At 42.3% G+C, this 261,880-nt stretch overlaps 3 protein-coding genes and 1 long non-coding RNA gene across 4 annotated transcripts; 1 reads left to right on the forward strand and 3 right to left on the reverse strand.

Annotated features, from left to right (window-relative positions):
• Positions 1–7,147: 7,147 nt before the first annotated feature.
• NOD1 (nucleotide binding oligomerization domain containing 1) lies at positions 7,148–128,807 on the reverse strand. The gene is made up of 13 exons (XM_060108345.1): positions 128,394–128,807; positions 54,468–54,565; positions 52,285–52,590; positions 50,771–50,945; positions 46,144–47,968; positions 41,885–41,968; positions 40,272–40,355; positions 39,069–39,152; positions 28,052–28,135; positions 27,062–27,145; positions 24,366–24,449; positions 19,854–19,937; positions 7,148–9,325 (listed from the first exon to the last, which is right to left on the reverse strand). Exons 3-13 carry the CDS (start codon positions 52,483–52,485, stop codon positions 9,253–9,255), a joined length of 2,862 nt encoding a protein of 953 aa, XP_059964328.1. The 5' UTR covers positions 52,486–52,590; positions 54,468–54,565; positions 128,394–128,807; the 3' UTR covers positions 7,148–9,252.
• Positions 128,808–137,073: 8,266 nt separating this feature from the next.
• GGCT (gamma-glutamylcyclotransferase) lies at positions 137,074–145,692 on the reverse strand. Its single transcript, XM_060108306.1, has 4 exons — positions 145,421–145,692; positions 141,092–141,237; positions 140,015–140,150; positions 137,074–139,001 (listed from the first exon to the last, which is right to left on the reverse strand). The coding sequence occupies exons 1-4, from the start codon at positions 145,625–145,627 to the stop codon at positions 138,858–138,860; spliced, it is 633 nt and encodes a 210-aa protein (XP_059964289.1). The 5' UTR covers positions 145,628–145,692; the 3' UTR covers positions 137,074–138,857.
• Positions 145,693–146,529: 837 nt separating this feature from the next.
• Positions 146,530–219,353, reverse strand: LOC132496107 (uncharacterized). The gene is made up of 4 exons (XR_009533374.1): positions 218,287–219,353; positions 169,004–169,199; positions 151,917–151,986; positions 146,530–146,999 (listed from the first exon to the last, which is right to left on the reverse strand). It is a non-coding gene; the product is annotated as an uncharacterized LOC132496107 (long non-coding RNA).
• A 117-nt stretch (positions 219,354–219,470) lies between these two features.
• GARS1 (glycyl-tRNA synthetase 1) lies at positions 219,471–260,194 on the forward strand. The gene is made up of 17 exons (XM_060108308.1): positions 219,471–219,741; positions 226,498–226,599; positions 227,489–227,591; positions 228,621–228,762; positions 229,979–230,067; positions 230,748–230,824; positions 234,166–234,311; positions 236,409–236,558; positions 239,623–239,785; positions 240,903–241,067; positions 247,129–247,236; positions 248,033–248,178; positions 252,737–252,822; positions 254,425–254,534; positions 257,255–257,348; positions 258,344–258,534; positions 259,901–260,194. Exons 1-17 carry the CDS (start codon positions 219,520–219,522, stop codon positions 260,024–260,026), a joined length of 2,220 nt encoding a protein of 739 aa, XP_059964291.1. The 5' UTR covers positions 219,471–219,519; the 3' UTR covers positions 260,027–260,194.
• The last annotated feature ends 1,686 nt before the right edge of the window (positions 260,195–261,880 follow it).

A 261,880-nucleotide genomic window follows, 5' to 3' on the forward strand; every position in this document is an offset into this window, starting at 1 on the left:
AGCTCAGTTTCCTCCTATGGTTATCGTAAGGAGTAAAGAAACAATGAGTATCTATAAACGATTAGGAGAGGGCCTGGTATATTATCAGCCTCTGTAGGAATTTGCCATAATGATAATAATAATCTTTTGGTGTCCCTCACGTCTTTCCTTCTGTTCAGTGGTGATAGGCCCTGGAGCCTTCCTCTTGAGGAGAGGGAGTTGGGAGAAGACTGCAAATGCTTTTTACTTAATACCTTTTTTTTTTTTTTTCCTCTGAACACAAAAGGAATTGAAGTGGGCAAAAATCCTCCTGAAAAATGTTTCCACGTTTAGAATAAATATGTTCTAGTCTGGTTTTGCTTTCTGATTTCCCCCTGAAAAGATAATTATTTAACAGTAAAATCTTGTATTAACCCTGGATATTGGTAGTGGCATCAACACCTTACCCCTAACCTCACAGGCCCATCTAGTCTGCACTGTCTTCTCCTTTCTCACTCTTGAAATGGCACAGCCCTTCTTCCTGTACGAAGGTCAGCCTCTCACCTGTGCTGGAGATCCCAGCCTCCTCACCTTCTAGGAACCTTGCATTCTCATTTACTCCTTCTCTCTTCTGTACTCACCTCTCCCTCCCAATTACGTCTTTTCCATGAACATTTAACTTCTTCTCATCTTAAGTTGGACGAGGGAACCCTCCCTAGATTCCATATCCCCTTTGAGCTACTGTCTTATCTTTTCTGCTTCACATGATATTTCTTGAAAGAGATTCTCATTTTCCAGCTACTTCTCAGCCCACTCCAGTGGCTTCCCTGCTGTCAGTTTAACAAAACAGCTGTTACTAAGGTGACCCATAAACTATATGTCACTAAATCCTCGGGCATTTTTCAGGACTAACATTATTTTGACTTACAAAAACATTCAACAGTTCGACTATAATCTCCTTATTGAAACCTCTTTCTTTATTCACCGTTATAATAAAGTAGTGAATAATAATAGTAGTGTGTCTCTGCCCCAGGAGTCTCAGGTCTCATGCTAGCATCCATGAAACAGTGTCTGACTTATTAAATAACTTGTGAGTGGACTAAAATAAAATCCCAGACTTGACACTAACCATCGTATTCCTAGCAGCCCCACAGTGCCTGGCATGAAGTAGGTGTTCAGTATTTATTTGTGAGATGGCTGGATGGACGGATGGACTTTCTCAGCTCTGCCAAGACATTGCAGGGATAAGACCTTTCAGAAGAGCCAACCAGGTTCTGGGATTGTGAGGGAGACAGCTGAGAGAACGTGAACATTAATTTGATCTGAGGTTTCTCTGGGTTTATGTGTCTAATTGGAGAGCATTTTGATCAGCCAGCTTCTCTTCTGAAATGTAAACCATCTGACAGAGGTAATCCTATTAGTTCCATTTTTATTCTGAATTAGTTGAGCTGGTGTAATGTTCTAATATTTATCTGAGTGTAGCGGTGGTGCGTGGGGAGGGCTGATGTGAGAGGTCGGCAGCCTGCAGTGGGCAGAGGCCTGGGTTCTCTTTCGAAGGGGGAATTCTGGATATTCCTGGGTTTCTTAGAGAAGGTGTGCAGGTGGGGGAACCAGGAAGTTAGAGAGAAGTTGGATAACAGCAAAGGCACACTTGGTCAGCCTCAAGATCTGCCCGAAGCCTGCTGGCGGTCGCTGTGGACACACCATAGAAATTGATCTCTGAAGCTGCTGGTGCCAGAGTGCTTCAGACTCTAACTGTCCCTGTAAGGATGGACTGTTCCCCTTTTACAAACAGCATTTTTTAAAGTAACCTAAGCAAAGTTTTACATAGAATAAAACTGTTTTCAGGACAGATAAAAAGAGTGAAAAGAATGCATGAGAATATTAAATGTACAACTATTAAGATTTCTTGAATTAGAAACTGAATAATTATGTAGAAAGGCAAACAGCCTTTAGGGTGACAGAGGGGTTCTTGGAGTTGACAAGAGTGACAAGAATTATCTAGGGTTTGACTCTCAACAGGAGGGATATCACCCCAAGGGGGTAAAAATTGGTTCTTGGGGGACAAAAACGAGCAGCTTAGTGATTCAACGGCCTGCATGGCCAAGGTACCTAAACAGAAATACAGTATATTTGTGGTATTAGAATTTCATGGTGGCAAAGGGCATTAGGTAAAAATGTCTTAAAAGTCTCCTTACAGGGCGATAACAAAAAAAAAGTTGAGAAACACTGGACCTGTTGATTCAAATGTAAGGATTTTGTTGATCACCAGTGGGTCCCCCTGGGAAGACGAACTGGAAATGTGTGTTGACTCAGCAGAAGGAAAAAGATCTCACATGTTGTCTAGTGAGTATCCACTGGGAGATCTAAAAGCAGTGGTGGGCAGCTGGGCCATCCCCCAGAGCTGCTCAGTAGGTGATGAGCTTCTGGCTCCATACAGATTCAGTGCCCAGGAGGCCAGGCTGATGGCCCCAGACACACGCAGCCAGTTCCTGGACACAGCAATAGGATGGTATGAATTGGGTGGGAGTTCGGATTCCAGTAGTTAAACCACCCACCTTCCACTCTCCAGATTTGTTTTGCTGTGTTCTGTTCTTAGCTACCTCCCTCCCTACCCTTCTCTCCTGCTAGCTCTCAAGACTCCCATTATTCATTGCTGCTGCAGGCAGGGGGATCAGTAGCAATGTTGAATGAAAAGAATGCTAGACACACAGAACCACATGCTGACATCAAAGAAAGAAATGACCTTCAGCCATACAATTTTAGTGTGGAAAGCCAGATAATACACTCTAACATCTGTGAAATCAGATTAAAATGCAAGTAGACTTTTAGCTTTCCTAATCCCTGCTTCTGAATAGGACCTGGACATGCAGGTCCTTAACAAAATAAAAATGAAGACAATGTCAGGTATAGGGAATGGTTAGTTCTTACCCCACAGGTATTTGGCCTTGGAAATGGCTTCTGGTCTCTCAGCAGCTTATAAGTCTAGACTTTGCTATCAGTTTGAAAATGGCAATGTTGTTTCAGAGGGGCTCCTAAGTGTGGGAAGGATGGCCTAGTACAGTCTCCTCTTTTGCCCTATCCCTGATGCTCATTAAGGTCATGCTAGAAGGGAAAGGTCTGATTAGATAACCAGCGTTGCTACTTCTGGAGCTCTACTACATGTCAGGCACTGTTTTAAGTGCTTTACATATATTAATTACTTCTTATAACCAAACAACCCTGCAAAGGGAGCACTATTATTACAGATGGTAAGCTCAGGCACAGAAAAGCTAAGTCACTTGTCCAAAGTCACACAACTTCCGGTAGCACTGGAATTTGAACCCAGATCTTCAGTACCCACAGAACTTGCTGTAACTCTGCTGTTTATATGCCTTGGGGCCAACTCTCCCTAACTTAACGCTGTCTTTGAAGTCATGGATGAATGGGCTTACAATGAAGTTGCTCTTAACACCATGTACTTTGGATTTTTATGTAAGTAGAACCTTGGGTCAGTCATCAGGCCCCCTGCACAGTTGAATCCTTTAGGCCACTTACATAATGGACTAATTGCTGGATACGTGCTGCCCTCTTGTGATGAAAATAATCCCAATACGACCTTCTCGAGCTCTCCGGAATGCACCTACTTCCTTTAGTCCAGTCCCATGGTTAGGGGGTAGAAGATGTGTGAGCTCTGAAAAGTCAAGACTCTTGTGTCACCTGACATTCTCCAGGGTGTTTCTAGCCTTGTGACTCTCAGTCAGTGAGGCTTGTAAACGTGATTCCAGAGTCCTGTAAATTTTAGCACCATTAATATAGAAGAGACCAGGCTTCCCAAAGGGACACTAAAGAGACCCCATCTGTGTCCTTGGGGGGAGAGTTCATTTTGTTTAACTTGCCCTAGTGGATTGGGATCAGGTTTAAGAGACTTAGCAGAAAGAAGGTCAGTTGGAGAATGAACTGAAGGTCACAAACTATCAGAACAGAGGGAAAATAAAGCCAGCAGAAGGCCCGTGTTCTGGTTCTTGCCATAGTGATAATACAGCGTGTGGCCTTGGGCAAGTCGCTTTTGCTCTCTGATGCCAGTGTCTGCACTGGCAGAGTAAGAGGGGTGAACTAAGTGAGCTCAAAGTCTTAGATACTACCAGGTCCAAAATCCCTTTCCTAAAGGGTGTTGTTTCACCGCCCCCCCCCATTTTTAGAGACATCCTCATTAGTAAAACAAGGTACATATCCATACTCACTAGTTCTCAGTTTCCTCCCTCGGGAAATAATCCCTACTGGACAGGGTTGTTGGGAAGAACCAGTTTCCACTTGACCCAGTGCTAATGGGTTCAGTCAGACTGGGTTTGTTTAGGCAAAGACACACGCACACATACAAATGTTTAAAATCAAGGAAGACTAATTTTGAAGATACACCTACCCAGTTATAAGTGACTATCTTCACAGTGCCACTTGAAAATATGCTGATTTATGGGTTACTCATTATTCCCTGCAGCTGTAGTTATTACCAGTGCCTGTCTGTGGCTGTAACACATCTATGTGTGTGGGCAGTGCCTGGGTACCGTCTAGGGTGATCGGTCCAGGGCAGGGAGTCTCTTCCTATCCAAAGAAGACATTACATTGTTCTGTAACTTCCACCTGCTTCCAAACCATTTATTAGAGTCCTATACTTGACGGGTTCACGTAGATTGAAAAAAAAAAAAAAACCTTATAGCAAGAATCTTTGACTTGCTAATCCCACTGCAAAGAAATAATCCTAAAGAACTTTCTACTTCCATAGAAATGTCTGTAAGAATCACCACGACCACCACAGCCAGTCTGGAAACCTGAGTGTCTGTCTAACACTTGGGACATAATTGAGCAAATTATCAAACCAATAGAATACAAATGATAATTATAAAGATTAACAATGTGGGGAAATGATTGAAAGAAATTGCAGATGTACACTGTGATTATAACTATGTAAAAAGATGTCAAAATAGTCAACCTTAAAAAAGAAATTCTGACATGGACGAACTCTGAGGACATCATGCTAAGTGAAATAAGCCAGTCATAAGAAGACAAACACTGTATGGCTTCACTAATATGAGGGACCTAGGATAGTCAAAATCACAGAGAAAGAAAGGAGAAGGGTGGTTGCCAGGGTCTTGGGGAATGGGGAAATGGGGAGTTATTGTTTAATGAGTATAGAATTTTGGTTTTACAAGAAGAGTAATTCTGGAGATGAGCGTTGGTGATGGTTACACAACATATGGATGTGTTTATACCACTGAAATGTATACTTAAAAATGATTAAGATGGTAAATTGTATGTGTATTTTACCACAACAAAAAAAGTCTCCGAGTAGGCAAAATATGGAAAAATAGCATGCAAAAATAAGTAGCTGTGTTAGCATTGTGTTACTATAAGCGTTATTTGAATCTTTTACTTTAATATTGTGATACTGCTTTTGTAACACAAATGTGACAGAAAAAGTCAAGGAAAAAAATTTGAGTTATTTCGATATTTGTTATTTGCCCCAAAAAGCACCTAAGTAGTCTTGGGGAAAATCAGAAACTTATTTAACATCCTTGAACTTATTTTATAGTTTACTATTGTTTAAAATCTTTTTTTTTTTTCTTCATTACAGATCATTGGGGGCCTGTAATCTTTTCAGTGCTTAGTGCTTCTAAAAGTTTTAAGCTGGTCTTGGATGCAGTTAATTCAGTTTTTTTGTTTGTTTGTTTTTGGTTTTGGTTTTTTTTGCGGTACGCAGGCCTATCACTGTTGTGGCCTCTCCCGTTGCGGAGCACAGGCTCCGGATGCGCAGGCTCAGCGGCCATGGCTCACGGGCCCAGCCGCTCCGCGGCACGTGGGATCCTCCCGGACCGGGGCACGAACCCGTGTCCCCTGCATCGGCAGGTGGACTCTCAACCACTGCGCCACCAGGGAAGCTCTGTTAATTCAGTTTTAAGTGAGAATCACGCTGGGATGGCCCCTGGGCCCTGCAGCTCTGCTGCCAGCCCATCTGTGTGGTAACATGAGCTTTGTCCTTACCTGCTAATTCCACTTTCATTAAAATTCCTCTCTATGGACCTGGAATAATGGTCATGGTTCTGCCTTTCGGCTCCAGAGCAAGGATTTTTTTTTTTCCCTGTAAGTGAGCAGTTAGTTACTGGAAATAGATGTGTGTAACACCTGGAAGTGGACGAAAACACCGATGAGCCAAATGCTCCTTCCCAGTTTGGCAGCCGAAAGGGACACCTGGCAAAGGCTGGAGGGCCTGGCTCTGTACGGTGGTGCCAGCTCCCGCTCTGCTCTTACTGTGCAGTGAAGACCTGGATGTGCCTCCCTCTGTTCAGTGAGTGACGCAAACGGTCGGGCGCTTTGGGAAGAATGATGACAACTAACAGCTATGCTTTTCACCAACGGAGCCGGGATACTGCAGGAAGCTTGATGTGGAATGTTTTTAGACTTGACTTGGAGAACTTCCAGTCCCGTATTTGACCTTGTTGGGAAGTTCCCTAAGCCTAAGAGTGTAAAGAGGACACCTGGGGGTGCCATTGTGAGCAGAAATGAGAAGCGTTGGTTTAATAATATTGTATATTGAGCACTGACCCTGCACTGGGCATTGTGCTAACTGCTTTCCATGCTTCAGCTCATTTAATCCTCACAACAACCCTGGGAGTCAGTACTCTGGGATTCCTATTTTTCAAGGAGGAAATTGAGATTCTGACAGTCTTAAGATGTGGCCCAAAGCCCCCCAGTGATTTGACATGGCTTATTTTATAAGTTCCAAATCAGCAAGGACAAGCCATAAATGTAGTTCTGAAATACAGGAGCTATAGTTTCTCTCCCTAAATCAGCTCACGGTTCCTGTGGAAAGAAATAGTCGTACCCTAAGTTTGTGGAATTCCTTTATTTCCCCAAATTTTCTGTTATCTTTTTCTTAATTAGGAAAAGTCTCCACTTCTCTGCACAGAAGCTCACCTGTGGGTAATGGAGAACTTTAGTGAATTAGGAGCCTGATTTTACTTTTTTTTTTTTTTTTTTTTTGCGGTATGCGGGCCTCTCACTGTTGTGGCCTCCCCCGTTGCGGAGCACAGGCTCCGGACGCGCAGGCTCCGGACGCGCAGGCTCAGCGGCCATGGCTCACAGGCCCAGCCGCTCCGCGGCATATGGGATCCTCCCAGACCGGGGCACGAACCCGTATCCCCTGCATCGGCAGGCGGACTCTCAACCACTTGCGCCACCAGGGAAGCCCCTGATTTTACTTTTTTAAGAAAAATAGAAAAACTATCATTCGCCATCTAAAAGACTAAAGTATCTCCAAGTTAGAATTTAAGCCAACAACACACAAATTCAGTTTCCCTTAGAGGCAGTTTTAATTTTGATAGTCTCTAAAAGCAGTAATCTTTGGTAGTTTCTGGATACAGTTTAGACTCTCTAAAGTTTAGTTTTAGCAGTTTAATAAATGACGAATTTGTCAGCTGAGAAGTGTGGTTCTCTCGCTCAGCAAGCCTGAAGTCTGAAGCACCCTTGACCCGTGCCCATTCCTTTGTGCTTTCTGGGCATATCTGCTGCCCAGGATCTCTGGTAGAGAGTTGCTGCCTCAGGGGCTATTAGGCAAATACCCAAATCGGGGGGTGTGGGCAGAGTGGGTAGGAGCCGCCAAAGCAGTGCCTTAGGGGAATGGCCCCCATGTGCTGAGTGACTGTACAGGATTTTCCCCCTAACTTCCAGGACCAACTTCCTGAATTGAACCCTTCCTAACCGGGGCTGCTGTATTAAGTCAGGCTGGACTTCTGAGAACTCCCAAGGTACTGTTGGAGGGCCCCCTCACCCCTGCCCCTCTCATGCTTGGCCCGTCACCTTGGTACCTCTTGCCACAGTGGGTCCAGGCCCACCTCTGTCCTCCCCTCGGCAGTGAACAGCCGAGGAAAATAGTGGACGTCAAACCCGGCCTGCTAGGGCCCATCATGGCACGGTGCTGAGGGATGTGAGGTTCGGCCATGCCAGCGTACCCTGGCCCCAGCCATTGGGGACTCAAGTTATTCCCCCTGAGAAGCCACCTGTGTGGGTCGGGTAGTTAAATGGAGAGGCCTCAGATGCTTTCTCTGCTTTTTTCGGTCCCTTGGTGGGTAGAGAGGCCTGCGAAGGATCACACTGAGGATGCCTCTTGCCTTCCCTCATCAGGCTCTCATAGCACGTCACCCCAGGGCCCCACCCCATGCAGTAAGTGTTCCTAAAGGGGTCACAGTGTGCTTGCCAGGCCGAGTCCCTTTTTAAAATCCCAGACTCAGGCAGTTAGAAAAAATGAGTGTTTTCAGTATTTTACTAACAAATGAATTGGCAAAAGAACAAGTTCTCTGGTGATACCTCCCCCTTTCCCCCATTTAGCATCCACCAGGTGCCCGCCCCGGTGGCAGGGGTCTGACGTGCTCTCTGGGTTATCAGCGGCTTGCCTTGCCTCCAACTCAAGTCACTCGCATAACTGCTCGGGGGCAGGAAGAGACTTCCCTTCCTCAAAAGGGCGAGAGAGAGACAGACAGAATTCCTTTTGGAGCGCTGATTCTTCTTCCTGGGACAGAGAACCTCTGCCCACAGCATCAGTCTTCCGAAGGTCAACCCCGACCCACGAAAGCCCTGAGTGGAGCCTCAGCATTACGAAGGCAGCGTCCTGTCCCTCAGACTGGATAAGAGGAGGGCATCCTGCGATCTTTGTCAGCAGACGGTGAGACTCCAGGACTAAAGACGTAAGCCCATGGCGGGTCCTTCCTTTGGCACCAAGTCCCTACAGAACCTTGGATGAGTCAAATCCCCACACTGTACCCCCCCTCAGTATCCACAGCTGTGAAGTGGGAATAATATCAACACATGGGGAAGTACTGAGGAGGAAGAGAACATTGCAGGTAAAACACTTTTGTTCGTTGAGCACCTTTTCCCCAAGAAACACGGCACCAACTTTGCACCGTGTCCCCAACTCTTCATTGAATGCGGCAGTGACCGACTCACTCTCCCTGGTCTTTGGGCAGGCGTTTCTATGAGCTCAAAGTCTCATTCCTCTAACTTCAGATTAAAATAATCATGCATTAACATCTCTTCAGAGTATGTTTACAGTCACTAAAACAGCTCATACTTTTCCTGCAGAATTGTAACAGCTACTCAGGGACTCTGCCAATCAGAGTGCGCACACGGAGCTCGTTTTGCACCACGAAGGCAGGAATCCTGGAAGTTCCACTTCGGCAGACACTGGATGTTTCAGACGTCCAAGACAGGCAACTGCACAGAGTCACACCCAGGGCCAAGACCCACCCACAGGAAAACATCCCCTCAGAAACAGACAATCCGCTTCTCGCCTTCAAAGACTTTGGCCTCCTCTGGCTTTATCAAGTTTCCGTTTAAGCTGTTGGAGAAACACAAAGAACACAAGTAAGTGTGAGACTACTGTATGCTCCTTCCCATTATGTGTTCCTAACACACTCTTGTGCTTCACACAACCCTGAAATTAAGGAACAGAATCTGTCCAACACTTGTTTTTACTTTTCTCTTTTTTAAAATTGAAGTATAGTTGATTTATAGTATTGTGTTAATTTCAGGTGTATAGCATGGTGATTCAGTACCTGCAGATAATATTCTGTTACAGGTTATTACAAGATAATGGGTATAATTCCCTGTGCTATACAGGATATTCTTGTCTATTTTATGTATAGTAATTTGTATCTGTTAATCCCATACCCCTGATTTGTCCCTCTCCCCTTTGGTAACTACAAGTTTATTTTCTATATCTGTGAGTCTATTTCTGTTTTGCATATACACGCATTTGTATTATTTTTGGATTCCACATGTAACTGATATATAGTATTTGTCTTTCTTCCTCTGACTTATTTCACTTAGCATAATTTTCTCTAGATCCAGCCACATTGCTGTAAATTGTAGTATTTCATTCTTTTTTATGGCTAATATTCCATTGTGTGTGTGTGTGTGTGTGTGTGTGTATGTGTATCACATATTAATCCAATCATCTGTTGATGGGCACTTGGGTTGCTTCCATGTCTTGGCTATTGTAAATAGTGCTGCTTTGAACACTGAGGTGCATGTATCTTTTCAAATTGGTGGTGTAGTTTTTTGTGGATATATACCCAGGAGTGGAATTGCTAGATCATATGGTAGTTCTATTGTTAGTTTTTAAAGGAACCTCCATACTGTTTTCCATAGTGGCTGCACCAATTTACATTCCCACCAACAGTGTACAAGGGTTCCCTTTTTTCTACATCCTTTCCAGCGTTATTTGTAGACTTTTTGACGATAGCTGTTCTAACAGGTGTGAAGTGATACCTCATTGTGGTTTTGATTTGCATTTTCTAATAATTAGCGATGTTGAGCACCTTTTCATATGCCTGTTGGCCATCTGTAAGTCTTCTCTGGTAAAATGTCTATTCAGATCGTCTACCCATTTTTTAATTGGGCTTTTTTTTAATGTTAAATTGTATGAGCTGTTTGTATATTCTGGACATAAACCCCTTGTTGATTGCATCATTTGCAAATATTTTCTCCCATTATGTAGGTTGTCTTTTCATTTTTTTGATGGTTTCCTTTATGGTGCAAAAGCTTTTAAGTTTAATTAGGTCCCATTTGTTTATTTTTGCTTTTATTCCTTTTGCCTTAGGAGACTGACCCAAGAAAAAATATTGCTATGATTGATGTTAAAGAGTGTTCCCCCTATGTTCTCTTCTGGGAACTTTATGGTTTCCAGTCTTATGTTTAGGTCTCTAAACCATTTTGAGTTTATTTTTGTATATGATGTGAGGGAATGTTCTCATTGTTTTACATGTAGCTGACCAGTTTTATCAGCATCACGTGTCTAAGACATTGTCTTTTCTCCATTGTACTGTATATTCTTACCTCCTTTGTTGTAGATTAATTTACCATAGGTGCATGGGTTTATTTCTGGGCTCTGTATTCTGTTCCACTGATCTGTTTTTGTGCTGATACCATGCTGTTTTGATTACTGTGGCTTTGTAGTATAGTCTGAAGTCCAGGAGGGTTATACCTCCAAATTTGTTCTTTTTTCTCAGGATTGCTTTGGCAATTCAGGGTTTATTGTGGTTCCATATAAATTTTAGGATTATTTGTTCTAGTTCTGTGAAAAATATCATGGGTATTTTTACAGGGGTTGTATTAAATCTGTAGATTGCTTTGGGCAGTATGGCCATTTTAATAATATTTATTCTTCCAATCCAAGAGCATGGGATATCTTTCCATTTGTTTGAATCACCTTCAATTTCCATCATCAGTGTTCTATAGAGTATAGGTTCTTTCACCTCCTTGGTTAAGTTTATTCCTAGGTATTTTATTTTTCTGACATGATTTTAAATGGGATTTCTAAAACTTTTCTCTTTCTAATATTTCATCATCAGTGTTACAGAAACACAACCGATTTCTATATATTAATCTTGTATGCTTCCACCTTGCTGAATTCATTTAGTAGTTTTAATAGTTTTGTGGGGAGACTTTAGGGTTTTCTATATAGTATCATGTCATCTGCAAATAGTGACAATTTTACCTCTTCCCTTTCAATTTGGATATCTTTTATTTCTTTTTTTTTGTCTGTTGTGGCTAGGACTTCCACTGCTATTTTAAATCAAAGTGGTGAGAGTGGACATCTTTGTCTTGTTCCTGAATTTAGCAGAAAGGCTTTCAGCTTTTCACCATTGAGTATTATACTGGCTGTGGGTTTGTCATAAATGACCTTTATGATGTTGAAATATGTTCCTGCTATACCCACCCACTTTGATGAGAGTTTTTTATCATGAATGGATGTTAAATCTTGTCAAGTGCTTTTCCTGTGTCTGTTGAGATGATCATGTGGTTTTTTTGGTCTTTCCTTTCGTTAGTGTGGTGTATCACTGATTGATTTGCATATGTTGACCCATCCTTGTGTCCTGGAATAAATTCACTTTATCATGGTGTATGATCCTTTTTATGTATTGTTGGATTTACTTTGCTAATATTTTGTTGAGGATTTTTGCATTTATATCAAAAATATTGGGCTGTAGTTTTCTTTTTTGTAGTGTCATCTGGTTTTGATATCAGGGTAATAGTGACCTCCTAGAATGAATTTGGGAATGTTCCCTCCTCTTCAATTTTTTGAAATAGTTTAAGAAGGATAGGTATAAGTTCTTTATATGTTTGCTAGAATTCCTCTGTGAAGCTGTCTGGTCCTGGACTTTTGTTTGCTGAGAGTTTTGTTTGTTTGGTTTGGTTTTTATTAGATTCAATTTCACTTCACTTCTAGTGATCAGTCTGTTAAAATTGCCTGTTTCTCCTTGACTCAGTCTTGGTAGGCTATATGTTCCTAGAAATTTGTCCATTTCTTCTACATTGTCCAATTTGTTAGCATATAAATGTTCATAGTATTCTCTTAGGATTTTCTGTATCTCTGTGGTATCAATTGTTATTTCTCCTTTCATTTCTTATTTTGTTTATTTGGGTCCTCTCTCTTTTCTTCTTGGTGAGCCTGGCTAAAGGTTTATCAGTTTTGTTTCTCTTTTCAAAAAACCAGCTCTTGGTTTCATTCATCTTTTCTACTTTTCTTTTAATCTCTTTTATTTCCTCTCCAATCTTTATTATTTCCTTCCTTCTGCTGACTTTGGGCTTTGTTTGTTCTTCTTTTTCTAATTCCCTTAGGTGGTATGTTAAGTTGTTTGAGATTTTTCTTATTCCCTGAGGAAGGTCTGTATCACTGTGAACTTTCCTCTTAGAACTGCTTTTGCTGCATCCCAGAGATTTTGGAAAATTGTGTTTTCGTTTTCCATTGGTCTTGAGGTATTTTCTGATTTCCTCTTTGAGTTCATCATTGACCCATTGGTTTTTTAGTAGCATATTGTTTAGTCTCCACATGTTGTTGTTCTCTCATTTTTCTTTCTGTAGCTGATTTCTAGTTTCATACTATTGTGGTCAGGAAAAATGCTTGATATAATTACTAGCCTCTTAAGTTTGCTGAGGCTTGTTTTGTGACCTAGTATGTGATCTATTCTAGAGAATGTTCCATAGGCATTAAAATAATGTGTATTCTGCTTGTTTTGGCTGTAGTGTCCTGTAGATATCAATTAAGTCCAACTGGTCTGCTGTGTCATTTAGGACCTCTACTGCCTTACTGATTTTCTATCTGCATGATCTGTCCATTGTTGTAAGTAGGGTGTTAAAGTACCCCACTATTATTGTATTATTGTCAATTTCTCCCTTTATGTCTGTTAGTATTTGCTTTATGTATTTAGGTGCTCCTGTATTGGGTGTATATGTTAGAGTGTAATAACCTCTTCTTGTATTGATTCCTTTATCATTATATAATGCCCTTCTTTGCCTTTGTTTTAGTCTATTTTGTCTAATATGAGTATTGCTCCCCCTGCTATCTTGTCGTTTCCATGTGCATGAAGTTTTTTTTCCATCCCCTCACTTTCACTCTGAATGTGACTTTTGCCCTGAAGTGAGTCTCTTGTAGGCAGCATATTGAAGGGTCTTGCTTTTTTTGTTTGTTTTGTTTTTTTTTTTGCTGTACGCGGGCCTCTCACTGCTGTGGCCTCTCCCGTTGCGGAGCACAGGCTCCGGACACACAGGCTCCGCGGCCATGGCTCGCGGGCCCAGCCGCTCCGCGGCATGTGGGATCCTCCGGGATCGGGGCACGAACCCGTGTCCCCTGCATCGGCAGGCGGACTCTCAACCACTGCGCCACCAGGGAAGCCCGGGTCTTGCTTTTTTATCCAGTAAGCCACCCCTTTTCTTTTGATGGGAGCATTTAGTCCATTGACATTTAAGGTAATTATTAATTGGTATGTACTTATTGCCATTTTATTCCTTGTTTTCCAGTTGTTTTTGTAGTTCTTGTTTGTCCATTTCTTCTTCTTGTCTCTCCCATTGTGGTTTGATGCGTTTCTTTATAGTATACTTGAGTTCCTTTCTTTTTGGTTTTTGTGTATCTATTGTAGGCTTTTGATTTGTGATTACCATGGAGTTCATATATGTTGACCCATAATTATATATACTTGCTTTAAACTTATAATCATTTAATTTCAAACACATTCTAAAAGATCTACATTTTTACTCCTGATGTCATATTTTATATCTCTCTGCTTATCCCTTTACTGTTTATTATAGTTATAGTCACTTTTATAATTTTTTCGGTTTTTTATTATGATGGTTTTATTAACAAGTATATAATATACTGCATACTGTACATACGAGGACTGTACAGTACAAATTTATGTTCACAGTTTGACATGATAAAATGTCATCATTGAATTCCATCTTTTTTTTAATCCACGTACTGGTTTAAGTGATCTTCAATCCTCAATATATATATGTCTTTCCTATTATTATTTTCCCTTTCCTATAGATTCTTCTTTTCCATTTAAAGACTCTTCAATATTTCTTTCAGGGTAGGTTTAGTATTGCTGAATTTTTTGTTTTTTGCTTGTCTGAGAAATTCTTCTCTCCTTATATAATCTTCTCTCCTTGATAATCTTGCTGGGTTGAGTATCCTAGGTTGTAGGTTTTTCCCCTTCAGGACTTTGAATATGTCATGCCACTCCTTCTAGCCTGCAAGGTTTCTGCAGAGAAATCAGATGATAGCCTTATGGGGCGGGGGTTGCCTTGTGTATGACGCTGTTTTACACTTGCTGCCTTTAGAATTCTAACTTTTGCCATTTTAATTATGATATGCCTTGGTGTGGGTCTGTTTGGGTTCATCTTGTTTGGGACCCTCTGTGCTTCCTGTACCTGGATATTTGTTTCCTTCTTTAGGTTTGGGAAGTTTTCAGCCATAATTTCTTCAAATACATTTTTGATTCCCTTCTCTCTTCTCGTTCTGGAACCCCTATAATGCAGATGGTGGCACATTTTATATTATCCTATAGATCTCATATGTTGCTTTCATTTTTTTTTCATTTTCTTTCTGTCTGCTGTACTGATTCGATAATTTCTGTTTTTTAATCTTCCAGATCATTTGTGTTCTTCTGTCATTTAGTCTGCTATTCATTGCTTTTAGCGTGCTTTGTATCTAAAATGGAATTATTTTTGATTGGGTCTTCTTTTTATAGTTTTTGTTAAAATGATCTGTGCTTAGATCAACTCTTTCTTCATTCAGTTAGCATTTTTATTACCAACTTTTTGAACTCATTGTTACCTCTGTTTCATTACTTTTTCAGGGGGGTTGTCTTGCTCTTTCAATTGGGAATAGTTCCTCTGCTTTTTCATTTTACTTAACTTTCTCTGTCTCAATGAATTTACGTGAAACAGTTACCTATTGTGGTCTTGAAGGGGTGTTTTTATGTGGGAGTGTCCCTATGTAGACTGTGTGCCCAGTGTTTTTGGTGTGAGGACGGGTTTTGATGTGGATGCCAGTCATGTCTTCTTCAGGATGTGCTGGCTACTATCACCTTGATGGGGGTGTGGCTAGAATTGAAAGAGCTAGAGCCTGCACAGGATGTGATGCAGGACCTCCTCTCTGCTCAGTGGCCATCACACAGGGCAGGGGGCTGCTCCTAAGTTGCTGGAGTGAATGCCCTGAGGGTCGGGCTCAAGCTGGCTCTGTTCCCTTTAAGTGTATGTTTCTCCTTCTCCGGGCACTGAGGCTTGTGCACTTACAGAGGTCCAGTGGCATCGCCTGTGTAGGCAGCTACAGCTCTGCTCAGATGCAGCCCAAGGTCATGTCTTTTCCCCACTGTGGTCGTCCCAGATCTAGTGCAAGGTTGTGGCGTGGAGTGGGTGGGGCTGGAGCATTTGCTCAGCTAGCACTGGGGGTCATGGCATTATGGCTGTGGGAGTTGAAGCAGCTATGCTGCCATCAGATGTCTGGGCTGCTTCTGTAGTGCTGTTTTAGTAAGTGCTAACAGTGGCAGCTGCTGCCCTACCTGGACCACCCCCCAGGTTCCTGGGCCACCTCTGCATCTCTAGATCAAGTCTTCTCCCAGGACCTGGCTGCCCTAGGTCTAGTGCCAAGCTGTGGTGTGGAATGAGTGGGGCTGGGGTGTTTGCTCAGCTGGGACTGGAGAGTGTGGTGACACCACCATGCTAGGGCAGACCTCGCTTTGCCCTCTCTGGTGGTAAGCAAGCACCCATGCACTCCTCACAACTGGAGTCTAGGCTTCTCCAGCCTTTCTGTCTGTCCTAGCAGTTCTTCAAGCAGCCGATGGGGCTTGTCTCCTCTGTGTAGGACCCCCAGGACTGGAACACCCAGTCTGTGGCTCAACCCGCTCACTCCCCAGGGCAAGTATCCACCTGTCTGGTCTTCCTTTTCCTCTTAGTCCCCTCCCATGGGCTCTGACCTGATGCTTTTTTTCCCCATCCTATGTGATTACATGGGAATCTTTCTTGCAGCCTTGGTTGTATAGGAGTTCTCCTGCCAGTTTCCAGTTAGTTTTCCACAAGACTTGTTCCACATGTAGATGTATTTTTGATGTGTTTGTGGGGGAGGTAAGCTCCACGTCCTCTTACCCTGCCATCTTGATGACTTGTTTGATATTCACATATTAATCCTTTTCAGCTACCATCATTCTGTGGACTGGGTCTCACTAAGTTAACCAATAGCCTCTATAAACCTGAATTTAAATGACAGTTTTTAGCCCTTGTCTTTCCTGACCCTCACAGGCATTTGGCTGTCCTGCCCTCTCCCTCCACCTTGAAACACCACCTTCCCTTGGTTTGATATTATGCTCTCTGGTTTCTTTCCTACATCTGGCCACTCTGTCTCCTTTTTTATATCCTCCTCCATGTGACCTCCAAATAATGGATTTCCTCCAGGCTTGGGGCCTGGCCCTCTTCCCCAGAAGAACCTCATCTATCCCTGGCCTCATTCATATGTCATTGAGCTGGGCCAGACCGCTCCACTGTGGAGCCACTTACCTACTTGACACCTTCATCTGGACACCTCCCAGGTACCTCAAAGTGGGCACATCTCCCCAGGGTTCCCTAGCTCCATGAATGGTACAACTCTACATCCAGTTGTGCAAGTTAGTAACCTGGGGGTCAACGTTCGTCCTCATCTTCATATTCTATCTCACAGAGTTCTGTTTTATTCCCTAAATACCCCTAGAATGGGCTCCCTGGAACCTCTCCATATGTTCAGCACCACCATCCTGATCTGAGCACCCATCATCTCTTCTCTGGCTCACTGCAGTGTCCTACTGACTGTCCCTTTACATGGCCTCCTCCAATCCGCTTTCCTAGAGGAGCCAGAGTGGTCTTTTTACAATGCACATCTGATCACATCCCTCTTTGCTTCAAACTGTTCAATGACTTTCCATTGCTTTTAGGATAAAGACCAAAATACTTAACATGACCCACAGATATTTTATGGTGTAGTCTCCGCCTGTCTCCTCTGCCTCCTGGTGCTCCCTCTTCCACACTGTCTGAACCACAGGCCCATCTGCTTCTTGCTGTTCAAGGGCACCATGTTTTTTCCTGCCTCAGAGCTTTTGCACGTGCTATTTCCCCACCTGGAACACTTTCAGCTGATGAACTCCTATTCATCCTTCATGGCTCAGTTTAAATGCCACTTCCTTAGGGAGACCTTCCCTGAAACCTCATCTGTATTAGGTTCCCTTCTTAGCTTTCCCCTTTCTAGCACTCATCATGATTGTAATTAAATAATTACTTAAATGATTTTTTTTCTTAACTGTCTTCCTCACTAGAGGGTACACCAATGAGGGCAGGTCCATTTTGTTCACCACTAGATTCTTGGTACCAGCAGCGTGCCTGGCACACAAGCACTTTGTTGCTCAACAAATGAAGATGCGGTGCTTTCCCTGGGGACTCAGCAGTGACCATGACACAGGCCCTACCCTCAAGGAGCTACAGTCTAGAGGAGACAGCCTCACAGGAAGCTATTACAATGGAGTGTGGTAAATGCTATAATTTACAATACCAGGTCACTAAACACTGCTAACTTCTGTCTTTGAAGACTGAGGGACTTCAGACCTCAAGTTCTTTTCGGACAGGGACAAGGCAGAAATAAATGTCAGTACAGATAATGAGTCCAAAGAGATGGTCCAAGGTCATCTGTGCGAGTGTGGCCCCAGGCAGAGCTGCTCCCTCATCTCCACTCCCCTGCTGGCTCAACCCCTGGACAGGGCCAACACAGCCAGTACCCTCACAGAGCCCAGTCCCAGGGAGTCAGACACCTGGGATGAGCCAGGGACTGAAGTGAAGATAGTCCTGGGCCAGCACCCGAGTCCTCCCTGACACCAGTGCCTCTTTCAGGCTCTGCAGAGCATGCCTTGAAGATCGACACCTGGTACTACACACATAGTTCCTTGTGTAGGAAGAGCAGTTGTCTGTGGTAGGTGACAAAGGCCCATTTCAAGCTTGACGGACTTAAAGCAGCTGCATATCCTTACAACCGTCCTAACCAGCCCCTGAGAAGGGTGGAAGCCAGCTGTAGTCCACAGACTGTCCTGCAGCCTGGCCTCCCCTCCTCTGCCTCCTGTCCTCAAACAACAGAGTCAGCAGGAAACGGGGTGGTTCTAGGAAAGGATCACAGGCTGAGGGTGCTTGGAGATTAACTTGAACTCTCCAGTGCCTTTGAGGGCCAAGGAGCAGGCTTCGGCCTCGAAGGCGCACATGCCACAGCCTCTCCATCGGTCTGCTTGGAGCTGGGCTCTCTACTCTAGGACAGTGTTTTCAAATGTTTTTCTGACTGTGACCTCAAATAAGAACATTTTACATTGTGAACCAGCATCTGTGTATACGTACACACCCACATCTGAAATGAGATTATGAAAGAATATTTCATACTAGGCACAGAACATTCTGGCTCCATTTCTTTTTTTAAATAATGCTGGTTTCAACCCACCACACCAATTTTATGATCCACTAACAAATTCTAAAGTGAAATTTAAAAAACACTGTTCTGGGAGCCAAGGTCAGGGAGGTAGCTGTACTTGATCTATTGTTTTTGGCTGTGAAATTCTTCTCCCCAGTCATGAAGAAAGGACTGTAGTTAATGAGCAACTACCCCCTGAGCTGAGGGTTTGGCTCACGGTGAGGCTGCTCCATGGATCTCAGGGCCCACAGTGGTAGCATGAACTCCTGTGGTCTCTGTCCTCACGGGGCCCTGGCTTTGTGTCATGGTTCCCATGCAGGTCTGAGCCTCACACTCTGCTGGGCTGTCTCAGGCCAGGCCTGGGGTAGATAGCAAATTCCAGAGCACTTGGGGGTCTGGATTCAGAGACACGGGGCCCTCTGTTCTCAGCTCGGTTACATCAGTACTCTGAGGCAGTCAGGGACCTTTCTGTCCAGTTAACTGCTGTTTCCCTAGCACTTAACCCAGTGGTATAACCATTGTCACTAATGGGACACACACACTCCCCCACCCCCGAATATGCTACAGGCCCAGTCCTACCTCGGGGCTGTGTGTCCCGTAGGAGGCACGAGAAATGAAATGGGGCTCAACATTGCAGCAAAGCAGATCACATGCCTTCCTTCTGCTAGCATAACAGAAACAGGAAGTCGAAAAATAGCACAATCAGCTCAAATACAGCCTGGAAGCCCAGAGAAGGAAAAGAACATGCTTCAAACTCCGGGCCAGCACGGCCATCTCTCAGGCTCATGAGTCCCAGAGTGATTAACTTTCAGTGGGAATCCCTTCCCCAGTCTGTCTGCCCCCTGACAGGCAGGACAGGGGGGCTGGGGAGGAGAGCCCTGACTATGGAGTCGTAGTCTGGGCTGAATTCCAGCTTCTCCTCTTAGGTGTGACCTTGGTCTGGGCCTCAGTTTCTACATCTGTGAAATGGAGACAATACTACCTACATTACAGATTGTTGGAAAGATGGGAAATAAATGGACATTGCCCTGCATTGTGCATGGCACATAGTAAATGGTGCTGAGTAAATAATCATTGTTGTTGTTATCATTACAAGTGGTAGATGGGGTCTTACCAAATCTCCATTATGCCAGTGTTCTTCTGTAATGCATCTGCCAACTGGGCAATCCCTTTGGCTGTAATCTGGTTCTGGATAAGCCTGAAAGAAGAATATATCTTTTGTATCAAGTAATACTGGATTATATCTGCCCACTTCATTAGGGGGTTGGAAGGATATGATGGGATAAGAGACAGGGTCAGGGGAAGAACCGAGTCCCCTTAACGTTCAATCTTGCTGAGATTGTGTCGATCAGATCCATGAGAATAAAGAACATGCTTTAAAATGTTTAATTTTTCTGATGGGCAGAAGACCTAAATAGACATTTCTCCAAAGAAGACATATAGATGGCCAATAGGCACATGAAAAGATGCTCATCATCACTAATAATTAGAGAAATGCAAATTAAAACAACAATGAGGTATCACCTCGCACCAGTCAGAATGGCCATCATCAAAATGTCTACAGACAATAAATGCTGGAGAAGGTGTGGAGAAAAGGAAACCCTCCTACACTGTCGGTGGGAATGTAAATTGGTACAGCCACTATGGAGATTCCTTAAAAAACTAAAAACAGAGCTACCATATGATCCAGGAATCCCACTCCTGGGCATATATCCAGAGAAAACTAATTCAAAAGGATACATGCACCCCAATGTTCACAGCAGCACTATTTACAATAGCCAAGACATGGAAGCAACCTAAATGTCCATCGACAGATGAATGGATAAAGAAGATGTGGTAGGGCCTCCCTGGTGGCGCAGTGGTTGAGAGTCCGCCTGCCGATGCAGGGGATACGGGTTCGTGCCCCGGTCTGGGAGGATCCCATATGCCGCGGAGCGGCTGGGCCCGTGAGCCATGGCCGCTGGGCCTGCGCATCCGGAGCCTGTGCTCCGCAACGGGAGAGGCCACAACAGTGAGAGGCCCGCATACCGCAAAAAGAAAAAAAAAAAAGATGTGGTGTATATATATATATATATATATATATACACAATGGATTATTAGCCATAAAAAAGAATGAAATCATGCCATTTGCAGCAACATGGATAGACCCAGACATTATCATACTAAGCAAATTAAGTCATTAAGAGATAGACAAATACCATATATCACTTATATGTGAAATCTGAAATACGACACAAATGAACATATCTACGAAACAAAAACAGACTCACAAATAGAACAGACTTGTGGTTGCCAAGGGGGAGGGAAGGTTTGGGATTAGCAGATGCAAATTATTATATATAGGATAAACAACAAGGTCCTACTGTATAGCACAGGGGACTGTATTCAAAATCCTGTGATAAACCATAATGGAAAAGAATATATGTATGTATAACTGAGTTACTTTCCTGTGCAGCAGAAATTAAATACAACACTGTAAATCAACTATACTTAAGTAAAAAATTTTTTAATGTTTAACTTTTCTGTGTATTTTTATAGTGAACATAATATATCTGTATATTCATATGTAGGTAATTTAATACATGAACATATATGTATGCATGTGTGCTTGACATTTTTCACTGCAGGGGTGCCCAATCAAAATGTTTGGAGACTACCAGTCTGAACAACAAATTCTAAGGAACACATCTGGGGAACAGGCAGTCTGATGTCTCCTTCCAGATGGCTGGAGAAAGGCAAGGCATTTTTTAAAGTTAACTATTTTTTAAAGAGCTGGCCATTGTCTTCTTTGGGGGAAACAAAGGCTTCCAAGATGGTACCATGTCCTCTTCAACATCTGAGAGGGAGGGAGGAAGAACAGTTCTGCTGCTACTCATGGGTCCCAGTGGAAAAGCATCAATAATGGGGCCTCTAAGAGTATACCCCATTATGTTGGGTGGCATTGATTCTAATGAAACAGATTTCAGATATAGCTGGGAAGCCTGGGCAATTCCCAAATTGCTCCCCTGGGAAGCCGTGCTTCTAACCCACCCAGGAAAGAACAGCACAAGTCAGTGATATGTCTGTGCTTCATCACAGGTTCACTCCTCACCCCCCAGCTATTTGTAGCATAAGGCTACTACTGAACTTGACCTTTAGAAATTCTGGGCACTGATCCAAGAAGGTAGCTGTGTACCAGGAAGATAATGACCTATATTACTATGACTAATGAGATTATAGAAATTAAGCCTAGTCCCTTAGGAGGCAGTATAGCATAGTGGTTAAAAGCTCTCCTCATATACATACACCCACTCCCCACTTCTCAGCTGCAGATCCTTGAAGAAATAAACTTAAGCTTTCTATTCCTCGGCTGCCTGGTCTATAAAATGGGAATAACTATAAGAGAACCCCACTACCTTGGGTGTGTGAGGTTTCAATAGGAGGATGTATATGAAGTAGTTCTCATCATTTCTACCATGGCACCCAGGGGAAGGGAGCTCTTGTCACCATTCCTGCCCAAGCACACAGGACTTGGTGGCTGTGCTGCAGCCAGGACCCAGTGATCCCCGCCACATCTCTCAAAGAAAGACTGGGGCCCCTGGGCCGAGTGGCCGAGGTGAGACCTTCTGGTAAGCACAACCACAGTGTGACTTGGACACTTTTGCAAAAGGAGCAAAAATAGAACCTGGAAGTGGGCACTGAGTTCTGCATTCAGTTAAATTCTGCTGTTTCCTAATCACTCCTTCCACAGTTGCAACCACTGGCGCCACCTACACCTTGCTGTGGGGAGGGTGAGCTGCCTGAAGCCTAGACCTGGCAAGAGGCTGGGTAGGAGGAGAAGTACAAAGCCTGGCAGTGCTCAGGCACATATGCCCACTGGCTACCTTCACTGTAGCCAGTGTAGTCTGTGCTGGCACCAAGAGCTAAGACTCGCTCTCTAGCCCTGTTCTCATGGAGGGGCTGGCATGACACCTAGGGAAGGGCATAAAGGAAAGTCTACAGGTCAGAAAGAAAAGGAATAGAACAAAAAAAAACAGAGGTAAAAGTAGCACACTCTGGGTTTTTTTGTTTTTACAGAAATTGACATGGTGATCTAAAATTCACGTGGAAATAAATGCAAGGGACCCAGAATAGTCAAAACAATATTGAGAAAGAAGAACAAAGTTGGAAGACTCACATTTCCTGGTTTCAAAACTTATTACAAAGTTACAATAATGAGGACAGTCTGGTCCTGGCATGATGATAAACATATGGCTAGATGAACTAGAATAGAAGGTCCAGAAATAAACTCACACATTTATGGTCAACTGATTGACAAAAGTGTCAGGGCCATTCAAAATGGAAAGAGACTTTTCAACACGTGGTGCTGGGACAACTGGGTATCTACATGCAATAAAATGAAGCTGGACCCCTAACACCTCATACCATATACAGAAATGAACTACAAATGGATCAAAGACCTAAATGTAAGCGCAAAACTACAACACTTAAAGGAAATCTTTGTGACCTTGGATTAGCCAGTGATTTCTTACTAAGATACCTAAAGCACAAGCAGCTAAACAAAAAATAGATAAATTGGACTTTATCAAAATTAAATACTTTGGTGCTTCAAAGGTCACTCTCAAGAAAGTGAAAAACCTCACAGAAAGAGAGGAAATACTTGCAAATCGTGTATCTAGTAAATGTCTAGCACCCAGAATATATAAAGAACTCTTAACAACTCAGCAATTAAAAGGCATATAACCCAATTTACAAATGGACCAAGGATGTGGAGACAGTTCTCTAAAGAAGATACACAAGTGGCCACTATGCACATGAAAAGACACCCAACACTGTTAGCAGTCAGGGAAATGCACATCAAAACCACGATGAGATACCACTTCACACCCACTAGGATGGCATTACCCAAAAAGACAACAGCAAGTGCTGGTGAGGACGTGGAGAAATGGGGACCTTCATAACATGACTGGTAGAAATGTAAATACCACAACCACTTTGAAAAACCGTTTGGCATTTAACACAGTGACCATATGACCCAGCAATTCTATTCCTAAGTATATACCCAAGAGAAATGAAAACATGTTCATATACAAACACGTGCGCGAATGTTCACAGTAGCATTATTCATAATAGTCATAAAGTAGAAACAACCCAAATGTCCAACTGAAGAATGGACGAACAAAACATGGACTGTCCGTACAATGGAATATCATTCAGCCATAAAAAGCAATGGAGTACTGATATATGCTACAATGTAAATGAACCTTGAAAACTTATGCTAGTGAAAGAACATAGAAACAAAAGGTCATATATTTTATGACTGCATTTCTATGAAATGCCCAGAATAGGCAAATCCATAGAGACTGGAAGTAGATTAGCAGGTGCCAGGGACTAAGGGAGGAGAAGGATGGGGAGTGATTAGTTAACGCGTACAGGTTTCTGGTGGGTAGGGGAGGTAGGTAGTTTTGTAAAAATGTTCTAGAATTAGATAGTAGTGATGGTTGCACAACCTTATAAATATGCTAAAAACCACTGAACTGTACACTTCAAAAGCGTGATTTTATGATATGTGAATCAAAAAATATTTCAAAAGATATATCTCAAAAAATATTTTTTTAAAAAAGCACAGTGTTGAAATCTGAATTACCATAAATGTTTCAACGTCTGGTTGACTTTCAGCATCTCTGCCAAGCTCTCTGCCACTTCATCATCAAGTTCATTTTTGGTGAGCCTGGAAAAGAAAGGAAGTGTCGACTCAGGGCAGCCCTGCCTGGCACCCACTCTCCACTGAGTTCACAGAAGCGGATCCCATCTCCAGCGTCTGCAGCTATGCAGCTCATCACGTGCTGAGAACCCAGCAAACAGCCAGGCTCCAAGCCCGCCTCTGAGCCCCGCAGACAATAAACGGAGGTTCATTTCTAGTGCAAACCCTTCACCCAAGCTCCTACTTAGCCCTGCTGCTGCGGGGGGAGCCCATACTCCCTCCCCATCCTTGCTGAGCCCTCAGATCTCTCAGAAGACGGGCCCACAGAAAGCGAGGGGCCAGTGCCTGCTTCTTGAGTCTCCTCCAGCCGTTAAGATCCCTTGAACACCACAGACAGTGTGTTACTAAACCCAGTCAGATGAAGACCTAGAAAAGCCTGCCGACTGCGCATTAAAATGTGCTCATCACTTTGCTCCGAGGCCAGTTATGTAGGACCCGGGTTCTGTGACTGAAAGTTCAGAAGTCTCTCAGTTTGTAAAAGCAGGAAGTGATCTGGATAAAGCACAGAGGGCTAGAAGCTCCTAGTTGTAAAGAGGATTAAACCCTGTTGTGCCAGTGGATGAAAGAATAAGGAAGGAAGGAGAAAGGAATATAAAGAACATTTAAAAAATCATTCCTTGAAGGGCAATTTGGTAGTGTCTATCCACATTTTAAATGTGTTTCACTTTCGGCCAACAATTCGACGTCTAGAAATCCACCTTATGGTGTGCAAAGACATTACACCCAGGTTCTATACATGCAGTATTGGTTGTAGTCTTTTTGGTCATAATGTAAGATGTGAACTAATTTCAGTATCAGTAGAGGCAGCCAGCAAAATACATTGTTGAGTGTACATTCAAGGGACACTGCACCGTTTAGAGAGAATGAGGTAGGATGAAGAAAGAGACAGAGGGCTTCCCTGGTGGCGCAGTGGTTGAGAGTCCGCCTGCCGATGCAGGGGACACCGGTTCGTGCCCCGGTCCGGGAAGATCCCACATGCCACGGAGCGGCTGGGCCCGTGAGCCATGGCTGCTAAGCCTGCGCGTCCGGAACCTGTGCTCCGCAACGGGAGAGGCCACAACAGTGAGAGGCCCGCGTACCGCAAAAAAAAAAAAAAAAAAAAAAAACAGAAGAGCATGGGGCTCAAGGTGCTCTGAGCCAGACATGCCGGCTGGCACTGGTCGACCGCAGCATGTGGTTGAACTTCTCTGGGCCTGAGTTTTCTCACCAGCAAATGTGAACAGTAATGGTACAGCCCTCATAACACAGTTGTGAGAATGAGTTAATACATGGAAGAGGCTGAGAACAATGTGTGATGTACAGTGAGTACTCAAGAGATTTTGGGGATTGACATTATTATCCACCTAGACCTGTGGTTCTCAGGTCTAGAAGTCACCTGTGGTGACTTCTCCTCCAGGGGACACTTGCCAACGTCTGGAGACAATTTCGATTGTCACAATTAGGGGTTACTACTGTTATCTAATGGGTAAAGGCCAGGGATTCTGCTAAACATCTTACAATGCACAGGACAGCCTCTCAACAAAAAAGAATTATTTGGACCAAAATGTCAACAGTGTTGAGACTGAGAGACCCTGACATAAAAGGACATGTCAAATATGTACAATATATGGTTGAGATATTTTTTTTAGTCACTTGCTAAATGCTACTCAGTTTCATAAGAAAAGCGATAACTTATTTGAATACACATTCAAATGCTAGAAATAAAAGATTATATTTAGAAAGCATGAGGGAGGAGGTTCTTTCACTTCCTACTTTCCCGACTTCAGTGTCTTATATTTTGTTCAAAAAAGCGTGTATTACTTTTCAAAATCTTTTAAAAGATTTTTTGAGGGGAAAAGGAAAATGCACTTACTGGCCAGCAGGTCTAGTATCTGAATTCTCATAATGATGACATTTTCATTAACTAATTTAGCCAATATTTCATGAGGAGGATACAGAGACATGTAATATAACTTCCTTTCCTGGAAGCAATTTATGATACAGGCAAGTAAATAAGTAAAAATACGGTAAATGACCAAAAAAAGGAATAACCAAAAGAAAGAAAAAAAGCATCACTTTCAGAAGGTAACATACAGTTAACTAGTGGCCCTGGAGTGCAGAGAGGGAGTGAGGGCTGTGGGCTTCCCGTGACAGGTGAGCTGGAACATGAAGGCCAAGTCCTGATGTGACTACCTGGGGACAGAGGAGGCTGCACCGGGGGGTAGGCAGTTTAAGAGGAAGAAGGGAGAAAGTTTTGAGACAAGTGCATGAAAGTTGGACTCAAGGCATATCTGAGGGTGTTCCAAGGATATCCTGACAGAATAGCTAGCCTTCTGGTTTTCCTGAGGCCTAGGGTGGGCAAAGAAGGCTAAGGTCTCAACTCATGTTCCTGGGACCCATTCCACCCATTCTGTACTTGTTTGTGCTTCTGGGAATGGCTATTTTCTTCTCTAGGAGGAAATGAAATTATAAACCTTCCTTTGAGGAAAGGCCTAGAGCCTTTTACAATGGAGAGGCAGTCTTTCAGTTAAGATTCCAGGCTGTGCAGTCTTTGGAAAAATCCCTGAGACCCAACCGTTCAAAATGACTATGGTTATTACCAGAATATTCTCAGAGACGCATTCTGCTGCAGGGCCCACGCGAGGCTCTTTCCTCCTTCTGTAGAAATGCCATTGAATGCAAGACTAGGAAGGAAAAACATTTGGGGTAGGTTATTAAAAACACGTCTACATTTGGCTTTGGTTTCAGCAACTAAAACAGCTGGCAAGACTCCATCTGGAGGTGGTTCCTGCCTGGGCTGACTTGAAGCAGGAAGCGTAAGTGCCGGCCTCACCAGCAGCCACTCAGCCTTTGCTGCTCCAGAGCCCAGGACGAGGACAATCACCAGACTGCTCGGGGAGAGGCCAGACAGGAAACGGAACATGGCAAGACCTGGTCACACAGGCTGAGGAGGCCTGGCGAGCTCTGCTTCGGAGGCTGACACCTTACAGGCTCCTGTCAGTGAGGCCTGGAGAAGTTTCCTCTGTTCTTGTAAGGAAGGAACTCTGCTACTGTCCCCACTGTATTAAGCCCTTATGTCAGTGACAGGAAGGACACGGGCAACCAGGAGACCCCCGAATCTCAGAGATTTGGCCAGAGGCCTAAAGGAGGGCCAGGGAGGACCAAGTCTGTTTACAGAGGTGAAGGGTCCCCTCTTGTCACGGCACCATCCTGAGAAATGAGGAAGGGGCAGGAATCTGCGGCCCAGTGTCTCTTTCAGTTCTGTCTGGACTGAAGAATTCCTCCCCAATCCCCAAGGGGCACGGGAAGACTGCAGAGGGGCTGGCAATATCTAGTCTTGATCTGACTGGTGTGTGCGCATGTCACAACACGGAGCTGAAAACTTAAGCATAATATACTTAACTGTATGCCTCTTCTACGTCAATAAAAACGTTTTTAAAAAGAAAAAGAAAAACCACACACACAAATACCTTCCCTGTTAGGAATGCCAGCCACCCTCTTTCCCCTGGCTCCTCCTCTGGTAAAACAAGAGGAACACGGAGTGACCAGGTTGGCCCTGAAGACAGCAGGTCTCAGAAGGCAGCAGTTACCTCAAGTTAGTCAAGCTTGGGTGGTTCTTCAGAGCCTCTGCGAAGGCCCTTGCTCCTTCATCACCGATTTGATTGCCCCACATCCTGAGGGCAGAGGCAAGACAGTGAAAGTTACCTCATGCTCATCCCTTATTTTCTGCTCATGGCCATGGCATGTATACTCAACAGGCAGATGTTTCTGCTCCATCCCTGGAGCTGTGGCCTGGAGATGAATCCCTCCACCAGCCCCTTAGTGAGCTGCTCAGGAGGAAAAAAAGCAGTAGAACGCTTGTGAACAGAAGTCAAATCAGACAGCTGCACGATTAGAAACCAAGTCTCACCCCTGAGCTTTTGGAGAGCTGTCAGTCAGAACCTAAGCTCACAACTATCCCTGAAATGTCACCTGCAGGATATACAGGTCGGTGGCAGCTTGAAAGGAAGGCCTGTGGTGGTGCCAGACTCCCAATATCCATTTGACCCTGTGCAGGGGTGCCGGACATTCTTGGAAGACATAGTCGGTCTTGCATGAAGCAAAGATCAGAAAGCACACTGAGAAAACTTATCAGCAATTTCCCTGGTATGTAAAGAGGAGGTGACCAAACCATGCTGTTCAGATTGTTGCAGTTTTGGTGGGGAGGTGCAATGACAAGCTGTATTCTCTCCCCCACAGTAGAAAGCCTTAGAGGATCTGGCTAAATCGAGGGTCTGCATGGTAAGACGTTGGGCTCCCATCCTGGCCCTGCCCCCCACCACCTGGGCGTGCTTGGGTAATGCATAGTCTCTGAGATCTTAGTCTCCTCATCTGTAAAGCTGGTATAAGAAGAGCATTTCCTCATAGAGTTGTTGTGAGGATTAAGTGAGTTAATATATGCAAAACACTCCAAACAGTGCTGAGCCTATAATAAGAGTCAGCTATTCCTAAAAGGCTGAGGGTCACTGTCTACAGAAAGCAAGTCTGCCAGGCCCACCACAGAACTGGGGCTGCCTCAGCTACACGCTCTCACCAGGCAAGCGGCCTGCTGACGTCCCTGCCAGTATGGCTTCTAAAACCCCAGAGTGAGAGTTTTCAGCATTTTGAAAAAAAATGTGTGTACTAGGTAAAACTGCATGGTATCAAACTTTTAATAAAGTGGAAAACTATACTCATGACAGGAGATTAAGTGAAAAAAGGTAGAATAAAATTCTGTACAGGTAGTTTGACGTCTACCATATTAAAAAAAAATAGTATAGAGAGAACATACACTGCATGAGAGACAGCAAGAAAGCTTACCTGTCCTCAAGTGTTGACAATAATTATTTCTGAGAAGATGATATCCATTATACTGTTCATATTTTCCATAGTTTACAAATAAAATTATCTGTGTTTCTTTTAGAATCACAGAAAAAAATATAACTCTATGAAAAGCTGTAGTCTCCTGAATCAAAACCATAATGAAATATCATCTCACACCCATATGGATGGTTACTATCAAAACACCAGAAAATAACAAGTTGTTGGTAAGGATGTGGAGAAACTGGAACCCCTGTGCACTGTTAGTAGGAATGTAAAATGATATAGCTGCTGTAGAAAACAATATGGTGGTTCCTCAAAAAATTAAAAATAGAATTACCATGCGATCCAGCAATTCCACTTCTGGGTATATACCCCAAAGGATTTAAAGCAGGGTCTCAAAGAGATATATGTATACCCATGTACACAGCAGCATTATTCACAAGAGCTAAAAGGTGGAAACAATCCAAGTGTCCACTGACAGATGAATGGATAAACAACTGTGATATATATAGAGAATGGTCTATTACACCGCCTTAAAAAGGAAGGAAAGTCTGACACATGCTACAACATGGATAAACCTTGAGGACATCATGCTAAGTAAAATAAGCCAGTCACAAAAGAAGACAAATACTGTATGACTCCACTTATGACTCCCTACAGTAGTCAAATTCATAGGAACAGAGGATACTATAGAAAGGTGGTTGCCAGGGCTGAGGGGAGGGGAGAATGAGTTTCTGTTTTGCAAGATAGAGTTCTGGAGATGGATAATGGTGATGGTTGCACAACTATATGAATGTGGTTGCACAACTATATGAATGTACTTAATGCCACTGAACTGTGCACTTAAAAGTTTAAGATGGTAACTTTTATGTTATGTGTATTTTCAATAAAAAATTGAATTAAAAAAGCCTCCAGGGGCCTCCCTGGTGGCGCAAGTGGTTGAGAGTCCGCCTGCCGATGCAGGGGATACGGGTTCGTGCCCCGGTCTGGGAGGATCCCATATGCCGCGGAGCGGCTGGGCCTGTGAGCCATGGCCGCTGAGCCTGCGCGTCCGGAGCCTGCGCGTCTGGAGCCTGTGCTCCGCAACGGGGGAGGCCACAACAGTGAGAGGCCCGCATACCGCAAAAAAAAAAAAAAAAAAAGCCTCCAGAGACAAGGTGGCAGAGTAGAAGGATGTGAGCTCACCTCTTCTTACGAAAACACCAAAGTTACAACTAAATGATGAACAACCATTGATGAAAAAATGCTGGAACCTACCAAACAAGATGTCCTACATCCAAAGACAAAGAAGAACCCACAGTGGGACAGTTTGAGGGGTGCAATCATGGTAAAATCAAATCCCATACCCACTAAGTGGACAACCCACAAACTGGAAAACTATCACAGAAGTTCTCCCACAGGAGTGAAAGTTCTGAGCTTCACGTCAGGCTCCCCAGCCTGGGGGCCTGGCAATGGGAGGAAGAAGAGCCCCAGAGAATCTGCCTTTGAAGGCCAGCGGGATTTGATCACAGGAATTCCACAGGACTGGGGGAAACAGAAACTCCACTCTTGGAGGGCACACACAAGGTCTTATGCACACCAGGACCCAGGGAAAAAAGCAGTGACCTCTCCTAAGAGCCTAGGCCAGACCTATATGCTGGTGTTGGAGGGTCTCCTGCAAAGGTAGGGGGCGGCTGTAGCTCACTGTGGGGACAAAGACACTGGTGGCGGTAGTTCTCGGGAGTACTCATTGCTGTGAGCCCTCCTGGAGGCTGCCATATTTTCACCAACACCTGGCCCCACCCAATAGCATGTAGGCTCTAGTGCTGGGTCACCTCAGGCCAACCAAGTGGGAACACAGCCCCACCCATCAGCAGACAGGCTGCTTAAAGTCCTCCTGATGGGCCTCCCTGGTGGCGCAAGTGGTTGAGAGTCCGCCTGCCGATGCAGGGGATACGGGTTCGTGCCCCGGTCTGGGAGGATCCCATATGCCGCGGAGCGGCTGGGCCCGTGAGCCATGGCCGCTGAGCCTGCGCGTCCGGAGCCTGTGCTCCGCAACGGGGGAGGCCACAACAGTGAGAGGCCCGCATACCGCAAAAAAAAAAAAAAAAAAAAAAGTCCTCCTGACCACACAACTGCCCGCTGAACACACCCCCTGACACAGCCCTGTGCATCAGAGGGACAAGACCCAGCTCCACCCACCAGTGGGCAGGAACCAGTCCCTCCCACCAGGAAGACTGCATAAGCCTCTTAGACCAGCCTCATCCACCAGGGGGCAGACAGCAGAAGCAACAAGAACTACAACCCTGCAGACTGTGGAATGGAAACCGCAATCACAGAAAGTTAGACAAAATGAGACAGCAGAGGAATATTTCCCAGATGAAGGAACAAGATAAAACCCCAGAAGAACAACTAAGTGAAGTGGAGACAGGCAATCTACCCAGGAAAGAATTCAGAGTAATGATAAGAAAGATGATCCAAGATCTCGGAAAGAGAATGGAGGCACAGATTGAGAAGATACAAGAAATGTTTAACAAAGACCTAGAAGAACTAAAGAACAAACAAACAGACAAACAATAAAATAACTGAAATAAAAAATACAGCAGAAGGAATCAATAGTGGGATAAGTGAGGCAGAAGAACAGATAAGTGAGCTGGAAGCCAGAATGGTGGAAATCACTGCCACGGAACAGAATTTAAAAAAAAGAATGAAAAGAAATGAAGACAGTCTTAAAAGACCTCTGGGATGACATTAAATGCACCAACATTCACATTTTAGGGGTCCCAGAAGGAGAAGAGAGAGAGAAAGGACCTGAGAAAATATGTGAAGAGATAATAGCTGAAAACTTCCCTAACATGGGAAAAGAAACAGTCACCCAAGTCCAGGAGGCACAGAGAGTCCCAGACAGGATAAACCCAAGGAGGAACACACCAAGGCACATAGTAATCAAATTGACAAAAATTAAAAAGAAAAAATATTAAAAGCAACAAGGGAAAAATGACAACATACAAGGGAACTCCCATAAGGATATCAGCTGATTTCTCACCAGAAACTCTGCAGGCCAGAAGGGAGTAGCATGATATATTTAAAGTGATGAAAGGGAGGAACCTACAACGAAGATTACTCTACCCGGCAAGGATCTCATTCAGGTTAGACAGAGAAATCAAAAGCTTTACAGACAAGTAAAAGAGAATTCAGCACCACCAGACCAGCTTTGCAACAAATGTGAAAGGAACTCCTCTAGGTGGAAAAGAAGCCAGCAACTTAAAACAACCTTGTACATATATAGACTGCCATATCAAAACCTCATGGGAGGCAGAAATAGAGACACAGAGGTAGAGAACAAACGTATGGACACCAAGGGGGGAAAGTGGCAGGGGGCGGGGTGGTGTGATGAACTGGGCGATTGGGATTGACATGTATACACTGATGTGTATAAAATTGATGACTAATAAGAACCTGATGTATACTAGGAATAAATCTACCTAGGGAAACAAAAGACCTGTATGCAGAAAACTATAAGACACTGATGAAAGAAATTAAACATGATACCAACAGATGGAGAGATATACCATGGTCTTAGATTGGAAGAATCAATATTGTAAAAATGACTATACTACCTAAAGCAATCTACAGATTCAATGCATTCCCTATTAAATTACCAATGGCATTTTTTTATGGAACTAGAACAAATCATCTTAAAATTTGTATGGAGACACAAAAGACCCCATATAGCCAAAGCAGTCTTGAGGGAAAAAAACGGAGCTGGAGGAATCAGGCTCCCTGACTTCAGACTATAGTACAAAGCTACAGTAATCAAGACAATATGGTACTGGCACAAAAACAGAAACATAGATCAATGGAACAGGATAGAAAGCCCAGAGATAAACCCACGCACCTATGGTCAACTAATCTATGACAAAGGAGGCAAAGATATACAATGGAGAAAAGACAGTGTCTTCAATAAGTGGTGCTGGAAAAACTGGACAGCTACATGTAAAAGAATGAAATTAGAACACTCCCTAACACCATACACAAAAATAAACTCAAAATGGAATAGGTACCTAAATGTAAGACCAGACACTATAAACTCTTAGAGGAAAACATAAGAAGAACACTCTTTGACATAAATCACAGCAAGATCTGTTTTGATCCACCTCCTAGAGTAATGGAAGTAAAAACTAAACAAATGGGACCTAATGAAACTTAAAAGCTTTTGCACAGCAAAGGAAACCATAAACACGATGAAAAGACAACCCTCAGAATGGGAGAAAATATTTGCATATGAATCAACAGACAAAGGATTAATCTCCTAAATATATAAACAGCTCATGCCGCTCAATATTAAAGAAACAACGCAATCCAAAAATGGGCAGAAGAACTAAATTTTAGAGGTATAAGTAATAAATTGATAGTGGAAATAAAATGAAATCATTAAAAAAAATCCCCACTAATGCAAGAAAAAGGAAAAAAGAAACAAAGAAAAGTTTGGACCAAACAGAAAAGAGTTGGCAAAGTGGTAGATTTTAATCCAATCAGTAATCACATTAAATGTGAATAATCTAAACATACCAGTTAAAAAGAGACTGTCAGTTTAGATAAAAAGGCAAAACCCAACTAGATGCTGCCTGCAGACAAAGATGACAGTGAAGTTGTAAAGGGGGTGTGCATATTTGGGGTTTTGGGGGTTACTGATTTGGGTGGTAGTTGTACAAACTATTTCCTTTGTAATTGCTTGTTATCAAGTATATAAAACTCCATTTTATATACTTGATATGTATATTCCCAATAAATAAATAAAGTTAACTGGCAATCAAATGTCTGCTGAGGTGGGGGGGAAAAAAAGAACCTGCTGTATAAAAAATAAATAAAATAAAATTCAAAAATTTAAAAAACCTCATGGGAACAGCAAACCCAAAAACTACAGTAGATATACACACACAAAAGAAAAAGCAACCCAAACACAACTCTAAAGATGGTCGTCAAACTACAAGAGAAGAGAACAAAAGAGAAAGGAAAGTAAAAATACCTACAAAAACAAACCCGGGCTTCCCTGGTGGTGCAGTGGTTGAGAGTCCGCCTGCCAATGCAGGGGACGCGGGTTCGTGCCCCAGTCCAGGAAGATCCCACATGCCGCAGAGCGGCTAGGCCCGTGAGCCATGTTCGCTAGGCCTGCATGTCCGGAGCCTGTGCTCCGCAACGGGAGAGGCCACAACAGTGAGATGCCCGCTTACCGCAAAAAAAAAAAAAAACCCAAATGATTAAGAAATGGCAATAGGAACATACATATTGATAATTACCTTGAATGTAAATGGATTAAATGTTCCAACCAAAAGACACAGACTGGCTGAATGGATACAAAAACAAGACCCGTATATATGCTGTCTACAACAGGCCCACTTCAGACCTAGGGACACACACAGACTGAAACTGAGGGGATGGAAGAAGGTATTCTATGCAAATGGAAATCAAAAGAAAGCTGGAGTAGCAATACTCATATCAGACAAAATAGACTTTAAAATAAAGACTATTACAAGAGACAAAGAAGGACACTACATAATGATCATGGGATCAGTCCAAGAAGAAGATATAACAACTGTAAATATATATGCATCCAACACAGGTGCACCTCAATATATAAGGCAAATACTAACAGCCATAAAGGGAGAAATCAACAGTAACACAGTAATGGTGGAGGACTTTAACACCCCACCACTTTCATCAATGGACAGATCATCCAGACAGAAAATCAGTAAAGAAACACAGGCCTTAAATGACACATTAGACCTATTGGACTTAATTGATATTTATAGAGCATTCCATCCAAAAGCAGCAGAATACACATTCTTCAAGTGCAAATGGAACATTCTCTAGGACTGACCACATGCTGGGCCACAAAGCAAGCCTTGGTAAATTTAAGAAAAGTGAAATCATATCAAGCATCTTTTCCGACCACAATGCTATGAGATTAGAAATCAACTACAAGAAAAAAAACTGTAAAAAACACAAACACATGGAGGCTAAACAATATGCTACTAAACAACCAGTGGATCACTGAAGAAATCAAAGAGGAAATCAAAAAATACCTAGAGACAAATGAAAATGAAAAGCACAACAATCCAAAACCTATGGAATGCAGTAAAAGCAGTTCTAAGAGGGAAGTTTATAGCTATACAATCTTACCTCAGGAAACAAGAAAAATCTCAAATAACCTAACCTTACACATAAAGCACTAGAGACAGAAGAACAAACAAAACCTAAAGTTAGTAGCAGAAAAGAAATCATAAAGATCAGCGCAGAAACAAATGAAATAGAAACAAAACAGTAGCAAAGATCAATGAAACTAAAAGCTGGTTCTTTGAAAAGATAAAATTGATAAACCTTTAAGCCAGACTTATCAAGGGAAAAGGGCGAGGACTCCAATCAATAAAATTAGAAATGAAAAAGGAGAAGTTACAACAAATGCCACAGAAATACAAAGGATCATGAGAGACTACTACAAGCAACTGTATGCAAATAAAATGGACAACCTGGAAGAAACAGACAAATTCTTAGAAAAAGGTACAATCTCCCAAGACCGAACCAGGGAGAAATAGAAAATATGAGTAGACCAAACGCAAGCACTGAAATTGAAACTGTGATTTTTAAAACTCCCAACAAACAAAAGGCCAGGACTGTGGCTTCACAGGAGAATTCTACCAAACACTTAGAGAAGAGCTAACACCTATCCTTCTCAAACTCTTCCAAAAAATTGCAGAGGGAGGAAAACTCCCAAACTCATTCTATGAGGCCACCATCACCCTGATACCAAAACCAGAAAAAATTACCACAAAAAAGAAAATTACAGTCCAATATCACTGATGAACATAGATGCAAAAATCCTCAACAAAATACTAGCAATACATTAAAAGGATCATACACCATGATCAAGTGGGATTTATCCCAGGGATGCAAGGCTTTTTCAATATCCACAAATCAATCAGTGTGATACATCACATCAACAAACTGAAGAATAAAAACCATATGATCATCTCAATAGATGCAGGAACAGCTTTTGACAAAATTCAATGCCAATTTATGATAAAAACTCTCCAGAAAGTGGGCAGAGGGAACATACCTCAACATAATAAAGGCCATATATGACAAACCTACAGCTAACATCATGGTCAACAGTGAAAAGCTGAAAGCATTTCCTCTAAGATCAGGAACAAGACAAGGATGTCCACTCTCACCACTCTTATTCAACATAGTTTTGGAAGTCCTTAGCTATGGCAATCAGAGAAGAAAAAAATAAATAAAAGGAATCCAAATTGGAAAAGAAGAAGTTAAACTGTCACTGTCTGCAGATGATATGATACTATAAATAGAAAATCCTAAGGATACTACCAGAAAACTACTAGAGCTCATCAATGAATTTGGTAAAGTTACAGGTTACAAAATTAATACACAGGAATCTGTTGCATTTCTGTACACTAACAATGAAAGATCACAAAGAGAAATTCAAGAAACAATCCTGTTTCCCATCACATCAAAAAGAATAAAATACCAAGGAATAAACCTACCTAAGAAGACAAAAGACCTGTACTCTGAAAACTATAAAACACTGATGAAAGAAATCGAAGATGACACAAACAGATGGAAAGATACACCATGTTCTTGGATTGGAAGAATCAATATTGTCAAAACAACTTGGGTAGCCAAGGCAATCTACAGATTCAGTGCAATCCTTATCAAATTACCAATGGCATTTTTCACAGAACTAGAACAAAAAATCTTAAAATTTGTAATGGAAACACAAAAGACCCTGAATAGCCAAAGCAATCTTAAGAAAAACAGAGCTGGGGGAATTAGGTGCCCTGACTTCAGACTATACTATGAAGCTACAGCCATCAAAACAGTATGGTACTGGCACAAAAACAGAAATATAGATCAATGGAACAGGATAGAAAGCCCAGAGATAAACCCATGCACCTACGGTCAATTAATCTACGACAAAGGAGGCATGACTATACAATGGGGGAAAGACGGTCTCTTCAATAAATGGTGCTGGGAAAACTGTACAGCTACATGTAAAAGAATGAAATTAGAACATTCTTTAAACACCATACACAAAAATAAACTCAAAATGGATTAAAGACATAAATGTAAGACTATAAAACTCTTAGAGGAAAACATAGGAAGAACACTCTTTGACATAAATCACATTAATATTTTTTTCTACCCATCTCCTAGAGTAATGGAAATAAAAACAAAAATAAACAAATGGGACCTAATTAAGCTCAAAAGCTTTTGTACAGCAAAGGAAACTATAAACAAAAAGACAACCCTCAGAATGGGAGAAAATATTTACAAACGATGCAACCGACAAGAGATTAATCTCCAAAATCTACAAACAGCTCATGCAGCTCAATATCAACAAAACAGACAACTTAATCAAAAAATGGGCAGAAGACGTAAATAGACATTTCACCAAAGAAGACAAACACATGTCCAAGAGGCACATGAAAAGATGCCCAACATCACTAATTATTAGAGAAATGCAAATCAAAACTGCAATGAGATATCACCTCACACCAGTCAGAATGGCCATCATCAAAATGTCTACAAACAATAAATGATGAAGAAGGTGTGGAGAAAAGGGAACCCTCCTACACTGTTGGTGGGAATGTAAACTGGTACAGCCGCTATGGAGAACAGTATGGAGGTTCCTTAAAAAATTAAAAATAGAGCTACCATATGATCCAGCAACCCCACTCCTGGGCATATATCCAGAGAAAACCATAATTCAAAAGGATACATGCACCCCAATGTTCACTGAAGCACTATTTACAATAGCCAAGACATGGAAGCAACCTAAATGTCCAAAGACAGAAGAATGGATAAAGAAGATGTGGTACATGTATACAATGGATTATTACTCAGCCATTAAAAAGGATGAAATAATGCCATTTGCAGCAACATGGATGGACCTGGAGATTATCATACTAAGTGAAGTAAATCAGAGAAAGACAAATATCATGATATCACATGCGGAATCTAAAAAAAAAAAACGATAGAAATAAACCTATTTAAAAAATAGAAACAGACTCACAGACTTAGAAAACAAACTAACGGTTTCCAAAGGAGAAAGGTGGGGGGCAGGGGAGGTATAAATTGGGAGTGTGGGATTGACAAATACACACTTCTATGTTTAAATAGATAACTAATGAGGACCTACTGTATAGCACAAGGAAGTCTGCTAATAAGGACCTCCTGTATAGCACAAGGAAGTCTGCTCAATATGCTGTAATAACCTAAATGGGAAAAGAATTTGAAAAATAATAGATACATGTATAGCTGAATCACTTTGCTCTACACCTGAAAGTAACACGTTATTAATCAACTATACTCGAATATAAAATAAAAAATTTTAAAAAGCCTCCAGAGACTATATAATCTTAAAATGAAGCACACCTGCCTGAGGAAGTTTACCACATAGGGCTAAAACTCCCTTTGCTAGCTCCCTCCATTTGCTGGCGGTAATAAATACTGCTTTTTGCATGAATTAAATAAAGTCCATGCGATTGAAGTGGCAGTCAATCCCGGGACTTCCCACAACATTTCCCACGCAGGAGCCAGTGGGGCCCAGCCATCAGGGCATCTGTGATGGAGGCTCTCTGCAGACTCTGCCCCACAGCTTGCGCCAGCAGTCCTTTTGGCTAGATGGATGTACAAAAAGACCAGCAGGCGCTCCTGTACACAGAGCAGGCTGTATACGCACACCCGTGTGCATCCGTCTCTACTCACCCAACTTCAAAGATGGATTTGCTGTGCTTCACAGCGAGGGCGAGACACTTTCCTCCTTCGCTTGTTATTTTGTTTTTTCCCAGTCTGCAGAGAGAGTCATGCACACATCAGCTACAGCTGTCAGGGGACTCCAGCATCAGCCACCCTCGTCCTTGGCACAGAGCCCCTCTGGGCCCTCCTAGGAGGGGTGGTCTTTCTCCTGGGACCCACAGCAGCCATCCCTGGGCGTCCCCTCAGGGAGGGGCCCGAAGCCCTGAGGAAAGCCAGTCGGGATTCCTCTCCAGGTGGTCACAATCTCTGCAGAGACTCAGGGACCCAAGTTCCCGCAGAGGTTCTTGAAATGACCGCTGAGCATCACTCATTTCCTTCAGCAGACCAGAAGGTTCCCACTTAAACTGCAAATGGTCAAGGGGTAGGTTACCATCACCAGGGCAGCATCACCAGGCTCCTCCAAGGCTGGTGCTCTAACACCTTTGGCAGGACATTCCTGTGGTGCAGCCAGGGATCAGGCTCTCCTCTGCAATGTTATGGCCTGAAGGTTTGCCTCCCCCTCCCACTACCGGAATCCATATGTTGAAATCCTAACCCCTAAGTGATGGTGCTAGGAGGTGGAACCTTTGGGAAGTGATGAAGTCACTCATCACAGCCCTCACAAATGGGATTAGTGACTTATGAGTGAAGTCCAAGAAAGCTCCCTTTCCCCTTTTTCCACCACCACGTGAGGACACAGTGAGAAGGCACCATCTAAGAACAAGGCATTGGGCCCTCATCAGGCACCTAATCTGCTGGCGCCTTGATCCTAGATTCCCCAGCCTCCAGAACTGTCAGAAATAAATCTCTGGTGTTTATAAGCAACCTCATTTATGGTATTTTGTTACACAAGCCAAAATGGACTAAGACAATGAGGGACTTCCTCAGGGGAAAACGATCTCCAGAAAGGGTGATAGTTGTGGCCTTTCTTCCTGTTAGGAGTTAATGAGATCAAAATGCCACACTCTCCCCCCACCCATGGTAGCGGGCTCTTCCAAACACCAAGCCTCACCCACAGCTCACCTTCTACACACAGGTGTCCTGATTTGACCTGATTTGGCCCTGGGGCAAGCAGAAGGCAGCTCTAGGGTGGCATTTATTCTTTGCTTAAGCAATGAAGGGTGACCAAGAGAAGCTACTGAAGACCCCGCTCGCTGTGCCCACCCCACTTACTTCAGGTGCGTGAGGCCTGTGCACTCATCCAGGATTCTGGCGATGTACCGGGCTCCGACATCGGTGATTTGGTTGTTGTATAAGCTTTGAGAGAAAGCATGGCCGTGAGAATTTAGGACCCCATTGTTTTTTTTAGGACCCCATTTTTTAAAGTGAGTGGGTGCTGTCTGCTGATGTACAAAGTCTAGGTCAAAAGGAGAAAGGAAGGGCATGTGGAGGCCTGAGTTTTGGGCTGTGAGGTCTCAGGCTGGGTTCAAGGCCAACTCTGCCACTTTCCCCAGCTTTATGACCTGGGGCAAGGTACCAAGCTTCTCTGTGCCTCAGTTTCTCCACATGTAATACAGCGGTAAGAATTACGGCTCCCTCGCAGGGTTGTTATGAGGATGGTATGAGATCATCCCAAGCCCTTGCATGTAAGTGCTCGATAAGTGGCAGTTAAGGGGTATTTTCAGATTAAGATCACGATTGGCATCTTGAGGGGTAAAAGTTTCTAAGCATTAGAACCAACTCAGTGTCTACCTCTTCGTCACTTTACCACGTGACACCAATTCAACAATAAGGCAGAAAGGAGTTGAAAGTGGTAAGCAGACAGGTTTCCAGTGTTCCACAGTCAGGCAGAACTCCAGAGCCAAAAGGCAACCTGGGGGCTTCCCTGGTGGCGCAGTGGTTGAGAGTCTGCCTGCCGATGCAGGGGACACGGGTTCGTGCCCTGGTCCGGGAAGATCCCACATGCCGCGGAGCGGCTGGGCCCGTGAGCCATGGCCGCTGAGCCTGCACGTCCAGAGCCTGTGCTCCGCAACGGGAGAGGCCACAACAGTGAGAGGCCCGCGTACCGCAAAAAAAAAAAAAAAAAAAAAAAAAAGCAACCTGGGATTCAGGGCTTCAGTGTTCTCATGTGACAGCTGAGAAAACTGAGGCCCAAGGAAGCTGACAGGCTGGCTCCAGCTCAGAGAGTCAACAGCAGCTGTGGGGCTGGCGAGGCTGTGGCCCACAGTCTCTCCTGTCAAACTCCAAAACCCCAAAGGCTCTGAAAACCCAAACACCTTCGTAACTATTTTGGCAACCGATGTGGAGCTGTTCATGGTCTTTATCCCAACTGGTTGGAATGTTTATACCTTTTGCTGCAGAAATGTTGAAGTATCTGAAAATGGGGTATTGCCCTAGATCCCACTGGTCATGTCACTGCTAGGTAGCATGGGCACTAATTTCTGATTCGTGTCTTGCCCCATGGGTTCTGGATGACAGATCATGGACCCGCCATAGTGAAATCTACCACATAAACAGTATTCTCACGTCAGTAAAACATATCCCGAGGAATTCTGTCATTACAACACTCAATCACCACCTGTAAAACTATTTGACTACATTAGGATCCCAATTATACAAGGGGGATGAGAAGGCTGAGGCTCAGTGAGATTTCCTGACTTGCTCAAAGAGTGGGCTGCTAGCCGAGCCAAAAGCAGGACCCAGGACTCCTGGCTTCCAGTTCAGTGCTCTTCCTGGTACCCTGGGGCCATCAGCCTCAACCATCCAGTGATCCACAGGAATGGCAACTTCCTGCTGCTCTGTATTCTTACTATATAGCTGTCACAGTGTTCTTGAGAAATACGTACCCTAAAAAGGTCAGAATTTTGTATTTGGTCAGCTCTTCACATAGCACTTTCACCCCACTGTCGGTGATCTGGTTCACACTGAGTCTGAAAAAAACAGCAAAGAAAGTTAAAAATCAGAGCAGCTGCTCACTGTGAAAGAGCGTTAATTCCACAAGGATGCACAAGTCTATAGGTCCTGGAGTCTCCCCAGCTACAGATGACCCCCTGAGAGAATGGCCATAGCAGCCAGTCACACGGCCCCTACAGAGCCTGGTCTTCACGGGGCTGAGAGACCCATGAGAACCAGTCCATTGGCAAGGCTACAGCACAGCCCTGATTCAACACAAGGGCAACGAGGGACACCGGAAGGACATGTGTGGACAGCCACCTCTGATATCCTGCATTTGCCGGTGGCCCATGTGTCAATGTGGCGCTCACTGCACAGCGGGGGGCCATGGGATTTGGAAATGTGTAGAGTTGCATTTAGTGGTCATAAGGCTGGGGGAGTGGACGCTCCACCATCTTGCAAGTGTGGCCAGAAATGTTAGGGGTCCTGCAAAAGGCAGGACAGTCCCCACAAGAACTGTCCCACCCAAAACGCCAAGAGCCTTTCCATCTGGAAATGCACGTGTGAAACCTGACTTGCCACCTGAAAAGGTCAATCGAGGGAGACAGCTCCTGAGGTGTGGTTCTGTGCGGGAAGTTCAGCGGCAAGGGAGAAACAGCTGGGTGAGGCAGGTCAGGGAGAGCGTGCGAGGTCCACACTCTCCCACTCCTCGTTAATGCACATGCTGCTTCAGCAGGCCAGGCTTCAAGAGGGAGCAGGGAAAGAGGGCCTCAGGATGATGGATATCTCCTGGACAAGGCCCAGCGTGTACTGGGATTGCTCTTTGAAAGCCCTGTACTAGCAGGATATTTTGATTTGGCTAAAATGCAAAACAATTTTTTTTACTACCAAGTACTCTCTATAAACAAACTACCCTGATCTTCTCAATTCTCCACCCCTTTTATTTAGGTGAGTCTGAGGGACGGAGTAAGGCTCAGAGATGGAGGAGCGTGAGGGATGAGGCGAGGGTCAGGGGTGGGTGAAGGAACAGACCAGAGCTCAGCAATTTTCTTCTGTAAAGGGCCAGATAACAAATTTTTAAGCTCTGCAGGCCATCTGGTCTCTATCGCAACCACTCAGCTCTGCAGAGTGAAGCAGCCAATATATAAATAAATGAGTGTGACTGTATTCCAATAAAACTTTATCTATAAACACAAGCCGTGGGCCAAACTGGGCCACTTCTTACACACTGTCCTCTGTGATAAGTAAAAGGCTGAAGAGGTAAAAGCTTGATTTTTAGGCCAATCAAAATGATCACGTCAGACACTCTGAACCCCTCCACTCATGGTACCCACCTTGGTGCTGGGGCACAGTGTGTACATACACTGCATGACTATCCCAGGGTGGCAAAGCCAACTAGTCACTCCCAATATCTGTGCTTACTTAGAGAATCCCTCATTTTTTAGCTGGGCACATGTGCTTAGGTTCTGCCCAGTGAGATCTAAGCAGCAGTCTCATTAGCAATAGCTGAGAAGTCTTCTTAAAAGAATGGGGTGTGTCCTAAACTAGAACTCAAAAAGATACATGTGCCCCTGTGTTCACAGCAGCACTAGTCACAATAGTCAAGACATGGAAACAACATAAATGTCCATCAACAGATGAACAGATAAAGAAGATGTGGTACATATATACAATGGAATACTACTCAGCCATAAAAAATGAAATAATGCCATCTGCAGCAACATGGATGAACCTAGAGATATCGTACTAAGTGAAGTAAGTCAGAAAGAGAGAGACAAATATATGATATCACTTCCATGCAGAATCTAAAAAAAACATACAAATGAACTTATTTACAAAAGAGAAACAGACTCACAGACTTCGAAAATGAACTTACAGTTACCAAAGGGGAAAGGTGCAGGGGAGGGATGAATTGGGAGTTTGGGGTTGACATAGACACACTTCTATGTTTAAAACAGATAACCAACAAGGACCTACTGTATAGCACAAGGAACTCTGCTCAATATGCTGTAATAACCTAAATGGGAAAAGAATTTGAAAAAAATAGACACACGTATATGTATAACTGAATCACTTTGCTGTACACCTGAAACTAACAACATTGTTAACTATACTCCAATATAAAAAAAAAATGTGGTACATATATACAATGGAATACTACTCAGCCATAGAAAAGAATGAAATAATGCCATTTGCAGCAATGTGGATGGACCTAGAGATTATCATACTAAGTGAAGTAAGAGAAACTCAAATACCATATAACATCACTTATATGTGGAATCTAAAATATGACAGAAATGAACTTATCTATGAAACAGAAACAGACTCACAGACATAGAGAACAGACTTGTGGCTGCCAAGGGTGGGGAAGGTAGGGATGGACTGGGAGTTTGGGATTAGCAGATGCAAACTATTATATATAGAATGGATAAACAACAAGGTCCTACTGTATAGCACAGGGAACTATATTCAATATTCTGTGATAAACCATAATGAAAAAATATATATATATGTATAACTGAATCACTTTGCTGCACAGCAGAAATTAACACAACACTGTAAATCAACTGTACCGCAATAAAATTAATTAAAAAAAAAAAAGAATGGGGCTTCCCTGGTGGCGCAGTGGTTGAGAGTCCGCCTGCCGATGCAGGGGACATGGGTTCGTGCCCCGGTCCAGGAGGATCCCACATGCTGCGGGGCGGCTGGGCCCGTGAGCCATGGCCGCTGAGCCTGCGCATCCGGAGCCTGTGCTCCGCAACGGGAGAGGCCACAACAGTGAGATGCCCAAGTACCACAAAAAAAAAAAAAAAAGAATGGGGTGTGTCCTTTGCCCTTCCTTCTTCCTGGTGACTAGAGTGTCAACTGAATGGCTGGACCGTGAGCAGGCATTTTGGGCCAAGATATAGTAGTCAGGTACTGAGGAGAACAGAGCAGTAAGCAGAGGAGAGCCTGGGCTCTTGACGGTCATTGAGACCCCACAGCAGCCCAGAACTGCCCTCCTTTAGATTTTTGCATGAGAGACAAATAAGTCTAACTTATCTAAGCCACCGGCATTGTGAGTTTTCTCTAACAGCCAAAACTAGTCCTCACTGATGCCCTCAGGAAGCTCAAAATGCTTCCTTAGGGTTGCCCATTTCTTCCTGCCTTGTGCTGGTTTGGAGGCAAACCTGGGGACCACCATACTGGCGCAGAGCTTCCATCTTATGAAATGGTCACAGGGAGGCACTGAGTGTGAGGTTGCCTGAGGCTACAAACAGAGAGTCGCTGGCTGAGAGCTCAGAGAATAGATTCCAGGCTTTCCAATGCCCAGCCCAGGGCAGGTTTGGGCTCCCTACATCCCCCCCATCCCCCCACAATGTATGCTCTGGCGCTTGTGTAACAGGAACCTGGAATCAGTTCGAAATCCCATCTGCTCTTCAGAAATGCATGAGCCAAATAGTGGAGAATTGAAACCCCCGTAGAGATTTACAAGGTGTATTTAATACAGAAAATGCTAATAGAAGAAAGGAGACTGGCTTTTCTTGCCTCTAAACCATCAAACCCGAAACTAATAAAGAGTCAGCATTCTTTACTGAGATCCCCTGGCAGCTCAGGGCTGCCCACTTTTTTCGTGGAAGTTAACTAACGCTAATAAGTACAAAGTCTGCTTTTCCTGCCATCATAAAGGTTTCACGGGCCAGAAACGTTTCACGGGCTATCTCTGAGCCTCACATGAATCTCAAAAGGTTCTTTACGATTCTGGCTCCACCATGGCCCACCTGTGTGACCTTGAGCCACTTAACTTCTCTGTGCCTCTGCTTCCTCGTTTGCCAAAATGGAGATGATAACAGTACCTACCTGATAGCGTTGTTAAAAGGATTAAACCAGGTAATATTTTTAATGCACTTCACCCGTTCTCAATAAATGCTGACTGTTATTACTGTAATTGTTAGGATATGAGAATCTCCTTTTCCCAGGTGAGGACGCTGAAGCTCAAAGAGGTTAAGCAGCTTGCTCAAGGACACCCAGCTGGGCGCATCCAGGTCCACCTGACTTCGAAGCTTTGCTCGTTACCCTCTGCCACCCCGAGACAGAGAAGCTCCGGATGTTCCCAGACCCCCGTTCATGAGTTCCAGGATAATCCAGGAAGGAGATCCTGCTCCACAGTGCCAGTCCTGGTGTCCCCTGAGCCCTGGCCCCGCCGGCTGCTCCCGGAACCTAGAGGTCTCACCTGATGACGGTGAGGCGGCTGAAGCAGGGCTTCAGTTCACGCACGCCATAGTCGTTGAGATTGTTGTTGTCCAGGTCGAGCGCAAGCCGCTTGGGGAAGTGGTGCAGGACGAAGGAGAGGGCGCTGCAGTCGGCCGAGCAGGCGTTGCAGAAGGTCAGCTTGAGGTAGTTGGCGCAGATGCCCCTGGCCGCCAGCTGCCCCACCTTCTCGCTCCCCGTCTCGTAGATGCAGCGCAGCATCCAGATGAAGGTGGGCATGGCCTGCACCTGGCTGAAGCTCCCGGACCGAACTCGGGGCAGGTGCTTCAGGTGGGAGCGCAGGCTGGCGAACAGGTAAGCCCACAGGGCCCTGCGCTTTCTCCGCAGGGCGGTGGCAGGCACCAGGTGCCGCAGGAGTTTCTGTTTGTCTTTGGACAGCAGCCCGCACAGGAAGAGGTTGGTGAAATGAAAGTGATCCTTGTTCTTAAAGGGGTCTTCCCCGGCCAGCCCGCGGCCCCCCAGGCACTGGATGGGTAGGAAGGGGGGATAGCAGGACGCAGCTACTGCTTCCCCGTGAGGAGCCCACTCCTGGAAGAAGCGGAGCAGCTCCCGAGTGCCCACCTTGTCGTCCACCACCAGAAAAAAGGCAGCAAAGAAGGCCTGGAGGGTGAGGTGGAAAAACTCATAGGACTGCTGGTCCCCTCCGAGGCCTAGCTCCGGCACGGCCCGCAGGAAACCCAGCTGCAGGTCCCCCTCCTGCACCTCGGACGCCTGCACCTCCTCCTGGCTGAAGATGAAGAAGCTCTTCTCCATGCCCCGGTGCGCCACCTGGCCCAGCGAGCGCAGGGTGCCCCGGCCGGCACGGAAGGTCTCCGTCTGACTCCGCGTGTTCCGCTGCACCAGGCTGGTGGGCTGCGTCCTGTTCAGGTGGACCTCGGTGATCAGCAGGAAGACGTCGGTCAGCGTCACCATGCGATCGGGCAGCTGCAGGAAGCCGTCGAAGGTGTCGCAGAAGTGCTGGAAGCACCGGAAGATGATCCAGCAGAAGAGGGGCACGGCGCACAGGCTGAAGAGGTTGGCGTTGGCTTCCAGCTGATCCAGCAGGCGCTGGCGCACGGCGCGCTCGGGGAACATCCGCCCAGCGTAGGCGCGCAGGTGGCTGGGGGAGAAGCCGCGCAGGAGCACCTTCTTCCAGAGGAGGTGCCGCGGGATCTCGACGCCCGTGCGGGCCGTGAGCAGCTTGCGCGCCCCCTTGAGCAGCTTCCCGCTGAGCAGGTTGGCCAGCAGGACCAGGGGGTGGGCGGGCTCCCAGGGGGAGGAGGTGTCGGGCTCGCCGCTCAGGTCGAAGTCCGAGTGGAGCTCGTCCAGGCCGTCAAAGGTGAAGAGGGCCGTGTGCGGGAAGCGCAGCAGGAAGGCGAACACCTCCTCGGGGTCCTGCTCCGGGTAGCAGTAGTGCTTGAAGAGCAGGTCCCGCAGGCACAGCGAGGCGCTCTCCTTGAAGCAGTTGAAGGTGCGGCAGCGGAAGTGGAAGAAGAACCTGAGCTCAGCGTCCAGCTGGCCCGCGGCCCAGAGGCTCTGCAGCCGCTGCAGCAGCATGGACTTGCCCACGCCCGCGTCGCCGAAGACGAAGATGGTCTCGCCCTGCTCGTTGAGGACGCCCGTGGAGGGGTCCAGGAGGCAGGCCAGGCTGCCCAGGCTGCCCAGGCTCTCATTGCCGAAGTCGACCAGCTCCACGACGGTGTCCGTGTACACCTCTTCCAGCAGCAGCTCCTCCTTCTGGGCGTAGCACAGGATGAACTTGGAGTCGCGGCCCAGTTGCTGCCGCAGCTTCTGGCTGTATCTGCTCACTGCAGGGAGAGTGGCGCCAGGTGAGAGGTGGAAGTAGATGGGGAGAGAGAGACACGGGTGGAAAGGGCACCAAATAGGGAGGTCTCAGGCGGAGGAGCAAGCACACAGGAAAACAAACCCACAGCCTGGGCGCCCAGGCCAAGTGCGAGCACTCCTCAAATATAAAGAGCCAGCGCTCCAGAATCTGCGGGCCCTTGGGCCTCCACCCCTCTGTCTGACCTCAGATTTGGCCAGCCTGGGGACAGAATTCAGCTGGGATCAGTGTCAGAGACAGGCTCCCTACTCCTCTGCGCAAGTTGTCACTGAACTCCAGCTAAAAACTGAAGCGCCCTCAAATGTGACGCCCAGGCCGCGTGGCCCCTGCTACCCCGGCCCAACCCCAGGGTCCTGCTCAAACAGCGCAAGCCAGTCCCCACTGAAACTTGTATCGTTGAGGAAGAAATTGCCCTAACCTTTCTTGTGCTTATGACACTGCTCTTAAAACAACAAATAGTCTCATAAAACCTAACACCGAAACTTCTTGTGATAAGATACAAGAGTTGACGTTGATATGGACTACAAAGGGGCTGTGCCTCGCCATAACTGAGTGAGCAAACTAAAGTGAAAACCGGCCTTCTTACACTACACAGGGCACAGCGGCCCTGGTTCCAGAACTGAGGCCTGGGGATCACTGATGCTCAGCACGTGCCCCGGGGGAAGCCCTGGGCTTGCCTACGGGGAAGCACATGGGTTAATATGCTGACGTGGGGTAAGAGGCCGACCTAAGTGCCGTGCTCTCAGCAGAAACGAGCTACAAAATGAGCTTACTCCAGACAAAAAAAGGGTGTTCCAAAATTCCTTTAAATAGTTGTTGGGTCTTAATGATAATTCAATTAACAAAAATTGGACACACTTGCACATTTCCAGATTTCATCTACAACCCTTTCCCGTCAACTTAGTCCCACTTGGTTGTCAGCTTAAAATTTGTGAAGTGAGTTCTATTTTTTTTTTTTTTGCGGTACGCGGGCCTCTCACTGTTGTGGCCTCTCCCGTTGCAGAGCACAGGCTCTGGATACGCAGGCTCAGCGGCCACGGCTCACGGGCCCAGCCGCTCCGCGGCATGTGGGGTCTTCCCGGACCAGGGCACGAACCCGTGTCCCCTGCATCGGCAGGCAGACTCTCAACCACTGCACCACCAGGGAAGCCCGGTGAGTTCTATTTTTTACAGTTTTAGTAAAGCAAAATTTACAGACTATGAATTCACCTATTTTACAACAGGTATTGTTGTCAATGATTTTTAATAAATTTACTGAGTTAACGCAAACATCACTAAAATCCAGGGGTACACTCTCCATCATAAGTGCATCATAAGTACATCTGCAGACAATCTCTGCCCCACCCCTGGCCCTAGGAAATTGCTGATCTGCTTTCCGTTTCTATAAATTTGCCTTTTCTGGACATCCATATAAATGGATTCATACAATATGTAGTCTTTCACATCTGGCTTCTTGTAGAGTGAATTATACTTTCAAAGCTGTTACAGTAGCTGGGTAAAGGAGCCAGTGGAGAAGTCTTCTACAAGGACTCTTCATCACAGGAATATTTTCCTTTTTTCTTGGGGAAGGTAACAAAGTGAGGTGGGCAGGGGCAGTAACAGTAAGACGCTAGCAGTGGCCGGCTGGTAACTGCAGAAGCAAGAGCTTGTCCCTGACACTCTGTCTCTTGGTCTGGTTTCCCCTAAATACACACCTGACACTCTGGGACACTGTCTTTTGTTTCTGTTTTCAAGGTCAAACTGGATTCTTTAAAACTCACGAGTTTGGGGGCTTCCCTGGTGGCGCAGTGGTTGAGAGTCCGCCTGCCGATGCAGGGGACACGGGTTCGTGCCCCGGTCCGGGAAGATCCCATGTGCCGTGGAGCGGCTGGGCCCATGAGCCATGGCCGCTGAGCCTGCGCGTCTGGAGCCTGTGCTCCGCAACAGGAGAGGCCACAACAGTGAGAGGCCCGCGTACCACACACACAAAAAAAAACCCAAAAAAACAAACTCACGAGTTTGGAAGCTCAGTGCTGGTATGTTGCCAACAACTGTCTAGAAGTAAAGAGACCACAGGCACGGAAAGATGACGGCCTGGTCCCCAGACCAGACTGTGGTCCCAGTGTTGGGCTCTCTCAGCACCTTGAACTGCCGTTGTCCTTGTCACCATTTGCAATTACACATGCGTGTCATTATTTACTGCCAGTCTCCTGCATTAACCTCTGAGGTCCCTGAGGGCAGGAACCATACTCCCTATTGTATCCCTGGCATCCAGCACACCCAGCCCTGGCACATGCTGAGTACATCAAATACCTGTTGAACTAATCATTTAACTAAAGGGGGCCCATGGTGCTTTGGAAACAAGGACTGGCAGTCAGGGGTGACAGAAGAATTCTTTGCCTGGAATCAAATTTGGAAAGATCTTCAAGAAGGAAAGAAATGCAAACTTGAATTTGTACAACCACTAAAATGTCTAGATAGGTCAGAAGTCAGAAAGAGGTCAGAACAGAGGTCATTCCTACACTTCCATGGCTCCCTACATAAATCACACCAGCTATCCGTGGTCAGCTCAATCACAGGTCCTTGGGCTGCACTAGGGTGACAGGGACCAGCTCTCCTTTCTAAAAGGACCACAGCAGCCAAGCCTGCTGCCTGAGGTGGAAGGCAGGGCTGGTCAAGGTGGACCCCACCTTTATCAACCCTGCTAGACCCACCCAGATAGCATGTCCAAGCCCCGGGGGCCTTGTTTGCTTGGTGGCTGCGGTCTCCCCCGGAGGCTGACTCATACCTGGATCGGTGTTGACGACAGCTTTGCTCTGAATGAGCTGGGAAGGGGAGAAGCTGATCTCCGACAGCCAAGGCCTGAGGTCCACGTAAGCGTCTGTGAGCCGCTGCAGCACGTAGAGGAAGAACCCGGACACCTCCTCGCCCTTGCTCTGCACCAGGTCCAGAATTTTGCGGACCTAGTGCGGCACAAGCAGTGAGGTGTGAGCCGGCACTAGGGGAGTCTGCCCCCTGGAGAGGCTCCCATGCAGGGCTCTGAGCTCTTACTACACCCTCCAGCTTGACCGTCCACCCAGCTGGTATGAGATGCTACACGCCAAATGCCCAGGATCTGTAAAATGGACCCTGAGCAAGAAACAAACCGCACAGCTCTAGGAAACCAGAGGCTTCCCGGAGCCTAAAAATAAAAAGGTCAGACTCACAGCTAGAGCCGAGCGCCCCCCTGGAATTTCCCTTTCCTTCCTTTTCTCCTTTTCCCTCTTAAGCTACCACTATTGCTCTCTGGGAATAAGTGCTGAGGGGGAGAAAGTCACCTGTTAGGCATAATGACATGGGCACTGGGCCACACAGCGAGGGGACAGCAGACGCCCGTGTAAGGTGTACCTTACAAAAGCTTTCTGTCTTATTAAAAATTCAGGGAAGGGCTTCCCTCGTGGCGCAGTGGTTGGGAGTCCGCCTGCCAATGCAGGGGACACGGATTCGTGCCCCGGTCCGGGAGGATCCCACATGCCACGGAGCAGCTGGGTCCGTGAGCCATGGCCGCTGGGCCTGCGAGTCCGGAGCCTGTCTCTGCAACGGGAGAGGCCACAACAGTGAGAGGCCCCCGTACCGCAAAAAAAAAAAAAAAAAAAAAAAAAGAAAAAGAAAAAAGAAAAAAATTCAGGGAAAAAAACCCACAACAGTGTTCTACTGTGCTTTTCCCAGAAACCCTTCTAGTCTCTTCTGAGCCCAACAGGATCATGTTACAAATGAATTCTGTCACTCCTCTCCCCAAGAAGGAGGTTTTCGTCTTGCCATTCTATTTTTCAGAAGATGACACAAAGCTAAAGTGAAACTAAGGGCTGTGAAGACTTCCCACAGTGGAGTGTGGAAGACTCTTTACCGTGGACCAGGCTGGGATGCAGCCATTCCTCAACCAGAGGAATTCTCAGAGCCATTCCCAGCAGTGAGCAGCTCTCCAGAGTTGAAGGGCACGGAATGGGCAGCCCTGCTAGTGTTTCATGCTCGTTTTCTTTTTAAAGAATTCACTCATTTAAAAAGTGAACTGGAAAACAAGTTGTTTGAGAACCAATACGCCCAGCAAGGAGAATGGAGAGGTCAGAAGAGTTTGCTGTGTTTCAGGAACACAGAAGTGAAATACGTAATTGTGGAATAAGCTGGTAACTCAAGCATTTCTGTGCGGTAGATAGCCCCGGCAGGAAATTCCACCCAATGTACTCAACTCCCAAAGCTCTTCACCCAGGTCAATGGGGAGAAGCCCCGTCTGGCCACCAAGGCCGGCATCCCTGTCACCGGCACCTTGTCGGGCTGCGTGGGGCAGGCACACACGATCTCCACGTCTTCGGCGGAGAAGTAGTCATTCTGCAGCAGGTTGTCCAGCAGACACTGAGTGTTGCGGACGTGAGTGACCAGATGCTCCCGGTTGACTTTCAACAATTTGATGTAGGAGTGAGACTCTGATGGGATTATTTCCATCTCACTGCGGCCCTGCTTTTCCATGGTTACAGGAGCAAGTGGCTGCTTTTCCCAAATTCATTTTTGGCTGCATGTGCCTTCCTAGCAGCAGGGCAATCAGGATCCAAGGCCAGCCTCTCAGTGCGAACCCTGAAGAGACAAAGGAAGTCACCAACAAAACCAAAGCCATGGGCAAGAGCCCTCCCCCTCTCTCCGGTCCTGGAATTTCTCTATTTAGAACAGGAAGGAGTCATGCTTAAGATATAGATCTGAGACGCAATAAAGTAAAAATCATAATTTAATTGCTCCTGCTTGTGGGTTCCACCACTAGGGTAGATGACCAGAGGTAGACAACACTATCGTTTAGTGCTAAACTTCTTAATTATTATTATTTTTTTTTAGTGTGCCTCAGTCCTAGATTGGGATAGGGGTACAAAGGTATATTTTCCAAATTAGGTAACTGGAATTGGAAGTTTCCATGTGCCCTGTGAGGGAACAGCACCCAGAACTGGGAGCACAGGAGCTATGAGGTTGGTGGGAGAGAGGGTCTGAGCACAAAACGGCCTGCGGAGAGAGCGAGCCGGCATGAAGTCTCCTGTGGTAGCCAGAGCCCAGGACCCTGGGAACAGTGACGCGTCAGTCGTTACTGCCTGAGCTGGGTCGTGCTGTAGCCCTCCCAACACCCCCGCCCCAGCTCTCCTTATGTCTCCAGCCAAGTTGGCTACATACAAGCACCTTAGGGAATGAAGGAGCAGCAATGGCCATTATGGAGTGAAGCAGGACAGGAGGAAGGTGAGAGGGAGAGGTGACAATTCCCAAGGGATGGGTGACCAGGAGACAACGTCTCCCTGGAAATCCTTGAAAACCTCATGCATGTGCTGAACTTCCTGCCTCGGTAGGGACAAGGGCCCAAGCTCTTTTATTTGGGTATTTAAAAAATACCTTGAGTTTATCTGCACTACCCCAGAATTGTACTGATTTCTTTCTTTTAGAGTAAGGTCTCTCAGCCACTCAATTCTCCAGTCATCCTGTGGATATAAATGGATCACACGCTTGGAAGTAGAAAGGCCTTGAACTGGCCACTTAGTCCTTTGTCTAAAATGCACACACTCTGGAGAGTTTTAAATGTTTTTTGTAGAACTCAAGAAAATATTCATAGACCTCTAAACATGTATGTTTCATGAGCCCACATAGGTTAACATTCAGGTCTAGTGGTTCTCACATTTTTTCCACCAAGTCACACACTAGTCTCCTGATCTTTGACACACTTGCATTTTCTCTTCTTTTACCTATCAAGTTGCCAAATGCAAGCCTTATAGAGATTCTCAGTGGGACCCCCCACAGTAACCTTCTTTTCATAACCTGACTGATTGAGCAAAAGACAGTATATTCTAACATTCTAAATAACAGAAAGGGACTTCCCTGGTGGTGCGGTGGTTAAGAATCCGCCTGCCAATGCAGGGGACATGGGTTTGAGCCCTGGTCTGGAAAGATCCCACATGCCGCGGAGCAACTAAGCCCGCGCACCACAACTACTGAGCCCGTGCTCTAGAGCCCGCGAGCCACAACTACTGAGCCCACGCACCATAACTACTAAAGCCTGCGTGCTCCAGGGCCCATGTGCCGCAACTACTGAGCCCGTGTGCCACAACTACTGAAGCCCGAACTCCTAGAGCCCGTGCTCCACAACAGGAGAAACCACCGTAACGAGAAGCCCGCTTGCCACAACTAGAGAAAAGCCTACGTGCAGCAACGAAGACCCAACGCAGCCAAAAATAAATAAATAAATAAAAATAAACAACAGAAAGGCAAGAGATTCTTACCAAATGGAATTTAAAGGGATGAAAATGAGTGATTAGCTACTACTGCACTAAAAGTATGCTGATCAATTTGACTCTAATTCAGCTTTTTCTATTGTCGTCAATTCTGTGACCCACTTAAGGATCCATAGCTTTAGAAAATTAGTTCCCTTAAGGGATACCAGTTGATAATGTTAAATGTATATTTAAATTACTGGTTAATAATACCTTTTTAAGTTTTTGTCATGTGTTCTTTGAAGAAAGTGAGAATATTTTAAAACAACATTCTCTCCTTGAATCTTCAATTTCCAATTTCTTTCTGGAATCTGCAAAGTCAAAAAGAAAAAAAGAGAGAAAGGTTTCTTTGAAAACACTCTTGGGGATTCCCTAGTGGCGCAGTGGTTAAGAATCCGCCTGCCAATGCAGGGGACACGGGTTCGAGCCCTGGTCCGGGAAGACCCCTCATGCTGCAGATCAACTAAGCCTGTGTGCCACAACAACTGAGCCTGCGAGCCACAACTACTGAAGCCCACGTGCCTAGAGCCCATGCTCCGCAACAAGAGAAGCCAACATGGTGAGAAGCCCGCGCACCGCAACAAAGAGTAGCCCCCGCTCGCGTCAACTAGAGAAAGCCCATGCACAGCAACGAAGACCCAACACAGCCAAAAATAAATAAATAAATAAATTTATATATTAAAAAATCACTTGTGCTGAATGGTGAACAAATAAATAAATGAATGAATGAATGAAATTGGAGAAAGAATAATTGTTAAATCCAGAACTGTAGGATCTCAGAGTACTCTCTTTACCTTCTTCCTTTGGGACAGTGTTTTGCAAATCTCAGTCATTCAGTCACCATAGTCACTTTTTTGGCCATAATTGAGTCCCATAAGCAAAGTTATTTGCTTAACTTTTTGCTTTAAATTGACTTGACTTTACAACTCAGACTAATTTTAAAGGAAATTTTATATTACCGTTGTAAACAAAAAAACCATTTGCAATAAATAGAAAGTAATCCAAAAATAAATTCGCTAGAAATAAAACCATACTATTGTATTCCAGCTCAACAGTGCTGAAAGGTTCTTGGTCTAAGGCCTGTTTTCTCTTAGAAGCATTTGAGAGGTATTAAAGACACAGTAGCATAGGACTGAGACTTTCTCTTTGAGATCATGGTAAATCTGAGAGAGCTGGAAAGGGAATTGCCTTCCCCCTTGGTGATTCAGGGTTTTTTCATCCTATGGCTCCATTCTTACCAAGGCTTGGAATGGGTGTTACACAATGGCCTTCACCCCTCCACTCCCAATCCTCATCCATCCTCACTGTGGGTCCCATTTCACTCCTGGCTTCTGCCTCTTCCAAGCCTGTGATTCCCACAAAACCAGTGACGTGTCTTCCCAGCCCTTCCCCGTAGTATCACCCACAGACATCACTGCCTCTTACCGTCAAAGGCAGAAACTTAAGGAAAATCCCCCGATTTATGGTCACCTAACCAAAGCAATGAATTACATGTCAGCCAGCTGGCAAGGAGGCTGTTGTTTTGTAATGTCCAGAGCTCTGGTTTGAGATTTAATCAGATTTGCAGAGTTTGCTCAATTCAGCAGGAACTTAACAAGGCGTGGATGATGGGAAAGGAAACAAAGAAAGCTGATCCTGCCCTGGTAAACAGAATCCAAGGGTGGACCAAATCAACATCATGGAACACTGCAGAGAAATTCAGTTCATGGGCATCTGGTTCCCAGAAATACTGATGCCAGAAACGACTCTGAATTGGCTTTTCAGATTAGTTTCTCAGAGAGTCAGTGAGATGGGGGTTAAAGAAGTAAGGTCACTGGTAATTCTGTAAACTCAGGGAGAAAATAAGTATAGGACCTAGTGGTTTAGAATGAAGGGAAATTCCTTTCAGTGATTAGATTCAATTTTGCATGCTTGAAAATATCAGAAAATAAGATACAAAAATGCTATTGATCGCATGGTGAGACAGGAACTTTCATACCAGGAATGTAAACAGATGGAAAACTTCCAGAAAGCCACTTGACATATTTATCAAGAGCCTGTGAAAAGTTTCGATTTAGTAACTTCTCATTCTAGAACTCTGCCTTCTGAAAAGGTTCAGAGGTTTGGACAATTTTTTTTTAAACAAGGGGCTTCCACTGCCAGCTCTGATAAGGTAGCTTGTTGTTCCCACAGAGGGCAACTACAGGTGGGTGGATCAGCAGATTGGAGTGCATTCATACAGTAGAGTGCTATTCAAAAGTAATGTGAGGGACTTCCTGGTGGCGCAGTGGTTAAGAATCCACCTGCCGATGCAGGGGACACAGGTTCAAGCCCTGATCCAGAAAGATCCCACATGCCGCAGAGCAACTAAGGCCATGCACCACAACTACTGAGCCTGTGCTCTACAGCCTGCGAGCCACAACTACTGAGCCCACGTACCACAACTACTGAAGCCCATGTGCCTAGAGCCCGTGCTCCACAACAAGAGAAGCCACTGCAATGAGAAGCCCACACACTGCAAGGAAGAGTAGCCCCCGCTCGCCGAAACTAGAGAAAGCCCGCACACAGCAATGAAGACCCAACGCAGCCAAAACTAATTTAAAATAAATTTAAAAATAAATATGAATGAAATACTAATATGACATGAATGAGTATCAAAGATGTTATGCTGAGAGAAACAAGACTCAAAAAAGCATGTAGCATATGATTCCATTCATATGATTCTAGAAATCTGATCTAGATCAGAGCAGTGGTTTCCTGGGTAGGGGGATAGGAGTAAAGGAGAAATTGACTGCATATTGCTGGGGTGATAGAAATGTTCTTTATCTTGCAGTGTCATATATATATATATATAAATATATATATATAAAATACATACGTGTATATATATTATACATACATATATACGTCACATGTGAATATATGTATCACTATGCATAAATATGTGTGTATATGCATATCACATGTGTATGTGTGGTATATGCATGTACAACATATGTGTACGTATGTATATTATGCATACACACATACACATATATATACATATGATTTGTCAAAAGTCATCAACTTGTACACAGAAAATCTCTGAATGTTACTCTATGGAAAAAAAAAACTTCACTGAAGTATTATGTAAAGGCAGAATACATTTCCAGGTAAACAAAAACTGAGAGACATTGTGGCCAGCATAGCTGCACTAAAATAAGTACTGAAGATTCTTTTAGGTAGAAGAATAATGATCCCAAACTAAAACAAAATGAGAGCAACAGCAAGTTTTAATATGTGGGTAAATATAAATGTATATTGACTGAACAAAACATTATTATCTTGTGGCGTCTAAAATATATGTAGAATTAACATTTAAACAAGGGAGACCGTGCAAGATGGCAGACTAGAAAGACCCTGAGCTCACCTCCTCCTATGGTACACCAAAATCACAACTATTTGCAGAACAACCATTGATGAAAATGACTGGGACCTGCCAGAAAATTTCTTTTACAACTAAAGATATAAAAAAGGAAGCACAGAGAGGCAGGTAGGAGGGGCAGAACTGCCATAGAGTCAAGCCCCATATCCCTGGCTGGGCAATCCACAAACAGCAGAATAATTATGACCGCACAGGTTCTCCCAAAGGAGTGAGAGGTCCGAGCCGCATGTCAGGCTCGCAGTCCAGGGGTCCTGCACCAGGAAGATGAGTCCCCAGAACATTTGGCTTTGAAGTTCAGTGGGGCTTACTTCTGAGAGTCCCAGAGGGCTGGGGGAAATAGAGACTTCACACTGAAGGGACAGATGTAAAATCTCACATCCTCTGGAACCCAGGGCAGAAGCAGTAATTTGACCGGAGGCTGGGTCAAACCTACCTGCTATTCCTAGCGAGTCTCCTGGAGAGGAGGAGGCAACTGCAGCTCACCCTGGGGACAGACACTGGCAAAAGCCACTTTGGGGAGCTCGGTCTACATGTGGACGCTGGTGCTGGCAAAGCACCCTTTGGGGATCCTCCCTCTAGCTTATTAGCCCCAGGCCCCAGCCCCACTTGGGGCACCAGGGCTGGGACACCTCAGGCCAAGCAACTAACAGGGCATGGACACATCCCCACCCACCAACAGAGAGGCTGCTTTAAGACCCTTTGATCCACAGCTGCCTCTGGACACAGCCCTGCCCACCAGAGGACCCAGGACCCGGCTCCACACACCAGTACACAGGCACTAGAACCAAGACCACCAGGACCCTCCAGCCAGAGACCCTGGGACCCAGCTCCACCCAGCAGTGGTGAGGAACCAGCACCAGAATCCCCAGGGCACCAGCCCCACCCAACAGTGAGCCTGCTGTAGCCCCCCCGCCCAGCTCCACCCACCAGGGGGCAGAGAGCAGTTGCAAGAAAACCACAGTCCTGCAGTCTGCAGACCTCCCCACTCACTAGCTGCCTAGACCCTGCCCTCGGACCAGTTGTGCCCAGGACCCGCCCGCTAGCAGGTCAACACAAGCTTCCAGACACCTCAGGTCCTGCAGCCAATTGTGTCAGGAACTGGCCCCACCGACCAGTGGTCTGACACATGCTCTGGGACCCTTGGGCTCTGCAACCAGACCCCAGACCCAGCTCCACCTACCAGTAGGCCAGTACTAGCCCCAGGACCTGGCTTCACCCACCAGTGGGTGAGCAACAGCCCCCGGGGTCTCCTGGACCCTGACTCAACCCACCAGTAACCCAGCACTAGTATAGCCCCCTGGAGTTCTGCAGTCAGCCACCTCATGACCCAGTCCCACGAACCAGCAGCCAACAGCCTCTGCACAAGGCAGGAACTGGCAACCAAACAGACCAAGGGCCAACCAAGCTTACCAGACTGTCCACATAGTCAGCCCACCACAACAGAAAGATCCACGCAGCCCTCATGGGGGAAGCCCTAGAGCATATAGCTCTGGTGATGAAAGGGAAGTATCCTGAGACACATAGGTTGTCTACAAAAGGCTTATTCTTCAAGGTGGGGAAATGTAACCAACCTACCAGACACATAAGAAAAAAAAAAAAAACAGCAACTTAGGCAAAATGAGGTGGCAGAATAACATGTTTCAAATGAAGAATCAAGATAAAACCCCAGAAAAAGAACTAAGTGAAGTGGACATGGGCAATCTACCTGAGAATGAGTTCAAGGTAATGATAATAAAGATGATCAAAGAACTCGGAAGAATGGATGCACAGAATGAGAAGTTAGAAGCTTTTAGCAAGGAGTTAGAAAATCTAAAGAACAACCAAACAGACATGAAGAATACAATAACAAATAAAAAAATACACTAGAAGAACCAACAATAGACTAAATGATACAGAGGAATGGGTCAGCAAGCTGGAAGACAGTAGAGGAAATCACTCATGCTGGACAGAAAAAAGAAAAAAGCATGTAAAAAAAACGAGGACCGTTTAAGAGACCTCTGGGGAAATATCAAAGACACCATATTTGCATTATAGGGGTCCCAGAAGGAGAAGGGAGAGAGAAAGGGGCTAAGAACATAATTGAAGGCATACTAGTTGAAAACTTCCCTAACCTAGGAAAGGAAACAGACATCCATGTCCAGGAAGTAGAGTCCCAAACAGGATCAACCCAAAGGGGAATAGACCAACACGCACTGTAATTAAAATGGCAAAAATTAAAGATAATGAGAGAATATTAAAAGCAGCAATGGAAAAGCAACATGTTATGTACAAGGGAACTCCCATAAGGCTATCAGCTGACTTTTCAGCAGAAACTCTGCAGGGCAGAAGAGGGTTGCACAATATAAAGTGATGAAAGGGAAAAACCTACAACCAAGAGTAGTCTACCCAGAAAGACTCTCATTCAGATTTCATGGGGAGATCAAAAGCTTTACAGACAAGAAAAAGCTTTTAAAAGAGTTCAGCACCTCCAATCCAGCTTTACAAGAAATGTTAAAGGAACTGCCCTGAGCAAAAATGAAAAGGACACAATTAGCCACATGAAAATCATGAAAGGAAAAAAAATCTCATCAGTAAAGACCAACATATACCATGAAAAGATGCTCAACATCACTAATTATTAGAGAAATGCAAATCAAAACTACAATGAGGTATCACCTCACACCGGTCAGAATGGCCATTATCAAAAAATCTAGAAACAATAAATGTTGGAAAGGTGTGGTGAAAAGGGAACCTTCCTGCACTGTTGGTGGGAATGTAAATTGATACAACCACTATGGAAAACAGTATGGAGGTTCCTTAAAAAACTAAAAATAGAACTACTGTATGAACTAGCAATCCCATTACTGGGCATATACTCTGAGAAAACCATAATTCAAAAAGAGACATGTACCACAATGTTCATTGCAGCTCTATTTACAATAGCCAGGACATGGAAGCAACCTAAATGTCCATCGACAGATGAATGGATAAAGAAGATCTGACACATGTATACAATGGAATATCACTCAGCCATAAAAAGAAATGAAATTGAGTTATTTGTAGTGAGGTGGATGGACCTAGAGTCTGTCATACAGAGTGAAGTAAGTCAGAAAGAGAGAAACAAATACCATATGCTAAAGCATATATATGGAATCTAAAAAAAATGGTACTGATGAACCTAGTTGCAGGGCAGGAATAAAGAGGTAGACACAGAGAATGGACTTGAGGATATGGGGTGGGAGGGCAAAGCTGGGGCGAAGTGAGAGTAGCGTTGACAATATACACACTACTGAATGTAAAATAGCTGGCTGGTGGGAAGCAGCAGCATAGCACAGGGAGATCGGCTCAGTGCTTTGCGATAACCTAGAGGGGTGGGATAGGGAAGATGGGAGGGAGGCTCAAAAGGGGATATGGCTGATTCGCTTTGTTGTGCAACAGAAACTAACACAGTATTGTGAAGCAATTATACTCCAATAAAGATCTATTAAAGAAAAAAACAAGACAAACATATAGTAAAGGTAGGAAATCATCCACACACAAAACTAGTAGGAAGGTTAAAAGACAAAAGTAGTAAAATTTCTTATATCAACCATAAGCAGTTAAGGGATACACAGAACAATTAAATGTAAAACATGATATCCAAAACAGTAATCATGAGGGGAGGAGAGTACAAACACAGGGTTGTTAAAATGCATTTGTTAAGAGGTCAGCAACTTAAACCAATCATGTATATATAGAGATTGCTATATATAAACCTCACAGTAACCACAAGACAAAAATCTAAATTAGATACACACACAAGAAAGAAAAAGGAATCCAAACATAATACTAAAGATAGTCTTCAAATCACAAGAAAACAAAAGATGAACAAAATGACCTAAAATACAATCCCCAATTAACAAAGTGGCAATAAGAACACAATATCAATAATTACTTTAAATGTAAATGGAACAAATGCTCCAATCAAGACATGGAGTGGCTGAATGGAAACAAAAAAAGACCCCTATATATGCTGCCTACAAGAGACTCACTTCAGATCTAGAGACACACACAGGATGAAAGTGAGGGGATGGAAAAAGGTATTCCATGCAAATGGAAAGCAAAAGAAAGCCAAGGTAGCAATACTTATATCAGACAAAATAGACTTTAAAATAAAGACTGTTATAAGAGACAAAGAAGGACATTACCTAATGATCAAGAAATCAATCCAAGAAAATATAACAGTTGTAAATATATATACACCCAACATAGGAGCACATAAACACATAAAGCAAACATTAAAAGACATAAAGGGAGAAACTGAGAATAGCACAATAATAGTAAGGGACTTTTAACACCCCACTTACATCAATGGACAGGTCATCCAGACAGAAAACCAATAAGAAAACGCTGGCATTAAATGACATATTAAACCAGGTGGACTTAATAGATATATATAGGGCATTCCATCCAAAAGCAGAAGAATACATACTTTTCAAATACACATGGAACATTCTCCAGGACAGATCACATGTGAGGCCACAAAACAAACTTCAGTAAATTTAAGAAGACTTAAATCATATCAAGCATCTTTTCCCACCACAATGCTATGAGACTAGAAATCAACTACAAGAAAAAAACTGCAAAAAACACAAACACTTGGAGGCTAAACAATATGCTACTACACAACAAATAGATCACCAAAGAAATCAAAGAGGAAATCCAAAAATACTTGGAGACAAATGAAAACAAAAACACAATGATCCAAAATCTATGGGACACAGCAAAAACAGTACTAAGAGAGAAGTTTATAGCGATACAAGCTTACCTCAGGAAACAAGAAAAATCTCAAATAAACAACCTATCCTTATACCTCAGGGAGCTAAAAAAAGAACAAACAAAATCTAAAGTTAGTAGAAGGAAAGAAATCATAAAGGTTAGTGCAGAAATAAGTGAAACAGAGACTAAAAGAACAGAAAAGATCAATGAAACTTAGAGCTGGCTCTTTGAAAAGATAAAACAAAACTAATAAACCTTTAGCCAGACTCATCAAAAAAGACAGAGAGAGAGAGAGGCCAAATCAATACAATCAGAAATGAAAAAGAAATTACAACCAACACAACAGAGATACAAAGGATCATAAGGGGGGACTTCCCTGGTGGCACAGTGGTTAAGAACCTGCCTGCCAATGGAGGGGACACGGGTTAGAGTCCTGATCCAGGAAGATCCCACATGCTGCGGAGCAGCTAAGCCCATGTGCCACAACTCCTGAGCCTGCACTCTAAAGCCCATGAGCCACAACTATGAGCCCATGTGATGCGGCTACTGAAGTCCACACGCCTAGAGCCCGTGCTCCACAACAGGAGAAGCCACCGCAATGAGAAGCCCGTGCACCACAACAAAGAGTAGCCCCCGCTTGCTGCAACTAGAGAAAGCCCACACACAGCAACAAAGACCCAATGCAGCCAAAAATAAAAAAAAAATAAAAGGATCATAAGGGAATACTGAGAACAACTATATGCCAATAAAATGGATAATCTAGAAAAAATGGACAAATTCCTAGAAATGTACCATCTCCCAAGACTGAACCAGGAATAGAAAATATGAACAGACCAACTGCCAGTAATGAAACTGAATCAGTAATTAAAAAAAAAAAAAAAAACTCCCGACAAACAAAAGTCCAGGACCAGATGGCTTCACAGGTGAATTGTACCAAGCATTTAAAGAAAAGTTAACACCTATACTCAAACTATTCCAAAATATTACAAAGGAAGGAATGTTTCTGAACTCACTCTACAAGGCCAGCATCACCCTGATAGCAAAACCAGACAAAGATATCACACAAAAGAAAGTTACAGGCCAATATCACCAATTAACATAGACACAAAAATCCTCAACAAAATATTAACAAACTAAATCCAACAACTCTTAAAAAAAATCATACACCATGATCAAGTGGGATTTATCCCAGGGATGCAAGGATTTTTCAATATCTGAAAATCAATCAATGTGCTCTACCATATTAACAAACTGAAGAATAAAAACCATATGATCATCTCAACAGATTCAGAAAAAGCTTTTGACAAAATTCAATATCATTTACAATAAAAACTCTCCAGAAAGAGGGCAGAGAGGGAACATACTTCAACATAATAAAGGCCATATATGACAAGTCCACAGCTAACATCATACTCAATGGTGAAAATCTGAAAGCATTTACACTAAGATTAGGAAGAAGACAAGGATACCAACTCCTACCACTTTTATCCAACATAGTATTGAAATCCTAGCAACAGCAATGAGACAAGAAATAAAAGGTATCCAAATTGGGAAAGAAAAAGTAAAACTGTCACTGCTTGGAGATGACATGACTATATATAGAACATCCTAAAGATGCCACCAAAAAACTACTAGAGCTCATCAATGAACTCAGTAAAGTTGCAGCATACAAAATTAAAATATAGGGCTTCCCTGGTGGCGCAGTGGTTGAGAGTCCGCCTGCCGACGCAGGGGACATGGGTTCGTGCCCCGGTCCAGGAAGATCCCACATGCCGCGGAGCGGCTGGGCCCGTGAGCCATGGCCGCTGAGCCTGCGCGTCCGGAGCCTGTGCTCCGCAACGGGAGAGGCCACAACAGTAAGAGGCCTGCGTACCGCAAAAAAAAAAAAAAATTAAATTAAATTAAAATATAGAAATCTGTTGCATTTCTATACACTAACAACAAGCTACCAGAAAGAGAAGTTAAGGAAACAATCCCATTTAGCACTGCATGAAAAAGAATAAAATACCTAGGAATAAACCTACCTAAGGAGGTAAAAGACCTGTACTCGGAAAACCATAGGACACTGATTGAAAAGACTGAAGATGATACAAACATACAGATATACCATGGTTGGGGCTTCCCTGGTGGTGCAGTGGTTAAGAATCTGCCTGCCAATGCAGGGGACACGGGTGCGAGCCCTGGTCCAGGAAGATCCCACATGCCACAGAGTAACTAAGCCCATGTGCCACAACTACTGAGCCTGAGCTCTAGAGCCCATAAGCCACAACTACTGAGCCCATGTGCCATAACTACTGAAGCCTGCGTGCCTAGAGCCCGTGCTCTGCAACAAGAGAAGCCATCGCAGTGAGAAGCCCGTGCACTGCAATGAAGAGTAGCCCCCGCTCGCCGCAACTAGAGAGAGCGCACACACAGCAACGAAGACCCAACGCAGCCAAAAATAAATAAATAAATAAAATAAATAAAATTTTTTTAAAGTGAATGTCTTCAAAAAAAAGGTATTCATGGTCATGGATTGGGAGAATTATTATTGTTAAAAACGACCGTACTACACAAGGCAAACTACAGATTCAATGCAATCCCTATCAGAATACCAATGGCAGAGCATGGGATCAAGATGGCATAGTAGTAGGATATGAAGCTCACCTTCTCCCACAAATACATCAAAAATACATCTACCTGTGGAACGATTCTCACTGAATGTCTACTGAATGCTGGCAGAATACCTCAGACAGCTGAAAGGGCAAGGACATCTCCATGTAACCAGGTAGGAAACAGAAAAAATAGAAAGCGAGAAAGGTCTCACGACAGCACCTGTGCTCCTGGGAGGGAGCTGTGAAAGAGGAAAGGTCCCTGCACCCTGGGAAGCCCCCTCACCAGTGGGGAGATCTGCTGGGACAGAAAGGGAGCTTCAGAGCCTCGTAGGAGAGTGCTGCTGGTTTGCAGCAGCCAGAGCAGAGGGAGAACTGCACAGATGATCAGCGCTGCCGCCCTGCACTGCCCTGCACTCCCCAGCCTGAGACATGCATCCGCCAGTACGGGCAGGGGCTGGGTGCTGGAACTTGGGCTTCGGAGATCGGAACTGGGGAGAGGACTGGGGTTGGCCATGTGAGGATGGCCTTGTGGGGCTGGAATCCAGTGCAACCATGGCTGGGGGTGTACGCGGAGGAAGTTTGGGCCAACTTAGAGACCAGTGGCCACTGTTTGGGGAGTGCATGAGGGGAGGGGCGGGACCCAGACTGTAGCCTTTTACCCTGTGCACGTGCTCACAGAGGGCGGGACACTGCCTGCCCAGGCTGCAGGAGCAGTCGTGAGCCACCACCACCCCACCGCAGACTCCAGGAGTGGTTGGGAGCCACTGCCGCCTCCCTCCTGGACCCCAGGAATGGTCATGAGCCCCCACTTCTGTCCCCATCATGTGCTCTGGGGGTGCACCTGAGCTACCACCACTGCCAAGAACCCCAGGGCCGGGCACCAGCCACAACACCTGCACACCCCTTATCAAGGGGAGAACAACCGACACACACTGAGGAAAGAGGCAACAGGCGTCTATACTAAAAATAGCCCTGGCACCAAATACATTAAACCCACACAAGTTACACAGGGACACCCCCACATATAAATAACCTTCCAAGACCACACCAGATAATCATTTCTCCTAAACTCACAGAGTAAGAGAAATAGAAGTAAAATGAAGCTGAGGAACCACTCCCAGGTAAAAGACCAACAGCATTCCCCTGAAAGAACAAGCAGTGAAGCAGACCTCTCCAGACTAGTAGACACTGATTTCTAAAAGGAGATCATGAAAATACTGAAGGAATTAAGAAACACTATCAGTGGAAATGCAGAGTACTGTAAAAAGGAACTAGAAACTATAAAGAGGAACCAAAAAATATAAAACTCATTTGCAGGGAATTCCCTGGCAGTCCAGTGGTTAGGGCTTGGCGCTTTCACTGCTGAGGGCTGGTTCAATCCCTTGTGGGAACTGGGATCCCACAAGCCACACAGCATGGCCAAAAGAGAAAAAAAAATTCATTTGCAGAGACAAAAGCTGAGCTAAAGGCATAGAATAGCAGAATAGCATAGCATAGCAGAATAAATAATGCAGAAAAACAAATAAGTGACCTGGAAAACAGGATAATGGAAATCACCCAATCAGGATATCAGACAGAAAGCCAAATTAAAAAAAAAAATGAAAGCAATATAAGAGACCTATGGGATAATATAAAACATACACATAATAGGGATTCCAGAAGGAGAAGAAAGAGAAAAGGGGATCGAAAATGCATTTGAAGAATTATGGCTGAAAACTTCCCAAACATAAAGAAGGAAACATATCCAGGTACAGGAAGCACAGAGGGTCCCAAACAAGATAAACCCAAACAGACCTACACCAAGACATAATAAAAGTGGCAAAAGTTAAAGATAAAGAGAGGATTCTAAAGGCAGCAAGAAAAAACAAAGAGTTAATTAAGGTAATGCCTATATCAGCTGATTTCTCTATAGAAATACTGCAGGCCAGAAGGGAGTGGTAAGATATATTCAAAATACTAAAAGGGAAAAATCTGCCACCTAGGATACTCTACCCAGCAATATTATCATTTAAGAATAGAAGGAGAAATAATTTCTCAGACAAGCAAAAACTAACAGAATACAGCAATACTAAACCTATTCTAAAGGATATATTGAAAGGTCTTCTCTAAATAGAAAAAAAGTAAGAACCTATAGGAAAGAAAAAAAAATCACAATTGGAAAATAAATCACTTAAATAAGCCAGTACACAGATTTATAAAGTTTCTGTGAAAATGATGATAACAACAATGAACAGCAAAAGGATGAGAATGAAGATGTAAAAGAGGACATCAAAACCATAAAATGGACACGGCACACTGCTGCCGCCATCTTGAATCACAGAGTCATCTGCAGCATCTAAGCTGAGGTGCTGGCACAGTCGTTTCACATTAGGAACTCTCGTCTGAAGTGCCCGGTGCAGTACCTCCACATGTGGTACCCTACGAGCGAGTGAAACTAGACTAAGCACAAAGGACGGAAAAAGACGGCTGCCTTCCAACTGTGTCCTCACGTGATTAAAGTACCCTCTAGTATATCTTCTTGAAAGGACACTAATCCGAGGATTTTCAGGAAGATGGCGAAAGAGTAAGATGCAGAGATCACCTTCCTCCCCACAGATACATCAGAAATACATCTACACGTGGAACAACTCCTACAGAACACCTACTGAACGCTGGCAGAAGACCTCAGACCTCCCAAAAGGCAAGAAACTCCTTACGTACCTGGGTAGGGCAAAAGAAAAAGAAAAAACAGAGACAAAAGAATAGGCACGGGACCTGCACCAGTGGGAGGGAGCCGTGAAGGAGGAAAGGTTTCCACACACTAGAAGCCCCTTCGCGGGCAGAGACTGTGGGTGGCGGAGGGGGAGCTTCGGAGCCGCGGAGGAGAGCACAGCAACAGGGGTGCGGAGGGCAAAGCGGAGAGATTCCCGCACAGAGGATCGGTGCCGACCAGCACTCACCAGTCCGAGAGGCTTGTCTGCTCGCCCGCCGGGGCGGGCAGGGCTGGGAGCTGAGGCTCAGGCTTCGGTCGGAGCGCAGGGAGAGGACTGGGGTTGTCGGCGTGAACACAGCCTGAAGGGGTTAGTGCACCACGGCTAGCCAGGAGGGAATCCGGGAAAAAGTCTAGAGCTGCCGAAGAGGCAAGAGACTTTTTCTTCCCTCTTTGTTTCCTGGTGCGCGAGGAGAGGGGATTAAGAGCGCTGCTTAAAGGAGCCACAGAGATGGGTGCGAGCCGCAGCTATCAGCACGGACCCCAGAGACGGGCCTGAAATGCTAAGGCTGCTGCTGCCACCACCAAGAAGCCTGTGTGCGAGCGCAGGTCACTCTCCACACCTCCCTTCCGGGGAGCCTGTGCAGCCTGCCACTGCCAGGGTCCCAGGATCCAGGGACAACTTCCCCGGGAGAACGCACGGCGCGCCTCAGGCTGGGGCAATGTCACGCCAGCCTCTGCCGCCGCAGGCTCGCCCTGCATCCATACCCCTCCCTTCCCCCGGCCTGAGTGAGCCAGAGCCCCCGAATCAGCGGCTCCTTTGACCCCATCCTGTCTGAGCGAAGAACAGATGTCCTCAGGCGACCTACACGCAGAGGCGGGGCCAAATCCAAAGCTGAGCCCTGGGAGCTGTGCGAACAAAGAAGAGAAAGGGAAACTTCTCCCAGCAGCATCAGGAGCAGCGGATTAAATCTCCACAATCAATTTGATGTACCCTGCATCTGTGGAATACCTGAATAGACAATGAATCATCCCAAATTGAGGAGGTGGACTTTGAGAGCAATATTTATTATTTTTTCCCCTTTTCCTCTTTCTGTGAGTGTGTATGTGTATGCTTCTGTGTGAGATTTTGTGTGTATAGCTTTGCTTTCACCATTTGTCCTAGGGTTCTATCCGTCCATTTTTTTTTTTTTTTTTTTTTTTTTTTTTGCGGTATGCGGGCCTCTCACTGCTGTGGCCTCCCCCGTTGTGGAGCACAGGCTCCGGACGTGCAGGCTCCGGACGCGCAGGCTCAGCGGCCACGGCCCACGGGCCCAGCCGCTCCGCGGCATATGGGATCCCCCCAGACCGGGGCACGAACCCGTATCCCCTGCATCGGCAGGCGGACTCCCAACCACTTGTGCCACCAGGGAGGCCCTATCCGTCCATTTTTGTTTTTTTTTGACTTAAAAAAATTTTTTTTCTAAATAATTATTTTTTATTTTAATAACATTATTTTATTTTATCTTTATTTTATTTTATCCTCTTTCTTTCTTTCTTTCTACTTTTTCTCCCTTTAATTCTGAGCTGCGTGGATGAAAGGCCCTTGGTGCTGCACCCAGGAGTCAGTCCTGTGCCTCTGAGGTGGGAGAGCCAACTTCAGGACACTGGTCCACAAGAGACCTCCCTGCTCCACATAATATCAAACGGTGAAAATCTCCCAGAGATCTCCATCTCAACACCAACACCCAGCTTCACTCAACGACCAGCAAGCTACAGTGCTGGACACCCTATGCCAAACAACTAGTAAGACAGGAACACAACTCCACCCATTAGCAGAGAGGCTGCGTAAAATCATAGTAAGTCCACAGACACCCAAAACACACACCAGACGTGTACCTGCCCACCAGAAAGACAAGATCCAGCCTTATCCACCAGAAAACAGGTACTAGTCCCCTCCACCAGGAAGCCTACACAACCCACTGAACCAACTTTAGCCACTGGGGACAGACACCAAAAACAACGGAAACTATGAACCTGCAGCCTGCAAAAAGGAGACCCCAAACACAATAAGATTAGTAAACTGAGAAGACAGAAAAACACACAGCAGATGAAGGAGCAAGATAAAACCCCACCAGACCTAACAAATGAAGAGGAAATAGAAAAAGAATTCAGAATAATGATAGTAAAGATGATCCAAAATCTTGGAAATAGAGAAAATGCAAGAAACATCTAACAAGGACCTAGAAGAACTAAAGATGAAACAAGCAATGATGAACAACACAATAAATGAAATTAAAAATACTCTAGGGCCTCCCTGGTGGCGCAAGTGGTTGAGAGTCCGCCTGCCGATGCAGGGGATACGGGTTTGTGCCCCGGTCTGGGAGGATCCCATATGCCGCGGAGCGGCTGGGCCCGTGAGCCATGGCCGCTGAGCCTGCGCATCCGGAGCCTGTGCTCCGCAACGGGAGAGGCCACAACAGTGAGAGGCCCACATACCGCAAAAAAAAAAGAAAAAAAAAAATACTCTAGAAGGGATCAATAGCAGAATAACTGAGGCAGAATGGATAAGTGACCTGGAAGATAAAATAGTGGAAATAACTACTGCAGAGCAGAATAAAGAAGAAAGAATGAAAAGAACTGAGGACATTCTCAGAGACTCCTGGGAGAACATTAAATGCACCAACATTCGAATTATAGGGGTTCCAGAAAAAGAAGAGAAAAATAAAGGGACTGAGAAAATATTTGAAGAGGTTATAGTTGAAAACTTCACTAATATGGGAAATGAAATAGTTAATCAAGTCCAGGAAGAACAGAGAGTCCCATAAAAGATAAAACCAAAGAGAAACATGCCAAGACACATATTAATCAAACTGTCAAAAATTAACTACAAAGAAAACATATTAAAAGCAGCAAGGGAAAAACAACAAATAACACACAAGGGAATCCCCATAAGGTTAACAGCTGAACTTTCAGCAGAAACTCAGCAAGCCAGAAGGGACTGGCAGGACATATTTAAAGTGATGAAGGAGAAAAACCTACAACCAAGATTACTATACCCAGCAAGGATCTCATTCAGATTTGATAGAGAAATTCAAACCTTTACAGACAAGCAAAAGTTGAGAGAGTTCAGCACCACCAAACCAGCTTTACAACAAATGCTAAAGGATCTTCTCTAGGCAAGAAACACGAGAAGGAAAAGAGCTACAATAACAAACCCAAAACAATTGAGAAAATGGGAATAGGAACATACATATCAATAATTACCTTAAATGTAAATGGATTAAATGCTCCCACCAAAAGACAGACTGGCTGAATGGATACAAAAACAAGACCCATATATATGCTGTCTACAAGAGACCCACTTCAGATGTAGAGACACATACAGACTAAAAGTAAGGGGATGGAAAAAGATATTCCATGCAAATGGAAACCAAAAGAAAGCTGGAGTAGCAGTTCTCATATCAGACAAAATAGACTTTAAAATAAAGACTATTACAAGACACAAAGAAGGACACTACAAAATGATCAAGGGACCGATCCAAGAAGAAGATATAACAATCGTAAATATTTATGCACCCAACGTAGGAGCACCTCAATACATAAGGCAAATACTAACAGCCATAAAAGGGGAAATTGACAGTAACACAGTCATGGTAGGGGACTTTAACACCCCACTTTCACCAATGGACAGATCATCCAAAATGAAAATAAATAAGGAAACACAAGCTTTAAATGATACATTAAACAAGATGGACTTAATTGATATTTATAGGACATTCCATCCAAAAACAACAGAATACACATTTTTCTCAAGTGCTCATGGAACATTCTCCAGGATAGATCATATCTTGGGTCACAAATCAAGCCTTGGTAAATTTAAGAAAATTGAAATTGTATCAAATATCTTTTCTGACCACAATGCTATGAGACTAGATATCAATTACAGGAAAAGACCTGTAAAAAATACAAACACATGGAGGCTAAACAATACACTACTTAATAAGGAAGTGATCACTGAAGAAATCAAAGAGGAAATTTAAAAATACCTAGAAACAAATGACAATGGAGAAACGATGGCCCAAAACCTATGGGATGCAGCAAAAGCAGTTCTAAGAGGGAAGTTTATAGCAATACAATCCCACCTTAAGAAACAGGAAACATCTCGAATAAACAACCTGATCTTGCACCTGAAGCAATTAGAGAAAGAAGAACAAAACAACCCCAAATTTAGCAGAAGGAAAGAAATCATAAAAATCAGATCGGAAGTACATGAAAATGAAATGAAACAAATGATAGCAAAGATCAATAAAACTAAAAGCTGGTTCTTTGAGAAGATAAACAAAATTGATAAACCATTAGCCAGACTCATCAAGAAAAAAAGGGAGAAGACTCAAATCAATAGAATTAGAAATGAAAAAGGAGAAGTAACAACTGACACTGCAGAAATACAAAAGATCATGAGAGATTACTACAAGCAACTCTATGCCAATAAAATGGACACCCTGGAAGAAATGGACAAATTCTTAGAAATGCACAACCTGCCAAGGCTGAATCAGGAAGAAATAGAAAATATGAACAGACCAATCACAAGCACTGAAATTGAAACTGTGATTAAAAATCTTCCAACAAACAAAAGCTCAGGACCAGATGGCAACACAGGCGAATTCTATCAAACATTTAGAGAAGAGCTAACACCTATCCTTCTCAAACTCTTCCAAAATATAGCAGAGGGAGGAACACTCCCAAACTCATTCTACGAGGCCACCATCAAAATGATACCAAAACCAGACAAGGAGGTCACAAACAAACAAATCTACAGGCCAATATCACCAATGAACATGGATGAAAAAACCCTCAACAAAATACTAGCACACAGAATCCTACAGCACATTAAAAGGATCATACAACATAATCAAGTGGGGTTTATTCCAGGAATGCAAGGATTCTTCAATATACGCAAATCAATAAACGTGATACACCATATTAACAAATTGAAGGAGAAAAACCATATGATCATCTCCATAGATGCAGAGAAAGCTTTCAACAAAATTCAACACCCATTTAGGATAAAAACCCTTCAGAAAGTAGGCATAGAGGGAACTTTCCTCAACATAATAAAGGCCATATATGACAAACCCACAGCCAACATTGTCCTCAATGGTGAAAAACTGAAACCATTTCCACTAAGATCAGGAACAAGACAAGGTTGCCCACTCTCACCACTCTTATTCAATATAGTTTTGGAAGTTTTAGCCACAGCAATCAGAGAAGAAAAGGAAATAAAGGAATCCAAATCGGAAAGGAAGAAGTAAAGCTGTCACTGTTTGCAGATGACATGATACTATACATACAGAATCCTAAAGATGCTACCAGAAAGCTACTAGAGCTAATCAATGAATTTGGTAAAGTAGCAGGATACAAAATTAATACACAGAAACCTCTGGCATTCCTAGACACTAATGATGAAAAATCTGAAAGTGAAATCAAGAAAACACTCCCATTTACCACTGCAACAAAAAGAATAAAATATCTAGGAATAAACCTACCTAAGGAGACAAAAGACTTGTATGCAGAAAATTATAAGACACTGATGAAAGAAATTAAAGATGATACAAATAGATGGAGAGATATACCATGTTCTTGGAATGGAAGAATCTACATTGTGAAAATGACTCAACTACCCAAAGCAATCTACAGATTCAATGCAATCCCTATCAGACTACCACAGGCATTTTTCACAGAACTAGAACAAAAACTTTCACAATTTGTATGGAAACACAAAAGACCCCGAATAGCCAAAGCAAGCTTGAGAACGAAAAACGGAGCTGGAGGAATCAGGCTCCCTGACTTCAGGCTATACCACAAAGCCACAGTAATCAAGACAGTACGGTACCGGCACAAAAACAGAAAGATAGATCAATGGAACAGGATAGAAAGCCCAGAGATAAACCCATGCACATATGGCCACCTTATCTTTGATAAAGGAGGCAGGAATGTACAGTGGAGAAAGGACAGCCTCTTCAATAAGTGGTGCTGGGAAAACTGAACAGGGACATGTAAAAGTATGAGATTAGATCACTCCCTAACACCATACACAAAAATAAGCTCAAAATGGATTAAAGGCCTAAATGTAAGGCCAGAAACTATCAAACTCTTAGAGGAAAACATAGGCAGAACACTCTATGACATAAATCACAGCAAGATACTTTTGGACCTACCTCCTAGAGAAATGGAATAAAAGCAAAAATAAACACATGGGACCTAATGAAACTTCAAAGCTTTTCACAGCAAAGGAAACCATAAACAAGACCAAAAGACAACCCTCAGAATGGGAGAAAATATTTGCAAATGAAGCAAGTGACAAAGGATTAATCTCCAAAATTTATAAGCAGCTCATGCAGCTCAATAACAAAAAAACAAACAACCCAATCCAAAAATGGGCAGAAATGCAAATCAAATCTACAATGAGATATCATCTCACACCAGTCAGAATGGCCATCATCAAAAAATCTAGAAACAGTAAGTGCTGGAGAGGGTGTGGAGAAAAGGGAACACTCTTGCACTGCTGGTGGGAATGTGAATTGGTACAGCCACTATGGAGAACAGTATGGAGGTTCCTTAAAAAACTACAAATAGAACTACCATATGACCCAGCAATCCCACTACTGGGCATATAACCTGAGAAAACCATAATTCAAAAAGAGTCATGTACCAAAATGTTCATTGCACCTTTATTTACAATAGCCCGGAGAGGGAAACAACCTAAATGTCCATCATCTGATGAATGGATAAGGAAGATGTGACACATATATACGAAGGAATATTACTCAGCCATGAAAAGAAACGAAATTGAGCTATTTGTAATGAGGTGGATAGACCTAGAATCCGTCATACAGAGTGAAGTAAGTCACAAAGAGAAAGACAAATACCGTATGCTAACACATACATATGGAATTTAAGAAAAAATATGTCATGGGCTTCCCCGGTGGCGCAGTGGTTGGGAGTCTGCCTGCCGATGCAGGGGACGGGGGTACGTGCCCCGCTCCGGGAGGATCCTGCATGCCGCGGAGTGGCTGGGCCCGTGAGCCATGGCCGCTGAACCTGCGTGTCCGGAGCCTGTGCTCCGCAAGGGGAGAGGCCACAGCAGTGAGAGACCCGCGTACCGCAAAAAAAAAAAAAAAAATGTCATGAAGAACCTAGGGGTAAGACAGGAATAAAGACACAGACCTACTTGAGAATGGACTTGAGGATATGGGGAGGGGGAAGGGTAAGCTGTGACAAAGCGAGAGAGAGACTTGGACATATGTACACTACCAAACGTAAGGTAGATAGCTAGTGGGAAGCAGCCGCATAGCACAGGGAGATCAGCTCGGTGCTTTGTGACCGCCTGGAGGGGTGGGATAGGGAGGGTGGGAGGGAGGGAGATGCAAGAGGGAAGGGATATGGGAACAGATGTATATGTATAACTGCATCACTTTGTTTTAAAGCAGAAACTAATAAAAAAAACTACAATGAGATATCATATCACACCAGTCAGAATGGCCATCATCAAAAAATCTAGAAACGATAAATGCTGGAGAGGGTGTGGAGAAAAGGGAACACTTTTGCACTGCTGGTGGGAATGTGAATTGGTACAGCCACTATGGAGAACAGTATGGAGGTTCCTTTAAAAACTACAAATAGAACGACCATATGACCCAGCAATCCCACTACTGGGCATATACCCTGAGCAAACCATAATTCAAAAAGAGACATGTACCAAAATGTTCATTGCAGCTCTATTCACAATAGCCCGGAGATGGAAACAACCTAAGTGTCCATCATCGGATAAATGGATAAAGAAGATGTGGCACATATATACGATGGAATATAACTCAGCCATAAAAAGAAACGAAATTGAGCTATCTGTAATGAGGTGGATAGACCTGAGGTGGATAGACCTAGAGTCTGTCATACAGAGTGAAGTAAGTCAGAAAGAGAAAGACAAATACCGTATGCTAACACATACATATGGAATTTAAGAAGAAAAAAATGTCATGAAGAACCTATGGGTAAGACAGGAATAAAGACACAGACCTACTAGAGAATGGACTTGAGGATATGGGGAGGGGGAAGGATAAGCTGTGACAAAGCAAAAGAGAGGCATGGACATATATAAACTACCAAACGTAAGGTAGATAGCTAGTGGGAAGCAGCCGCATAGCACAGGAAGATCAGCTCAGTGCTTTGTGACCGACTGGAGGGGTTGGATAGGGAGGGTGGGAGGGAGATGCAAGAGGGAGGGGATATGGGAACAGATGTATAACTGATTCACTTTGTTATAAAGCAGAAACTAACACACCATTGTTAAGCAATTATACTCCAATAAAGATGTAAAAAATAAAAATACTAGCAAGCAGGATCCAGCAGCACATTAAAAGGATCATACACCATGATCAAGTGGGGTTTATTCCAGGAATGCAAGGATTCTTCAATATACGCAAATCAATCAACGTGATATACAATATTAACAAGTTGAAGGAGAAAAACCATATGATCATCTCCATAGATGCAGAGAAATCTTTCAACAAAATTCAACACCCATTTAGGATAAAAACCCTTCAGAAAGTAGGCATAGAGGGAACTTTCCTCAACATAATAAAGGCCATATATGACAAACCCACAGCCAACATTGTCCTCAATGGTGAAAAACTGAAACCATTTCCACTAAGATCAGGAACAAGACAAGGTTGCCCACTCTTACCACCCTTATTCAATATAGTTTTGGAAGTTTTAGCCACAGCAATCAGAGAAGAAGAGGAAATAAAAGGAATCCAAATCGGAAAAGAAGTAAAGCTGTCACTGTTTGCACATGACATGATACTATACATACAGAATCCTAAAGATGCTACCAGAAAGCTACTAGAGCTAATCAATGAATTTGGTAAAGTAGCAGGATACAAAATTAATACACAGAAACCTCTGGCATTCCTAGACACTAATGATGAAAAATCTGAAAGTGAAATCAAGAAAACACTCCCATTTACCACTGCAACAAAAAGAATAAAATATCTAGGAATAAACCTACCTAAGGAGACAAAAGACTTGTATGCAGAAAATTATAAGACACTGATGAAAGAAATTAAAGATGATACAAATAGATGGAGAGATATACCATGTTCTTGGAATGGAAGAATCTACATTGTGAAAATGACTCAACTACCCAAAGCAATCTACAGATTCAATGCAATCCCTATCAGACTACCACAGGCATTTTTCACAGAACTAGAACAAAAACTTTCACAATTTGTATGGAAACACAAAAGACCCCGAATAGCCAAAGCAAGCTTGAGAACGAAAAACGGAGCTGGAGGAATCAGGCTCCCTGACTTCAGGCTATACCACAAAGCCACAGTAATCAAGACAGTACGGTACCGGCACAAAAACAGAAAGATAGATCAATGGAACAGGATAGAAAGCCCAGAGATAAACCCATGCACATATGGCCACCTTATCTTTGATAAAGGAGGCAGGAATGTACAGTGGAGAAAGGACAGCCTCTTCAATAAGTGGTGCTGGGAAAACTGAACAGGGACATGTAAAAGTATGAGATTAGATCACTCCCTAACACCATACACAAAAATAAGCTCAAAATGAATTAAAGGCCTAAATGTAAGGCCAGAAACTATCAAACTCTTAGAGGAAAACATAGGCAGAACACTCTGACATAAATCACAGCAAGATCCTTTTTGACCCACCTCCTAGAGAAATGGAAATAAAGACAAAAATAAACACATGGGACCTAATGAAACTTCAAAGCTTTTGCACAGCAAAGGAAACCATAAACAAGACCAAAAGACAACCCTCAGAATGGGAGAAAATATTTGCAAATGAAGCAAGTGACAAAGGATTAATCTCCAAAATTTATAAGCAGCTCATGCAGCTCAATAACAAAAAAACAAACAACCCAATCCAAAAATGGGCAGAAATGCAAATCAAAACTACAATGAGATATCATCTCACACCAGTCAGAATGGCCATTATCAAAAAATCTAGAAACAGTAAATGCTGGAGAGGGTGTGGAGAAAAGGGAACACTCTTGCACTGCTGGTGGGAATGTGAATTGGTACAGCCACTATGGAGAACAGTATGGAGGTTCCTTAAAAAACTACAAATAGAACTACCATATGACCCAGCAATCCCACTACTGGGCATATACCCTGAGCAAACCATAATTCAAAAAGAGACATGTACCAAAATGTTCATTGCAGCTCTATTCACAATAGCCCGGAGATAGAAACAACCTAAGTGTCCATCATCGGATGAATGGATAAAGAAGATGTGGCACATATATATGATGGAATATTACTCAGCCATGAAAAGAAACGAAATTGAGCTATTTGTAATGAGGTGGATAGACCTAGAATCTGTCATCCAGAGTGAAGTAAGTCAGAAAGAGAAAGACAAATATCGTATGCTAACACATATATATGGAATTTAAGAAAAAAAATGTCATGAAGAACCTACGTGTAAGACAGAAATAAAGACACAGACCTACTAGAGAATAGACTTGAGGATATGGGGAGGGGGAAGGGTAAGCTGTGACAAAGTGAGAGAGTGGCATGGACATATATACACTACCAAATGTAAAATAGATAGCTAGTGGGAAGCAGGTGCATAGCACAGGGAGATCAACTCGGTGCTTTGTGACCACCTGGAGGGGTAGGATAGGGAGGGTTGGAGGGAGGGAGACGCAGGAGGGAAGAGATATGGGAATGTGTGTATATGTATAACTGATTCACTTTGTTATAAAGTGGAAACTAACACACCATTGTAAAGCAATTAAACTCCAATAAAGATGTAAAAAAAAAACATAAATTGTGGGGGAAGGGAGTAAGAAAATGTATATTTTTTTCCTAGAATGTGTTTGAGCCTGTATGACTACCAGTCTAAGGCATATAGATATGGGAATCGGTTAACATACTTGAAAAACAGGGTAACCACACATCAAAAACATAAAGTAGATTCACAAAAGCCAAGAAGAGAACATAAGTATAATACCAAAAAAAAGTCATCAACCCCCAAAAGGAAAAACAAAAAGAAAAAGAAAGGGATAAATATATAAAATCAATTGGAAAACAAGGTTTAAAAATGGCAATGGGGGCTTCCCTGGTGGCGCAGTGGTTGAGGGTCCGCCTGCTGATGCGGGGGATGTGGTTTCGTGCCCCATTCCGGGAGGATCCCACATGCCGCAGAGCGGCTGGGCCCGTGAGCCATGGCCGCTGAGCCTGCGCGTCCACAGCATGTTCTCCACGGCAGGAGAGGCCACAACAGTGAGAGGCCTGTGTACCACACACACACAAAAAAGGCAATAAATACATATCTATCAATAATTATCTCAAATGTCAATTGACTAAATGCTCCAATCAAAAGACACAGAGTGGCAGATTGGATAATATCATAAGAGCCTAAAATATGCTGCCTACAAGAGACGCACTTTAGGGCAAAGGACACACGTAGATTGAAAGTGAGGGGGTGGAAAAAGATATATCATGATAAGGTGGGGATCACAATACTCATATGAGACTAAACAGACTTTAAACAAAGGCTATAAAGAAAGATAAAGAAGGACACTATATAATGATAAAAGGATCAATACAAGAAGAGGATTTTACACTTGTCAACATATATGCATATAGGAGTACCCAGTTGCATAAAACAAATACTAACAGCCATAATGGGAGAAATCGACAGGAATACAATAATAGTAGGAGACTTTAACACCCCACTCACATCAATGGACAGGTCTTCCAGACAGAGAAGCAATAAGGCAACAGAGATCCTAAATGATACAATAGAACAGTTAGACTTAATTGATATTTTCAGGACATTACCTCCAAAAAAACCAGAATACACATTCTTTTGAAGTGCACATGGAACATTCTCTAGGGCTGACCACATACTAGGGCTCGAAACAAGCCACAACAAATTTAAGAGTATAGAAATTATCTCAAGCATCTTTTCTGACCACAATGGCATGAAACTAGAAATTAACCACAGAAAAAGAAATGAGAAAAAATAAATGATTACATGGAGACTAAACAACATGGCACTAAACAACCAATGGGTCAACAATGAAATCAAAGAGGAAATTTAAAAATACCTTGAGACAAATGACAATGAAAATACAACCATACAAAAATCTATGGAGGGGCTTCCCTGGTGGCACATTGGTTGAGAATCTGCCTGCTGATGCTAGGGGACACGGGTTCAAGCCCTGGTCTGGGAAGAGCCCACATGCTGCGGAGCAACTAGACCCGTGAGCCACAACTACTGAGTCTGCGCGTCTGGAGCCTGTGCTCCGCAACGAGAGGGGCCACGATAGTGAGAGGCCCGCGCACAGCGATGAAGAGTGGTGTCCGCTTGCCACAACTGGAGAAAGCCCTCGCACAGAGATGAAGACCCAACACAGCCAAAAATAAATAAATAAATAAATAAATAATTAAAAATGAATATCTGCAAAAAAAAATCTATGGAATGCAGTAAAAGCAGTTCTTAGAGGGAATTTCATACTGATACGGGCCTTTCTCAAAAAACAAGAAAAATCTAAAATAAACAACCTGGGCTTCCCTGGTGGCGCAGTGGTTGAGAGTCCGCCTGCCGATGCAGGGGACGGGGGTACGTGCCCCGCTCCGGGAGGATCCTGCATGCCGCGGAGTGGCTGGGCCCGTGAGCCATGGCCGCTGAACCTGCGTGTCTGGAGCCTGTGCTCCGCAAGGGGAGAGGCCACAGCAGTGAGAGACCCGCGTACCGCAAAAAAAAAAAAAAAAAATGTCATGAAGAACCTAGGGGTAAGACAGGAATAAAGACACAGACCTACTTGAGAATGGACTTGAGGATATGGGGAGGGGGAAGGGTAAGCTGTGACAAAGCGAGAGAGAGACTTGGACATATGTACACTACCAAACGTAAGGTAGATAGCTAGTGGGAAGCAGCCGCATAGCACAGGGAGATCAGCTCGGTGCTTTGTGACCTCCTGGAGGGGTGGGATAGGGAGGGTGGGAGGGAGGGAGATGCAAGAGGGAAGGGATATGGGAACAGATGTATATGTATAACTGCATCACTTTGTTTTAAAGCAGAAACTAATAAAAAAAACTACAATGAGATATCATATCACACCAGTCAGAATGGCCATCATCAAAAAATCTAGAAACGATAAATGCTGGAGAGGGTGTGGAGAAAAGGGAACACTTTTGCACTGCTGGTGGGAATGTGAATTGGTACAGCCACTATGGAGAACAGTATGGAGGTTCCTTTAAAAACTACAAATAGAACGACCATATGACCCAGGAATCCCACTACTGGGCATATACCCTGAGCAAACCATAATTCAAAAAGAGACATGTACCAAAATGTTCATTGCAGCTCTATTCACAATAGCCCGGAGATGGAAACAACCTAAGTGTCCATCATCGGATAAATGGATAAAGAAGATGTGGCACATATATACGATGGAATATAACTCAGCCATAAAAAGAAACGAAATTGAGCTATCTGTAATGAGGTGGATAGACCTAGAGTCTGTCATACAGAGTGAAGTAAGTCAGAAAGAGAAAGACAAATACCGTATGCTAACACATACATATGGAATTTAAGAAGAAAAAAATGTCATGAAGAACCTATGGGTAAGACAGGAATAAAGACACAGACCTACTAGAGAATAGACTTGAGGATATGGGGAGGGGAAAGGATAAGCTGTGACAAAGCAAAAGAGAGGCATGGACATATATAAACTACCAAACGTAAGGTAGATAGCTAGTGGGAAGCAGCCGCATAGCACAGGAAGATCAGCTCAGTGCTTTGTGACCGACTGGAGGGGTTGGATAGGGAGGGTGGGAGGGAGATGCAAGAGGGAGGGGATATGGGAACAGATGTATAACTGATTCACTTTGTTATAAAGCAGAAACTAACACACCATTGTTAAGCAATTATACTCCAATAAAGATGTAAAAAATAAAAATACTAGCAAGCAGGATCCAGCAGCACATTAAAAGGATCATACACCATGATCAAGTGGGGTTTATTCCAGGAATGCAAGGATTCTTCAATATACGCAAATCAATCAACGTGATATACAATATTAACAAGTTGAAGGAGAAAAACCATATGATCATCTCCATAGATGCAGAGAAATCTTTCAACAAAATTCAACACCCATTTAGGATAAAAACCCTTCAGAAAGTAGGCATAGAGGGAACTTTCCTCAACATAATAAAGGCCATATATGACAAACCCACAGCCAACATTGTCCTCAATGGTGAAAAACTGAAACCATTTCCACTAAGATCAGGAACAAGACAAGGTTGCCCACTCTTACCACCCTTATTCAATATAGTTTTGGAACTTTTAGCCACAGCAATCAGAGAAGAAGAGGAAATAAAAGGAATCCAAATCGGAAAAGAAGTAAAGCTGTCACTGTTTGCACATGACATGATACTATACATACAGAATCCTAAAGATGCTACCAGAAAGCTACTAGAGCTAATCAATGAATTTGGTAAAGTAGCAGGATACAAAATTAATACACAGAAACCTCTGGCATTCCTAGACACTAATGATGAAAAATCTGAAAGTGAAATCAAGAAAACACTCCCATTTACCACTGCAACAAAAAGAATAAAATATCTAGGAATAAACCTACCTAAGGAGACAAAAGACTTGTATGCAGAAAATTATAAGACACTGATGAAAGAAATTAAAGATGATACAAATAGATGGAGAGATATACCATGTTCTTGGAATGGAAGAATCTACATTGTGAAAATGACTCAACTACCCAAAGCAATCTACAGATTCAATGCAATCCCTATCAGACTACCACAGGCATTTTTCACAGAACTAGAACAAAAACTTTCACAATTTGTATGGAAACACAAAAGACCCCGAATAGCCAAAGCAAGCTTGAGAACGAAAAACGGAGCTGGAGGAATCAGGCTCCCTGACTTCAGGCTATACCACAAAGCCACAGTAATCAAGACAGTACGGTACCGGCACAAAAACAGAAAGATAGATCAATGGAACAGGATAGAAAGCCCAGAGATAAACCCATGCACATATGGCCACCTTATCTTTGATAAAGGAGGCAGGAATGTACAGTGGAGAAAGGACAGCCTCTTCAATAAGTGGTGCTGGGAAAACTGAACAGGGACATGTAAAAGTATGAGATTAGATCACTCCCTAACACCATACACAAAAATAAGCTCAAAATGAATTAAAGGCCTAAATGTAAGGCCAGAAACTATCAAACTCTTAGAGGAAAACATAGGCAGAACACTCTGACATAAATCACAGCAAGATCCTTTTTGACCCACCTCCTAGAGAAATGGAAATAAAGACAAAAATAAACACATGGGACCTAATGAAACTTCAAAGCTTTTGCACAGCAAAGGAAACCATAAACAAGACCAAAAGACAACCCTCAGAATGGGAGAAAATATTTGCAAATGAAGCAAGTGACAAAGGATTAATCTCCAAAATTTATAAGCAGCTCATGCAGCTCAATAACAAAAAAACAAACAACCCAATCCAAAAATGGGCAGAAATGCAAATCAAAACTACAATGAGATATCATCTCACACCAGTCAGAATGGCCATTATCAAAAAATCTAGAAACAGTAAATGCTGGAGAGGGTGTGGAGAAAAGGGAACACTCTTGCACTGCTGGTGGGAATGTGAATTGGTACAGCCACTATGGAGAACAGTATGGAGGTTCCTTAAAAAACTACAAATAGAACTACCATATGACCCAGCAATCCCACTACTGGGCATATACCCTGAGCAAACCATAATTCAAAAAGAGACATGTACCAAAATGTTCATTGCAGCTCTATTCACAATAGCCCGGAGATAGAAACAACCTAAGTGTCCATCATCGGATGAATGGATAAAGAAGATGTGGCACATATATATGATGGAATATTACTCAGCCATGAAAAGAAACGAAATTGAGCTATTTGTAATGAGGTGGATAGACCTAGAATCTGTCATCCAGAGTGAAGTAAGTCAGAAAGAGAAAGACAAATATCGTATGCTAACACATATATATGGAATTTAAGAAAAAAAATGTCATGAAGAACCTACGTGTAAGACAGAAATAAAGACACAGACCTACTAGAGAATAGACTTGAGGATATGGGGAGGGGGAAGGGTAAGCTGTGACAAAGTGAGAGAGTGGCATGGACATATATACACTACCAAATGTAAAATAGATAGCTAGTGGGAAGCAGGTGCATAGCACAGGGAGATCAACTCGGTGCTTTGTGACCACCTGGAGGGGTAGGATAGGGAGGGTTGGAGGGAGGGAGACGCAGGAGGGAAGAGATATGGGAATGTGTGTATATGTATAACTGATTCACTTTGTTATAAAGTGGAAACTAACACACCATTGTAAAGCAATTAAACTCCAATAAAGATGTAAAAAAAAAACATAAATTGTGGGGGAAGGGAGTAAGAAAATGTATATTTTTTTCCTAGAATGTGTTTGAGCCTGTATGACTACCAGTCTAAGGCATATAGATATGGGAATCGGTTAACATACTTGAAAAACAGGGTAACCACACATCAAAAACATAAAGTAGATTCACAAAAGCCAAGAAGAGAACATAAGTATAATACCAAAAAAAAGTCATCAACCCCCAAAAGGAAAAACAAAAAGAAAAAGAAAGGGATAAATATATAAAATCAATTGGAAAACAAGGTTTAAAAATGGCAATGGGGGCTTCCCTGGTGGCGCAGTGGTTGAGGGTCCGCCTGCTGATGCGGGGGATGTGGTTTCGTGCCCCATTCCGGGAGGATCCCACATGCCGCAGAGCGGCTGGGCCCGTGAGCCATGGCCGCTGAGCCTGCGCGTCCACAGCATGTTCTCCACGGCAGGAGAGGCCACAACAGTGAGAGGCCTGTGTACCACACACACACAAAAAAGGCAATAAATACATATCTATCAATAATTATCTCAAATGTCAATTGACTAAATGCTCCAATCAAAAGACACAGAGTGGCAGATTGGATAATATCATAAGAGCCTACAATATGCTGCCTACAAGAGACGCACTTTAGGGCAAAGGACACACGTAGATTGAAAGTGAGGGGGTGGAAAAAGATATATCATGATAAGGTGGGGATCACAATACTCATATGAGACTAAACAGACTTTAAACAAAGGCTATAAAGAAAGATAAAGAAGGACACTATATAATGATAAAAGGATCAATACAAGAAGAGGATTTTACACTTGTCAACATATATGCATATAGGAGTACCCAGTTGCATAAAACAAATACTAACAGCCATAATGGGAGAAATCGACAGGAATACAATAATAGTAGGAGACTTTAACACCCCACTCACATCAATGGACAGGTCTTCCAGACAGAGAAGCAATAAGGCAACAGAGATCCTAAATGATACAATAGAACAGTTAGACTTAATTGATATTTTCAGGACATTACCTCCAAAAAAACCAGAATACACATTCTTTTGAAGTGCACATGGAACATTCTCTAGGGCTGACCACATACTAGGGCTCGAAACAAGCCACAACAAATTTAAGAGTATAGAAATTATCTCAAGCATCTTTTCTGACCACAATGGCATGAAACTAGAAATTAACCACAGAAAAAGAAATGAGAAAAAATAAATGATTACATGGAGACTAAACAACATGGCACTAAACAACCAATGGGTCAACAATGAAATCAAAGAGGAAATTTAAAAATACCTTGAGACAAATGACAATGAAAATACAACCATACAAAAATCTATGGAGGGGCTTCCCTGGTGGCACATTGGTTGAGAATCTGCCTGCTGATGCTAGGGGACACGGGTTCAAGCCCTGGTCTGGGAAGATCCCACATGCTGCGGAGCAACTAGACCCGTGAGCCACAACTACTGAGTCTGCGCGTCTGGAGCCTGTGCTCCGCAACGAGAGGGGCCACGATAGTGAGAGGCCCGCGCACAGCGATGAAGAGTGGTGTCCGCTTGCCACAACTGGAGAAAGCCCTCGCACAGAGATGAAGACCCAACACAGCCAAAAATAAATAAATAAATAAATAATTAATTAAAAATGAATATCTGCAAAAAAAAATCTATGGAATGCAGTAAAAGCAGTTCTTAGAGGGAATTTCATACTGATACGGGCCTTTCTCAAAAAACAAGAAAAATCTAAAATAAACAACCTGGGCTTCCCTGGTGGCGCAGTGGTTGAGAGTCCGCCTGCCGATGCAGGGGACGGGGGTACGTGCCCCGCTCCGGGAGGATCCTGCATGCCGCGGAGTGGCTGGGCCCGTGAGCCATGGCCGCTGAACCTGCGTGTCCGGAGCCTGTGCTCCGCAAGGGGAGAGGCCACAGCAGTGAGAGACCCGCGTACCGCAAAAAAAAAAAAAAAAAATGTCATGAAGAACCTAGGGGTAAGACAGGAATAAAGACACAGACCTACTTGAGAATGGACTTGAGGATATGGGGAGGGGGAAGGGTAAGCTGTGACAAAGCGAGAGAGAGACTTGGACATATGTACACTACCAAACGTAAGGTAGATAGCTAGTGGGAAGCAGCCGCATAGCACAGGGAGATCAGCTCGGTGCTTTGTGACCGCCTGGAGGGGTGGGATAGGGAGGGTGGGAGGGAGGGAGATGCAAGAGGGAAGGGATATGGGAACAGATGTATATGTATAACTGCATCACTTTGTTTTAAAGCAGAAACTAATAAAAAAAACTACAATGAGATATCATATCACACCAGTCAGAATGGCCATCATCAAAAAATCTAGAAACGATAAATGCTGGAGAGGGTGTGGAGAAAAGGGAACACTTTTGCACTGCTGGTGGGAATGTGAATTGGTACAGCCACTATGGAGAACAGTATGGAGGTTCCTTTAAAAACTACAAATAGAACGACCATATGACCCAGGAATCCCACTACTGGGCATATACCCTGAGCAAACCATAATTCAAAAAGAGACATGTACCAAAATGTTCATTGCAGCTCTATTCACAATAGCCCGGAGATGGAAACAACCTAAGTGTCCATCATCGGATGAATGGATAAAGAAGATGTGGCACATATATACGATGGAATATAACTCAGCCATAAAAAGAAACGAAATTGAGCTATCTGTAATGAGGTGGATAGACCTAGAGTCTGTCATACAGAGTGAAGTAAGTCAGAAAGAGAAAGACAAATACCGTATGCTAACACATACATATGGAATTTAAGAAGAAAAAAATGTCATGAAGAACCTATGGGTAAGACAGGAATAAAGACACAGACCTACTAGAGAATAGACTTGAGGATATGGGGAGGGGAAAGGATAAGCTGTGACAAAGCAAAAGAGAGGCATGGACATATATAAACTACCAAACGTAAGGTAGATAGCTAGTGGGAAGCAGCCGCATAGCACAGGAAGATCAGCTCAGTGCTTTGTGACCGACTGGAGGGGTTGGATAGGGAGGGTGGGAGGGAGATGCAAGAGGGAGGGGATATGGGAACAGATGTATAACTGATTCACTTTGTTATAAAGCAGAAACTAACACACCATTGTTAAGCAATTATACTCCAATAAAGATGTAAAAAATAAAAATACTAGCAAGCAGGATCCAGCAGCACATTAAAAGGATCATACACCATGATCAAGTGGGGTTTATTCCAGGAATGCAAGGATTCTTCAATATACGCAAATCAATCAACGTGATATACAATATTAACAAGTTGAAGGAGAAAAACCATATGATCATCTCCATAGATGCAGAGAAATCTTTCAACAAAATTCAACACCCATTTAGGATAAAAACCCTTCAGAAAGTAGGCATAGAGGGAACTTTCCTCAACATAATAAAGGCCATATATGACAAACCCACAGCCAACATTGTCCTCAATGGTGAAAAACTGAAACCATTTCCACTAAGATCAGGAACAAGACAAGGTTGCCCACTCTTACCACCCTTATTCAATATAGTTTTGGAACTTTTAGCCACAGCAATCAGAGAAGAAGAGGAAATAAAAGGAATCCAAATCGGAAAAGAAGTAAAGCTGTCACTGTTTGCACATGACATGATACTATACATACAGAATCCTAAAGATGCTACCAGAAAGCTACTAGAGCTAATCAATGAATTTGGTAAAGTAGCAGGATACAAAATTAATACACAGAAACCTCTGGCATTCCTAGACACTAATGATGAAAAATCTGAAAGTGAAATCAAGAAAACACTCCCATTTACCACTGCAACAAAAAGAATAAAATATCTAGGAATAAACCTACCTAAGGAGACAAAAGACTTGTATGCAGAAAATTATAAGACACTGATGAAAGAAATTAAAGATGATACAAATAGATGGAGAGATATACCATGTTCTTGGAATGGAAGAATCTACATTGTGAAAATGACTCAACTACCCAAAGCAATCTACAGATTCAATGCAATCCCTATCAGACTACCACAGGCATTTTTCACAGAACTAGAACAAAAACTTTCACAATTTGTATGGAAACACAAAAGACCCCGAATAGCCAAAGCAAGCTTGAGAACGAAAAACGGAGCTGGAGGAATCAGGCTCCCTGACTTCAGGCTATACCACAAAGCCACAGTAATCAAGACAGTACGGTACCGGCACAAAAACAGAAAGATAGATCAATGGAACAGGATAGAAAGCCCAGAGATAAACCCATGCACATATGGCCACCTTATCTTTGATAAAGGAGGCAGGAATGTACAGTGGAGAAAGGACAGCCTCTTCAATAAGTGGTGCTGGGAAAACTGAACAGGGACATGTAAAAGTATGAGATTAGATCACTCCCTAACACCATACACAAAAATAAGCTCAAAATGGATTAAAGGCCTAAATGTAAGGCCAGAAACTATCAAACTCTTAGAGGAAAACATAGGCAGAACACTCTATGACATAAATCACAGCAAGATACTTTTGGACCTACCTCCTAGAGAAATGGAATAAAAGCAAAAATAAACACATGGGACCTAATGAAACTTCAAAGCTTTTCACAGCAAAGGAAACCATAAACAAGACCAAAAGACAACCCTCAGAATGGGAGAAAATATTTGCAAATGAAGCAAGTGACAAAGGATTAATCTCCAAAATTTATAAGCAGCTCATGCAGCTCAATAACAAAAAAACAAACAACCCAATCCAAAAATGGGCAGAAATGCAAATCAAATCTACAATGAGATATCATCTCACACCAGTCAGAATGGCCATCATCAAAAAATCTAGAAACAGTAAGTGCTGGAGAGGGTGTGGAGAAAAGGGAACACTCTTGCACTGCTGGTGGGAATGTGAATTGGTACAGCCACTATGGAGAACAGTATGGAGGTTCCCTAAAAAACTACAAATAGGAGGAGAGGGGATTAAGAGCGCCGCGTAAAGGAGCTCCAGAGACGGGCGCGAGTCGCGGCTGAAAGCGCGGAGCCCAGAGACGGGCGTGGGACGCTGGGGCTGCTGCTGCCGCCGCCAAGAAGCCTGTGTGCGAGCGCAGGTCACTGTCCACACCGCCCTTCCGGGAGCCTGTGCAGCCTGCCGCTGCCGGGGTCCCGGGATCCAGGGGCGGCTTCCCTGGGAGAACGCACGGCGCGCCTCGGGCTGGTGCAATGTCACGCCGACCTCTGCCGCTGCAGGCTCGCCCCGCACTCCGTGCCCCTCCCTCCCGCCCGGCCTGAGTGAGCCAGAGTCCCCGAAGAGGCTGCTCCTTTAACCCTGTCCTGTCTGAGCGAAGAACAGACGCCCTCCGGCGACCTACACGCAGAGGCGGGGCCAAATCCAAAGCTGAGACCCAGGAGCTGTGAGAACAAAGAAGAGAAAGGGAAACCTCTCCCAGCAGCCTCAGAAGCAGCGGATTAAAGCTCCACAATCAACTCCATGTACCCTGCATCTGTGGAATACATGAATAGACAACAAATCATCCCAAATTGAGGAGCCAGGAGTCAGTGCTGTGCCTCTGAGGTGGGAGAGCGAACTTCAGGACACTGGTCCACAAGAGACCTCCCAGCTACACATAATATCAAACGGCGAAAATCTTCCAGAGATCTCCATCTCAACACCAGCACCCAGCTTCACTCAACGACCAGCAAGCTACAGTGCTGGACACCCTATGCCAAACAACTAGCAAGACAGGAACACAACGCCACCCATTAGCAGAGAGGCTGCCTCAATTCATAAAAAGTCCGCAAACACCCCAAAACACACCACCAGGCGTGGACCTGCCCACCAGAAAGACAAGATCCAGCCTCATCCACCAGAACACAGGCAGTAGTCCCCTCCACCAAGAAGCCTACACAACCCACTAAACCAACCTTAGCCACTGGGGACAGACACCAAAAACAACGGGAACTACGAACCTGCAGCCTTCAAAAAGGAGACCCCAAACACAGTAACATAAGCAAAATGAGAAGACAGAAAAACACACAGCAGGAGAAGGAGCAAGATAAAAACCCACCAGACCTAACAAATGAAGAGGTAATAGGCAGTCTATCTGAAAAAGAATTCAGAATAATGATGGTAAAGATGATCCAAAATCTTGGAAATAGAATAGACAAAATGCAAGAAACAGTTAACAAGGACCTAGAAGAACTAAAGACGAATCAAGCATCGATTAAAAACACAATAAATGAAATAAAAAATACTCTAGATGGGATCAATAGCAGAATAACTGAGGCAGAAGAACGGATAAGTGAGGTGGAAGATAAAATAGTGGAAATAACTGCTGCACAGCAAAATAAAGAAAAAAGAATGAAAAGAACAGAGGACAGTCTCAGAGACCTCTGGGACAACATTAAACGCAGCAACATTCGAATTATAGGGGTTCCAGAAGAAGAAGAGAAAAAGAAAGGGACTGAGAAAATATTTGAAGAGATTATAGTTGAAAACTTCCCTAATATGGGAAAGGAAATAGTTAATCAAGTCCAGGAGGCACAGAGAGTCCCATACAGAATAAATCCAAGGAGAAATACACCAAGACACATACTAATCAAACTGTCAAAAATTAAACACAAAGAAATCATATTAAAAGCAGCAAGGCAAAAACAACAAATAACACACAAGGGAATCCCCATCAGGATAACAGCTGATCTCTCAGCAGAAACTCTACAAGCCAGAAGGGAGTGGCAGGACATACTTAAAGTGATGAAGGAGAAAAACCTGCAACCAAGATTACTCTACCCAGCAAAGATCTCATTCAGATTTGATGGAGAAATTAAAACGTTTACAGACAAGCAAAAGCTGAGAGAGTTCAGCACCACCAAACCAGCTTTACAACAAATGCTAAAGGAACTTCTCTAGGCAAGAAACACAACAGAAGGAAAAGAACTACAATAACGAACCCAAAACAATTAAGAAAATGGGAATAGGAACATACATATCAATAATTACCTTAAATGTAAATGGACTAAATGCTCCCACCAAAAGACACAGACTGGCTGAATGGATACAAAAACAAGACCCATATATATGCTGTCTACAAGAGACCCACTTCAGACCTAGAGACACATACAGACTGAAAGTAAGAGGATGGAAAAAGATACTCCATGCAAATGGAAACCAAAAGAAAGCTGGAGTAGCAATTCTCATATCAGACAAAATAGACTTTAAAATAAAGACTACTAGAAGAGACAAAGAAGGACACTACATAATGATCAAGGGATCAATCCAAGAAGAAGATATAACAATTGTAAATATTTATGCACCAAACATAGGAGCACCTCAATACATAAGGGAAATACTAACAGCCATAAAAGGAGAAATCGACAGTAACACAATCATAGTAGGGGACTTTAACACCCCACTTTCACCAATGGACAGGTCATCCAAAATGAAAATAAATAAGGAAACACAAGCTTTAAATGATACATTAAACAAGATGGACTTAATTGATATTTATAGGACATTCCATCCAAAAACAACAGAATACACATTTTTCTCAAGTGCTCATGGAACATTCTCCAGGATAGATCATATCTTGGGTCACAAATCAAGCCTTGGTAAATTTAAGAAAATTGAAATTGTATCAAGTATCTTTTCCGACCACAATGCTATGAGACTAGATATCAATTACAGGAAAAGAGCTGTAAAACATACAAACACATGGAGGCTAAACAATACACTACTTAATAACGAAGTGATCACTGAAGAAATCAAAGAGGAAATTAAAAAATACCTAGAAACAAATGACAATGGAGACACGACGACCCAAAACCTATGGGATGCAGCAAAAGCAGTTCTAAGAGGGAAGTTTATGGCAATACAATACCACCTTAAGAAACAGGAAATATCTCGAATAAACAACCTAACCTTGCACCTAAAGCAATTAGAGAAAGAAGAACAAAAACATCCCAAAGTTAGCAGAAGGAAAGAAATCATAAAAATCAGATCAGAAATAAATGAAAAAGAAATGAAGGAAACGATAGCAAAGATCAATAAAACTAAAAGCTGGTTCTTTGAGAAGATAAACAAAATTGATAAACCATTAGCCAGACTCATCAAGAAAAAAAGAGAGAAGACTCAAATCAATAGAATTAGAAATGAAAAAGGAGAAGTAACAACTGACACTGCAGAAATACAAAAGATCATGAGAGATTACTATAAGCAACTCTATGCCAATAAAATGGACAACCTGGAAGAAATGGACAAATTCTTAGAAATGCACAACCTGCCAAGACTGAATCAGGAAGAAATAGAAAATATGAACAGACCAATCACAAGCACTGAAATTGAAACTGTGATTAAAAATCTTCCAACAAACAAAAGCCCAGGACCAGATGGCTTCACAGGCGAATTCTATCAAGCATTTAGAGAAGAGCTAACACCTATCCTTCTCAAACTCTTCCAAAATATAGCAGAGGGAGGAACACTCCCAAACTCATTCTACGAGGCCACCATCACCTTGATACCAAAACCAGACAAAGATGTCGCAAAGAAAGAAAACTACAGGCCAATATCACTGATGAACATAGATGCAAAAATCCTCAACAAAGTACTAGCAAACAGAATCCAACAGCACATTAAAAGGATCATACACCATGATCAAGTGGGGTTTATTCCAGGAATGCAAGGATTCTTCAATATACGCAAATCAATCAATGTGATACACCATATTAACAAACTGAAGGAGAAAAACCATATGATCATCTCAATAGATGCAGAGAAAGCTTTTGACAAAATTCAACACCCATTTATAATAAAAACCCTGCAGAAAGTAGGCATAGAGGGAACTTTCCTCAACATAATAAAGGCCATATATGACAAACCCACAGCCAGCATCGTCCTCAATGGTGAAAAACTGAAACCATTTCCACTAAGATCAGGAACAAGACAAGGTTGCCCACTCTCACCACTCTTATTCAACATAGTTTTGGAAGTTTTAGCCACAGCAATCAGAGAAGAAAAGGAAATAAAAGGAATCCAAATGGGAAAAGAAGAAGTAAAGCTGTCACTGTTTGCAGATGACATGATACTATACATAGAGAATCCTAAAGATGCTACCAGAAAACTACTAGAGCTAATCAATGAATTTGGTAAAGTTGCAGGATACAAAATTAATGCACAGAAATCTCTGGCATTCCTATATACTAATGATGAAAAATCTGAAAGTGAAATCAAGGAAACACTCCCATTTACCATTGCAACAAAAAGAATAAAATATCTAGGAATAAACCTACCTAAGGAGACAAAAGACCTGTATGCAGAAAATTATAAGACACTGATGAAAGAAATTAAAGATGATACAAACAGATGGAGAGATGTACCATGTTCTTGGATTGGAAGAATCAACATTGTGAAAATGACTCTACTACCCAAAGCAATCTACAGATTCAATGCAATACCTATCAAACTACCAATGGCATTTTTCACAGAACTAGAACAAAAAATTTCACAATTTGTATGGAAACACAAAAGACCCCGAATAGCCAAAGCAATCTTGAGAGCGAAAAACGGAGCTGGAGGAATCAGGCTCCCTGACTTCAGACTATACTACAAAGCTACAGTAATCAAGATAGTATGGTACTGGCACAAAAACAGAAAGATAGATCAATGGAACAGGATAGAAAGCCCAGAGATAAACCCACGGACATATGGTCACCTTATCTTTGATAAAGGAGGCAGGAATGTACAGTGGAGAAAGGACAGTCTCTTCAATAAGTGGTGCTGGGAAAACTGGACAGGGACATGTAAAAGTATGAGATTAGATCACTCCCTAACACCATACACAAAAATTAGCTCAAAATGGATTAAAGACCTAAATGTAAGGCCAGACATTATCAAACTCCTAGAGGAAAACATAGGCAGAACACTCTATGACATAAATCACAGCAAGATCCTTTTTGACCCACCTCCTAGAGAAATGGAAATAAAGGCAAAAATAAACACATGGGACCTAATGAAACTTCAAAGCTTTTGCACAGCAAAGGAAACCATAAACAAGACGAAAAGACAACCCTCAGAATGGGAGAAAATATTTGCAAATGAAGCAACTGACAAAGGATTAATCTCCAAAATTTATAAGCAGCTCATGCAGCTCAATAGCAAAAAAACAAACAACCCAATCCAAAAATGGGCAGAAGACCTAAATAGACATTTCTCCACAGAAGATATACAGACAGCCAACAAACACATGAAAGGATGCTCAACATCTTTACTCATTAGAGAAATGCAAATCAAAACTACAATGAGATATCATCTCACACCAGTCAGAATGGCCATCATCAAAAAATCTAGAAACAATAAATGCTGGAGAGGGTGTGGAAAAAAGGGAACACTCTTGCACTGCTGGTGGGAATGTGAATTGGTACAGCCACTATGGAGAACGGTATGGAGGTTCCTTAAAAAACTACAAATAGAACGACCATATGACCCAGCAATCCCACTACTGGGCATATACCCTGAGAAAACCATAATTCAAAAAGAGACATGTACCAAAATGTTCATAGCAGCCCTATTTACAATAGCCCGGAGATGGAAACAACCTAAGTGTCCATCATCGGATGAATGGATAAAGAAGATGTGGCACATATATACAATGGAATATTACTCAGCCATAAAAAGAAATGAAATTGAGCTATTTGTAATGAGGTGGATGGACCTAGAGTCTGTCATACAGAGTGAAGTAAGTCAGAAAGAGAAAGACAAATACTGTATGCTGACACATATATATGGAATTTAAGAAAAAAATGTCATCAAGAACATAGGGGTAAGACAGGAAGAAAGACACAGACCTACTAGAGCATGGACTTGAGGATATGGGGAGGGGGAAGGGTAAGCTGTGACAAAGTGAAAGAGCGGCATGGACATATATACACTACCAAACGTAAGGTAGATAGCTAGTGGGAAGCAGCCGCATAGCACAGGGAGATCAGCTCGGTGCTTTGTGACCGCATGGAGGGGTGGGATAGGGAGGGTGGGAGGGAGACGCAAAAGGGAGGGGATATGGGAACATATGTATATGTATAACTGATTAAATTTGTAAAAAAAAAAAAAAAAAAAAAAAAAAGAAAGATAGCTATTGATTTTTCCCATGGGCAGAGATAATTAAAAGTTGCTTTGTTATTTTGCAACCTCAATAAAATTATAAATGGCTAAAAAAAAAAAAAAAAAAAAAAAAAAAACTACAAATAGAACTACCATACGACCCAGCAATCCCACTACTAGGCATATACCCTGAGAAAACCATAATTCAAAAAGAGTCATGTACCAAAATGTTCATTGCACCTTTATTTACAATAGCCCGGAGAGGGAAACAACCTAAATGTCCATCATCTGATGAATGGATAAGGAAGATGTGACACATATATACGAAGGAATATTACTCAGCCATGAAAAGAAACGAAATTGAGCTATTTGTAATGAGGTGGATAGACCTAGAATCCGTCATACAGAGTGAAGTAAGTCACAAAGAGAAAGACAAATACCGTATGCTAACACATACATATGGAATTTAAGAAAAAATATGTCATGGGCTTCCCCGGTGGCGCAGTGGTTGGGAGTCTGCCTGCCGATGCAGGGGACGGGGGTACGTGCCCCGCTCCGGGAGGATCCTGCATGCCGCAGAGTGGCTGGGCCCGTGAGCCATGGCCGCTGAACCTGCGTGTCCGGAGCCTGTGCTCCGCAAGGGGAGAGGCCACAGCAGTGAGAGACCCGCGTACCGCAAAAAAAAAAAAAAAAAATGTCATGAAGAACCTAGGGGTAAGACAGGAATAAAGACACAGACCTACTTGAGAATGGACTTGAGGATATGGGGAGGGGGAAGGGTAAGCTGTGACAAAGCGAGAGAGAGACTTGGACATATGTACACTACCAAACGTAAGGTAGATAGCTAGTGGGAAGCAGCCGCATAGCACAGGGAGATCAGCTCGGTGCTTTGTGACCGCCTGGAGGGGTGGGATAGGGAGGGTGGGAGGGAGGGAGATGCAAGAGGGAAGGGATATGGGAACAGATGTATATGTATAACTGCATCACTTTGTTTTAAAGCAGAAACTAATAAAAAAAACTACAATGAGATATCATATCACACCAGTCAGAATGGCCATCATCAAAAAATCTAGAAACGATAAATGCTGGAGAGGGTGTGGAGAAAAGGGAACACTTTTGCACTGCTGGTGGGAATGTGAATTGGTACAGCCACTATGGAGAACAGTATGGAGGTTCCTTTAAAAACTACAAATAGAACGACCATATGACCCAGCAATCCCACTACTGGGCATATACCCTGAGCAAACCATAATTCAAAAAGAGACATGTACCAAAATGTTCATTGCAGCTCTATTCACAATAGCCCGGAGATGGAAACAACCTAAGTGTCCATCATCGGATAAATGGATAAAGAAGATGTGGCACATATATACGATGGAATATAACTCAGCCATAAAAAGAAACGAAATTGAGCTATCTGTAATGAGGTGGATAGACCTGAGGTGGATAGACCTAGAGTCTGTCATACAGAGTGAAGTAAGTCAGAAAGAGAAAGACAAATACCGTATGCTAACACATACATATGGAATTTAAGAAGAAAAAAATGTCATGAAGAACCTATGGGTAAGACAGGAATAAAGACACAGACCTACTAGAGAATGGACTTGAGGATATGGGGAGGGGGAAGGATAAGCTGTGACAAAGCAAAAGAGAGGCATGGACATATATAAACTACCAAACGTAAGGTAGATAGCTAGTGGGAAGCAGCCGCATAGCACAGGAAGATCAGCTCAGTGCTTTGTGACCGACTGGAGGGGTTGGATAGGGAGGGTGGGAGGGAGATGCAAGAGGGAGGGGATATGGGAACAGATGTATAACTGATTCACTTTGTTATAAAGCAGAAACTAACACACCATTGTTAAGCAATTATACTCCAATAAAGATGTAAAAAATAAAAATACTAGCAAGCAGGATCCAGCAGCACATTAAAAGGATCATACACCATGATCAAGTGGGGTTTATTCCAGGAATGCAAGGATTCTTCAATATACGCAAATCAATCAACGTGATATACAATATTAACAAGTTGAAGGAGAAAAACCATATGATCATCTCCATAGATGCAGAGAAATCTTTCAACAAAATTCAACACCCATTTAGGATAAAAACCCTTCAGAAAGTAGGCATAGAGGGAACTTTCCTCAACATAATAAAGGCCATATATGACAAACCCACAGCCAACATTGTCCTCAATGGTGAAAAACTGAAACCATTTCCACTAAGATCAGGAACAAGACAAGGTTGCCCACTCTTACCACCCTTATTCAATATAGTTTTGGAAGTTTTAGCCACAGCAATCAGAGAAGAAGAGGAAATAAAAGGAATCCAAATCGGAAAAGAAGTAAAGCTGTCACTGTTTGCACATGACATGATACTATACATACAGAATCCTAAAGATGCTACCAGAAAGCTACTAGAGCTAATCAATGAATTTGGTAAAGTAGCAGGATACAAAATTAATACACAGAAACCTCTGGCATTCCTAGACACTAATGATGAAAAATCTGAAAGTGAAATCAAGAAAACACTCCCATTTACCACTGCAACAAAAAGAATAAAATATCTAGGAATAAACCTACCTAAGGAGACAAAAGACTTGTATGCAGAAAATTATAAGACACTGATGAAAGAAATTAAAGATGATACAAATAGATGGAGAGATATACCATGTTCTTGGAATGGAAGAATCTACATTGTGAAAATGACTCAACTACCCAAAGCAATCTACAGATTCAATGCAATCCCTATCAGACTACCACAGGCATTTTTCACAGAACTAGAACAAAAACTTTCACAATTTGTATGGAAACACAAAAGACCCCGAATAGCCAAAGCAAGCTTGAGAACGAAAAACGGAGCTGGAGGAATCAGGCTCCCTGACTTCAGGCTATACCACAAAGCCACAGTAATCAAGACAGTACGGTACCGGCACAAAAACAGAAAGATAGATCAATGGAACAGGATAGAAAGCCCAGAGATAAACCCATGCACATATGGCCACCTTATCTTTGATAAAGGAGGCAGGAATGTACAGTGGAGAAAGGACAGCCTCTTCAATAAGTGGTGCTGGGAAAACTGAACAGGGACATGTAAAAGTATGAGATTAGATCACTCCCTAACACCATACACAAAAATAAGCTCAAAATGGATTAAAGGCCTAAATGTAAGGCCAGAAACTATCAAACTCTTAGAGGAAAACATAGGCAGAACACTCTATGACATAAATCACAGCAAGATACTTTTGGACCTACCTCCTAGAGAAATGGAATAAAAGCAAAAATAAACACATGGGACCTAATGAAACTTCAAAGCTTTTCACAGCAAAGGAAACCATAAACAAGACCAAAAGACAACCCTCAGAATGGGAGAAAATATTTGCAAATGAAGCAAGTGACAAAGGATTAATCTCCAAAATTTATAAGCAGCTCATGCAGCTCAATAACAAAAAAACAAACAACCCAATCCAAAAATGGGCAGAAATGCAAATCAAATCTACAATGAGATATCATCTCACACCAGTCAGAATGGCCATCATCAAAAAATCTAGAAACAGTAAGTGCTGGAGAGGGTGTGGAGAAAAGGGAACACTCTTGCACTGCTGGTGGGAATGTGAATTGGTACAGCCACTATGGAGAACAGTATGGAGGTTCCTTAAAAAACTACAAATAGAACTACCATATGACCCAGCAATCCCACTACTGGGCATATAACCTGAGAAAACCATAATTCAAAAAGAGTCATGTACCAAAATGTTCATTGCACCTTTATTTACAATAGCCCGGAGAGGGAAACAACCTAAATGTCCATCATCTGATGAATGGATAAGGAAGATGTGACACATATATACGAAGGAATATTACTCAGCCATGAAAAGAAACGAAATTGAGCTATTTGTAATGAGGTGGATAGACCTAGAATCCGTCATACAGAGTGAAGTAAGTCACAAAGAGAAAGACAAATACCGTATGCTAACACATACATATGGAATTTAAGAAAAAATATGTCATGGGCTTCCCCGGTGGCGCAGTGGTTGGGAGTCTGCCTGCCGATGCAGGGGACGGGGGTACGTGCCCCGCTCCGGGAGGATCCTGCATGCCGCGGAGTGGCTGGGCCCGTGAGCCATGGCCGCTGAACCTGCGTGTCCGGAGCCTGTGCTCCGCAAGGGGAGAGGCCACAGCAGTGAGAGACCCGCGTACCGCAAAAAAAAAAAAAAAAATGTCATGAAGAACCTAGGGGTAAGACAGGAATAAAGACACAGACCTACTTGAGAATGGACTTGAGGATATGGGGAGGGGGAAGGGTAAGCTGTGACAAAGCGAGAGAGAGACTTGGACATATGTACACTACCAAACGTAAGGTAGATAGCTAGTGGGAAGCAGCCGCATAGCACAGGGAGATCAGCTCGGTGCTTTGTGACCGCCTGGAGGGGTGGGATAGGGAGGGTGGGAGGGAGGGAGATGCAAGAGGGAAGGGATATGGGAACAGATGTATATGTATAACTGCATCACTTTGTTTTAAAGCAGAAACTAATAAAAAAAACTACAATGAGATATCATATCACACCAGTCAGAATGGCCATCATCAAAAAATCTAGAAACGATAAATGCTGGAGAGGGTGTGGAGAAAAGGGAACACTTTTGCACTGCTGGTGGGAATGTGAATTGGTACAGCCACTATGGAGAACAGTATGGAGGTTCCTTTAAAAACTACAAATAGAACGACCATATGACCCAGGAATCCCACTACTGGGCATATACCCTGAGCAAACCATAATTCAAAAAGAGACATGTACCAAAATGTTCATTGCAGCTCTATTCACAATAGCCCGGAGATGGAAACAACCTAAGTGTCCATCATCGGATAAATGGATAAAGAAGATGTGGCACATATATACGATGGAATATAACTCAGCCATAAAAAGAAACGAAATTGAGCTATCTGTAATGAGGTGGATAGACCTGAGGTGGATAGACCTAGAGTCTGTCATACAGAGTGAAGTAAGTCAGAAAGAGAAAGACAAATACCGTATGCTAACACATACATATGGAATTTAAGAAGAAAAAAATGTCATGAAGAACCTATGGGTAAGACAGGAATAAAGACACAGACCTACTAGAGAATGGACTTGAGGATATGGGGAGGGGGAAGGATAAGCTGTGACAAAGCAAAAGAGAGGCATGGACATATATAAACTACCAAACGTAAGGTAGATAGCTAGTGGGAAGCAGCCGCATAGCACAGGAAGATCAGCTCAGTGCTTTGTGACCGACTGGAGGGGTTGGATAGGGAGGGTGGGAGGGAGATGCAAGAGGGAGGGGATATGGGAACAGATGTATAACTGATTCACTTTGTTATAAAGCAGAAACTAACACACCATTGTTAAGCAATTATACTCCAATAAAGATGTAAAAAATAAAAATACTAGCAAGCAGGATCCAGCAGCACATTAAAAGGATCATACACCATGATCAAGTGGGGTTTATTCCAGGAATGCAAGGATTCTTCAATATACGCAAATCAATCAACGTGATATACAATATTAACAAGTTGAAGGAGAAAAACCATATGATCATCTCCATAGATGCAGAGAAATCTTTCAACAAAATTCAACACCCATTTAGGATAAAAACCCTTCAGAAAGTAGGCATAGAGGGAACTTTCCTCAACATAATAAAGGCCATATATGACAAACCCACAGCCAACATTGTCCTCAATGGTGAAAAACTGAAACCATTTCCACTAAGATCAGGAACAAGACAAGGTTGCCCACTCTTACCACCCTTATTCAATATAGTTTTGGAAGTTTTAGCCACAGCAATCAGAGAAGAAGAGGAAATAAAAGGAATCCAAATCGGAAAAGAAGTAAAGCTGTCACTGTTTGCACATGACATGATACTATACATACAGAATCCTAAAGATGCTACCAGAAAGCTACTAGAGCTAATCAATGAATTTGGTAAAGTAGCAGGATACAAAATTAATACACAGAAACCTCTGGCATTCCTAGACACTAATGATGAAAAATCTGAAAGTGAAATCAAGAAAACACTCCCATTTACCACTGCAACAAAAAGAATAAAATATCTAGGAATAAACCTACCTAAGGAGACAAAAGACTTGTATGCAGAAAATTATAAGACACTGATGAAAGAAATTAAAGATGATACAAATAGATGGAGAGATATACCATGTTCTTGGAATGGAAGAATCTACATTGTGAAAATGACTCAACTACCCAAAGCAATCTACAGATTCAATGCAATCCCTATCAGACTACCACAGGCATTTTTCACAGAACTAGAACAAAAACTTTCACAATTTGTATGGAAACACAAAAGACCCCGAATAGCCAAAGCAAGCTTGAGAACGAAAAACGGAGCTGGAGGAATCAGGCTCCCTGACTTCAGGCTATACCACAAAGCCACAGTAATCAAGACAGTACGGTACCGGCACAAAAACAGAAAGATAGATCAATGGAACAGGATAGAAAGCCCAGAGATAAACCCATGCACATATGGCCACCTTATCTTTGATAAAGGAGGCAGGAATGTACAGTGGAGAAAGGACAGCCTCTTCAATAAGTGGTGCTGGGAAAACTGAACAGGGACATGTAAAAGTATGAGATTAGATCACTCCCTAACACCATACACAAAAATAAGCTCAAAATGGATTAAAGGCCTAAATGTAAGGCCAGAAACTATCAAACTCTTAGAGGAAAACATAGGCAGAACACTCTGACATAAATCACAGCAAGATCCTTTTTGACCCACCTCCTAGAGAAATGGAAATAAAGACAAAAATAAACACATGGGACCTAATGAAACTTCAAAGCTTTTGCACAGCAAAGGAAACCATAAACAAGACCAAAAGACAACCCTCAGAATGGGAGAAAATATTTGCAAATGAAGCAAGTGACAAAGGATTAATCTCCAAAATTTATAAGCAGCTCATGCAGCTCAATAACAAAAAAACAAACAACCCAATCCAAAAATGGGCAGAAATGCAAATCAAAACTACAATGAGATATCATCTCACACCAGTCAGAATGGCCATTATCAAAAAATCTAGAAACAGTAAATGCTGGAGAGGGTGTGGAGAAAAGGGAACACTCTTGCACTGCTGGTGGGAATGTGAATTGGTACAGCCACTATGGAGAACAGTATGGAGGTTCCTTAAAAAACTACAAATAGAACTACCATATGACCCAGCAATCCCACTACTGGGCATATACCCTGAGCAAACCATAATTCAAAAAGAGACATGTACCAAAATGTTCATTGCAGCTCTATTCACAATAGCCCGGAGATAGAAACAACCTAAGTGTCCATCATCGGATGAATGGATAAAGAAGATGTGGCACATATATATGATGGAATATTACTCAGCCATGAAAAGAAACGAAATTGAGCTATTTGTAATGAGGTGGATAGACCTAGAATCTGTCATTCAGAGTGAAGTAAGTCAGAAAGAGAAAGACAAATATCGTATGCTAACACATATATATGGAATTTAAGAAAAAAAATGTCATGAAGAACCTACGTGTAAGACAGAAATAAAGACACAGACCTACTAGAGAATAGACTTGAGGATATGGGGAGGGGGAAGGGTAAGCTGTGACAAAGTGAGAGAGTGGCATGGACATATATACACTACCAAATGTAAAATAGATAGCTAGTGGGAAGCAGGTGCATAGCACAGGGAGATCAACTCGGTGCTTTGTGACCACCTGGAGGGGTAGGATAGGGAGGGTTGGAGGGAGGGAGACGCAGGAGGGAAGAGATATGGGAATGTGTGTATATGTATAACTGATTCACTTTGTTATAAAGTGGAAACTAACACACCATTGTAAAGCAATTAAACTCCAATAAAGATGTAAAAAAAAAACATAAATTGTGGGGGAAGGGAGTAAGAAAATGTATATTTTTTTCCTAGAATGTGTTTGAGCCTGTATGACTACCAGTCTAAGGCATATAGATATGGGAATCGGTTAACATACTTGAAAAACAGGGTAACCACACATCAAAAACATAAAGTAGATTCACAAAAGCCAAGAAGAGAACATAAGTATAATACCAAAAAAAAGTCATCAACCCCCAAAAGGAAAAACAAAAAGAAAAAGAAAGGGATAAATATATAAAATCAATTGGAAAACAAGGTTTAAAAATGGCAATGGGGGCTTCCCTGGTGGCGCAGTGGTTGAGGGTCCGCCTGCTGATGCGGGGGATGTGGTTTCGTGCCCCATTCCGGGAGGATCCCACATGCCGCAGAGCGGCTGGGCCCGTGAGCCATGGCCGCTGAGCCTGCGCGTCCACAGCATGTTCTCCACGGCAGGAGAGGCCACAACAGTGAGAGGCCTGTGTACCACACACACACAAAAAAGGCAATAAATACATATCTATCAATAATTATCTCAAATGTCAATTGACTAAATGCTCCAATCAAAAGACACAGAGTGGCAGATTGGATAATATCATAAGAGCCTAAAATATGCTGCCTACAAGAGACGCACTTTAGGGCAAAGGACACACGTAGATTGAAAGTGAGGGGGTGGAAAAAGATATATCATGATAAGGTGGGGATCACAATACTCATATGAGACTAAACAGACTTTAAACAAAGGCTATAAAGAAAGATAAAGAAGGACACTATATAATGATAAAAGGATCAATACAAGAAGAGGATTTTACACTTGTCAACATATATGCATATAGGAGTACCCAGTTGCATAAAACAAATACTAACAGCCATAATGGGAGAAATCGACAGGAATACAATAATAGTAGGAGACTTTAACACCCCACTCACATCAATGGACAGGTCTTCCAGACAGAGAAGCAATAAGGCAACAGAGATCCTAAATGATACAATAGAACAGTTAGACTTAATTGATATTTTCAGGACATTACCTCCAAAAAAACCAGAATACACATTCTTTTGAAGTGCACATGGAACATTCTCTAGGGCTGACCACATACTAGGGCTCGAAACAAGCCACAACAAATTTAAGAGTATAGAAATTATCTCAAGCATCTTTTCTGACCACAATGGCATGAAACTAGAAATTAACCACAGAAAAAGAAATGAGAAAAAATAAATGATTACATGGAGACTAAACAACATGGCACTAAACAACCAATGGGTCAACAATGAAATCAAAGAGGAAATTTAAAAATACCTTGAGACAAATGACAATGAAAATACAACCATACAAAAATCTATGGAGGGGCTTCCCTGGTGGCACATTGGTTGAGAATCTGCCTGCTGATGCTAGGGGACACGGGTTCAAGCCCTGGTCTGGGAAGATCCCACATGCTGCGGAGCAACTAGACCCGTGAGCCACAACTACTGAGTCTGCGCGTCTGGAGCCTGTGCTCCGCAACGAGAGGGGCCACGATAGTGAGAGGCCCGCGCACAGCGATGAAGAGTGGTGTCCGCTTGCCACAACTGGAGAAAGCCCTCGCACAGAGATGAAGACCCAACACAGCCAAAAATAATTAATTAATTAATTAATTAATTAAAAATGAATATCTGCAAAAAAAAAATCTATGGAATGCAGTAAAAGCAGTTCTTAGAGGGAATTTCATACTGATACGGGCCTTTCTCAAAAAACAAGAAAAATCTAAAATAAACAACCTGGGCTTCCCTGGTGGCGCAGTGGTTGAGAGTCCGCCTGCTGATGCAGGGGACGTGGGTTCGTGCCCCGGTGCGGGAAGATCCCACATGCCGCGGAGTGGCTGGGCCCGTGAGCCATGGCCGCTGAGCCTGCGCGTCTGGAGCCTGTGCTCCACAACCGGAGAGGCCACAACAGTGAGAGGCCCGCGTAACGCAAAAAAATAAATAAATAAATAAAATAAAATAAACAACCTAAGCTACCACTTGAAAGAATTTAAAAAACAAGAGCAAACAAAACCTAAAGTCAGCAGAAGGAAGCAAATAATAAAGATCAGAGAGGAAATAAAATAGAGATTAAAAAAACAATAAAACCAAGAGCTGGTTCTTTGAAAGGATAAACAAGATTGACAAAACTCTGGCCAGGCTCACCAAGAAGAAAAGATAGAGAACCCAAATAAACAAAATAAGAAAAAGAGAAATAACAACTGATACCAAAGAAATCCAAAAAACCATAAGGGAATACTATGAACAGTTATATGCCAACAAATTCAACAGCCCAGAAGAAATAAACAAATTTCTAGAAACATACAGCCCACCAAAATTTAATCAAGAAGAAACAGATAATTTGAAGAGACCAATCACTAGAAATAAACATAATCTGTAATTTTAAAACTCCCTACAAACAAAAGTCCAGGACCAAATGGCTTCACAGGTGAATTCTAGCAAACATACAAAGAAGAACTTATACCAATCCTTCTCAAACTCTTCCAGAAAACTGAAGAGGAGGGAACACTCCCAAGGATATTCTATGAAGCCACCATCACCCTGGGATACCAAAACCAGACAAAGATACCAGCAAAACAGAAAATTTACAGGTCAATATCTTTGAAGAATATAGATGCAAAAATTCTCAACAAAATATTAGCAAACCGAATCCAACCACACATTAAAAAGATCAAATACCATGACCAAGTGGGATTCATCCCAAGTTCACAAGGATGGTTCAACATACGCAAATCAATCAATATGATACACCACATAAACAAAAGAAAAGGCAAAAACTACATGCTCATCTCAATAGATGCAGAAAAAGCATTTGACAACATCCACTCAGGATAAAAACTGTTACCAAAGTGGGTATAAAGGGAACATATCTCAAGATAGTAAAAGCTATTCATGACAAATCCACAGCCAGTATAAATGGTGAAAAGCTGAAAGCCTTCCCACCAAAATCTGGAAGAAGACAAGGATGCCCACTGTCACCTCTTCTATTCAACGTAGTATTGGAAGTTCTAGCTACATCAATTATACAGGAAAAAGAAATAAAACGTATCTAGATTGGAAGGGAAGAGGTAAAACTGTCATTATATGTAGATGATATGATACCATATATACAAAACCCTAAAGACTCCACACAAAAACTACTAGGACTGATAAACAAATTCAGCAAGGTAGCAGGATACGAGATTAACATATGGAAATCGGTTGCATTTCTTTACACCAATAATGAAATATCAGAAAGAGAATGTAAAAAAGCAGTATCTTTTAAAATTGCAACTCCAGGGGCTTCCCTGGTGGTGCAGTGGTTGAGAGTCTGCCTGCCGATGCAGGGGACATGGGTTCATGCCCCCGTCCGGGAGGATCCCACATGCCACGGAGCGGCTGGGCTTGTGAGCCATGGCTGCTGAGCCTGTGCGTCCGGAGCCTGTGCCCCGCAACTGGAGAGGCCACAACAGTGAGAAGTCCGCGTACCGCAAAAAAAAAAAAAAAAAAAGCAACTCCAAAAATAAATTATTTAGGAATAAACCTCACCAAGGAGGAAGACATATGCTGCGAACTATAAAACATTAATAAAGGAAATTCAAGATGATTCAAAGAAATGAAAAAGATATTCCATGCTCTTGGATTGGAAGAATATTGTTAAAATGGCCATACTACCCAAAGCAATCTACAGATTTAATGCAGTCCATATCAAATTACCCATGACATTTTTCACAGAACTAGAACAAATAATCCTAAAATTAATATGGAACCATAAAAGACCCAGAATTCCCAAAGCAATCCTGAAGCAAAAGAACAAAGCAGAAGGCATAACCATCCCAGACTTCAGACAATACTACAAAGCTACAGTAACCAAAAAAAGCACAGTATTGGCACAAAAACAGACATATGGATCAACGGGGCAGAATAGAGTCCAAAAATAAACCCAAACACCTATGGTCAATTAACCTTCAACATTAACCTTCGACAAAGGAGGCAAGAATATACAATGGGAAAAAGATGGTCTCTTCAGCAAGGGGTGTTGGGAAAGTTAGACAGCCGCACGTAAATCAACGAATTTAGAACACAACTTCTCTCCATACACAAAAATAAACTCAAAATGGCTTAAAGACTTAAACATAAGACATGACACCATAAAACTCCTAGCAGAAAACATAGGCAAAACATTCTCTGGGGCCTCCCTGGTGGCGCAAGTGGTTGAGAGTCCGCCTGCCGATGCAGGGGATACGGGTTCGTGCCCCGGTCTGGGAAGATCCCATATGCCGCGGAGCGGCTGGGCCCGTGAGCCATGGCCGCTGAGCCTGCGCGTCCGGAGCCTGTGCTCCGCAACGGGGGAGGCCACAAAAGTGAGAGGCCCGCATACCGAAAAAAAAAAAAAAAAAAAAACATTCTCTGACATAGATCGTACCAATGTTTTCTCAGGTCAGTGTCCCATGGCAATAGAAATAAAAACAAAAATAAACAAATGGGACCTAATCAAACTTACAAGCTTTTGCACAGCAAAGGAAACCATGAACAAAATGAAAAGACAGGGCTTCCCTGGTGGCACAGTGGTTGAGAATCCGCCTGCTAATGCAGGGGACATGGGTTTTGAGCCCTGGTCTGGGAAGATCCCACATGCCGCAGAGCAACTATGCCCATGCACCACAACTACTGAGCCTGCACTCTAGAGCCCATGAGCCACAACTACTGAGCCCACATGCCTAGAGCCCATGCTCCGCAACAAGAGAAGCCACCTCAATGAGAAGCCCACGCACCGCAATGAAGACTAGCCCCCGCTCGCCACAATTGGAGAAAAGCCCACACGCAGCAACAAAGACCCAACGCAGCCAAAAATAAATAAATAAAATTAATTTACTAAAAAAAAAAAAGACAACCTACAGAATGGGAGAAAATATTTGCAAATGATGCGACAGATGAGAGCTTAGTTTCCAAAACATACAAACAGCTCATACAACAACAAAAACAAACAACCCAATTGAAAAATGGGCAGAAGACCTAAAGAGACATTTCTCCAAAGAAGAAATACAGATGACCAATAGGCACATGAAAAGATGCTCAACATCGCTAATTATTAGAGAAATGCAAATCTAAACCACAATGAGCTACCTCCCCACACTGGTCAGAATGGCCATCATCAAAAGTCTACTGCTGGGCCTCCCTGGTGGCGCAGTGGTTAAGAGTCCGCCTGCCGATGCAGGGGATACGGGTTCGTGCCCCGGTCTGGGAGGATCCCATATGCCGCGGAGCGGCTGGGCCCGTGAGCCATGGCCGCTGGGCCTGCGCATCCGGAGCCTGTGCTCCGCAACGGGAGAGGCCACAACAGTGAGAGGCCCGCATACCGCAAAAAAAAAAAAAAAGTCTACTGCTGAAGAAGGTGTGGAGAAAAGGGAACCGTCCTACTCTGTTGGTGGGAATGTAAGTTGGTGCAGCCACTGTGGAAAACAGTATGGAGGTTCCTCAGAAAACTAAAAATAGAACTACCATATGATCCAGCAATCCCACTTCTGGACATATGTCCAGACAAAACTATAATTCAAAAAGATACATGCACCCCTATGTTCATAGCAGCACTATTCACAATAGCCAAGACAGGGAAACAACCTAAATGTCCATTGACAGATGAATGGATAAAGAAGATATGGTACATATATGCAATGGAATACTACTGAGCCAGAAAAAAGAATGAAATAATGCCATTTGCAGCAACATGGATGCAACTAGAGATTATCAAACTAAGTGAAGTAAGTGAGAAAGAGAAAGACAAATACCATCTGAATTCACTTATATGTGGAATCTAAAATATGGCACAAATGAACCTATCTATGAAACAGAAACAGAATCAATGACATAGAGAACAGACTGGTAGTTGCCAAGTGGGGGGATAGGGATGGATTAGGAATTTGGGATTAGCAGATGTAAGCTTTTATATATAGAATGGATAAACAACAAGGTCCTACTATATAGCACAGAGAACTATATTTGATATCCTATGATAAACCATAATGGAAAAGAATATTAAGAATGTATATATACATATAACTGAATCATTTTGCTGTACAGCAGTAATTAACACAACATTGTAAATCACCTATACTTCAATTAAAAAAAGAAAAAATATCAATGCCATTTTTCATGGAACTAGAACACGTAATTCTAAAATTTGTATGGAAAAACAAAAGATCTTGAATACCCAAAACAATCTTGAAAAAGAACAGAAGGAATCATGTTTCCTGACTTCAAACTATACAACAAAGAGTATGGTACTGGCACAAAAAGGCACATAGATCAATGGAACAGAATAGAGAGCCTAGAAATAAACCCACACACTTATGGTCAATTATTTTATGACACAGGAGGCAAGAATATACAATGGAGAAAAGACAGTCTCTTCAGTAAGTAGTGCTGGGAAAACTGGACAGCTACACATAAAAGAATAAAATTAGGACATTCTCTAACACCATATACAAATATAAACTCAAAATGGATTAAGGACCTAAATGTAAGACCAGAAACCATAAAACTCCTAGGAGAAAACATAGATGGAATACTCTTTGACATAAATCATAGCAATATTTTTTTGGATCTGTCTCCTAAAGCAAAGGAAATAAAAGCATAAACAAACAAATGGGACATAATTAAACGTAAAAGCTTTTGCACAGCAAAAGAAACCATCAACAAAACAAAAAGACACCTTACTGAATTGGAGAAAACATTTACAAATGATATAAGAGATGAGGTGTTAATATTCAAAATATATAAACAGCTTATACAACTCAACATCAAAACCCAAACAACCTAGACCTCCCTGGCGTCCCCTGGTTAAGACCCCACACTTCCACTGCAGAAGGTACGGGTTTGATCCCTGGTCAGGGAACTAAGATCTCACAAGCCACACAGTGCAGCCAAAAAAAGAAAACAAAAACAAAATACTCCAAACAACCCATTTAAAAAATGAGCAGAAGACTTGAAAAGACATTTTTCCAATGAAGACATACAGATGGCCAACAGGCATGTGAAAAGATGCTCAACGTCATCAACCATCAGAGAAATGCAAATTAAAACCTCAAAGAGATATCACCTCACATGTGTCAGAATGGCTATCATCACAAAGAACACAAATAACAAATGTTGGCAAGGATGTGCTGAAACGGAACCCTTGTTCACTGTTGGTGGGAGTGTAAACTGGTGCAACCACTATGAAAAACAGTATGGAAGTTTCTCAGAAAACTAAAAATAGAACTACCATATGACCCAGCAATTCCACTCCTGGGTATTTATTCAGGAGAAAATCCATGAAAACAATAATTCAAAAAGATACATGGGGCTTCCCTGGTGGCACAGTGGTTGAGAATCTGCCTGCCAATGCAGGGGACATGGGTTTGAGCCCTGGTGTGGGAAGATCCCACATGCCACAGAGCAACTAGGCCTGTGAGTCACAACTACTGAGCCTGCGCGTCTGGAGCCTGTGCTCCGCAACAAGAGAGGCCACGACAGTGAGAGGCCCGCGCACCGCGATGAAGAGTGGCCCCCGCTCGCCACAACTAGAGAAAGCCCTCGCACAGAAACGAAGACCCAACACAGCCAAAAATAAATAAATAAATAAAATTAAAAAAAAAAAGATACATGCACCCCAATGTGCATAGCAGCATTGTTTACAATTGGCAAGATATGAAGCAACGTAAGTATCCATCAACAGATGAATGGATAAAGAAGATGTGAGATACACACACACACACACACACACACACACACACACACAATGGAATACTACTCAGCCATAAAAAAAAATGAAATTTTGCCATTTGCAGCAGCACAGATGGACTTGCAGGGTATTGTGCCAAGTGAAATAAGTCAGACAGAGAAAGACAATGTATAATACAACTTATATGTGGAATCTAAAAACTAGAACAAATTAGTAAATTTAACAAAAAAGAAACAGACTCACAGATATAGAAAACAAACTGTTGGTTATCAGCAGGGAGAGGAAAAGGAGAGGGGCAAGATAGGGGTAGGGGATTAAAAGGTACAAACTATTATGTATAAAATAAATAAGCTGCAAGTATATATAGTGTAACACAGGGAATATAGTCAATATTTTATAATAATATAAATGGAATATAACCTTTAAAAATCATGAATCACTATGTTGTACACATGAAACATAACGTTGCACATCAACTATACCTCAACTAAAAAAAAACAAGAACATTTAAACAGTAATAACACAAAAAGGTGGAAGGGAGTAAATGGAGTTAAAGTGTTCTAAGTTCAAAGCATTTTCTGGTAATAGGCAAAAGTATTACTTTATATTAGACAGTAATAATTCAAGGATCCAGGTCTTAATCTCTAAAATTGCTATTAATCAAAATAACAAGAGAATACAATAGAAGGAGGTAATGTAATAATAAATATGCTTAACTCTAAAAGAAGGCAGGGAGAGGGGAAAAAAGAATGCAAAAGTGGTGAGACTAATAAAAACTAGACAACATATAAATCCAAATATGTTAGTAATTCAATTAAATATAAATGGACTAAATATACCAATTTTACAACATAGGTTGGCAGACTTGAGAAAAAACTATATGCTGCTTTAAAAGATACACCTTAGGGCTTCCCTGGTGGCGCAGTGGTTGAGAGTCCACCTGCCAATGCAGGGGACACGGGTTCGTGCCCCGGTCCGGGAAGATCCTACATGCCGTGGAGCGCCTGGGCCCGTGAGCCGTGGCCACTGAGCCTGCGCGTCTGGAGCCTGTGCTTCGCAATGGGAGAGGCCACAACAGTGAGAGGCCCACATACCGTAAAAAAAAAAAAAAAAAAAAAAAAAAAGATACAACTTAATTAAACCCTGTCATTTTATTTAATTCATTCATCTACTCATTCCCCCAGGTGGGAAATGATATACTAGGTATAAACTAACCAAAAGAGAGCTGGTAGAGCTATGTTAAAATAAAAGTAGAATTTAAGGAAACAAATGTTAGTAGAGGTAAAGGAACATTTCATAATGATAAAATAATTACTTTTAAAGGTTGTTATAGAAACGTTAGTTTGTATGCACGTAGTAACTTATTTTCAAAATATATAAAGCAAAAATTGACAAACATAATAAGGAGGAATATACAAACCCACAATCAGTGAGGATTTTCAAACAGTGAGGGACTTTAATACATTTCTCAGAATAACTGAAAGAATAGACCAAAAAATGAAAGAATATGGAGGATATGAACAAAATGTCTAGACTGACATCTATAGAACACTGCAGCCAACAGCAACAGAATGCCCAGCATTTAGAGTGCATGTGGAGTGTCTGTAAAGTTGACCAATATACTGGGCCACAGAGCAAGTTCTTAACCATTTTAAAGAACTGAAGTCACTCAGAAAATGTTCTCTGACCACAGTGGAATAAAGCTAGAAATAAAAAATAAAAAATACTAGAAAAATCCCCAAACCATAGGTCAAAGAAGAAATAAAAGTGGAAATTAGAAAATATTTTGAATTACATAATAATGAAATTACAACATACAAAATTTGTGGGATACAATTTAAAAAGTCACAGAAATATATAGCCTTATATGCATATATTAGAAAAGGAAGGGCTTCCATGGTGGCGCAGTGGTTGAGAATCCGCCTGCCGGTGCAGGGGACACGGGTTCGAGCCCTGGTCTGGGAAGATCCCACATGCCGTGGAGCAACTGGGCCCGTGAGCCACAATTACTGAGCCTGCGCGTCTGGAGCCTGTGCTCCGCAGCAGGAGAGGCCGCCGTAGTGAGAGGCCCGCACATGGCGATGAAGAGTGGCCCCCGCTTGCCGCAACTAGAGAAGGCCCTCGCACAGAAACGGAGACCCAACACAGCCATAAATAAAATAAATAAATAAATAAATTTAGAAAAGGAAAACAAAAACTTAAGTCATATTATTTATATCGTGCGTTTCCACCTGCTCACTGTGGAAAATTTGGAAATGCAAAAAAAAAAAGTTCAGAGAAACAAAACTCACCCATCACCCACTGTTAACATTTTGGGGTATTTTCCCTTTCTGCTTTTCTCTACGTTCAATTATACCTATACTGATCTTTTTTGCATGTTTCGCATCACACTATATGTATGTGGTGTACCTCTACCATTATCTCATGTTTCTTTGTAACCGCCAAGGCCCTCTTTTGAGCTGCAGAAGCTGGTTTCTGACAGATGCTTTGCTTTCCCTGGTTTTTATTTTATAGAGAAAGAACCACCTGCCACTCTTTGCTGCTTTAAAGCCTCATTCCTGAGAAATTCCATGCACCAAACAGAGGATCAAGATTGATGCCAAATGGTAGCCCCTTTCTTGGCTTGGCCCTGCCTGCCTGAACTGCCAAGGCAAATCTGGACACCATGCTCTGCAGCCTCCACCAGCTGCCAGGCACACAACGGCATGCTATCCATCATGGACAGGCCTGAGGAAGGGCTTCATTGGGTAAGCAGGGGTCAGGATGCTGGGCAGACTCTGGGATCCACAGCTTCGGGCATCCTTCCCTGGAAACCCAGTATCAAGCCTGTGCTGCTCGGGGCCCCAGCAGAGCCCCGACAGTCATTGCTAAAACTGAGTGAGCACTTCTCTAGGGGCCCAGTGTTGACCTAACACTTTCCACTCACTGCAGGAGGCCGGATAACATAAGGATTCAAAGTGGTCTCTGGAGCCAGTGGGCTGAGTTCAGACGTGACTCCACTGCTCATCAGCAAGTCAGCTATCCTCTCTGTGTCTCAGTTTCCTCCAAGTCTCTGACAGTCCCTACCTCCAAGTGTTGCTGTAGGGTTGAGTCCATGGTCACGAAGTGCCTAGACCAGGGCTGGCATACAGTGAATACTCAGTAATTATCACCTTGCATAATCTTCTCTGTTCTCTGGCAGAGGTCATTGTTACCACCCATTTACGATGAGGAAACTGAGGCACACGGAGGGTAAGCAGCTCCCAACACCCACAGAGGTTACAACGCAGCTGGGCGGATGGACACAGAACAAGGGACTACAAGAGTGACTGAGAAATGACCACAGAGAGACAAGGCTGTCTGTAGCTCTCCCAAAGGCTTCCTTGGCCCCGCTAGAGCCCTCTGTAGTAAAAGGTGACAGAGAGAGGCGGCCAGAGCCTCTATCTCTTAGAGAGTTTGGATCCAAGACACCCAGAGAGATGCCGAGCCCTGCTAACACGCAGCACACAAGCTAAGGGCTAAAGACTGCCCACTGCTCAGCATCATGGTCTCCACAGCCACCCAGGTGTGCCATCCCATCCCATGCATCATCAGAATAAACCCCAAAGAGAAATCACCTCAATGTTCCCTGAAGTTACTGGCAAACACGTCCATTCAGCAGCAGCTTTGCTCTGTGCAAAATCATCCAGCAGAGCCCAAGTGCAGAGATTGCAGAGGTCACCCTGCCCACAGTGTGGATATGAATGTTGACTCCCAGGTCGAGCAGACAATTTGGCCTCCATCCCAACTGAAGGGGGTGTGGAGGCTAGATGGAGAACAGAAACCTCAAGAAAATCATTTCGCAACATCCACACTGGCCTTGTGATTTCATTCTTTTCTTACACACCCAATTGTTGGGAGTCATCATTCACTCTTTTATAAGTATACACACATATATATATATTTCAAAATAAACGACACAGCTTTCTGCAAATTGGTATTGCAATACCAGCAGATAAGATGCCTAACAGATCTCAGCCTTGGTCCTTAAAACATTTAACAGTGTGGAAGATGCTAACGTAGAGTGACAACCCAGAGTTCCTTAAACAATGAGCTCCGTGTACTCAGGCCATTCTACAAGTATTTCTGCCACCGACTTTTTCTTCGTACAGGCTGGAAACAAATACAAGCATAAGCAAAATCAAAGCTGCCCTTGCTGGTGTCCAGGTGCTATGGAATCTGGCTCAGGGTCATCAGCCTCTGATCCCTTCCTGACTGTTCCCTGCCCCAGCTCTGGTCTTTTCTGAAAATGTGTTCCCCATACATGATGCTGTTCTCTGGAACCTTGGAGGCCACAGGAAAAGGTTGATGATCCTATATATACAGAAAGGATTAGCTTCTGGGATATGACTTTACTGACCACAGGACAGTTTTCACAGACTTTCCTAACCCTTTCTTGACAAACAACACTGTGAGAAAAGCATGCTGCTCATCACATAGTTTGGATTCTCCTCCCAGGTACCAGGTAGGATTACATGTTACTGAAGTTATCTGCTCTGACTCATGACATGTGAGCAGCAGTAGAACGAGTTACTCAGCATTGGTGCATCATTTGTCAGCGTACGACTCTCCTTTTCCTCTGGCACTAGGACCAGCAACATTCTAGCTGGTAGCTGCTCCATCCACCTGGCCCACAGGTAATGACAGTAAGGAGGGCCCCTTGCTAACTTGTGATGAGCATAGAGTGTGAACAAGAAACAAACCTTTGTTGTTTGAGCTGCTGAGATTTTGGAATTATCTGTTACTGCAGCACAACCTAGCCTAGCCTGGCGGATACTATAACACTGGACAAGAAAAGCATTTAGCACATTAAGAAACTGAGACCCAGAGGGGTGAAATGAGCTGCAGAGGCCAGACAGCTGGTGGGAGGCAGAGCAGGAGGGCTGGAATGCTCGCCACAGCCCTCTCACTGCCTTCACACGACAGCAGTTTCTACAGGACAGAGACCCACAACATGAAAGGACTATTCACTGTAAAGATAAAGCCACTACAATCTTTTTTTTTCAGATACTGTAAAACCGACTTTAGAATTAAGAGTTAAGTTAAAATGAAGCCTCATTTCTTACCTACCTCAGACTTAGAAGTAATCTATACAAGAAAATGCTAATTTATTTAAAGGGGGGAAAAAAAGGCACAAGGGTAAGCCACACATTCCCATCATTTGTACTGAGGTGGCCAAGTCTGCTTGTTGTGGTCCCAGGTCCCCGTCACCTCACTCCACCCAGCTTCTTGTCCCACATCCGAACCTCAGCCCAGTCCACCACCACCACTTCTGTCAGAATCATCCAGTAGGAACCATACAAGCTAAAGAGACATGATCAACAATGAAAAAGAATGTGGTGGAGCTCCATGTACCGATAGAAAGATCTTCAAGACATATTGTCATTTGAAAAATGCAAGTTTTGGAAAGAGTATAACAACACATGTAATTTGCCCATATTGTCTGCCCTACAGACACGCAAAAACAGTATACATTTTCTACAAGTATACATCTATGAACATAGATGCAAAGAAAAATATCTGGAAGAAGACATACTTTATGAGAAGAGAGATTACTTCCAGACAGGGAAGGAAGGGCACCAGGATTGGTATAGTACTTTTATTCATAATGTTTTAATTTTTTATAAGAAGAATATATACTCAAAGTTACTTAAACTTTAAATAAGCCTTTTTATTCATCAGGGCATCTTAGGAAACCTTGAGGCAGCTCAATGCAACATTCTCAGCAGTCACCAACTGTTAGGGAACTTTGAGTTTCAGCTCACCCTCCTAGGAAAAAACGCTCAGTCCCCATTAAACTAAATGACAATCCATTAAAATCAAACAAACTCTGATGGAATGGTATGACTCTTTCTGTGCGCCTGTCAATAAATGGAACACTCCTCCTGATCGGGTGAAATATCATAATCAAGCTGATGAGTGTCTTCAATTTAGTAGGAGTCTGTCAACTCATGGTATTGCCACTAAACCTGGTTTGAAATAAGGAATATAAGGTGAAAAATCAAGCCCTACAAAAACAGAATGGAGCAAAAGAGTCAACAGAACTGACTTTCAAGTAGATTTTTTTGAAACCTTAGGAGCTTAGGCAATACCACATTGAAAAAATGCTCCATAATTACCAAAGGTCTCTTCATTTCCTTTGTCTTGTATTTACTTTCATGTAACGCAAGCTTCTGAACACTTCAAAATAATATGGGCTCAACTGCCTTCTGTGTAACATTCTGACCCCGAGTGATGTTTTCACTTTGATGGATGATGCCAAAGGTACCTCACCCTTTCCACCCAATATCTCCTCCCCAACTAAGTGGCTACTGTTACCAAGGAAACCATTTTAGATTCTCCCTTCCCTTCTGCCAAAACCACATCCTATGGCTAAAGTCTATCCAGCAAATACCATCTCTGGCAGAGCCACATCTGCTACGCACGATATGGACTTCTAAAACATACTGTCGGGCCTCCCTGGTGGCGCAGTGGTTGAGAGTCCGCCTGCCGATGCAGGGGATACGGGTTCGTGCCCTGGTCTGGGAGGATCCCATATGCCGCGGAGCGGCTGGGCCCGTGAGCCATGGCCGCTGGGCCTGCGCATCCGGAGCCTGTGCTCCGCAAAGGGAGAGGCCACAACAGTGAGAGGCCCGCATACCGCAAAAAAAAAGAAAAAAATAAAAAAAAATAAAATAAAATAAAACATACTGTCTACCGCAGTCCTAGACAACAGGAATTGATCATTGCTATTTACTTACTGAATTCAGATTTAAGATCATGTAAAATAAAGCCATCCCTCCCTGCCTACCTCAAATAGGTACCTGCCTGCCTCAGGGATGACATTCCTCAGACTGCAAAATGCCAACAAAAATAGGCTCTGCCAACCTGATCATAAACCCGTGTAACCTGAACACATACATCGTCGAACACATCTGGACGCTCCTCGAGGAAATGACTTCTCTCTGGAATAAGGTTCATTTTGGTGAAGAGGACTCACAGCCTCCTCAGCCCAGTCTTACAGTGAGGAAGACAATTATACCCTGTTTGCTGACATTGATCATGTGGATCGGAAGGCTCCACCCTACTTCAAGTTGCCCAACAGTGAGGTGGGTGGACCAACACCTCCCATCAGCAATTGAACAGGAAGCTAAGACCAAGCACATTCTTATACAATATTGATAGAACTGCACAGAGATCACACACGAGGGGTCAACTCAAACGGTCCTACTTTCCCTGCTGCGTAAGCCACAAAACATCAGCTCAATTTTGCTTCCAGGCTTCAGAAACTAGACAAACCCAATTTGCCATTCTTTAATGGATCTTCATGGAACCCTGTCTCTCTCAGGTTTGGGGGTTTGGAAGGGGGGTGGTTATTCATTTTTCTTGTTTTGGTTTCAATTTCTTAACCTGGAAAACAAGCCCAGTCTGGTATGCCTCTGCCATACCAGAAAACTACTACTAACAGCCCCCTCTGGAAAAAATTTAGCAGACGGATGAGGCTACAGTCATTTGAAGCTTTTAAGTTCCATTAACATTCATTTACTTCAAGTATCTGAAAGCACATAATCCCTCAGAATTTCAAAGCAGATCGAAGAGGCAGTCTGTCCTCTCAATATCTCCTCTCTCTCCCTCTCTCCCTCCATCTCTCAATCTCCTTTTTTTCTCTTGCGAAAGCACCACATAGTTTGAACTCCAGATACAGACTCTGCCACCTTGCCTACTACAAGCGCAGGAATGCAGACAGAGGATGTGAGCACTCAGCGGGGGCAGGGGTGGTGGTGGTGGAGGCTGATGGAATGCAGATATCCTTTCAGGCCTTCTGGGAACTCAAATGTCTGACTCCACATCCTCGGAGCCCAGTACCTCCTCTGGTCAAGAAACCCCATTCAGAGTGTGCGCAGAGCCAGCCCCTCCCTTCTCTGCTGGAACCACGGACTTCCGGAGTGGAAGAGAGTACGCTCCAACACCCCCATTTTAGAGATGAGGAAACTGAGGCCCTAGGCAAGGCCAAGACTTGTCTGGATCAACCAGAGCTAGGACCCAGGTCTCTTGGCACTGAGGCAAATGCTCTTTTATTTATGTATTTATTTTTTACATATTTTTAAAATGCTCTTTTATTTACTTCTGGTTAGGGTAGCCCCCTCAGCAGCCGAGAGTCTCACCCCATCCTCACAGCAGGGACTGGCACCTGTCAGATGGGCAGGGGACCCACCTCACCATGTTCCTCCCCTCAGTCCCTCTCTCCCCACTGGGAATTCCCATGGTACTTTATCCCCACCACTCTCACAGGATGTGGGAGTTCACTTTTCTCTTCTCCTGAACTCTTTCTCCACATCAACAGACAGTAGCAGTGAAGGGCCAAGACTCTACAACCAGGCTACCTGGTTCCAATCACTAGCTGCGTGATTTGGAGAAATACACCACCCTTCTGTGATTCAGTGTTCTTATCTATAACATGCAGATAACAGCAGCACCTACCTCCTAGGATCCGTGTGAGGATTCAATGAGTTAATACTTAGATGACACTTAGCACAACACTGGTCACACAGCAAGCATTTATCATTACCAAGGAGAGGGTGGTGTAGGCTGGAGCTTCTGTCTGGTTCACCTTTGAGGCCCAGCATTTGCCTATGAGGGATGGGGTCCATCTGGTTAGTCCCTGTATCCCCAGCACAGAGAGGATGCTAGATTAAAAAATGTTGAATGAATGAATCTAGCACAGCACACTGTTTATAACGGGAGCTTCATTAATGCTCATTGAACGAATATGTGGATTTCCAGAATTCACGGGCTCACATAGGGAGTGTCACTTGCCAAGTTCATTAGTAGATAAGTTCGGATTGGCAGGCACCAATATTTTCTATTGTTCTAAGACTTTTCTGTTACCAGCTGCCTTGAAAAATTTAACCAAAGCCCAGCTCTCAATTTCCAGAGCATAGTCTATATACATTCTCTTGGTACACAATCACCTATTACTTTGTGACAATGTCCTCCATTGTGCCTTATGGGGCTGGTATACAATTCTTGTTTGACATTTTCCTGGTGTTACCCAGGCTTTGAAAAACAAAGTTCCAAAGACACCCGGCTTGGTATTCATCTCTGAGGGCCCAGGGAATAAAAATACCTTAATAAAAAAAGCCAACAGAAGACAACAGAGCCTCAGAAACCCTGACCTGGAACTCTATTTAAGAGTTTAAGTGCTTACGCAGAAGAAAGTTCTACAGAAGGCGCAGGTTCGGAAGCCAGAGGACGTCTGGAGATGGCCTTGAGGACGGACACAGAAAGTGGCTGGAGCTTCTCAAATGAAAGGCAATTTACAAGAACAAAATACTTTAGTCACCTCAGAGGCTTGAATTGAAACCTGGCCTTGAACAAATAAACACTCAGCTGATCCCTGGCCAAAATGTTTAACAGGAGACTTTTACTGTCTGGGACACAAATCTACCTGGAGCTCGGCCAGATGGTACCTGGGATGTGTAGGAGGGGACTCCCGAGGGCCATGGAGAGATTGAGAAGATGCCAAGTTCTTCCCAGAGGTGGCACGCCCTGAGGCCCCACCCAGCGAGGGCCTATCTTAGGGAGCAGGCCCTCCCCACCAGCCAAGATACACCTGACCTGCCAGGCCTCTCACTCTGTGACCTCACGACAGCTTCACAGGAGTGAGGAGAAAGGGGGCAATGCAGACGTCCCACAGCAAGAGGCTTTCTCTGTGATCCGAAAGCTCCAAACAAAGAATTTTTTTTTTTTCTAAACACCCTGGTTTTTTAAGTGGATGCAAATTCCCTGGTAGATGAACAAAGTGGGGAAAGCACCTCTTTCAGGGCTTTGGGGCTAAAGCCAGAGAAAAACAGACAAGCATGAAAAACTGTCCAAAGCCTCTTCCATTGGCCAGGGGATTCCCAGAATTTTTATCCACAGACTCTGACACCCATGCTGCCAGCCTGCCTCTGCTCTTTGGGCCCTTGTGTTCCTGCTTCCAAAAAGCCAGGAAGGACTGGACTCCACCCATGTGCATCCACCGAGGCTCCTGCTGAAGGATGCTGGCGCCTGGCTGGCCCGCACGCACTTACGCACATCCACTCCCAAAAACCACGGGGCTGGTGCGGTGGGCCAGGCAGACCAGGCTCTGCATTCTGGTTCTGCCATCTTTTCTCTGCTCTGAGCTTCAGTTCTTTCATTAGAAATTGAAAACCATAATTTCTGCCTCCGTAATTGTCTCACATTAAGTCAAGGTTTATAAAGCTTAATAAGTAGGGGTTGTTAATTATCTTTTTCTTGTAGATTACTAACATTGAGAAAACCCAGCGGTGGGAACTCCTCAAAGCCTCTCACTGTCCTTTACAATAAATTTCCAAATCCTTCCCAGCCCAGGAGGCTCTGCTTGGCCTTCCTCACTACACCCTGTTCTTTCCACCTCTGAGCCTTCAAACATGCTGTTCCCTGCATCTGGCATGCGCTAACCCCTCCTCATCCCCAAGAGCTAGTTGAAAAGGCTCATTCTTGGAGGAGCAGATCCCAGACTCCCCTAATCCTAGTACAGCTCTGATCATCTGTCTCATGACATACAAACTTGTTATTTTCACTCACAGCACTTAACCCATTTATAACTATGTATTTGTGTGTACCACCCCTTCCTCTTCCAGGAGCCAGCAAATTCCATTTGGCCAGGTGCTGAGCCCCTGGATTCATTTGTTGCTGTATCCCCAAAACTTGGGAGATTCCCGGCACCAGCGAGGTCTCTGATAATATCTGTTGAATCAGTGTGTTGAAGAATTGAAGCCCCAAAGAGCCAGGAGGAACCAGGAGCTACAAATAGCTCTCTAACAGCTTGCAACACCAGGCTGGGGAGCAAGCAAAGCACTTCATACCCATGGAAAAGCCAGAAAAACAATTGCCAGCTCATTATCAGAAATGCTAAAGCATCCACAATTCACTCAATGGAGAACTCCCTTTTCTGGGCTCTGAGCTCCACTGGCCCAGGCCTCTTGAAAGATTGTCAGAGCTCCAAAAGACATAAAACCCACTGGGGTGTAAACAAGAAGGGACATGAGTATGGATTTTCTTAAAAAGGTAGTGTCCTTGGAACAGGTCACTGCATTTTCAATGGGGTGTATTTAAATACTGTCAAGTCTACCTGAGTCCCATCCTGGGAGATTCCAGGCCTGGTTTCTGTTTTCTCAAATACCCAGCACACCTGTGTGGGTGAATGCTTTAGAATATGTTTAGAAACACAGAATGTCTGCCTGTGTTTTATTACACCCAAGCTAACAATCTCAGTGCACTGAGATGACATTTACCCAAAAATAAACATCATAATCCACTCTAATAACTTCAGTCAATACCAGTATCACCACCCACCCCCGAGTGCATATTAGGTCATCCAGTGTAAGCAATGGTTGAGGTTTAAAGGTTATAAATCAGTGTGCAGGTGTTCCCACGTTCATTCCACAAGCAGGCAGAGGCAGGCAGTTCTTTGGAAGGGCCTTGTATCCAGAAGGACAGCTCTACCAAGAGCACAAGCACATCTGTGGGTCAATTCCAGGAGGCACGCATAGGGGTGGGGAGGTGGGCAGAGGGAGGGACGCTCACTGAGTCCCATTCAGTGGTTAGAACCCGGATTTCTGCTTCAAATCCTGGGTTCAGCACTAACAATCTGTTGACTTTGGGCTGGTTATTTAATCTCATTGAGCCTCAACTGTCTTATCTGTAAAATAGGAGAAATGATAACTACAGTACAGGGTTGTTGGGAAGATTAAGTGAGCTAAAAAGCCAAAACAAACAAACAAAAAAACCCTAGGGCTTCCCTGGTGGCGCAGTGGTTGAGAGTCCACCTGCCGATGCAGGGGACACGGGTTTGTGCCCCGGTCCGGGAAGATCCCACATGCCGCGTTGAAGCTGGGCCCGTGAGCCATGGCCGTTGAGCCTGCGCATCCGGAGCCTGTGCTCCGCAACTGGAGAGGCCACAGTGAGAAGCCCGGGAACCGAAAAAAAAAAGCCTCAAGCCAAACCTTCCTCATTGATAGTTATCCCCTTTTTACAGATAGAAAAACTGAGGCTCACGAGGGTTAAGTAGCTTATTCAAAGCCACACAACTAGGAGATGGCAAAACCAGCACTTGAACCCAATCATCACAATTACCATTTCCTGAAAGCCAGGTGGTATGCCAAGCACTTCACAGCAACAATCTCATCAAATACTCAAAACCACTCTGTAAGGCAAGAATTACTAAAACTATTTCATACAGAGGAGGACACAGGGTCGGAGAGGTTAACTATCTTGGCTGAGGTCACACAGTTAGTTAAGGAACAAAGCAGGGACTTGATCCCAGCTCTGACACCAAAGCCCATGGTCTCCTCCATTTAAGTCCTGCCTAATATTTGTTATAGATCTAGTAACTCCACTTGAAATCATCAACATGCCTGAATTCATATTAAATGTAAAACACTGGCCTTGTTAAGTGGAGTCCAGGAATGGCCCTCTCCATGAAGGGGGCCTGCTGCCCTGAATCACAAGGAGTTAGAATATCCCCAAGGAAAAGCCTAGCTTTCCACTCAGTTCCTTTCCTTCTAGAAGGTTTGGTTTGGGGGTCATAGATAGCAACTGGGGAATGTGTTAAAACGAAGCACGGGGGCTTCCCTGGTGGCACAGTGGTTGAGAGTCCACCTGCCGATGCAGGGGACACGGGTTCGTGCCCCGGTCCGGGAGGATCCCACATGCCGCAGAGCAGCTGGGCCCGTGAGCCATGGCCGCTGAGCCTGCGCATCCGGAGCCTGTGCTCTGCAATGGGAGAGGCCACAACAGTGAGAGGCCCGCGTATCGCAAAAAAAAAAAAAAAAAAAAAAAAAAACGAAGCACGGGAAGTTCTTAGTCATTAGACTTTCATCTTTTGGGAATTAGAACAACACAAATATTTTCTCACAGAAATCATCATCTGGTCCCAGCTCAGCTACCATGGAGGGGTTTTCTTTAGCAATATGTGACTGCCCTACCCAGCTAAGTGTGACTCTGAAAATATCTACCAAGTCATTCCATCCTCCCAACTCTTTTCTGTCCCTAACCTGTATTGTGGGTATGACACAGAGAAGGGCCAATATCAACACCCTGATACAAAGATATAGTAGTGGTGACTTCTCATGGTTTTTGGCTTTTTTTTTTTTTTTTTGGCTGCGTTGGGTCTTCATTGCTGCGCGCGGGCTTTCTCTAGCTGCGAGGAGCAGGGGCTACTCCTTGTTGCGGTGCTCGGGCTTCTCATTGTGCTGAATTCTCTTGTTGCAGAGCACGGGCTCTAGGTGCGCGGGCTTCAGTAGTTGTGGCGTGCAGGCTCTAGAGTGCAGGCTCAGTAGTTGTGGCGCACGGGCTTAGTTGCTCCACGGCATGTGGGATCTTCCCGGGCCAGGGCTCGAACCCATGTCCCCTGCATTGGCAGATGGATTCTTAACCACTGCACCACCAGGGAGGCCCAGGTTAATATTTTAATAAAACATGAGGGGCTTCCCTGGTGGCCCAGTGGTTAAGAATCCGCCTGCCAATGCAGGGGACAAGGGTTCGAGCCCTGGCCCGGGAAGATCCCACATGCTGTGGAGCAACTAAGCCCATGCGCCACAACTACTGAGCCTGAGCCTGCGCTCTAGTGCCCACGAGCCACAACTACTGAACCTGAGGGCCGCGACTACTGAAGCCCACACACCTAGAGCCTGTGCTCTGCAACAAGAGAAGCCACCGCAATGAGAAGCCCACGCACCACAAAGAGTATCCCCTGCTCCTTGCAGCTAGAGAAAGCCTGCGCAGCAACGAAGACCCAACACAGCCAAAAATATAAATTAATTAATTAATTAATTAATTAAAATATTAACCTACCAAAACCTGGTGCTGATCTGGTGCTTTGCAAATTACCTGGACCCTCATGTTGACCTATTCATTAGTTCCATAGAAAACTATAGTTTTCTTTAAAGGAAAATGACTACTCAGCAAATAAACACCAAAGTGACAGCTTACTAGAGAGTACTCTAAATGATTTTAATGAAGTATAATATAACACAAAATTGCCTTGCTGGTTCTGAAACGGAGCAGCACCCTATGGTCCTTCCCTACCACATCCTCCACCTGACTTTTGTCTGTGGAAAAGCTTCAGCTAAAGAATTAGTTTAATCAGAGAAGCGAGAAAATGCAGAAACAAAGGAAAACAGTCCAACAAGACTAAATAATAGTAGTTTAGTCATTATGCATGGTTAAGGACCTTTAGTTCCTCCTCAAGGGCTGTAGATAATATTCTGAGCCATCTCCTGTGAGCTGTCTTGTAGATATTGAAACGCCCACCTGGGGAAAGAAGTTAACTACATGGTGATCTTACTGTAGCCATGACATAAGCTGCTACAAGTCTGTAAATTGGCCTCAATGAAAACAAACCGACCCTGCAACTGAAGACTAACTGTCTCTAAAACAACCAAGATGACACTGGTCAGACCACCATGTGACCAATTTCAAGATACCTGTCAGAGCTGACTGTGCTGTTTCTGCATGTAGCCCCCTCCCTCCATCTATAAAAGCTCTTGCCCCCTGATTGTCACGGGGGGAGTCGGCCTTTGGACAGGCGTCCACCCTCTCCCCCAGTTGCCTGCATCCAAAATAAAGCAAACTTTCCTTTCCACCAACCTGGCCTCTTTAATGGCTTTTGAATGGCAAGCAGTCGGACCCCACTTTTGGTTACAGTTCTACAGGGGCAGACCCCTTGTTAGGGCACTGTGCCCCTTCTGAGGGTCAAGGTAAGATCCCCTCAGAGTAACAGCATCCCAGGCCTCACTGGCTCAGCTCCAGAGGGTGGAAGGATGGTGAAAGGTAGAAGGGATGGTGGTGAGCTTGTCTTGGCCAAATCTGCACCAAAATCTCTGCCCACAGTTTGGTCTGTGGCAGTTTCTAGATAAAATACAAAAAGAAGAATTCAAGCCAGAATGTCTTGCTTTGACAAACTTTCTAGCACTGAGTAAAAACCATCAATTAATTGAAATGGCAATGATTAGTCTCCTCTTACTACAAGAGTCAAGTTTGGAAAAAACACTTGCTGTCACTGAGTGTTTGATGCAACCAAGACTTTCCCTCAAAACAACTTTGGACCCTATAGATGGATGAAAGGAAGCCCTTTGTATGAAACTCAGCTGACTTTGCCCAGAAGATAAAAGGAAACAGGACTTCCAGAAACCTGCAAAATACCTACAGCTTCTGCATGACAAAAATTCAGCACAAGTATAACCTTTACCTTTTTAAATTTCACCTTGCCTCAAACCCCCAAAAAAGAAGAATCGTAGAAGGAACTGGTAATATAAACCTCAAATCCTAGGTTTATGTCTTAAATATCGAGTACACATTGAACTCTTTTCTTTGGATAAAAAGACACAAGAATTTGATATTCATTAGGCAAGTTAGCGATAGCACTGTAAAAAAAAAAACACTTGATCTTTATACCTACATTACATCACTGTTTATAGTATTTCTAATGTCTAATCTAAACTAAACAGTGCTGCTGTTACTATCAAAGTGATCAACGACACACAGAGTGGGACCAATGTGAAAGGTTCAGCTGGGATACCCCCTGACAATTGTAGGATGTGGGTCCTCCCTTCTCCAAATTCCTGACTTCTTGATCATCTAGGAAGGATTCACTGTCCCTAGGCCAAGGGTCAGTAGCAAAACAGGTACAACTGGGGCACGGCCTGAGTATGCTGCCAAAAGGAAAGTCATCTGTGTGTGCCCATGTCAATTCTGAGACCCTGTAAGCAGCCCAGCTTTGAGGGAGCCCATTTTTTGATATATGGGGCAGTGGGGTGGAGGAAGTCTCAAGATTAAGGACCACTTTCTTTTGCCAAGAAATTCATTCTTATCACATGGAGTAAAACTGTATTCCAGAGCCATTAATAAGCCCTGTTAGGGGAAAGAGTGGTGGCCTGAAATTCCAGAGTGCAAAGTACACAGTGCCCAAGGGGGAAGGAGCTACAGAGCCCTCCCCTGAGCAGGGCAGGAGAAGAACAGGGAAATGGAGCAACTACTGGCCACTCTCCCTCACCGTGGCTGTACTAAATAAACAATTGTTGAACACAAATCACCACTGCAGTGGCTAATAACTGCCACTGATGGAGCAGCTACCATGTGCCACCCGCTGTGCCAGGCGTTTGATACACCCTATCTCATTTAACCTCAGGACAGAGCTACTATTTTTATCCCCATTTTACAAGAAAACAGGGGTTCAGAGAGATCACATATAACATGCCCATGGTCACGCATCACAGAAGTGACAGAATCTGAATTGGGGCCCAGGTTTGATGGGCTCCAAGGCTTGAACTTAAATTTCTTCATTACACAAAAAAACCATCTACTCTTCTTAGACCCTTTGGAAGCCCTCTCTTCTCCTAAGCTGTCATTTGTTTTAAATCCAACTTTCTTATCTTCAGTAAAAGTCTGTGTCTCGGCCAGTGGCCCCACTTGCTGAGATTAGAGCTATCTGTCCCCAGGGTGAGAACAGGATAAATCCTGTGCACTCCTAATATCCAAGGTAGAGTTACTATTCCCTGGATGTGGGAAATCTCAGATAGGGGGCTTTTAGGAGGGACAAACCCGACCCTGTGGCAAGCACAGCTGGCTTCATCTTTTTTTTTTTTTTTTTTTTTTTTTGCGGTGCGCGGACCTCTCATTGTTGTGGCCTCTCCCGTTGCGGAGCACAGGCTCCGGACGCGCAGGCTCAGCGGCCATGGCTCACGGGCCCAGCCGCTCCGCGGCATGTGGGAATCTTCCCGGACCGGGGCACGAACCCGCGTCCCCTGCATCGGCAGGCAGACTCTCAACCACCGCGCCACCAGGGAAGCCCTGGCTTCATCCTTAAAGCAGAAAACCCAGTAGTTGTCAAGGCCATGGGTTTACTGGCTTCCCACAACTTAATTTTAAAGGCCAACAATGGAGGCATTTCCCAGAAAGCAGAACTAAGGGGGCATCGTGACCTGGCAATCCTTCTGTTTTTCACAATATGCCAAAAGACTCTGTGCATATCTGAGGCTGCATATCTGTTCTGAATACACGTTCAGGCCACCCTGCCAAGCCTTGTCTCATTTCCCTTCTTTTCGTTTCAGGAAGCTGGAGGGAGGTCCACTGCCCCCTCCCCAGGGTCACGCAAGACACTGGGAGCAGCCGGATCCGTCTGCAGGCTGTACTCCATCAAGGCCCCTGCCGGCCTTTCCACCTTTTCTTGGCAGCCACACTTCAGTCATTGTTGCTCAACGCTGAACGCACAGTGGAATCAGCTGGGGATACAGAGGTCTGGGTCCCACCCCCAGGGATTCTGATAGATCCAGCCTGGGCATCTGAATTTTACAAACGCCCCAGGTGATTCTAAGGCAGGATTGAGAAGCTCTGCCTGGACCACCGTGGGATAAACGATTCCCCTGACGCTGAAGTTCATCCCCCGAACTTTCGTGGCGTGCCACAAACTCCCGGCTTTCTCCGCCTTGCTCCACCCGGGGCTCTTCTAGAGCAGCTTTGAATCCCGTCCGCTCGCAGGATGACGCCTCCCTGCTCCTCCTCCTTCGCAGCGCCCAGGACCCCAGAAAACTTGTGCCCCGCGCGACCCACCCCCGTCGCTGGGACTTACTTGGTCGCTAGATGTGCAGACCTCGCAGGGAGCGAGAGCCAGATGCGCCGGGCGGGCGCGAGCGGGAACACTGAGACTGGGGAGTGCCAGGCCGGGAGCGCGCGGCGCCCGCAGCTTCCCCACCAGGGCCAGGGAGGGAGCAGCCGTGGCACCGGCCAGGAACGGGAACTGGCCCGACCGCAGCGAAGGCCGCGCCCCTGTGGCCGCGCCCCGAGCCTCCGCGGCCTGCGCGGAGAAGCCGAGGCCGGGCCCGGGCGAGCGAGTCAGGGTCGGCGGGGCGGCCGCTCGCCCGACCCGGGCGCGGGAAGCCGGGAGAGGCGGCGCGCAGAAAGTGGCCCGGGGCAGCCGGGAGGGGCGGTCCCTGCCCCAGCAGAGCGGCCAGGCCACCGTTCAGGCCGAGCGGGCAGGCCTGGGAGCTCGCCCAGGGGTGACACATCGCGAACCAGGCGCCAGCTCGGTCTTGGCCTCCGCGAGCCTAGGCCCGTCCCCCTAAAAGAGCCAACCGGAGGCAGCAGCACCTGAGCCAGATGGTGAAACGCCTGTTAAAACGTAACACGTGCTCCCGGGTGAAACTCGCGTTAAAACGTGACACGTGCTCCCCGGTGAAAAGTAGCTCCAAATCATCAAGCCTTTTACGACAGAGCATATACTTCGATTTATACTTTTTAAAATGTAAGCTTTTCTTCATGTCCTTAAATCTCTTCTTGGCAGTATACATTTTATAGTCTATACATTATGCTGTGAAGACCTGTAAGGGAGTTTTTAACATGCTAATACCTTTTCCAATAAAATGTTTTTTAAACGTTTTAAATGGAGAATCTACATAGGGCATAACGATGCTATAAGTAAGTTGTCACATTCATACTAAAGTACATTCAATCATATGACCACATATGCTCATGAATATTTAGATTACCATCAAAGGCTGCCTTCTGAGAAAAGTTTGTTCCTAACTGAAACGCGAAACTTTGCAAACGTAAACTTGATGGGCTACCTTGTGCAAACTTGTAAGCCCCAATATAGAGATGCTAAAGATACCAATTCCTCCAGGTTATACCCTTACATGAACCTCTGGTAGAAAAATTACAAAATTTTTCTTTTCTCTAGGATTCTGGATTTTATCTTCCATATCTTTTAAACTCTCATATTTTCCATACCCTGTTTCTCTGGCTGCATTCTGAATAACTTCTTCAGTTGTCTTTCCATTAATCAATTATTTTGTGCTATTCCAACCCCGCTGTTACCCATCTGTGTTAGGCGGAATAGTCCCTACACCTGGAACCTGTGAATATGGCAAAGGAGAATTAAAGTAGCAGGTGGAATTAAGGGTGCAAATCAGCTGACCTTGAGATGGGAAGATAATCATGGACTATTGGTATGGGCCCGATGTAATCACAAGGGTCCTTATAAATGGAAGAGGGATGCAGAAGAAGGAGAACTAAAGAGGTAGCAGCCTGAGAAGGATTTGGCCTCATGTTGCTGGTTTTGAAGATGGAGGAATGGGGCTATGAGCCAAGAAATGAGGGTGGCTTCTAGAAGCTAGAAAAGGCAAGGAAATGGGTTCTCCAGTAGAGCCTCCAGAAGTAATGCAGTCCTGCTAACACTTTGATTTTAGCCCAGTGAAATTCACTTTAGACTACTGACCTCCAGAACCGTAAGATAATAAATTTGTGTGGTTTTAAGCCACTAAATTTGTGGTAACTCGTTACAGCAGCCATAGGAAACCAATACACTACCCATTTAAGTTCTTAATTTCAACAATAATATATTTTCTAAGAGTGTTTTGGTTCTATTTCTAATTTTCTTGGTCATTTTTAATAGTCTCCTGTTCTCTGCTGATTCCATCACTTAAAAAATTCATACATAGTTATTTTTGGTTTTAATTAAACTTTTTATTTGGGATAGTTGTAAAATCACATGCAGCTGTAAGAAATAATGCAAAGAGACCCTTATACCCTTAACACAATTTCCCTTCATGGTAACATCTTGCAGAACCAGGCTGTAGGCATTGATACAGTCAAAATACAGAACATTTCCACCACTACAATGATCCCTCATGTTGCCCTGTTATATCATACCACTCCCTCCTTAACCCCTGACAATCACTAATCTGTTCCCCATTTCTATAATATGTCATTTCAAGAACGTTATATAAATGGAAGCACACGGTATGTATTGGGATTTTGTGATCTTGTTTTAGGATTGTTTTGTTTACTCGGCATAATTCTCTGGAGATTCATCTAAGGCATTTTATGTATCAATAGTCCTTTCTTTTTTATTACTGAGTAGTATTTCATGGTATTACCACAGGGATACCACAGTTTAACCATTCACATGTTGAACAACATTTGTATTATTTCCCGTTTTTGGCTATTATGACTAAAGCTGCTATAGACATTAAACTACAGGTTTATATGTGAACATAAGTTTTCATTTCCCTGGGATAAATGCCCAGGAGCACAACTGATAGGTCATATGGTGGTTGCATGTTTAGTTTAAGAAACAGCCAAACTCTTTTATACAGTGGCTGGACCACTTACATTCCCAACAGCAACGTCTAAGTGATCCAGTTTTGCAACACCTTCATCAGCATTTGGTGCTGTCATAATGTGTTATTGTAGCCGTTCTGATAGTTGTGTAGTGGATCATTATAGTTTTAATTTGCTAATGATGTTGAACATCTTTTTATGTGCTTATTTGTCATCTGTGTCTCCTCTTGGGTGGAATGTCTCTTTGTCTCATTCATTTATTAATTGGATTGTTTACTTTTTTACTGTTGAGTTTTGAAAGTTCTTTACGTATTGTAGATAATAGCCCTTTGTTAGGTATTTGATTTGCAAATATTTTGTCCCGCTCCAAGCTTGTCTTTTCATTCCCTTAATAGGATCTTTCACAGAGCAAACATTTTAAATTTTGATGCTCCCTAGTTTATCAGTTTTTCCTTGTATGGATCATGCTTTTGGTATTCAGTCTAAGAACTCTTTGAAAAACCCTAGATGTCAAAGAAATCCTCCTTTTTTTCCCCAAAAGTTCAGTTTTATGTCAGACATTTGAGTTAATTTTGAGTTAATTTTGGAATGAGACTTGAGTTAAGGTTAATTTTATTATAATTGTTACTTTTGCCTATGGATGTCCAATTGCTGCTACAGAATCACTGTTGAAAAGCTATCTTTCCTCCATTAAATTACCTCTCCACCTTTGTGTGGGTCTATTTCTGGGTTCTCCATTCTGTTCCATTGATCTGTGTGTTTATCCCTCTGCCAATACAATACAATCTTGAATTGGGTCGATGGATTCCTACCATTTTATTCTTTTTTTTCAAAGTTGCTTTACCTATTCTAATTCCTTTGCCTTTCCATATAAATTTTAGAAAAATAATTTCGCTGGGATTTTGATAGGAATTGTGTTAAACCTGTATTGGAGAGGATTGACATCTTTATTATATTGAGCCTTCCAAATCATGAACATGGTATGCCTCTCCATTTCTTTAGATCTTTGATTTCTTTCATCAGTGTTCTGTAGTTTTCAGTATACAAGTCTTACACGTTTGGTTAAGTTTGCACTTAAGTATTTCCTTTTAAAAAATTGTTTATGTTGTTGGTAAGAATGTAAAATTGTTCAGCCAACGCGGGAAACAGTTTGGCAGTTCCTCAAAAAGTTAAACATAGAATTACCATATGACCCAGCAATTCCACTCCTAGGTATAAACCCAAAATAAGTGACAAGAGGTACTGAAAATATATATATGTACACACGTTCATAGCAGCATTATTCACAATAGTCAAAAGGTGAAAACAGTCCAAAAGTCCATCAATGGATGGATAAACAAATCATTATACACATATGATAGAATATTATACAGCCATGAAAAAGAATGAAGTGTTGATACATGCTACAGTGTTGATAAGCCTCAAAGATATTATGCTAAGTGAAAGAAGACAGACATAAAAGGTCACATATTTTATGAGTCCTTTAATATGAAATAACCAGAACAGGTAAATTCATAGGGACAGAAAGTAGATTGGTGTTTGCCAGGGAATGGGGGTGGGGGAGGGAAGAATGGAAATGTGGTTCCTTTTGGGGTGATGGAAATGTTTTGAAAGTAAATAGTGATGGTGGTTGGACAACACTGTGAGTGTATTAAATGCTACTGAATCGTTCACTTCCAAATGGTTAATTTTATGTTATGTGAATTTCATCACAATTAAAAAGTTACAGTTAAAAAAAAGCAATTGTAAATGGTATTATATTTTTAATTTCCGTGTCCAAGTGTTCTAGTATATAGAATACAATTGATTTTTGTATGTTTATCTTGTATCCTGTGACCTTGCTGAACTGACTTCTTGGTTCTAAGGGATACTTTTTTATAGATTCCTAGGGGTTTTCTATGTAAATAATCACGTCATCTGTATATAGAGACTGTTTCATTTATTTCTTTCCCATCTGTATGCCTTTCACTTCCCTTTCTTGCCTCACTACACTGGTTAGAACTTCCAGTACTATGTTGAATAAAAATAGTGAGAGCAGACATCCTTGCCTTGTCCCCAGTTTTAAGGGGAAAGCATTCAGTCTTTTACTATTAAGTATAATGTTAGCTGTAGGTATTTTATAGATGCTCTTTATCAAGTTGTTGATGTTCCCTTCTGTTCCTATTTTTCTGAGGAATTTTTTTTATCATAAATGGGTATTGAATTGTGCCAAACACTTTTATGCATCTACTGATGTGATCACATGACTTGTAATAATAGTTAAAATACAGTGGATTACTTTGATTGATGTTCAAGTATTGAACCAGACTTGCAGCTCTGGAATAACCTGCCTTGGTCATGGTATAGAATTCTTTTTATGTATTGCTAAATTCTATTTGCTAGTATTTTTTAAAGAATCTTTGAATCAATATTCATAAGGGATATTGGTCTGCAGGCTTATTTTTGTTTGGTTTTTTCTACTGTGCCTGGTTTTGGTATACTGACTTCACTAGCTTCACAAAATGAACTGGTAAGGGTTACCATAATGCCCCGTCTCTGGTAATTTTCTTTGCCCTGAAATCTACTCTATCTAATATTAATAAAGCCACTCATTCTTTCCTTTGATTAACGTTTGCATCATATATCTTTTTCTATCCTTTTATTTTCAAGCTGCTTATATTTTATAGTTGAAGTGAGTTTCTCGTAGACAGCATAAGGCTGGGTCATGTTTTTAATCCACTCCACCAGTTTTTGTGTTTTAATTGGTGTCTTGAGATCATTTACATTGAATGTACTTATTGATATGTTAGGGCAGTGGTCTCCAACCTTTTTGGCACCAGGGACCGGTTTCGTGGAAGACAATTTTTCCAGGAATGGGGGGCGGATTGTTCAGGTGGTAATGCAAGCAATGGGGGGGATGATTCAGGCAGTAATGGGAATGATGGGGAGCAGCAGATGAAGCTTCACTTGCTTGTCCACCGCTCACCACCTGCTGTGTGGCCCAGTTCCCCAGGGCTTGGGGACGCCTGTGATAGGGGTTTGGGGTTTTTTTGTTTTTTTTTTTTAACTTTTGGCTGTGTTGGGTCTTCATTGCTGCATGCAGGTTTTCTCTAGTTGCAGCAAGCAGGGGCTACTCTTCACTGCAGTGTGCGGGCTTCTCATTGCAGTGGCTTCTCTTGTTGTGGAGCACGGGCTCTAGGTGCACTGGCTTCAGTAGTTGTGGCACGTGGGCTCAGTAATTGTGGCTCACAGGCTCTAGAGCACAGGCTCAGTAGCTGCGGAGCACAGGCTTAGTTGCTGCGTGGCCTGTGGGATCTTCCAGTACCAGGGTTCAAACCGATGTCCCCTGCATTGGCAGGTGGATTCTTAACAACTGTGCCACCAGGGAAGCCCCTATAACTGTTTTAAATGGTACCTCTACACATATTCAGAGCCACAACTCACAATATTTTAATTTTTACTTCAACCATTATGTAGGAAACTCAAGAGAAGGAAACTCTACTGTATTTATCCATACTTTTGCTTACCATGTTATTTTTTTCCTTTCTGATGTTTCCAAGTTCCTTCTTTTATCATTTCCTTTCTGTTAAGAGAATTTCCTTCAGTCATTCTTTTAGGGTAGGTCAGTTGGCCACAAATTTTCCTAGTTTTCCTTCATCTGAGAATGTCTTGATTTTTCCCTTCATTCTCAAAGGCTATTTTCACTGGATTCTGGGTAGACGGTCCTTTTCTTTCAGCACTTGAAAAATGTGCCACTTCCTTCTGGTCTCCCTGGTTTCTGATGAGAAATCTGGTGTAATTGAAATTGTTTTTCTCCTGTAGGTAAGGTATCATCTCTTACTTGCTGCTCTCAAGAATTTTTGTCTTTAGTGTTCAGAAGTTTGATACAATGTGTCTGGTGTGGATTTCTTTGGGTTTATGTTTGGAGTTTACTCAGATTTTTCTTTTCTTTTTAAATGTTAATTACTATTTATTAGACAACAGCTGTATACCAGCCATTGTGCTGGGCATTTTATGTACACTATTGCTAATCCCACCCACAAACTTGGGAGTTTTTATGTACACTATTGTTAATCCCACCCACAAACTTGGGAGTTAGGTGTCTGTTAGGTTAAACCATGTGAGACTGTCATGGCTTCATTAAACTTCTTTAATCTGTAGGTTTGTGGCTTTTGCCAAATTCAGAATGTTTAAACCATTATTTCTTTGGGCACTTTTTCAGCCTGTCCTCTCTCCTCTCCTTCTGAGACTCCCATGACACAAATGTTAGATCTTCTGTTATAGCCCCACAGGTCCCTAAGGCTGTTTTGTTTTTGGGTTTTTTTTTTTCAGTCTGTTTTCTCTCTGCTTTTCAGACCAGGTTAATTTCTATTGTTCTGTCTCCCAGTTCACTGATTCTTTCCTCTGTTCCCTCCATTCTGCTGTTGGACCCATCCACTGAGTTTTTAATTTCAGTTACTGTATTTTTCTGTCCTAAAATTTCCATCTAGTTCTTCTTTATATCTTGTTTCTTTACTGAGATTGTTTGTGCTTTCATTTGTTTCAAACACATTCCTCATTGCTCACTAAAGCATTTTTATGTCTCCTTTAAAATCTTTGTCAGATAATTTTAACGTATCTGTCATTGTCTGTTTTGGCATCTACTGATTGTCTTTCTTCATTTAGTGTGAGATCTTCCTGGTTCTTGGAATGATGAGTGATTTTTCAGTTGAAGCCTGGACATTTTGGAAATTATGAGACTCTGGATCTTATTGAAATCTGCTATTTTAGCCGGATTACTCTGAAACCATTCCAGCAGAGGAAGGCGTGGGCCACTGCCTCGATATTGCTAAATGGAGGTAGAAGTTCAGGTTCTCACCCAGCTTCTGGTGTCACCCAAGGGAGGGTCCACCTTGTTACTACTGAGGGGAGGTGGGAGTCTCAGCTTTCCACTAGGTCTCCACAGATACCTCCTTGGCTGGGAGAAGTAGGAATGCCTCATTACTGCCCCCTACGTGGCCTTCATTGACACCACAGGGAAGGGTGGCTTTGTTACCACTGGGTGATAAAGTCCTACTAATCTGTCACTTGGCCTCCTCTGACACCACCCAGCAGGGACAGGGAGGGGCACCTTGTAACTGCCAGATGGGGTTTTAAGTACAGCCTCCTCACATGGTCTCCACTGATACTACTGGTGGGGAAGGGGAGTGATTGTTACTGCTGGATGGCTCCCTACTCAGCCTTTTCTGACACTACCCTGGCAATGGTGGTGGGGGACAGGGTTAGGGTGCCTTGTTACAACCTGGCAAGGGTGGAAGTCCAGGCTTCCCTCTCGACCTTTTGCTGGCTTGGGTGGAGGTGAGGGTTCCATAGTTTTTCTCTGTGGTGTTTGGCTGGGGTAAAGCACTTATTCTCTAAGTTTTATCTGGCTAGATTGTCTATTTCCCAGTCCTTTGGCTAGAGAGCAGCTTTTCTTGTTTTGTTTGTTTGTTTTTCATCTCTGCTCATGTTCATTGGTGCTTTCAGGTTGCTGGCTTCTTCAGCTAGAAGTCTGAGATGCATGAGGCAAAAGAAAATCCAGGGAATTCAGCACCATGTCATGCCTTGGGTCCTAAGGCCTCTAGTTGTTCTGCTTGTTTTATACATTATGTTCAGGGATTTTAGTTGTACTTAACTAAAGGAATAGGGAAGAGTATGTCTATTCCATCTTCCCAGAAGTCAAAGTCTCCAAATATACTTACATTCTGTTTTTGATCATTTCAATATCCTAAAACCTTAGGGATGTAAATTTGTTTTTTCTGTTCTCATTCATAGTGTATCATTTTCCTTATTATTATCTTTTAAATTTTTAAGTGGAAAACCTGAGAACCTGAATTAGGATTGCTTTCTTCAGAGAGGATTTGCATCTATCTCTGCTGGGAGCCACCAGGCTTACTAACTGGGGACTGTTTTAGTTCTCTTCAAGGGTCCTGGTTTCATACAGAATTCTCAGGTTCAGTTTTCCTGTCCTGCAGCAGGAATGCTCAAGGGTTAGTCATCTAATTCTGGGGCTATTATTGGCAAGGACATCTGGGCCATTTGTTTACCATTACTGTCTAGCCTTTCAGCTCACTTTATCTTCTTTCTTTTTGTGGGAGAGGGATTGGTACAACTTCAAGATTTTCCTTATTTTCTCTCAAGCCCAGAAATGCTTTTCAAAAACTATGTTTGCTATAGTATATCCAGGAGCTGGTTGTATTGTGGTTAGAGGGCCAAAATCACTGGTAGAAATGGAAATTCCTTACATATGACATTTGCTAGTACTACCTTGAAAACAACCAGAAAAATAGGGATGATTAACAGATTTTTGTTAAAAGGCCAGACATGAAGATTTTATTGTTAATGTTTTAAGTTCCTTAATGAAAGCTGTCATTTTAGGTAGGAGAGACAGATTTTAGAATAATATGCAATTTTTAGTACCTACAGCACAACTGAGCCTTGCTTACTATATTACCATAACTGTGTTCTGGGTCACAGACAAACTTGGTCTTTTTGGGAGGAGTTAACAACTATCGAAAACTGGAATACTGGAGGGTATACCTGAAAACAGTGAGGTGTAACAGCTATGAAATATGGTCAAACCTGTAGTCTATGGCTCAGCCTCACTACAGAATTGCAGCTGTAGCTGAAAAGTCCTTTGGTCCTTCTTCCCAAGAGTAAAAACCAAATCTTTGTTTTATGCTCCTGTGGCTTGTTCTCTCTCATTCTAATAAACTGTTTTGAAGGTCCAGCTCACTGCATTCCACAGAGACATAAGAGATTTTTTGATAACCAGTGTTGTTTTATTCATGATTCTTCTTTCTTCCACTTATTCAATAAGTAAATTTAAGAAGGTGACCATTTCTTGGTAAGCCAAGAATCAAATTTCAGCTTCTGGGAAACACTTTTCCCTCATAATCGTGACCCTTCTACTTTAAAATCTTGTTCCAAGGATAGCTCTGTACAAACTTAATTCTTCAGTAAGAACAATAATGATTGCTAATACTTATTGTATGCCAGGCTCTGTTCTAAGCTTATATATATATATACTCCTCAAAACAATCCTAAGACATAGATATTTGGGCTGTCCTCAGCCTGCAGGCAAGGAAGATGAGGCACAGCCATATAACCCAAAGTTTCCCAGCTAGAAAGTGCTGGAACTGACAGTCAATCCTCGGCTGTCTGGTTCCAGAGTCTTTGCAATTATCCTTTAGTATAGACTGGCTATAGACCAAGACCAGACCCAGTATGTGTGATGATATGAGTCTCTCTAACAAAATGAAATGTAGTACTTTAGTAGGGACTATAGGTTAAACCACAAATACATTTATTCCTCAAGGAACAGTATGCCATCTTTTAAATTTTGAAGTCGTTATAATCAAATGTCTCTGCAGTTTTCTTGCTCTTAGTAAGCTAAGAAAAAATCCCAGAGCAGAGTGATTTACCAGCACCATCCTTAAGTTGCAAATCTACCCTTTATCACAGAGCAAAAATACACTTCAGATCAACTCAATAAAATAACTTTAAGGGTTCACAGAAGGAATACTCACATCTACTTGTCATGCATTCCAATGCTGCAAGGCCCCCTTTTCAATTGTCTAACTCCTATCCCAGGTCTTTTTATAGCCTGAAAACAAGGAATCATCCAAGTGAGATACCCCTTCAGAACACTGTTGAAAATATATTAAACAGAGAGATATCCCAGATCCCTGCTCTAAATGTTAAAAATGTATTAGCGGGCTTCCCTGGTGGCGCAGTGGTTGAGAGTCCGCCTGCCGATGCAGGGGACACGGGTTCGTGCCCCGATCCCGGAAGATCCCACATGCCGCGGAGCGGCTGGGCCCGCGAGCCATGGCCGCGGAGCCTGTGTGTCCGGAGCCTGTGCTCCGCAACGGGAGAGGCCACAGCAGTGAGAGGCCCGCGTACAGCAAAAAAAAAAAAAAAAAAAAAAATGTATTAGCACATAGAGAAAATATCTGTAGATGTATTCTGTTAGGTTCTAATGAGTTTTTGCTTCCCCCTTTTTGATAATGTCTTCAATTTCTTCTGAGACCTTTCCTTTGTAGTCATTTGGTTCTATTGCGTTTAACTTCTTTTGATAGTCCAGTGGCAAACCATTCTCTTTTGCACCCAGGCAAATCACCTAGAAATGGTTAAAATAAACAAAAAGCCCTTTAGTTAGGAACATAATTTAATTTAGTATACCACAGCTTTATTTGTAGTATCAAAGTATGAAATATTAGCTTTCAGATAACTCTAGAATAAACAATTCTAGAACAAAATGGAGGGATAGTCATTCCTCTCACAATGAGCATGGAGTTTTCAAAGCCACAAGATCCACCCTTATGGAAGAGCAATTGTACTCAGTAATATGATTTAAAAGTTTTTTATATTAAGAGAAAAACTTATTGTACAGAATTTGCATGATTTTTTAAGAAACAAACACCATTCTCCAAAAAAATTTCCAGTTTACAGGTAGCAGTTGTAGTTGAATCCTGGAGTCTACTCTACCTCTGAATTAGACATGAGGGAATAAATAGCAAGTGTGTCCAGTGGTACTTCCCAGATCCATACCAGGCTTAATTCCTCTAGGTTCCTTTCTAGAAAATTCCAGATTAGGCCCAGGAACTGGGTCACCCTCTCCAGGTATCATGTCCTGATTAGGCCTGCCAACAGGTACCTAAGTTTGGGTTTCTGAAAAGGGATGTTGGACTCTCTATCCTGAATTCTTTTCTGGTGCTTGAGTGAGTGGTATCCCTGATTTTGAAAAGCAGTGTGACTTATTTTTCCCTCCATCTGGAAATGGAAAACATTTCAGCAGTAGTAAATCTATTTTTTACCTACAAAAATGAATCCTGGTGTTCATGAAATAGTTTTATGGAGGAAGAAAAAAATGATTACAAAAGCATGGGTATAGAATAATAAAATAATAAGTTTTAGGGACATATTCTATCATTATAAATATATCTGAACATTTAGTTATTTGGTAAATAAATATCATTTTTGTATTAAAAAACATTTTGATTAAAATGAATTGTACATGTAGAATTTAAAACGCACAAAGCCTTTTAAAAACAAGATATTCTTTAGTTTAGCTCAGTGAAAATTAACAAGGAATCACCAAAAGTCTTTGTAAGTAGTTAGTTAAAAGGATACCTTTTTATACTGGGGTGATGGGGGAACACGCTCATAATTTGTCATTTGATAACTTCGACAGGTTACTTCTTTTCCTTCTTGAGTAGAAACATTAACTTCTATTGGGACATACATTCCACTTTTAACCCCTTCTTGCCTGAAACCAGAACAGTCAAATTTTAATCATACTTGACTTAGCCAAGTTAGTTTACCAGATTAAAATTTTTAACTACTTATGGATGTACTTGCTCCCTGTATATTTTGGGATAGAATAGAAGTACCACCACATCAAAAGGAAGTTTAGCATTTCAGTTAGAAAGCTGGAGACTTACTATTACTGGGTATGCTTCTAATAGATCTCTATATTTAGCCTATCTAAAAACATGCTTCAGTGTAGTTATTTCAAGCTTTGTAACCCTGAAACATTGCTCTCTAGGCTACAAAAATGACTATGTGTTCTGACAGCAAGAGAATATCCACCCAGAGAAAAGTAGAGAGGATGCCTCATTCCTGTCTGCAAGTGAAGTAAAGTATTAAGCATGTCAGATGCTTGTCTGCTCTTCTAAATCCTACTCTTTTCTGCCACTTTCTTCGCATTAAATGCTCTGCCACACAACTCTTGAGTTCTATTTATAAAGAGCATCAAAGCATTTCTAATGTTTTGAAGTTTTTACAAATGATTATTACTGGTTTTACTGATTGAACTGCCACCTTAAAGAATTATTTTTTAAAAACTAATAAAAACTGAGCTGCTTTTGAAATCAATAAAAGTATGTAACAATTACAAAAATCTTCATGCCTTCTCACAATATGAAACTACAAAGACATTTTTATTAAAAAACAAATAGAATGAAAATAAGGACTTCCATCAATTATAGAAGAGATTACAAATGTCTCCCCAAATCTCAATCAGAGAGTGTGACCCTTCTAGGCTTTTCTTTTTAGGAATGAACATTATACCTTTTAGGTTAACTCTAAAGTATAAAGAATATGTCCATGGTATATCGTTTTGAAAAACCAACACATATATACACATCCTTGCATATGATCCACTTTCTAAATTAGTAACTATTTAACTTATAATTAGAAGTCACCTACTTATCTAGAGAACTTAAATTGCTTTTGTTCATTTTCCATACTACTCCCCATACTTCATCGCCAGGACTTTCAAAAATGGTGGCTGTACCTCCATGCCAAGTTTCACTAGTTTTGCCTTGGGGATTGCCAAAGTCAAGCTTAAAATCCTACAAAGGAAACCAAAGTGATATGATCAGTATCCACGTGAACCAAAATTTCCTTCCTCAAAATAAAGATTTACCTTGAACTCCATGCAACTAAAACAAACTTTGAGCTCCTTCTGTAAAAAATACAAAGATAAATAACCAAGGACCCAGATCTCAAGGACTCTAATTTTTCATATTTTTCTTTAAAAATGAACTGTAGGGGCTTCCCTGGTGGCGCAGTGGTTGAGAGTCCGCCTGCCGATGCAGGGCACACGGGTTTGTGCCCCGGTCTGGGAGGATCCCACATGACGCGGAGCGGCTGGGCCCGTGAGCCATGGCCGCTGAGCCTGAGCGTCCGGAGCCTGTGCTCCGCAGCGGGAGAGGCCACAACAGTGAGAGGCCCGCAGCGCAAAAAAAAAAAAAAAAAAAAAAAAAAGAACTGTATACTGAGTATGTACACATATCTTACCATAAACAAGAGACTTAAAAGGGAAAATAAATCCCATAATCCTGATGCCTTAACACAGCTATCTTTATTTTTGAAAACTACTTCCCAGCCCACTTACATACACATAGATTTTAACTTAGAGACAATCATAGTGTACATAACTGTTGAAGCTGGGTGATGGCTACATAAGGGTTATAACATTCTTTCCACTTTTATGTATGTAAGTGTATCCTATTAGCATATTTTTTTTGTCCTAAGGGAGCTGGCATTTTGAGGGTGATCTGTACACTTATAAATTTAATATTCCTGAATTGTATTAACATATTTATAATAATCCTAAGAGCAGCTAACACTTACTGGAAAATTACTGGGTTCTATACACTGTGCTATGAGCTTTATATGGACTTTTTTTTAATCCTGTCAACAACTTTTTATACCCATTTAGCAGAAAGAAAAACAGTGGCTTAAAAAGATTAAGCAACTTGCCTAAGGTCTCACAACTAGTAAGTAATGGAGTCAAGGTTTCTAGTTTAGTTTCCTCCCTCACAGAGATGAGTAATCGAAGGACACAGCCAGGAAGGTTAAAACTCCTTACTTGGCTGTTTGGTCTAAGAAGATTTCTTTCCATCTTCCCAGAGCTTAGCTTCCTTAATGATAAAAAAAAAAAGTTTAGACTAGATAATAAATCTAAGGTTTATATTTTATCTCTATCACCTTTATTTTCTTAAAAACCTGTCAGAATTTCACAAAGAAGGTTGGTTTGAGTGACCAGTACCTTCAATTGGTATACTGGATGTTCTAGGACCAGGTATCCCTGACAGGACATCAGGAGATCTGATGAAAGTTACAACCACACTAGGAACTGGTTGTCTATTGTTAAATCCAATAGACAATTTTCATTCCTTGTCTTGCTCTACTTCTCAGCTGCTTCTGACATCGGTAACCATCGGGTCTTGATCTGTCTCCTTTCTTTTAGGCTGTTCCTTGATCTCCTCAATTCCCTTTGCCAACTCCTTCTTCACTACCTGGTCTTTAAATGTTGGAGTTTCTGAGGGCTCAGTTTAGGCCCTTTTCTCCGTTCAGCGATTTGCTCAAGACAATCTCATCCCCTCCAATGGCTTCAAATACCATCCAATATTCCAATCGTCTTCTAATCCAGCTCAGATCTCTCTTCTGAGCTTCAAAAGTGCTTAGAATATAGTGAGTATTTAATGAACGTTCACTGATATTTTTCTGCTCACTTGAATTTACAACAAGCATCTCAAACTCAGTACAGCTGACCCTTGAATAACACGGGTTTGAACTACACAGGTCCACGTATACGTGAATTTTTTTCAATAAATATAGCATCTATATTTTCCTTTTACATATCATCAAATTAACTAAGTATGGGGAAAAGTTCGAGTAGAGATTAAAATAGAGAATATGTGGCATCAAAAGAACTAGGGTCTGAGTCCTGATTCTATCCAAACTTTTTCAGCTCCCTGCCCTTGGGTGAGTCATGTATCAATTCCTTTGTTTTCGAGGTAGAGATGGCAGTTCTGATTTTCCGCTGGGTGAAGGGTCGGCACCACTAACCCTGGCATTGTTTAAGGGCCAAATACATGTCCAAATTGAGCTTGATTTTCCCTCCCAAACTAATTCTCCTCTTCTTTTCACAAACATCACCGTCATCTGCTCTGTTGCGTCAAAAACCTTAGTCATCCCCATTATCTCCTCTTCCTTTCACAATCAATCAACAAGGCCTAACAGTACTCACTCCTAAATATCTCCCAAACCCATCTACCCTCCACTGCTACCACTGCGGGGTACCATTATCTTTAGCATGGACTCCTGCAAAGGCTTCCTAACTGGGCTCCCTACATCCACTGCTGCACCCACCCTTCCAATCCATTTTCCATAGCAACCAGAACCAGCTTTCAAAGATGTAAATCTGATGTTTCATTTGCTTAAATTTGGCAGAGGTCTTCTCATTGGTCTCAAGATAAAGACCCAAGCCTTCTCTGGCCTCTGTGGTCCTGTAAAATGTGGCCCTTCCCGACTTCTCTAGTCTTCATGCTACAACCTCCTCACACACTAGATTCCAGCCACACTAGCTGGAAGGCCCAGCCTTTTTCTTTCCCGAGGTCTTTTGTCCCTGCTGTTCATTCTATCTGTTTGCTATCCCCCTCCCCAGTCATTCAGGTCTCAGTTTAAAAGTCACATTTTCAGGAATGGCTTTACTGAGCATCCCGGTTAGGTCAGGTCCCCAAGTCATACATTTCCATAGCACCTTGAATGTCTCCTTTTAAAAAAAAAAGATTTCACTTTTTTTTAGAGCAGTTTTAAGTTCAGAACAAAACAGAGAGTAAGGTATAATATGTCTCCTTTTAAGACTGACCATACCTGTGACGGAATAATCATTTGCTTGATAGCTCTTTGCTGCATTCCAGTTATAAACCATCTGAACTTCTGTACCACGTTTGGGGAATTCCCTGCCTTATGAGTTTGGGGGTAGACAGTGTTCAGAGCCTGACTCCCATTTTTGAAGTTTCAAATGCCAGAAGTTGGTTCTCCCAGCTTTTCTTGAAGTCAGGGCATGGGCACGTGGCCAAGACTTAGCCAATCAGGACACCCACCTAGGGCTTTGAATTAGAAACTAGTGACCCAGGGCAGCAAAAAGTCCACCTTGGTGGTGGCAACCATATTTGGGTTTCAGGAACTTGGAGATGTAGTGACAGTAGCAGGCAGGGTCCAGAGCAGGTGGTGCACAATGCAACGTCCATGTTTACCAAGCTTAGCAGCGATGCAACAGTGGCCTCCTGGGCTGGTTCTGTTGGTGTGATATTGGCTGTTTTAGAGCTTCCCTTTTATGCCTGCTTGTTTTGTCAGCTTTGTGGTCCTACCTTCCTGGTCATTCTGTGAGCTCTTCAAACGGCCTTTCAACACAGTCTTTTTCTGCTTGAATCAGCCACTTCTGTTGCTTGCAACTAAGAACCCTGACAACGATAGCAGAGACCATGTTTGTTTGGTTCAACAATGTCAAAAGGCTTTGTACATAACTTGTTTGAGTGTCTCTCCTATAGACTGGGAGGTCCTGAAAGCAGCCAGCTTTACTCAATCATCTTTGTATCTCCAGGTAAGTGCTGGAAGAATACGCACTAAATGAATAAATGGACTGTACTAAGAGCAATGATTCTTACCAAGGCAAGCGAAGGTTCATCCAGCCACTTGATTTAACTGAGCACAGCCCTTACTGTGAATAAGACACGGCTCCAGCTTTCAGGACCTCTCAGATCGGGAGCAAATGGCAGGTAAATGGATTTTTACAAAACCAGGTGACAAGTCCTGGAGCAAAGTGGGGTACAAAACAGAAAGCCACTGATTCCCTGACTTGGGTCAGAGAAGGCTTCTCAGAGGGACCAACCGAACGGATTCTGTGATGATGCCCCTAAATCAGTGGCCAAGGGAGAGGCGCTGGGATCTGGGCAGAACGCGCAGCTGGTGAGAACGTCAGGAGAGAGACCTCAGGGCAGCCTGGGAGGCACAGGTGCCAGAGTAGCACAGCTCAGCAGGGGTCAAGCACAGGGCTGAGGGCGAGAGCGACCGGCCCGGGGTCGTGCAAGGAACCCTGATGTACTTTGAGCAGAAAGAGCTGCATTCCCGGCCCAGTGCTGCCAACAAGCGGCGCAGAGAAAGCGAGTTCTCGAAATCCTGGCTCCCTCGTCTGCAGAGGGGGGCAGAGGCCATCGCAGGGGCCGGGAGGAGAGCACTGACCTGCAGGCGGGCCACGCTGCAGAACACGGCCGAGGGGTTTCGGAGGTGGATCCGCTCCGTCAGCAGGTTGCTGCCATAGGCGAAGTAGAGAAAACTCTCCCCTTCCTGGCTCCGGAGGTCCTCGCCGCCCGAGTTCGCCATGTCCCACCGGACGCCTGCACGGACCTGGGATCTGTAGCAGGAGAGTGAGGAGAGGACGAGGAGCATAGCGCGGTGGCCGACGACCCCAGTCCAGGAAGCGCGGCGCCACGCAGCCTTAGAGGTTAGGGGAAAGGCGGGAAGCTGGGGCCGGGCGAGTCACTTCTGAGCACTCTTCTGACTGGCTGCCAGTACCCAACGCTGTGAGTTGCTCCCTCTGATTGGCCAGCCCACCGCCTCTTCTCCGCTCGCTGCCTGGACTTTGCAATACTCTGCCCTGAGGCGACCCGGGGCTGATTCCACATTGGACCCGCTCCTCTGTTGTCCCGCCCCCGTGTTCAAGGCTCCCTCTGATTGGCTCCCTTCTACGCGGGGGCGGGTCAGGTCCCCCATTTGTGGGTCGTAGCTCGCCGGTCCCGGCCAGATTTTCTTGCCTTTGTTTGCTCCTGCGGGGTTCACTGGCTGTGTGTGCTCTTTAGGGAATTTTTGGTCCATTTAAGATGAAACAGCAGCTCTAGCCATGCCCGCCACGGTCCATCACCCAGCAGGTCGCCCCTGTCCCGCTCTCTGCTTTTGGAGTCGGGACGTCTATTCACCCCCACACGCTGGTACCCGCACCCCTAGCCCTGATCACCTCCCTGATACCTTTTCTAAGAACCCTTGGCTTCCTGGAAAAGCTCCTCTGAGTGTCAGGGGCTCCCTTCCCTGGTGGAAGTAGCGTGCAGCGTTCAAATCACGACGCTTGCTGTTTACTTGGAAGCCTAACCTCTGGCACTTCTCGTCTCTGGTTCCTCCTTTTTTTTTTTTTTTTTTTTCTTTTTAAACATCTTTATTGGAGTATAATTGCTTTACAATGTTGTGTTAGTTGCTGCTGTATAACAAAGTGAATCAGCTATACGTGTACATATATCCCCATATCTCCTCCCTCTTGCATCTCCCTCCCTCCCACCCTCCCTATCCCACCCCTCTAGTTGGTCACAAAGCACCCAGCTGATCTCCCTGTGCCATGCGGCTGCTTCCCACTTGCTATCTGTTTTACATTTGGTAGTGTATATATGTCCATGCCACTCTCTCACTTCGTCCCAGCTTCCCCGTCCCCCTCCCCGTGTCCTCAAGCCCATTCTCTACGTCTGTCTCTTTATTCCGGTCCTGCCCCTAGGTCCTTCAGACCATTTTTTTCTTTTTCTTTTTTTAGATTCCATATATATGTGTTATCATACGGTATTTGTTTTTCTCTTTCTGACTTACTTCACTCTGTATGACAGTCTCTAGGTCCATCCAGCTCACTACAAGTAACTCAATTTCGTTTCTTGTTATGTCTGAGTAATAGTCCATTGTATGTATGTGCCACATCTTCTTTATCCATTCATCTGTCGATGGACACTTAGGTTGCTTCCATGTCCTGGCTATTGTAAGTAGAGCTGCAATGATCTGGTTCCTCCTTTAAAATAGAGATTATAAGATGTTATGATCACAATTACATAAGCTATGATCACCTATCTCCTAGGGTTGGTGTAAGTATTAAAAGTAACTTTGTTAATGTTATTAGGTGCAAAAGCTCCAGTGTAAAGATATAGAAGTATTGTCTAATAACAATGACATAAAAACTCTATATTGTTAACTTTGAAATGAAAATATTAATATGAACTCAGGGCCTAGAAGCAATGACTATCCTTGGCACTCAGATTTTGATCTCTAAATACCACTTTTCCACTAAAAGGTACCAGGGCTCCTTGGAGAAATAGCTGATGTCAGTCGGGTCAAGAGCTGAGAAATAATAGGAGCACTTAGAACATCATGTGACAGAAAGTCAGGAGGTATTAAAAAACGAGGTCCTTTGAAAAGAACACAGAAGCTAGCTTGAAGGAATGCCCACTGACCAAAGTTAGAACAATTTGAGCATCAAAATTAATAACCGCAATTTATTTAAAATGTCAAACATAAAATTCATTTCCACTAAAGTGTAAAGCAAATCTTAAAAAACAACAGTTTTAAAAAACTTCCTTTGCCATACTACTGGCAGTGACTATTACACCAACTTTTTACTCTGAAAAGTGGTAATTTAAGAAAATTACCATTTACCCTGCTTTTCTAGTTGCAGCTGTATTTCAGGGTAATCAAATGGCCCCAGTTGATGAGGAAACAGTTCTCTTTACAAAAACATGCCACCTAAATAATGTAAACTGAAGGATAGAATTAGAAATTCACCATTTTGCAGTCCCTAGTGGAATAATTGATTCATGCCAGGATCATCAATGAGACCAATTGGTGAAAGTGAGATAGGGAACAGGATATTCACATAGAGCCAGGGATTATGTGCCAGTCATCAGGGAAATCCATAATGACAATGGTGAAATCTGGCCCGTTCCCACCTTAACCTAGATGATCTTATCATCAGTAAAATGGATCAACCTGACATTATGTGTCTCCTGATGTGATACAGTATGAAGCACCAGCATCATTTGAGAAGTATTGTTTCCAAAAATCTTTAACCTCAGGATAATCAAGCAGGAACTACAAGGATAGAAGTAGACAATCAGAAAACTCCAGAACAAATGGCGAAACATCCTGCAGAACAAATGGCTCAATTTCTTAAATTAACTCAGTGCCATAAAAAAAGAAAGAAAGAAAGAAAGAAGAGAAATAAAGCAGTACTGAGGGAGGGCTGTTTTAGATTAAAAGAAACCTAAGAAACGTCATAACCAAATACAATGGCTTGTCCTCGGTTCTGATTTAATAAACCAGATATAAAAGATATTTCGTGAGCAATTGGAGAATCTGAATACAGACTAAAACATTAGATGATATTAGACAGTTGTTTTTTTATTAGGTATGATAACGGCATTGTGCTTATGTAGAAGAATCTCTCTTTTTAGATACACATATTGGTGTATTTGGGGTAAAATGTTTGCTATCTATACTTTAAAATAATTCAGAAAAATTAAAATATGGAAAGTGTTAAATGTTAAACTGAGTGCATATATGGATGCTTGTTTTATTATTCTTTTCTATATATTTGAATATTTTCATGTTAAAAATTCAAAACAGATAAATGGTGATATAGGTAAAGCACTTGACATAGTGAGCATTCAATAATAAATTTGTTGTTATATAATCTGCAAATAGGAAGGTTCATACCTTCTCCTGCCCCCCAAACATTAAGGCAGAACTTGACATACGTATTTGGTCATTTCAGTAAGAAAGTTGCCTTCCTTGACAAGATAGCCCTCTATTGCACCATGAATTCCCAAGGTCTCTGCTTCGGAGCACTACCATTTAAAACATGCTTCTGTGTTTTAAACTGCTTTCAACATTTAAAATGTATTTATTATTTAATTAATTATTTTTAAGGTATTTTACTTCTTTTCTCTTCCTACACTTCTCACTAATTGCTTAATTTTATGGTGACTGATTTTTATCAACACTATTCTGTGAAAATTTTCTGAAGTTAAACATTGATGTTTCCTCAGACACGGAAAATCTTTTCTTACCCCAGTGAAGCATTTTATTTAGCTTCCCCATGTTGGTTGCCATGTACTGACCCCTGTGAGCCAACAAGAGTCAGTAGGTAACAAGGGGTTTTGTCTTTTCAAATTTAACCAAAATAGATAACCAACAAGGAGCCACTGTATAGTACAAAGAACTATACTCAATATTTTGTAATAACCTATACGGGAAAAGAATCTGAAAAAGAATAGATATATATGTATGTATAACTGAATCACTTTGCTGAACACCTGAAACTAACACAACATTGTAAATCAACTATACTTCAATAAATATTTTTTTAATTTTAAAATTAAGAAAAGTTTTTAAACTTTTTTAAGAAAGCAAAGCACACTTAGAAAAAAAAGAACAAATTTAACCAAAGCCTGGTTAATATTAGTTAACATTCACTGAGTGCTTTTAAATGCCAGTCTAAACTCTTACATATATTAGTTCATTTAATCCTGAAAGTGGCCCTATGCAGAAATTACTAATATATCCTCATTTTACAGTTGAGGAAACAGATGTGCAGTAGGTCAACTAACTTGCCCCAGGCTGTAGTTAGCGATGACTGAAGCAGAGATTAAGCAATCTGATTCTAGAGTCATCACTGTGTGTTGCTTCCCAAATTTCTCATATTGTAAAGCCCTCGTGGTCTAGATATAACTGGTTATTAATAGCTTGCTTTCAAATACAATCTCTATCATATCTATAAAGACACTATGAAATAACAGTACTAGCATTCAATTACTTGATAATAAAGGTAATGAGGTCAGATTTCTTCTAAATGCCATCTTTTAATCCAGTGGACTTAAAGTTTTTGGTTGTAACATTAAAATTTTTGAGCACATATTCTCTCTATATAATAATATATATAAAACTATATATATGATATAATATCCACAAAATAGAAATTTTAAAAATAACTATTTAACTGTCATATCAATGCAAAACATACAAGTGGGCCAAAGTTAAGTATGAATAATAGTGGATAAAAATCCATATTTCAAATAGTCCTCCTATAAATTTCCATTTTCTAGCTAACCTTGTCAAATCTTATTAGATCATCATTATTTTTATATCATTAGGTAGGTGATGAAGAGTGTGTCCCAGAAGTCAGATATGTCAGCTCTGTCCCTTTCTTTTTTCTTTTCTTGTGCTTGCAATTTTAGTAAGAGCTTCAGTCCAGTTCTTGGCAGAAATCTTCTTTGTGAGAATTAGTTAGTTCTCTGGAAATCCACTTAACCAAGCAAATTACAGTAAATCACGAGCACAGAAAGTGAATGAAGGAGGGCGAGTGTCACTGTCAATCGCTCCTCAGGAAGGTACTCCCACCCCTCCCCCAGGGTACCTCATATCTCTTAAGAGACAGAGGGTGACTATCTGAAGGACTGTGGGTTCTAGTGTTAAAGGAAAATTCTTATATTAGTATAGATTTACTAAATATAGTAAAGGTAAAGCATAGTAAAAAATTCTAGGGAATTCCCTGGCAGCCCAGTGGTTAGGACTCTGCGCTTTCACTGCTGAGGGCCTGGGTTCAATCCCTGGTAGGGGAACGAAGATCCCGCAAGCTGCAAGGCACGGCCACAGAATAAATAAATAAATGAATAAAAATTCTAATATTTCGGATTAAAAATAAAAACAGAATTTTAATCGTTTTCACACCTCAGTGGACCAACTCACTCATCCACTTTGAATACCATTGTTGCCATCAATATCAGCGCTATCATTCTTAAAAGAACACTTTGAGGCAAAACATTTGCACATCATGGCAAGTTTGAAGAGGTGTATGGTGAGAAGGCAGTGTGTCTGCTGAGGAAGGGCAGCTGGCTGCTTAGGCAAGGCCATTTGGGGCAGTAGAACTTCAGTGGGACAGAGAGGGACTGGGTGACATGAATCTATCTCTTAGCTCCATGGGCTGAGAAATTTAATCTTGGCTCTGGGAGAAGATTCACACAACCAGACTCATGAGAGATGGATGTTCACATCAGAAAGCCAATTTTTTGGTATAAGATGAGAACTGTAGCAGATAAACCAGATACCTGTGTTCATTGATCAATGCATTTTCTTCCATGAGGAAAATAAAAGCCAAATGAGAAGGCTTCGGGTGTGAGTTTAGCATGTCTGAGGGACATCAAGGCGGTCAGCTGGTTAGAGTGGAAGGAAAAAGAGAAGGAGTGGAAAGAGATGAGGTGGAGAAGTAGGCAAGGGCCAGCTCGTGTAACACCTTGAAGACCATGATATGGAGTCTGGATTTTATTCTAAGAAATCAAACGCTATTGGGGTGTTTTAGGCAGGCATATGATGTGACTTACTTTTTAATAGGATAATTCTGGATGCTGAGTGGAGAATCAATTCCAAAGGGATAAAAACGATAGTTAAGAGACAAAGAAGCTATTCCAGAAGTTTTGACAAGATGGTGGCTTTGGACTAGGGTGGTGAGAGTGAAGGTAGAAAGGACTGATGCGGGTGCTTTTTTATGGCAGAGAAGACTGGACTGCTGAGGGATTGGAGGTGTGATTCCATGCCCACCAAACAACTTTGCAATTGTCATTTGTCTTTTGAGCAGATTTTCCTTCCAGAGAAGGAAGCACTGATCTGGGAACACAGGGATCTGGTCTTCCTGCTCATTGTAGTTTTCTTCCCTGAGAATTTGAACTTGAGTCTGAAAGGGTTAGGTTACTCTGTGGGTGCCAAGACTGTAGCTTGTAACACTCTGAGCTGGTCTCAGCCACGTTTACAACAGAAGGAATGAGAAGAGGAGGAAGGTGATCTGAGTGACAGAGAAGAGAGCAGACCACAGCCTAAGGGGAGAAGGGAGATAGAAAAATCTGAGTCCTGAGTTCTTTCCAGTGCCTGGATCCAGCCTTACCAAGATCCAGTTGAGTTTCTCACTTCAGTTTTCACAAGGCAATCTCATCCACCGTGTACTCCAAACCACTCTGGTAATGAAATTAAAATTCTTATTAAATGCATATAGTTTATGGGAAAAGCAGCATATTTAATTCCACAACAATATTTTAGAGTGTATCTTGAAGACTTCTAGTTCCTTTGGGAGCTGAAGTATTTTGCTCTGCCTGTATTATTTTAAATAAATATATATTACTGACCTAAAGTATAGAGAAATCATTATTTTTTTTAAACAGGAGAAAATCAAACAAAAGTTTAATAACACGAATACATGGAAGAGACCCAGGAAAACTAAGAAACTTCAAGAAATTACTATTAATTATATGTGGTCCCAGGTTACACTGGCAGTATGAAATAAGTATGAACCTCCAACAACTACAAGGATGTGGAATAAGCAGTTACTGGAAAGAATTCTATTCATTGCCTAAAACCTAAAATGAGTTACCTCTGACTGATCTCTGCTCTCCTTTTAAACCTATACCCAATCAGTCAGTAGATCTGTTACTATTCCCTTCGTTTCTGCCTTCCTCTGCATTCCCATGCTCCCCATCCTCACCCTGGTGTCATCATCACACATCTGGACCCCTGCAACAGTTTCCTGGACTCTTCTTTTCTGTGGAGATGGGTTAAGGGTGTGAATCACATGAAGACAGCACAGACATGGGTTTGGGGAGTGGTGAGTAGTTCAATTTCAATAGAGCAATGGATTTATACCAGGAAATGGGAGACAAGTCTGGAAGGAGATTAGCATAGTTGATGGGAGGGCCTTGAATTTTCACTCAGAAGTTCATACTATTTGGTGGTCAAAGGGGAGACTTTTTTTACTTTTGAGCCCTCTCCTGCACCTTTGGAAACTCCTTCTTGTGGCTGTATGTAGGATGACCTGGGAGGGGGTAGGATGGGGAGATGGCTGAGTGCTGGATGTAAGTTCACTGCAGTAGGCAAGGTCGTGAAAGCCTGAACTGGGGCAGTAATTATGGAGGGGAAATGAAGGGATGCAAGGGGGTAAAGACATAGTCTTTTAATTTTTTTTTTTTTTGGATTTTTTATTGTATCACTCCTTTGAGTAGAAACCTTCAGAGGCTGCCTGCTATTTATCACTTTATCAAGTTCAAGCCCTTGTGCAAGCCTTTATTATCTGATTCCATTCTGTCTGGCTGGTCTCATTTCTCAGGTGATAGTAAACCCACTGGAGGTGGGGACCACACTTCGTATTTCTGTATACCTACAATGCTTACTACAGCAGAGATGAATAGTAAATACTTGCTGACTAATTGAACCAGAGTCAAAATCTCCCCTACCCTTTGCACAGGCTCCCAAATCTTTTTTTCTCTTTGATTTTTTCCAGCTTTCCTTGATTTACTGAGAGGCACTTCAGCTCTGAGTTATTTAAAAATTTATACTAATGCTCTAACATATGGGATCCTGTGTAAATTTTATTAGCCATAGCAGTATTTATGTCTTCTCCCAGCTTATGGTCTGGCATATGACAGGGAAACATGTCAGAATACATTAAACCCAATATGTTTTGGGGGGGCTTTTTTTGCTTGTTTGTTTTTTACTTTTTGGCTGCACCTAGCAGCATGTGGGATCTTAGTTCCCTGACCAGGGATCGAACTCTCACTCCTTGCAGTGGAAGCTCAGAGTCCTAACTGCTGGACTGCCAGGGAAGTCCCCAAAATGCTTTTTTTTTGGGAAAAAAAGAATAGTAAAACTCCAGAAGGCAGTAATTTCTCAGTAATTTGATAGATTTGATTGATAGACTTGGTAGTTAATCTGTATTCTTTTTTTTTTTTTTTTTTTCTTTTTGCGGTATGCGGGCCTCTCACTGTTGTGGCCTCTCCCGTTGCGGAGCACAGGCTCCGGACGCGCAGGCCCAGTGGCCATGGCTCACGGGCCCAGCCGCTCCGCGGCATATGGGATCCTCCCAGACCGGGGCACGAACCCGTATCCCCTGCATCGGCAGGCGGACTCTCAACCACTGCGCCACCAGGGAGGCCCTAATCTGTATTCTTGATTTGAGATTAACCCTGAAAATTAGTTCCAAAAAAGTTTATTATTTAGTGCTTGGGTAAATGGTCTCTTTTGATATCTATCTCTATGTCTATTTATATCTATAACAATACACTTTGGAAAGGCATCCACCAAACTGTTAACGGTGCTTACCTGTGGGAAGGGAAATGGCATTGGGAGGGGAGCAAGTTGAACAAAAAGCTTTCATCTTTTCATTCTGTATTCTTTTACTTTTTTTTGCATGTTTAAGCATGTATTCTTATATTTCTTTTATTATTTAAAAATACATATATTATTAATATTATTAAATTCACATCTTATGTAATTTTAGGTCAATATCTAGAGATCTCATGTCACAAGGATAAAAAGAGGGTAATGACTAAATAAATTGCCTAAAGAGAAAATTGATGCAGCAAATAGATTTCCAAGTTGGCCTACCTCTCAACACATCAATCAGATAATTAGGCCAGATCAACTCAACCTTGCTCTATGGAAGGATATGATCTCATTCTGCAGGTCCCAAAGCTGTAGAATCTTACGATGCCTATCTGGATGTTCCCTCTTTGCTCTTTGAGATGTCAGTGGATACAAGAACAAGAATATTTCCCTAATCTGGCATTGAAGAAGGTCTCACATATGTTCTAGGATAATGATCTGTTAGATCCTACTGCCAACCTTAAATCAGTTACAGAAGGTCCTGGAAATATAACAGCAATTCAGCTATCTCCATGTAATTTACCACAGGTATATTAGATCCAGAGGAACCATTCTCAAGATTTACTACTGTTAATGTTAAAGTCTGACAAACTGCATCATAATATATTCATTTTCTCAGCTTATATGTCCATGTTATTTCTAACACTTTAAATTCAGCTGAAATTAAAATGTAAAAAAAAATTTGCTGCATGTTTTTACTGTTAATAACAGGAGTAATCTAAGTAATAACATTTTATTTATTTTTTTAAAATTTTTTTTCTGGTACGTGGGCCTCTCACTGTTGTGGCTTCTCCCGTTACGGAGCACAGGCTCCGGACGCGCAGGCTCAGCGGCCATGGCTCACAGGCCCAGCCGCTCCCCGGCATGTGGGATCTTCCCGGACCGGGGCACGAACCCGTGTCCCCTGCATCGGCAGGTGGACTCTCAACCACTGTGCCACCAGGGAAGCCCAGTAATAACATTTTAGAATGTAGATTTACTTAAATGAAAATCCCAGTATTTCCCTTGGTGATAGACCTCATTCTTTTCTTCCTAGAAAGAAATTTAAACTCAGAAAACTCCTAATACCATGCACAGTAATTAGATGAGAGCCCAGTTTTTCTTAATGTCCCCATAAGAAGACTGACTTTGGACTGAGGCCTAGGTTAAGCATTTGGAAACATTTTTGGAAAGTGAGAACTATGCTTGGGTTCTCTGCTCCATTAATGTTCTTGGATTTCACGTTTTCAGTCTATTCAACAATATTTAATTGATAATTAACTCTTCTCAGAGACATATATGCAAGTGAAGCTGGTTTACCTGACTATAATACAACTCTGGATATTTCAAAATCTTTCCAGAAGAGCTGATCTAGTGCTGGTGTCAACCTTTTTTCTTCTTTATTATTTCTGCTTTCACATGGGTACCACACATTCCAATAATAGAGCTACCAAAAGGCATCTCTACTTATTGTCTTTGTTAAACGCTTATTGGCTGAGAAGACAACAGACACTCTATACAGCTGAGTAACACAAACTCAAATGGCTCACTGGAAATGAACAGTATTCATGGGAGAAATAGGTATGTTTTGTGTATAGAGAAGAAACTTGCTTCAGTAAGTCATTCTCTAAGCTTCCTGTGGGTAGTGCATTTTATATGCATGTTTTCCCAATGCATAAAAACTATGTCTCAAGCTAGCTAAATCATATGAACTGTTTGATTTGCCTTATGGTGCCACAAAATTGCAGTAGCAAAATTTTATTTCCATGACCCAACAATTCCACTCCAGGGTACATACCCAAATGAATTGAAAACAGATATTCAAATACATGAACGTTCATAGCAGTACTATTCACAATAGTCAAAAGGTGGAAACAACCCAAAGTCCATCAAGGGACAAATGGATAAACACATGGTGATGTATCCATACAGTAGGAAATCATTCAGGCACTACCAAATGTAAAATAGATAGCTAGTGGGAAGCAACAGCATAGCACAGGGAGATCATCTCAGTGCTTTGCAACCACCTAGAGGGGTGGGGTAGGGAGGGTGGGAGGGAGGCTCAAGAGGAAAGGGACATGGGGATATATGTATGCATATGGCTGATTCGCTGTTTTGTGCAATAGGAACTAACACAGTATTGTGAAGCAATTATACTACAATAAAGATGTATTTAAAAAAAGGAATGATGTAGACGCTACATCCACATGCTACAATGTGGGTAAATCTTAAAAAATATTATGGTAATTGAAAGAAGCCAGATACAAAAGGTCACGTATTGTATGATTCCATTTATATGAAATAGGTAAGTCCATAGAAACAGAAAGGTGATTGGTGGTTACCAGGGCTGTGGGGAGAGGGGAATGGGGAGTAACTTAATGGGTATGAGGTTTTGTTTTGGAACTGTCTTGTAACTAGAAAGAGGTGGCGGCACAACATTGTGAATGCACTGGATATTACATGCCACTGAAATGTTCATTTCGAATGGTTAATTATTATTATTATTATTTTTTTTTTGCAGTACACGGGCCTCTCACTCTTGTGGCCTCTCCCGTTGCGGAGCACAGGCTCCGGACGGGCAGGCTCAGCGGCCATGGCTCACGGGCCCAGCCGCTCCGCAGCATGTGGGATCTTCCTGGACCAGGGCACGAACCCGTGTCCCCGGCATCGGCAGGCGGACTCTCAACCACTGCGCCACCAGGGAAGCCCCTTGAATGGTTAATTTTATGTTATGTGAATTTCACCTCAATAGAACATATAGAAAATAAAAAGTTTATTTCCAAGGGTTTCTAATTAGTGGTTGTGAGAGGTAACAGCAGAATATTGGTAGGTAACTTGGACATCAAATTCCTTTGATTTGAAGTGGGGGTGAAGAGGTTAAAGGATTTGACATGTCTCCCTAACAGGTCACTCCCATTCCCATATGCACTGCACTCAAGGAATGCAAGGCCCTTACTATTTTGAAAGGTACGGTGCCAGAACCCTTGCCCCTAGTAGGTAGTCAGTGGATGCTGTGGGAAGGGAAAGTCAGTCATTACTAATATGCTGCCCCTTCCTTGGAGTATCCTTCTTAGCGTGTCCACTGCTCTATTAACAATGTGGAGTGTTCGAGAATAACAAGTATACTTGAACAGCAATATTTCCCAAAGTATGCTCTGTGGGACATCAACCCCATCAGATGGTCTTGCATCCAAAAACAGCTTCTGGTGAGAGTAGCATCGACATATATACACTACCGAATGTAAAATAGCTGGCTGGTGGGAAGCAGCTGCATAGCACAGGGAGATAGGCTCAGTGCTTTGCCATGACCTAGAGGGGTGGGAGAGGAAGGATGGGAGGGAGGCTCAAGAGGGAGGGGATATGGGGACATGTGTATGCCTATGGCTGATTCACTTTGTTGTGCAACAGAAACTAACACAGTATTGTGAAGCAATTATACTCCAATACAGATTTAAAAAAAAAAAAAAACAGCTTCTGTGGTCAAATGAGCTGGAAACCACTATATTCTATATTTCCTCCTGGAGATCCAAGATGTCTGCTACCACACAAAGAAATCTGAGGGATGCCTGTAGTAAAGAAACCTTGTGAGCTCTGTTTACTCCTGACTTTCCCAAACCTCCTCTGTCACAGAACCCCTTTGAAGTGGAGAGCATGGTACTGACAGTGTGGGAAATGCTGCTCTGTGTTAATAATAGTCTGGCCTTGATTTGTTTAGGATGATTGTTCAGTTCTTGAAAAATCATATTAAATAAAATCCTAAATTATCCAGAAAATTGAAGACAAGCTGTGGCATGTCAGCTAGAAAGGGAAGATTCTAAATCTTTGTACTGCTCTGGTTTCCCACTGCCGGGCTCAGCAGGTGATAACCCTTTCTCATGGGACTGACTCAGCGAAGCGTTGCATGGCTTTGCTGGTTAAACACCTGAGAATCAGCCTGAAACCGCAGTTATGTATAAAAATACTCATCAACCATCAACCTCTATTAAATGCAGTAATGGTTGAAAGCTGTTGAAAATAAGAATTTGATGGCAAGGCTGAGTGCAAACGTGATAGAATCCAAAATTCTCAATTAAACTGGAAAAAGATTTGACTCCTTGGCTCTTTCTATTTCCCATCCTTCTTTGTTCCTTGTTCATTCCTTTAAGATTGTCAAAGCAGTTCACAAGCTTAATAGAACAGGTTAGACCACTTCATGGATATTATCTAATCAGCAATGGTAACAGTGGCAGGTGTTGTTAGGCCAGTAGCTTCTTGAGACAAAATGCTTGAGCTTAGTCATTAAAACATTTTACGAAGTGTCAGTATTGATTCATGTTTTCTGCTGCAAATAAGAGTTCTTTCTAAATTCCAATTTGGAGGAATCTGTGGGCTTAGCAAGTTCTACTCCCTGGTGTAATGTGATTTTCCATGCTGTCAAGTAATTAAAATTTTTCTCTCTATATAATCACTAATGAATTGATGATGACCCATTTGGTTTTTATATTTGGCGGTTCCAAGTCCTTCTGCCAGTCTGGTGTACAATATCTGATGGGCTCCTAAGCTACTCCAAAGTGAGCAAATAACAGTAAACACTGGTCTGGCAAAGAACAAGGCGTGTTTTCTGGGTTCTCAGCCAGGTGTCAGAGAGGAAGGTTTAGCGGTAATAGGGAGACCATTTTTAGGAAGACTATCTTCCATCTGTCTTAGAAATTACAATAAATTAAAATATTTCTGAGGAAGGAACTTAAAATACATCTTTTTTTCCTTGAATTCATTTCAACCACTCTGTCAAAGATAATCTCTTCTGTATAATTGTTTTGCATCTAACTTTGCCAACCAATCATTGCCTAGGGAACAAAAGCAAAAATAAACTCAAAAGATTGAAAACCAGCAAAATATTGATTAATATGTATATTAGCAAATTAGGATTAGATTGGAGCGAAAAGAAACCTGCTAAAAATAAGACCTGTGAATTTGGGGCTGCATGCAAAGATTTTTCCTACATTCCTTTCCTGGAAAAACTCTTATTTGTTCTTCAAGATCAAACAAATGTTACTTCCTTTATCAAACCATCCCTAACTTCCAGGTAGATACAGTCCTCTATATTTATAATACTGGAATTATTCCTTTACTATTGCACTAAAACTATTGTAATTACTTGTTAACATGCTTCCCTCCCCCTACTAGACTAGGATGCCCATAGAGGGTAGGAATTATCATTCATTCAACACAAATTTATTGAGTGATACTCAATAAATATGATATATGTGCCAGCAGGCCATTTTACTACTCCTCAAGAACATAGTATTCATTTTTTATTCCCAACACTTAGTACATGCCGGTCCCATTACTGAGTAGGCACTCAATAATGAGTTGCTAAATAATTGAATAGCTGAGTGAAAGGATGAATGAATGAATTGAATCAATTGTGTAATGTAGAAAAGGTACCAGTTTTGCAGTACAGTTTAAGTTTCCCAAGTTGCAAACAGAATCAGTACAAAGCGAAGTTAAGCTCCCAAGGAGAGCAGGAACTGTCACTCTGCAAGGAGACACAGTGATTCAATTCCTGGTGGGCCTTTAGGGTTTAAAGAGACCAAGGCTATAAGGTGGTATAACTGGGAGAGGGCAGCCTTAACCTGGCCTCTTCTATGTGCTGGAGCTCCACCTTGTTCTGTGATAAAGATTGATAGCTGGCTCAATCAGGAGAATTCCCAGGGCTCCCTTGCTAATAACCAGAGAGGAGGGGTGGAGGGAAAATGGACCAAGGATGAAAGAATAATACAAATGAGATATTTAAAAGACTGTAGGGCTTTCCCTTTACTGCAATATGCTTGTAGCAGAATCCATAAGGCCTGTCGATTTTTCTCTTATAATATTTCCCTCTGATATTCTATCCCTCTTCATAAATAATATGCTAGGCTCTATATAGCTCTGGCTAATCATGCTTGACAGCAGGGAGTACTTTCCCAAGATGAGCCTGAGCCATCCTCAGTCCTGAACTCACTCATCAGCCGTTTGCCCACACAGGCAGTCTCTGGGGCTGGCTCAGGCTGCAATGCCTCTGAATTTCACACTTGAGATGAAGGCTCAGTGCACGAGGGCTGATCTAGTTCCAATATCAAGTGTGATTTCTGTGGTTGCATTTGGCATAAGGGAAGAGAGGCACGAAAGGGAATCATGAATCTTACTTGTGTTCCTAGTAGATTCCCTTGCCTATTTTCTGCCTGTCTCTTCTGCCAGTCTCATCAGGCTACCTCATGGTCAGCAAATAACATGTCCTGTATTTTAATCTTAAGAGAAAATAGAGACCATCAGGCACCTGCCTTTTCTCCTTTCCATATCATGCCTGTCCTCACCTATCATTCTCCGCTTTCTTTCTGTCTCAGAGAAAGAGGGAGTGTTCGTTTTCTATTGCTGTGTAACAAATCATCCTTAGATTTAGTAGCTTAAAAGTACGCTTATTATCTCAGAGGTCCCATGAGTCAGGAATTTTGAAGTAGCTTAATTGGGAGAGCCTGGCTCAGGGTCCTTCATGAGGTTGCAGTTAAGATGTCAGCTCAGGCTACACTCATGTGAAAGCTTAACTGGGGCTAGAGACCACCTTCCAAGATGGATCACTCACCTGGCTGTTGGCAGAAGGCCTGAATCCCTTACCACATGGGCCTCTCCACTGAAATGCTTGCATGTTCTCATGAAATATCAGCTGGCTTCCCCCAGATTGAGTAATCCAAAGAACAAGTATGGAGGTCACAACACCTTTTATAACTTACTCTCAAAGTTGCATACTGTCACTCCCACCACATTCTATTAGTTAGAGGTGATTCACCAAGTACTACCTACACTCAAGGGGAGGGTAATTAGGGTCCATTTTTTGAAGGAAAGGGGATCAAAGAATTTATGGACATCTTTTAGTACCACCACATAGGGATCCCTCCTCCTTTTCAGGGCTAATTCCTCCACCTATGAACTTGATTCCATCCTTTCCCACCTGCATTTGGCTAATCAATTATGTTCTTTCTTAATCTCTTTATAGTAGATCTCATTTATTGAGCATTTAATACATCCTGGCCACTGTGCCAAACACTTCATTAAGTGGATAATCTCACTTAATACATACAACAACTTCATGAAGTAGGGGAATGATTACCCTGCTGTTACAAATGAGTAGACCAAGGCTCAGAAGGTCTAATTGAAATGTCCAGTGTCAGATAAATAGTAAGTAGGAAAGTGACTACTTAAACCCAGCCCCGACTGACTCCATAGCTGTACCCCCTCCACTAATCTACTCTATCCTGCCCAACATGGACCTCTGATCTCTACCTCTCCATCAGCTGCTTCTTAGCTGTCAAAGAGGCTCAGTTCTTCTTCATACAAAAATTACCTTCCTTTGTGTCCTGCCTCATTCAAGCTTCATCACATCTTCCCATTTGTAAAGTAGTGGTCAGCAAAGAGTTCCTACTTCCACACTCCCATTTGATCCAACTCACAGCGATCCAGTTCTGCACTTACCAACTTAGTGAAATGGATTAACCAATAACTCCCTAGTTTCCAAATCCAATGCCTCCTCTTCAGCCCACATTCTGCTGTGTTTCATCAATGCTAAGATGCTCAATTTTCAACATTTCTGAAATAGAGATGTCTTAAAAGCAATGGCACTTCATATGTGATCAAATAAATTGCTTTGCTCCTCTTTAATTTCATGTCATGGCTCAGTCCATCTTCTTTGCCTGTGCCTCTTCTTCAGACATCCCTCAGATGGTGGCACAGTTAATTTGTTGGTGTAGGAGAGCAAAATTTGCCACCCCAAAGTATCTCTCTGGCATGTGGATTATTTCGAGATGAAAACAATCAAGGCCCAAAAGACTCATGAAGAATCTTTGGCCGGTCCCCTAACTGCCTAAAGAATGTAGACAGAGGACCTGTTCCAGGAAAGGAACTATCACCATAGATAACTATAGTGTGAACTAGGTGTATAGACAGGGAGGAAGTTAGCAAAGTCTGTTTGTTAGAATTTCTCTCTGTGTCCCAGCGTCTCTCTGTGTCCCAGCAAACATTTGTTTACCAAACACTTGCTTTTCCGTCTTCACGTAAATTGCCTTCTTCTCCTTTGAGGTCCGAAACAACAACCCCCAACATCCTCTTTTGTCTTTAGCTAAAAGTGGTATTTAAGGTGAGGGTTTCAGTCATTTTTGAGAGTTATTCAGTTTTCCTGGGCTCTCCCATGTATACATGTTATTAAACTTTTGTTTGATTTTCTCATGTTAATCTGTCTCATGTCAATTTAATTCTTAGACCAACCAGAAGAACCTAGAAGGATAGAAGAAAATTTCTTCCTCTCAGACAGTGGTGACTCACCATTTTAACATTATGCACTACTGGGTAATCTAATACAAAATCTTCCGTACCACATCTGTGTTAATCACCTCTAATTTCTGCTTCAGCCTCCATCTTTCCTTTAATTAATTGCTTATCACCTGTATGTCCTTTACAAGTACCACAAACTCGGCATGTTCCAAACATTAACCCCTTTCCAGACTAACTTCCCTGCTTTTATTCCCTATCTTGGATGTTGACATCACCCTTGTTAAAGAACATCTCAGAGACATTAATTTAAAGCACAGCTGACATTTACTCATCTATTAGGGAGATTAGTTGTATACAGATTGCCATCCAATAGACAAAACAGGGTTTATGGAGGGAACACTCTCAGTCAGGGGAGAAATGACAAAACGTTTTGTTTTGTTTTGTCCTTGGGTGTGCTGATTGGCTAAAAACTATCAAGAGGGCAATTTGCATCCAAGCAGACTGCATTATTATCAGGGAAGGTAATTTTAGTTATTTGTCATTTTTCCAAGAAATCTTGTGACTCAGCTGTGGAGTAGGAAGGTGGTATGTTCATCTTTCATATTTCCTGCTGATGTTCTTCCTTTGGTATCTACACCATAGTTGAGCTAGGACTTGTTATAAATACTTACTCCCTTTTTGTGGTCAAATTCAGATCCAAGACCATGGTTGACCACGAAGAATTTTGTGTCTCTTGATGTGGTATCATCCACTAGATGTTGGTTTGAGATAACAGTTTATAGTAATATTTAAACACATATTGGAAGTGCTCAAGAAATAGAATAATTACAAATATAATTTTAAAATTTGGAACCATTTGTATCCAGTTTCCTAGTCAGCCTAAACCTAATCAGGAGAATTAGTCTCATGTCTCTTTATCCCTCAAATTTCTTGGATTCCTTTGAGGTCTTTGTACTTTTTAGGAACAGCAGCTAACGGTTGGGGGCCTAGGTTCAGTGAAGACATATGGATATATGTTAGCAGGTCTTATTAGAGGAGTCTAAAGACAGATGGTAAAACCACTTGTTGGAAAAATTGGCAGCCATTACAATTGTTTGAGACAGGTAAATAAGGGAGTTCAGAGAGTTTATGGGAAAGAAGACAGCTGAGAGAAAGGCAAAAACAACTATGGCAGTTATTTTACAATCTAATACCTTGACTCATACAAAGGAAAGAAGTAATAAAAGGAGCCAAATGTTAAACTGTTATATCCTAATCACAGATCTTAATCTAAAAGTCTTATATAGGAAATTGAGTAGCTACCCACTTTCAGAGCTCTGTGATTCTAAAGCTTTTTACTGAGCCGTAGGTTTATACATCTCCATTGGGACTGGATGTCCAGGTTTTAGAATCCTTAGTGACTTCACACTGGGAATCATAAACCCATGAGTATATACCCTAGAGTTTAAGAGCATTACTTGTGGTTAAATATACTTGATATGACCTTTCCAAGGCTGACTTCTTGGCATCCTCAGTACATTTCTCTTTCTGACTTACTTCACTTAGTATCATGATCTCTAGTTGCATCCATGTTGCTGCAAATGGCATTATCTTTTTTTAATGGCTGAGTAGTATTCCATTTTATATATATATATATATATATATATATATATATATATATCACATCTTCTTTATGCATTCATCTGTCGATGGACATTTAGGTTGTTTCCATCTCTTGGCTATTGTAACTAGTACTGCTATGAACATTGGGGTTCATGTATCTTTTCGAATTACAGTTTTGTCTGGATGTGCACAGGGGTGGGACTGCTGGATCATATGGTAGTTCTATTTTTAGTTTTTTGAGGAATCTCCATACTGTTCTCCATAGTGGCTGTACCAATTTACATTCCCACCGACAGTGTAGGAGGGTTCCCTTTTCTCCACACCCTCTCCAGCCTTTATTATTTGTGGACTTTTTGATGATCACCATTCTGATATATACCGGTGTGAGGTGGTACCTTATAGTTTTGATTTCCATTTCTCTAATAATTAGCGATGTTGAGCATCTTCAGCAAGTGGTTTTGAATCCTTAAATCTTTAACAAGGTGGCATGCTCTTGTTAAGAGGCAGAGAATTCAGAAGTTACAGCTTATGCAGCACAGAATGTACTTTATTTTAAAGATAAGAACTATGAAAAAATAATGTATCAGCATTGGCCAGGGGACAGAGAATGCTGAGTTTGAAGAGCTGTTCAGCAGTCGTGGGGTTCATTTTTATTCGGAGGGGGAGCTAGATTGGTTTCCTTAGGTTGGAAACTAAGGAAATAGGATTACTATTTCCTAGGATGACTAGGAAAAAAAACCCTAGGATTACTTAGGTTGGGGTGGTTCTTGACAATTATGTGGGAATTAGACAATGAAAAAATGCCATAGGTGAAATGTGACTATTGTGCATTGTTTTGAAGCAATTAGGTTTGAACAGCAAATCTTACGAGGGCAGTGAGTGAGAAGGGGAGCTAGAATAATTCCCGCTGAGGCACCAACTAGCTTAATTGTTTCTGCCACAGCACCACGGCAATAAACAAGGTAGCTAAACCTACCTAAGGTAGACCGTAGGCTTGTAATGAGATTTTACCTTTTGCGTAAGCACTTTTAAAGCACAACTTGCCTTTTCTGTACGAACAATTATGAAGGATTCAGTATAGTCAGGCTGCCCAAAGTCAGGTGTTGCTCTTATGACTGAGTAGGAAAGAAAAAGGCCTATTTAACACTTGGCTCCCAAGGGAACATCTGTTTTAGTTTGCTTTTGTAGTGACTGAGCTAAAAGCAATATGGAAAAACCCAACATGCTAATGATCTCTAGGAGACAAACAGTGCTGCCCAGTGCCCTTCTGAGGAGGGTCAAGATTGCAAGAAGTATCTTAACAAATTTGCTATTTTCAAGTTAGGGCTTGAATATGGGAAAAGCAAAATAAAAGAGTTATCACAGGTGAGATATGAACAGACATAAAGATCAGAGCATAAGTAATGGGTGTCTAAAGATAAGAAAATGGTTACAATCTTTGTAAGATGGACAATTTAAAATAAAATTTAAAAAGTAACAATAATTACCAGGAATCCTAACTTAGAAGTAAAGAATTTTTGTTTAAAAATGATTCAAACCATGACAAAAACCAAAAAAAAGAGGATATCCAAAGATCATTCTTTTTCTGAACTGTCATTCACAAACTCTTTTACTAATTCACACGCCATATATATATATATATATATATACATACATACACATATGCACATATAATTAAATGATAAATTTATAGCTTTATAAGACATATATCACATTAAACTTACCATCTTAATAAAACTACAGCAATTTCCTTGAAAACCCAACAAAACATATCCATTACCTTACATATTTGTATGTCTTTGCAACTACTATTTGAGTACTCATTTAATTACAACTTTTAACCAAAGAAACTAACTTCTGTTCCCTCTCAGGCACAGAGAAAACTGGAAAGGAAGCAAAGGAGCACTGTCTACCATACTCAGGTACCTAGCAGCAGACCACAGCTCTACAAGGATGCCTGCTTGTGTACCACCAGCTCACATGCCACATTCATTCATTCTGCATGTCTGTAACATAGCAAATAGTACCCTGTATGCTAATATGACCCAAAGGCATTGGTATATCCTTATTAATTCACTAACTGATGGTCACTCTCTAAAGAATAAAAACAGGCAACAAGGGCAGATATATTAAAATTATGCTTGCTTGTTTTATATTCTTTTACTTGTTAGTTTTGATCTGCCAAGAAATTGGGCATCCAAAGGTTATTTATTAACTCAATTAGTCCAAGGTCTCTCTCAAAGCCAATTTAGGATCTTGGTATTATGATTTAAGTTGATGCTATAAAATAATACAGTCACTGCTGATATCAAAAAGATTGTCAGACAGATGATATTATGAAATTTATATAGACAGTGGAAATAGAGTAACTAGTTTCTAACATTTTTTGAAATTCTTAAGAGCAAATACTTTTAAAAGATATAATTATAACTCAGTATAGTTGGACATACAAATTTCTTACGCTTTTATGTTATTAAATAATTACTAAGGTAAGCTTATCTGAAGAACAAGACTAGTAAAAGATTTAGGGAGTCCAGATTAATATGGATTTCTATGAATAAACAAATCCAGGTCTTGCAAAAGTTAGAATATTAGCTAACATTATTTTTTACCCTGCTAAAAACAGAGAAAACTTATTATTGTTTTCAAATCAAAATTGTCAAACCGATAGATTGAGAGTATATGGAATTAAATCTTTCTTTTCTTGAATTCTCTTCTATTTATATGAAAGAGGATTAGCTTCCTAAGTCAATCAAAATGGAAGCTCCTTTATTTTTAAAGGGCTTTATAATTTGTAAATTTATAAATTCTCTCTGGAGGTAGGCAAATATACACCAATCTATTTGTTTAGAAATTATTTATGCCCTAGATTTGTCAGAGTTCTCCAGAGAAACAGAGCCAATAGGATGTGGACCTATACGGAGATTTATTTTATGGAATTGGCTCACACAATTATGGAAGCTGCAAGTACCAATCTGCAGTGTGGGGCAGCGGGCTGGAAACCCAGGAGAGCTGATTGTACAGATGAAGTCGGCAGACAGTCTGCTAGCAAACTTCCTCTTGCTCAGGGAGGCCAGTCTTTTGGCCTATTCAGGTCTTCAACTGATTGGATGTGGCCTACCCACATTATGATGGGCAATCCAGATTTAAATATTAATCTCATTCCAAAGCACCCTCCGAGACAACAGAAAATTAACCATTACATACCCATACAATGAGAAAATCTTATCAAACTCTCAGGAAAGCTAGGTAATTATAGAGGGATATAGAGCTGAATTTCTCCTTTATGATATGCTATTTTTCCATACACCTGTAAGTTGAGCTAGGGGTTCAGCTTTCAGATTTATTGACACCTTGCTGTTGGGTCACAAAACTTTCCCTCATATCTTGATATTGCTCATTTGTATTTGTATGTTCTTCTGTAGAACTTCCCTATTTCTTTTACTAGAGAATGGAGGAATAGTCTTGTACTTAGAACCCTTTCAATTTCTTAGGATGTCATGAAGCTAAGGACAAGCCAGAAGCAATCATTCTTATTCCATCTGCATTCCCAAAACACATGTTTAGATACATTTATACAATTGCTATACAATTAGAGTTCTTTATTTTTCAAGTCATAAAAAAAGTTTCAATTTTTTCTTTTTCTTTGCCAACGTTTCCCTCCCATTTGATAGCAGATGTGTCTGAGTTAGATATAACCTATGGTGTTCACAAATAACAAATTGCTGTGGCTAGTTAGTGTTCACAAATAACAAATTGCTGTGGCTAGTTAATCTCCAGTAATTAACAACAACAACCAAAGAAGCTGTCTGATGGGACTTCTGAGATGCTGGTGTGAGTAGCCAAATAAATTTGAAAAGAATAACACAATTGGGAGAGTCACACTTTCTGATTTCAGAACTTATTACAAAGCATTAAGACAATGTGGTCCTGGCATAAAGAAAAACATACAGATCAATGAACTGAGAGTCTAGAAGCAAACCTTTGTGTTTATAGTCAATTGATTTTCAACAAAGGTAATTCAGAGGGGGAAAGAACAGGCTTTTCAACAAATGGTGCTGGGACAACTACGTATCGACATGCAAAAGAGTGTAGTTGGACTCTTCTCATATCATATACAAAAATTACCTCAAAATGGTCATAGACCGAAACATAAGGGTTAACACTATAAAATTCTTAGAAACATAGGGGTGAGTCTTCATTACCTTGGGTTAGACAAAACCTACTAAAATGTGACATTGAAAGCACAAGTGAAAAAGTAAAAAAGTAGATAAACTGAACTTTATCAAAATTAAGAACTTTTGTGCTTTAAAGGGCATCATCAAGAAAGTGAAAAGAAAACACACAGAGTGGGAGAAAGAAAAAAATCACGCAGTAGGTGAAACACTGAGCCTTGGATTTTACCTTTGGACAAGTTGATTGCCTGAAAACTGCCAAGGAGAACAGTTTGCCCCAGAGGAGCAGAAGGGAATTTCAGTTATTTCTTGCTCTAGTTCAGGTCCCTATCATCGGCAGCCTCTTAACTGGGTGCCCCCATCCATCTGCCACATCGGTGCCAAAATTATCATAACAAAACACAGGTGTTTGCCATCCCTCCGTTTAGCAGGCTGGATGGACTCTACATTGCCAGTAGAATTAAATCCAAATGACTTATAAAAATGGCATTCAAGGCTCTTCACAATCTAGCCCCTATGAACTCAGGCAGCTACATCTCCACCAGAACTCCAGCCCCACCTGCCCCCCCCTGGATGCCATCACCTGAGCTCCACCTCTTTCTATTACAGTTCCCTCTACCTGGATGCTCTCTCCTTCTCTGCAAGGAAAACCTCCACTCAGCCTTCAAATGTTACCTCTTCCATGAAGCCTCCCCTGATTTGCTCATCAAAGCAAGTCACTTCCTTACTTGTGTTCCCAAAGCACTTCGTACTTACTTCCGTTCCATTACTTAGCACTTACCACATCGTATGGCAATTATTTGGCTGCTTTGCTCTCACCCTGAGGCCAGGGGCAGTGACAGTTTTGTCTTTGTATCCTCTAGTGCCTATCTTCTGATTTGGCTCCGAGAAGCTTCTCAATAAGTATTTGGTGAATGAATGTGTCATCCATCACAGGGACAGTGATCAGTGAGTGTTTTTCAGTGTCTATACTAACACTGCAGGTGATAAAAAAAAAAAAGACAGTTTATAGTCTGGCGGAGGTTAAAAGAAGTAAATATGAATATCATAAACTATACAGCAAGCTAAAAGCCATAAGAGAATTATGAACCAAATACTACAGGGGTCAGGTAAGGGAGAATGAATCCTAGAGAAAATTCTAAAGATTTCTACAGTTAGCGATGGGGGCCAGGTGATGGTAGGGAAGGGGCAGCTGAGGAGCTGTTTACAAATTTGATGCAAGCCAATGTTGACAAGTTCAATAACTTTCAGTGGCATACTCTATTGCTGAAGTTAAAAGTCGGGGTATTAGGGATTTTATAAAAGGGTTTCCCTCTCTGGGAACTCCCTCCACTTATACAGACGATATAACTGGAGTGCTTCCTTTGGCGGTCAAGGTGACCTTCCACTTGTTGGGGAAGGGTTGTTCTCACTGAGACTCCTGAGTCTGTCCACACTGCAGCAGAGGCTTCCTCATTGTCCCCCAAACTTTCAGCTTTGGTAGTGGCAAAGCCTGGAACTTCTGGACCACTGTCCCCACCTTGATCTGATATTTCTATGACTACACTGGCCTGAGTAGAGGAAGGGAGCAAAGAAAGCTTCACTCCTACAGCTCCACCACCACTAGACTTTCAGGCTGAAACACCTCAAGCTTTTGTTGACTGAAATAAGGACGCACAGCATAAAAGTTGTGAGTCAAGTTTTATTTGGGGACCTTACGGAGGACTATAGCCTCAGAGACAGCCTCTCAGGTAGCCCTGAGGAACTGCTCTGAAGAAGTAAGGGAGGAACCAGGACGTATATGAATTTTTTTTGGCTGGAAAAAACATGTAGTTGAACTTCAAAAGATTACTGCAAATCACAAAGAACAGACATCTCAAGTTAATGATGTTAGTGCTTTTCTATATATGGGAATATGCAATAATCTAGGGTCATTTGAAATTCGTCCTTAGAGATGCATCTTAACTATCTAGGGGCCAGCACAGAATGCAGAATGCTTCCTGTTTTTCTCCATCTTGAATTCCTCTCAGGAATACAATAATAGTAGGAGACTTTAACACCCCACTCACATCAATGGACAGATCCTCTATACAGAAAATCAACAAGGCAACAGAGATCCTAAATGATACAATAGAACAGTTAGACTTATTGATATTTTCAGGATGTTACATCCAAAAAAACCAGAATACACATTCTTTTCAAGTGCACATGAAACATTCTCTAGGACTGACCACAAAACAAACCTCAAGAAATTTAAGAGTATGGAAATTATTTCAAGCATCTTCTCTGACCACAACAACATGAAACGAGAAATCAACCACAGAAAAAGAAATGAGAAAAAAACGATTACATGGAGACTAAACAACATGCTACTAAAAAAACAATGGGTCAATGAGGAAATCAAAAAGATAATTCAAAAATACCTTGAGACAAATGACAATGAAAACACAACCGTACAAAATCTATGGGATGCAGCAAAAGCAGTTAGAGGGAAGTTCACAGTGAATTCCCCTCAGGTGCACTGTCAGTGGGCAACTCCAGTGGCTAATGGCTTTATCCTTGTAGAACTGGAATAGCAGGCAACATTTTTTTCGTTACAGTCTGGTAGTGAGAGACTGAATATACAAATGGACAATGGCCAGACCGTATATAAAACAGAACTCTGACCCACAATCTGCAGCAACCAGCCCAGGAAGCCAACCTACTATCTGCAAGTCAGACTTCTATCTCTAACAACTAGTCCAGGAAGTGAAACAATAACTCCTGTAACAATCGGTCCCAAATGGCCAGGACTTTATTAATATCTGATAGTCTCCCTAATTTTTGTTGCAGCTTCCAACTTGGGATCGACTGGAGAAAGCAAATATGTTCCCCTGACCAATCACATAGGATGCCATGCTTCTGGTTAGCCTGCCTGCAGCTTCCCATGTCAACAGCCTCCAATCAGGGCACACCTGCAGCCTTCCTCTTTGGCCAGTACAAAGCTTTCCCACTCCTCTGCCTGCCTTTGGGTGTCTGCCAAAACCTAAGTGATGTTGGCTGACTCTTGCTATAGCAAGCCCTGAATAAACAGCTTTTGCTTGATCTCAATCGGTTGGTATTTCTTTGCACAGTAGAAAAGGATTTTTAAAACCAGATGCTAAATATTATTCTCAGAATCAAAGTGGGGAAAATGGTAAATGATTTATAAGAGTTGTCTCATGGGATAACCAGCTTTCGCCTCACTTTTTTCTCAAATTTCACCACCTCGTCAATTCCCTAGGCTGTGTAGGGAAGCATACACAGGCTGATCTTGCCCTGGTATCTGTTCTTCCACCCTGAACAGCACAGTGGAGCGTGATAATCTACAGGAATCCCTTTCCCCAAGTATGAGTCTAGTTTAGAATCATATCACCAAGGAGCTCCAACAGAGGAGCATGGGGTAGGCATTGGCCCCCCACCCAGGGCAAGGTGAGGTCACAGCTCCTCATTTTCCCTATAATCTTCCTGCCCCTGAGGGTGACTCTTGGACGGAAGCCCACAGTTCGCATGATAAACAATGCTCAGAGACAGTACACTGGGGAGCCACATCAAGGAAGAAGAATATTTTCCTACAGCAGCATGATTGGAAAAGAATGTCCTCTTCCTTCTATATGACCTCGCAGGGAAGTTTTACTTGCACCGCCCCTCCTCCACCGCCCGGCCTGCCCTGGGTCCTCTTGCCCACAACGGTGTCCTACTGTTTCCCTCTCCCAAAAGCCGAGCCCCCTCACTCTGGGCGTCCTCAATAAAAGACGCAGAGAATTAGAAGGAGATTTCTCAGTTGTTTTTCATTTCTAGTTTATATTCTGAGGCTCAGCTGCGTCTTCCTACCAGGCTGGATTAAGAAGAAAGGCAGTTGATAAGATTTGCTCTCCCTGTATCCAGAGCAAACCCCAGGGACTGGGGTGTGAGGAAGACGAAGGGGAGTTTTTCTTGTCAACCTTGTGTATGAACATACAATTTAAATGAACTAAATATTCCTGCTTTAAATTTTTTTTTAAGGGCTTCCCTGGTGGCACAGTGGTTGGGAGTCCGCCTGCCGATGCAGAGGACACAGGCTCGTACCCCGGTCTGGGAAGATCCCACATGCTGCGGAGCGGCTGGGCCCATGAGCCATGGTCGCTGAGCCTGCGCGTCCGGAGCCTGTGCTCCGCAATGGGAGAGGCCACAACAGTGAGAGGCCCGCGTACAGCAAAAAAAAAAAAAGTAAAAAAAATTGTTAATGTGGTAAAATACAGATAAAATTTCCACCTTAACCATTTTAAGCGTACAGTTCAGTGGTGTTAAATACATTCACATCATTGTGCAAACAATGTCTAGAACTCTTTTCATCTTTTTTAGACATTCTTTTTTAATATTCTTTTCCATTATGGTTTATCACAGGATATTGAATAGAGTTCCCTGTACTATTGTTGTTTATCCATCTTATATATAATAGTTCATATCTGCTAATCCCAAATTCCCAGTCCTTCCCTCCCCCAAACTCCTCCTCCTTGACAACCATAAGTCTGTTCTCTATGTCTATGAGTCTGTTTCTGTTTCATAGATAGGTTCATCTGTGCCATATTTTAGATTCCACATATAAGTGATATCATATGGTATTTGTCTTTCTCTTTCTGACTTACTTCACTTAGTATGATAGTCTCTAGTTGCATCCATGTTGCTGCAAATGGCATTATTTCATTCTTTTTATGGCTGAGTAGTATTCCACTGTATATATGTACCACCTCTTTAGCCACTCATCTGTCAATGGACATTTAGGTTGTTCCCATATTTTGGCTATTGTGAATAGCACTGCTACGAACATAGGGGAACAACCCAGTGGGATTGCTGGATCATATGGTAACTCTATTTTTAGTTTTCTGAGGAACCTACACACTGTTTTCCATAGTGGCTGCACCAATTTACATTCCCATCAACAGTGTAGGAGGGTTCCCTTTTCTCCACACCCTCTCTAGTGTTTGTTATTTGTAGACTTTTTAATGATGGCCATTCTGACCGGTGTGAAGTGATACCTCATTGTAGTTTTGATGTGCATTTCTCTAATAATTAGTGATGTTGAGCATCTTTTCATGTGCCTACTGGCCATCTGTATGTCTTCTTTGGAGAAATGTCTGTTTAGGTCTTCTGCCCATTTTTCGATTCGGTTGTTTGTTTTCTTGTTGTTGAGTGGTATGAGCTGTTTGTATATTTTGGAGATGAAGCCCTCGTCTGTCACATCATTTGCAAATATTTTCTCCCGTTCTGTAGGTTGTTTTTTCATTTTTTTATGGTTTCCTTTGCCCTGCAAAAGGTTATAAGTTTGATTAGGTCCCATTTATTTTTGTTTTTATTGCTATTGCCTTGGGAGACTGACCTAAGAAAACATTGGTACAATTTATGTCAGAGAATGTTTTGTTTATGTTCTCTTCTAGGAGTAGAACTCTTTTCATCCTGAAAAACTGAAACCCGGTACCCAGGGTTAAACAATTACCCATTCCCCCCACCCCTGCCCCTAGCAACCACCCTTCTAGTTTCTGTCCCTGTGATTTTGACCACCCTAAGTACCACATATAAGTGCAGTGTCATACAGTATTTGTCTTTTTGAGACTGGTTTCTTTCACTTAGCATAATGTCCTAGAGGTCCATCCATGTTGTAGCATGTGTCAGAATCTCCTTCCTTTTTAAGGCAGAAAAATAGTCCATTGTATGTATTTACCACATTTGGTTTATCCATTCATCTGTCAATGGACACTAGGGTCGTTTCAGCCTTTTGGCTGTCGTGAATAATGCTGTTATGAATACGGATGTTATTTTCTTTATTCCTTTGTTCTTGACTCTGGCCAGAGATACTGATAGTACCTCAAGCAGTGTTATGAGGGTGAAAATAATCAATGTTCAGTTTTTAAATATATTATATTGTTTTACTTCTGAAATACACTTTAAAGGAAAGTCTGGGCTTCCCTGGTGGCACAGTGGTTGAGAGTCCGCCTGCCGATGCAGGGGACACGGGTTCGTGCCCCCGTCCGGGAGGATCCCACATGCCGCGGAGCGGCTGGGCCCGTGAGCCATGGCCGCTGAGCCTGTGCGTCCGGAGCCTGTGCTCCGCAATGGGAGAGGCCACAACAGTGAGAGGCCTGCGTACCGCAAAAAAAAAAAAAAAAAAAAAAAAGGAAAGTCTGAGGAGAACAGATCCGCAAGTTTATGCCAAACAATAGATTTTGAAAGAAAACAGAACAGAGCTTCTCGACTCTGGCTGCACTGAGGAAATTTGAAAAAGCACCTATGCCCAGATCCTAGGCCCCCAAGAGTCTGAAAGAATTGATCTGGGCTTGTTAGAGTCACCTGAGAGCTTTTTTTTTTTTTTTTTTTTTTTTTTTTTGCGGTACACAGGCCTCTCACTGTTGTGGCCTCTCTCGTTGCGGAGCACAGGCTCCGGACGCACAGGCTCAGCAGCCATGGCTCACGGGCCCAGCTGCTCCGCGGCACGTGGGATCTTCCCGGACCGGGGCACGAACCCGTGTCCCCTGCATCGGCAGGCGGGCTCTCAACCACTGCGCCACTAGGGAAGCCCACCTGAGAGCTTTTAAATGGCAGAATGCCCAGGCTCTACTTGAAACCTATTAAATTAGAACTTCTGGGGGTGGGGCCCAGGCACTGATGTACTTTAAAGCTTCCCCAGGTGAGTTTATGGCTAGCTGGGACTAAGAACCACTGGCATAGCCCACACGTTCACCCCTAGAGGGACTAAAGATGGGCCACTTGGACTGGAATGGAGTAGGGAGAGGGCTGGGGCATGAGCTTATAGAAAAGGGGACACCTGGGTGGGATTCAGGTGGAGGGAGGCCATCCCCTGAACCTATTCACATCTGTATAAGTGTCCTTTCATTAAACTCTCCTCAATTACCTTGTTTGAGTGAGTCACCTTTTCCTGCTAGATCCTGACTGCTATAGTTGCCCTCACCTTGACAAGGTTGCAATAATCACTGAAGGTCAGTTTGCCATGCGCAGATGCTCTAAGGCTACATCTGGAAAAGACCTGGGTCAGGAAAGCTGTCAAGAGCCAAGCATGTTGAGAGACAGCTACTCCAGCCCACCCCCTCCCCTGAGCCTCTCTCACACTCTCATCTCTGCTGCTTCTGACTCTGCTCTCTCCTTGCTGCCCGCAAATCTGCAGCCCCAATGCCAGCAGAGGGCACCTGGTCATCTTCCATCTCAGGTCCTGGCCGACCTGGTACAGTGGCTGCCACCCCCCAACCCCACCCAGAGCAGTGCCTCAAGGTCCCGTGGGCAGAGGACTACAGGCAGGGCAGTGCCATCTAGAAGGGAGCACAAGACCAAACTGTGATTGACATTTCCGGGACACAGAGCCATCACTACCCGTTAGCCTGATGGATTTCAGACATTATTTTCTTTTTACTTTTTTGCAGATTAATAAATTACACAAAGTGCATAAAACTGGATGCAGATGAATACATTTTTACATATGTGTACACCTGTGTAACCACCACTCAGAAGATATCAAAATTTCCAGCGCCCCAGGAGGCTCTCTTATACCCCTCCCAGTCAACCTGCCCCCACAAGGGCAAACGCTATTTTGCCTTCTTTCACTAGAGATTAATTTTGCTTATTCTTGAACTCCACGTCAATGAAATCACACCCTATGTACTCTTTTGGGTCTGGCTTCTCTTGCTCAATATTACATCTGTGCGATTCAGCCACGTTAGTGCATGAAGCAGGAGTGTGTGTTTTTCATTGCTGTGTGGAATTTCATTTACAAATATGTCACAATTTATTTATCCATCCTACTCTTAATAGACGTTTGGGTTGTTAACAGATTGGGGACTCTCATGTATAAAGCTGCTATGAACATTTTCCAATGCATCGTTTGGTGAACCTAAGCACTCATTTCTCTTGGGAATATACCCAGGAGTGGAACTGCTGGGTCATAGGGTAGACATAGAAGATGCTGCCAATTTTCCAAAATGACTGTACCAACTTATGCTCCCACCAGCAATATCTGAAAGTTCTAGTTGCACCACACTCTCATTAATACTTGATATTATCACCTCTCCTAATTTTAGCCATTCTGGGAAGGGTATGGTTATACATCATTGCGGTTTTAATTCACATATTTAGTATACTATTAAAGAAACTAGTGAATTTATAAAACAGATATCAAGGAGTTTTTTATGTTGTTGCCACTGTCAGGGAGGAAGAAATTGTCCTCTATCCTTCTAGTTTCTTCTGGATGGTCTAAGAATTAAATTGACACATGACAGATTAACAGGAGAAAATCAAATAGAAGTTTAATAACATCTATATATTGGGGCCCAGGGAAGCTCACCCCAAAATATGCAGCAATGGCATACTGATTATTTTGAATTAAAGTTACTTAAGAAACAGCCATTACAAGAGGGACACTCTGACCCTCCTTTCTGTCTCCCCGAAAGCAGGAAATAATTCTCCCATGTGAAAGGTGCACCCCTGCATCTGGAGTTAGAAGGACACCCTTATCGCCAGAGATGGGGGAATTACAGGCCTAGAAGCCTCTGGAAACAAACCTTCTTACTTCTTTAATTTACGACCCCAAGCCCACATTCTGTTTTGATTCTTCACTAATTGGGCACCTAAAACCCAAGTTTCTTTGTCCTGTCAATTCCTCATAAATTTATTGTCTCTTTGTCTAAAAAGTATAAAAGCTGCCTGCTTTGGCCACTTCTTAGGTCCCATTTCCATGAGACCTCTGTGTGCACGAATTAAAATGTGTTGTTTTTTTTCCTGTTAATCTGTCTTGCATCAATTTTGTTATTAGTCCAGCCACAAGAACTCAAAGAGGGGTAGAGGGGGAAATTCCCCCTCCCCAACATACAAATGGGAGAGACTCAGGAAAGCCAACTCTCCAAGATGACCAAAACCCTTGCCTTAAATACCACCTGTGGTTAAAGACAAAAGAAGATGTTGGCGGGGAGTGGTTTAGAACTTCAGAAAGGAGGAAGGCACTCCATATGAAGATGCAAAAGAAAATGTTTGGTAAATAAACGTGTGCTGGGCCACGCAGGGACAATGGGACACAGAGTGGACTCCGATCTTTATGCTTCTACAATTCAAGTAAAAAAAAACGAGGGAGGCAGGGTCAAGATGGCGGTGTGGAAGACACCGAGTTAGCGTCTCCCCACAACTGGGGCTCCTGCCGGCCACTGGGCGGGGTCTCTGATGCCCAAGGAACCTCAGAGTGAACTAGTAGGACGTAGCGGGACTGAGGGGGGGAGGAGAAGTGGAGGCCACACAGGATCGTCGCCCCTGAGGCCGGGGAGATCAGGAGAGGCAGGCAGGAGGGACTCTGCAGGAAGAGCGGGAGAGGAGCGGAGGGCGACTGCCCTGCCCACTTGGGCACGGGGAGCCTGCTGATCTCCCAGGCTGGTTCCCTGCCCTCCAAAGCCCCCTCCAGGCCATGTGGGTCCTTGGGGGCATAGGGGGCAGGCCGGGGAGATCAGGAGAGGCAGGCGGGAGGGGCCCTCCCAGACCAGAGGAGCAGGAAAAGAGAGAAGGGTGTTTGCCCCGCCCACTCGAGCCCAGGAAGCCTGCTGGGCTCCCAGGTGAGGTCCCTTGCCCTCTGAGACTAGGGGTCGGGGGCATGCCTGGGCCCCTTCTGTTCCTTGAGCCTAAGCCCCACCGTCCACAGCCCCCAGGGCCTTTTCCAGCCCTGTGGGTCCTGAGCATTGGCCCCACTCACCACCCAAACCTCACCCTTTCTTAGTTCCCACCCTCCACAGCCAAGGCCTCCCCACCCCCCACCCCTTTTTTTTTCCTTTTCCCTCCTCCTCTTTTTTACTATTGTGGTACTGATGTACCTTCGGGTTGTTGATTCATCTATATTTTAAATTTTATATTCTTCCTAACATGTCTGCTGTTTCCCTAGTCTAATTTTATTTCTTACTTTGTTATTGTTTTTGTTTTTTTTTTTTTTTTGCCACCCCAGGCGGCTTGCAGGATCATGGTTCATGAGCCCAGGGTTGGGCCGAAGCTCCTGCGGTGGGAGCTCCGAGTCTGAACCACTGGACTAACAGAGAATCTCAGACCCCAGGGAGTATTCATCGGAGCGAGGTTTCATGGAGTTCCTCCTCTCAGCTCCAAGACCAAGCTCTACCCAATAGCCTACAAACTCCAGTGTTGGAAGTCTCAGGCCAAACAACCAGTAAGACAGGAACACAATCCCACTCATAAAAAAAAAGGGGGGGGGACAGCAAAAAAATATGTCACAGATGAAGGAGCATGGTAAAAACCTACAAGACCAAATAAATGAAGAGGAAATAGGCAATCTACCTGAAAAAGAATTCAGAGTACTGATAGTAAAGATGATCCAGAATCTCGGAAATAGAATGGAAGCATGGACTGAGAAAATACAAGAAATGTTTAACAAAGATCTAGAAGAACTAAAGAATAAACAGAGATGAACAACACAATAACTGAAATGAAAAATACATTAGAAGGAATCAATAACAGAATAACGGAGGCAGAAGAACGAATAAGTGAGCTGGGAGACAAAATGGTGGAAATAACTGCCAAGGAGCAGAATAAAGAGAAAAGAATGAAAAGAAGACAATCTCAGAGACCTCTGGGACAACACTAAATGCACCAACATTCGAATTATAGGGGTCCGAGAAAAAGAAAGGGTCTGAGAAAATATCTGAAGAGATTACAGTTGAAAACTTCCCTAATATGGGAAAGGAAATAGTCACCCAAGTCCAGGAAGCACAGAGAGTCCCATACAGGATAAAAACTAGGAAAAACACACCAAGACACATATTAATCAAACTAACAAAAATTAAATTCAAAGAAAAAATACTAAAAGCATCAAGGGAAAAACAAAAAATAACATACAAAGGAATCCCCATAAGCTTATCAGCTTATTTTTCAGCAGAAATTTTGCAGGTCAGAAGGGAGTGGCAGGATATACTTAAAGTGATTAAAGAGAAAAACCTACAACGAAGATTACTCTACCCAGCAAGGATCTCATTCAGATTCAATGGTGAAGTCAAAAGCTTTTCAGACAAGCAAAAGCTAAGAGAATTCAGCACCACCAAACCAGCTATACAACAAATGCTAAAGGAACTTCTCTAAGCAGGAAACACAAGAGAAGAGAAAGACCCACAAAAACAAACCCAAAACAATTAAGAAAATGGTAATAGGAACATACATATTGATAATAACCTTGAATGTAAATGGATTAAATGTCCCAACCAAAAGACACAGACTGGCTGAATGGATACAAAAACAAGACCCATATATATGCTGTCTACAAGAGACCCACTTCAGACCTAGGGACACACAGAGACTGAAAGTGAGGGAATGGAAAGGGATATTCCATGCAAATGGAAATCAGAAGAAAGCTGGAGTAACAATACTCGTATCAGAAAAAATAGACTTTAACATAAAGACTGTTACAAGAGATAAGAAGGAACACTACATAATGATCAAGGGATCAATCCAAGAAGATATAACAATTATAATGTTTATGCACCCAACATAGGAGCACCTCAATACATAAGCAAATGCTAACAACCATGAAAGGAGAAACTGACAGTAACACAATAATAGTAGGACTTTAACACCCCACTTACACCAATGGACAGATCGTCCAAACAGAAAATAAATAAGGAAACACAAGCTTTAAATGACACAATAGACCACATCGATCTAATTGATATTCATAGAATATTCTACCCAAAAGTGGCAGAATACATTTTCTTCTCAAATGCACATGGAACATTCTCCAGGATAGATCACATCTTGGGTCACAAATCAAGCCTCAGAAAATTTAAGAAAATTGAAATCATATCAAGCATGTTTTCTGACTACAATGCTATGAGACTGGAAATCAATTACAGGAAAAAAACTATAAAAAACACAAATACATGGAAGCTAAACAGTGTGCTACTAAATAACCAAGAGATCACTGAACAAATCAAAAAAGATATTAAAAAAATACATAAAAACAAATGACAACGAAAACACGACGATCCAAAACCTATGGAACGCAGCAAAAGCAGTTCTAAGAGGGAAGTTTATAGCAGTACAATCCTACCTCAAGAAACAAAAAAAATCTCAAATAAACAATCTAACCCTACACTTAAAACAACTAGAGAAAGAAGAACAAAGAAAACCCAAAGTCAGTAGAAGGAAAGAAATCATAAAGATCAGAGCAGGAATAAATGAAATAGAAATGAAGAAAACAATAGCAAAGATCAATAAAACTAAAAGCTGGTTCTTTGAGAAGATAAACAAAATTGATAAACCTTTAGCCAGACTCATCAAAAAAAACAAAAGGGAGAGGATGCAAATCAATAAAATTAGAAATGAGAAAGGAGAAATCACAACTGACGCCGCAGAAATACAAAGGATTATAAGAGACTACTACAAACAACTATATGCTAATAAAATTAGCAACTACAAAGAAATGGACAAATTCTGGGAAAGGTACAATTTTCCAAGACTGAATCAGGAAGAATTAGAAAATATAAACAGACCTATCACAAGTAACGAAATAGAAATTTTAAATAAAAATCTTCCAACAAACAAAAGTCCAGGACCAGATGGCTGCACAGGCAAATTCTATCAAACATTTAGAGAAGAGCTAACACCGATCCTTCTTAAACTCTTCCAAAAAAAAGCAGAGGGAGGAACACTCCCAAATTCATTCCACGAGGCCACCATCACCTTGATACCAAAACCAGGAAAAGATGTCACAAAAAAAGAAAATTATAGACCAGTATCACTGATGAACATAGCTGCAAAAATCCTGAAGAAAATACTAGCAAACAGAATCCAACAGCACATTAAAAGGATCATACACCAGGATCAAGTGGGATTTATCCCAGGAATGCAAGGATTCTTCAATATATGCAACTCAATCAATGGGATACACCATATTAACAAATTGAAGAATAAAAACCACATAATCATCTCAATAGATGCAGAAAAAGCTTTTGACAAAATTCAACACCCATTTATGATAAAAAACCCTCTAGAAAATGGGCATAGAGGGAACCTACCTCAACATAATAAAGGCCATATATGACAAACCCACAGTAAGCACCATACTCAATGGTGAAAAACTGAAAGCATTTCCACTAAGATCAAGAACAAGACAAGGATGTCCACTCTCGCCACTCTTAATCAACATAGTTTTGGAAGTCCTACCCATGGCAATCAGAGAAGAAAAAGAAATAAAAGGAATACAAATTGGAAAAGAAGAAGTAAAACTGTCACTGTTTGTCGATGACATGATACTATACATAGAAAATCCTAAAGATGCCACCAGAAAACTACTAGAACTAATCAATGAATTTGGTAAGGTTTCAGCATACAAAATTAATGCACAAAAATCTCTGGCATTCCTATACACCAACAACGAAAATCAGAAAGAGAAATTAAGGAAACACATCCATTAACCATTGCAACAAAAAGAATAAAATACCTAGGAATAAACCTGCCTAAGGAGGTGAAAGATTTGTACTCAGAAAACAATAAAACACTGATGAAAGAAATCAAAGATGACATAAACAGATGGAGAAATATACCATGTTCTTGGATTGGAAGAATCAATACTGTGAAAATGACTATACTACCCAAAACAATCTACAGATTCAATGCAATCTCTATCAAACTGCCAATGGCATTCTTCACAGAATTAGAATAAAAAATTTACAATTTGTATGGAAACACAAAAGACCCCAAATAGCCAAAACAATCTTGAGAAAGAAAAACGGAGTTGGAGGAATCAAAACTTCAAACTATACCACAAAGCTACAGTAATCAAAATGTATGGTACTGGCACAAAAACAGAAATATAGATCAATGGTACAGGATAGAATGACCAGAGATAAACCCACACACATATGGGCACCTAATTTATGAAAAAGGAGGCAAGAACATACAATGGAGAAAAGACAGTCTTTTTAATAAATGGTGCTGGGAAAACTGGACAGCTACATGTAAAGGAATGAAATTAGAACACTCCCTAACATCATGCACAAAAATAAACTCCGAATGGATTAAAGACGTAAATGTAATACTAGACACTATAAAACTCTTAGAGGAAAACATAAGAAAAACACTCTTTGACATAAACCACAGCAAGCTCTTTTTTTGACCCACTTCCTAGAGTAATGGAAATAAAAACAAAAATAAACAAATGGGACTTAAAAGCTTTTGCACAGCAAAGGAAACCATAAACAAGACAAAAAGACAACCTTCAGAATGGGAGAAAATATTTGCAAATGAAACAACAGACAAAGGATTAGTCTCCAAAATATACAAACAGCTCATGGAGCTCAATATCAAAAAAACAATCCAGTTAAAAAATGGGTGGAAGACCTAAATAGACATTTCACCAAGGAAGACATACAGATGGCCAAGAGGCACATGAAAAGCTGCTCAACATCACTAATTATTAGAGAAATGCAAATCAAAACTACAATGAGGTATCACTTCACGCCGGTCAGAATGGCCATTATCAAAAAATCTAGAAACAATAAATGCTGGAAAGGGTGTGGTGAAAAGGGAACCCTCCTGCACTGTTGGTGAGAATGTAAATTGATACAACCACTATGGAAAACAGTATGGAGGTTCCTTAAAAAACTAAAAATAGAACTACCATATGACCCAGCAATCTCACTACTGGGCATATACCCTGAGAAAAGCATAATTCAAAAAGAGACATGTACCACAATGTTCATTGCAGCTCTATTTACAATAGCCAGGACATGGAAGCAACCTAAGTGTCCATCAACAGATGAATGGATAAAGCAAATGTGGCACATATATACAATGGAATATTACTCAGCCATAAAAAGAAATGAAGTTGAGTTATTTGTAGTGAGGTGGATGGACCTAGAGTCTGTCATACAGAGTGAAGTAAGTCAGAAAGAGAAAAACAAATACCGTATGCCAACACATATATATGGAATCTAAAAAAAAAAAAGTGGTTCTGACGATCCTAGGAGCAGGACAGGAATAAAGACGCAGATGCAGAGAATGGACTTGAGGACACGGGGAGGGGGAAGGGTAAGCTGGGACGAAGTGAGAGAGTGGCATGGAGATATATACACTACCAAATGTAAAATAGATAGCTAGTGGGAAGCAACCGCATAGCACAGGGAGATCGGCTCAGTGCTTTGAGACGACCTAGAGGGGTGGGATACGGAGGATGGGAGGGAGGCTCAAGAGGGAGGGGATATGGGGACATGAATATGCATATGGCTGATTCGCTTTTTTGTGCAACAGGAACTAACACAGTATTGTGAAGCAATTATGCTCCAATAAAGATCTATTTTTTAAAAATGAGGGGCTTCCCCGGTGGCGCAGTGGTTGAGAGTCCGCCTGCCGATGCAGGGGACACGGGTTCGTGCCCTGGTCCGGGAAGATCCCACATGCCGCGGAGCGACTGGGCCCGTGAGCCATGGCCGCTGAGCCTGTGCGTCCGGAGCCTGTGCTCCGCACCCGGAGAGGCCACAACAGTGAGAGGCCTGCGTACCGCAAAAAAAAAAAAAAAAAAAAAAAAAAAGAGGACTAGGGGAATTAAGCACCCAAAGTCACCAAGATTTTATGAGCAGAGCCAGGCTCAGAACGTAGGATCCCCTTACTGTCGCCCGGGGCCTCTGACATAGCTTCTGATGATCTGATTCTCACACAACCTCTGATGATCTTTAGTTCTGTCTGGAGGTCTCAAGGCTGAAAGGATAAAAGTCTGTCTGACCCGTGTCCGGGGTGACCCATCATCACTTGTGGGATTCCTCAGTCAAAGCCGTGTAAATCAAAATGTTTATTTAAAAGTAAGCTATTTCAAATCAGTTTTCATGCTAATTATTATTTTTATTTTTATTTTTTATTTTTTGCTGTACGCGGGCCTCTCACTGTTGTGGCCTCTCCCATTGCGGAGCACAGGCTCTGGACGTGCAGGCTCAGCAGCCATGGCTCACGGGCCCAGCCACTCTGCGGCATGTGGGATCTTCCCGGACCGGGGCACGAACCCGTGTCCCCTGCATCGGCAGGCGGACTCTCAACCACTGCGCCACCAGGGAAGCCCCGGACATACATATTTTTATTTGAAACTTATTTTTATCTAATTAATAGAGATGTAAAACAATGATCACGATTCTCTACGTTTTTATGTTAGAAAAGGGAATAATAAGGAGAATTGAGTCAAGTAGTCAGTGTACGTGGGTCCAATGGCAGGGGGGCTTTTGCTGTCATTAGTACCACGATGACTAAGATCTCCTATCCTAGGCAAAGAGTGAGACGAACAAACCCAACGGATAGCACTTTTTAAAAAAAATTATTTATTTTTGTCTGCGTTGGGTCTTCGTTGCTGCATGCGGGCTTTCTCTAGTTGCGGCGAGCAGGGGCCACTCCTCGTAGCGGTGCATGGGCTTCTCATTGTGGTGCCTTCTCTTATTGTGGAACACGGGCTCTAGGCGCACGGGCTCTAGGCTCGTGGGCTTCAGTAGTTGTGGCACGTGGGCTCAGTGTCGTGGCGCATGGGCTTTGTTGCTCCGAGGCATGTCGGATCTTCCCGGACTAGGGCTCGAACCCGTTGTCCCCTGCATTGGCAGGTGGATTCTTAACCACTGCGCCACCAGGGAAGCCCCGCGGATAGCACTTTTTGATCACTTACTTTGTGCCCTGTTCTTGATGTTAGCTGCCAATCAAATGGCTCCTGATAATGACCTAGTATAACATTTGTTGTCATCTACTAAGCATTTAAGGTGTGTGAACATCAAAGGTAATTTCATTACAATAAAGTATAGGGAAAAAACATTTTAATTTAATTAGTACAGGGAAATATGCATAATCTGTTTTTCCAAGCCTGGTCAGGATGTGGTGAGAGTTACAGGGTCACGGTAGCAGTTACAACTCTTGTCCCTACCTGCTAGTGCAAGGCTTCCCACTTCTTGCAAATTTCTCTCCAAATACGTCTTCTTCATCCCTGGGAATGTTTGTCTCTCAGGGCTGGTTTTGCGGGACACGGTGTCCTACACCACTTTCTCCACCAGGTGGCAGCACTACATTAGCAGGGACAGCCTTCAATTCACCGAGCCCTCCTCCCAGATTATGACAAATAATTCCTTTCTCCCCTCTGCATTACTTTTAAAGAGTTCCCAAAGAGACCAAGTTTTACAACATTCTAAAGCAATTATACTCCAATAAAGATGTTAAAAAAATAAAAAGGGACCAAGTTTTTTTGTTTTCTTTTTGTTTTTAGAGGATATAACTTTCTCAGCCCCTGTCTCTCCATACGAATCAGACATTAGTCCCCTGAAAGCCAAATCTGAGTAACAGCCATAGGGCTGTATTCAGAACAACCTTGCCCCTCTAATAGTGAAGTCTTGGCCGCTGGGTCCTTCCAGTCCCTGGGCTGGTTGAGAGCTTGGGAATAAGACAGATCTCAAATGAGTCCTACCTCTTCCCATCCCTAACTATGAGATTTTGAGCAAATTAATCTCAAAACCTCTGTGTCCTCATCTGTAAAATGGGGAAAATGATGGTACCCACTTCATCATGCTGATGTGCAGATTAAGTGAGACTCTATCATAGTCCCTGGCACATGGAATGCACTGATCAGTGTTAGCACTTATTATAAACATATATACTCACAAAAAAGATATAAATTATTAACCGGGATTATTTCTGGTGGCGGGAGCAGAACGGATTTTTAATTTCTTCTTTGTTTTCCAAATTCTTTTCACTAGGCATGTATTGTTTTTATAATCAGGGAAAAAAGGCAATTAAAATATGATAGACTGTTAACTCAAGTTCCTGATGATTCCACTGAAACGTTGAAATACTTTCTCCACTGCTCAATGAGCTCTGGAGGGCTGGATCTATGTCTTATCTACTTCGGTATCTTTAACATTAAATATATCATTTGATGCCCAGTAGGTAGTCAATACTCATTTCCTGAACAAAATCTCCATGGTAATTGCTTCAGATTTTAATTTCTCAGTGTAACTGGACATCTTTTCCTTCTTCATGAATTTTTTTTTCTTACTTAGGTCCAATTTCGAATCCTTTTACGAATTTAATTGAATCCTGTCCAAATTCTCCCCATCCAAATTCCTCTTAGGGCTTCCCTGGTGGCGCAGTGGTTGAGAGTCTGCCTGCCGATGCAGGGGACACGGGTTCGTGTCCTGGTCCGGGAAGATCCCACATGCCGCGGAGTGGCTGGGCCCGTGAGCCATGGTCGCTGAGCCTGCGCGTCCGGAGCCTGTGCTCCACAATGGGAGAAGCCACAACAGTGAGAGGCCCGCGTACCACACACACAAAAAAATTTCCTCTTAGACTGTTGAGTTGTTTTCAGGTGAGTTTTCAGAAAGCCTTCTACCTGAGCTCCACACAACTCTTACCAGGAAGGGATATGGATGCAGTCACTGAGTTGGGATCAATCTTTTTAGTAGCTAAACAAAGACACAAGGGCTGTTTCCTTCTTGCGAGAGCACAAGAATCACAACTAACTGCTGAACAATCATCGACAGGAAGACACTGGAACCCACCAAAAAAGATAGCCCACATCCAAAGACAAAGGAGAAGCTGCAATGAGACAGTAGGAGAGGCACAATCACAATAAAATCAAATCCCATAACTGCTGGGTGGGTGACTCACAAACTAGAGAACACTTATACCACAGAAGTCCACCCACCGCAGTGAAGGTTCTGAGCCCCACATCATCCCAACCTGGGAGTCCAGCAATGGGAGAAGGAATTCCTAGAGAATCAGATTTTGAAGCCTAGCGGGATTTCATTGCAGGACTTTGACAGGACTGGGGGAAACAGACATTTCACTCTTGGAGGGCACACACAAAGTAGTGTGAACATCGGGACCCAGAGGAAGGAGCAGTGACCCCATAGGAGACTGAACCAAACATACCTGCTAGTGTTGGAGGGTCTCTTGCACAGGCAAGGGGTGGCTGTGGCTCACCGTGGGGACAAGGACACTGGCAGCAGAACTTCTGGGAAGAACTCACTCCTTGGCATGAGCCCACCCAGAGTCCGCCATTAGGCCCACCAAAGAGCCAGGTAGGCTCCAGCGCTGGATCATCTCAGGCTAAACAACCAACAGGGAGGGAACCCAGCCCCAACCATCAGCAGACAAGCGGATTAAAGTGTTACTGAGCTCTGCCCACAAGAGCAACACCCACTTCTACCCACCACCAGTCCTTCCCATCAGGAAGCTTGCACAAGCCTCTTAGATAGCCTCATCCACCAGAGGGCAGACAACAGAAGCAAGAAGAACTACAATTCTGTAGCCTGTGGAATGAAAACCACATTCACAGAAAGATAGACAAAATGAAAAGGCAGAGAACTGGGTACCAGATGAAGGAACAAGACAAAACCCCAGAAAAACAACTAAATGAAGTGGAGATAGGCAACCTTCCAGCAAAAGAATTCAGAATAATGATAGTGAAGATGATTCAGGACCTCAGAAAAAGAATGGAGGCAAAGATCAAGAAGATGTAAGAAATGCTTAACAAAGACCTAGAAGAGGGCTTCCCTGGTGGCGCAGTGGTTGAGAGTCCGCCTGCCAATGCAGGGGACACGGGTTCGTGCCCCGATCCGGGAAGATCCCACATGCCGCGGAGCGGTTGGGCCCGTGAGCCATGGCCGCTGAGCCTGCGCGTCTGGAGCCTGTGCTCTGCAATGGGAGAGGCCACAGCAGTGGGAGGCCCGCGTACAGCAAAAAAAAAAAAAAAAAGACCTAGAAGAACTAAAGAACAAATAGATAGAAGACTTAAAGAACAAACAAACAGAGATGAACGATACAATAACTGAAATGAAAAATACACTAGAAGGAATCAATAGCAGAATAACTGAGGCAGAAGAACGGATAAGTGACCTGGAAGACAGAATGGTGGAATTCACTGTCACGGAACAGAATAAAGAAAAAAGAATGAAAAGAAATGAAGACAGCCTAAGAGACTTCTGGGACAACATTAAATGCACCAACGTTCACATTATAGGGGTCCCAGAAGGAGAAGAGAGAGAAAGGACCCGAGAAAATATTTGAAGAGATTATAGTCAAAAACTTCCCTAACATGGGAAAGGAAATATCTATGTAAGTCCAGGAAGCGCAGAGAGTCCCAGGCAGGATAAACCCAAGGAGAAACATGCCGAGACACATGGTAATCAAACTGACAAAAATTAAAGACAAAGAAAAATTATTAAAAGCAACAAAGGAAAAATGACAAATAACATACAAGGGAACTCCCATAAGGTTAACAGCTGATTTCTCAGTAGAAACTGTACAAGCCAGAAGGGAGTGGCATGATATATTTAAAGTGATGAAAGGGAAGAACCTACAACCAAGATTACTCTACCCGGCAAGGATCTCATTCGGATTCCACAGAGAAATCAAAAGCTTTACAGACAAACAAAAGCTAAGAGAATTCAGCACCACCAAACCAGCTCTACAACAAATGCTAAAGGAACTTTTTAAAGTGGGAAACACAAGAGGAGAAAAGGACCTACAAAAACAAACCCAAAACAATTAAGAAAATTGTAATAGGAACATACATATCGATAATTACCTTAAATGTGAATGGATTAAATGCTCTAACCAAAAGACACAGGCTCACTGAATGGATACAAAAAAAAGACCCATATATATGCTGTCTACAAGAGACCCACTTCAGACCTAGGGACACATACAGACTGAAAGTGAGGGGATGGAAAAAGATATTCCATGCAAATGGAAATCAGAAGAAAACTGTAGCAGCAATACTCATATCAGATAAAATAGACTTTAAAATAAAGAATGCTACAAGAGACAAGAAGGACACTACATAATGATCAAGGGATCAACCCAAGACGAAGATATAACAATTATAAATATATATGCACCCAACATAGGAGCACCTCAATACATAAGGCAAATGCTAACAGCTACAAAAGAGGAAATGGACAGTAACACAATAATAGCGGGGGACTCTAACAGCTCACTTACACAATGGACAGATCATCCAGACAGAAAATTAATAAGGAAACACAAGCTTTAAATGACACAATAGACCAGATAGATTTCATTGATACTTATAGGACATTCCATCCAAAAACAGCAGATTACACTTTCTTCTCAAGTGCACACGGAACATTCTCCAGGATTGATCTCATCCTGGGTCACAAATCAAGCCTCAGTAAATTTAAGAAAATTGAAATCATATGAAGCAACTTTTCTGACCACAATGCTGTGAGATTAGAAATCAATTACAGGGGAAAAAAAACATAAAAAACACAAACACATGGAGGCTAAACAATACGTTACTAAATAACCAAGAGATCACTGAAGAAATCAAAGAGGAAATCAAAAAATACCTAGAGACAAATGACAATGAAAACACAACGATCCAAAACCTATGGGATGCAGCAAAAGCAGTTCTAAGAGGGAAGTTTATAGCAATACAATCCTACCTCAAGAAACAAGAAACATCTCAAATAAACAATCTAACCTTACATCTAAAGGAACTAGAGAGAGAAGAACAAACAAAACCCAAAGTTGGTAGAAGGAAAGAAATCATCAAGATCAGAGCAGAAATAAATGAAACAGAATCAAAGAAAACAATAGCAAAGATCAATAAAACTAAAAGCTGGTTCTTTGAGAAGATAAACAAAATTGATAAACCTTAAGCCAGACTCATTAAGAAAAAGAGGGAGAGGTTGGAAATCAATAAAATTAGAAATGAAAACCGAGAAGTTACAATGGACACTGCAGAAATACAAAGCATCATAAGAGACTACTACAAGCAACTCTATGCCAATAAAATGGACAACCTGGAAGAAATGCACAAATTCTTAGAAAGGTATAACCTTCCAAGAATGAACCAGAAAGAAATAGAAAATATGAACAGACCAATCACAAGTAATGAAATTGAAACTGTGATTAAAAATCTTCCAACAAACAAAAGTCTAGGACCAGATGGCTTCACAGGTGAATTCTATCGAACATTAGGAGAAGAGCTAACACCCATCCTTCTCAAACTCTACCAAAATATTGCAGAGGAAGAAACACTCCGAAACTCATTCTACAAGGCCACCATCACCCTGATACCAAAACCACACAGAGATACTACAAATAAAGAAAATTACAAACTAATATCACTGATGAATATAGATGCAAAAAATCCTCAACAAAATACTAGCAAACAGAATCCAACAAGACACTGAAAGGATCATACACCATGATCAAGTGGGATTTATCCCAGGGATGCAAGGATTCTTCAATATATACAACTCAATCAATGTGATACACCATATTAACAAATTGAAGAATAAAAACCACATGATCATCTCAATAGATGCAGAAAAAGCTTTTGACAAAATTCAACACCCATTTATGATAAAAAACCCTCCAGAAAGTGGGCATAGAGGGAACCTAACTCAACATAATAAAGGCCATATATGACAAACCCACAGCAAACATCATTCTCAATGGTGAAAAACTGAAAGGATTTCCTCTCAGATCAGGAACAAGACAAGGATGTCCACTCTCGCCACTCTTAGTCAACATAGTTTTGGAAATCATAGCCACGGCAGTCAGAGAAGAAAAAGAAATAAAAGGAATACAAATTGGAAAAGAAGAAGTAAAACTGTCACTTTGCAGATGACATGATACTATACATAGAAAATCCTAAAGATGCCACCAGAAAACTACTAGAACTAATCAATGAATTTGGTAAGGTTTCAGGATACAAAATTAATGCATGGAAATCTCTTGCATTCCTCTACACTAACAATGAAAATCAGAAAGAGAAATTAAGGAAACAATCCCATTTACCATTGCAACAAAAATAATAAAATACCTAGGAATAAACCTACCTAAGGAGGTAAAAGACCTGTACTCAGAAAACTATAAGACACTGATGAAAGAAATCAAAGATGACACAAACAGATGGAGAGATATACCATGCTCTTGGATTGGAAGAATCAATATTGTGAGAATGACTATACTGCCCAGAGCAATCTACAAATTCAGTGCAACCCCTATCAAATTACCAATGGCATTTTTTACAGAACTAGAATTAAAAACCTTAAAATTTGTATGGAGACACAAAAGAACCCGAATAGCCAAAGCAATCTTGAGGGGAAAAATATGGAGCTGGAGGAATCAGACTTCCTGACTTTAGACTATAGTACAAACCTACAGTAATCAGGACAATATGGTACCAGCACAAAAACAGAAATATAGATCAATGGAACAGGATAGAAAGCCCAGAGATAAACCCACACACCTATGGTCAACTAATCTATGACAAAGGAGGCAAGGACATACAATGGAGAAAACACAGTACCTTCAATAAGTGGTGCTGGGAAAACTGGACAGCTACTTGTAAAAGAATGAAATTAGAACACTCCCTAACCCTATACACAAAAATAAACTCAAAGTGGATTAGAGACCTAAATGTAAGACCGGACACTATAAAACTCTTAGAGGAAAACATAGGAAGAACACTCTTTGACATAAATCACAGCAAGATCTTTTTTGAGCCACCTCCTCGAGTAATGGAAATAAAAACAAAAATAAACAAATGGGACCTAATGAAACTTAAAAGCTTTTGCACAGCAAAGGAAACTACAAACAAGACGAAAAGACAGCCCTCAGAATGGGAGAAAATATTTGCAAACAAATCAACGGACAAAGGATTAATCTCCAAAATATATAAACAGCTCATACAGCTCAATATTTAAAAAAACAAACAATCCAATCAAAAAATGTGCAGAAGACCTAAAGAGACATCTCTCCAAAGAAGACATACAGATGGCCAAGAAGCACATGAAAAGCTGCTCAACATCACTAATTATTAGAGAAATGCAAATCAAAAGTGCAATGAGGTATCACCTCACACCAGTTAGAATGGGCATCATCAGAAAATCTACAAACAACAAATGCTGGAGAGGGTGTGGAGAAAAGGGAACCCTCTTGCCCTGTTGGTGGGAATGTAAATTGATACAGCCACTATGGAGAATAGTATGGAGGTTCCTTAAAAAACTAAAAATAGAATTACCATATGACCCAGTAATCCCACTACTGGGCATATACCCAGAGAAAACCATAATTCGAAAAGACACATGCACCCTAATGTTCATTGCAGCACTATTAACAATAGCCAGGTCATGGAAGCAACCTAAGTGTCCATCGAGAGATGAGTGGATAAAGCAGATGTGGCACAAATATACAATGGACCATTACTCAGCCCTAGAAAGGAATGAAATTGGGTCATTTGTAGAGACGTGGATGGATCTAGAGACTGTCATACAGAGTGAAGTAAGTCAGAAAGAGAAAAACAAATATCGTATATTATGCATAGATATGGAATCTAGAAAAATGGTACAGATGAACTGGTTTTCAAGGCAGAAATAGAGACGGAGATGTAGAGAACAAACGTATGGACACCAAGGGGGGAAAGTGGCAGGGTGGGTGGTGGTGGTGGGATGAATTGGGAGATTGGGATTGACATGTATACACTAATATGTATAAAATAGTTAACTAATAAGAACCTGCTGTATTAAAAATAAATAAATAAAATGAAATTTTAGAAAAAGACATCAGGGCCAGGGTAACCTAGATCATGCAAAAAGATTTTAAAAGGAAATAGACTTTTCGAGAAACGTATCATATTTTAACTTGAAATCCATGGTGCACAGGGTGGTTGTCTTTTACCTAGGGTCAAGAGTGAAGGGTTATTGATGATAAAGCTTGGCTGTTGCTCTCCTTTGGTTCCTTTGATCTTCACTTTGCATGAGTGGAACTGTCAGGATCTCTCTAGAGAGGACAGGTTCTGGCACAATACTGCACCGGCATTTCTTCTAGTGAAGCAAAAGCCAAATAGATGACATCAGGCTTTGGCAGCTGATTTTAGTTCTTTCCTCACATTGTTGATAAACCTTAGGTTCTCTCTTTCCAGGGAATTTGAATCTGATGGGGAGTACAAAGACGATTATCACTGAACCACCTGCAGCAGGGCCTCTGAGAGACATGGAAACTCTACAGCAGCCCCATCTCTTCAGAGTCTCGATATTCAATCCCTCGTTTAACCCCTCGATCTATACTAGATTCTTCTTCCATTAAGATGTCCAAACACTTGGACTCCTAACTGGGTCTTAAAATATTCTAAGCCGGGCTTGGGTCCAGGGCCCACGTGGAGGTGGTGAGGGGTGTTGAGATGTGACAAGATGTGGCGATGGTGGCCCTGTCACTGACGGCTGCATCAAGACCATGTGAAAGGTGGAGGGAGAAAGGAAAGTTGGGTGCTTGCACACATTGGTCAGGCTGGCTTCTGTCCCCAGTAACCTAAGATCTCAGTTGACATGATGCCAAAGCAGGGCTGTGTTCCCTTTGACCCCTGCACCTGAGCCCCCAATCTTGGCAGGAATGTGAAGAAGCTCTTGCCCCCTCTGCCATGCTCTTGCATCTCACCTGGGCATGTGGCCCCCTGACAAAACAGCTGTCTTCTGCTGCCTGGCGGCTCCTCTCTGCAGACGGCTCAAACCTGGTCCTTGTGAGGCTGAAGTGCAGACACTGTCTTTCCACCCTCTGTCTCTGCCCCCAGGCAGTAGGACATAAATGTCCTCTCTCAGCATTTAGTCAACAAAGGAATAAATAAGTGAAAGTCAAATCATGCAAGTTTCCTTGACAGAAGCCAAGTATCTCTGGGTTGCCAAACTTGCCCTGACACGCCTGAGCTGAGAAGCAAAGGCCGATCAAACTCACATCTAAAACCCTGGATCATAAGGAAAATTCCAGCTAACAGGGAACGTTGCCCTGACCCCTCCCCTATGATGCTTCAGCAAAGAGCTGGTCTGGGAAAAACTCTACTCGTTCAAAGATGAGTCAGCAAAAAGGAAGCTGCAAAGGATCTCTCCAAGCAGAGGAAAGGGATAGGAAAAGCAAGTGGCAAATGCAGAATCCTCACCAGAAGCACTGCCTTAGAGCAGACAAGAGCTGTAACCAAACAACTGCCAGGCATTTTAAAAAACTTAATGAAATGGTTGCCTTTAAGAAGACAGAGTACAGGGAAAAGATGGTGAGACATCTGGAGGAGAAACATGAACCCAGGAAAAAAAAAGTGGAAAAAGAAAAGAAAATAGAAATTAGCCCAAGGAAGGAAAAACACTGCAGAAAATGTTGTAAGGACATAGAGGGCAGGAATAACAAAAAGTCAGCAAAACGAAATGGAAATAAAGGAGTTTAAAAGAATTAGATAGGCAAAGACACCTGATGTTTATTAACTGATTAAGCACCTATGATGTACCAGGCATTATTCTAGGCACTAGTGTAGCGGAGCAAAACTTGCCCCCCGCCCAAAATATCTCTTTGCCATGCATATTATTTTGAGCTGAAAACAATCAAGGCCCAAAAGACTCAGGAAGAGACTTTGATCTTCTCCTTAACTGTCTGAAAGAATTTAGATAGAGGCCCTGTTCCTGGAATAGAGCTATCACCAGGGATATCTGCAAAGAATATGGGCCAGGTATGGTGCAGGGAACTCAGCAGGGCCTAGAGATCAGAGTCCACTATGTGTCCCATGGTGTCTGTGGCTCAGCAAACATCTGGTTACTAAACAGTTGCTTTTCCATCTCCATATGAATTGCCTTCCTCCCCTCTGTAGTCCCAAACCACTTCCCCCAACATCGTCTTTTGTCTTTAGCTGAAGATAGTACTTAAGGTGAGGGTCTCACTCATTTTGGAGAGCTACTCAGTTTTCCTGGGGCTCACCCATGTATACATGTTATTAAACTTTTGTTTGATTTTCTCCTGTTAATCAGTCTCATGTCAATTTAACTCCTACACCAGCCAGAAGAACCTAAAAGGGTAGAGGAACATTTCTCCCTCCCCAACTCTGGGAATACAGCAGCTCCATAACTGACACTGGCCAGGCCCTTACAGCCCTTGGAACAAAATTAGGTCTTGTCTTCAGCTTTCTACACCATCTACAGTCGAAAATGCAAAGACCACTGTCGAAGGATCAAGGGAATGGAAAGTGCCCACTGAACTGAGAAGGTATCTTGAGACAAAAAAATAAGGCAGGCAGCTCCATATAATCAATGGATCAGTTGATTATAGGGTAACTTACTCACAGGGTTGGATCTGGATCAGGTGGACAACAATCCAGAGCATTTACAGCTGCGCTCCACACCACCGAGGGGCCATGGGGACAATTTTGTAGTTAACCTAAGTTATGGGGATAGGTGCTTGGAAACAGGACATGCATTCCTAAGGCAAGATTTATGAATGGGTAATTAGTCTCATGGGTGCTGGGAATAGGTCAGCAAAGGTTTTCATCATTGTTTGGGGACAAACTGAGCATAGAGGCCACCTGGTCTTAATGATTATTAAACAGTATCTACTAACTACAAAGCCCTTGATGACACAGAAGTGATTTACTGGACAGTACAGTCCTGGGTAGGGTCGGCAGAAGGAAAGGAAACTGTAAGGTCTCAAGATGGGGTCAGTTATGCTAATAGCCATACAACCACCCAACAGAGAATCCATAGTCAAGGTATTCCATGGGCCTCTCCTGCTCCCTCCCATTGACAGGCATCTGGTATGACCCAGCATTTGAATAGCCTCCTCAAAAATGAACTTTCCCTGGGCTTCCCTGGTGGTGCAGTGGTTGAGAGTCCGCCTGCTAATGCAGGGGACGCGGGTTCTTGCCCTGGTCCAGGAGGATCCCACATGCCACAGAGCGGCTGGGCCTGTGAGCCATGGCGGCTGAGCCTGCGCGTCCGGAGCCTGTGCTCCACAACGGGAGAGGCCACAACAGTGAGAGGCCTGCATACCGCCAAAAAAAAAAAAAGAACTTTCCCAAGATTTCTAACTTTACCTTGTCATCTCCTCCAAACCTTGGTCACTGTTATGGGCTGAATTGTGTCCCCCCTGCCGCAGTTTATAGGATGAAGCTCTAATCTCCCCAATGTGACTGTCTTTGGAGATATGGCCCTTAGGGAGCTAATTAAGGTTAAATGAGGTCATAAGGGTGGGGCCCTGATCCAATACGACTGGTGTCCTTATAAGAAGAGGAAGAGACACAGGAATGGGTGCACACACAGAAGAGGCCAGGTGAAGACACATTGAGAAGGAAGCCAGCTACAGGCCGGGAAGAGGCTCCTAGCTGAAACTGAATTTGTTGCACCTTGATCATGGACCCCTAGCCTGCAGAACTGTGAGAAAGTAAATGTCTGTGGTTTAAGCCACCCAGCCTGTGGTATTTTATTACTACAGTTCAAGCAATCTATGTAATAGTCACTGAATTAGATAGATTATAATCTATCTAATACAGATGCCCAGAGAGGGACCATCTCCTCTTTTTGCTTCCTGGGTAATGATCAGAACAAAAGTGGTGGTGAGCCATATAAGCTTATTTTAAAATTTTGAGATTCTACCCTGACCATTCCTAGGCATGATGCTTCCTTTTTTGCCCTAGATGCAACACCAGGCCAGGCTGGTGTGTACCCTCCTGGTGGCAGATCAACCAAAAAGGGACTGAGGGGATCCAAACTGAATTCTGGTTCAGCCACATAGATTCTCTATTTGGCTTGAGGTGGTCCTAGAGCATAAAGATAATAGCTACTTGGTCTACTTGGTTGAGAGCCCTGCTTGGGGCTCCTCCTGGAGCAGCCCATGTAAGCACTCTTATGGGTCTCTGTGAATTTGGTAGAAATGCCCTTGTCCCTCTCGTATGTGACCCTTCTGGATGGAAGGTCTGGGCAGGTTGTGGGGATGATTGAAGGAAAGATGAAGGTATAGGCACTGGAACAGGGTATGCCAATTTTGCAGTGGTAGAGCAAGAACAATAACCCTGGCATCCATGGAGGGCACGCCTTGGACCCTGGAGCTGTTGAGTTGCAGGGTCAGGGGTGCAATTAATGGCTCCTTGTCACAAGACCTGGCACAGTCACACTGTCTGCCTAGACCAGGCAGCAGCTATTACTACAACCTGCCCTTCTGTGGGGTTTGTCATCCTGGTCTGAATACAATGAAAATAGGAAAATTCATGTGGGCACGGCCGCTTCTGAAGTAGCCTTCTGTCCCTGATGCTGCCAGGCGCAGCCCCAGTCACGCCTCCCAGAGCCCCCTCATACTGCTCAAACACCCGGACTGGTACAACCTTGTCTCTATCTGATGGACACAAAATTCGCAGGCTCCTTCTGATGCCCAACTCGTTATGCCATATGTGGCAATCAAGGCTGCAACAACTTGGTGACCTGTTTATGTTCCTATCCAAACCACCACAGTGGTGACCCAAATCAAACTGAACAACTAATCCCAAACTGGAGTGACCTATGCCCCCTTGGATTGTTTCTTTGTATGTGAGGGAGAATGGGTCACAGAATGTCTCTCCAGTGGGGTCTGAGTCTCAGCCCTGGAAAAGGCCTTCTCCAAGGTGCTTTCTTCCTTGGGTACTCCTTCAGTCCTAGACCCACTCTTCCTGTACATTTTTTTTTCTGTTGCGGTAAAATGAACATAAATTGTACACTTAAAATGGTTAAAATGGTAAACTTTGTGTCATTATGATGACATTCATGACATTGGATTAACCATCACCATTACCTATTTCCAGACTTTTCCATCACCCCAAACTGAAACTCTGTACCCATTAAGCAATAACTCCCCATTCCCCCTCCATCAGCCCCTGGTAACCTCTACTCTTGTTTCTGTTTCCATGAATTCACCTCATATAAGTGGAACCATATGATATTTGTCCTTTTGTGCCTGGCTTATTTCACTTAGCAAAACGTTTTCAGGGTTCATCCATGTTGGTGCATGTGTCAGAATTTCCTCCCGTTCTTTGGCAGAATAATATTCTGTTGTATGTATATACCACATTTTGTTTATCCATTTATCTCTTTCTGTGCTCTTCAGAGTTCTTTACCCTTTAGTGGTTAACCCTCTGTTATCAGTTAATAATTATTCATATTAAACTTTCCTTGTTCACATAGTGTAGTTCCTGTCTCCTGACTGGGACCCTGACCGACACACCTGCCTTTGGGAACTGCCTTTCTCTTCTCACTCAGTGTGACTTTGATGGGGCCAACCATGGAACCTTGTTTCCCTCATCGTGAATCATACTGCCCCATCAATCTAGTAATGGTGATGAGTTTCAGGGCAGGAACACGACCCAACCAATGCCAATCAGAATCCTTCCCCAGGATGGATGGGTGAATATGGGAATCCCTATGGGATTGCTTCTCTGGAGTTCTTGCAGCCACATTCCCAGACACGTACAGGAGGCTTATCTTGTGGTAGGATAAACTGAGACCAATATTCAAAGAGAACTAAAAATGGAAATGAGAAATGAAGAGGTTTCTGATATACCTAGAGGCAGTATAGCTGGAGAAGAAGGTCAGAATTTAAGGAAGTGGGGGAGTCAATAAGAATAGTGAGAGAGAACACCTACTGAATGCTGGCAGAAGACCCCAGACCTCCCAAAAGGCAAGAAACTCCCCACATACCTGGGTAGGGCAAAGCGGAGAGATTCACGCACAGAGGATCGGTGCCGAGCGGCACTCACCAGCCCGAGAGGCTTGTCTGCTCGCCCGCCAGGGCGGGCGGCGCTGGAAGCTGAGGCTCGGGCTTTGGTCAGAGCGCAGGGAGAGGACTGGGGCTGGCGGCGAGAACTCAGCCTGAAGGGGGCTAATGTGCCACAGCTAGCCGGCAGGGAGTCCGGGAAAACTCTGGAGCTGCCGAAGAGGCAAGAGACCTTTTCTTCCCTCTTGGTTTCCTGGTGCGCGAGGAGAGGGGATTAAGAGCGCTGCTTAAAGGAGCTCCACAGACGGGCGCGAGTCACGACTGAAAGCGTGGAGCCCAGTGACGGGCGTGGGACGCTGGGGCTGCTGCTGCCGCCGCCAAGAAGCCTGTGTGCGAGCGCAGGTCACTGTCCACACTGCCCTTCCGGGAGCCTGTGCAGCCCGCCACTGCCGGGGTCCCGGGATCCAGGGGCGGCTTCCCTGGGAGAACGCACGGCGCGCCTCGGGCTGGTGCAATGTCACGTCGAACTCTGCCGCTGCAGGCTCACCCCGCACTCCGTGCCCCTCCCTCCCGCCCGGCCTGAGTGAGCCAGACTCCCCGAAGAGGCTGCTCCTTTAACCCTGTCCTGTCTGAGCGAAGAACAGACGCCCTCCGGCGACCTACACGCAGAGGCGGGGCCCAATCCAAAGCTGAGACCCAGGAGCTGTGAGAACAAAGAAGAGAAAGGGAAACCTCTCCCAGCAGCCTCAGAAGCAGCGGATTAAAGCTCCACAATCAACTTGATGTACCCTGCATCTGTGGAATACATGAATAGACAACAAATCATCCCAAATTGAGGAGCCAGGAGTCAGTGCTGTGCCTCTGAGGTGGGAGAGCCAACTTCAGGACACTGGTCCACAAGAGACCTACCAGCTCCACATAATATCAAACGGCGAAAATCTTCCAGAGATCTCCATCTCAACACCAGCACCCAGCTTCACTCAACGACCAGCAAGCTACAGTGCTGGACACCCTATGCCAAACAACTAGCAAGACAGGAACACAACGCCACCCATTAGCAGACAGGTGGCCTAAAATCATAAAAAGTCCGCAGACACCCCAAAACACACCACCAGACGCAGACCTGCCCACCAGAAAGACAAGATCCAGCCTCATCCACCAGAACACAGGCAGTAGTCCCCTCCACCAGGAAGCCTACACAACCCACTAAACCAACCTTAGCCACTGGGGACAGACACCAAAAACAACGGGAACTACGAACCTGCAGCCTGCAAAAAGGAGACCCCAAACACAGTAACATAAGCAAAATGAGAAGACAGAAAAACACACAGCAGGAGAAGGAGCAAGATAAAAACCCACCAGACCTAACAAATGAAGAGGTAATAGGCAGTCTACCTGAAAAAGAATTCAGAATAATGATGGTAAAGATGATCCAAGATTCTATTTCCCAGATCCAAAATCTTGGAAATAGAATAGACAAAATGCAAGAAACAGTTAACAAGGACCTAGAAGAAGTAAAGATGAATCAAGCATCGATTAAAAACACAATAAATGAAATAAAAAATACTCTAGATGGGATCAATAGTAGAATAACTGAGGCAGAAGAACGGATAAGTGAGGTGGAAGATAAAATAGTGGAAATAACTGCTGCAGAGCAAAATAAAGAAAAAAGAATGAAAAGAACAGAGGACAGTCTCAGAGACCTCTGGGACAACATTAAACATACCAACATTCGAATTATAGGGGTTCCAGAAGAAGAAGAGAAAAAGAAAGGGACTGAGAAAATATTTGAAGAGATTATAGTTGAAAACTTCCCTAATATGGGAAAGGAAATAGTTAATCAAGTCCAGGAGGCACAGAGAGTCCCATACAAAATAAATCCAAGGAGAAATACGCCAAGACACATATTAATCAAACTGTCAAAAATTAAACACAAAGAAATCATATTAAAAGCAGCAAGGCAAAAACAACAAATAACACACAAGGGAATCCCCATCAGGATAACAGCTGATCTCTCAGCAGAAACTCTACAAGCCAGAAGGGAGTGGCAGGACATAATTGAAGTGATGAAAGAGAAAAACCTGCAACCAAGATTACTCTACCCAGCAAGGATCTCATTCAGATTTGATGGAGAAATTAAAACGTTTACAGTCAAGCAAAAGCTGAGAGAGTTCAGCACCACCAAACCAGCTTTACAACAAATGCTAAAGGAACTTCTCTAGGCAAGAAACACAACAGAAGGAAAAGACCTACAATAACGAACCCAAAACAATTAAGAAAATGGGAATAGGAACATACATATCAATAATTACCTTAAATGTAAATGGACTAAATGCTCCCACCAAAAGACACAGATTGGCTGAATGGATACAAAAACAAGACCCATATATATGCTGTCTACAAGAGACCCACTTCAGACCTAGAGACACATACAGACTGAAAGTAAGGGGATGGAAAAAGATATTCCATGCAAATGGAAACCAAAAGAAAGCTGGAGTAGCAATTCTCATATCAGACAAAATAGACTTTAAAATAAAGACTACTAGAAGAGACAAAGAAGGACACTACATAATGATCAAGGGATCGATCCACGAAGAAGATATAACAATTGTAAATATTTATGCACCCAACGTAGGAGCACCTCAATACATAAGGCAAATACTAACAGCCATAAAAGGAGAAATCGACAGTAACACAATCATAGTAGGGGACTTTAACACCCCACTTTCACCAATGGACAGATCATCCAAAATGAAAATAAATAAGGAAACACAAGCTTTAAATGATACATTAAACAAGATGGACTTAATTGATATTTATAGGACATTCCATCCAAAAACAACAGAATACACATTTTTCTCAAGTGCTCATGGAACATTCTCCAGGATAGATCATATCTTGGGTCACAACTCAAGCCTTGGTAAATTTAAGAAAATTGAAATTGTATCAAGTATCATTTCTGACCACAATGCTATGAGACTAGATATCAATTACAGGAAAAGACCTGTAAAAAATACAAACACATGGAGGCTAAACAATACACTACTTAATAACGAAGTGATCACTGAAGAAATCAAAGAGGAAATTAAAAAATACCTAGAAACAAATGACAATGGAGACACGACGACCCAAAACCTATGGGATGCAGCAAAAGCAGTTCTAAGAGGGAAGTTTATAGCAATACAATCCCACCTTAAGAAACAGGAAACATCTCGAATAAACAACCTAACCTTGCACCTAAAGCAATTAGAGAAAGAAGAACAAAAACATCCCAAAGTTAGCAGAAGGAAAGAAATCATAAAAATCAGATCAGAAATAAATGAAAAAGAAATGAAGGAAACGATAGCAAAGATCAATAAAACTAAAAGCTGGTTCTTTGAGAAGATAAACAAAATTGATAAACCATTAGCCAGACTCATCAAGAAAAAAAGGGAGAAGACTCAAATCAATAGAATTAGAAATGAAAAAGGAGAAGTAACAACTGACACTGAAGAAATACAAAAGATCATGAGAGATTACTACAAGCAACTCTATGCCAATAAAATGGACAACCTGGAAGAAATGGACAAATTCTTAGAAATGCACAACCTGCCAAGACTGAATCAGGAAGAAATAGAAAATATGAACAGACCAATCACAAGCACTGAAATTGAAACTGTGATAAAAAATCTTCCAACAAACAAAAGCCCAGGACCAGATGGCTTCACAGGTGAATTCTATCAAGCATTTAGAGAAGAGCTAACACCTATCCTTCTCAAACTCTTCCAAAATACAGCAGAGGGAGGAGCACTCCCAAACTCATTCTACGAGGCCACCATCACCTTGATACCAAAACCAGACAAGGATGTCACAAAGAAAGAAAACTACAGGCCAATATCACTGATGAACATAGATGCAAAAATCCTCAACAAAATACTAGCAAACAGAATCCAACGGCACATTAAAAGGATCATACACCATGATCAAGTGGGGTTTATTCCAGGAATGCAAGGATTCTTCAATATATGCAAATCAATCAACGTGATACACCATATTAACAAATTGAAGGAGAAAAACCATATGATCATCTCAATAGATGCAGAGAAAGCTTTCAACAAAATTCAACACCCATTTATGATAAAAACCCTGCAGAAAGTAGGCGTAGAGGGAACTTTCCTCAACATAATAAAGGCCATATATGACAAACCCACAGCCAGCATCGTCCTCAATGGTGAAAAACTGAAACCATTTCCACTAAGATCAGGAACAAGACAAGGTTGCCCACTCTCACCACTCTTATTCAACATAGTTTTGGAAGTTTGAGCCACAGCAATCAGAGAAGAAAAGGAAATAAAAGGAATCCAAATCGGAAAAGAAGAAGTAAAGCTGTCACTGTTTGCAGATGACACAATACTATACATAGAGAATCCTAAAGATGCTACCAGAAAACTACTAGAGCTAATCAATGAATTTGGTAAAGTTGCAGGATACAAAATTAATGCACAGAAATCTCTGGCATTCCTATATACTAATGATGAAAAATCTGAAAGTGAAATCAAGGAAACACTCCCATTTACCATTGCAACAAAAAGAATAAAATATCTAGGAATAAACCTACCTAAGGAGACAAAAGACCTGTATGCAGAAAATTATAAGACACTGATGAAAGAAATTAAAGATGATACAAATAGATGGAGAGATACACCATGTTCTTGGATTGGAAGAATCAACATTGTGAAAATGACTCTACTACCCAAAGCAATCTACAGATTCAATGCAATCCCTATCAAACTACCACTGGCATTTTTCACAGAACTAGAGCAAAAAATTTCACAATTTGTATGGAAACACAAAAGACCCCGAATAGCCAAAGCAATCTTGAGAACGAAAAATGGAGCTGGAGGAATCAGGCTCCCTGACTTCAGACTATACTACAAAGCTACAGTAAGCAAGACAGTATGGTACTGGCACAGAAACAGAAAGATAGATCAATGGAACAGGATAGAAAGCCCAGAGATAAACCCACGGACATATGGTCACCTTATCTTTGATAAAGGAGGCAGGAATGTACAGTGGAGAAAGGACAGTCTCTTCAATAAGTGGTGCTGGGAAAACTGGACAGGGACATGTAAAAGTATGAGATTAGATCACTCCCTAACACCATACACAAAAATAAGCTCAAAATGGATTAAAGACCTAAATGTAAGGCCAGAAACTATCAAACTCTTAGAGGAAAACATAGGCAGAACACTCTATGACATAAATCACAGCAAGATCCTTTTTGACCCACCTCCTAGAGAAATGGAAATAAAGACAAAAATAAACACATGGGACCTAATGAAACTTCAAAGCTTTTGCACAGCAAAGGAAACCATAAACAAGACCAAAAGACAACCCTCAGAATGGGAGAAAATATTTGCAAATGAAGCAACTGACAAAGGATTAATCTCCAAAATTTATAAGCAGCTCAGGCAGCTCAATAACAAAAAAACAAACAACCCAATCCAAAAATGGGCAGAAGACCTAAATAGACATTTCTCCACAGAAGATATAGAGACTGCCAACACACACATGAAAGGATGCTCAACATCTTTACTCATTAGAGAAATGCAAATCAAAACTACAATGAGATATCATCTCACACCAGTCAGAATGGCCATCATCAAAAAATCTAGAAACAATAAATGCTGGAGAGGGTGTGGAAAAAAGGGAACACTCTTGCACTGCTGGTGGGAATGTGAATTGGTACAGCCACTATGGAGAACGGTATGGAGGTTCCTTAAAAAACTACAAATAGAACTACCATATGACCCAGCAATCCCACTACTGGGCATATACCCTGAGAAAACCATAATTCAAAAAGAGACATGTACCAAAATGTTCATAGCAGCCCTATTTACAATAGCCCGGAGATGGAAACAACCTAAGTGTCCATCATCGGATGAATGGATAAAGAAGATGTGGCACATATATACAATGGAATATTACTCAGCCATAAAAAGAAATGAAATTGAGCTATTTGTAATGAGGTGGATGGACCTAGAGTCTGTCATACAGAGTGAAGTAAGTCAGAAAGAGAAAGACAAATACTGTATGCTGACACATATATATGGAATTTAAGAAAAAAAAATGTCATGAAGAACATAGGGGTAAGACAGGAATAAAGACACAGACCTACTAGAGAATGGACTTGAGGATATGGGGAGGGAGAAGGGTAAGCTGTGACAAAGCGAAAGAGTGGCATGGACATATATACACTACCAAACGTAAGGTAGATAGCTAGTGGGAAGCAGCCGCATAGCACAGGGAGATCAGCTCGGTGCTTTGTCACCGCCTGGAGGGGTGGGATAGGGAGGGTGGGAGGGAGACGCAAAAGGGAGGGGATATAGGAACATATGTATATGTATAACTGATTTAATTTGTTATAAAGCAAAAAATTAAAAAAAAAAAAAAGAATAGTGAGAAAGGGCAGCCAGACAGCAGAGGAAACATCAGGAGCTGGTGGTATCCTGCTATTGTGATCAAGACAGGATCTTTCCTTTTTCTTCTTTTTTTTTTAACATCTTTATTGGAGTAGGTGTTGTGTTAGTTTCTGCTGTATAACAAAGTGAATCAGCTATATGTATACATATATCCCCATATCCCCTCCCTCTTGCATCTCCCTCCCACCCGCCATATCCCACGCCTCTAGGTGGTCACAAAGCACTGAGCTGATCTCCCTGTGCTATGTGGCTGCCTCCCACTAGCTATCTGTTTTACATTTGGTAGTGTATATATGTCCATGCCACTCTCTCACTTCGTCCCAGCTTACCCTTCCCCCTCCCCGTGTCCTCAAGTCCATTCTCTACGTCTGTGTCTTTATTCCAAGACAGGATCTTTTAAGAGAAAGGAGGGGGTGGGAGTTCCCTGGTGGTCCAGTGGCTAGGAGTTGGGCTTTCACTGCCATGGGCCTGGGGTTCAATCCCTGGTTGGGGAACTGAAATCCCGCAAACCACGCGGCACAGCCCAAAAAAAAAAAAGAGAGAAGGAAGGGGGTTAAAAAATGGGCTGGAGAACGGCCCCTGGACTGGGCGCTAGCTGATGGTGGACCCCAGTGAGAGCAGTGTGGGCAGGGCACCCTGGTTTAGCACCGTGGGCCTCTCCCTGTCTGTCTCTGGGACCCTCGAGGGCCCTGGTCTCAGGCCACGCTTGCTGCTCCTTAAAGGTGCTCTCAAGCTTCCCCAGCTCATCCTTTTGACCAAGTCGGACTGATTCTTCCAAACTCAGCTCGAGCTCAGCTCTTCAGAGAGGCCCAGCAGGCCAGCTTCTTGATCCCAAAGAGGAGGAGCGATTCCCGCGGCACTCGGTGTGTTCTTTCCTCGGTCAATCACTTATCACGCTGTTGCCTTCGCAGGCTTGTCTCCTGCTCCAGTCTGTGGACTCCTTTAAATCAGGGACTTTGGTTTATACATCTCTGTGTTCCAAGCACTCAGCACAGGGCCTGGCCTTGAAAGGAGCTCAGTGCACACAAATGGATCAATGTCTGCAGGGGCGCACTTGTGATTCTTCTGTGAGAGGAGAATGCGATCTGGTTGCCATGGTGCTGAGAGAGAGATTTCTCCACCTGCTGTTTTCAAAAAGAACAAGTCACATTGAGCTGACTGCATTTGGGCATCTGGCCAGCAGGATCTGCAGAATCCAGCAGGATGGATGCTGTGCTAACCCTGAGATGGCCGAGACACTTTTCCAGCTATGCAGACCTTTCTGCCCTTTTCTCCCAGGCAGGTAAGCTGTCAAGTACCAACAAAGAGTTGCCTTCTTTCTGTCCTTGGCAGATTTAAAGGGCTCCTCTTTGGCCAATATTCCCTTAGCTCTCATGGCAGTTTTTTCTCTCCCCTTGCACTGTTCTTTCTACCTCCTTGCCCACTGCTACCCTAAGACAGGGGCTTCCAAACTATAGCCTGTGGGCCAAATCCTCAGAGGACCTCAGTCTTTTCCTAAAGGCTGTCTTCACCTGATTGGATGAGGCCCACCCACATGGTGGAGATTTACTTTACTCGAAGTCGACTGATTTAAATGTTAATCTCATCTAAAAAATTCCTTCATAGCCACATCCAGATGTGTCTGACCAAATATCTGGACACTGTGGCCTAGCCAAGGTGACATAAAATTAAACATCACACTGTATGACCCAGTGCTGGTCAACGGGATGTCAGCAGAAGTTGTTGAGCAGGGAGGGCTCCTGAAGAGGGAGGCAGCTATGCTTGCCCACGTCCTGTTATTTCTTCCTCATCCTTCCTGCCCAAGAGGTGAGCCTGGTGATTGGCACTTCACGAGCCATCTTGAACTCGCCCTGGAAAAGTCAAGAGAAGCTCCAAGAACTCAGCCCCAATATCCTCAAGCCTTGCATCTGCCCTGGACTTGTCACCTTTGGGCTTCTTCTTAGATGAGAGAAAAATAGAGCACTGTGTTATCATGCCTGTTTTTCATGTCTCTGTTACTTGCGGCCAGAAGCAATTCCTGACTAATACTCTCTGCTTCTTGGCCATTCAGACCTCTCTCAGGTCTGAGCATTCTTGAGCCTGGCCCCCAGGCTCCCACTGAGACTCCCGGATGCCCTTCCAGTAGGTGTCCTGTCATTTGGGCTAGCCTGAATGGGATCTTGTTTGTATCCAAGAACTCTCCCCGGTATAAAGCATAAGCCAGGTGGGAAGGACTAAGGGGATTAGGGGCATGATGGGGGTGAGGGGGCAGTGGAGATGAAAGAAAATGTTCCAGGTAGAGATATGAGTATGTGCAGAGGCCAAAGGTGAAAGACCATGCCTCCTGCAGGATAGTAAGGCTGGATCATAGAGTGCAAGGGAGGACTGGCTAGAGTGAGGCTGAGAGGTAGGCTATGGTGAGAATGGATTTTCACCCCAAGGGTAAGGGGAGTCGTGGGCAGGTTTTATGTGTGTATGTATAGGTCACATGACCATATTTCCAAACTGGGAAGCTCACTGTAATTGTAGCAAGGAGAAAGGATTACAAGGGGCCAGTCTGAAGACAGCAACCTGTTGCAGGGATACAGGTAGGGAATGATGGAGGCAGTGGGGAAAGAAGAAACAAATTTTAGAGAGGTTTGGAGATAAAAGAGTCAAGAACTATATTTGGAGGGTAATGGAAAAAAAGATGTCAAGTTCAGAATCAAGAATTCTGTCCTGATGAATGGATAAAGAAGATGTGGTATATATACACAATGCAGTATTACTCAGCCATAAAAAAGAATGAAATATTGCCATTTGCAATAACATAAGTGGACTTATAGAATATCATACTAAGTTAAGTAAGACAGAGAAGGACAAGATTATATGATATCACTTACACATGGAATCTAAAAAATAATATGAATGAATTTACTGACAAAACAGACACACACTCACAGAAAACAAACTTATGGTTACCAAAGGGGAAAGGTGAGGGGAGGGATAAATTAGGAGTTTGGGATTAACATATACACACTACTATATATAAAATAGACAAATAAGGATTTACTGTATAGCACAGGGAACTACACTCAGTATCTTATAAACTTACAATGGAAAAGAATCTGGAAAAAATTATATATATATATACACAACTGAATCACTTTGCTGTACACTTGAAACTAACATAATACTGTAAATCAACTATACTCCAATAAAAAAACAGAATTCTGTCTTGAGCACCCAGATGGATACCATTTTTTCCCTCCAGCAGGCAGTTTGTCATCCTCACACCACACCCCTGTACCTGTGGAAGTGTTCTCGGACCAAAGAACACACCATCTCTCATATCTCCCCAAAGAACACACCATCTCTCATCTCTCCCCTGGAGTCAAAATGGTCACAGCCTTTCAGATGGTCTCAGGCTGCATCATCAAAGGTATTGAGTTCAGAACAAGGCAAGTGATGCTCCTGCCCTCTTGACTCTGGTTAGAACATATACCAGGTGTATTGTGTCTAGTCTTGGTCCCTAACCACAAAGAGAAGTTTAACAACTGGAGCTTGTCCAGGTAAGGCGACCATCAGGAAACCACAGCAATGAGCATGCTCTGAGGGACCAGGGACCAGACAACTTTTAAGGGGATGAGCCTCCTGTGCGTAAATGTCTAAAGGCGGAGGGAGCAGAGGGTTCTGGGTGGCCCTAGGACACAGCAAGGACTGCTGGGCCGAAGCTGTAGGGATGCAGATTTTTGCAACGTAAAAACCTTCTCTGGGTCAGAGTTGCCCCGTGTGGACAGGAAGCCTGGGGACGGAATGAACAGCCCATGCTGAGAGGGGTCTGGAGGGCAGCCGAGGGGTTCCCCCTCCCAGATGCCAGGGACATGTGGAACAGGGACCACAGCTCAAATGCCCACAGGTGCCAGGTGAGGCACTCGGTGGAGCGGTCCAGCTAAAGGTACAAAAATTCAAAATGAAAACCAATGGCAGCAACAGCGAACACTGTGCACATGGAACAAAGTCTGCTACAGAGGTGGGACTGAGTGGATGCACAGCCTCTGCCCAGGAATGTGGGGTGGCGTGTATTATTTCCTGGGGCTGCCATAAGCAAGTACCCCAAACTGGGTGGCTTCAGAGAAACTTATCATCTCTCAGTTCTGGAGGCTAGAAGTCTAAAATCAAAGTGATGGTGGGGTCATCCTCCCTCTGAAGCTTCTGAGGAAGGATCCTTCCAGCTTCTAGCAGCCCCAGGTGTTTCTTGGCTTCTGGCAGCATGACTCCAATCTCTGCCTCCGTCTCCACGTGGCCATCTTCCCCCTGTGTTTCCCTCTTCTTACAGACACCAGTCACATTGGAGTAGACGTCCACCCTCCTCCAGTAGGAACGCATCTTAACTTAATGAGTTACACCTGCCCTGATCCTATTTCCAAATGAGGTCATATTCTGAGGTGACCTTGCCTTTTTGAGGGACACAATTCAAACCATAACTGGGAGTCTGAGGTCCCGTCCAGCTGGAGACGTGTCAACCTAGAGGTAGCCGCTAGCTTTGGTGAATGTCTGATTTTGCTGTCTTGTCTTCCCAGCTTGCGTAAGCTTTCTCCTCCCCACCTAACTGGCAAGGCCAGAGCCCCACTGATATTTAGGGACTGACCCACCCTCTCTCTGCCGGACAGGTGTAGAGCATCGGGATGCCTTAAGGAAGGGCTGAGAAGGGGCTCCAGAGCTTCCCTGCAGTCACTCTCTGGGGCCTGGATCTCTGGTGCTCAGAACTCTGGCTCAGAGGCTACTGCCCGCACGAAGGCCCCAGAAGGCTGGGCCTGCATAGGGCTGTCACAGCGCTCACTCTGCTTAGCTGCTGGTTTGTGGGGAGATGCTCCCCTCTGCTGGGCAGAGGGAAATCTGCTGTCCTTCCATTTCTTAGGGGTTTGTCTCCCTAAGTCACAAGTTCACAAACCCATAGTAAACACAGTCAGGGGCCAGAGGTCAGCAGGGCCAGTTCCCCCATTTTTCAGTGGGGGAGATTGAGGCTGGAGAGGGGAAAGGCCTTGTCTAAGGCCACACAGAGACCAGACATGTGCCGCCTCCCTCCCACACCAAGGTCTGGGAAGCATCTCTTAGGATCCTGGAGGCGCGGGTTGGAAGAAAGCCAGGGTGGGGCTCCTGGGAAGTCTGCATACAGCTGAGCTCGGAGGAAAAATGGCCAGATAAGGAGAAGGCAAAGAAGGTGGGCACCTTACTTCAAGTACAGGCATCAGAAAGCTGGACAGATACTGACCCGGCAAAGAGAACCACGACCGCTAGTTAGTCCACTCTCTCTGGATGATTCCCCATCAGCCTGTGTGAGTGATCCCAGCATAGCTTAACTCCATACTCCTAAGAAGTCATGTACATACAGAACTTTTGTAAATCAGATGCTCTTTTTACCCTCTCCCTCCTTCTCCTGTGTCCCAGATACCCTGACCATCTTTCTCATACGTGGCCCAGTGGTAGCACAGTAGTTAGGGCAAGTTTACTGCTCTAACAGATAGGCCAGAAGGTACCATAGCTCAAACACAATGGAAACTTACTTTTTGCTTGTGTCAACAGTTCACGGAGTTTATCACAAAGCGTTGGGGCGAGGGGGCTCTGTCCCCCATCGTCACTCAGGGACCAGGCTCTGCCGCCTTTAACATATGGACATCGAGAGACAATCAGCAGAAAAGGGAAGAGCGTAGAGGATGGCACACAGGAGTTCCCCTAAGCCAGGCTGGGAAGTGGTGTACAGTAAATTTTAGTCATGTTCCATAAGCTAGAACGCAAAGGATCCAGAAAGGACAAGAAAAACCCAGGTTACATGGTGATCTGTTGGCAGGTGTGGCAAGAATACACAAGATGGGGCTTCCCTGGTGGCGCAGTGGTTGGGAGTCTGCCTGCCGATGCAGGGAACACGGGTTCGTGCCCCGGTCCGGGAAGATCCCACATGCTGCAGAGCGGCTGGGCCCGTGAGACATGGCCGCTGGGCCTGCACGTCTGGAGCCTGTGCTCCGCAACAGGAGAGGCCATGACAGTGAGAGGCCCACGTACTGCAAAAAAAAAAAAAAAAAAAAAAGAATACACCTCACAGACCTCCTACCACAGCTGCTGCTCTTTGGAATCCATGACAGAGCTTGTGCCAAAGTACGCCTCCTACAGGCTGCTCCTTGCCAGTAACTGAGTGTAGTTGATGCACTAAGGCAGCTGGTTTCTTGAAGTACAGCAGACTCCTGTATTGTCAACTTTCGTCCCAGAACTCCCAATGGCTTTGCTGAACCTTCCTTAGACTATGTGGCAAGTTAGGATGCTTCACCCAACTGTCATTCCCTCTTTCTTTCCCTCGGGGTCAGACTTGCATCATGGTCTGGTGGTTCTCCCAGTCTCCCTGGCTTCCTCCTGCTTTCCTTTCACATAGGTGTTTCTCTTAATAAAATCCTTGCTCACTCAATCCCATCTTGGTGTCTGTATCTTGGAGGACTCAGTCTAGCACAGGAGACTACTCCTTGGTATTCTGACTACCCCAACTCTCGTTGGGGTCATTTAACCCAGGTGGTGAAGATGGACTAGACTTGTTTGAACAAGAGATGCTCTGGGTAATCCCAGAACCTGCTAATTTCATATAGAGGTACCAGGGGTTAGGATTTCAACATACTTTTTTGGGGGGAGGTGCAATTCAACTCATAACAGTCTCCACCTTTGGTTGGGCCTCCAATACTGGCCTGACTCCTGTCCACATTTTCCCAACAGGGTTACTCTACTGTTCTTCACAAGGGCTTTTCCAAACCTCCTCCACCCTCTTCAACATTTCAGCCCTGCAACTTTCCCTTTCATATTCAACAAATGACTTTACCCACCCCTTCACAGAAAAACAGACACCGGCAGAAGGGGGGGTCCCTTAACCTCACGCCGTGTCTGCCTCTCACTTTCTCCATCTGAAGGCTTTTCCTGTCCTCCTCACCATGTTCTTCCTCAAGTCTAATCTATGTTCTCTTTTTTGGATCCCTTTCCTCTGATACGGGAACCCTGCACGTCTCCCAGTTTTCTCCACATCAGGAAATGACACCACAATCTACCCCACTGGCTCATGCTAAAATATCTACAAGCCCATCTTTATTATTTGCTTTTCCTGACTCTCCTTCATCCTCCAACACAACTCATTGACAGCATGTCTGATTTGCTTTACCTTCAGAATATTGCCTAAATCCAACCCCTTTCAATATCACCACTATTACCACTCTGATCTAGGCAATCTAATGGGCAACTACGGGTAACTACCCCTTAACTGGTCTCACCACCTCCACTCTTATTTCAGCCCAATCTCCACACACAGCCAGAATGATCCTCTTAAAAGACACATCAGACCATTCACTCCCCTGCTTCAAATGTTTCAATGACTTCCCTTTGCACTGAAAATAAATAATTGTTTTTTTAACCATGGCCAACAAGGTCTACATGATCTGGTCTCTATTTACTTCTCTGATCTTATTTCATGCTTCTCTCCTCTTCACTCACAACATTCCAGGCATGTGGGTTTTCTTACTGTTCTTTACACAGGCCAAGTAGGTAATACTATTACCTCAGATCTTCTCGTGGCTGATTCCTTGTCATCGTTATAGCCTTCAAATGTCACCTCCTGAAAGAGGCCTGACCATCTATCTACAGAACACCTTTACCCCCGATCATGCTCTATACAATTTCTCCACTTTGTTATTTTTAGAGTCTTTACCACTGTCTGAAACTATTTACAAATCAGCTCATTTTTATCTTGCCAGTCTGGTCCCAAAGAACATAAGCTCCTTGTGAACAGGAAGTCTGTCTGCCTTGTTCACTGCTGTCCCTCCAGTGTCTAGAACAATGTCTGGCACCTAGTAGGCACTCTGTAAATGTCATTGAATGACTATGTGACAGGTGCCAGGGTTTTTAAGCAGCATGAAAGATTCAGGGAGGCCACTGTCTCATTGGGGGGACATTCACTGAACAAGTCCTAAGAAGTCCCTTGAAGGCCAATCGTTAGGTCACTTGCATGCCAAGCTGGAACACAGGGATCCTTTCAAAGGCTAGGAGTCCTGGCACTTGGATCCAGCCTCCCTAGGGGTGCTGCATAAGCGTTTCTCACCAAGACCCTGGCACTGTGGCCAGAACGGTGTTTCGGAACACTTGCTGCTCTCCGTTTCTTGAGATCCACAGACCTTGGTTCCCTGTCTCAGAGAAAATCCTGCCACTCTAGCCACTTCTGCTCCTCACTTTCCAAGCCCCTGGTTGGCCATCTTTCCCCACGCGCCCTAATTTAACAGTGTTAGAAGATAAAAGTCGTCCTTTAACTATGCCCTGGGAATCAAGGAGGGAAGGAAAGGGAAGCAGTTTTCTTTCCTCCTGATGCTTCTACACCAGAAAAATCAAAATAGAAATTAATCTGATGATAAACCACTCTGCCTCAGCCATAGACAATTTCACTCAGGTTTTAAGGGACCTTGCCTCCTTATTTTTAGAGGACAGAAGCTGAAATAAATCTTTGCTAAGGCAGGCTGGAGGTTGAGGCAAAACTTTGTTAATGACCCAGGAGCCAGAAAAGAAAGTCAGTGAGAGAGAATCAAAGAAGCTAGATCAGCTGGATCACAGGGAGTGTTCACTCACGCTGCATTTAAAATCTTTTTCAGGCCATCTCCCTGCTTTAGCCCCCATTAGAGCTGCCTGCACCTAAGGGAAGAAGACCCAGAAAATCAAGCCTTGGAGACCTCTGCGTCTCAAGTAAAAGGTAAATGTTTATCGAACGACTGTATGACAGGTTCCTGGCTCTTCTGTACATAGTAACGAGATTCAAGGAGGACACTATTCTTTCTGCTGTGACACTGTCACTGTCAAAGCCCCACAAGGTCTCTTGAAGGCCAACAGTTTGGCCACTCACTTCTCAAGAAAAGGGACTGTATGGTCAATTCAGGGGAGAACCCTGTATTAGCTATCTATTTTTTTGTGTAACAAATGACCCCAAAATCTATCAGCTTAAAAAACAACAAATATCAGGACTCCCCTGGCAGTCCAGGGGTTAGGACTCCACAGTTGCACTGCCGGGGCCTGGGTTCCATCCCTGGTCGGGGAGCTGAGATCCCACAAGACATGGGGCGGGGCCAAAAAAAAGCCCCCAAACCCCCAAAAAAACAACAAAAAAGAAAACCAACAAATATTTATTACCTCACAGGTTTTTTTTGGTTTTGTTTTTGTTTTTTTGCGGTACGCGGGCCTCTCACTGTTGTGGCCTCTCCCGCTGCGGAGCACAGGCTCCGGACGCGCAGGCTCAGCGGCCATGGCTCACGGGCCCAGCCGCTCCGCGGCATGTGGGATCCTCTTGGACCGGGGCACGAACCCGCGTCCCCTGCATCGGCAGGCGGACTCTCAACCACTGCGCCACCAGGGAAGCCCTACCTCACAGTTTTTGTAGGTCAGAAATTTGGGAGCAGTTTAGCTGGGTGGTTCTGGATTAGGACCTTCCAGAAGGTTGGAGTCAAGATGTTGGCTGGTGCTGCAGTCTGCTGAAGGCCAGACTGGGGCTAGGAACTTGTTTCCTAGGTGGCTCACTCACTTGGCTTATGGTAGGAGGATTCAGCTCTGCATTGGTCATTGGCACTAATCATAAAAAAGCTGGAGTGCCTATACTCACGTGAGACTAAATAGGTTTAAAGACAAGAGGTATATTTAGAGATGAACATTTCATAATAACAAAAATGTCATTTGGCAAGAAGATATAACAATTACAAATGTGTATGTGCTGAATAAATTCAAAATATGTGAAGCAAACGTGACAGAACTAGAGGGAGAAATAGACAAATTCACAATCATAGAGATTTTAACATCCTCTCAGTTATTGATAGAACCAGGAGACAAAAAAATTAATAATGAAGAAGATCTGAACAGCATCATGAACCACCTTGTCTAAATGACATTTATAAAACACTACACATAACAACTGCATAATGCACGTTCTTTTTAAGGCATGGAACGGTCACCAAGGTACGCCATGTGTTGGGTCATAAAACTGATCGGAGTCAGCAAATTTCAAAAGTTTTTCCCAAAGCACAGAGGAATTAAACTAGAAAGTAATTCTAAAAATAATAAGATATGTTTAAAAGCCCCAACTATTTGGAAATTAAATAATGCTCCCTCAAGAACTAATAGGTCAAAGAAGAAAACATAAGGAAAATTAGAATTTTGGACTAAATGGAAATAAAATCAACAATCAAATTTTGGGGATTCAACTAGAACAGTACTTAGAGGCATATCTATAGTTTTAAATGTTTGATTTAGGAAAGAAGAAAGGTTTACAATAAATTATCTAGGTTTCTACCTTGAGAAGCCAGAAAAAGAAGGGCAATTTAGACCCAAATTAAGTAAAAGGAAAAATTATAAAGATAAAAGTAGAAATCAATGTAATAGAAAATGGACAAAACAATAGAGGGTATTAACAGAGCCCAGGAGGGAACTTTGTGAGGTGAGGGAAACGCTCATTATCTTGTTTGGGATGTGGGTTATAAGTGGGAATTCCTTTGTTAAAATCCATTGAACTATGCTTAAGATTTGTGCATTACAATGTATGCAAATTTCACTCCTTCAAATAAAGAACTTTAATAAAGAAAGAAAAAAATATGACCATGTGTAGACAGTGCTAGGGCCTCTTCCAGAGCCTTGAGAGAGTGCATCCAAATGAGCAGGTTCCCATGCTCACTGAAAGCTTCACCAGCTTCATGAGTTGCATGGCAAAACTGCCACTCCCCTCCACTCCCTGCCCCAGCCTCATATTCTGGTCTCCACTCTCAGTAGTTGTGTGACCGTAGCTGTTTAATATCTTAGTGTCTTGAATCCTGAATTTGTAAAATGGGAATTATTATGTATCCTGTCTCACTGGATTGGTGAGTAAATTACACAAGATAACTCAGAACACTAACTGGTACCTAGTAAGCGTTCAAAGAATATAAGCCATTATTACTGTCTTGCAGAAGTAGTTTCCTACGGAAAACCACTTAGGAAATTCTACTAAGGGCCATGTGGACCTAATGGAGTGTCCTGAGCAGAGGTGCAACAAGCACAGCTTTGCCTTTTAGAAGTACTCACTGAGGCAGCAGTGGGGAGGATGGACTGGAGCGGGGAAAGGACAGATTTGGAGACGAGTGATGAGACCGTCCTCACACGAACATAGATGAGACATTACTGACCTAAAGAATTTTGAAAAAGATGTAACTGTATTCAAAGTGTACAGAATTTGAACGTACATAAAAATGTAACTAAGACTATGTGTAAAAATTTTAATTGCTTTTCATATAGAAAACTATTAATATAACTTCAAAATTACCTTTAAAATACAGCCAAGGGGCTTCCCTGGTGGCGCAGTGGTTGGGAATCCGCCTGCCAATGCAGGGGAAACGGGTTCGAGCCCTGGTCTGGGAAGATCCCACATGCCGCGGAGCAACTGGGCCCGTGCGCCACAACTACTGAGCCTGCGTGCGCGTCTAGAGCTTGTGCTCCGCAACAGGAGAGGCCAGATAGTGAGAGGCCCGCGCACCGCGATAAAGAGTGGCCCCTGCTTGCCGCAACTAGAGAAAGCCCTCGCACAGAAACGAAGACCCAACACAGTCAAATATAATAAATAAATAAATTAATTAAAAAATACAGCCAAATAAAAATTACGCTTAATAAATATCAAATTTTGAAATAAAAGTTTTAAAAATGCAAATAATTGTAAAATTTGTATGGAAATACAAAAGACCCTGAATAACCAAAACGATCTTGAGAAAGAAAAACAGAGCTGGAGGAATCATGCTCCCCGACTTCAGACTTCACTATATAAAGCTACAGTAATCAAAACATAGTACTGGCACAAAAACAGAGAGATCAGTGGAACAGGATAGGGAGCCCAGAAATAAACCCATACACTTACGGTCAACTAATCTATGACAAAGGAGGCAAGAATATACACTGGAGAAAAGATAGTCTCTTCAATAAATGGTTCTGGGAAAATCAGACAGCTATATATAAAAGAATGAAATTAGAACATTCCCTCACACCATATACAAAAATAAAATCAAAATGTATTAAAGACCTAAATGTAAGACCAGAAACCACAAAACTCCTAAAGGAAAACAGAGGCAGAACACTCTTTGACATAAATTGTAGCAATATTTTTTTTGGATCTGTCTCCTAAAGCAAAGGAAATAAAAGCAAAAACAAACAAATGGGACCTAATTAAACTTAAAAGCTTTTGCACAACAAAGGAAACCGTCGACAAAACAAAAAGAAACCTACTGAATAGGAGAAATATTTGCAATTATATAACTGTTAAAGGGTTAATATCCAACATATATAAACAGCTCATACAACTCAAGATCAAAAAGAAAAAAGCAAAAACCCAAACAACCCTATTAAAAAAATGGGCAGAAGAACTGAATAGACATTTCTCCGAAGAGGAAAAGCAGATGGCCAACAGGCACTTGAAAAGATGCTCAACATCGCTAATCATCAGGGAAATGCAAACCAAAACCACAATGAGATATCACCTCTCACCTGCCAGAATGGTTATCATCAAAAAGAATACAGATAACAAATGTTGGCGAGGACGTGAAGAAAAGGGAACCCTCATATACTGTTGGTGGGAATGTAAATTGGTGCAGCCACTGTGGAAAATAGTATGGAGGTTTCTCAAAAAACTAAAATATCACTTATATGTGGAATGTAAAAAAGTAAACAAACTAGTGACTATAAGAAAAGAAATAGACTCACAGATATAGAGAACAAACTATTGGTTACCAGTGGGGAGAGAGAAGGGGGAGGGGCAATATAGTGGCAAGGGATTAACAGGTACAAACTATTAGGTATAAAATAAGCTGCAAGGATATATTGTACAACACGGAGAACATAGCCAGTATTTTATAATAACTATAAATGGAGTATAACCTTTAAAAACTGTGAATCACTGTCTTGTACACCTGTAACTTATATAATATTGTATATCAACTATACTTCAATTAAAATTTTTTAAGTTACCTATTAAAATAAAGCCAAATAAAAATTCTGACTAGTAAATATCAAATCTTGAAATAAAAGTTTTAAAAATACAAATTGTTTAATATTGCATAAGGTCCTTCTGTACCTGCTCTGCTTATGGTAAATTGTGTGTACTTCTCCAGAACCACAGACCGGAACAGGAAGAGAATATGAAATTTCACAGTTCTGGGAAAGGCGACTTCACTCTGTTGAGCTTGTCTACTCTTGTATACTCCTGGGGTGGAACTGCTGGCCACCCATAAGGTGTGTATGGTTGGCTTCAGTAGCTACTGTCAAAGAGTTCTCCAAAGCGGCTGTACAAATCCACATTCCTCTCAGCTGTGTGGGAGAGTCCCAGAGCATCACTTTGCACTTTCCATCATTTCCATTTTAGGCATTCTGGTGGGTGTGTGCAATGCTATTTCTATAACTAATACATTCTTTATTTTTCTATTCCCTCTGTAGAAAGGGAATCCAGCTTTTGCAGTCAACCCGCCCTTGGGGCAGGAGGGAGGGAAGAAGCCATTTCCGGAGGGTCCATCAGCGGGGGCCTAACTACAAGAGGGAGGTCAGCTGAAGCAAGGCCAGGCAGAGGGAATCCCAGGCACCTGGACGCTCATCTCCACTCTCCGGCACATTATCTTTTCCCAGCCTTTTCTCATCTCTGCTGATTCAAATCTTGTTCGCCCTTCAAAGGCTGGTCAGCACTGATCTTCTCCAAAAAGCCCGTCATTCTTCCCCTTCCTTTCCCCAAGGTTTGTCTTGACATTGGAAGGCATGGATGGGTGAAGGTGGGCAAATCATTAACCTCTCTTGATCTGTTTCCTTATCGGAGGTTCATCTGAGCTGAGCAACACTGAGTCTAAGTCCTTATCTGATGTGATGTCTAATGAGCCTTTAAGAACCAGGGGGCGAAAGAACACAAACAGAAGTGTGTACTCCCGTCGGTCAGCCAGGGCGTCAGTGCCCCTGTACAAGCCTGTGCTCTGAATGTCCTCGTGAGCTTCGGTCAGCATGTGTCGGATGGAGCTGCGTCCTTGAAGGCCCACTGACACATAATCGTGCAAATCTGTTCGTTGAGGGGGGTCTACCTGGGACCTCGCAGCCCTCCCGTACGCCCACGGTGGGGCAAGCCCTCTCGGGGTTCTGAGGGATGCCGGGTCCTTCCGGGATTTTGTGTCGAATCGGCTGGTGACGACCCGACGCCGCGTCGGGGGTGGGGAATGTGCGGCTGCGCGCGCACAGCGGCGTTTACGCGGCGATTTCATCATGCACTCGGCCCGGCCGCGCGCGCCGCTTCCGCCGCCGCCCCCTCCGGACCTCCCAGGGCAGCGGTCTCATGCCCTCTCTGCGCCCGGCGCTGCTTAGAGCTGCCCGCGCCGCTCTGCTGCTGTCGCCGCCGCCCCGGCTCCCGGCCCGGCCTCCTCTTCTGCCCTGCCGGCCCATCAGCAAGCCAGCCCGCGCCCCGACCTCGTTCCCCGCTGCCGCATCCCGGAGCAGCATGGATGGTGCGGGGGCCGAGGAGGTGCTGGCACCTCTCAGGCTAGCGGTGCGCCAGCAGGTACCGGCATTCTTCGCCTTCCCCTCAGCCCCAGCTCTCCTCTCCCTGGTCCCCTTCTTCTCCCGCCCCCCTCTCTCTTCCCCGGGCACCGGTCCACCTCACCGATTATCCCTCTCCTTCATTCTCTGGAAGCCCTTGGTTTCTAGGCATCTTCCTCGCCTTCCCCACGTTGGACCCAAGTCCCCGCGTGCGCCGGCCACCTTCCCTCCGGTGGACCCCTGTCCTCCCCTCTCCTGAGGTGACTTCCTCGGATCCCTCTACGTTCTGCCTCCCTCCTCATGCGATCTGTTCTCCCTTCCCAATCCTTGTTACTGCCCGTACCACTTGCTTCTCCGATGGGGCTGGGATCTGTGACCCTTTGCTTCTCCTCCTGTCCTAGCTCAATAGCCTCAACTGAAGATTTCCAGTCCCTGCTGTGTTCTTTGTGCTTTCTGGGTGGCGAGATTCCTAATTCTTCCCTGATCAATTACGAGCCGAAGCTGCGTGTTCTCTCTTCTCACTGCCTGACTCTTGTTTTTTAATCTTCAAGATGCTTTGAATAGTGTTAACTCCTTGACATCTTCCTTCATTCGGTGCTTAGTTAGCCGAATGGTCCGTTGAGGAAATAAAAATAGTTGAAACGTGGATGTGGGGAGGTGTTGAACTTTTTTTTTTTTCTTTTCTAATAATGTGAGTTCATCGTCCTTCGCTTCTGTCACCTTTTCTGGGTTCCCCAGAATGAGTGAGCTTTCAGATCGTAAACGTGGGAAGCTGTAAATGTCCCTGAGTGACTCGGTGAAGTCAGCCATCCTTCGTATGGAACATTTTGAAATTTGATTTTGCGGAAGGGAGGGAGGTTTCATGGGCTGGAGAGCTTGGTGATTTAATACAGGCCTCCTTTTCCTAGGGCACTGCATGAATATCAGAATTTAGAGAGGACAAGGAAAAGATTATTTCCAAGGGATTCTCACATCCAGTCAGGTAGAGCCAGAAGCTCGGAATAGGACCCCGGGGATTGATGACCTAGTAGTGAACACCGAATGGGTTTCTCCTGCACGGGCGCCTGATGCAATAACTTGCCTTAGCTATGGAGGGTGGATCCCTCCCTCGGAAATAATTCATTGAGGCAGAGCTGCCGAAAATTCGGCAAATTCTGCCACTTTATCTACTTCTTTCTGGTTTGAGCCTGACTGATTCAGTAGTGTTTTATTCTGAAATTTCACTATGGGCTTAATTTTTTCTTTATTCTTGATACCAAAGCGCTGTGAATGCTTATTCTCCATGTCCCTCCACCCACCCTCCCCAAATGAAATTAGGTGTGGTTCCTTTGTCTTTTCTCTAACTCTCAACTTTTTTTTTTTTTCACTTCACTTTAGAAGGGAGAATACATCTAATTTGGAAAAACATACACCCAAACCCCTCCCTCTGCCACGTTAGCCTGGAACTGCAGTGCAAATTATCCATCTGTAGTAAGACTGTGGAGCTAGTTAACTGAAGTAAACTTTGATGATGGAATAGCCTTCCGATGTTATTACTATCTTGTGTATTGTTTATGTTGGCTTGATTGTTAGTTTTTTGGTACTTCAAGGTATTTTTTGAATATGTAAGTTAGTTTATGTAAGTTAGTTTTTGTTTTTTCCCCTAATTTTCCAGGACCACGCATATATTAGTTAACTACCTGGAACTTTGAATCGCACTGAGTCCAGGGTCAATTGGAAGGGAATTTAAAGATCATCTAGTTAAACCGGTTTTTTTTTCATGGTTTTCTTGTTTGTTTGTTTTTTTGCTTATATGAGGAAATGAGACACACGGTCACTTCTACTCATTCTACATATTTCCACTGTGAAGTTTGTGCAATTGAAGGCATCCTTGGAGTGGGATTTTTTTTTTTTTTTTAGAAGATGTTGCGGGTAGGAGTTTATTAATTAATTTATTTATTTTTGCTGTGTTGGGTCTTCGTTTCTGTGTGAGGGCTTTCTCTAGTTGTGGCAAGCGGGGGCCACTCACTATCGCGGCCTCTCTTTTTTTTGCGGAGCACAGGCTCCAGACGCGCAGGCTCAGTAGTTGTGGCTCACGGGCCTAGTTGCTCCGCGGCATGTGGGATTCTCCCAGACCAGGGCTCGAACCCTTGTCTCCTGCATTAGCAGGCAGATTCTCAACCACTGCGCCACCAGGGAAGCCCCTGGAGTGGTGCTTAATAACTGGTCTTGTTGGTGGCATGTGTTTCAGATAAATATGTATTTCATATAAATTTCCCAATCTGCTATGCTACGTAGATGCTGTTTTTTAATGATTTGGTTTGTTGATTGACTGAAATGTGTCAACAAACTACCATCTTATTTCCCCTTTCATTTCATAAAAGAAAGTATATTTTAATACCAAAGAAAGGACAAACCATAACTCAGAATAAAGAAGTCTTTTATATTTAGCAGGTTTAGCTTTGAAAAAAGGTCTAATACATTGTCTTTTTTTTCCTTTTTTCCCCCTTTTACTGCATATTGGTGAAAACTTTGTCCTGGAGTATCTTGTTTGGGAACTGTTGCTCTAGGGCAGTGGTTCTTAAAGTGTGGTCTGCAAATTCTTGGAGGTCTCCAAGGTCAAAACCATTTTCATAATAAAACTAAGAACGTTATTTGCGTTTTTCACTGTGTTGACATTTGCACTGATGGTGCAAAGCATGGTGAGTAGAACTGCTGGCCCTGAGCACTAATCAAGTCAGGGATACTAAACCAAGTCATTATATTCTCTGCCACACTCTCACATGTTTTAAAAAAAAACAAAAAAACAAAACAAAACCTCAGTTTTGCTTTGGAGTATCCTTGAAAAAGCAGTAAGAATTATTATTATTATTATTTTAAATATTTATTTATTTATTTTTGGCTGCGTTGGGTCTTCGTTGCTGTGCGGGGGCTTTCTCTAGTTGCGGTGAGCTGGGGCTACTCTTCGTTGCAGTGCGCGGGCTTCTCATTGTGGTGGGTTCTCTTGTTGCGGAGCACAGCCTCTAGGTGAGTGGGCTTCAGTAGTTGTGGCGCACGGGCTTAGTTGCTCCGCGGCATGTGGGATCTTCCCGGACCAGGGATCGAACCCGTGTCCCCTGCATTGGCAGACGGATTCTTAACCACTGCACCACCAGGGAAGTCCCAATAAGAATTATTAATTTTATTAAATTCGGACCTTTGTGCACACATCTTTTTAATATTCTGTGTGACTAAATGGGAAGTATGCATAAAGCATACCCACATATGATGATTGTCTGAGGAAGAGCACTTATGATTGTTCGATTTGCAAGAATGAAACACTCTTAAAATGTCTGACAAAAAATTGTTATTCAGTCTTGGGTATTGGGCATTCATTCATTTTCCGGAAAATGAGTGAAGTGAGACTGTCACTTCAAAAAGCAACTGATAGTATTTGTGGCCAATAATAAAATTCAATTTTGGGAAATTTTAGAGCCCTGGATTTTTCTCTGCTTTGATTTTCTGAACTGAGAGTGCCCATTAAAACTGTTGCTTAATCCACAAAGGACAAATGATAAGTTTATGGAGTTTTTGTCAATGGTTATAAAACTTGGAAATCTGAAATTAATTTTTTAATCTTAACAAGAACCCTCTAGGCCCATATGTGTAAAGCCAAACATCTTAAAAAGGTGAGGAAATGTTTTCTTGTTTTTTCTTGGCCAACTGAATATGCATCATGATATATATGAAGGATGCATGAAAAAGATCCCTTGAAATGATTTCTCACCTAGTAACTATTCTGCTTTATAATCACAGACTTAGTTCTAATATATGTCTTTATGATAAGAATTTATGCAGGAATTAAGCTTCTAGTTGATGTTTCTTAAAGGTAATTTAGAAATATTGATGATGTTTCACATCGGTTTCATTCAACACACATGGACTATAGTTGGTGGTGAAGAAAAAGGGAAGAAAATAATTAGAAATTAGGACTCCTTAAGTACTTACTTTCCATGTTTTGATCACCTCCAATTCTTTTGTTTACACAATTAAATCATAAATCATGGTTTTAATTATTCCATTATTCAGAATAAACACGATTATTACCTTAATTCACCGAGATTTTTAGAGATGATTAACTCAGTGTAGGAATCCTCACTCTCCCACTGCTTCTGTTGAAAGCTAACCTATCCTTGAATGTATGTGTGCCTGATTCTATGCCTGAACTTTAAGAGACAGAAAAATGATTCAGGAAAACTAATTTTAATTTAAAAAATTTTAAGTTCTTCCTACCTTTACCTTTACCTACTTGTGGCCTTGCTTGCCCAGTGTCCTTTGAAAAGCTCCAAAACAAAATATGGGAGTGCCAATACTTGACACATAAGGGTAGGTATTCAGAAGAACTGCTTGCTTACTTCCTTAAAACATTCAAAAAGAACTGCTCGCCACTCTCTTTTCAGAACACAGACCCTCACAAGGTTCTTATCCCCATCAAAAAGCACTATTAGTGAACATTTATGAGATAAGTGTTCTGACGGGTAGAGGAAGGGAAAAGAACCACTGAATGGGTAAAGAATAAGCCAGTAGATATTTACCAAGTACTTAGTGCTTAGCATTGTGCTAGGTTTAGGTTGTGATAGCAGGCAACAAATATTTGAGTGCCAGAATTGACAATCCATTGACAGGGTGATTTCAGGTATTGTACGTGTAATAAAGAAGTTAAAGTTAGAAGGTGACTGAGGATGTTGCTTTAGCTAGAGAGGTCAAGATAATAGAATAAAAACTGCTAGTATAATAACAGACCAGATTTATTTGTACACAGTAAGAGATTGAGAGGAAGAACCAATTCAGTGGTTCTCAACAATATCGGACCCGGTGTACCCTTTTACACCAGATATTTTGGAATTCTCCATTACTACCCTGTAATGAAATTCATATGAAATATCTACATAAATTAAAGAAAGATATGTGTATGCATAATGCTGTAAGTGTAATACAAATAAATAAAAAGTAATTTATAATAAAATAATATTATTTTAATATGTAGATTTGGGGGTATGACTCCACTGGAAGTTATATTGAATTAAGCAGATGCTTATACCTCTACGTAGATTTACTGTGAATGCAGTTGCTGTAAGTGCGCATTGATAAAGGTATACTGTATTGTTTACTCAGATAGAACGGCAGCATAGCCTGTGGTCACATGGTTTGTTTGTTTTTTATTTCAAATAATAACAACTTTGTAAAATTCTGAACAAAACAAGGTACAATTTTCCTTTTTTAAAAAAACTGAAGTATAGTTGATTTTAGTCTTCCTTTAAATTACACTTTCCTGGGTGCATTCCTGGAGAATTCAGTGTATGTTAAAACTGGGAAAATTCTTCTCATTGTATATAAGCAGAGTTAGGCTCTAGGTTGAGATCATTTTAAACAGCTTTTTCACCTCCTAACTGGGACATTCTAAAGTAGAATGAATTGCAGGAGAGGGGGACTGTCATTGAATGAGGGAAAATAGGCAGGAGCTTAGAAAATATCAACAACAGGGGGAAAGGATGATGACAGGCTCCTCAAAGGAGCTGGAGTTTTAGAAGGAGAAAAGAGGAATTAGTTCGAAAATACAGAGGGGAATAAGGAGGACATCTATCCCATTTCCATTCTCTTCTCTGTGTCTCATTACCTCATTTGTATTTTCAACTTTGTCTCTCTGCTACATTCCATGGGATGGAAATTATCCACGGATAATTTCTTTAGGTCGTTCTTCTAGGTCACTAATTCTGTCTTCAACTGTGTCTGATCTGCTATTTAAACTGTCCAGTGAGTTTTGAATTTCAGTGATTTATTTCCAGATGATCTTTGTGGTTCTTTTTCAAGTCCCCTGATTGTTTCTGATAGTCTCTTGTTCTTTCCTCATGTTGTTGATTCCTCCTTTTATTTTAGTTTAAACATCTTGAGCATTTAAAAAGTATATTTGGTCATTCTGATACTTTTAAAGGATTTAATTTTGTTATTTGTCGTTTCTGCTGAGTCTCATACATGGTGGCTTCTTTCCTCATGGATTTTTAAATTTTGAGTTTAGTGCTTATTATTTTGGTAACCCTAATCTATGAAAATCCTGAAAGGCCTATGGAAGGTCTACTCCTTTAGAGAGCAGTTGCTTCTGTTGGGCACCCAAGGGCTCTATTAATTTGATAACTTTAATTTCTCATCTTGAAGTTTACCAAACCATGTGGTAGTGTTTTGTTTTCTCAGATTGCCTATTCCACCACATTACTGTAATAAAATCAGTGTACAGTGTTGTTGGAAGTGAATAAAGTAGTCTAAAGAAAGTAGCAAGGAAAAAATTCCAACAATAAAGGGCAGAGGAAGATTAGCCAGTAGTGACTGAGAAGAAATGATCAGAGAAGTAAGCGGAAAACTAAGATAGTCATTTTTTTGTATGCAAGAAAGGAGAGAGATTCAAGGAGAGGGTAGTCTATTTATTGGTTCTTCTGTGTTCTCAGTAATTATATTGCTCTTTACTTTTTATCAGTGCTTTTCTCTCCACCATCTATCTCCTCCCCACAAGGAAAACAAACAAACAAACCAGTAATAATCACCCTGCAAGCATAGTTATTTATGTACTTGTATTTGGATATTCTGCTAGATTATAAGTGCTGAGGGCAATGACCTACAGTTATTCATAATGACCTTTCACATAATAAACATTTGAATTTCCTCATTCTTACATGTATACTTTCTAAAAGACATGCTTAAAAACCCATTCCTAACTTTTCTTGACTTCTGAAACCAGTTGTGAATACAGATTCTCTTTGTTGGCTAGGGAGATCTTGTGCGAAAACTGAAAGAAGATAAAGCACCCCAGGTCGATGTAGACAAAGCAGTAGCTGAGCTCAAAGCCCGGAAGAGGGTTCTGGAAGCAAAGGTGAGTCTCAGGATCCTCAAAAAGGAATATAAGTAGGTATAGGATTGTTTATCTTTATTTAGTCTCTTTGGGCAGGAGAGATCTAGAAAAGTTTCTGAACAAGTAACATTTGCCTTATCTCTGTTTATCCAGTATGCCTTCTCCTCCTCCTCTACTTGGCAGACTCCTTCCTCATCCTTTCAACGTGTAATTCAAAATTTCCCTACAAAGCCTTCCTCAACCCTCACCTACCCCTTCTTCTCCCAGACTCAAATCCTAGACTGGTTATGTTCCATGAATTTCCCTGGAAGAAATTGTGTTCTTTATGAATTCTCCTATACCTGCAAATAATGGTTATGCTGTTTTAAATTATTTTCTTTTAAGGAAAAGTTCTAGTCACCTGATACCTGCTCCCAAACTTTTCAAATTATAAACGTCCCATCAACAAACTGAAATCGTTTGGAGCTTTTTCTTTTTTTGGCTGCACTGCATGGCTTGTGGGATCTTAGTTCCCCAACCAGGGATTGAACCCGGCCCCGGCAGTGAAAGCACCGAGTCCTAACCACTGGACCATCAGGGAATTTCCTGTTTGGAGTTTTGAGTCGCTATTTTGCTACAGTGATCCCCTAAAAATTCAGATATTGCTTATCAGTATCTGCATCTAAGTAAGCTTAGTCTTGTAATCTTGGAAATGATCGTATACTTTCCTAAATAATTAAGTAAACGTATCTTTTCTGTAACTCAAAGGGGAAAAAACCCTAAGGTTTCTTTTGTTTTAAGGGTATCAAAATCTTGTCTGATAAATTTTATAGTAAATTCTGCTGAGGAATAAAGTAAATTCACATGTATAAATTGAAATTCCCACTCACTTGTTCAATCACATTATTTTCTCTTTAAAAATCCCTTACAGGAGCTAGCGTTACAGCCCAAAGATGATGTTGTAGACAGAGCAAAAATGGAAGATACCCTGAAGAGGAGGTTTTTCTACGATCAAGCTTTTGCTATTTATGGAGGTAGGGGATTAATGAGAGAAAGAAAAATTGTGTTGTTAGTGACTTTAATATTGTTCTTAAAACCACAGCTTGCTTGATATCTAATAGTTTCAGGTCACACAAAGCAGAGGATGGATAGCTTGCTTTCATTTGTTTAGAGTCATTCATTTGGCATGATATCAGTTCTTATTTCCCTCAACCCTATTTATTTTTGGAGATAGCGTTTTTCCATTAAGACTTAGGGTATTTGGAGAGCCCCAGATATTAAGCGTTTGTTGTGTCCATGTACATATCAGACCCTTAAAATGCCAGTGAAGATCTGAGAGCAGTAGAGGGCCATTCTAGCACTGGCTGACTGTACTGTGCCGCTCCCCACAAGGGCAGTGGTAAGCCATAGTTTCTAGATTATTCATTATGGCAACTGCCAGGAGAAAACGTTCTTCATGGCTATGCAGATAAATCTCTACATCTTTCTGAACACTATATGAATTTATGTAGACAGCTATAATTCACTGATACTTTTCATAGTTAACAGAGATTACTGCAACAATATTAGACTTTCAGTACTGTGCCACTGAAACCTGATTTGAGTTTTAGTCTGAGCAGATCTCTAAATGTTTAACTTCTTGAGGTTTAAATAGTGGCTCAAATACCCAAGAATAAATTAGAGAATTGGGTGCTAAAATTTGAGATCATTGTTATTCGGCTGATGCAGCAAATTCTTTTCTAATTTCTATGGCAGAAAACTATAATCTGCTTTTTCATTTTGTTTCTTACATATGGAGGAACTTCTTTTTAGTTTTTTGCTAATCCTACTTGAAATTTCAAATATGGAAATACTGCAGTTAATGGAGTAAGACCATTTTAGTTTTACTTCTGTCAGCTACCTGGAAATAAGGCTCTTCAGTATTGAGGGATTTGAAGTGTTGACTTGGATACATTCTTAGGGAGTATGTGAAGTCTTAACAAGGATCAGTTCCTCACCTCTGCTTGCTTTGATTCGTTCAGAGTGACAAGGTAGAGGACCCGTTTTCCTGTCATATTTTACAGGTGTTAGTGGTCTCTATGATTTTGGGCCAGTTGGATGTGCTTTGAAAAATAATATTATTCAGACATGGAGGCAGCACTTTATCCAAGAGGAACAGATTCTGGAGATTGACTGCACCATGCTCACCCCTGAGCCAGTTTTAAAGTAAGGTCTCTACTTTGAGGGTTGACATTCTTTAATATGCATACTTCAGTAACGTTTTGATTCAAAAACTACCCATGTTCATTGTGAAAATCTGGAAAATAAAGAAAAACAAAGAAAATATATACTCATTGCCCACAGGTAGCCATGTTAAAAATGTTGTATTTATCCTTTCTGTCTTTTTAAGTTCATATGCGTTTAGTAGCACAGTGCTTTTTTTCACATAATATAGGTGAACCTTATGTCATTAAGTATTCTTCTAAAGTATTTTTAATGACAGAATAGTATTCTCTTTTATGGATGTGCCATAATTTACTTAACTAGTGCATGCGTGTAGGCATTTAAGTTGTTTCTTATGTTTGATTACATTGAACATCCCAATAGATGAATTTTTATGTATATCCTGATTATTTCCTTAGGATAAATTCATAGACGCTCTGGGCAAAGGTGTGTATGTATTTTAAATCAAATGCTACTATTTGTATTGATGTTTCAATGCAGAAATTTAGATTATTCCTACCAACATTGTTGAAAGCAGGTCAGGATTTCTCAAATACGAAACTGAAAGAAGAATTCTTACATTTTGTATCTCATCACTTCATTCATTTAATGTTGCCTGTTAAAGAGCTGATTTTCGCTATTTGTATAGTTTAGGCTCTCTCCTAGTAATTTCAGCCAATTAAAACAAGTTGAATTCTTGATGATGGATCAGGACAGCCTATTCTTTAGCTACTTGCCCCACTAATAGCTGTACAGAGATAATGCCAGTGTCCAACCAGGTTTCAGTGGCAGAAAACTCTTTCCTTAAGGTTCAGTGTCTGTACTGAGTTATCACAAAGTCTTGGCTAGTCAAATTCCCCATGGTTTTGGCCTTTGCTTAGATCAGTAATAATAATGGGATAGGCATGGATTTATTGATTCTGCAAAGTAGCACAGACTTTATGACAATTTGTGGAACAGTGTAATCTAGTTAGTATTTTTTTTCCTAAGGGGAGGAAGAAGTTGGGGAGAGGGTGGGAATAGATTTGAGGAAGAGTTTTCTTTGGTATATAATTTATCTACCGTGGGATATATCATAATAGATATGGGAGCTTCCATCTTTCAGATATACAGATGTAAACTTTGGATAAATATATAGAAGGGAGATTGTCTTATAAGGTAAAGTTTTTGGGTTAATTTGTATGAAAATGACTAATTGGCTTGGCATTTATTAACTTAGGACTTCTGGCCATGTAGACAAATTTGCTGACTTCATGGTGAAAGATGTAAAAAATGGAGAGTGTTTTCGTGCTGACCATCTATTGAAAGGTATGGTTCTTCGTCTCAGATAAATAACCTTTCAAGTAGGACTGATCAAAACAAAGGGTTTGGATTAAACTTTTCTCTCAAGTTTTTAGATTTTTTCTTGGGACATAACATATAAAGAGTAAAGTGCACAGATCTTAAGTATACAGAACAAGTCCCTTATTGAAAAAAAAAGTTATATACAGATAATTAGAAGTTCTAAGTCATGGAAAGAATCAAGACAATATCATGACTGTCCCTGCAAAATCAACCATGGGATTCATATAAATTAAGAACATTATCCTTAGGTTCGTTTTTTTTACCTGCCCAACATTGAAACTCAAAAGTACATTGTCCTGGGGCTTCCCGGGTGGCGCAGTGGTTGAGGATCTGCCTGCCAATGCAGGGGACACGGGTTTGAGCCCTGGTCTGGGAAGATCCCACATGCTGCGGAGCAACTAGGCCCGTGAGCCACAACTACTGAGCCTGCACGTCTGGAGCTTGTGCTCCACAAGAGAGGCCACGACAGTGAGAGGCCTGCACACCGCGATGAAGAGTGGCCCCCGCTCGCCGCAACTGGAGAAAGCCCACGTGCAGAAACAAAGACCCAACACAGCCAAAAATAAATTAAAAAAAAAAAAGTACATTGTCCTTTTTCCCATTGATTGAAATTGACATGTACTAACACTGTTGTTCTTATATAGCTCATTTACAGAAATTGATGTCTGATAAGAAGTGTTCTGCTGAGAAGAAATCAGAGATGGAAAGTGTCTTGGCCCAGGTGAGTACTTGAGAGATCGCAATAACCCAGGTAGGTGCTGTCTGTCTTCCAGCATTTGATAACTGTTGAATTCCATATTGTGCTGACCTGGTCACAGTAGTAAAAAAGGAGAGTTTACCTTCTGTCCCTCATATCATCTCTTTTTGCATTTTTATTTTCTTCTCTGTCAGCCTTTTGTGGCCAACCTTTATTTCTGTCAAACTAGCAAGTCAATGTAAATAGGCATGAAATTAGTTCTCTCTCCTTGGAAACCAGTTTTCTGGATTTAATAGCAAAAACCAGGACAGCGTCTAATGATGGATAGCGTTCAGTGTGGAGATTTAGGGCAGATATCTATATGAGCACTGTCTCATCAGCCACTTGATCTGCTTCTGGTTGCACTGTCCCTGACTACATGCTATTCTTTTTAGAACCTGATGGAGCAGGCCCCCGCTTTTCCTGTAGACCTTTAGTTTTATAATTTGTATTGAAGTTGACAAGTTTTAGGAAAGGCATTGAGATCATCTATTCTGACTTTTACCAAGTGCAGAAATACCTTCTATATCAGAAGTAGTTCTTATCCTTTTTAGGTCACATACTACATTAAAAATATGATGAAAACTGCACACCTTTGCCTCAGGAAGTTGAACATGCCTGTATGTGAATGTTGCTGATTTCTCACCTCATCCATCATTTTAAGCAAAGTACATTTCTCCAGCACCATGTTTGATCATGAGGTCCACCAGGGCTCACCTCTTAAACTTTTTTTACTTCCTTGGATAAAAGAAAACAACAACCAGTGCTGTGTTTATATATTTTTTCTTTACATTGGTATATAAATGAGGCTGAATGTAGGACTCTAACTCTGCTTTTCTCTCATGAAAATTACTGGATACTTCTCCACTGTTGCCCTAATTTTTTTAAACATGCTGATTTTCCTCTGTGGTATCTAGCTTTCCAACATTAGCTGAGAAAATTTCTCCTTCCTTATTTAAATTGAAAAACCTCTTAATCTGGCTATTGACTCATCTGCCAATTTATTTTGAACCTTGTGAAGTATATTTTATCCCTTGCTTGAAGCTCATTGCTTTAGTGTTGTTACTGATGGTTTAGAAAATCATTTCTTGTTCTTTGATACTATTATGACCACACCCTCATTTCTCATTTCCTTCCTTTTCCAAAGGCATGACCTTTATAAGAAAGAAGAAATGAAAAGCACCTCAAATTACTCTTAAATTATTCTGTTTCCCATTCAGAATTTTAGACTTATTAAAGTTTTGTGTGCATGTGTCTTTGAGTGTCTTTGATCTTAAGTTTTGTTCATTTCCAAATAAATTGTCAGAAACAGGAAGTAATTAGTTGTTTTGTTAACTCATAATTTATAGTTTGAGCACTTTCTGTTTCATCTCAGATACCTGTTCCAGGAGAACAGTTTGGGTTTTGATTTGCCATATTGTATCATTTGTTGACCCTTGAACAACGTGGGTTTGAACTGTGCAGGTCCACTTACACTCTGCTATTTTTCAGTAGCAAATACTACAGTACTACACGGTTTGTGGTTGGTTGAATCTGCAGATGCAGGGGAACTGCAGTTACAGAGGGCCAGCTATAAGTTTTATGTGTTGTTCAAGGGTCAATTGTATATAGCTGTCAATTTAATCTTTAGTGAAATGTTAGGAACCCATGGAAACAGCCTGATACTCAGAAATGGCCTCAATGGATTCCCTGGCCAGAGGCGCATCTGTTGCTTCAGCACATAATGGCATTTTCTGGACCTGTTAGTGCCTGTGACTCCTTGTTAGCTTTATGAAGCATGATAGTTTATCTAAAAGGCCTTGAGGGGGCTTCCCTGGTGGCGCAGTGGTTAAGAATCCACCTGCCAATGCAGGGGACACGGGTTCGAGCCCTGTTCTGGGACGATCCCATATGCCGCAGAGCAACCACTGAGCCTGCGCTCTAGAGCTTGCGTGCCACAACTACTGAAGCCCATGCGCCTAGAGCCCGTGCTCCTCAACAAGAGAAGCCATCTCAATGAGAAGCCCGCCCATTGTGACGAAGAGTAGCCCCTGCTCGCCGCAACTAGAGAAAGCTGCGCGCAGCAACAAAGACCCAATGCAGTCAAAAATAAATAGTAAACTTAAAAAAAATTTTTTTTTTAAATAAAAGGCATTGACGGACTTCCCTGGTGGTGCAGTGGTTAAGAATCCACCTGCCAATGCAGGGGACATGGGTTCGAGCCCTGGTCCGGTAAGATCCTACGTGCTGCGGAGCAGCTAAGCCCCGTGTGCCACAACTATTGAGCCTGCGCTCTAGAGCCCACGAGCCACAACTACTGAAGCCTGCGCGCCTAGAGCCTATGCTCTGCAACAAGAGAAGCCACGGCAATGAGAAGCCTGCACACCGCAACAAAGAGTAGCTCCCTGCTCGCCGCAACTAGAGAAAGCCTGTGCACAGCAATGAAGGCCCAACGCAACCAAAAATAAATAGATAAATAAAATTTTTTTTTTTAATAAATAAAAGGCATTGATTCACCCTCTGTGGTTAAGAAGTGAGGTAGAATCTGTTCTCCCCATTTTACAGATAAGCAAACTGAGGCTCAGAGAGATTAGGTTGGAGCTTGATCCTGAATCACAAAACCCATAAGTGGTAGAGTTGGGTGATTTACCCTGGTTTTTCTGACCCCACATGCCATCACTCATTAGTTGATTTATCTAATTATTTTATTTCTATTAGAAGTTTTTTTTTTTAAGTTTTAAATATTCTTTACTATTAGATGGTTTGTCATAGTCATTTGAAGGTCTTGAATTGGAGCTCATATATCATTTTAGAGGGTTTGGCATTGATCATCAATGTATAGGATGTGCAGTGCCCTGGAAAATGCAGAAGTGAAGAAGACACAGCTTCTACCTTCAAGGAACTTAATATCTGGTGGGAAAGGAAAGTTACATGCACATTTAATTAATAGACAGGGAAGTGCACCTGGCTCTTAAGTGTACAGAGTAGTAAAATTCAACTGTGAAAACTTATTATGTGATTCAGATTCTTGCCAACCAGTAACTATTATAATTGAACAAGAGGTATTTTACCTTATCTTTCATTGTACCGTTGTATCTTTCAGTGGTATGTGTGTGAATTTTAGGTCGGTCCCAGAAAGAGACTCCATTTCTCTGTTGGTAAAAGAAAGAGTATAAACTGTTTATGGGTTTAATGTAAATGTCTTGAAGGTTAGGTTAATTCTGATGGTTTTATTTTGGGTGAATTTTAATGATGGATGGGGTTTTATATTGTATGCCTTGTTTTTTTATTGTATACCTTGTTTTTTCTGTCTTTTACACTAATCATTTTCTTGATGTATTCTTTAGCTTGAAAACTATGGACAGCAAGAACTGGGGGATCTTTTTGTGAACTATAATGTAAAATCCCCCACTACTGGAAATGATCTTTCCCCTCCAGTGCCTTTTAACTTAATGTTCAAGACCTTCATTGGGCCTGGAGGAAATATGCCTGGGTATGTATCACTTATTGTTTATGTAATGAAGTTATTAAAATTACTTGTAATAAAAGATAAATATCAATATCAGTCATGAAGGAAAAGGTTTGAAAAGTGATTTGTAGAAAGTGTAGACAAATATATTAAGGAGAAATAATGACAGATGTATTCTTAAATTTTATTTCTTCTAATTCTTTCTGAATATAGTTTTTTTTTTTAGTATATATGATGATTTTTGTTTTGGTCACAAAATAAACACAGAAGTCTGTGATCATCACATCTTGTAGTTACAGCTGCATAGGGCAGGAGAGAGGGTTGAAGAATGATTTTGAAAGACATTGAACTTACTGTCGAAGGAGACTTTAGAAACCATTTGTTGTAGATCAGCACTGCCCAGTGGAGCTTTCTGCAGTGGTGGAAATATTCTATAATCTGTGCTATCCAATACGGTAGCCACTAGCCACATGGGGCTGTTGTATACTTGAAATGGGGCTAGTGCTTCTGAGAAACTGAATTTCTAAATTTATTTAATTTTAAGAATTTAAATAGACATGTGACTAGTGACCTACTATGTTGGACAGGATACGTTTAGTTTGTTGATTCAAGCTAAAGTGTGTTTTTCACAGATAGAGTAAAGAAAACCTGAACAGTTTACAGTATGCTTCAGAAGAAGAATCTGTATGTCCAGATTCCTTGTCCATTGTTAACAAACTTAGTCAAAGTATTCCATTTCATAGCTTCAGATGTTTTTTTCATGGTCTCATTTTAGGGTAAGAGGATGCGTTTTGCTAGATGAAGCTAGATAGATCATATTTCCTGGAGTAGAAACTAAATAATAAAAATTAATTGTGACAGAATGTATTATTGGAATTATTTTAATAAGACAGTGGGTTGATTTAGGATATTTTGTGGGAAGAGGCCAAGGGTGAACCTTTCATTTTGGCAATACATACAGAGAGTCATAAAATGGGCCATGCCCTCTGACCTGCCTTCCCACTCCTGTGAATTTATCTAACGAAATAACTCAAAAGGACAGGAAGCTATACTTATCAAGAGTGTATAAATGAAAATTAGAAATAACCTATTTATCCCATAATTTCAGGACGGTTAAATAAATTATAGTAAAGTAAGTTATTTTAGTAGAATACTCTGCAACTGTTAAATATGAGAAAATTTTACGATTTTTTTAGAAAATAGAAAAGTATAAAGTATAATTTAGTACATTCTACTTAATAAATATATATATTAACTGTAACTATACTTATATTTGGATAAAAACCACAAAATGAAAAGAGCTGTTGAAGAGAAGAGTGAGACGAGAGTAAAATTTTAATTTTTCTTTACTTTAAAGTTGTTTTCATAAAACGTTTCTTTTGAAGTAGGCTGTTGGGAGCGCTTTCTTATGTGATGTTTTGCCCAGAATATTGTCTGTGAAATTGAGAAGAAAACAGTGGCTATCAGGGTGTTTTTGAGTGACTGTAACTTTTTAAAATGTGGAGAAATACAGAAGAGGCCTCTGGCTGAAGATATAAAGTACCACAAAGAGTCGATCTTTCTGGACTTCTCTATTTCTTTGTGTCTCTGGGTACAAAGATAAAAATGATATGAAAAACCCTGAAAATTGCCTGCCATGGTGTGATGATTGTGATGAGTGAGCTCTAAGGTTAAATGTCAGCCTATACCGGCTTCTTTTTAGCTCCACGGTTATGCTTTAATATGTAGGTTAACAGCAGAGGTATACTTACTTTATTTTCAAAAGGATCTAAAATTGTCATCTGCCTCCAAAGTAAATGATTAGTCAGGAGAATATCAGAGGTTTTAGAGATATTGTAAGAGAGGTCATGTGTGATTCACTGGAGTGATGAAATTAAATGACATGTCTAACACTGGTATTGCCCTGCCAATCACCTGATACCTTCTCTATTACCTGTTTGAGAATGTTTGCTACTGAGGAAAATTTCTATTTCTAAAACTTTTTTTTTTTTTTTTAGGGCCCATACAGCTTTGTGTGAAGATAGTATATTTAGGACTTTTAGGATTTGTATCTAGAATTTCAGATTTATTGGAAAACATAATTTCCACCTTTATAACAGACTGATTTGTTTAAATTTCCAGATACTTGAGACCAGAAACTGCACAGGGGATTTTCCTGAATTTCAAACGACTTTTGGAATTCAACCAAGGAAAGTTGCCTTTTGCTGCTGCCCAGATTGGAAATTCTTTCAGAAATGAGATCTCCCCTCGATCTGGACTGATCCGAGTCAGGTACTGCCCATGTTATTCTTCTGGTGAAATTAGGAAATGATTTTGGCATTGAAGTGGAAACAAAAGCTTGCTGTTTTAACAGCCTTCTTCCTTCTTACAGGATTATATACTTGTTGTTTGTTTGTTACCTCCAAATGTAATCTCTGGGATGATGGACAGTTTTGAGTGACTGAAGTGGACTTGAAGGGAAAGGAAGGAGGGTGAAGAATAGCTGAAGTTTCACATCTGATCCAAAATGATCTTTTCTCCTTGTTCATCTTACGTTTTGAGGATGGCAGGATCTTGATTTTCTACACCGAGGCATTTTCTGGCAGTGGTGGTATAGATGAGTGTAGGGTGAGGTGGGGAGGGAGTGATGGTTAGGGCTGGAGGGCCCTTCTAGGTGTCCAGGGCAGATGGCATTGCTGGTATTGGGGTGAGGGTGTTTCAGCAGCAGATGGTGTTCCTCCAGATACTTGGGGCACCTTTATGACAGTGTTTAGCTAGCAAGCTTACCGCTATCTATGCTAGTTCAGATGCTGCCTCGTCTCTGTTCTAATAACCTCCTTTTGTCAGTGTATCCAGAATGTGCGGGAAGGCATCCTGGCACTTCTGAGTTACGTTTTTCTTTAGAAACTTATTATGACTTAGCTATTTATGACTTAAGTTTTTTGAGATTTCTATACATTTTCTTACTGATATCATCTCTTAAGGTAATAAATTCGATATAAAAATGGGATATATAGGTAAACTTAACTTTCTGAGACTCCAAAAGTATTTTCCACAGCCCCAGTGGCCCACCCATTTCCTCTCTTCTTTTCTTACTTGCTGTAATTACAGGCGTCAGTCATAGCATAGCCCAGCCTGTGACTCTACATCAAAGCACCTGCCTAATCTTGTTAGTCCCCATGACACCCTCTGAGGAAATGCTCCTATGTTCTCACCAGACTGTATCTTTAGGCCTATAGTCCCTTCAGCTGAATGGTCTAGAAAAGGGAGGCTTCACGAGGAAGGAGCTTGCACAGCCTAGAGAATGGAGTGGGGAGGACCCTCCTGGACCTTGCTGCAGAGAGAAGAGATAATCCTAAACTTTAACTAGGTGTTGTAACAATGAAAAACTTGTCACACTTAAATCTGTTTTATTTCTCAATGTCTGGGTTTCTTCGTATCTTTTCTCCTCTTGCTTCTGGGCTTCCCCTCTGTCCCAGTAGTGTCTGCACTCATGCTTTCAGAATACTGAGGAAGCTGTGTGAGACTGAGCTTGTCTAAAGCCACTGTTTTGGAGACGATTTACATCAAGTAGAGTAGCTGTTGGATGATTATAAAGGACAGTGAAGTAAGGCAAAACCTGGGGCCTGTGGAATAAGAAGTGGTAAATAGGAAACCCAGCTCAGAAGAGAGGAGCAATCCCAGGAGTTAACTGGGGAAAGTCCCTTGGGGCTTCCTGACATTTTATTCCTTGTTCACTTTCAGTTCAAAGTGTTCCATCTGGATTTCGGTTGGTTTTGTCTTGTGCCTCTGCAAGATCCTGGCTAGAAATCCACTCATCCTTCCACGAGTCAGTATCCCCATGGCTTTTGTTTCATGGTAGGGCTAGGACTTGTTTGTTTAGTGTTTCTTCTTGACATAGAGTTATCAGGTGATAAGTCTTTGTATAGCTATGATTCCTTTGGTTTAGGTTGGGAGCATTGGATTGTTCATGTGAAAATTTTTTTTGTGTGTGTGGTACGCGGGCCTATCACTGTTGTGGGCTCTCCCGTTGCGGAGCACAGGCTCCGGACGTGCAGGCCCAGCGGCCATGGCTCACGGGCCCAGCCGCTCCGCGGCATGTGGGATCTTCCCGGACCGGGGCACGAACCTGTGTCCCCTGCATTGGCAGGCGGACTCTCAACCACCGCGCCACCAGGGAAGCCTGAAATTTTTTAAAATTAAATTTTATTTTGATTGGCTGGCTCTGTCTTCTAGTCCTGTGTCTATTTTATGTCTCCAGAGTTCCAGGTAGAGTCTCTGAACTCAAAGACAACAGACAGCTGATACAATCAGTATTAGTGTTGATTTCTATCTCCTGTCTTTGAGCTGGGATTATTTGACAGAACAGATGGAAAGACTTTGGCAGCAGATTATTTGGGGATTCGGGACAAGGTCCTTATTTTGATCTGCCTTCATTTTAGATGTTCTGTTGCTGTCATCCCACTTGGAAGCTGTGTGAGGACAGACATCACACTTCTCTCTCATATTTCTATGTGCACAGAAGATGTTTGATAACTGTTGAAAGATAAGACATAGGTGCTGCTGGACCAAATAAGCGATACCATTAAAAAATAAAATTGAAAAAAATATCAAAGCTCTTTCGCAATGCATTTCATGTATTTTTAGGAACCATTTAAGCAATTTTTCATTACTTCTAGAACATCTGAGATAATCATGAAAGTGCACTAGTAAATTGTGTGTGTGTTTTAAAGAAGAGAGATTTGATTTTGACTCCTAAAATTAACTTAAAACTCTTTTCCACCCAATAGCTACTAAATTGCCATTCAGGGAAATCTCTTTGGAAAACCATTACTATGTGCCTACTTATTTCATCATTATGCAGTTAGCTTGATGTTAGCTTTTTCAATTCATGCCTTATGTCCTCTGCCTTGAATAACACTTTATTTGAGAAGCTGCTACTCTAAAGACACCAGCTGTATGGTGCCATTAGCAGTCATTTACTTGTTCAGAGCAAGAAAAAGGAAGAAATCACACTGTTATAAAAGCTAAAGAATAATTTCAATTCACTTTTAATTTCCCATTCTATGAAAAGCAAATATCAGGAGCTTCATTTAGTGTACATCTATAAAGACTTGCTAATGCTTTAAGGAAAATCATTTTATTTGGAAGCCATTATTCAGTATCTCATTTTTTGTGTGTGTCTGATGTTTGCTCAGGTTTTCCTAACTTTAAAAAACTGTATCAATCTGTTCTCTAAAAACTATTTTCCATATCTTTCTGTATCATTGTAGAATGAAGTTGAAAATAATGGCTTTTATTTATTGTTTTTTATAGTGAAGTGTGCAACTTTTATCCCTTATATTTTGGCTTTCAGAGAATTCACAATGGCAGAAATTGAGCACTTTGTAGATCCCACTGAGAAAGACCATCCCAAGTTCCAGAATGTGGCAGACCTCCACCTGTATTTGTATTCAGCGAAAGCCCAGGTCAGCGGACAGTCTGCTCGGAAAATGCGCCTAGGAGATGCTGTTGAACAGGTGAGATTCCATAGGTAACTTAATTTAGATTATACCTATTCCAGGTTTTCGGCACTTAGCAAATTCTGTGTACTGGATGACAAAATATTTTATTTTGGCAGGCATTTTATTTTGATACAGTATGTGTTTTTATACAGTATTTATTACACACTATTATTATAGTGGGAGGAAATTACCTGAACACGCCACCGTGTGGACTATTGGGGCTAACGTGAAAAATATGTTTTAGCAGAGCGCTTGGAAAAAAGTTCTTGGTTTGAACTATGCCCCATCGATCTGACTTTTAACAGTGTATACTACTTTTGGGGAGACATTTTGACTCACAGAAAGCAAGCCCTCTGGATTTTAAACTCTTCTGCGTTACCCATAGCAATTGGGGTAAGGCCTTGCATGTAATAGAATTTCTCTAATTATTTGCTTGGAGAAATAAGTGAGTGAAAACATTCCAACAGTAGCTGCTGCCTAATAGTGGGATGAATTGCCCTGGGAACAATGAGCTTCCTGTCTGAAAATATTCAAGTAGAGGCTGAGTGATAACTTGCCAGTTGTTTTGCAGAAAAGAGCCCTGCAGGGACTAGGAGATGGGGCTAGACGATTTCTGAGATCCTTCTGTACTAAAAATATAAGATTACATATACTATATGGGATTCACAAATTTCAGTGGACAAGAGTACATTAAAATCCCCTCAACATGTCTTATGACTTTTGCTAATTCAGAAGGAATATATTTACAATTCCTTAGGATCATTATTATGAATGTCATTTTTAGCACTGTAGATTTAGAAGGTATGAGGTATTAGACTGAATTTTTACTGACCCAGTGAGTATGGTAGAAAGATTTTGAATGACGCTGTTATTATCTGCTTGTTATCCTGACAGTTAAAGCTTTTGAAAATAGCCAAGATCACATTTTGGGTATTTAAGATTGTTCTGAAAGCTGGATAAATTAGCTTACCTTGTGTTTCAAAAATTTTTCAGTAGATGATGAATAACTCAATGGAAAATGGTACCTTGGCCTTCAAAAGCATTAACGTTTGTGTTTTTGTTCGTTCCTCTATGCTTGCTTGCATGCTGCTTGCCTATTTATCTACTTATTTGTTTATTCATTTATTTTTAGGGCGTGATTAACAACTCAGTATTAGGCTATTTCATTGGCCGCATCTACCTCTACCTCGTGAAGGTTGGTGTATCTCCAGATAAGCTCCGCTTCCGACAGCACATGGAGAATGAGATGGCCCATTATGCCTGTGACTGTTGGGATGCCGAATCCAAAACATCCTATGTAAGTAGAATGCAATGGTTTTCACCATGTGATTTTCACATTGTTAACCTAGAAGCATGGATATCAAAGCTGCCTTTTGTGTGCTTCATGTCAGAGTGGAACAAAAAGAAAAAAGATTTCTTCCTGAGCTAAATAGAAAAAGTAGTTGCCCCCCTGCACTCTCATAAGTGGGGAGCTGCTCTTGTGTCCCAGAAGCCCTTTGTAGACTTGGATGGCTTTTACAGAGAGAGTAAGAGAAGGCCACTGATGGGGCAGTGCTGGTGTGCCCTTTCCTGGTGTGGGCACTGTGATTGGTAATGTCCCTGAGTGCAGCTAAGATGGGGTGGCCTTCTTCCTGACAAGGACCCCAGCAAACGTTGGAAGTGGTGGTGAGGCTGAGTAAAGAAGGTCATAGTGCTCTTAGTTTAGGTAGTTACTTGGTGGATTTGGGGGATAGACTAGTAGATTCTGACCTCTTGTTTAGGAACTACCTTTTCTCAAATCCTGTATATTTAATAATAATTCAGAGAAGACCTCCAGGTTACCTCTTCACTGTTGCTTCCCACCCCCAACCCTCAAACATGAACATTAGTGCTGAAGCTTAGGATTGAAAGGCATTTGGATATAGGAGATGCTTCCTGCATTGGTGGCAGTGGGAACAGGGTGGCATCCAAAACAAGGGGGCCAAGAGCCTTCTGGCGTCTCCCTCATTTGGTGCTAGGGAGGCTTCTCACCCATATGGAGACTTTAGCCCAGGAGTCCGTGGTTCCCACATGTCCTTGGTTGCACGTTTTACTTTTTAAAGTGACTTTCTTTTAACAGATACATTTTTTTAATTAAAAATAAAAGTCATCAAAAAATGATGACCCTTTTTTGTAAAACAGAAAGCAAAAAATAATTCTTAAGTGTGTTATGTAGAAAGTGAAACTTCCTATTGTATGCTCCCCAGAAGTGTTTCATGTCTCTTTTCTAGATCAGGCATGAACAAATGTTTTCTTTAGTAAATATAGTAAATATTTTAGGCTTTGTGGATCTCTGTTGCCTCTCTTCTTGGTTGGAGGGGGGGGGTTTGTTTTTTGTTTTCGTTTAACAATGCTTTAAAAATCTAAAAACCATTCTTAGCCTATGAGCCTTGGTTTGTCAACCCCTATTCAAGATAATTTTATATGCTTTACAAACATATACACATGTGTACATGTATAATGATATGCATATACCTGTAGTGGCTGTTACTGATATTGTTTTTAATATATTCTCTTTCTTTGTGGAATTAGGAAAGGATCTGTTAGGTTTTTCTTGTTACTTTACTTTCTTCACAAGCTTACTTGACATATGCTAAGATGATAGTGGTAATTATTTTTGGATTGTAGGTGATCATTAACTTCAAAATGTATTACATTTTCTGGAATTTCTTTTCATTTTCAAATTAAGCCAATAAACTATATTCTGTTTTGTATGAGAATATTTCAAGTTAAACTGGACACAAATTCTTTTTTTTTAATAGATTTAATTAATTAATTAATTTGTTTGTTTGTTTGTTTGTTTATTGGCTGCGTTGGGTCTTCGTTGCTGTGCGCAGGCTTTTCTCTGGTTGTGGCGAGCAGGGGCTACTCTTCATTGCAGTGCACGGGCTTCTCATTGTGATGGCTTCTCTTGTTGCAGAGCATGGGCTCTACGCACGCAGGCTTCAGTAGTTTTGGCATGTGGGCTCAGTAGTTGTGGCTAATGGGCTCTGGAGTTCAGGATCAGTAGTTGTGGCACACAGGCTTAGTTGCTCCGCGGCGTGTGGGATCTTCCCGGACCACGGCTCAAACCCGTGTCCCCTGTGTTGGCAGGCAGATTCTTAACCACTGCGCCACCAGGGAAGTCCTGGACACAAATTCTTGCTATCTCAATTTAGATTCTGAATCTGGCCTGGATTACATTTCATTTGTTTGTTCATTTAATATTTGGAACTGTTAAGAGCTGTATACCGTTCTAAGTGTATTATTATCTTGTGTAATCCTCACAGTAATTCTGTGCATTGGTCCTATTTCTGAGGAAACTGAAGTGCTGAGAGGTTAGGTAATTTGCCCGAGCCTCACAGCTAGTGAGCGGTGGAGCTGGGATGTGAACCAGGGCTATCTGACTCCAGGCCCTGCTCTTAACCATTGTGCTACACTGCTTTCATAAACCCTACTGCACTCCTGCTCATCCTTTCCTGAGTGTCACTGTGAGCTGTGGCCAAACCCTCAAGGGTGAGAGATCAGAAAATGTGAGCCTAATAAGTCCTGAGGATGTAATGTACAGCATAGGAACTATAATTAATAGTATTGTATTATATATTTGAAATTTGCTTAGAGAGTAGGTCTTAAAAGTTCTCATCACAAGAAAAGAAAATTGTAACTGTGTGGTGACGGATGTTACCTAGACTTATCGTGGTGATCATTTTGCAGTGTATACAAATATCGAATCATTATGCTGTACACCTGAAACTAATATAATCTTATATGTTAATTATACCTAAATCTAAAAGAATTAAGAAAAAAATTAAAAAACAGAAATGTGGGCCTAGCTTTGAGATTAGGCTACAATGTTTTGTGTAAGGTCATTGGAAGACTGGACTAAAACAAAACCAGAAGCTCCAAAGTAACAGACTTTTAAGGAGAGGGGAGAACTCCTTTAAAGCCTTTAATATTTTCTTTTTGTGTGCTTCATATTTTATTCTTTTAATAAAAAAGTTACTGATACAGCTAATGTTCCACCCTTTTCCTCTCTCTGCTCAGAGGTAACCACGATCCCAGAGTTGTTGTCTACCATTCTTAGGAGTGTTTTTGTAGTGTCACCTTTCAGTACATAAATATGTTCATTGACATCTTTAGTAAATGATAATGAGCAAGTTTATATGTTTAAGGGCATAGATATACTAGTTGACATCTTTAGTGACTGTGAAATGATCAAGTTACATGTTTTTAAGCTTTTTTCTTTAATTCCTATTTTTTTGTTGTTGTTAAGTGTTGGGGTTTCTGAGCTTACGAGTTTTATATTTGCCTCTTTATTTGAAGTACCCCATGTGGTAGCATGTGCTTGGAAAGCTTAGTAGTTGTGATGGTTGAATTTTCCCAAACTCTTTTGATTAAAGGCAAAAGTAACTATTCATGAGAAGGACTAACTAGATATCTACTTAACTAAGCTTTTTACCTCTTTTGTTCTTATTCAAATAACAGGTTCTTAAGAATTTTTGAAAACACTTTGCTTTTGAAAAGTAACTTAGGCATTAACAAGAAATGGAACCTGCCACCCCTGTGGTAGTAATGCTGTTATTAAGTTTTATTCTGTGACCGAAACAGTACCTGTTCTTTACTGAGTTTTCTTTTGTTGGGTAGGAAACTGAATTGAGCACAAATGCCTACATTTGTGGCCGGCTGAGCTGTGTGTTTAGTACAGCTATCTGATGCCAAGTTTTGAGAGCAGTAGACACTTCATACAGAGGGAATACCGTCTTCCCTTGGTGTCTGCTGAGGCTTGGTTCCACAATCCCCACGGATACCAAAATCCTGTATGCTCAAGTCTCTTATATAAAATGACTTAGTATCTGCATAGACCCTATGCACATCCTCCCGTATACTTTATTTATTTTTTTTTTTTTTGCGGTATGCGGGCCTCTCACTGTTGTGGCCTCCCCCGTTGCGGAGCACAGGCTCCGGACGCGCAGGCTCCGGACGCACAGGCTCAGCGGCCATGGCTCACGGGCCCAGCCGCTCCGCGGCATATGGGATCCTCCCAGACCGGGGCACGAACCCGTATCCCCTGCATCGGCAGGCGGACTCTCAACCACTTGCGCCACCAGGGAGGCCCCCTCCCGTATACTTTAAATCATCTTTAGGTTACTTATAATACCGAACACAATGTAAGTGCTACACCAATAGTTGCCAGATTTGCAGCAAATTTAAGTTTTGCTTTTTGGAACTTTCTGGAATTTTTTTTTTCTGAATATGTTTCATTCACAGTTGGTTGAATTCGTAGATGCGGAACCCACAGATACATAGGGCTGGCTGTATTATTGGGTGTTAACACTTAAATACACCCTTCAGAATCTACTTAACAGTTTTTTCAAAACTTTTTAGAGGGAGAAAGTCAATAAAACAATGAAATAGCAACATAGAAAAAGTTCCTTTTTCCTCTTTGAGCATCTGTCCTCTGTCCATTCTGTTTACCCTGCAAGGCTGATGGGATGCGTTAGCACTCTATTCATTTCCTCCTTCTTGTGATGCATCGTAATCTATTCTTTTTCTTTTTCTTTCCTTTTTTTTTTTAAATTAAAAAAAATTTTTTTTGGCCACGCAGCGCAGCTTGAGGGATCTCAGTTCCCCAACCAGGGATTGAACCCGGGCCCCGGCAGTGAAAGCCCAGAATCCTAACCACTAGGCCACCAGAGAACCACCTTTCTGTACTTTTTTTTTTTAATTATTATTAATTAATTAATTTTTGGCTGTGTTGGGTCTTTGTTTCTGGGCGAGGGCTTTCTCTAGTTGCGGCGAGCGGGCGCCACTCTTCATCGCGGCGCATGGGCCTCTCACTATCTCGGCCTCTCTTGTTGTGAAGCACAGGCTCCAGACGCGCGGGCTCAGTAGTTGTGGCTCACGGGCCCAGTTGCTCCGCAGCATGTGGGATCTTCCCAGACCAGGGCTCGAACCTGTGTCCCCTGCATTGGCAGGCAGACTCTCAACCACTGCGCCACCAGGGAAGCCCCTCTTTCCTTTTTAATGGTTCAGAAAAATACATACACACTATATTATTTTCTTTGTAATTTCTCATAAGACTCTTCCGGCGAAGAGTTATGAACCTGAGTGACGTAGGTGCGGGGCATGCTGTGATATAACTAACTCCCAATGGATTTCCCCGCACACGTGTTATCCTTTGTAACTTTGTCACCTATGTAAAGACTTACCATCACCACAGCATCATAATAGCATGTTCTTATTTCTGCTGCTCTTTTATTGTAATGTCATGATTTCTGTCGTAATATCTCCTCTTCTCATGTCGCTAATCCCCTTGGTGAATCCTTGCCTTCCCACCTGCTGCTGTTGACCTTATTTTTTGTCACCTGTGTTGGTCTGTGAACCCTAAAGGGATTTTCAGGTGGCTAATGGGGTCACTGACCCATGAACTGTTGTTATCTGTGGTAAAGACTGGTGAAGTACTTCCTCCTCTTAACTGTCTTCCATGCTTTTAAAAGATCATGAAAGTTTTTCTTCCTGTTTTCCTTCTCCACAAACTTTTTTTTTGAGGTGAGCACCAGGTTTAGATTTGTGGGTGCATATGTTCTCTGTGGACTCACAAAAGGGATCTTGGTTGACCCCTCAACGCTTCGTGTGTGTGGCGCTAGGAAGTCTCCGGGAATGTGCTGTTGTGTGCGCTCTGTGGAATTCAGGAGGTCGAATTCTGGCCAGGGATGTGATTTACTTGCCTAGTGTGGGGCTCTTCTGAAATAGCCATGCCCTTCTCTTTGGCAGTTCTTAAAAGTGCACAGAGAATAATGACTTTGCAGGTTTTACTTCTTTGATTTGAGCCAGAGTTTTAACAACATAAATGTATGAGTGTGAGGGGGGAAGAACCATTACAGTGGTCCCTTGGTATCTGTCGGGGATTGTTATCCAGGAACCCCCCCGCAAGGTTGCCAAAATCCATGGATGCTAAAGCCCCTTATGTAACACAGCGTTGCACTAGCGGTTTCTGCCAGATTCATTTTGAATCCTGGTCACAAATTTGAAACAGATCTGCCAGTTTTGTCTTGGTTCACATTTTATTTCCATAACTAAATCCTAGAAAATATTAGTTTACCCCACATTCACAATATGGCAAAATAATTCTGTCCAGAAAATAAAAAGACTACTTTGGGTACATGTGTGATTTATATTTTGTAAGGGTGTTACTACCCGATGTATAAAACTGTTCCCATTTCAAACATTTATAAAAGTTGAGTGGAGATTCTATAATTGAATTATTCTTGAGTATGTGAAAGAGTTACCTATAATCCGCATGCATTTGTGAACGAACCGTGTGTGACTTACAAATGTTTTTCTCTATTATGTCTTCTTAGGGCTGGATTGAGATTGTCGGATGTGCTGACCGTTCCTGTTATGACCTTTCTTGTCATGCGAGAGCCACCAAAGTCCCACTCGTAGCTGAGAAGCCTCTGAAAGAGCCCATATCCTTTCTGGTCACTTCAACAGCTCAGGACTACAGTGTAAACATCTTGGAAATGGATAAGTCCAAGTCTATACCTTGTTCTATGGATAAACTGAGATGTTTGAGCACTATTTAAACCTATTCCTTTACCCATCTCATTGTTCCTTTCCTATTCTCTTTACTTGTAATCTGACATGTGCCCACTCACTGTCTGGTCCTTGAAAGAAAAATGCTCTGTATGTCTTTCAGGATGTTGACCAATTTTTCTCAGCCATTTCCCACATCTTCATCTACATACATGCTCTTTAATTAAAGGGTGCCTGGTGAATACTTTCTCTGTTAAAAGATGAGTGCCTTTTATGGTAGATGAAATAATTTAGTTCACTTGATCTGTAGATCATCAAAGGAGAAATTTTCTTATTTTACCAGCCAGTGAGATTGTGAGCTGATCTAAGGGCTAGGCCAGTAACAGGAAATAGATCCTGTCGTGTTGAGACATTTGAGAAATGAATGAATTGTTTTCAGAGGTTATTATGCTATGTATTGGGTTATACTGCTGATTAGATAATATCCCTTTATCTCACTGTAACTTTGAAAAAGTCTTTCTTGATGATGTTTGCTTATTTTGACTGAGGTTTATCTGAATGATTTTGTGGGTGGTTGTTTCATCTTGCACTGGAAATCAACATATAGAGGATCTCGGACACCAGTAGGGAACTGATAGTTGTTGTAAGTCGATGATGGCTTGTCCTCAAGATCATTTCCCGAAATACTAAGGCAGTTCTGTAGTTTTGTATTCCTTGACTACTTCATACGAAACAGTCAATGTTGTTCAGTTTGAACCTAATAAGGGAGCAATTGGCAAGGCGTATAAGAAGGATGCAAAGCTGGTGATGGACTACCTTGCCATTTGTGATGAGTGTTACATTACAGAAATGGAGGAACTACTGAATGAAAAAGGGTAAGATTTAAGATGTGTACTTTTTACATGGGCTCCAGTCAGCTATGTCTTCTCTGCCAGGTTTTGAAAGTTAGGGAGAGATGAGTTTCTTTAGAAATGTTTTGCAGGTAAGTACTATCTCTTGGCTACATTTAAAGGACTGTGTTTGTCGAGATTTTGGCATTATGGCCTGGAAATAGACTTGATATGGACTATAAAGATTTTTTTTCCCCCTCAATAACTTTCTTAGAGGAGGAGACTTATCCAAGGTAATTAGAAACTACATCTATCTCTTAAGTCAGTGCTCTTTTTTTGAACTTTGGAGTCGTCTGTGTAATTGTTGTAAGTATAAATGTAAAAATGATAGAGAAGAATCTTTAAAGGAAATCAACAAAATCCAGCACTAAACAATGTAAAATTTACTGTCTGGCAAACAATAAAAAATTTCTAGACATATGAGAAAGCATGAAAATATGACTCATAAAGAGGAGAAAAATCAGTCAAAAGAAACACCCAGAAATGACAAACGTGATGAAAGTAATACAGAAGGATGTTAAAACAGTTATTATAGGGGCTTCCCTGGTGGCACAGTGGTTGAGAATCCGCCTGCCAGTGCAAGGGAGATGGGTTTGACCCCTGGTCCGGGAAGATCCCACATGCCGCGGAGCAAGTAAGCCTGTGAGCCACAGCTGTTGAGCCCTCGTGCCACAACTACTAAAGCCTGTGTGCCTAGAACCTGTGCTCCACAGCAAGAGAAGCCACTACAATGAGAATGTGCACCGCAGCGAACAGTAACCCCCACTCGCCGCAACTAGAGAAAGCCCACCCATAGCAACGAAGACCCAACACAGCCAAAAATAAATAAATAAATTAAAAAAACAAGTTACTATAAATATGCTTCCTGTGCTCAAGGATGTTAAGAGAAAACATGAACATATGAGGAGAGAAATGGGAATGTATATGTAAAAAAGAACCAAATAGAACATCTAGAGGCAGTGTCTCAAGCGCAGTTGTGTGTACCTACCCACAATACAATAGAATGAAATCTTTTTAAGTGCTTACAGACAAAAGCCATATACCCAGCAAAAATATCTTTCAAAAATGAAGAGAAAATATTTTCAGACAAAAAACTCAAGAGGATACATTGCCAGCCAGACCTACACTGCAAGAAATGTTAAAGGAAGTCCTTCAGGCAGAAGTGTGGAAATTTAGATCTACCCAAAGAAATTAAGAGCTCTGGAAATGATAAATATGTGGGTGAATATGAGTAACATTTTCTTTAATTTCTTTAAAATGACATCTCTTAATTTCTTTAAAAGATAATGGGTTGTTTAAAGCAAAAACAATAACAATGTACTGTGAAATTTATAATGTGTAGAAGTAAAATGTATGACATCAGTAGCCCAAAGGATGGGAGCAAAGACTTGGGAATACGTAAGAATATGTATACCGTTTTGAGATGTGTACATTACGTGTGGAGGTACACCATGGTAAGTTTAGGAAAGGACATACCGTAAACTCCAGAGCAATTGCCTGGATAAAACACACAGAAACCAAAGGGATATAACTAATAACCCAATGAGAGGGCTAAAATAGAATAATAAAAAATGCTCCAGAAAAAGACAGGAGAAGAGGAAAAATGAACCACGAACAGATGAGACCAGTAGAAAATAACTCAGGAAATGGTAGATTTCAACTCAACAATATTGATAGTTATATTAAATATAATGATGTAAACACTCAAATTAATAGCTTTTAACTGTCAAACTGGTTAAAAAATTCGAGACCCAGTTAAATGCTGTTTCCAGGAAACTGTAACTGTAATATACGGGCATACCTCGGACATATTGTGGGTTCGGTTCCAGACCACTGCAATAAAGTGAATGTTGCAATAAAGTGAGTCACACACATTTTTTTTGGTTTCCCAGTGCATGTAAAATTTATGTTTACACTGTAACCTACTCTATCAAGTGTGCAATAGCCGTTATATTTTAAAAATAGGGAATTCCCTGGTGGTCCCGTGGTTAGGGCTCCATGCTTCCACTGCCGGGAGCATGGGCTTGATCCCTGGTCAGGGAACTAAGATCCCACATGCCATGCAGCGTGGCCAAAAGAATAAAAAATAAAAACCAATGTACATACCTTAATTAAAAAATACTTCATTGCTGAAAAATGCTGACGACCATCTGAGCCTTCAGCAAGTTGAAATCTTTAGTGACATCAAAGACCACTGATCATAGATCACCGTAACAAATATAATAATGATGAAAAAGTTTGAAATTCTGTGAGAATTACCAAAATATGACTCAGAGACATGAAGTGAGCAAATGCTGTTGGAGAAATAGCACTGAGAGATTTATCGATGCTGGGTGGCCATAAACCTTCAATTTGCAAAAAATGCGATATCAGTGAAGCACAATAAAACAAGGTATGCCTGTATACAAATGGGCTTAAAAGGAAAAGAATTTTAAAATATTTCCCATACAAACATTAATCAAGAAAGTGGAGTGGGGGGCTTCCCTGGTGGTGCAGTGGTTGAGAGTCTGCCTGCCGATGCAGGGGACACGGGTTCGTGCCCCGGTCTGGGAGGATCCCACATGCCGCAGAGCGGCTGGGCCTGTGAGCCATGGCTGCTGAGCCTGCGCTCCGCAATGGGAGAGGCCACAACAGCGAGAGGCCCGCGTACCGCTAAAAAATAAATAAATAAATAAATAAAAATAAAAGAAAGTGGAGTGACTTATTAACATCAGGCAAAGTAAACTTCACAACAAGGAAAATTACCAGGTTGCATTTCATAATGGTAAAGGGATCAATTCATCAAGAAGGCACATCACCTCTAACCTTGTATGCCACTAAAAACAACCTCAAAATATATAAAGCAAACTTAACAGAACTGAAAGGAAAGTTAGACAAATCTACCATCACAGTTGGCGATTTCTACACCCCTGTCTCAGTGATCAGTAGAGCAAGTAGACAAAAAAGAATCAATAGGAAGTTGAAGATATAAACACTGTTAAACAACTTACTCGCCATTTATAGAATACCTGATAACCAAAGAGTATACATTTTAAGTGCGCTTGAAACATCTTTCATGTTGTTTTTTGTACCACTATCTAGCTAAGAATGACTTGCATTTTCAAAGCCAAATACTCTGTTTAAAAAGCAGAGTATGAGAGTCTGCATATGGCCTGCAAACCCTGAATATTTCATACACAGAAATTTTGCCAAACCCCTTTTACACAAAGGATTATACGCCAAATTCTAGGAAAGACAAATCTAGTTTATAGCGATAGAATCAGTGGAGGGGATTGAAGGAGAAGGGACTTAGGGGAACCTTTGGGGCGATGGTGGTTGCATGTGTATGTGTATTTGTCAAAAGAACTATCGTAAGATGAACTCTTGTAAGTTAAAGATAAAATTTACAAGAAATTTTAAAACATTTCTGGTCTCCCAGAATTAATGTCTGTTTATGCTAAAATAACATCAAATGCCAATAAAGTAAACATAGGTTACTAGCAGATATCATTATCTACAAACAAGACAGGTTTTAAAAAATTATTCTCAAATAATGGCTATCTCCTTGCTAATTTCAGCTTTTTTTATAATTATTACCTACTCTACACTTAGATAGTGCTCACAGAGACAATATATATACTGTTTATATGGAGTCTTTAATGCATGTTTGCACAGACTTCAGACAGAACAGTAAAAATGGAGGCAATCAGTGAAAAAAAACCATTCATATGATGCATGAGATTATCACTGCTAGAAACTAGCAAAATGCAGTGTACCATGTATCAGCCATACAGCTTCAAGGACAACCACATGAGGGCACTCTTTTCCCTGCCCTGAGCTGCTTGTGAGATAAGACACATCCAAATTGATCTTCATAATGTGAGGAAATACTTCATAAGCTGAAATACAGGTATTACACAAAGTGCTTTATAAAGGTGAATTCTTATAACCTGAAATGGAATGGGCGTATCTCAGGATGTGAACATATGGCACGCAGGCAGTGATTTTTGTGGGCATAGCATTTTATATTGACATGTCAAGCAGAATCTTTAAACTTCTTTTAAGCTGAACTTCATCAACATAAGTGTCAAAGTTTATTTTGGAAATAGTATGGGAGTTTTAAATTTTCTTTCTGTAAGATGACAAGTTGGTCATTTTTACATCTGTTTGGACAGTAGTGAGAACAGTGGTCTTTTTGCCAGCAGGCCTGTTTTTGACAAATTTATTGTAATTATTCTAAAACTGAATTCTAAAAAATTTTTCTTTGGTTTTACCTTGATCTCAAAATCAAAAGAATTGGTCATGAGTCACTTGTGGAATTTTATAAGACTAACCACATTTTTGGGTGCCTCCCAAAATACTGTTTGGTGCCGTTGTTAGAATAATTAATTTAGTATTCCTTATGAAATAATTTAAATTTGACTTCAGCTGTTGTATCTGGATTGTTGACCAAGTTGTATTACACTTAAAATGAAAAACAGTTTAGCAATCTGTAAAACTTCTTTAAATTAAGGCATGGGATATGTGTTTTCACCAGTATGTAATGTGCCTTGTTTCTTTGTAGGGAATTTACTATTGAAACTGAAGGGAAAACATTTCAGTTGACAAAAGACATGGTCAATGTGAAGAGGTTCCAGAAAACACTATATGGTAAATTTGTAAAAATAATTAAGGAACAAACAAACAAAAATCATTACTCCTTAAAGGCATTTTGTTTTTTTAAGTTTTGTAGCATAACCATTTTACGGAAAATTTGAAGAAAAATAAATCCTTAATGCTATAACCCTAAATTTGATGAATATGTTCAAGGTATTATCTCGGGTTTTGTTTTTTTTTTTAAACATAATTGTACTCATACTGAAGAATAATTTATAATGCCACCTTTATGTTTCCTGTGACCTGAGGTACATATGAAGAATATCTCTTTGATTAAAAACATCTTTTTTTTTTTCTCACTTTAAGGAAAAGTCCTTTTGTTTCTTAAGCAAAAGAGAGAACTCATCCCTTCTGTCTATTTTGGAAAATTAACTTGTTAAAAGTAGTTTAGATTAGTGATCTTTCATGCTTTTTTTAAAGCCAAGGAGATGATTATTTTTGGTAGAACAAATTCCATGAATTGGGAAATGACTATTCTGGAGAATATACGAAGGATGCTTGTGGTTAACTGGCTGAATTGAAGCTTCTGAAAACTAAGAATAGTGGGTATTTGAGATGCTACTGCCCATGGAGCAAGCAGGCCTCCTTTTCCATTTGTGTTTGGCCTGCATCGTTGTCACCAGGCTGCAATGAGCTGTAAAAGGAGTCTGAAAAGTGATAGGAGGAAGCAGGGGATCCTTCTTCATGCTCTGGAGCTTTTTAGCCACTATCCTGGCAGCTGGCTCAGAGCTGTACTTCACCATTGCTTGGATGCCAGGAAAGGATGAGCAGGAAATGCCTTGATCATATTTCTGAAATGTTATTCTCATGTGTAAGTTTTTGGTTCCAATTATCTCATTTCTCTTGAAACATAAATTCTCCAAGGTTAGGGTCAGTTACCTTAGATCTGGATAGTGCTTAGCCATGCTTCCTTTCTGAATAATAAGTAATAATGAAGACAGTTCCTGTGTATACCACAGGCATAGCCTCACCCATGGGAAGAGCTGTGGCACCCCAGGTAAATGTATTGGTTGAGTGCTGGTCCCTGAGCCAACTCTTCTTTGAGGGGCTCCTGACCCCAGAACCTTGGAAATACGATGGCAGTAACTTGGCTCTCTTAAGGAGTTCTCATCCAGATAGCAAGATAAAGAGTAAAACACAAATCACATGATACTTGTTGTATGTAGGAGTTGTTTTTGTTAATTTTGCCAGCTGTGGTGGTAGACTTTTTAATTCCAGCAAAGTCTTACAGATGCTCTAGAGTTTTAATGCTTTCTGCATAGCCGAGGCAGATGATAGAGTGTGGCTGCTATTGTCCATAGCTTACCAACTGGGGAAGGAATACCCTGGTATCTTGTTTCATTTTTATGCTGTATAAACAAAATTAAATTTGGTAAAAAAAAATTTCACTCCAGTTTTCTCTTTAAAGGCATTGTGTTTTCTACCAGGAAATAGTTTTTAGGATTGTTCTTATTTCTTTGTCCTGATGTACAAGGTCGATCACAATCTATCTAGAATAGAGATATTTTTAGGGCCAGTAAGAATTGTTTAGAGAGGACCTGAAATGCATTATGTGAGGTTTGAGAGAGTGTTACTGAATTTCTCTCTCTCTTGCAGTGGAAGAAGTTGTTCCGAGTGTAATTGAACCCTCATTTGGCCTGGGTAGGATCATGTATACAGTATTTGAACATACGTTCCAAATACGCGAGGGAGATGAACAGAGAACGGTGAGTTATCATGTACAGTGTACTGTTTGTTCTCTTACAGTGTCAGAGAGCAACATTTACTGAGTGATGTTAAGACAACTCTGAAACAATCAGTTATTTACTGTAATGTTAACACCTTTGCTTAACTGTTTACAAAACAAAGCACTTTTTTATCTCATTTGAGCTTGGATGTGTAGGTTATTCTAGATGCCATTGTTTTAGTTGCATTTGAGTTCTGAGACAGAACATATTACTTTGGGAGAACTGTCTGTATTGCATCAATAGAAGGAATGGTACTTTCTGGATATACTCGTGTTTTCAGAAAATTGGGAAGGAGGAGATAATTCATAGAATTTGGTCAAACCAAAAAACTGTATTTACACATTGGTAAAGCATTGAAAGGAACCTTCTCAAACTGCATAAAATAGTCTGGGGTATGTTGGGGGTAAAAGATGTAAATTCCTAGGTTCTATTCCAGAGATACTGATTCTCACTAGGTCTGAGACTCAGGGATCTGGTTTTTTGGTTCTTTTCTAAATAAGAACCCCAGGTGATTCCAGTGTGGGAGATTGACAGATAATAAATTGGGCAGTAGTATGTGAGGTGTAGCCTTTCCTAACATTCAAGCCTAGCTAAAGATAAATGTTTTTAAGAAGTTTTCATCCACTCCCTCAAGTTTTCTTTTGGCTCGGATGCTTTTTTTTTTTTTTTTTTTTTGCGGTATGCGGGCCTCTCACTGTTGTGGCCTCCCCCGTCGCGGAGCACAGGCTCCGGACGCGCAGGCTCAGCGGCCATGGCTCACGGGCCCAGCCGCTCCGCGGCATATGGGATCCTCCCAGACCGGGGCACGAACCCGTATCCCCTGCATCGGCAGGCGGACTCTCAACCACTTGCGCCACCAGGGAGGCCCTGGCTCGGATGCTTTTGAATCACTGCTGCATGCCTTCCACATATCTCTTCATTCTGGCTAATTTCACCTTTCTCACCTCGCTCGCCTCTGCCTGTGGAAATCGTACTCCTTTAATTTATAGCTTCAGGTTTCCAGGAAAGGCACTCAGAAGAAGAATGCTAGGGAGGAGAGGTTGTATAGGTCAAATTAACTGAAAGAAGCATTCTTACCTGCATGAGCAGCTGAAGCTGAGTGTGTACCCAATGTTGGACATGAGCTCTGTAGTTCTTTCTAGGGTGTTTCATCTTGAAAACGGACTGATGAGTTCTTGGCACCAGTATTTTTAAAAGTCTGACGTACCATGGGTAATGTGTAGCTAATAAAGCTACTCTTTCATTCTCTGCCGTAAAGTTATCTTCATTTCCTGACATTTAAGGAGCAGCTTTTCATTCATTAACAGATAGTAAGAACCTGAGCCAGACACCAGACATGCAAACATAAGGCATGGTTCTTCCTGAGGAATGATGTCATACTTAACGGAATGTGCTCTTTTTAGAGGTCAAGTTTGCTTCAAGCTTTTCCTATTTTTCTAATGAAAAGTTTTTAATAAAATCTTTTAGCTATTCCTTTGAATCTAATGGTATTGATGTAACTAGAGTTTTAATAAAAATTTCATAAAGGCTAGGCAAGAATAAATGAGTTACAGTGTTTTATGAGTTGCATAGAGATTCTCTTCATGGAGAGAAATTTGATTAGGCTGTGAGAAGCCAAATATGTTTCTGATTTGTTAGCACATAGTCCCTCGATCCATCTTCCTGTAAATTTGGTATAAAAACATTGCTGGTGAGATAAAAAAATTAGTTTTCTATAAAGGCAGGTCCCCACTTCTCTCTCACATTAAATGAAATTATCGCAAGATGGAGGAGAGGAGTGGGATTCTGAGTGTTCCATGATTCAGGTGCTATGTTGGTAGAGTCTAGGGTTTACTTACAGTGGAATATTCACCATTGCTTGGCATTTAAGATTAATTAGCCTTTTGGGGGCTAAACTGGACCCTGTGTCATTCATTAATTTACTGGGACCTGTTCATTCTGAGTCTCATATTCTGGCCTTCAAGTGAACCTTTTTTACAGATATTATTTAAAAACTATCTTCAGCTCTCATTTCCAGCCCCAAATGGTAGACTAGTTTGCCTTCAACAGAATATCTTTGTTTTATTTCTGAATAAATCTGAAACCTGTTTCGGGAGCAGTTTAGGAGGGCTGTACTTTTCTATGGGTATACAGAGCATCTTTCTTGTTTGATTTCTGCTATTTCTTTGGGACACACATTTGTGAGCTAATTAAGCTTTTCTGTTTTACTTAGTCGCTAAGGCTCAGAGAGCCTTCAGCTATGCTGAATCTCTTAAAGGACAGAATGGAATTTTGTCTTTTGACACTACTTCTCTGATGATTTGAGGGGAGGTTCTTTAGGGATCTCCACAGAAAGAAGTAAGGCTTCTAAGTGGTACCAAATAATTACCATCTTAGATGGTAGCTTTCAGAATGCCTTTACATCATTTAACTTTCTTACAATAGACCTGCCAAGTAAGCAGAGCAGAACAGATGGTAGAGATCTACTTTTTAGATGGAGAAACTAAGGTCCAGAGAGGGAGAGTTCACTGAGTTGGTCCAAATTCAGAACTGAGAACGAGATCTTTCTGATTCTAGTTCTGGTTATCCTGCTTTCTGTGTTTTGTCACACTGCTTTTTCATATCATGTTTTCTAGTATTTTGATAGTGAAGATTGGACATTAATGTTTAGATCTTTATACACTAACATATTTGGATTTCTTTCTTTTCAAACCATCTAGTTCTTCAGTTTCCCTGCTGTAGTAGCTCCATTCAAATGTTCCGTCCTTCCACTGAGCCAAAACCAGGAGTTCATGCCGTTTGTCAAGGAATTATGTAAGCAAATCCAGTTGGGTAATTTCCATGGGAATACTGTCAAGTAGACTGAATTTTAGGAAATGTCTCTCTTTTTTATATATAAAATTTTATTTATTTATTTATGGCTATGTTGGGTCTTCATTGCTGTGCGCGGGCTTTCTCTAGTTGCGGCGAGTGGGGGCTACTCTTCATTGTGGTGCGCGGGCTTCTCACTGCGGTGGCTTCTCTTGTTGTGGAGCACAGGCTCTAGGCATGTGGGCTCAGTAGTTGTGGCTCGTGGGCTCTAGAGCGCAGGCTAGGTAGTTGTGGCACACGGGCTTAGTTGCTCCGCGGCACGTGGGATCTTCCTGGACTGGGGCTCGAACCCGTGTCCCCTGCATTGGCAGGTGGATTCTTAACCACTGCGCCACCAGGGAAGCCCCAGAAATGTCCCTTTTCTTCAATAAAAATACATATTGAATAAAGAATAAATCTAAGGGATTTTAGCATCTACTCTGATTTCTAAGAGAGTGAGTATGCTTGCTCAGGATGTTTTCTCTTGCATTTGAATGAGTCAGCGTAGGACCCAAGAGTCAGATTTCAAACATGCTTGCTTCTCCTATTGACCCTGCTGCTTGCTTCATCAGGAACCCTAGTGGAGGGTAACATCCCTAGTGGATCTACAGCCACTGGACCCACAGCACTGAAAGGGATCCTAGTGGCCACCTGGTGTGGCCCACATATTTCAGAGTTGGGAAACAGGAAGCGTTCACTGAGCTGCTCAGGGTCATGCAAGCCTCCTGGCCTTGGCTCTTAGTCTGAAGCTCGTTCCTCTGCAGCTGAATGAGATGTAGGTATGAGTGAGGGGTTGGGCGCCAGCAAGGGATTATACTTTTGGAATTTTTCTTTCTCTTGCAACTGCAACTTACTGCTCTTTTGTGTTAGTCCCTTTTATAAGTGTCCTGAGCTTGTACGACATTTAGATGACATTTCTCATTTTTAAATTTTTAATTTACTTAATTTATTTTGGATAGCGGAAGCCTTGACCAGGCACAGCATCTCTCACAAAGTAGACGATTCCTCGGGGTCCATCGGAAGACGCTACGCCAGGACTGATGAGATCGGCGTGGCTTTCGGCATCACCATTGACTTTGATACAGTGAACAAGGCCCCTCACACGGCAACCCTGCGGGACCGAGACTCCATGCGGCAGATAAGAGCAGAGGTGGCTGCCTTCTCTTTGGCATTTTTAATCTTAGAAATGTGTACTGGTTCCTTCTAATTTGAGATGGATTTTGTTGTGTTTATGCTCCCCCCTTTTTTTTTCTTTTTAATTTTAATTATAAGTTACTATCAGAGCACAGATTCTAAATCTCCTCGGCTTAATTATGAAAATATTCATTAACACTTCTCTAATATTTTATAGCCATTTAGATCACTCTGGGCTCATTCTCTGACAGTTCCCTTTTATAGTTATTTATTTGGACAAGGGAAATATATGATCCTCGGTGGTTGTTGCCATAGTTTTATTGGTAGGCTTTGGGGGGCTTAGACAGTTTTATCTTTATATTTCTATATAAATGTACACATGAGTATGTATAAACTTTTTCATGTTAATCAATTCAAAACAGTGAATAATGTTTCAGTAATTTTACTTGATGGGAAGGGAACAGTGGAGATGGGAAAAGTACAGGAGGGAAAGGAAAGAGTGGCCACTTTAATTGACAGTGGCCTGACTATTTTGAGCAGGTTTTTATTTAGAGTACCTATTATGTGCTCTGCTTGTTACAGAGACTTAGTAATAGGGGAAACAGAAGTGAAAGACTGCTTTTTTCCAAGGGAATTTTTAGTCTACTACAGAGGTCACAGATTTCTGGCTCATCTTTTTACAGAACCAGATCTAGCTACTCTGAACCGATGTTCCCATCAGGCAGGGGTTCTCAAAGTGTGGTCCCTGGACCAGCAGCATCTGCATCACCTGGGAACTTGTCAGGAAAGAGAAATCTCCACCCCAGACCTACTAAATCAGAAACTGGGATGGGCTTTCAGTTTGGAGAGAGAGGGAGGTAGGGAGAACTGGTTTAACAAGCCCTCCAGGTGATTCTGATGGTTACTCAAGTTTGAGAACCCCTGCTGTGTGGCAGCCAATGTTTGGTTCTGGCTGAGGAACAGCTGGCCCCCTTAATGGGGGCTCTCCAGTTTCCCAGCTCCCTTCACTCATGTTACTTGATTGACCCCAGTTCTAAGAGTTAACTTTTACACACATGAAGTAACTTCAAGTGGCACAGAGATTTGGAATAATTAGGAAAGGCTCTGCGGGAGAATTGAGTTATCCAGGGAGCAGGCAGGCACTCTGGGTGGGAAGAAGAGCATGAACCCAGGCCTGGGAAGGAGGTGAGTGTAACTAGGTAAAGAGGATTCAGTGGGAGTCACAAGAAACATGCTGCCGGGACCAGTGTGTAGAGGGATCCTGTCATTGTGTAGACACTGACTTGGCTCTCTGTATAGTTTCCTGAGTTCAGGGTAAATCCTCTTTTTGACAATCTAATCGAGTTGATTGATTCTGGGACTTCTCTTTCCTCTTACCCCAGGTCTCTGAACTGCCCAGTGTAGTTCGCGATCTGGCCAATGGTAGCATCACGTGGGCTGACGTGGAGGCCAGATATCCTCTCTTTGAAGGTCAAGAAACTGGGAAAAAAGAGACAATCGAAGAATAAGGACAGTTTTGGCAACTTTTGACCGTTCGCGCTAATAAAAGAATAACTCTCATCATGTCCACTTTACAAAAAAAAAACAGCATTGCATCTCCTCCCGGGGACTTCATTTTACCCTCAGTGGCTGCCTGATCTTACTCCCACAATTAAAGCTGAAGAATTCTGAACAAACCTGTAATCCACTTGCTCATCTTTCCGCGTTTTCAGCAAAGCTATTTCTCCTACCTTTGGGTAGACACTCATGGCTTAATGTTAAACACAGTTAATACGTTTTAAAATTAACTTTATTCATAGAGCCGTAAAGTTCACCTGTTTGAAGCTTACAATTTGATGGCGTTTAGTATATTTACAGAGCTGTGTAACTGCCTTCCAATTTTAGAACATCTCGTTGCTCCAAAAGGAGCTCTCATGCGCATCCCAGCCCCAGCTGCAAGCAGCCACTCATCTGTCTTCTGTCTGTGGATTTGCCTTTTCTATCCTTTCTCTTTCTCCGAGAAGGTGGTGATGCACTGGGCCAAAGAGGCAACAGTCTCTGAGTAGGTGGGCGGCTTCTGGGAGGAGCTGAGGTGCGGAGGAGGCTTGCTGGGGTGGGGTCAGGGCTGCTGACCCGATTGTCCTGCTGACAGAGTCTCCGGGAGGGGGTGCCTTGACAGAAAACTTCTATTTGAATTTTAAGACCTGCTTGTACTTGGCTTCCCAGGTAGCCCTGGAAATCACTGAACTCCTGATGCTAGAGGAACCCCATCTGCCTTGTCTGACTTGGCACTTCTCGGCCATCACAGCGTCTTGATTCTAGCCTAGTAGTTTTTAGCTCAGCTTTTGAGGGACTTGACTTCTATGATGTTTTTGTACAGGACACTCAGAACACAGATGTTTATTTGTTAGGAAAAAATTCAAGGATGTGCCAATTTGAGCAGCTCTTTATTTACAGACCTAAGACTGGCTTCCCATCTTCCTCTCAGACAGTAGAGGGGAGGGGAGGGGCCCTTTCCAGAATGTTTTCCTTTGTCTTGAGTGTGAAGAGCAGTTGAAGAATGCCCCAGGGATTCTCTCATCTTTATCTCATCTCTGATGACGCCTACCACAGTATTGCACATAGTAGGTAGTCAATAAATAGACTTTGGATGAGTCTTGAAGTTTTGAACAAATCTCTGGGGAAGAAAGCCTTTCACTGAAACTTATTTCTCTTCTACCCAGTGCTTTTCAAAGTATTCATTATTAAATTAGAAGGAACTAGCTTTTAAATAAACTGAGTTTTTATTTTCTAGGGATTCTTTTCACCTCAGATTCCTAATAATACAGCTCTTCACTTGGGGTATATTCCAGCATTGTCACATTGGGGCTGGAGTGGGGGTGGGGGGCAGTTGTCTTCTTCCCATTTATTTAACTTCCTTTTACAGGGGGCACCTCCATAGTCAGACAGTCACCACCACCTCAGACATTGTTATGAGCTCCTTGATGGGAAAAGATATATTAAACACATAGTGGGATTTACCTACTTTGGATCATAAAGGGATTGGAACCCTAGCGCTCTTCGCTTTTCATTGGAAAATACATTTGCCATGAGTTAGATGCTGGATATTAATTCTACCAGCCCTGCTTTCTCTGTTCTTTCCTCTATGCGCAATGCATGATTTCTCCTGAGAGAACACCCAGTGTCTCTGAAGCGACTGATTACCTGAGTGGGGAAGATGGGCCAGTGGCAGAGCCCTCTGGTTCTGTGTCACATGTGCTTGATTCTGAGCACAAGCAGCGAAAGAGTTGTTTTCTAAACAAAGAGGCTCTTTACACACAGGAGTTGTGTGCACACACACCTCTCCTCTGTTCAAGCCCAATGTGTATTTAAAGCCAGGGTCT

This window comes from Mesoplodon densirostris, chromosome 9 (genome assembly GCF_025265405.1).
Source record: "Mesoplodon densirostris isolate mMesDen1 chromosome 9, mMesDen1 primary haplotype, whole genome shotgun sequence".
In the NCBI taxonomy this organism is placed as follows: Eukaryota; Metazoa; Chordata; class Mammalia; order Artiodactyla; family Ziphiidae; genus Mesoplodon; species Mesoplodon densirostris.

Excerpts from the sequence above, each read along its gene's own strand:
- GGCT (XM_060108306.1), bottom strand. The coding sequence starts at position 145,627 with ATGCTCCTCGTCCTCTCCTCACTCTCCTGCTACAGATCCCAGGTCCGT. Across the intron at positions 140,151-141,091 it reads AATTTAAGTTCTCTAGATAA|GCAAGAAGGGGTTAAAAGTG; the intron begins GTAGGTGACTTC and ends TTCTGGTTTCAG. Across the intron at positions 139,002-140,014 it reads CATCACCCCAGTATAAAAAG|GTGATTTGCCTGGGTGCAAA; the intron begins GTATCCTTTTAA and ends AACCATTTCTAG.
- NOD1 (XM_060108345.1), bottom strand. The coding sequence starts at position 52,485 with ATGGAAAAGCAGGGCCGCAGTGAGATGGAAATAATCCCATCAGAGTCT. Across the intron at positions 47,969-50,770 it reads TGTCGTCAACACCGATCCAG|TGAGCAGATACAGCCAGAAG; the intron begins GTATGAGTCAGC and ends CTCTCCCTGCAG. Across the intron at positions 9,326-19,853 it reads ACTGGCATAATGGAGATTTG|CTTAAACGGAAACTTGATAA; the intron begins GTAAGACCCCAT and ends TTTCTCCAACAG.
- GARS1 (XM_060108308.1), top strand. The coding sequence starts at position 219,520 with ATGCCCTCTCTGCGCCCGGCGCTGCTTAGAGCTGCCCGCGCCGCTCTG. Across the intron at positions 219,742-226,497 it reads GGCTAGCGGTGCGCCAGCAG|GGAGATCTTGTGCGAAAACT; the intron begins GTACCGGCATTC and ends TTTGTTGGCTAG. Across the intron at positions 236,559-239,622 it reads TCTGGACTGATCCGAGTCAG|AGAATTCACAATGGCAGAAA; the intron begins GTACTGCCCATG and ends TTTGGCTTTCAG.